The following is a 280,292-nucleotide window of genomic DNA, read 5'->3' as shown; positions in this document are numbered from 1 at the left end:
ATCTTTACCTGGGCCTCCAGTTCCTGGATCCTGATCTTTGACTGAGACACAAACTCAGCACAGTGCTTCATCTGTAAGAGAAGGGAGAAATTCAGTTCTGAAACCAGGCTGCATCCTGGAGACTCCTGAGATGGAAGGGGTCTCGGGCCCATTCTTCTTTCCCTCTGCCACGTGGAAAAGAATGTGGCTGGCCTAACCACAATTTTTTGTTTTTCTTTTTTTGAGCTGGAGCAGGGTGTGGTGGCGCACACCTTTAATCCCAGCACTCCAGAGGCAGAGGTAGGATGACTGCCATGAGTTCAAGGCCACCCTGAGACTACATAGTGAATTCCAGGTCAGCCTGGCCTAGACTGAAACCCTACCTCAAAAAACCGAGAAACAAACAAGAAAACCAGGCTAGAAAACTGGGGTGACATGACTCAAAGGGGCTGGTCACTAAAGTCAGAATGAACCACATAACCACCAAGCCACTTCTCCTTGGTGGAGCAATCGGGATTCCAAATGCTGGCTCAACATTATTTGTTTGTTTTTTAAAGAAGGTTTTTTTGTTGTTGTTCATTTTTTTATTTATTTATTTGAGAGCGACAGACACAGAGAGAAAGACAGATAGAGGGAGAGAGAGAGAATGGGCGCGCCAGGGCTTCCAGCCACTGCAAACGAACTCCAGACGCGTGCACCCCCTTGTGCATCTGGCTAACGTGGGACCTGGGGAACCGAGCCTCGAACCGGGGTCCTTAGGCTTCACAGGCAAGCACTTAACCGCTAAGCCATCTCTCCAGCCCTATTTGTTTGTTTTTTGAGGCAGGGTTTTGCTCTAGCCCAGGCTGACCTAGAATTTACTCTATAGTCTCACTCAAGGTGATCCTTTGTAGTTTCAGGGTAGCCTTGATCTCATAGCAAGTCTACCTCTGCCCAGCTAATCATTACATTTTTTTTGAGGCAAGGGTCTCTCTCTCTCTCAAGCTGACATGGAACTCATTATGTAGTTCACACTAGCCTTGAATTCAGTGATTCTCTTAGCCTCCCAAGTGCTGAGATTAAAGGTGTAAGACACCAAACTTGGTTAGAAATTAATTACTCTTTATTGCTGTCAACTCAATTCACTACCTACCCTTGTTAGTAAGAAACAGAATGGGCTAGGTGTGGTGGCACAAGCCTTTAATCTCAGCACTCAGGAGGCATTGCTGTGAGTTGAGGCTATCCTGAGACTACAGAGTGAATTCCACGTCAGCCTGGGCTAGAGCAAGACCCTACCTTGAAAAACCAAAAAGAGAGAGAAAGAGAATGGTCACTATTAAAATTTCACTGGCATGGTGACTCACACCTTTAATCACAGCTCTCAGGAAGCTGAAGTAGGAGGATCACCATGAGTTTGTGCTCAGGCTGGACTACAAATTTAGTGCCTGATCAACATGAGCTTAAAATAAATTAAAAAACAGAGCTGGAGATATGGCTTAGCAGTTAAGGTGCTTGTCTGTGAAGCCTACGGACCCAGGTTCGATTCCCTAGTACCCATGTAAGCCAGATGCACAAGGTAGGGCATGCATTTGGAGTTTGGCGCTCTGTCTTTCTCTCTCTCCCTCTAACTAAAAAAAAAAAAAAAAAAAAAAAAAAAAGATATTTATGGGAAAAAACCCAGGCATGGTGGCACATGCCTTTAATTCTAGCACTTAAGAGGCAGAGGTAGGAGGATCACCTTGATTTCGAGGCCATCCTGAGAATACAGAGTGAATTTCAGGTCAGCCTGGACTAGAGTGAGACCCTACCTTGAAAAACCAAAAAGAGGGCTTGGGAGATGGCTCAATGGTCACAAGTGTTTGCTACCAAACCCTGCCATCGAGTTTGATTCCCCAGTACCCACATAAAGCCAGATGCAGTGGCACGTGCATTTGGAGTTCATTTGCAGTGGCAAGAGGACCTGGCATGCCCATGCTCCCTCTCTCTCCTTGCAAATAGATAAATTTAAATAAACAAATAAATAAATATTTTAAGAAAGAAAGAGTGAGTGAGTTCAGGTCATGGTGTTTCATGCCTGTAATCCCATCACTCACTTGGTAGGCTAAGGTAGAAGGATTCCCGAGCCTTAGGCCAGCCTACCCTACAGAGCAAAATCCTAGCTCAAACAGGGGCTGAGGATACAGCTTGCAGTTGGTAGAGTGCTTGCCTGGTATGCAAAAGCCCTGGATTTGATCCTAACCACCCCATAAACCAGACGTGGTAGCTTGCTTTACGCCTGTCATCCTAGCACTCAAAACTTGGAGGTGGGGATCTGGGGAAGATGGCTCAGCAGCTAAAGCCACTTGATTGCTTGCAAAGCTTGTGGGCCTGGATTTAATTCCCCAGCACCCATGTAAAGCCAGAGGAGCACTCGCAGCTGCAAGAGATTCTACTATGCCCTCCCCCCCCCCCCAGACAACCACACAAATAAATACTTAAATAAGGTCCTGGCTACACAGTGAGTTTGATAAGGTCTCAAGAGAGAAAACTGAGCTGGAGAGATTGGTTAATGGTTAAGGCATTTGCCTGCAAAGCCAAAGGAACCTGGTTCAATTCCCCAGGTCCCACATAAGCCAGATGCACAAGGGGGCGCATGCATCTAGAGTTTGTTTGCAGTGGCTGGAGGCCCTGGCGTGTGCATTCTCTCCCTTTTCTGCCTCTTCTCTCTCTAATAAATAAATAAAAATTAAAAATTAAATTCCTCAGTATTTTTTAAAATTTTTGTTTATTTTTATTTATTTAAGAGCAACAGACAAGAGAGAAAAAGAGACACACAGAGAGAGAGAGAATATGAGCACGCCAGGGCCTCCAGCCACTGCAAACAAACTCATGTGTGTCCCCTTGTGCATGCATCTGGCTAACGTGGGTCCTGGGGAACCGAGCCTCGAACCGGGGCCTTTAGACTTCTCAGGCAAGTGCTTAACCACTAAGCCATCTCTCTAGCCCTCCTCAATAATTTTTTTTCCCCTTGGGGACTGGAGAGATGCCTCAGCACTTAAAGACACTCGCTTACAATACCTACATCCCAGATTCAATTTCCCAGTACCCATGTGAAGCCTGATCCTCAGTAGCACACACATCTGGAGTTCATTTGCAGTGGTAAGAGGCCCTGGTGCACCCATTCTCTCCCTGCCATCTCTATGCTTGCAAGTAAAATAATTTTTTTTTTCTCATTAAAAAAAAAAAAAACAAAAAAAAACCTACTACTTACATCTTCCTTTTCTTCAGCATCCACCTGGGCAGAGTATTTATCCTCGGGGACAGGAACCTTCAGGGCGTTATACTGTAAACAGGGACAGCGAGTTGTCAGCAACATACCCAGGTCCCAAAGAATGGACTCAAAGTGTCTATTCTGGAATTCACTCTGTAGTCCCAGGCTGGCCTCACATCAATCCTCCTACCTCTGCCTCTCAAGTGCTGGAATTAAAGGCATGTGCTACCATGCCCAGCAGCTTCTATACTTACAAATCATATTAACACATCCTCCGTCCCTAGAGGAAACCAGCATACATACATCTTGGTGCTGTGGTGGGAACAGCACTGGGAAGAGGAACTCAAAGCTCTTCTCAACTCCATCACTAATTACTTAGAGACCGTGGACACATCTTTATTACAACCAGCTTCAGTTTCCTTATCTCAAAAGATAGCAGGACTGGAAGCTGAGAAAATGGCCACTTAGAATCTAGTGTTGTAAAAACACTCATTTCTTCTTTTTGACACAAAACCCTAGAGGGCTAATTGGAAGGAATCATATCTGCATATGGAGATAGAAATGGTCTTTAGGGGGCTGGAGGGATGGCTTAAGGCATTTGCCTGCAAAGCCCCAGGACCCACATTAGATGCACAAGAGGGTACATGCGTCTGGAGTTCGCTTACAGCGGCTGGAGGTCCTGGTGTGCGCCCATTCTCTCTCTTCCTCCCCCCCTCTTTCTTTGTCAAATAAAAGAAAAAAATATATATATAAAATGGTCTTTAGGGCTGGAGAAAGGGCTCAGCAGTTAAGGTACTTGCCTGCAAAGCCTAATGAGCCAGGTTCAATTCCCCAGTACTCATATAAAGCTAGATGCCAAAAGTGGCACATGCATCTGGAGTCTGTTTGCAACAGATGGAGGGCTTGGTGTACCCATTCTCTCTCTCCTTATAAATATATAAAAATATTTAAGAAAGGGCTAATGAGATGGCTTAGTGGTTAAGGCACATGCCTGTGAAGCCTAAGGACAAGTCCCATGTAAGCCAGGTGCACATGGTGGCACAGGCATCTGGAGTTCATGTGCGGTGGCTAGAGGCCCCAGTGTGCCCATTCTCATTCTCTCTCTCGCCCCTCTCTGTCTCTAATAAATAAAAAAAAGTAAATCTTAACAACAACAAAAAAAAAAAAAAAAATTAAGAAAGGGTCTTTAGAAAGTTGTTTATAACTCTAGCACTTCATGCCACACCTGGCAATAGTTCCTATGTAAACACCTTCAAATGCATAAGCCATTTTTGAGGGTGGCTTGTGAACTGAACCCAGGCCAACAAGCTTTGTAAGCATTTTTAATCAAGCCATCTTCCCAGCACCTTGAGAGGAAACTTAACAGTCCTCTGACTCCCAGGAGCAAGACTATATACTATACTGTGAATAAACCCTTAATTCTATGCAACTTTTTTTCCCTTCGATATAGGGTCTCAATCTAGCCCAGGCTGACCTGGAACGGAATTCACTATGTAGTCTAAGGGTGGCCTTGAACTCACAGTGATCCTCCCACCTCTGCCTCCCAAGTGCTGGGATTAAAGGTGTGAACTACCACACCCAGCTTCTCTGCACTTTTCCATCATTTCAATCTACCACTGCATTACTTTTGGCCAGACTCAGTTTTCCTAAATTTCCTGAGACTTGAAGGTCAATACCACACTTCTCTGGTGAGCATCTTGCATGTATAATTATCTACCTTCCTGCTTCCCATCCAAGCTTTAGTTAGATGAGATCTCACCTTCTTTTCAAAATCATCCACCAAGCCTGCCTTGGCCACTTTGGCCTTGTAGTAAGCCCAGTCAATTGCTGGTGGGTTCTCAGGCAGGACAGCCAATCTGTTCAAAAGGGAAGTAAAAATTAGGACTGTTCCAGGAGCAACAGAATTTCACACAAAATTTCCCCTATTCCTAAGGCCTGGAATATCTCCTCACTTTTCTCTTGAAGGTCAACCCACAAAAATGCTTTCACTTGCTGGATTTAGCCTTATTTTTGTGAGAAAAGTATCTGAAATGTCTAATTCCAAAACACTGTTTCTAGTCTCAGTACCAAGTATGGAACTCCCTCTCAAGAATCACACTGACCTGGTGCTGAGGGTCTCATTCCAGGACTTCAGGGAGTTGGCAAGAGCCTTTTGGTTTCGGGGTATGATTTCCCCAAAAGCTACCCAATCAATAGCTTTTAGAGCAAGCTTGCGCCCAGCCATCTTGGGATCCTAGAAAATAAAATAGTGACGCTGGAGAGAACCTTCTGAAAAAAGGTACCTTAGCAACATACACATCTTTAGCAGTCCTGAGTGGTGGTGCATGCCTTCAATCCCAGCACAAAGGAGGCTGAGGTAGGAGCAGTGCCTTGAGTTCAAGGCCAGCCTGGGTGGGCTACAGAGTGAATTCCAGGTCAACCTGGACTAGAGACTTTGCCACAAAACAAAAACAACAAAAAGATGGGTGTGGTGGTTTATGCCTAGAATCCCAGCACTCAGGAAGCTGAGGTAGGACAATCACTGAGATGCTTCAGTTATCCTGCATTACAGAGTGAGTTCCAGGTTAACCTGGGCTAGAGACCCTATCTCCAAAAAAAAAAAAAAAAAGTGTGGACACAGGTGCCCCAGAAAATTTTCAGGGCCATGGATGGGATACCCTCTAGTGAGTTGTTAGCCAGGGAGGTCCCTGATGCCCCCAAAACATTACAGGCCATTGCTGAGGCCCTTGGTTTCCCACCACAAATAGATGGTAAGACCCTATTGCTGAAGACTCCACATACTTGGGCTGCAAGGCCACTGAGAAATCCTGCTGGAGCTGAGCTGATAACCTCCTCCATGTAGACCAGCTGACAGAAAGCTGGAAAAAGTCATGCTGCATGCAGTTCAATGGGAAAGAGAGAAATCACCAGTGAATATAGCCAATAGTGGACACTGCAAACCTTACATTTGGCCACGCAGGCCAAATGAGCCAACGGGTGCAATAGTGGTACATCTGTTATGGGGGAAACTAAAACAGCCTCTAATTTGACTAGAGGTCTGCTCCATGGGAGGGAATATATCTCTGATACTGAAAACCTACAACAGGAGTAGTCATGAGCCCTAAGAGTGTAATGTCTGCTTCTGTCTGGCTAAAAGCATATACTATGCTCACCACACTGCCCAGTAAGCCCTTCTCTTAATGTTCATACCTGTATGTTAATGGTACTCTCGCTTTCAGCTAGAGAACCTTCTCTTTTAAGAAGGCAGTGACCTTGGGATAACTCAGGAGGCACCATAGTGCTGAGAAGAAGTGACAGAGGAGCCAGGCGTGGTGGTGCATGCCTTTAATCCTAGCATTTGGGAGGCAGTGGTAGGAGGATCATCATGAGTTCAAGGCCACCCTGAGAATACAAAGCGAATTCCAGGTCAGCCTAGACTAGAGTGAAACTCTACCTGGAAAAACTTAAAAAAAAAAAAAAAAAGTGACAGAGGAGTGCTCAGCACTGAAATATCTCTATCACACCTCCCATGGCTAAGATCCATTGCAGAAGAGGTGGCCAAAAGAATGTAAGAGCCAAAGGAAGGGTAGGACTCCTTATATCGATATCCATGACCTCACAGTGCCTGACACTACCTACACAAGACCATCATAATAGGAGGAAAAGATCATGATATCAAAATAGAGACTGATTGAGAGGTGGAGGGGATATGATGGAGAGTGGAGTGTCAAAGGGGAAAGTAGGGGAATGGAGGGAATTACCATGGGATATTGTTTACAATTATGGAATAAAAAAATTTTAAAAAGTGTGTGGGGGGGAGATTCACATTCTATGACCAATCACTAGGTCTAGGTCTATTTAATAATAGAATAATTAGGACTCAATCAGAAAAAAATGTGCTAGGGATGTAGCTCCTCTTGCCTAACATGCAGAAAGCCCCAAGTCTGACCCCAGCACTACATGAACAAGGCGTGGTGGCACACATTTGTAATCCCAGCACTACATGACCAAGGTGTGGTGGCACACATCTGCAATCCCAGGACCTCAGAGATAGAGGAGGAGGGTCAGAAACTCAAGGTCATCCTTAGCTATGTAAGGAGTTTTAAAAGACAGCATGGGATACCAGACTTTGCCTCAAAATAAGCAAATGAGAAAAGGACAGTTTAGCCCTTCAATTCAAGCTGCCTAATCGAGCAGATAAAATACAGTCTCGTCCAATAAACTGCCTTTTCTCTATACCCAATTCCTATTCATCCTTAAAAGCCCAAGCCTCTATACTGTTAAATAACATTCATGGGCTGAAGAGATGGCTTAGCGGTTAAGCGCTTGCCTGTGAAGCCCAAAGACCCCGGTTCGAGGCTCCATTCCCCAGGACCCACTTTAGCCAGATGCACAAGGGGGCGCACGTGTCTGGAGTTCGTTTGCAGTGGCTGGAGGTCCTGGCACGCCCATTCTCTGTCACTTGCAAATAAATAAAAATTTTTAAAAAATAAGATTCATGTATTACACAAAAGTCAACAACTTAGGGTAGGAGAAACGGCTCAGGGGTTAAAGACACTTGCTTACAAAGCCTGACTGCCTGAGTTCTAGTCCCCAGTACCCATGAAAAGCCAAATGCACAAAGTGACTCATGCATGTAGAGCTCATTTGCAATTCTCTCTCAAATAAATAAAATTGTGGGCAATGCTTCATAGTCATATACAAACTTCCAGGGCTTTCTACCATTGCCTACTACAGTGGTCATACCCTTGCATCTTTTTATTTATGTCTGATTATCTCCCATAGCACAAATACATGCCCTACATTTTTAAGAGGCATTCCATACAGAAGTGAATGTGAGAGAAGCGATTACAGCCATCTTAAAACTAGACAAGACAAATTACAGGAAAATAACTAAAGATCAGAGAGGACTGCAAAGTCAAAAACAAAAAAGCTCCCTACAGGCTTCGAGTGGAATGGGGAGGGGGTGAAAGGAATTGTCCTCAAAGTTGTCAAACACCCGTCCTCTTGCTTTCTTGCCTTCTCTCAGGGTCTATGTCTCTTGGAGGACAGAGGTTAAAGCAGTTGACAGGTTAACTTCTCAAGATGCCAGAGAACCAAGTGCACTTACAGAAATATTCCTATGCACTTGTAGGCTACAGGGGTCACAGTCTTGTTTGTTTGTTTAAAGTCTTTTATTTACTATTTGGAGAGGAGAGAGAGAAAGCAAGCATGGGAGCTCCAAGTGCATGCACCAGTTTGTGCATGTGGCTTTACGTGGGAACTGGGGAATCAAACCCGGACTGTCAGGCTTTGCAAGCAAGCACCTTTAACCGCTGAGCCACCACCCCAGCCTCAGGCTTCTTTATTTTCCCACCGTTTAATGCCCAGCTGCTGGAACAGACCATGCACACAGAAGGCGTCCAATGAACCCTGCACCTGCTAAGCTCCGAACACGACCCACGCTGGCATCCTAGAGCCTTCCAGAGGCTTAGAGCTTGCAGCCTGCTGGACGTCCCTGAGCCAACTAAGACGCTTTAAAGTTCTCCCAAACCCTAAGCCACACTAGCGAGGTGGCCATGCAGCGTGCGGACCGAACGAGACGCGGTTTTTGGCGACACCTAAAGCGGGGGTGGGCTAGCAAAGTCACAGCCGGGGCCCGCGACCTCGCGCGGCAGGGAAGAGCGAGCGAAGGAGCTCAGGGCAAAGCTCGGGGACCACAGCCGGGCACCTCGAGGGCAAGACATTGCCGGCGGGGGTTACAAAAAGGGTCAGCGCCAGGTCTGGAAGACGTCAAGCAAAGGAGGCCGTCAGGACAACGGGCCCAAAACCCCAAACTCCACTCACCTTCACCGACCCCGGCGGAGCCCAGTCCCCGGCAGCAAGTAGCGGAAGTACGTCAACGGAAGCTCTCGCTCTTCAGCCAATGATAAAGCACGGGGGCGGGCCCTGATGCGTCTGCCAGCCAATGAGAGATTGAGCTCGATTCAAGGAAGTCCCGCCTCCGAGGACGGACACGGCGCCTGCGCCGCCGGGGTTCCCCCCCCCCCCCCCGCCAGCTGGTTGGGGGCGCTCCCCGTCCCCTCTCCCCCTGCCCCACCCCCGCCGATGGGCCGGCCCGGCTCTCCCTGCCGAGAAATGGGCCGGCCCGGCGGCGGCGAAGGCGCGCGGGCAGCGGCGGCCCAAGATGGCGGAGCTGCAGCTGGACCCGGCGATGGCCGGGCTGGGAGGGGGTGGCGGGAATGGGGCGGTAGACGGGGGCGGCTCGGGCCGTGGACCCCCCAGCCCTCGCCCGATTGGCCCGATGACCCGCGGGCACGGTCGCCCGCTCGCCGCCGCGGTCGCGCAGCCTCTGGAACCGGGTCCCGGACCTCCCGAGCGGGCGGGGGGCGGCGGCGGCGGATCGGCCCGCTGGGTCCGGCTGAACGTGGGCGGCACCTACTTCGTGACCACCAGACAGACCCTAGGTCGGGAGCCCAAGTCCTTCCTCTGCCGCCTCTGCTGCCAGGAGGACCCGGAGCTGGACTCGGACAAGGTGCGCCCCGCCCTCGGGCGCGCCCCCGGCCTTTTGGGTCCCCGTCACCTCCTAGGCTTGTCCACCCTCCCTCCCCCCCGACTCCCATCCCCCGTCCGTACTGAGACACGCTTTCTCAGCACAGGCCCCTCACGTTGAGACCCCTGTCATCCCCCTGCTTATAGTATTCTGCAGGATCCCACCCCATGTTCAGGCACACCCCGCTTCCCTCTGACCCCGCCCTTCGTTCTCCTGGGCCTCCTCCATGGCGCTGCCCACCTGCACCCACTTAATACCCTCTTCCCATATCGCCTGCCCCTCTCCTTCCATCTTTTCAGGTCTCCTCTCCAGCCCCTCACCGATGGATCCAGAACTGGGTCAGGGTTAGCGTAGGCATCTTCGTAGCTTTCACCGACTTCCTCTCGGACCCTGTGTCAAGTTTAGGTGAAAATCTGGATCTAATCATAGAATGTCCCCTGCCGCGGGAAGTGCTTCTTGTGATATACTCCTGAGGTTTTCCGGGTCCAAGAACTTGTTTGTGGTAGCAATCACCGTTTAGGTACATTTTGAGATCATAAACATTCCCTGGAAAGAGGTTACATTCACCCCGGCAAATCTAAGCCGAGCTGTTGACCTGTTAGGAACCAGGGAAAGCGAAGACAGGAATTCTGCTAGGCAAGGTGCATGACTGCTAACCAAAAGATTGAGTAAGGATAAGACACTTAACCCATTTCCGATTTGAACCACTGTTAAAATGTTTAACTTTTTTATTGACAACTTCCATAATTATAAACAACCATGATAATTCCCTCCCCTCCCCCACTTTCCCCTTCACAAATCCACTCTCCATCATATCCCCTCCTCCTCTAACTAGTCTCTCTTTTATTTATTTTATTTTTATTGTTTTTGGTTTTTCGAGGTAGGGTCTCACTCTAGCCCAGGCTGACCTGGAATTTATGTAGTCTCAGGCTGTCCTCAGACTCACCACCGGTCCTTCCACCACTACCACCTGAGTGCTGGGATTAAAGGCGTCCACACCCGGTTTCTCTTTTATTTTGATGTCATCTTTTCCTCCTATGATGAGGGTCCTGTGTAGGTAGTACCAGGCATTGCGAGGTCATGGGTATCCAGGCCATTTTGTGTCTGTAAGACTGCATTGAAAGCAGTCCTACTAGGATTTTTAACTTCTAAGGGTTCTTCTCAACTTAAAGGCACTGGCCATAGTTTAACCCACCTACCATCCCATATAGCATGCTGCTGGTTACTTTGAAACAACTGGAGTTGCAAGGAACCTTTGTCAGTTTCAAATATTACTCTTCCTTGATAAATACCAAATTGATAGGAACTTATGCTACCCTAACTTTAAAGAGATTCCAGGATCCATGTTTATGAAGAATTATTTTTATATACCATGAATCTTCCTTCTGGCCATTCAAGCCAGTTTTTTTTTTTTTTTCCCCCTCTTGTTTCTTTTACTGTAAAGATGAGTAGGATTAAGGTTTCTGTGAGCCAAGTCCTGGCAGTACCACGCTTCCCCTGGGCACAGAGCTCTAGGGTGTGTGAGATCACAGCTGGCAATGCAGACTCCCACTGATTTTGGCCTTGGGCTCAGGAGGGTTGCCAGCAGCATGGAGGTTTTCTTAGAATTAGGAATGTGATTCAGAGGCAATGGAGAATGCCCATTCTCAGCAAAGATTTAAATCTCACAGCTATGTGGTTTTCTTCCCTTATAGTCTGTATCCTACTGAAGAATGTTGGTAATTGTCCAGATATTGTAGGTCAAGGCAGTAAGTGGCCTAGCGGGTGGGTATGACTTTGCATCTGTAACACCCCACCCAAAATGATATTCAAGCACAAGGTACATAAACCTGGCCTCCTGGCCAAAAGTTTGAAATAAGGAAATGCTTAGCAAAACTTGTCCTTGCTTGTTTGTTTGTTTGTAGCCGATGGAATGAATCATTGTCCTAGGGGACTGACACAGAAGGGGGCGAGCTCAGTTTTAAAATGCTCCGGAAAGGTTCACAGCGCTTGATTGTGCTTGTTTGGCAGGATGAGACAGGAGCCTATCTGATCGACAGAGACCCCACCTACTTTGGTCCTATCCTGAACTACCTCCGCCATGGGAAACTCATCATTACGAAGGAGTTAGCAGAGGAAGGTAAGAGCAGTTTGCACTGGGCATTTCCAACCTTGAGTTAAAGCTGTTTCATACACCTAAGGTTCCTTTGAGATTTTCACTGGGCGCATGTGCAAATGCAAATGAGGTTTACGCAGGTAAGCAGGGAGCATCCCCACTGGACTGTGGTCAGCTGTCGTAGTGAGGCGCAAGATAGATAGCTCAGCTTTGCAGATTGCTTTGTGAGTGCTTTCTGAGCCTGCAGAATTGTCACAATCCCCTGTTACATTTATAAATAAATAAGTATTTGCTGGCAGTGAGTATCCATAGACTGAAGCGGAGCATCTCTGACATTCAGTTATTTATATTTTCAATTTTACTTTGACTGTGCAGCCGGGAAAACTATAATAAAGGCTTGGCCTCGTTTCTTTTTAAGATTCTGGTCTCATGCTTCCCTGCAAGTTGTTGCCGCTGACCTAATTCATCTCCAGTCCCTTGTCAGGTATATCATTGGCTGCCTCACTTCGTGCTTTGTGGAGCTTTTTGGCTGTAAATGGGTTTAGTCCTCATTGGAAAAGGCTGGGCTTAGTTTCACCTGCCTTGGAGGAATTGAGTTGAAATTTGGGGTCCTCCCATAAATCCTGGTCACTTTGATCTGGGATCTTTAACTCTGATTTAAAAAAAAAAAGAGCCTTGTAATGGCTGTCCTCATTAACAAAATGGCTGCAAAACAGCTCCATTTCAGCTGCTGGAAAGAGGTATCACGCATTCTTGTTCCCTCTCTGTAAGGGAACATTTTATAAATACTTTAAATTTTAAAAAAGGTCCTCTTTTTGTGTTGTTTTTGAGGCTAGGTCTCATTCTAGTCCAGGCTGACCTAGACTCACTCTGTAGTCTGGAATGGTTTCAGACTAACAGCAGTTCTTCCTCAACCTCCCGAGTGCTGAGATTATAGGCATGAGCTACAGCACCTGGCTTTTAATATGTCCTTTTAAAAGCAATCATTTCGCCAAGCACTTGGGAGGCAGAGGTAGGAGGATCACCATGAGTTCAAGGCCACCCTGAGACTACATAGTAAATTCCAGGTCAGCCTGAGTCAAAAAAAAAAAAAAAATCATTTCACACAAAAGAGCCCACATAATAGGGAAAAAATGATGAACAATGAAATCAAAGTAGAAGAAAGACTAATTGGAATAAAGAAGGGATTAAGCGCAGGAGGTACTTGGTGGGGAGAAGGAATCATGAGAGGGTATTATGATCATGTCATATTGTGTATATGTATAGAAGTTTTTGTAATTAAGATTAATCTTCCTGCTGGGCGTGGTGACACACACCTTTTTAAATTTTTTATTTATTTGAGAGATTGAGAGAGGGAAAGAGGCAGACAGAGAAAGAAAGAGAGAGAGAATGGGTGCACCAGGAGGGCCTCCAGACACTGCAAACGAACTCCAGATGCATGTGCCACCTTGTGCATCTGGCGTACATGGACCTTGGGGAATCGAACCTGGGTCCTTTGGCTTTGCAGGCAAATGCCTTAACTGCTAAGCCATCTCTCCAGCTGGAAGTTTTCAATAAAAAGATAAGAAAAAAATAGCTGGGCGTGGTGGCACACACCTTTAATCCCAGCACTTGGGAGGCAGAGGTAGGAGGATCACCGTGAATTTGAGACTACATAGTGAATTCCAAGTCAGCCTGAGCTAGAGTGAGACCCTACCTTGAAAAACCAAAAAAGAAAAAGAAAAAGGAAAACCTAAGATGGGAGCTAGAGAGACTGCTTAGCAGTTAAGGTGCTAGACTGCAAAGCATAAGGACCCATGTTCTACTCTCCAGATCCCACGTTAGCCAGATGCACAATGGTGAGGCCAGTGCAAGGTCACACATGCCCACTAGATGGTGCAAGCAACTGGAGTTCAATTTCAGTGGCTGAGGCCCTAGCACACCAGTTCTCTCTCAAAAAAAAAAAAACAAAAAAAACTAGGGCTGGAGAGGTGGCTTAGTGGTTAAGGCACTTGCCTGCAAAGTCAAAGGACCTTGGTTCAATTCCCTGGACACATGTAAGACAGACACATAAGATGGTGCATGCGTCTGGAGTTCGTTTGCAGTGGCTGGATGCTCTGGCATGTAGTCGCTTGCGCGCGCGCGCTCTTTCTCTCTCTCTCTCTCTCTCTCTCCGTTTGACTCTGTCGCTCTATAGAAGTTGTTAATAAAACAAAATTGAAAAAAAAATAACTAAGATGAATTGAGTAAGAGTGCTTGCTGTGCAAGCATGAGGCCTGAGTTCAATCCTCAGTACCTATATAAACAGCTGGGCATGGCCACATATGCCTGTAGCCCCAGTTCTGGGGGGAGGCAGTGGAAATAGGCTTGCTGGTAAGCCAATCTGACTCAAAATGACCATTTCAGTTCAATGAGAGACTTTGTCTCTTGGAAACAATATGGAGATTGGCAGAGGACTCCTGAACACACATATATACACATTATACACACACACAACAAAAGGTGGAGCATGATTGAGGAAGATACTCGACATAGACTTCTGGCCTCCACTTGCAACATGTACATGCAACATGCACACATACCCCCCACACACACACCAAAAAATAATAATTCTAAAGCTGGGTGTGGTGGTGCACGCCTTTAATCCCAGCACTCAGAAGGCAGAGGTAGGAGGATCACTGTGAGTTCAAGGCCACCCTGAGACTACATAAAATTACTCCAGGTCAGTCTGGGCTAGAGTGAGACCCTGCCTCAAAAAACCAAAAATAATAATTCTATGTATTTTTTTTTTAAATCAAGGATTTTACATAATCTTGTTATCAACTCAGGAAATTTAATATTGATAATTTTATCTGCATCTATATTCCAGTTATATCTATTTTCCTAATAATGTTTCTTATAACAAAATATCTTCCTAACACAGGATCACATGTCCCATAATTATCCTGCCTACAGCCTTTGATTTTGGTTAGTAAGAGAATTTATGATTACCTTTTTTTGCACTTGGGGGTCAAACCCCCAAGTTGGACATGGTAGTCAAGCATTCCTACCACTGATCTACATTGTCTTTTTTTTGAGGCAAGCCCAACAGACTGGCCTTTTTTTTATACAAGAGAGAAGGAGAGAATTTGTACACCAGGTCTGCAGCCACTGTAATCGAACTCCAGACGCAGGTGCCACCTTGTGCATGTGTGTGGCCTTGCGCACTTGTGTCTCCTTGTGTATCTGGCTTGCAGGGGATCTGAGCAGTCAAACGTGGGTTCTGAGACTTTGCAGGAAAGCTCCTTAGCCGCTAAACCATCTTTCCAGCCCTACATTGTCTTATAATTTTCTCCAAATAATAAATATCCTGTTAAATTTGATCCACATACATTTATATGCATGCACTAATACTCTTGGTTTTTTGTTGTTGTTGTTGTTTTTATTTTTATTTATTTATTTGACAGTGACAGAGAGAGAAAGGCAGAGAGAGAGAGAGAGAGAGAGAGAGAATGGGCGTGCCAGGGCCTTCAGCCACTGCAAATGAACTTCAGATGCATGCGCCCTCCTGTGCATCTGGCTAACATGGGTCCTGGGGAATTGAGCCTCAAACCGGGGTCCTTAGGCTTCACAGGCAAGTGCGTAACCACTAAGCCATCTCTCCAGCCTTTTTTTTTTTTGGTTTTTCGAGGTAGGGTCTCACTCTGGTCCAGGCTGACCTGGAATTAACTCTGTCATCTCAGGGTGGCCTTGAACTCATGGCAATCCTCCTACCTCTGCCTCCCGAGTGCTGGGATTAATACTCTTGGGTTTTTTAGGATAAAGTTGCCAGGTCAAGAGTTGTCCAGTGTTCTAGGAACTAAGTGACATGGTCAGTGTGAAGAGGATGGGGTGAAATAGTGAGCAGAGTAGACTCTGCTGTTGACTGACTTTAGTTGAAGAAAGGGTTGTGGTTTTCCCCTAACCAGCAGAGTCGTATTTCCTAAATGTTTTAGATTGAAAGAAATCAGATTTTTATTTGAAAAACGCAGCTTTTGGCGAGCCTCACTTTGCTGTTCCCTGGTGAATTCACACTCTGACTAGTGTGCTTCTTGCTCCAGGTGTGCTGGAAGAAGCAGAGTTTTACAATATTGCATCACTTGTGCGGCTGGTTAAGGAAAGGATACGAGACAATGAGAGCAGGACTTCGCAGGTAAGGTGTTTGAAACTCTAAAGGGAAAGTATTTGTGTGGCTGTCTGAGTGTGCGTGTGATTTGAAAATGACTCCTTCTCCTGGGTTGGAGGTCTGGGTGGAACAGTGTCCCTCTACCAGGAGAATGGCCCATTCTCAACCACCGTGGTAAAAATGAGTAAAGGAAGGAGAATTAGCAGAGAAGACACAACAGCCCTTGATCCCTTTAGAAGGGAGACGCCTAAGCCACTTTAAGTCCATAGCTCGCAGGCTTGGCCTTGAACTTGAGGATCTGTCTGCCTCAGGTTCCCTCTGCTTGCTCCTGCTGATACAAGGTCAATCTCCCTCACTATAAGGCCTAAATGCAGTCTTGCTTCCACCTGTTGGTGGCCCTTTACTAGGACAAGCCTGTGGCAATGTCACATCACTTGAAACCAGCCATGGCTAGTGCTTCTGGAAAAAGAATATTAGGTCTCTTCATTATGCTATCTCAATTTCTTTTTTAAAAAATATTTGATATTTTATTATTTATTTATTAGAGACAGACAGAGGGGGAGAAAGAGAGAATAGGTACACCAGGACCTCTAGCCAGTGCAAACGAACTCCAGATGCATGTGCCACCATGTGCATCTGGCTCCTGGACAATTAAACCTGGGTCCTTAGTCTTCACAGGCAATTGCCTTAACCACTAAGCCATCTCTTCAGTCTCACTATCTCAATTTCTATATTAATTCAGTGGAAACAGACTCTCTGCTTTAGGGGATAAGCAGGCAATGAGGCATATTTAGCCTGTTGTACACATCTTCCATCATGGGGTGAACTGCTACTGTCGTGGCTTTTAGGCCCTTGGGATTCTGTAACGGGGGAGGTCCATGGAGTCTAGCAGGAAGTAGACCTCCGCTTTCTTGTCTGTAAGAAAGTAGTAGCAGGGTGTAGTCCTGCTTCACCATAGCCATCTGTCATGTAGCACGGTTGCCTCATCCCAATGGTGCATGCTTTCTTTTTTTTTTTCTTAATTTTAATTTAATTTAATTTATTTGAGAGAGAGATAGAAGCAGAGAGAGAAAGAGAATGGGCATGCCAGGCCCTTCAGCCACTGTAAACGAACTCCAGATGCAGTGCATACTTTCTGGAATTGGTCACAGCACTGATCCTTATGGCTATTAAAGAGAACAGCCGGGCGTGGTGGCTCACGCCTTTAATCCCAGCACTCAGGAGGCAGAAGTAGGAGGATCACCTTGAGTTCGAGGCCACCCTGAGACTACATAGTTAATTCCAGGTCAGCCTGAGCCAGAGTGAAACCCTACCTCGAACCCCTCCCCCCCACACAAAAAAGGAAAAGAGAGAGAGAGAGAGAACACAGGGTTGAAAAGATTGCTCAGTGGTTAAGATGCTTGCCTGCAAAGCCTAAGGACTGAGTTTGATTCTTTAGTGCCATACAAAGCCTGATACATAAAGTGGCACATACATCTGGAGTTTGCTTACAGTGGTTAGTGGCCCTGGCATACCCATTCTGTCTGCTTTCTATCTCTCTCTGCTTGAAAACAAATACAAATACTCTTTTTTCTAGAAAGAAAGAAAGAAAGAAAGAAAGAAAGAAAGAAAGAAAGAAAGAAAGAGGGAGGGAGGGAGGGAGGGAGGGAGGGAGGGAGGGAGGGAGGGAGGGAGGGAGGGAGGGAGGGAGGGAGGGAGGGAGGGAGGGAAGGAAGGAAGGAAGGAAGGAAGGAAGGAAGGAAGGAAGGAAGGAAGGAAGAAAAGTACTCCGAGTATCTCTACAAGTACAGCTAGTGCTTTGCTCTTTCTGTATTAGACCTCTTATATCAGCATTTTCTGTATTACACCTCTTATATCAACATTTTCTGTATTACACCTCTTATATCAGCATTTTCTGTATTAGACCTCTTATATCAGCATTTTCTGTATTAGACCTCTTATATCAGCATTTTCTGGCTCTAAATGCAGTTTCTGGATGAAAAACTGATGCCAGTGATACAAAATGAAGTCTCTTACCCACTCTCTCTCCAGCTGCTTGCAAAGCCTGAAAGGTGACTTACCCTGGCCGATGGTTGAAAGGGTGTTTTGTTGCTGCTCCCAGGTGAACGTGCACTTGGTGAGCAGGCTGCCGTGTGAGACAGGATCCAGGCTCACTTGTCTTGGCCTCCATGGCACCTTTCTTTTCTTTTTTTTTTTTTTTGAGGGTGCGGGGTTGAGGTTGAGGTAGGGTCTTACTCTAGCTCAGGCTGACCTGGAATTCACTATGTAGTCTCAGGGTGGCCTCGAACTCACAGCGATCCTCCTACCTCTGCCTCCCGAGTGCTGGGATTAAAGGCGTGCGCCACCACGCCCGGCTCAATAGCACCTTTCTTTAATGGAAGTATCTAACAAATAGCTTGGGCATTTTGGAAATTAGCTTTATCTTCCATTTACCACATTCTAAAATAAACTTGATTACTTAGTAGAGATCTTGATGGTACTATGAATCATATAATTTGAAACCATTCAGATCATGGTACTTAAGCATTCTGCATTCTTTGCCATCAGCTCTTTCCTTGAGAGCATTATAACATTTCTATTTGATGGCAGCAATTAACTTAATTAGTCCTCTAGATTCTGCAGGCTTGTCGATCTATACCCAGTTGGAAGCTGTTTTGTTCCAGGAATGTCAAGACCTTTATGATGTTAATTGATCTTTCCATCTGTCCTTTCTATTTAGTGAAACAGAGTTGGATGTGATGATGTTCAAAGATACTCTTTTCCCTCCTCACACGCAGTTCAGAGACGGAGCTGGCTGTGTGTGGATTTCCAGATGTGACCTCCCTTAGCTTGTGCCAGTCGTCATGAGTGCCAGGTCTTCAGGCCAGCCCAAGATGCAGGGATCTGACCCCTTTCTAACTACTTTACTGTCTTTGATAATGATTTTTTTGTGTGAGGATGATTAATTTTTGGCCCTTTTCAGAGCACTGTGGTTGATTTTGGAAGAGAAAAAATATATATATGTATAATGGCATCCTAAATACCTGGGATTTTGTCAACTGTGGCCAACATCACAGATCTTTTGTGATGCTCTAAGTTTTGTAATACAAAACCTGTGGTTGAATCAGGCTACACTCAAGAAGTGGAGGTAGGAGGATTGTAGTAAATTTGAGGCCAAACTGGAGCCTCCGAGTGAGTTGTAGGTTGGTCTGGGCTAGAGTGAGACCCTACCTAGAAAAAACACCTACATTGCTTCCAAAATTTAAAGATAAAACCAAAGCAAATCGTCAGGAAATTTTTCTTATATTTTACATGGAATGAACTGTTTTAGTCTTGGTACTATGGTTAATTGTAGCTATACAGTACCCTTTTAGTTTGGGGTTTTTTTTTTGTTTTTTTTTTTTTTTTTGAGGGGGCTGGATTAGTGTTTTTGTGGTTTTTTTTATTTTTCAACAATGCTGGAGATGGCACCCAGGTCCTCACAAAGCCTAGACAAATGCTCCATCACTGAGCCACAGTAGAAGCCCAATGGCACTTTTTCTTTCTCTGCTGTTTTTTGAGATTTTTTTTTTTTAGGGGGAGGGGTCAAGGTAGGGCCTCACTGTAGCTCACGCTGACCTGGAATTCACTAAAGAGTCTCAGGGTTGCCTCAAACTCATGGCGATCCTCCTACCTCTGCCTCCCGAGTGCTGGGATTAAAGGTGTGCACCACCACGCCCGGCTTGAGATAGTTTTTTTATGTAGCCCTGCTGGCCTCGAATTCTCAGTCCTTCTCCTTTATTCTCCCAGGAGCTGGAACTGTAGAAATGTTCCACTTTGCCCAGCAAGACAATTTACTACTCAGGAAATCCCAAGGGCTTAGGGAGTGCGTCCAAGAACGCAGACAAGAACTAAATATTTTATAATACCACACTTCTGTAACAAGAATGCTACTGTTTTAATGCTGAACCATTTCCGGGGAGCATCAGCAAGAGGATAAAAACAACCCCATCATTTGTATGTGTTTTTTGCTTAGTATTTCTGTACTTGGTGGCACACCATGGTCCCAGCACTTAGGAGGCTGAGGCAGGAGGATCAGGAGTTAGATCAGCCTGATAGGTGAGTTCTAAGACAGCCTGGACTGCATAGTGAGTCCCTGTCTCCCACCTCCTCCAAAACCTTCCTGTAATCACTGTAATCTCTTAGTCTGCATTTGTTGTTTCTGTTGTTGTTCTGTCGAGGTAGGGTCTCACTCTAGCCCGGGCTGACCTAAAACTAGTTCTGGACTGTCCTCAAGCTCACAGCAATCCTCCTCCCGCATTCTGGGGTTAAAGGCATGTGCCACCACACCCAGCTTGGTAGACATTTTTAGGGTTTATATCAGCTACAATCCACTTTAAAGAAAAAAAAAATGCCTTTTGTAAATTGATGAGAAAAACATGAAATGTAAGCATGCCAAGCTCATGTCATTTATCCCTCTGGAGTTCAGGATTATTTTACTCACTCATCCTGGGGCCTTTTTCCCTCTTTCCTCTGATAAGTTTCACCAGGAACTCATGGTGCTGTTTGGAATAGTTCCAGAACCTCCTGAGGTAGCTGGGTCCTGGCTCTGTCTCCACTGCCTAGTTTGCGAGCGGTTGGGCCCTGGCTCTGTCTCATTCTCTGTGGTTGTTGCAGGGCCCTGTGAAACACGTGTACAGAGTGCTGCAGTGTCAAGAAGAAGAGCTTACTCAGATGGTCTCCACCATGTCTGACGGCTGGAAATTTGAGCAGGTATCTTTCCCAAAGAGCTCAGTCGCATCACCTCACCCCAGGGACCACAACTCTGCAGTCAGTTTCCCGGGGAAGGTGGATGTGATCCCATCCCAGCGTGGGGGAAGAGCTCCTTGGTGTGCAGTATTTGCTCAGCAGTGTGTGATAGTCTGGGGAGAGCTGAGAGGAGGACCACATCTCCCAGCTTCATACCCATAATTTGAACTTGACAGTACCCAGTGAGCTGGTAGAGGCTTGAAAGCACCTCCCTGTGGTTTTCCTCCCTCAGATGGATTCCTTTCAAAAGTGCTGTGTTGACATAATTGTAGAATGAATCCTGGAGGAGAGTGGAATAAGCCTTTCTTCTCCTAGGGCCAAACTCCCTCACTCTGAGCATACATAGCAGGTGTGCTCCCAAGAAATCATACTCAGCAGGCGTGGTGGCGCACGCCTTTCTTTATTCCCAGCACTCAGGAGGCAAAGGTAGGAGGATCACTGTGACTCCGAGGCCACCCTGAGACTACATAGTGAATTCTAGGACACCCTGGGCTAGAGCGAGACCCTACCTCGAAAAAAATAAATAAATAAATAAATAAACACACACAGTGAGAAGTGGCGCAGGCAGGGAGAGAGGGTGGTTCCCCATATTCTGTCCTCCTTCCCTCTTTTAGCTTGGTACAAAACAAAGCTGCAGAGATCTGGGTTTTACTCTTTGCATCCATTAGATGGCAGAATTGCTCAGTTCTTCTTCCTCCAGCACACAGGAATATGGTTTTGTGCGCAGCGTGCCTATTTTTATGTAGAAAGAGGGCAGCTGAACTGTCACCCAAAACACACCTTCCAGAACAAAAGCCACAGTGTCTGTTAAAGTCCTAGGGTCTAGGCCAGGTGTAGCATTGTCTTTTCAGAGCCAGGACACTCACTCCTCACACTTGTCTGCCCCTTGGAATCAATCCTGCCATGTCAGCCAGCTCTTGGTCAAGTGTCAGTGGCAAAATTGCCCAGAGTTTGTAGTCTTCCCCCCAGAAGTATTTTCCCTGATACAAAATCTTAAGCAAAAGATATTTAAAAATAATAATCAGCTGGGCCTGGTGGCATACATCTTTAGTCTCAGCACTCATGAGGCAGAGGTAGGAGGATCACTGTGACTCCAAGGCCACCCTGAGACTACATAGTGAATTCCAGGTCAGCCTGAGCTAGAGTGAGTCCAGCCTCGAAAAACCAAAAAACAACAATCATCTTCATCATAAGATAGTCTTTGTGAAAATAGTGGATAATTTTTAAATATTTTTCTTAATTTGCAGCAAAGAGAGAAAGGGCATGCCAGGGCCTCCAGCCGCTGCAAATGGACTCTAGATGCATGTACTACTTTGTGCATCTAGCTGTACGTGTACTGGGGAGTCAAACCTAAGTTGTTAGGCTTTACAGGCAAGGGTCCTAACTGCTGAGCCTTCTCTCAGCCCCAGTAATGGATAATTCTTAGTTTCTGGGCGTGTCGTTATGATTGTGGTGCTGGGGGTTGAACCCAGGGCTCTCACATTCTAGGTAAGCACTCTACCTCTGACCTACCCCTCTGGCCCTCATAAAGGGTGGCTTCTTATGCTGCTTTCTAAACTTGTTAACGTTCTGAGGGAGGATGGAGTCTCCGCATTGCGTCTGTGGTGTGGACGAGGAAGCTGGCACAGGGGCACCCAGTCATTGAGCAGGTATTCCAGGGTGAGTCCTCGAGTGCTTGTGAAGTCGACCTTACTCGCCGACTCAGCTTCACCCTCTACATGCATATTTTCTATTTGGCATTAAATACTAAATTCAGTTCTCCAAAAAGATTAGAAGTATTCCAGTAGGGCTAGGGTGATGGCTCAGTGCTTAAAGGCTCTTGCTTGCAAAGCCTGTTGGCTCAGGGTTCAGTTACCCAGCACTCATGTAAAGCCAGATACCCAAAATGGTACATGCACCTAAGGTTTGCTTGCAGCAGCAAGAAGCCCTGGTGTGCCCCTCCCTTCTCTCTCCTCACAAATAAATAATGAAATAAAAAATTTTAAAAGCATTAGCCAGGTGTGGTGGCACATGGCTTTAGTCCCAGCACTCAGGAGGCAGAGGTAGGAGGATCTCCATGAGTTTGAGGCCACTCTGAGACTATATAGTGAATTCCAGGTCAGCCTGAGCTAGAGTGAAACCCTACCTGGAAAAACCAAAAATAGAAAAAGGGGGGTGGGTGCTGGAGAAATGGTTCAGTGGTTAAGGCCTAATGACCTGAGTTCGATTATCCAGTACCCATGTAAAGCCAGATACACAAAGTAGCACATGCATCTGGAGTTCCTTTGCAGTGCTAGAGGCCCTGGCACACCCTTTCTCTCCTTCCCCCTCACAAATAAATAAACATATATATATATATATTTTAAAAGTATTATAAGAGGGGCTGGAGAGATGGCTTAGTAGTTAAGTGCTTGCCTGTGAAGCCTAAGGACCCCGGTTCAAGGCTCGATTCCCCAGGACCCAAGTTAGCCAGATGCACAAGGGGGCACATGTATCTGAAGTTTGTTTGCAGTGGCTGGAGGCCCTGGTGCGCCCATTCTCCCCCCACCGCTCCCACCGTGTGTCTGCCTCTCTCACTCTCATAAAATAAATAATTTTTTTTAAAAAAAGTGTTACAGTATGCAGCTTTTGGTAGCTGCAGAGTGGTTCAGTGGTGCTTTCCAGGTCCTGTGCATCCGTTTCCTGGTCAGGACTCTTGCTCATGAATGAGCTGGGCTGAAGCAACGCCATATTTGTTTGCAGCTGTTAGTTCCATGGTTGTCCCTAAGAGCTCACTATCTGTTGAAATACGGAGCTACAAAGTCCAGTGAGGAGGAGGGTCTGATTTGTGTGGCACTTTGTGTATGCTTGTGTGGTCATCATCTTCCTCTTTTGCCAGCTAATCAGCATTGGCTCCTCCTATAACTATGGAAATGAGGACCAGGCCGAATTCCTCTGTGTTGTTTCCAGAGAGCTAAATAATTCTACCAATGGCATTGTCATAGAGCCGAGCGAAAAGGCAAAGGTAAGACCTGGCTTCTGCACCTGCGCATTGGCTCCCGTGTGCCCAGCCTCCCCTGCTATTGCAGCTCAGCTCCGCCCTCTTCAGCAGTGGCCAACTGGGCCTCCCCTCATCATCCTTCTGGTTGCTGGACTTAGATCAGGATGTATAGAGCAATGGCAGGCATTTCCAGGTAGGAATTATACACCTGGAAAGGGTGACTTCTCCAGGCTTTGTCATGTTGGGGACAAAGTGTGGTATTTTTCTTTTGTTTTGTTTTTGTTTTTCAAGGTAGGGTCTCAGTGTAGTCCAGGCTGACCTCAAATTCACTATGTAGTCTCAGGGTGGCCTTGAACTCATGGCAATCCTCCTACCTCTGCCTCCTGAGTGCTGGGATTAAAGGTGTGCGCCACCACGCCTGGCTTCAAAGCAAAGTTTTGTTGCACTTCTGCCTGTGTTCTCTGAAGTTGTTGCTCCCTTTCTAGAGCCTAAAGAGGAAAGGTCTTGTCTGACCTTGAACCACTTCTTTTAGCATGGAAAACTTTGGTCCAACAGCACAGAACAGCACAGAACCTTTGGGCCCAACCGTGTTCAACAAGAACATCTTTTGCAGCTTGAGCACTCCGTGTTGCTGCCCTGCTCCAGAGCTGCCAAGGCTTGTGTGGTGCTCACAGGGCCCGGGAAGCACCTGTGGGCTTTGCTTTGCTTCCGTTAAATCATTTTAAAATCATTTTTGGGGCTGGAGAGATGGCTTAGCGGTTAAGCGCTTGCCTGTGAAGCCTAAGGACCCCGGTTCGAGGCTCGGTTCCCCAGGTCCCACGTTAGCCAGATGCACAAGGGGGCGCACGCGTCTGGAGTTCGTTTGCAGAGGCTAGAAGCCCTGGTGCGCCCATTCTCTCTCTCTCCCTCTATCTGTCTTTCTCTCTGTGTCTGTCGCTCTCAAATAAATAAATAATTTTAAAATCATTTTTGTCATGGATTTCTAGCTTAATTCCATTGTAGTCAGATAATACACTATGGTTTAAATCCCTTGATGAAGTAATCTTTTACCCCAGTGCTGGGGACAGGAGGCAAGGCCCCACGCTTGCTACGTCCAGTGCTCTACCGCCAAACCCCTGGGTCTTTCCCTCCTTCTGCAGTCTGCCCAGAAGCCTCAGCCTTCTCCTCCATTTTCTACTTTTAGATTCTTCAAGAGAGAGGCTCTCGGATGTAAGCTGAGAATCTGCACTTCCAGAGTCTTAAGGGCAAGAGAGCAACCCTGCAGAGCAGCTCTGTGACGTAAAGTCTTGCATCTGTATAGTAACCGAGCAACTGCAAAGCAAAGCTGCACCCGGCCCCTGGTGAAGAAGTGTTCTGTCAAAACCAAAGGAACCCCACCCGTCCTCCAGACTCCGAAGATAACGCACCTCTGGCTGCACAGCCCCTTTTCAGAACCCCGCTTCTGTTTTCTTAATCAGTGTTACGACAGAACTTCACAGCAGCAGCTGGAGCCTGTAGGGAGCTGGGAAGGTGGAAGAAGGTCTAGACGTCAAGGAAGGTGGAACAAAAAGAAGACTGTTGCTGTGCCCTGGTCTCACCTTCCCGTGTGCCATGGTGGACACTGATGGCTGTTGGACCATTCTTCCCCTTCTGAGGCATCCGAGGCAGGAGGCAGTGCAGACCTTCTAGCTTCAGTGTGGTGAACTGAGGCTGTGGGTAGAGAATAGAGTTGCCAAAGGACACACATTCCTATGAGCAGAGCCTCTAAGGCAGGAGGATGAGGTGTCCTGTGCTGTAGCTGGAGGGTGGTGGTGGTGCTGCTCCTGGTTCACGGTGGTCCTCTGCTCCCATGAGTGGCTTTGCCTGGCTCCTTCAGGAGGAAGTTTGAGGTGGTGGCGTCCTGAGCCATGTTGGACAGGTACGAGTGCTAGGCAGTTGCCATGACTGCTTCTGTAGCCTTTTCTTATCCCACTGACCCTGTTTTCCTCCCCAGCTTCTTGAACTGGACCAAAGAGAAAGGACTTTGTGGACCCCCTGGTGGCTTGGGGTGAGGAAGGCTCTTTCTGTGGAAGTGGCCAAATTTGATGTGTTGTCGTAGCTAAAGGCGGTGTTTTTGTGACTGTCTCTCGAATATGTGCTGACTGATGGTGATCCTTGTGTGTCTCCCTGATTTCTGACTGTGGCCAACCCCGCAGCCCCATCCCCAGCAGTGTGTGCGCATGAGGGCTCTGACCCACGTGACTTTCCTGGGGAGTCGGAGTTGGCAAGGATCAGTGCTTCACTTCTTCAGGTTTGTGTCTGCCCTTCCTCCCTGAGCTTGAGTCTCATGGAAGGCAGAGGGCTGGAGAACCCTCCATGTTCCCTAGACACCTTTGGTATAGGGCAGGAAGACGGCCTCAGGAATTGCTACCCACAGAAGCAGCCTCAGGCACAGCAGCCCTGGGCGTCTCCAGCCCCAGCGCCTCTGGATCACAGCTCAGCGGTTCACAGGGGACAAGGGTAGCAGTTTCTGGAAGGACTACTCTGTGCCAAGTGGGGTTTCTCTGAGCATTTGGCTGACCATGCCCAGCTGGCTTTTGCCCAGGAGTCTTGCTGTCCTCGTTCTTCTCTGTGTCTGTACAGTAGCATAGACGTGTGTGTACCCAGGCTCTCGCTGCCTCCTCCGTATCAACACGAGTGTAAGCACATGCTGGCACCTCCGAAGCCTGTCTGGCTGTGCCACAATTTTTATAGCACATTAAATGACCTTGAGGAAAGTCAGTCACCCCTCCAAAGGGTCACAGACATCCATCCTATCATCTTTCAGAAAAAAAGAAAACTGGAGGGTCGTCAAGGAAAACAAGATAGAGTGAAGAGCTGCTGTGCCTAGTAGGTTAGGCTGGAGAAGGGACCACTGGCCAGACAGAGAAGTGGCATCACTAGGGGAATAGCAGCTCATGTCGTTCCTGCTCCTGCATCCCTAACCCTCTGCTTTCCTGGAGCACACCAAACGGTTTGCACCCTCCCCTTCTCCCCGCAGGGCTCTGGGCAGGCCCAGGATCTCTGGCCCTAAATCTAGCTTGGACCCCCAAATTCAGCAGGGAGGATGAGGGACAGACATGGGGCGAGTGCTTCATGCATGTTCCCCTCGTTGAACTTTGCAGAACTCCATAGCTGATCCCATACATAGCACTACGGAGCCTCAGGCTCCGACTTCCAGACAGACATGGGGTTGCTTCTCTCTCAGAGGGCAAGAGTTGAGGTTTCTCTTCGTGCTGCAGCCCTGTGTCGATTTAATCACCCCAAGCTCCAGGGTCCAAGAGTGACTCATTGCCACAGTGCCTGGAGTACTTCCCGAAGCCCTTTGAACCGCACTGTTCTTGAAAGGTGTTTTGGAGAGTGACTGGTCGCTGCGGATGGACATCTCCCAGTAGTCATTCCAGAACTGTCATGTGACCTACCCCTCTGCTGCCAAGTGGTAGTCTTTCTGCCTGGGTCTTTGCCCAGGTCTGGGGAGGGGGCAAGGAGCTGGCCCGGCCCAGAGTGCAGTGGTGTCCCGAATGCCAGTATAATGCTGCTTCTGTCTTTCCCTTGGTGAGTGGGCACAGCTGCCTCCAAGTGACTTCATCTCCGCAGCCACCTCCCGTTGAGTGGAACGAGCAAGGCGTGGGCGGTAGCGGTGCTGTGAGGAGAGCTGAAGGACACCCACACCCTTCGGGGCCTTGTCAGTCACTCTTGGGTGCCCTTGGTTACCATTCACGTACCATTCACTGAGCGAAGTCTGCAATACTGTGACTTTTGTCAATAAAGAGAAACATCAGCGTCTTGACCCTCGTGTACACTTGCCAGCTCCCAACCCCCACGGCCGGTCGCTCTTCTCAGGCCGGGCTGGTTCTGGGAGACAGGCTGCCTTCCATGCTGCGGGTTTTTTTTGTTTGGTTTGGTTTGGTTTTTCAAGGTAGGGTCTTGCTCTAGCCCAAGCTGGAATTCACTCAGTAGTCTCAGGATGGCCTCAAATTCAAGGCGATCCTCCTACCTCTGCCTGGCCCATGCTCTTTTAAAAAAAATAATTGGGATCCGGGTGTGGTGGCACCCACCTTTAATCTCAGCACTCGGGAGGCAGAGGTAGGAGGATCGCTATGAGTTTGAGGCCATCCTGACACTGCATAGTAAATTGCAGGTTAGCCTGGGCTACAGGGAGACCCTACTTCAAAAAAAAAAATTATAGGGCTGGCGAGATGGCTTGGCGGATAAGGTACTTGCCTGCAAAGCCTAATGACCCAGGTTCAATTCCTCATTGCCATGTGACACCAGATGCACAAGATGATGCATATGTCTAGATTTGTTTGTAGTGCACCCCTTCTCTCTATCTGCCTCCTCTTAAAAAAAATTTTTTTTTAAATATTTTATTTATTTATGTGAGGGAGAGAATGGGCATGCCAGGGCCACTAGCTACTGCAACTGAACTCCAGATGTATATGCCACCCAGGGCATCCGGCTTTATGTGGGTACTGGGGAATCAAACCTGGGTCTTTTTGCTTTGTAGGCAAGTGCCCTAACTGCTAATCTATTTCTCCAACCCAAAACAAATAATTTTTTTAAACTTTAGAAAAAAGAGAGGTGCACACCAGGGCCTTTTGCCACTACAAACAAACTCCAGATGCATTGCTGCTTTGTACATCCTGGCTTTACATGGGTCCTGGGGAATCAAACAGACCATCAGGCCTTGCAAGTAAGCACCTTTGGTCATTGAGACATCTTTCCAGTCCCTGCTGCCAATCTTGTTTATTTGTTTGTTTGTTTGTTCTTCAAGGTTGGGTCTCACTCTAGCTCAGGCTGACCTGGATTTCAATATGTAGTCTCAGGGTGGCCTCGAACTCACAGCCATCCTCCTACCTCTGCCTCCCAAGTGCTGAGATTAAAGGCGTGCGCCACCATGCCGGTCTGTCCCTGTTCCTGAGGGCACCTCACACCTTGTTTCTCCAAGTGCTAAATCTACAGACGGTGGGCTGGTTCTCCTCCCTCCCGCTCAGTTCTCGGAATTTGAAAGGCTCTTAGCCAGTGTTATGGCTGACTGATGATCAGACAGTGAGAGGTGATGAACAGACAGTGAGTGGTGAGCGCAGCTGGGCAGCTCACCAGAGCTGAAAGGACAAGAGGTGCTTGTGGGACAGAAGTTCCCTGTGAGGCAGAGCGAGAGGCAGGTAGAAGCAAGCAGCCAGTCTCTCCTGGTGAAGGTAGTCAGGGGTCTCGGCCAGGATCACCTGGGAAGCATCTGGTAATCAGGAGTGGAGAGGAGGAGGGGCCGTGGAGGCACCACAGCTGTGGCTCAGCTGCTCCTCCCTGGATGGGAGCAGTGGATGAAGAGAAGCCCTTCCTCCTGCCTTGCAGTCTCCCTGTTAGGACTGCAGGGAGCTGGCTGGCTAAGGACAAAAGGGCTTTGCAGTGTGCCGCCCCAGCCACTCAGAGCAGAGGATGGGGGGAGGGTCTGAGAGACAATTAACCAGCTCTGCCCAGCTGCAACTAGGCTCACACACACAGTGTGTACATACTCTTGAGCTTCCACACGAGGGCCAAGAGTGCTTTCAATTTTTTTTTAATTTTTATTTATTTAAGAACAGACAAAGAGAAAGAGGCAGATACAGAGAGAGGGAGAATGGGCGCACCAGGGCCTCCAGCCACTGCAAACGAACTCCAGACGTGTACGCCCCCTTGTGCATCTGGCTAACGTGGGTCCTGGGGAATCGAGCCTCGAACCGGGGCCCCTCAGGCTTCACAGGCAAGTGCTTAACCGCTAAGCCATCTCTCCAGCCCAAGAGTGCTTTCGTTCATCCACCGAACAAAACACAATACCCTTTATCCAAAAACAACTCATGCATTCCTAAATGAAGCAAAGTGCCAAGTCATTGCACCCTGTCTGCCAACTGGTCACTGCCTATTCTGGCCTGTGTGGAGTGCGCAGTTGGCCAGGTGTGGATCAGACAACAACTGGGGATGGCAGCTAGGCCACACGGTCACTTGAAATGATGTCCATGGTTAAGTTTTGCATATCCCCAAGTCTAGTATTGAGGCAGGAGCTGTTTCTCAAAGGGGAAACGGTCTGCAAAAGCAGGCCTACATTCGCTCCAAAACTGGAGTTCTGGTGGGGAGGGGTCAACTGGCATTTGTCACAGCCTCAGGGGCAGTGTCTGCGCTTGCAGTTCAGACCACTGCATCTGCTCAGGTGGCAGACAGAGCTAAATTTTCAACAGCATTCATACCACATGAAGAGACTCCATCAGTAAAGTCCTCCATGGGGTGAGTGGTTACTTGGCTAAGCCAACCCAATTCCTTAATCCGTTTTTGTTTGTTTTGTTTTGTTTTGTTTTTGAGGTAGGGTTTCACTGTAGCCCAGGCTGACCTGGAATTCACTATGCAGTCTCAGGCTGGCCTTGAACTCACAGCCATCCTCCTGCCTCTGCTTCCCAAGTGCTGGGATAAAAGGTGTGCACCACCACACCCCACTCCTGCCCATCCTTTTCTTGTACCTGCTGCCTCTGGGAGCTCGTTCCTACCCACTGACAGCCCCAGCCAGGCTTCCGGACAGTCTGAGATACATGACAAGGGCTGAGCTGCAGGCAGAGCAGATGACCCAAGAGCAGCTCCAGCCTATCACAAGCCCAAGACAGTACGTGACTCAGGCTGCTCTGGACAGAGGCTGGATCGCAGTGGCATGCCCAGTAGCCTGGGCTGCAGGAGACCTCAGAGGCAGAGGGCAGGACCATAGAGTAACGCACTTGACAGAGGAAACTGAGGCCCAGTGAGAAGGATATTTCTAGGGCCTCAAACATCAATGTCATCTGAGGGCTGGAGACAGAGGTGGTATGTAGTGAGGGACACTCGGCTCCTGCCTCAGTTGCCCTCCAAGGCTATCATCACCCTGTCTCTTCACAGTGCTGAGGCGTTAGGACGTCCTGGCTGCAGACATCCATGTCTGACCCACAAGGGGCTCCTTCCCCAACTCTGTGACTTCCTTTGAAGTGACTTCTATTTATTTTCACTTGTTTATTTGGTTATTTTCTACAACATGTTTTCTTACCTTTGAGTAAAAACTTTCCACAGTGAAGTAAAATCATCAGTACATTGCTTTTATTTTTTTAAATCAAAGAGCAAAATGTCCTCAAAATATGCCTGACATTTCACTCTTATATACTTCAACAGGCATCTCCTAAAAATCGAGATGTTCTGTTGGGCACATGGCGCATGTCGTTAGCCCCAGCACTCAGGAGGCTGAGGTAGGAAGATCATCATGAGCTCAAAGCCAGCCTGGGTTACAGAGTGAGAGCTAAGGCAGCCTGGGTGAGAGTGATACCTTGCCTCCAAACAAAATAACAAAGCAGAGCATGGTGGCATCTTTGATCCCAGCACTAGGGAGGCAGAGGTAGGAGGATCACCGTGAATTCAAGACCACTCTGAGAGTACACAGTAAATTCCAGGTCAGCCTGGGCTATAGCAAGAACCTACCTCAAAAAAAAAAAAAAAAAAAAAAAAAAGCGGGTGGGGGCTGGAGAGATGGCTTAGTGGTTAAGGCACTTGCCTGTGAAGACTAAGGACCCAGATTTGATTCCCTAGTACCCATGTAAGCCAGATGCACAAGGTGGCACGTGTGTGGAGTTCCTTTGTAGTGGCTAAAGGCCCTGGTGTGTCATTCTCTCTCTTTCTCTCAAATAAATAAAATATAAAAATGTTAAAAAACAAAACAATAAGCTGGGCGTGGTGGCACATGCTTTTAATCCCAGCACTTGGGAGGCTACCCTGAGACTAACTACATAGTGAGTTCCAGGTCAGCTGGGCTAGTGTGAGACCCTACCTCAAAAAAAAAAAGCCTGCTTTGCTCAATTGAGATGAATAGCTCACAAGCACAGATGTGGAAGACAGCAGAGTTCGGGTCTCACTGTAGCCCAGGCTGACCTGGAATTCACTATGGAGTCTCAGGGTGGCCTCGAACTCACGGCGATCCTCCTACCTCTACCTCCCGAGTGATGGGATTAAAGGCGTGAGCCCACCACGCCCAGAGTTCTTGAACTAGATCCTGTAGGTGGGAGAGGCTGACGCCTGGATACCAGCACAGAGCACACAGGCAGCAAGCTGCTGCCAAAAGCTGTACACCTCAGGTATTCTAGGCACTGAAGTCCCAAGGAGTCCCCTAGGCCTGTGGGAGGGGAGGTGCTGGAGACTGGGGACAGCCGGAAAGCTGCTATAACAGCCAGGGAGGAGGAGCACAGAATCTGGGCAGAGCTGCAGGAGGTAGGGCAGCTCCAAAGGAAGACACCCCCTGTAGGATTTATAGCAAGGTCGGGGTGGGAGGAGCCTGGTGTGATTGGCAGGCGAGGGCTGAGAAAATGGAGTGGAGTCGGCATGATGTGAAATGAGTTCAGTTCTAGATGAGGTGGAAGAGCCAAGGGCAACAACGGACCTAGTGCTTGGTTCATTAGACATTTCTCCAATACTCTCCCTTAACTCCATGGCAACACCCCTGATAGAAGAAAGCAGTGGCCATTCTGAGCCACTGCACTGAGGATGTTCATTTAATCAGCACAGCAAGCTCATGAGTTAGTTTTACTCCCACGTTTGAGACGAGGATCCCTGTACAAAAGTGTTCAAGCTGGCGTGGTGGCGCACGCCTTTAATCCCAGCACTCAGGAGGCAGAGGTAGAAGGATCACCATGATTTCAAGGCCACCCTGAGACTACATAGTGAATTCCAGGTCAGCCTGCACTAGAGTGAGACCCTACCTCAAAAAAAAAAGTCTGATAATTTTCCTCAGTCCACACTTTTTTTTTTTTGCATTGTATCATACTTCATTTTCCATTATTACAACAAAATATTTAAGGTTTGGTAACAAGAACAACAACCAAAAAAAAAAAAAAAGAGTTATTTGGCTTATAGTTTTGGACACTAGTAGTCCAAACAGCCTAACTCCAGCTCTGGCAAGACATGGCCTTGGCTGCACTCCATCATAGCAGTTGGCATCATGGCATGTGAGGGAGAGATCATGTGGCAACGCAGAGGGCCTGAGTTCAAGGAGAAGCCTGGCTCGCGCTTGGAAAAGCAGTTTCCTGTCTCAAGAACTGACTCAGGATTCCTTGAGAACTCTCAGTGCCCTCCAAGGACATGCTCCAATGACCAACGACCTAACAGTCTTCCCCTAGGCCCCACTTGTTTGTGTGCAGCGTGTGTGGTGCACGCATGTGGATGTGCCCTTGTGGTACCCCACGCACGTGTACAGTGCTCTTGCTTGCACTGGCAGGAGCAGAAAGACTAGAAAACACCTCTGAATGAAATGTTGCCGGGCGTGGTGGTGCACACCTTTAACTGAGCACTCGGAAGGCAGAGGTAGGAGGATCACCATGAGCTTGAGGCCTGCCTGAGGCTACATATGGAATTCCAGGTCAGCCTGAGCTAGAGTGAGACCCTACCTCAAAAAAACAACAAAAAAATATTTATTTATTTGAGAGAGAGAGAAAGAATGGGCATGCCAGGGCATCTAGCCACTACAGACACGTGTGCCACCTTGTGCATCTGGGGAATGAAACCCAGGTAGTTAGGCTTTGCAGGCCAGCACCTTAACTGCTGAGCCATTTCTCCAGCCTGAAAACACCTTTTAAAAGGTGCAACACCTCTCACATCAGTATGCCAAGGACCAAACTCGTAACACATGAACCATTGGGGGATATATTCAAACTATATATAAATCATAGCAAGTGTTTTGGGGAAACAGGTTTGAAGGCAAATGGGTCTGGCCCCACGACAGACCCAAGAGTCAGAACTCAGTCTTCAACTACCTCCTGAACTTAGTGGTTGAAACTCAATTTAGTGGAGCAAAACTCAGATTGTCCCCCAATCTATATTGTAAAAATTTTCAAGGACCGGGGCCATAGCCCAGGGGTAAAGCGCTTGCCTAGCATGAACAAAGCTATGTGCCTATTCTCCAGCACCACCCAAAAAAAAAAAAAAAAAGCCAGGCGTAGTGCACATCTTTAATCCCAGCACTTGGGAGGCAGAGGTAGGAGGATCACTGTGAGTTCGAGGCCACCCTGAGACTACATAGTGAATTCCAGGTCAGCCTGGGCTAGAAGTGAGACTACCTCACCGCCCCCCAAAAAAATTATTTTACACAAAGGAAAGCTGAAAAATAATGAACACCTATGACTATCTACTTACATTCATCCATTGCTAATGATTTTCTTTCTCTTTTTTTTTTGTATTTATTTATTTATTTATTTGCCAGAGAAAGAGAGAGAGAATGGGTGTGCCAGGGCCTCCAGCCATTGCAAATGAACTCCATGCAGGTGCACCCCCCCTTGTGCATCTGGCTAACGTAGATCCTGAAGAATCAAGCCTGGGTCCTTTGGCCTTGCAGACAAACACTTTAACCACTAAGCCATCCCTCCAGCCCTGTTTTGTTTCATTTTTGAGGCAGGGTCTCACCAGGCTGATCTGGAATTCACTCTATTTTCAGGCTGGCCTTGAATTTACAATGATCCTCCTACCACTGCCTCCCAAGTGCTGGTATTAAAGATGTGTGCCACCACGACCAGCTTTCTCTCTCTCTTTCAAATAAATAAATAAATAAATTTTTTTTTTTTTTTTTTTTAAGAAGGAAAAAAGCCAGGCATGGTGGTGCATGCCTTTAATCCTAGCACTCAGGAGGCAGAGGTAGGAGGATCACCATGAGTTTGAGGCCACTCTGAGTCTACATAGTGAGTTCCAGTTTAGCCTGGGCTAGAGTGAGATGCTACGTGGAAAAAAAACAAAACATCAAAACAAACAAAAACCAAAAAAAGGAGGAAAAAGCAGTAAAGGGGACTGAGAAGTAGGGATGGTGAGGGGAGAGGTAAAAGATGAATCCAAAAGTCATGGGAACCTCTGCTGAGAGCACACGGGCTCCCTGCAGGGAAGGGCCATCTGGTTCCCAGGCAGTGCCTTGGCTTTGGTAGAAGTGCTCTGGAAAAGGTTTAATATACAGATGCCCTCCAGAGGGAGAGGAAAGCCAAATTATTATGTATTGAGCCACTGACCTCTACCAAGGAAGGAGATTTGGCTCAGCCCAGAGCCCTTTGTAGCCAGGTGTGGCTGGTGGAGAAGTATCAGCTTCATTATCAGCCAACCCAGAGCCTGTTGGTCCTAGAGACCAGGCTCAACTGGCAGCCATAGAAAGCAGTAGTGTGGTTCCATGCCCCTTGCCCCTAGACCTGGCTGAGCAGTGCAAGCTAGCCCCATCACTGTAGGGTGGAGAGATGTGGGACAGGACAGCTTATGGATAATAGCTATGGGTTGTAGAGATAGATAAGGTAATGACTCCCATGCATACACTGTTGCTCTTTATTTTGTTTTTGCCTTTTTTTTGAGGTAGGGTTTCACTCTAACTCAGGCTGACCTGGAATTCAGTATGTAGTCTCAGAGTGGCCTCAAACTCACAGCAATCCTCCTACCTCTGCCTCTCAAGTGCTGGGATTAAAGGCGTGCACCACCACACCAGGCCCCAACATTGCTCTTTTTAAAAATATTTATTAAACTGGGCATGGTGGTGCACGCCTTTAATCCCAGCACTCGGGAGGCAGAGGTAGGAGGATCGATGAGAGTTCAAGCCCACCCTGAGACTACAGAGTGAATTTCAGGTCAGCCTGAGCCAGAGTGAGACCCTACCTTGAAAAACAAAAAAAAAAAACAAAAAAAATTTATTAGGGGCTGGGGAGATGGCTTAGCAGTTAAGCACTTGCCTGTGAAGCCCAAGGACCCCAGTTCGAGGCTTGATTCCCCAGGACCCATGTAAGCCAGATGCACAAGGTAGTACATGAGTCTGGAGTTCTTTTGCAGTGGCTGGAGGCCCTGATGCACCCATTTTCTCACTCACTCTCTCTCTGCCTCTTTCTCTCTGTGTGTCACTCTCAAATAAGTAAAAATAAAAATATTTTTAAAAAGTATATATATTATGTTTATTAGGAACTGGGTGTGGTGGCACACGCCTTTAATCCCAGCACTTGGGAGGCAGAAGTAGGAAGATTGTTGTGGGTTCGAGGCCACCCTGAGACTACGCGGTGAATTCCAGGTCAACCTGAGCAAAAGTGAGAACCTACCTCAAACAAAAAAAGGGGGGGTGGCTGGAGAAATTGCCTAGCAGTTAAGGCACTTGTCTACTTGTCTGCAAAGCCTAAGGACTCATGTTTGACCCTCCAGATCCCATGTAATCCAGATGCACAAGGTGATGCAAGTGTACAAGGTCACACACGTGCACAAGATGGCACACATGTCTGGAGTTCGGTTGCAGTGGCTGGAGGTCCTGGTGTAACAGTTTTATCTCTCTCTCTCTCTCTCTCTCTTTCTCTCACTCTCATTTTATTTATTTATTTATTTATTTATTTATTTATTCATTTATTTATTTATTTAAGAGCGACAGACACAGAGAGAAAGGCAGAGGGAGAGAGAGAGAATGGGCACGCCAGGGCTTCCAGCCTCTGCAAACGAACTCCAGACGCGTGCGCCCCCTTGTGCATCTGGCTAAAGTGGGACCTGGGGAACCGAGCCTCAAACCGGGGTCCTTAGGCTTCACAGGCAAGCGCTAAACCGCTAAGCCATCTCTCCAGCCCTCTCACTCTCATTTTTAAAAAGTATTTATTTATTTATTTATTTATTTATTTATTTATTTATTTATTTATTTATTTGAGAGCAACAGAAAGAATGAGTATGGGCACACCAGGGCCTCCTGCCACTTACTGCAAATGAACTCCAGATGCATGTGCCACATTGTGCATCTGGATTTATGTGGGTACTGAGGAATAAACCCTGGGCCATCAGGCTTTGCAAGCAAGCGCTCTTGTCTGCTAAACCATCTCTCCAGCCTGACATTGCTCTTCTGAGGAAACAATAGATACAAGCAATGGGATCTTGTCATGCTGCATTGAACCTTGCTGACTTGTTTTGTCTGGTATCTATCTCCTTAGGTACTGAATCCTAAGACCAACAGGCACTTGCTTGGAAAGGGCTGAAGTGGACCTACAGAGGTCCTGCCCACCATTTATAAAAAGGTCTCACAGGATGGTCATGAGTTCAAAGCCAGCCTGGGACTACATAGTGAATTCCAGGTCAGCCTAGACTAGAGTGAGACCCTACCTCCCCCCCCCCAAAAAAAAAAAAAGGTTTCATTACATAAATGACATCATGAAGATCTCGGGCTGGTTTTGTTTGTTTGCCTTCTGTTTTTTTCAAGGTAGGCTCTCATTCTAGCCCAGGCTGACCTGAGTAGTTTAGAAAGACACACCAAGAACACATAAGGTTACTAAGTTGTTGGCCAGGGAGGGCCCTAAGGCTCCACACATAGTGAAAGCTATTGCCATTCCACTGATTACCAGAACTAGATGTTCAGAGCCATTTGCTGAAGACCTCACACCCTTTGGTTGCAGAACATAGAGAAACCAGACTGAAACTGAGCTGAAAGCTCCCTCTGAACCAGCTAGCATTCGCAGACGGAACAGCCCCCTGCAGGCTGTTAGGGGACAATCTTTGCCAGTGATGCTGCTCAGCTATGGGCCCTCAACATGCAAATGCCATCAGCATGCCAGGCAAGCTTTGTGCTTGATGCAGTAGTGGCATGACCCTTGAGGATACAACCAACTACTTCCTGATTGAACTTAATGTCTGCTCCACAGAGGGAATCAATGTTTGGCATGTCATTCGCCTCAGTGGAGAAGCTACTGGGGTGTTTTGTAAAATAGAGATAATTGGGCTAGAGAGATAGCTTGGTGCTTAAGGCGCTTGCCTACAAAGCTTAAGGGCCAAGATTCAACTCCCCAGAAGTCACATAAACCAGATGCACAAGGAGACACGTGCGCGCAGGTGGCGCATGCTCAGAAGGTGGCGCATGTGTCTTGACTTTGTTTTCAGTGGCTAAGGCCCTGGCACATCAATTCTCTCTCTCTCTCTCTCTCATAAATAAAAAGGAGAGAAAAATGAAATGCACCTATACTTTTTTTTTTTTAAATGAGATGATTACCTTCTAAACATTTGAGTTTATACCTACAGACTAAGGCTGCTCTGTCTTGGTCAGTGTGATGGTTAAGTTTTGTGTCTACTTGGTCTGTTTAGGAATCCACAGACTTTCCTCATAAGTGGATCTCTGAGGTTGCTGTCAGGAAGGATTAACTAAAGGAGAACTCCTACCCCCAGGGTGAGCCCTTTCCCCAGAGTGGGTATCTAAGGAAGCTCTAGGAAGAAAAGTATCCTCTCCCCTCCCCACCTGGCTGCTGTTGCTGCTGGCTGCTTTCCAGTGTGGCCTGCAGAGCAGCGTGGCCTGCAGAGCAGCGGGTCTCCATGAAGCCTCCAGACCTTCAGTGCCGGATTGGGACTGCTGAGGCGTCCAGCCTCCCCTCGTGGCAGCTACCCGGTTCCTTGAATCCCAGGCCTGCAACCTGCTATTGTTGGACTGCCATAAATTAATCCAATAAATTTCTTTTTTTTAAATTTTTATTTATCTGAGAGCGACAGACACAGAGAGAAAGACAGATAGAGGGAGAGAGAGAGAGAATGGGCGCGCCAGGGCTTCCAGCCTCTGCAAATGAACTCCAGACGCAGGTGCCCCCTTGTGCATCTGGCTAACGTGGGTCCTGGGGAACCGAGCCTCGAACCTGAGTCCTTAGGCTTCACAGGCAAGCGCTTAACCGCTAAGCCATCTCTCCAGCCCAATTTCTTTTTTTTAATTTTTGTTTTTTCAAGGTAGGGTCTCACTCTGGCTGACCTGGAATTCACTATGTAGTCTCAGGGTGGCCTTGAACTCACGGTGATCCTCCTACCTCTGCCTCCTGAGTGCTGGGATTAAAGGCGTGCGCCACCACAACCAGCATAAATTCCCTTTTAATACAATTCATTTTATCGGTTCTGTTCCTCTAGAGAACCCTGACTAGGACAGTCAGGAACCTGTTTTTGCAGAGAGAGGCAGTTTCTGTAGAAACGCAACCAGTTAAATGGCTGAAAATAAGTGATTGTTGCTGTGGCATAACAGTCCAATGCTCAGCCATATTCATATCACAGAAGAAGGGGTGAAAAGAGTGGAAGAATCAGAGAGAGGGGCGAAGGGTTATTCAACTGTTTCTTCTGAATTGGACATGATCATTGCCAACTTGAATCAGAGACGCTATGGTCACTCCCAAAGGACCCTCACAAAATTGAGCCCAGTAAAATTCTTTTGTGGAAGGAGGGGAGGGATCAGGAAACTCATGGGATCTTCTCCCTCCACGAGGCTATTTAAAAGCTGTTATCATAGCCGGGCGTGGTGGCACACGCCTTTAATCCCAGCACTCGGGAGGCAGAGGTAGGAGGATCGCCGTGAGTTCGAGGGCACCCTGAGATTACACAGTGAATCCCAGGTCAGTCTGAAAAACAAAAGAGAAACCATTCATGAAGCGGCAGAGTGCATCAGCTCCACTGTAGTGATGTGCCTATGTCCTGCTGATGTCACAGGCGGGATGCAGGGACTGGTTGCACTTGAATTGTGATGTCAGAATGCAAAGCTGGGATAGACCTCAATGAGGGAGCCACCTTGGCAGACCACAAAACAGCAACCACAGGGACAGGTGAGAAGGGAGTCATCAGCCCCCAGCCGGGCCCTGCTAACAGATGGGGACGCTCCTGACACCTGGTGAGTGGGCCTGGGATGAGGTCCCAGTGCCTGAGTGTCCAAGGTTCCTTCCCTTCTTGGCACAGGGCAGCAAAGGACCTGGCTCTTGCTGATATGCAGAAAGTCTCGCGTAAGTCCTCATGCTCTGACCTTTCCTCCCAAAGTGCCAAGGACCTGGCTCTTCCAAAGTCATGATGCTCTGCCTCTTTCGTTCTTTCCTTCCTTCTTCCTTTCTTTCCTTCCTTCTTCTTTCCTTCCCTCTTTCTTTCTTTCTTTCTTTCTTTCTTTCTTTCTTTCTTTCTTTCTTTCTTTCTTTCGTGTGTGTATTGTATATGTGATATGGTGTGTGTGATGCCTGCGTGTGTGTATAGATGGGTGTATGTGGAGGCCAAAAGAGAAGACATTGAATGTCCTCCCTCCATTGCTCATCTATATATTCCTTGAGACAGAGTCTGTACTGGATTCTGGAGTGGTTTTTGGGGGGGTAGTTTTAGAGGTAAAGCCCCAGGCTGACCTACAAGTCACACTGTCGTCCCAGGCTGACCTCAAATTCACAGCAATCCTACCTCTGCCTCCTGAGTGCTGGGAATTAAAGGTGTGCAGAGCATGCCTTTTTTTTTTTTTTTTTTTGCAAGCCCCAGCAATTGTCCAGTCTCTGCTCCAGTTAGGGCTGAGGTTACAGATGTATGTGTTCACACCCCATTGTGCTGAGGACTGAACTCGGACAGTCATGGCCCTCTGAGAGCCTAATGTTTGCACAGGAAGCATCCTTACGCACTCAGCCATCTCTAAAGTGCACGTCCTGCCTCTTTATTCTCTCATGACTGGGGCAAGGACAAGAAAAACACAATCCCCAGTGTCCTCCCCCAGAGTGGTTGGCTGATGCCAGGCCCCTGTGCCCTGTGGGCACACAGCTCCTGGCAAGAGAAGGGTAATGTAAACAGCAGCGCTTTCCCAAAAGCCTAGCTTCATCCCAGCTTCACGTGTCTCTCAGAACCAGCGCAGGACCAAGTCCCAAGCCCGCAGCTCTCAGCCCAGCCCTCCAGACCCTCCCAAGGCCAGCCTCAGACCAGTGGTAATGGCAACTTCCACATGTTGGAAGACCAAGTCCTCTGTCCCATTTGCCTGGAGGTGTTCTGCGACCCGGTCACCACGGCCTGCGGCCACAACTTCTGCATGGACTGCCTTGAGAGTTTCTGGGACCACCAGGCTGCGGTAGACGAGACTTACTACTGTCCCCAGTGCAGAGAGAGCTTCCCCTCCAGGCCCCGCCTCTGCAAAAATGTCATCCTGGGGGAGATGGTGGCCTGTTTCACCCAGGCCAAGAGCCAGGCCACAGGGTCCTCGTGGAACCTGGCTGGGCCCAGGGACGTGCCCTGCGACTTCTGCGGCCCACAGAAACTGCGCTCTGTCAAGTCGTGCCTGCAGTGCATGGCTTCCTTGTGCGAGAAGCACCTGTGCAGCCACTTCGAGGACCAGATGTTCCAGGACCACCAGCTGCTGGAGCCCGTGTGGGATCTCAAGGCGCGACTGTGCCGCAAGCACCGCAAGCTGCGCCAGCTGTACTGCCGCACGGAAGGCAGCTGCGTGTGCCGAGCCTGCCTGCTGGAGGAGCACAAGGACCACGATGCGACCCCCGTGCAGGAGGAGCGAGCCCGCAAGGAGGTGAGGGGGGCGGGGGGGGGGGAGCTCTCACATGCCCCTGGAGAAAAACTACGCGGTTGAAGGCAGACTGCATGGCACGCACCTACAGTCCCAACCGGGCAATATAGGCAAAATTGCGGGACACTGCCAAAAAAAAAAGAAAAATACAGATAGAAGCCGGGCGTGGTGGTACACGCCTTTAATCCCAGCACTTGGGAGGCAGAGGTAGGAGGATCGCCTGAGTTCAAGGCCACCCTGAGACTACATAGTGAGTTCCAGGTCAGCCTGGGCTAGAGTGAGACCCTACCTCGAAACAACAACAACAACAAACAATAAATAATAATAATACAGATAGGGCTGGAGAGATGGCTTAAGTGGTTAAGGAATTTGCCTGCGAAGCCTAAGGACCTAGGTTCAATTTCCTTAGTACTCACAGAAGCCAGATGCACAAGGTGGCGCAGGAATCTGGAGTTCATTTGTAGAGGTTAAAGGCCCATTTTCTCTTTCTTCTTCCCTCTCTCTCTTCCTCTCCCTCAAATAAATAAATTAATTAAAGTAAAGTAAATATTTAAACACACACAGGGCTGGAGAGATGGCTTAGCAGTTAAATTGTTTGCCAGCAAAGCCAAAGGACCCACGTTCGATTACCAGGACCTACATAAGCCAGATGCAGGAGGTGGCACATGCATCTGGAGTTTGTTTGCCCTGGCTGGAGGCCCTGCCATGCCCATTCTCTCTCTCTCAAATAAAAGACACACAGCTGGACAGTCATGATGTCTTAGCCTTTAATCCCAGCACTCAGGAGGCAGAGATAGCAGGATCACTGCCAGTCACTGTGAGGTCAGCCTGGAACTAAAGAGTGAGTTCCAAGTCAGCCTGGGTCAGAGTGAGACCCTATCTTGGGGTGGGGGGGGCAGCTGGGGCGCTGGGAGATTGATCAGCCTGTAAAAACACTTGCAAAAAAAGGAAGGGGGGGAATTGGCGGTAGAGACCAGCAGCGGCCTGGAAGGGGAGGCGGTGCCGTCGCTTCCCTCGGGGCAGGAGGGACCCATGTGGCCCTGGCGTCCTCTCCTGGTACCATGGGAGTTGCCCGACTGCTCCTGGGGACACTGCAGGTGCTGGTGGGGGTCGGCAGGGCCGTGGACCCGCCAGAGGATCACCATGTGACCTCCAACCGTACCCCTGACTCTGACAGCAGCACTGTGAACCCCCAACAACTCCAGTTTCAGTGGTGTCAAGCAATGTTAACAGAGGTCACTGTGAAACCTTCAACCATTTCTAAAATGTCAACACCACCTGGGGTCTCAACAAATATGACTTTTATTGCCTTAAAATCTAACACCCAAAAGCCAGGCACGGTGGTGCACGCCTTTAATCCCATCGCTCGGGAGGCAGAGTGAATTTCCAGGTCAGCCTGGACTATGGCGAAACCCTACCTTGAAAAAAAAAAAAAATCTATACCCAAAGCCACAAGTATTGCACCAAATGTGACCCAGACATCAACATCCTTGGTAACCACAGCCCACAATAGTTTACTGACATCTCTAACAGTCACAGAAACTATTCACTCTAAGGAAAGTAAAGAATCAAAATTTGAAACAGGCAGCTTGGTTGGTGGCATTGTATTAACAGGGGAATTGTATCTATTCTTTTTTTTTTTTTTGTATTCCTTTTGTAGTTTTTAGTTTTTTTTAATCTGTGTTGTATGCAAAGTGTATTATTCAAGAAGAGGCATTCAGTATAGAAGCATTGATGAACATGATGACATCATTTAAAGAAATCGGTGACTAAGAAATGAAGAAAAAGCTGGACATGGTGGCACACACCTTTAATCCCAGAACTTGGGAGGCAGAGTTAGAGAATCACCTTGAGTTCAAGGCCAGCCTGAGACTACATAGTGAATTCGTCAGCATGGGCTAGAGTGAAACCCTACCTCGAGAAAAAGAAAGAAATGAAAAACGGTAGTCCTAGCAATTACTTTTGGTTTATTAGTTTAAAATGATATTATTTTCTTAAATAGTATAAGCAAGCAATGTGTTGCAGTCTGGTTTGCATTACTGGTAGAAATCACCCAACCAAGAGGAGCTTCTGGGAAAAAGAGATTTATTTTGGCTTATAGGCTCGAGGGGAAGCTCCACAATGGCAGGGGAAAATGATGGCATGAACAGAGGGTGGACATTACCCCCTGGCCAACATAAGGTGTATAATAGCAACAGGAGAGTGTGCCAAACACTGGCATGGGGAAACTGACTATAACACCCATAAGCCCGCTCCCAACAATACACTCCCTCCAGGAGGCATTAATTCCCAAATCTCCATCATCTGGGAACCTAGCATTCAGAACATCTAAGTTTATGGGAGACACCTGAATCAAACCACCACATTCTGCCCCTGGCCCCCATAAACTGATAACCATACAAGATGTAAAATGCAATGCATTCATCCAACTTTAAAAGTCCCATAGTTGTTATCAATTCCAATGATGTTCATATATCCCCATAGTCCAAGATCTTTTAACTGAGCCATAATACCAAAAAATAACCTCAAAAAGCCCACAATGACACAGAATAAACATTCACACTGCAAAAGATGACATTGGGCATAGCAAAGAATATTCAGTAAATCCAAGATTTTAAATAACCAGACAAACATCAAACTATAGCTTCAAGTCCAACAACTCTAGCCAGTGACAAATCTCTAAGTCCGATAATTCTAACCAGCAACAAATCTCTGGAGTTCCAATTCCGCCCCTCCAGCTAGGCTACTCACAGTATGGAAAACTTCATCGGGGCCGGCAGCTCCTTAGCAGCCATCTCGTGGTCCCGGCATCTCCACTGGGTCTCCACAGCAACCCACGGTTCATCCTCATGGCTCCATGAGGTCTCCATGCAGGCACCCAGCAAACCTGCTTCACACTGCCCATGGCCAGTTCCAAAACACAAGACCATGTTACAAACTCAATGACCCTCTCTTTCCTGCATTTCTGATATTCCACAATACCAGGTAGGGTGCCAATTTGTTAATCCAGGGGGGGAATAAAGCACACTTTGAAGAATAGGACACTCCTTGAGCACTCAGGCCCCTTCAAGAGTCTACATTCTTCCTGTTGCCCCGGTGCAGGTCAGCTGGCCCAATCTCAAAGGTTGCAATCTCTCGATTGCAGCTGAATGGGTAACAGTTCACCCAAAGATTTTTCTTTCTGTGCCATATCTCTCTGCTCACACCAGTTCATTTATATGCAAAGCAACCCTGCACAACTTCTCAGGACACGGGCATAACAGCAAGCTTCCCACACAAACTGCTAGCCCAGTCCAGGCAAAGCTCTTTCTCACCCTCATAAGCCAAACCTCCCAGTCCATAGTTCTTACTGCATTCAGGTCTTTCAACTCTGACCAGAATAGTCCATCAAGCTGTACTTACAGCACTGTGTCTCTTAGGCCAAGGTTTCCAATCCTTCCACATTCCTCTTGAAAATCAGCTCCAAAAGGCCAAAGCTACACAGTCAGGTGTCTAGCAGCAATCCCACTCCTCGGTACCACTTTACTGTTGCAGTCCGGTTCGCATTGCTGGTAGAAATCACCCAACCAAGAGCAGCTCATGGGGAAACGATTTATTTTGGCTTACGGGCTCGAGGGGAAGCTCCACGATGGCAGGGGTAACGATGGCATGAGCAGAGGGTGGACATCACCCACTGGCCTACCTCTGCCTCCTGAGTGTTGGAGTTAAAGGTGTGCACCACCACACCTGGCTCCAACTTATTTTTTTTTTCCTTTTGTTGTTGTTTTTTGTTTTTCTTCTTTTTTTTCAAATTTTTATTAACAACTTCCATCATTATTAAAAAAATATCCCATGGTAATACCCTCCCTCCCTCCACTTTCCCTTTTAAAACTCCATTCTCCATCATATCCCCTCCCCTCTCTCTTTTATTTTGATGTCATGATCTTTTCCTCCAATTATGACGGTCTTGTTTAGGTAGTGTCAGGCACTGTGATGTCATGGATATCCAGACATTTTGTGTCTGGAGGAGCATGTTGTAAGGGGTCCTACCCTTCCTTTGGCTCTTACATTCTTTCTGCCACCTCTTCCGCATAAAACCCTGAGTCTTGGAAGGTGTGATATAGATATTACAGTACTGGGCACTCCTGTCACTTCTTTCCAGCACCATGATACCTTATGAGTCATCTCAAGGTCACTGCCATCTGAAAAGAGAAGATTCTCTACCAAAAGTGAGACTAGCATTAATATAAGGGTATGAACATTAAGAGAAGTGCTTACTGGGAAGTTTGATAAACATAGTATATACATTTAGCCAGACAGCAGCAGACGTTATCCCCCTAGGGCTCATGACTACCCCTGTTTTAGGTTTTCAGTATCAGAGATGTATTCCCTCCCATGGAGTGGGCCTCCAGTACAATTAGAGGGCAGTTGGTTTCCACCATGACAGAAGTGCCACTATTGCACCCGTTGGCTCATTTGACCTGGCTGGCCAAATATAAGGCTACTCCAACTTATATTTAAAAAAAAATTTTTTTTTTGGTTATTTGTGAGCAGAGAGAGTATGGGTGCACCAGGGCATCTTGCAAATGAACTCCAAACTTTTGTGCCACTTTGTGGTTTGAGTCAGGTGTCCCTCATAAACTTAGGTGTTCCAAATGCTAAGTTCCCCAGCTAATGGCAATTGGAAATTAAAGCCTCCTGGAGGCAGTGTATTGTTGGGGGCAGGCTTATAGGTGTTATAGCCAGTTTCCCCATGCCAGTGTTTGGCACACTTTCCTGTTCCCGTTATCCACCTTATGTGGGCCAGGGGTGATGTCCACTCTCTGCTCATGCCATTATTTCCCCCTGCCATCGTGGAGCTTTCCCCTCAAGCCTATAAGCCAAAATAAACCTCTTTTTCCCACCAGCTGCTCTTGGTTGAGTGATTTCTACCAACAATGCAAACCTGACTGCAACACTATTGTAAACAAATTCCAGATGTATGAGCCACTTTGTGCATCTAGTTTTATATGGGCACTAGGGAATCAAACCTGGACAGCCAGGCTTTGCAAGCCAGCATCTTTATTAACCACTGAGCCGTCTCTCCAGCGATTTATTTTGGCTTACAGGCTTGAGGGGAAGCACCACGATGGCAGGGGAAACGATGGCATGAGCAGAGGGTGGACATCACCCCCTGGCCAACATAAGGTGGTCAATAGCAACAGGAGAGTGTGCCAAATATTGGACTGGGGAAACTGGCTATAAGACCCATAAACTCATCCCCAATAATACACTGTCTCCAGGAGGCATTAATTCCCAAATCTCCATCAGCTGGGAACCTAGCATTCAGAACACCTAAGTTTATGGGAAACACCTGAATCAAACCAATACACCATGCATAAAGTGAATAATGCATTATCTTACATAAGCACATAAGACTTCCTCATCATTACTACAGGTTAAAAGGACTTGGTTTAAGTGTTTAAATGAGTATTTGGAGCTAACAATTACTTTATACAATGATTAAAATACAAAGCAAGACCAGTTAAGAAAAGTTCTCCCTCCTTGCTTTTCTCCTGTAGCACTGGTTGGTCACATAGTTGCAGTATTTTAAAGACATCATCACTGAAAAATAGGACATTATCTGGGTGTACATTAAAGAGCTTGTCACATTGTCATAGCACCCAGAGTTTTCAGAACTGGATATATCCTAATTACTAATATCATGCAACAGAAATTACACAACTGAACAAACCAGGTCTGAAACACAATTTAAGAAAGCATCAACATTATCTGTTTTAAAATAGCACTTTGTCTAGAAGCAGAATATACATTCCAGAAACTACTGCCTCCAAATAAATCCCAAACGATACCTGTGCTTCACTGCACTACAGGCCCCAGAACACTGGCAGAGCTGTCTGCTCACCAATAGCTTCTTTTTCTTTCTTCCTTTCTTTTTTGGTTTTTCAAGGTAGGGTCTCTCTTTAGCTCAGTCTGACCTGGAATTCACTGTTAGTCTCAGGGTGGTCTCGAACTCACAGCCATCCTCCTACCTCTGCCTCCCGAGTGCTGAGATTAAAGGCATGCGCCACCATGCCGGTCTGTCCCTGTTCCTGAGGGCACCTCACACCTTGTTTCTCCAAGTGCTAAATCTACAGGCGGTGGGCTGGGTCTCCTCCCTCCCGCTCAGTTCTCGGAATTTGAAAGGCTCTTAGCCAGTGTTATGGCTGACTGATGATCAGACAGTGAGAGGTGATGAACAGACAGTGAGTGGTGAGCGCAGCTGGGCAGCTCACCAGAGCTGAAAGGACAAGAGGTGCTTGTGGGACAGAAGTTCCCTGTGAGGCAGAGCGAGAGGCAGGTAGAAGCAAGCAGCAGATAGGTGTTGATCACTGAGGCTCCAGATTCAATAAAGACTTGCCCGGTGTGGTGGCTCACACCTTTAATTCCAGCCCTTGGGAGACTGATGTAAAAGGATCACCGTGAGTTCAAGGCCACCCTGAGACTACATGGTGAATTCCAGGTCAGCCTGTGCTAGAGCGAGCCCCTACCTTGAAACTCCCCTCTAAAAAAAAATAAAATAAAATAAACTTAAAAATTGCAAACAATATCAAGTTGTTAGCTAACTCCCTCCCCTCTTCTACTTTAAATTTTTTTTAATTTATTTGTTCATTTTTATTTATTTATTTGATAGTGGCAGAGAGAAAGAGGCAGATAGAGAGAGAAGGGGCACTCCAGGGCCTCCAGCCACTGCGAAAGAACTCCAGATATGTGCACCCCCTTGTGCATCTGGCTAACATGGGTCTGGGGGAATCAAGCCTTGAACCGGGGTCCTTAGGCTTCACAGGCAAGCGCTTAACCGCTAAGCCATCTCTCCAGCCCTCCTACTTTAAAATTTTAATACCACTCTTTTAGTGTCACTTTTTATAGCGAAAGCCTTTTGTTTTAGATATCCATCAGGAATAGTCTGTAACAGTGCTACTCCAACATAGCCACTGGTCATTGGCCTGTGGCAAGACAAGGCGCTTGTATCAGTAGAGATTGATAATCATCATTTTAGTTTGACAGCGTGCCTTCACTTTAAGACTTCCTCACAAGAAGGAAGCACTTGTGCAGGTGACCAGCAACAGTTGCTGGATAAGAACTTGCAAAAGTCCTGTTCTGTGATGTATGATAACAATGCAAATGCCTGTGGGGCTGTGGAGAATGTCTTGGCTGGGCAGCATTGCCCTGGGGTACCCAGGTGGGTGTATGCCATGCGGTGCCCTCCCTGGCCTCACCACCTCCTACCTAATCTCAAGCCACTGAGGTCTTCCTAGCCCCTTCCTGGACCCTGAAGCCCTGTGGTCATCACTGTGAGGAGCAAAGAACTTGGTTCCTATGAGTGGGGAGGCAGGATCCCTGGGTGAGACAGCAAGAGCAGAGGAGGAGCATCATGGCCCAACCAGCCTCCAGCTCTGATTTTCCCCATTCTCAATGAAGCTGGGCTGATGAAGATGGAGGGGGAGGTTGCAATCTCTTCTGGGATTGGAGGGAGGCTATTGGCGATATGGCTTCTCTGAGACCCCTCTCTGAATCCACCACTCGCCCTCCTCCCTGTCCCCATCACCCCACCTTCCAAGGTGGAAGTTCGGAAGATTCAGGCCAATATAGAGAACCAGATGTTGATCATTGCTTCCGACAGCCAGAAGCACCAGGGGCGAGTGGCCTTTCTTTCGGTAAGGTGGGCTACCCACATCCCAAGTACAGACTGCCCCAGCACCTTCCATCGGGGTGAGAGGACCTCCTGGGACCTGGAAGGGATGGCGGGAAGCAGGGCGGGTAGATGGGAACAGGAAGCCCAGGCTGGCTGTGGATCAGAATAGTGGGGTATGGGTGTGGGGTTCAAGGATACCTCCTTCCACATCCACCTCAGAAACTGATCCAAACAATGAGAGAAGAGGTGAACACCAGCTTCTCAGAGATCATCCATGAGGTCAAACAGCTGCAGAAGAAGGTGTTGGATTTTGTGCAGAAAGAGGAGGCAGCTGCCCTGGGGAAGCTGAGAAATTCCATCCAGCAGAGCCACAGCAGGCTCCTGAAGCTGGAGGGGGACAGCGTCTGGCTCCACAGCCTGCTCACCAACCGCAGCGACGAGCAATTCCTACAGGCAAGACCAAACTGCCCCGACTCCGTATTCCCTCACCAACCCCTGCACTGAGATACACCCAGACCTCAAGACCAAACTGCCCCGACTCCGTATTCCCTCACCAATTCCTACACTGAGATACACCCAGACCTCAACAAAAGTGACCTAAACATGAGGAAGCATCACCCATGCCCTGCCTCAGGGGAGACCCAGGTCAATATTTTGAGTTCACATGAACACCCTCCACTTCCTGAGTCTCATTGCCCCTCACTTTCTTGCCTTCAGATCCCAGGAAAAGATGAAATACACCCTGAGATTCTGGGCATGTGACACAGTCCATTTCTCCAGGTTCCCTCAGGCCAGACATATCAGTGAAACCAGCCCCATCCTCTCTCTTCCTCCCCACCCCTGGTCTGGTGACTGCAAGGGGGGGTTGAGGGTGAGGATGGGAAGGTACCGGCCTGGGGAACTGACCAGAAGGTGGCAGCAACCTTCTGTGTATACAGGTACCAAGACCTGTGCTGGTGAACTCCTAACAGAAACTCCCTTTCTCTTCTCTCTCTTTGTCTCTCTCTCTTTAACTATTTGCAATGAGAGAGAGGGAATGAGAATAGGCACCCCAGGGCCTAATGCCACTGCAAATGAACTCCAGACGAATGTCTACTTTGTGCGTACTGGGGAATTGAACCCAGGCCTTCAGGCTTTCCAAGGAAGCGCCTTTAACTGCTGAGCCATGTCTCCAACCTTCTCACTAGACCCCTTTTCTTAAGTTGCCATCATACCTTAGGTATACTTCAAGGATTGTTACTTATTTTGTCCCCCATGCACAACAGGAAGAACTTGGCAATGATTTTTACTAAGCAATTAAAGGTGTGACTGAAATCCTCCAGTTGTTTTCTGCAGTAACTGAGCCTTTGGTAAAGCTCTAACCTAAGAGGTCCAAACACCTAGCGGAGGGAAGGGACATGTCTAAATGTGAATGTGGAAAGCTCCTCCACTTGCCCCTGGTTTTGGGGATCACTGGGTCCCAGCCTAAATAGGAGCCCCCCCCCCATTGCCTGGCCCTGGTTAATGTTGGTGCTATCTTTCCCCTTTTCCTCCCCGCCCCGTGGCAGGAGTTCCCCAGATCGAAGCACTTCCCATCCTCCAAGGAACCTTTGATGGGCACCAACTGTGAGCAGGCACAGAGTTTCCTCCAGCTGCCAGAGACCCTGGCCCAGCTTCGCACCCGACTGGTGGACATGGGTCTCAGCTTCACCAACCAGCTCGTCCTGAAGGGTCAGTCTGTGGAGGTCTGGAGTCTGCATGCTTGGGGGTGGGACCCCCACAGGGCAGTGGTTGTGGAGCCCGGTCTGCCTGTTTGCACTCCCCCAGGGTGACGTAGTCTCCAGGATGCCCACTCCTCTTTCCACAAAGATGCTAGGCTGCGAGAGAATACTCAGCAAAAACCTTCCATCTCTCCCAGGCATCATAATGAGTTCCTACGAGGTGCTGCCTCCAGCTGTGGACAGGAAAACACTCCTCCAGGGTGAGTTCTCAAGCTAAGGGACCAGCCTGGATGGTGGTAAGGGGTGCCCTACTGCCACAACTTTGCCAGCTCTGTCTGCATTGGGGCCTCTAAGACAATGCCTACTGCCTCTTGTCTGACCTTTCACTCCAGACTGGAGACCTCAGAAGGATTTATCCCAGGCCTCAAGTCCTGATAGGAAGGGGAAGAGATCCTGTCCCTTCCTACCCCAGAGTGACTCCTCTGTGGCTGTCTGAACCTTGTGTCATGACTTCCACCTTCAGCTAGGTGCCCATCAACTTCCTGAGGCTTAGCCAAGTGGTTTTGGGTGGGCTCACACACACACTCACCATCCATTTGAGGTGGTCCCTATGGGCCGTCTCCCAGGCTGGGCTCTAGGGCCAAATCCCAGCGGCTTCTCACATTGTGAGGGGCAAGGTTGTATCGTCTTCACAGTTGCTGTCTGGATCATCACCTCCAGGAATCCCTCACTCTCCCTCAGTACCTCTCAGCCTTGTTGTGAACCAATACAGAGAAAGATCATGTTAGGCTCCCATGGGGAGAGAGGGGGACTCCTTCTCCCAGCCTCTCCATCAAGGTCGAATGTTGGACAGGGACCAGAATTCATTCTTCTTTTAGACTGTCTGCTATCCCAGCCACAGTTGAAGGATTTATAGGAATAGGTAAGTCAGGTGTGCTGGTTCATACCTATAATCCCAGCAATTAGGAGAAAGATTGCCTTAAAGTTCAAGTCCAGCCTAGGCTACCTAGTGAGTTTCAGACTAGCCTGGGCTACAGAGTGAGACCCTGTAGAGGTTACACTATTTTTTATTGCTGGGGTAGAATACCCAACCAGGCTGGGTGGGGTGGTGCATACCTTTAATCCCAGCACTCAGGAGGCAGAGGTAGGAGGATCACTGTGAGTTCAAGGCCACCCTGAGAATACAGAGTGAATTCCAGGTCAGTCTGAGCCAGAGGGAGACCCTACCTCCAGAAAACAAACAAAAAGAATACCCAACCAGAAGCAGTTTAGGGTAAAGGGTTTATTTCAGTTTACAGGTTTTAAAAATATATTTTATTTATTTGAGAGAGAGAGAGAGAATGGGCACACCAGGGCTTCCAGTCATTGCAGATGAACTCCAGATGCATGGGTCAACTGTGTATCTATCTGGCTTTACATGGGTACTGGGGAAGTGAACCTGGCTTTTTTTTGTTTGTTTGTTTTTGTTGGCTTTTCAGACAAGTGCTTTAACTGCTTAGCCATCTCTGCAGCCCCTCAGCTTACAGTTTTGAGGGGAAATTTATCATGGCAGGAATAGATAGGCATCACATCTTCCCATCTGCATGGAATAAGTAAAAAGAACAAGTGGGACTGGGCTTTAACATCTCAAGGCTGCCCCTCAGTGACACAATTTCTCCAGCAAGGCCCCACCTTTTACTTATTTTTGATTATATATATATGCATATAATGTATTTATTTATTTATTTGAAGGAGAGAAAGAGACAGAGAGAGGTAGAGAGAGAATGGGCACACCAGGGCCTCCAGCCACTGCAAACAAACTCCAAATGCACGCGCCCCCTTGTGCATCTGGCTTACGTGGGTTCTGGAGAATCAAACCAGAACCTTTTGGCTTTGCAGGCAAACGCCTTAACTGCTAAGCCATCCCTCTAGCTATTTTTGGCTTTTCAAGGTAGGCTTTCATGCTGTAGCCCAGGCTGACCTGGATCTTCCTACCCCTGCCTCCGAGAACTGAAATTAAAAGCATACCATGGGCTAGGTCCCAGGCACTTAGAAGGCAGAGAAGTAGGAGGATCATCATGAGTTTGAAGCTACTCTGAGACTACATAGTCCAGCATAATGTGATCCATCTTTTAAAGGTTCCACAGCCTTCCCAAAACAGTGCTACCAACTGGGAGTTAAGTACTTAAGTGTGAGTCTATGGGGACATTTTAGATTCCAACCACCAGACAGCCTCAGCCTCAAAAACACAAAATAAAGCCAGGCGTGGTGGCACATGCCTTTAATCCCAGCACTTGGGAGGCAGAGGTAGGTGACCCTGAGTTCAAGGCCACCCTGAGAATTCACCCATAGTGAATTCCAGATCAGCCTGGGCTACAAGTGAGACCCTACCTCGAAAAGAAACAAACAAAAAAACTAGCTAGGCATGCTGTTGAACATCTACAATACCATCACTCAGGGAGGCAGAGGTAGGAGGATGTGTGTGTTCGAGGCTAGCCTGAAATTACAGAGTGAGTTCCAGGTCAGCCTGGGCTAAAGTGAGACCCTACTTCGAAAAAACAAAAATAAAATAAAATAGCTGGGTGTGGAGGCACTCCCCTTTAATCCCAGCACTGGGGAGGCTGAGATAAGAGGATCATTGTGAGTTCGAGGCCAGTCTGGAACTACAGAGTTCCAGGTCAGCCAAGGCTACAGTGAGACTCTAACCTCAAAAGCAACCCCTCCACCCCCACCCTCAGGCTGGAGAGATGGCTTAGCGGTTAGGCAGTTCGAGACTCCATTCCCCAGGACCCATTTGTAAGCCAGATGCACGAGGTGGCGCATGCATCTGGAGTTGGTTTGCAGTGGCTGGAGGCCCTGATGCCCATTCTATCTCTCTCTTTCTCTCCTACTCTGCCTCGTTCCCTCTCTGTGTGTCGCTGTCACTGCTACTCTTACACAAATGCTATATGCACCTTAGCACCCCTCTTCCAGCAGAGGCCCCAGCCCCGGGCCTTGGGAATGATGTCACCCTGCCGCCCCCCCCTCACCTTCTCCCCTCCCCGCCCCCAGATTACTGCAACCTGAGCTTCGACGCCTCCACCGCCAGCGAGGAGCTGTTCTTGTTCAAGGAGACCCACTCGGTGCTGAACCTGGGCATCCTCCTCGATCCCTCCCCGACCAGCAACCCTTCGCCGGGCTTCAAGCAGTGGCCGCAGGTGCTGTGCAGCCCGGGCCTGTCGCAGGGTCGCCACTACTGGGAGGCCGAGGTGTCCAACTCGTGGATGTGCCTGGGCGTCACCTACCGCCGCAGCCCCCCGCCGGGCAGCCGCCCGCGCCGCAACATCGTGCACCTGCTGGGTCGCAACCCCTACTCGTGGTGCCTGGAGTGGGACTCGATCCAGTTCTCGGTGTGGCACAACAACACGCAGACCGTGCTGCACGGCGCCTACCACCGCACGCTCGGCGTGGCGCTGGACCTGGCCAGCGGCTGCCTGTCCTTCTACGGCGTGGCGGGCGGCCTGAGCCTGCTGTACCGCTTCGTCGCCTCCTTCCTCGAGCCGCTCTACCCCGCCGTCATGGTGGGCAGCGGCTCCTCGCTCACGCTCAAGCAGCACGCCCGCTCGGGGCCGCCGCCAATAAAGCCGGACTCTTAAGCAGACGGCCGGGTTGGAGGGCATAGGAGGGGGATGGGTGGTGGTGCAGTCAGGATCGCCTGGCTGGTGTAAATCACCCGACCAAGAGCAGCTTTTTTTTTTTTTTTTTTTTTTTTTTTTTTTTTTGTGGGGAGTGGGAGAAGTTTATTTTAGTTGGAAGCAAGCCCGGCGTGGTGCTGGCGCAGCTCTTTAATCCCAGCACTCTGGGAGGTAGATTTGGGAGAATCGCCGTGAGTTCGAGGCCACCCTGAGCTAGCGTGAGACCCTACCTCGGGGAGAGGGGGGGCGCAGGGAAGGCTCCATGATGGCAGCGGGAAACGATGGCATGAGCACAGAGAGGGTGGACATCACCCCCTGGCCAACATAAGTTGGACAATAGCAACAGGAGGCTGTAACACTGGCAAGGGGAAACTGGCTATAATATGCATAAGCCCACCCCCCAAAATACACTGCCTCCAGGAGGCGTTAAGTCCCAAATCTCCATCAGCTGAGAACCTAGCATTCAGAACACCCAAGTTTATCGAGGACCCCTCAGCCACTACAGATGGGGTGGGGAAGTGGAGGAGGATAGAGAAGTGGGGTGACCCTCAGCCCTAATGTCTGAACACCTGTGGCACCTGTCTGGTGTTGGTGGTCCTGGGAATTCCAATTAGGCTTGACCTTAACACAGTCCCCCGTGGGTTCTCGAACCAAGGTTGGAGTTCTTCCCAGGGACCAGGACAAGTCTGTGGCCTTCGGAATGGGAGACCCCTGCTCCCACTGCTCAGTTCACCTGCTCCCCTACCTCAGCAAAGGTTCCCATTCCTTGGCCCATTCTTAGGCCCATTCCTTTCTCCACCCATAGGCCCTGAAGCCGGAGTCTGGACAAGGCTTTAGGTCAAGTGTCTTTTTTTTTTTTTGTTTCCCCAGGCAGCTGTACTGTGAGGTGGCACGGGTATGAAGTAGGGATGGTCGGAGTTCTAGTTCAACTGGGGACTGGCAGATTAAGGCCTGCCTCAGATCCAAGGGCTGAGGACCTGGGTGGAGCTGGGTTCCTTGGCTACTGGCCCCACTGTCCAGGAGCAGACTGTCTCTCACTATTATGCATGCTAGAGAGCTATGGGTGACATTCTAGGTGGGTAAAATATACCACCCTCCACCCTCTTTTATGGCTCCTGAGAGCAAACTGGCTCCCTGCCCCCAGCCATCAGCCTTTTCCACTGAGCTCTGTCTGCACCCAGGCATTTGCCATCTGAGGTGTCCAGCAAGGTGTGGAAGTCTATACAGAGGTTGCATCCAGACGGGACCTCTTCCTAGGGACCCTGGTAGGAGAAGTGAGGGTTTCAAGCCCTGTTTCTCAAGCTGAGCATTCCTGCCCCATAGGGAACGGCCTCTGAATTTCCAGTCTTAACCAGCCACAGTTGCTGTGGGTCCAAAGCAGGGCCCCAGGAGAGTTAATAATCCACTCTGAAGAGGAAATGATACAAGTCAGAGGAGAGAAAAACCCCTGCGGCAAAGCCTTGGTTAGCAGCCAGAATCCAACCCCTGTCTGCTCCTGGAGAAATTAGTGACCCTGTCTTCCCCTTGAGACACTCCTTTGGAGTGGGCGGAGCAGCGGGGGAGCTGGCTGTAGGCGGCGCCCTGAAGGGTGGGCTCCTCTGGCTCTTCTGAGCAAGTGTTGGCTGTGACCCACGGGGGACACCTTCCTCTGGAGGCTTCAGGTCCAGTGGCTTATTCACAGGCTGCTGTGACAAGAAAGGGTGTAACAGTCCTTCCCACACTGAGAAAACGTTTTGTTTTTACCCCAAATGCTTAAATCTTGCCTCCCCACGTTCATTCTTTTTGGGTCCAAGGAGGAGCCAGCAGGGTGTGTCGGCTCAGCACTGGGGAAGCTGGGATTGCTGCAAGTCCAAGGCCAGCCTGGGCTACACAGTGAGACTCTATCTAAACAACAACAAAATAGTTGTTACTGGAGAGATGTTAGGTGGAGACATGGCTTAGCGGTTAAGCGTTTGCCTGTGAAGCCTAAGGACCCCAGTTCGAGGCTCAATTCTCCAAGACCCACGTTAGTCAGATGCACAAGGGGGCGCACGCCTCTGGAGTTTGTTTGCAGTGGCTGGAGGTCCTGGCATTCTCTCTCTCTCTCTCTCACTTTCAAATAAATAAAAATTAAAAAGAAGTCGTTATTGTTCAGTGGCTAAGCATGAGGGATTTGGGAAGCCTGAGCTCCAGCCCCAGTCCCATGAGGGAGCAGAGCTGGAGAATCACTGGAGTTTGTGGGAAGAATTGGCAAGTTCAAGGATCAGTAAGAGACTTGGCTCAAATAAGAACAGACTGTGCCAGCACTCGGGAGGCAGAGGTAGGAGGATCGCTGTGAGTTTGAGGCCAGTCTGAGACTCCATAGTGAATTCCAGGTCAGCCTGGGCCGGAGTGAGACCCTACCTCGAAAAAAAAAAAAGAACAGACTGAAGAGCAATGGAGTGGGACACCCAAATGTTCCAGTCCAGCCACCACAGGCAAGTTCACACTGCCTCAGGTGAGCACAAGGGGCACCCCATGGGCACATACATGTGCATACACCCACACCCAACACACCACATTACACACACATACAAGCAAAAAAAAAAAAAAAAAAAAAAAAAAAAGTTGGTCCGGGAGCCAGAGGAGAGCTGATTTTTTTTTCTTTTGTTCTTTTTTTTAAAATATGTATTTGTTTGAGAGAGAGTGCCAGGGCCTCCAGCCACTGCAAATGAACTCCAGACACATGCGCCACCTTGTGCATCTGGCTTTTAGGTAGGCACTGGGGAATCAAACCTAGGTTCTTAGGCTTTGCAGGCATGCTCCTTAACCACTAAGCCATCTCTCTAGCCCTTTTAGTGGGGGAGAGAATGGGCATGCCAGGGCTCCACTGCAAAGGAACTCCAGACACTTGCGCCCCCTTGTGCATCTGGCTAACGTGGGGCCTGGGGAACTGAACCTGGGTCCTTTGGATTTTCAGGCTATTGCCTTAACTGCTATGCCATCCTCCAGCCCTTTATTTTTTAATTTTGCTTTTGAGGTAAGGTCTCACTCTAGCCCAGGTTGACTTTGGATTCCCTGTATAGTCTCAAACAGGCATGCACCACCATGCTTGGTTTAATTTGGCTCTTTTTTTTTTTTTTTTTTTTAAGGTAGTGTCTCACTCTCTGGCTCAGGCCAACCTGGAATTCACTCTGTAGTCTCAGGGTGGCCTTGAACTACGGTGATCCTCCTACCTCTGCCTCCCGAGTGCTAGGATTAAAGGCATGCGCCACCACGCCTGGCCCTTAATTTGGCTTTTTTTTAAACTTTAAAAAATTTTTTGTTTATTTTTATTTGAGACAGACAGAGAGGAGGAGAGAGAGAGAGAATGGGTGCGCCAGGGCTTCCAGCCACTGCAAACGAACTCCAGATGCATGTACCCCTTGTGCATCTGGCTAACATGGGTGCTGGGAAATCGAGCCTTGAACTGGGGTCCTTAGGCTTCTCAGGCAAGCACTTAACCGCTAATCTCTCCAGCCCTAATTTGGCTCTTTTTTTTTTTTTTTTTTTTTCCGAGGTAGGGTCTCACACTAGCCCAGGCTGACCTAGAATTCACTCTGTCGTCTCAGGGTGGCCTTGAACTCATGGTGATAATCCTACCTCTGCCTCCCGAGTGCTGAGATTAAAGGTGTGCGCCACCATGCCCGGCTAATGTGGCTCTTTTAAAAACCTTTTTTGAGCAAGAGAATGAGAGAAAGAGAATTGGAGTTTCAGGTCCTCAGCCACTGTAACCAAACTCCAGGCACTTGGGCCACCTGGTGGGTATGTGTGACCTTGCGCTTCCCTCACCTTTGTGTGTCTGGCTTATGTGGGATCTGGAGTCAAGCATGGGTTCTTAGGCTTTGCAGGCAAGCACTTTAACCAATAAGCAATCTTTCCGGCCCTAATTTGGCTCTTTTAATTAGCTTAGTGAGGATGGGTGGCCACTAATATGTTTGGGATGTCATGGCACTAGCTCTGAACCTAACTTCCATGACATTTCCCTGAACATCAGTCTTTAGCAGCTCTCATAGGCTTCAATCCCCATCCTCCACTCCTCCCTACTCCATCCCACTCCCCTTCCCCAGCACGTCCCACTCGCTGGCCTCTGCTCATGCCAGCCCTCTACGTGGAGCATCCTGCCACCCCCACCCCCTAGTCATCCAGCCAAAATGAGCTCTAGGAAGCCAGGATTGAACATTGCTCCTCCTCAGCCAGCTGGGGCTTCCTCCTCTCACACCCTATGCCCATGTCCCTTCCGGTATTCTCTCTGCATCATGTTTCTTGTCCGAATTCACCAGGAGACTTAAGCTTAGTTGGGGATTACATTATCTCTCCAGTGCTTAACGCATGCCTGATGCACAGCAGATGTTTAGTAGGAGTTCATACAAGGGCTGAAGGAAGCCCCATAGAGAGAGCTCAGGGACCACTCAGCTCCCTTCCCCGGGCCAGGGGAGGCTGGGTATATGGTCACCCAAGCACAGCACTCTCCTTTCTTCCTTTCTTTTCTTTCTTTCTTTCTTTCTTTCTTTCTTTCTTTCTTTCTTTCTTTCTTTCTTTCTTTTTCTTCCTTTTGGTTTTTCGAGGCAGGGTCTTGCTCTGGCCCAGGCTGACCTGGAATTCACTATGTAGTCTTAGGCTGGCCTTGAACTCACCATGCCCAGCTCTACTTTCTTCTCTGCCAACCCTGTCTTCCTCCTGGAGCTGTGTGTTCACTGCACCTAGGTCGGGGCAAAGAACCTGTCTGTCTCTCCTCTGTCTCCATTTATACCTCCTGTGAGCCAGAAGATCCTTAAGACTATGGGCCTGGACTGGAGAGATGGCTCAGCAGTTAAGGTGCTTTCCTGCAAAGCCTAATGACCCAGGTTTGATTCCCCAGTATCCACATAAAGCCAGATGCACAAGGTGGTGCATGCATCTGGAAGTCATTTGCAGTGTCTAGAGGCCCAAACATGCCCATTCTCTCTCTCTCTCTCCTTGTAAATAAATAAAAATATTAAAAAGGACGATGAAGTGAGGCTGGAGAGATGGCTTAGCCATTAAGGTGCTTGTCTGCAAAGCCAAAGGACCCAGGTTCAATTCCCCAGGACCCATGTAAGCCCAATGCACAAGGTGGCTTGTGTGTTTGGAGTTTATTTGCAGTGGCTAGAGGTCCTGGCATGCCCATTCCCTCCCTCTCTTTGTCTCTGTCTCTGTCTCTGTCTCTGTCTTTCTCTCTCTCTCTCTGTGTCTGTCCCTTTCAGCTTGAAAAACATAACTAAAATATTGTTTAAAAATAAGTATATTTTGGGCTGGAGAGATGGCTTAGCAGTTAAGCGCTTGCCTGTGAAGCCTAAGGACCCCGGTTCGAGGCTCGGTTCCCCAGGTCCCAAGTTAGCCAGATGCACAAGGGGGCGCACGCGTCTGGAGTTCGTTTGCAGAGGCTGGAAGCCCTGGCGCGCCCATTCTCTCTCTCTATCTGTCTTTCTCTCTGTGTCTGTCGCTCTCAAATAAATAAATAAATAAAATAATTTTAAAAAATAAGTATATTTTAAAATTGCATTAAATTTTTACCTTGATTGTTGAGGTTTTTGGTGTCCCTTAAGTTTTGAGCCCCAGGCTAGCTGCTCGGTTACCTTGCTTGTTTGGAGGTGTCACAGGAGGGGTGGGCAGTGTGCAGGGATTTGACAGCCAGATGAAGCACCAGGCACGTGGAGTACCCCACAGTGCCTGCTCGTTGTCACACGCGTGTGTGCCAGCGCTCCGTGCACAATACGAAGCAACACCTGTCTGGCCGCTCCCCCTTGCCAAAATAAATAGTAGCGCATCAGAAGCCCACGAGCAACCTTCAAATAGCTCCCGGGTTTTTTGCCAAGTGTTTCTGGAAGCTGGGTCTTTCTTATCTGGGTAACACTCTTCCTACCTGGAGGACAAGGCCTGTGTTGCTTTCCTTCCCCACAACAGACCACACAGCTGGAGGGGACAGTGGCGTTTGGATTTCCGTCCAACTTGTTCCAGTGGTCCATCCACAGGACCTGTGTCCCCTGGGGGACTCCTAGCCCCATTTCCCCTAGGTGGCCCAAGGCTTAGCTGCGTGGGGAGCAAAATAAACCCATTCCCCACCCTGGTACAACTTGGCGGGGGGAGGCCGGGTGGCTAGACCAAACATCGGTCACAGTGGTGATGACACTAAGCTACAGGGAGTGACAGGAAGGGAGGTGAACACTGTGGATATCGGTGGGGGACTTCTTTGGAGGGCTGAAGTTGACCTGAGACATGGGGATGCCCCAGCGTGGGGGTGGGGAGTCAAGCACATGGACTCCAAACCTAGAGGCCTGGTTCCAGCTACAGTCTAAAATGATAAAGTTAATCCAAGAAAACCAAGGCAGTCTCCAGTACTGAAAAGGCACAAACAAACTGGGGAGATGGCCAGTGGTTAGAGGTGTTTCCTTGCAAACCCTGACAACCTGGGTTCGACTCCCCCGTTCCCACTTTAAGTCGGATACATAGAGAGGAGAGTGGCTGTTGAGTTCAAGGCCAGCCTGGGGCTACAGGTTGAATTCTAGGTCAGCCTGGACTAGAGTGTGACCCTGATTCCACCCCCACCCCCAAAAGACAGAGAAAGTAGAGTTGAGATGGTGACAGGCTAGACAGGTGCATGCACCAGCCAAGAAATGCCAAGGATTGCTACAGGAGACAGGCCTGGATGGTGGCCCTGCAGAGCCTCCAAGAGTCAATTCTGCCAGGCCCCGATTTTGGCTTATGACTTCCAGAACCGGAGGACAAAAGATAAAGATGTCTCTTGGTCATGGGACTTTTACTTACACAAGGACCAGGAAACCAACACAATTCCCTAGGGATGTATCTGCTTAGGGGGAAAACTATGATATCACAGGCCACCCAGGAGGGGTCCCTAGAGCAGGCAATAATGGGGGTTAGCTAAGGCAGTGGAGTAGCTCCCCTGTAAAAGCAGGAGGGAGACTAACTCGGGGCTGGAGCAAAGAAGGGAAGGAGGTAAGGACAAGCCAGAGTTGAGGTGGCTCATGTGGGTACTGGAGAATCAAACCTGGGTCCTTAGGCTTTGCAGGCAAGTGCCTTAACTGCTAAACCATCTCCCCAGCCCCTTCCTACTTACTCTTACTTCCTGAAGATTGGGCTGCTGACTTGGCTCAGCTGTTAAAGGCGCTTGCTTGGAAAGCCTGATAGCCTAGGTTCAATTCTCCAGTACCCGCATAAAGCCACATGCACAAAGTGGTGCATGTGTGTGGCGTTTGCTTGAAGTGGCAGGAGGCCCTGGTGTGCCCATATTCATTCTCTCTCTCTCTCTCTCTCTCTCTCTCTCTCTCTCTCTCTCTCTCCCTCTCTCTGTTTGCCTTTCTCTCAAATAAATAAAATAATTTTAAATTCTTGACAATTTATGATTTTGAGCAAGTCCCTTCCTCTAGCTATGAGCGCACTAAAGGACAACCCTTATTGTGCTGGGTCCCCAGTCACCCAGTGCGCTGTGACTCAGCAGACAGAGTGGCAAAGGAGACTTGGGGAGTGCTGAGGACCCTGGCTCTGGGCTTGGCAGCCCCAGTGACCCTGCCTCAACCCAGGGGAAGCCTCAAGGCATCGGAGTTCATCCTGATGAAAGAGAGGTCAAAGTTTAGGGTGTGGCTACCCGGGGAACAGAGGGATCCTGAGAAAGCTATTTGACTTTTTTCCAGGGAGAAGGAGCCTCCTTCCTGGCATGAGTCCCTGGGGCCTGACAGAGTTGCCAGGGTAAGAGAGGCGGCTCTACCCAGCCTGGCCTGAGGGTGCTGCTCACCATGGAACTGGGTCAGCCTGGGACCAAGAGTGCTGTGTGGGTACAAGTATGACCCCCCTGGTCCCCTATACAGGACTCCTCACCCCCACGCAGATCTACAACCATGTGCACAGGACCGTAAGGCAAACATCACCAGGTCCCGTCTCTTCCTCTCTGCCATGTATCCCAGGGACCACCGACTGAGCAGAATCTTTCCCATGAGCGTAACTCAGCTTTGGCAATTAAAGATGGACACTGGGCACCACCGGGTGTGGTGGCGCACGCCTTTAATCCCAGCACTCGGAAGGCAGAGGTAGAGGATCACCATGAGTTCGAGGCCACCCTGAGACTATGTAGTGAAGTCCAGGTTAACCTGGGCTAGAGCAGGACCCTACCTGCTGTCTATAAGAAAAGTTGCTAGGCGTGATGGCGCACGCCTTTAATCCCAGCACTCAGGAGGCAGAGGTAGAGGATCACCATGAGTTCGAGGCCACCCTGAGACTCTATAGTGAATTCTAGGTCAGCCTGGGCTACAGTGAAACCCTACCTTGAAAAAACAAAAAAGAAGAAAGAAAGAAAGAAGAGGAAAAGAAAAGAAAGAAAGAGAGGTAAATATGCTCCTGGGACTTTCAGTGAATTGATAGCCGTTGCACTTCCCTCCTCTGAAACTGCAGCAGGGGAGATTCCTCCGATAATAGCTAACAAGAATTCTGTGACTTGAACCTGACCCTTTGGACAATATATAACTACCTTATCTCAGGAGACAGCTGCCTGTACTTAATCTAATTTGACAGAACCCTACACTACACTCATGGATACAAATCCCTCCCCTCTCCAAGTGGGAGAATTCAAACAAAGGACTGTAAAAGGTATATAAATCCAACATGATCTGAGTTTAGGGCTTCTGTCGGTTTTGGCAATAGCCAGCAGAGGTCCACGTGTGAATAAAGGCTCTCTGCCTCTCTCTGAAATGTATTTTGCGTGATTGTTCTGGGATTAGAGGCATGTGCCACCACGCCCGGCTCTAACTAGTATATTATTTTTATTTTTATTTATTTGAGAGAGAGAGGCAGACAGACAGACAGAGTATGGGTGCCCCAGAGCCTCCTTCACTGCAAACAAACGCAGATGCATACACCACTTTGTGCATCTGGCTTCACATGGACACTGGGGAATTGAACCCAGGCTGTCAAGCTTTGCAAGCAAATGCCTTTAAGTGCGGAGCCATCTCTCCAGCCCAGCATATTCTTTTGAAAACAAAAAAAAAAACCTGGGTGTAATGGCACACCCCTTTAATCCCAACACTCAGGGGGCAGAGGTTGGAGGATCGCCATGAGGCCAGCCTGAGATGACATAGTGAATTCCAGGTCAAACTGGACTAGAGTGAGAATCTACCTTGAAAAAAACAAAACAAAACAAAATTAATTATTGTTTATAGGAAGGTGGGGGAGGGAGAAATCAGTGTGCCTCTTGCTCTTGCTGCTGTTCTTTCTTTTTCTTTTTCTTTTTTTTTTTTACTTGAAAGAGAGAGGAGAAGGAGACAGATAGAGAATGTGCACACAAGGCCTCCAGCCACTGCAAATGAACTCCAGACGTATGCACCCCCTTGTGCATCTGGCTTACATCGGTCCTGGGGAGTTGAACCTGGGTTCTTTAGCTTTGCAGGCAAACGCCTTAACCACTAAGCCATCTCTCCAGCCCTATGCTCTACTTTTTACATCCGGTTTCACATGAGTACTAGGGCACTGAACCCAGACCAGTGGGCTTTGCAAGCACATGACTTTAATCACTGAGCCATCTCTCCAGCCCAACCTAGTATATTCTTTTGTTTGTTTGTTTTGTTTTTGTTTTTGAGGTAGGGTTTCACTCTAGCTCAGGCTGACCTGGAATTCAGTCTCAGGGTGGCCTCCAACTCATGGAGATCCTCCTACCTCTGCCTCCTGAGTACTGGAATTAAAGGCATGTGCCACCACACCCAGCTAAAATATTTTTAAAATAAAGCAAATATATAGCCCCATAGAATAGAGGGAGATATTTTTTTTCTCTCCAGTCCAATTGGAGGGCAATTGGTTTCCACCATGACAGACCTGCCACTATTGCACCCGTTGGCTCATTTGGGCTGGCTGGCCAATTATAAGGCTTGTAGTGTCTACTGTTGAGTATCTTCACTGGGGTATCTCTTTCTCCCATTGAATTACATGTAGAATGGCTTCTTCCAGCTTTCTGTCAGCTAGTCTACATGGAGGAGGTTATCAGCTCAGTTCCAGCAGGATTTCTCAGTGGCCTTGCAGCCCAAGTATGTGGAGTCTTCAGCAATAGGGTCTTGCCATCTATTCCTGGTGGGAAACCAAGGAAGGGAGATATATTTTTTCTTTTTTTCTCAATTTTTATTAACATTTTCCATGATTATAAAAAATATCCCATGGTAATACCCTCCCTTCCTCCCCACACTTTCCCCTTTGAAATTCCATTCTCCATCCTATCAGGAGGGAGATATTTTTAAATCACTACATAGAGAGTTCTAGGTCAGCCTGGGCTAGAGTGAAACCCTACCTCGAAAAACTAAATATACATATATTTGGTTTTATTTATTTATTAGGGAGAGAGAATGGGCATGCCAGGGCCTCTAGCCAGTGCAAACAAACTCCAGACACATGCACCACCATGTGCATCTGGATTATGTGGGACCTAGAGAATCAAACCTGGGTCCTTAGACCTCACAGGCATGCACCTTAACCGCTAAGCCATCTGTCCGACCCATATATATGTGTGTGTGTGTGTGTGTGTGTGTATATATAATATATACATATATATATATATTATATGTGTGTGTATATATATATATATACACATATACATATAATATATATATATAATTGCTAAGTAAGGTGACACACATCTTCACATCTTTTTTTTTTGGTTGTTGTTGCCTCATTTTTGTTTTCTGTTTTTTGAGGTAGAGAGTCTCACTCTAGCCCAGGCTGACCTGGAATTCACTATGTAGTCTCAGGCTGGCCTCAAACTAACAGTGATCCTCCTACCTCTGCCTCCCTAGTGCTGGGATTAAGGGTGTGTGCTGTCATGCCCAGCTTTTTTTTTTAAGATTTTATTTTTATTTACTTATTTGAGACAGAGAGAGAATGGGCACACCAGGGTCTGTAGCCACTGCAAACAATGCCTTAACCACTAAGCCATCTCTCCAGCCTTTATATATGCATATTTTTAAATATATATATTATATATATGACTACTATATATTAATATATATATATATATATATATATATATATACATATATATATATATATATGTATGTATGGGCAAGACATGGTGGTGCATGCCTTTAATCCCAGCATTTGGGAAGCAGAAGTAGGAGGTCTGCTGTGAATTTGAGGGCCACCTTGAGACTACATAGTGAATTCCAGGTCAGCCTGGGCTAGAGCGAAATACTACTTCAAAAAAAAAAACATAAAAAAAATCAATATTTTTATTTATTGTATTTATTTGAGAGAGAGAGGCAAGTAGAGAGAGAGAGAGGGAATGGGTACACCAGCTGCTGCAAACAAACTCCAGGCACAGGAGCCACCTTGGCTTATATGGGTCCTGGGGAATTGAATCTGGGTCCTTTGGATTTGCAGGCAAGTGCCTTAACCACTAAACCACCTCTTCAGTCCTTGTTTTTTTCTCAAGGCAGGGTATCACTCTAGCCCAGGGTGACCTGGAACTCACTCTGTAGCCCCAGCCCCAAACTGTAGCCTTGAACTCACAGTGAATCCTCCTACCTCAGCTTCTGGAGTGTTGGAATTATAGGCATGGGCCACCATGACTGGTTTGTTCATGAAGATTGATCCCCATGTTTTCTTCTAGGAGTTTTTGTGGTTTAGCCCTTCCATGATAGCCTATGGTTCATGTTCATTTCTGCAGTCAGTCTGAGGAAGGGGTCCAGCCTCACCCTTCTGCGTGGATTGTGGATGTGCTGCGAAGACTACCATATGGAATGGTCTCCACCCCAGTGGAGACTGCTCATGTGGGTGAAGGGTTAGTCTCAGTTAAAGTCCATTGCTCTGCCCTTTAGCCTCATCCAGTACCACACCATCATGACCACTATACCTTTGTAGTAACTGAGTGCAGAAAGTCCTGGAGTTCAGAGGGGTGGGGCAGAGGTGACAGGCTGTACCGAGGAATGACAGTCGGCCATGCTCCCCCACAGCTGCCAGCCTGGGTTCCCGTGGGTGGGCCCGCTGAGCTGTATGCTGTCCCTGGAAGAACTCCAAGGCAGCTAAATTAACAAAGAAGAGCTCCTGGACCTTGGCAACTGTCCTGCCACACCCTGCTTCCTCTGGGAGGTTTCATCTCTTAAGGACTTTCTCCTACTGCTGTGGCTATAGAGCCTGAACAGAGTCACAAGGGGGCCAGAGAGTGTGCCTCTGGACTATGCAAATTACAACTGAACCATGTACAAGGCTGCTCACCAAGCCCGAGTCCTGACACGAGAGTCGGAGCCACCCAGGTCCCTGGCCAGGTGCGATCAAGACCCCCATGAGGCCTAACCTCCTTCCCTCACCCCATCCATGGAAGAGGTGTGCTTCCCGTTTCTGCCCTGAGGCCGGCCCTTCCAGGGCATTGGCTCTCTGCCAGTCCCTGCCCCACCCTCCCAGGGATCTGCTGTTCTCACCATTGGCAGGACGGACCACTGGCCACTTGGGAATGGCGCAACCCCGATGCTTCTAAGGGCCAGCAAGCAGTTAGATGGGCTTCCCAGAGGCATCTAGCCTCCAAGAGTCCCTCTCACCCAGGTCTCTGCTAGTGTGGTTCCAGGATCCCTTCCTGCCTGTGGAGTCAAGGAGCTAGTTAAGTCCTCCTCTCTCTCAGTTTGGCTTCCAATGCCTGTGGTGGCTGGTATCTCTGGCACCTGAGACGGGGACTCTGCAGTGTGACCTCTGGGGATAAATCTCAAGGCTGCGCTTTCTGAGCATGCCAGTGCCCTTTTCAGAGATCTTCCAGGGCAAGAATGGGAAAGTGGAGTAGAAACTCATCCGAGTTACCTTGTGTGGAGGTCACTGCACGGTGTTCTCCTCTGACTCACCCCATACTGTGTGAAGCCACGGCTTTTGAGCGGTGTCTTGCCCTGGGTGACTCTACTTTACAAAACAGCATTTGGCTCTATTTGGAGTACAAATGGCGGGGGGGGGGGGGGGACATGATGGCTTTGCCCCTTTTACTGGGCATGTAGACATCACTACCTGTGTAGACTGAACCGTGACACACAGTCTGTTAAATAACATTCCTACAAATAGGAAGGCACCACTTATAAACTTGCAAGCATACTAACACCACACGCAAGGCTGGGGATACAGCTCCATTACTAAAGTGCTTGTTTTGCAAGCATGAGGACCTGATTTCAATTTCCAGTACCCACATCAAAAAGAAAAAAGACCCGGGCATGGTGACACACGCCTTTAATCCCAGCATTCGGGAAGCAGAGGTAGGAGGATGGCCATGAGTACCCTGAGACTACAGAGTGATTTCCAGGTCAGCCTGAGCTAGAGTGAGAACCTACCTCGGGGGAAAACAAAAAAGGCCATTTGTGGAAGGTCCCACCTGTCACCTTAGATCTGCAGTGGCAGAAACAGGAGGATCCCAGGACTTGCTGACTGGCTAGTGTAGCCAAATGAATGAGCTCTATGTTCAGTGAGAGAGCCTGTCTCAAAAAATATGGTAGGGGGCTGGAGAGATTGCTCAGTGGTTAAAGGGGCTTGCTTTCAATGCCTCATAGCTTGGGTTTGATTCCCTAGGCCCCACACAAAACTAGATGCATGAAGTAGAGTATTCGTCTGGAGTAAATTTTCAGTGGCAGGAGGCCCTAGCACACCCATTCTCTCTCTCCCTTTCAAAAAAAAAAAAAAAAAAAACGTATTTAAAAAAAAATAAGAGGATGAACCCTAGGGGTGTAATGTCTGCTGCTATTTGGCTAAATGTATATACTATGCTCACCAAACCACCCAGTAAGCACTTCTCTTAATGTTCATACCCATATATTAATGCTACTCTCACTTTTTGTTAGACAACCTTCTCTTTTCAGATGGCATTGACCTTGGGATGACTCAGAAGGCACCATGGTACTGAGAAGAAGTGACAGAGGAGTGCTCAGGGTCCATTGTGGAAGAGGTGGAGGAAAGAATGTAAGAGCCAAAGGAAGAGTAGGACTCTGTGGTGGTTTGATTCGGGTGTCCCCCATAAACTTAGGTGTTCTGAATGCTAGGTTCCCAGCTGATGGATATTTGGGAATTAATGCCTCCTGGAGGGAGTGTATTGTTGGGGGCGGGCTTATGGGCTTTATAGCCAGTTTCCCCATGCTAGTGTTTGGCACACCCTCCTGTTGCTGTGGTCCACCTTATGTTGGCCAGGGGGTGATGTCCACCCTCTACTCATGCCATCGTTTTCCCCTGCCATTGTGGAGCTTCCCCTTGAGTCTGTAAGCTAAAATAAATCTCTTTTTCCCAGAAGCTGCTCTTGGTTGGGTGATGTTGCAGTCCGGTTCGCATTGCTGGTGAGACCCTACCTCAAAAAAAAAAAAAAAAGGAAGGAAGGAAGGAAGGAGAACAAGAGAGCAGGGTGTAGTGGTGTCTGCCTTCAATCTCAGCACTCAGGAGGCAAAGGTAGAGGATCACCATGAGGCCACCCTGACACTACATAGTGAATTCCAGGTCAGCCTGGGCTACAGTGAGACCTTACCTTGAAAAAAAAAAAGAGGACTGAGAGCTGTGGAGATTGGGTTGGAGAGATAGCCCAGTGGTTAAAGGCACTTGTTTGCAAAGCCTGATGACCTGGGTTTGATTCCCCAGTACTCATGTAAAGCCAGCTGCACAAAGTGGCTCATGTGTCTGGAGCTCATTCCCAGCAACAAGAGGCCCTGGTGCACCCATTCTCATTCTCTCTCTCACTCTCTGCATACAAATTAATAATTTTAAATATGTTTTATTTATTTTTATTTGATAGAGAGAGCATGTCAGGGCCTCTAGTCACTACAAACAAACTCCAGATACACGCACTACCTTGTGCATCCGGCTTACGTGGAGCCTGGAAAATCGAACCTGGGTCTTTAGTCTTTGCCCTCAACAAAACATATATATATGTAGACTTGATTCCATGTGATTCCATGCTATGTCACTGTTAGTGGGGGGTGTGGAACTGGTTGTTGACAGCTAAGTCAGAGCTATGTTACTACATATCATTCTATGACAGGCCCTTTAGGAAATAGTAATTAATAGAAGTTCCCATCTGAAGAGCAATCACTGGTGAATTTCTTTATTAAAGGAATTGTTTTCCCCCTAAGTAAGTGCAATCAAACAAATCATTTTTAAAGTATTTTATTTTATAACTTATTTGAGAGAGGGGAAGAGAGGCAGATAGAGAAGAGAGAATGGGCACACCAGGGCCTCCAGCTGTTGCAAAGGTACTCCAGATGCATGTGCCACTTTGTGCATCTGGTTTAAGTGGGTACTGGGGAATTGAACCTGGATAACTGCTAAGCCATTGCTCCAGCCCAATATATATATATATTTATTTGTTGGGGCGGGTGCTGGAGAGATGGCTCAGTGGCTAAAGGCACTTGAAGTCTGAAGGTCCAGGTTCAGCTGCTGCCCCCCTGCTGTCCGCCTGTGTCCTCAGCTCCAGGGAGCCAGGGCTCTCTGACTCAGCATGGAATCTGGGGAGGTAAAGGGTCTCTGGGACTTATCTGGGCTGCCTGCCTTTTCCCTAATTTTACAGTTGGTGGCTTCAACTTGCCTGCTTTAGGGTTCTCACACCATGGGAGAACAGAGAAGGAGAGGATGCTGCCTTTCCACTCTAAATATGGAGTGTCCTCAAACCCCTGCCTTAGAGCAACAGTGACTATGCCTGCAAGCTCCAAGAGTCAGGAAAGGATTCTGATGAGTCGGTGGACACGTTATCATATGGCCCCTGTTGCTGGGCACACCTTTACTCCCAGCCCTTGGGAGGCCAAGGTAGGAAGAGCACCATAAGTTCAAGGCCAGTCTGGGACTACAGAGTGAGTTCCAGGTTAGCCTGAGCTAGAGGGAGACCCTACCTCTAAAAACCAAAACAGGGCTGAAGAGATAGCTTAGCAGTTAGGGCACTTGCCTGTGAAGCCTAAGGACCCAGGTTCAACTCTCCAGATCCTATGTTAGCCAGATGTACAAAGGTGAGGCAAGCAGAAGGTCAGGTCACACATGTCCACTAGGTGGCCCAAGTGTCTTGAGTTCAATTGCAGTGTCTGAGACCCTGGCGTGCCAATTCTCCATCTCTCCTCTCTCTCTGTCTGGCTCTCTCTTAAAATAATAAAATAAAAATAAAAAAAAAAACATGCCTAGTGTGGTGGCACACGCCTTTAATCTCAGCACTTGGGAGTCAGAGGTAGGTGGATCGCCATGAGTTCGAGGCCACCCTGAGATTATATAGTGAATTCCAGGTAAGCCTGGGCTAGAGTGAGATCCTACCTAGAAAAACCTCAAAAAATAAAAATTAAAAATAAAGCAAAATGAAAAGATTAATTTCAGGTGCAATGAGAGACTTCTGTCTCAGGAGGCAGAGGTAGGAGTATCGCCATGAGTTCAAGGCCACCCTGAGACTACATAGTAAATTCAAGGTCAGCAAGACCCTACCAAAATAAATAAACAAATAAATAAAATAAGAAGAAGGAGGAGGAGAAAAATTTTAAAGTATTTTTTTAAAGCTTAGGATAGTAGAGACTATGAGATAGGAAAAGGACAAAAAACATCACCTAAACTTTTCTCCTGCCCATAAATCCAGCACCTGTCTTTGAAGCTGGTCTTATCAGTCTGGGGTGTCCCTGAAAGCTGAGGTTGACCGCTCCTTTGGCCTGGCCCCACCACTCCTCTCAGACAAAGTACGAGTACAGTCTTTATTCTCTATTCTGTTCCCAAATGTCCGCAGGTAATTCCCATGCTCCATGGCTCCCAGCATGTAAAAAGAACAAACCCTACCAAAGGCAGTGAGGGGCAAGATTAGCACTCCCAACTCCCCACCCACTGCTTGACTCTTCTAGAATAAAAAACCCTCCAGAAGACCAGGTCCAGGGCTTTCTTGCCCCTGGGAAACACAGATATGTCACATTATTTGTATAATTTCCATAATTGTACTCAGCTAGGAGCTAGTGGTGGGCAGAAACAGGAATTCACTCTGTAGTCTCAGGCTGGCCTGGAACTCACAATGATCCTTCTACCTCTGCTTCCTGAGTGCTGGGATTAAAGGTGTGTGCCACCATGCCCAGTCGAAAACCACTCTTCAGAGAATATATGGGAAGGAGGCCTAGCCCAGCCTGGCACAGAGGTTGGGATAGCCTCCTACGGGTGCCACATGGGTTAAATCCCAAAGAAACAGTTGTACTTCTCTCTGGTTAAGAAGTCAGAGCTATAGCAGTGCAGGCCCTAGGGAGGAACTAACTGGGAAGGGGAGGAGGCTGAAGAACCAATTCTACATACGTGGTGTGGATGTGACCTGAGAGTGTGAGGAGGAGGTTCTCCCATGAACAGGAAATCTGAGTGGCAGTGCTTGCCGGGCTCCATGGGGCCCTCAGAGCTCAAACACAGGGTGTATTATATGCACAGAACAAAAGTCCAAAGCCAGATGTGGTGGCGCACACCTTTAGCCCCAGCACTCGGGAGGCAGAGGTAGAAGGATCGCTGTGAGTTCAAGGCCATCCTGAGACTGCATAGTGAATTCCAGGTCAGCCTGAGCTAATGCGAGACCCTACCTCAAAAAACAAGAAAGGAAGGAAGGAAGGAAGGAAGGAAGGAAGGAAGGAAGGAAGGAAGGAAGGAAGGAAGGAAGGAAGGAAGGAAGGAAGGAAGGAAAGAAGGAAGGAAGGAAAACAGAGAGAGAGAGAAAGGAGGAAGAAAAGAACAAAAGTCCATAGGGTTTCCTGGTTCTGACTGTTCTGGAAGCTGTTGGTTTGTACCTCAAAACCAGGAGCCCCCAAAGACTTCTTGGGAAGAGCCATCCCCAACCACAGATAGGTTCAAGGAGGTGGAATTCAAGGTAAAAGGTCACAGAAGGCAGGGCAAAGTTCCCAAAAGGGCCATCCAGCAAAGTGGCTGCTGATAAAGGATATTAAAAGAGACTTTGCCACCAAGAGGGCAGCACAAGGAAGAGCAAGAAGGAACCAGAGCAGGTCAGTGGCAAGAGGGAGCTGGGAGGAGTAGGAAGAAGCAAGGGAGGTTTGTGAGCCCTAGGGAAGAGCTGGTGTGAAGACCAAGGGGCTGGACAGGGTCAGGCAGAGGAAAAGAAAGGTGCATTGACTTGATACTGGGGCAGCATAGAGAGCCTCTAGCAACAGCTGTGGCTTTTCCATTGGCTGGGAGAACAGAACTCCCCAGAGAGGTCACAGCCAGTTGTCTGGAGGAGCTACATCTAAGGTTCCCCTGTCTCTGCTGACCTGGAGAAGGCCAGAAGAAGCATGGGATAGGAACATTGCCAGAGCTAAGTGTCTCATGCTGGGTCAGGAGGAGTGGGAGGTGCCTCACCGTGCACACAGGCTCACATGCTCACGCCTGCTGAGACTGGGATGTAGGCCTTGGCAGGGCCTCTGTGCTCTGGGTGGAGAAAGGAGGTTTGGAGCCTTCAAGAAGACAGCTTAGGCCAGGTGTGGTGGCGCACGCCTTTAATCCCAGCACTCGGGAGGCAGAGGTAGGAGGATCGCCGTGAGTTCGAGGCCACCCTGAGACTACATAGTGAATTCCAGGTCAGCCTGGACCAGAGTGAGACCCTACCTCGAAAAACCAAGAAAAAAAAAAAAGAAGACAGCTTAGGTTAGATCCAGTTTAGGGCTTATTAACACAGACCAACATGTCTGTGTCTTTCCACTTAGTCAAAATTTATTGAAAGCTGGGTGTGGTGGCACACGCCTTTAATCCCAGCACTTGGGAGGCAGAGGTAGGAGAATCACCATGAGTTTGAGGCCACCCTGAGATTACGTAGTGAATTCCAGGTCAGCCTGCACCAGAGTGACCCTACCTTGAAAAATCGACAAACCAAAAAAAAAAAAAAAATTTTGAATATCAGTAGACCAGCACACTCCATCAGTTTAGTTCATTGAGTACACGTTACATATTACATACAGGTTCCAGAAGGTCTAAAAGAGACGTTGAAAACAGCCAGTGCAAAGAGGCAACGTACACACAGGTAGAGCGTGAAATCAGATACTGAGTCAACAACAACTGACCATGGAGACGTCCAGGTGAAGGGTCTCCCCCTGCACACACATTAGGGTCTGGAAGTGACAGGTGTCAGTGGGAGGGATGATGTGCTCAGCTGAGGCAGGGACACTTGGAAGTTGGCGGCCTGGCAATCTCCCGGGCAGATGTGATATGTCCACTGGAGGGGTCTGTGGTAAAGTGACAAGGCAGTGTGTGTCACACTCTAGGTTGTCTCTCTCCTTTCATGTCTCTTGGATGACGGGGTTGCATAATTCGTAGGTCTGGTGTGTCTGATTCTCACCAGTGGTAATTTTTTTATTGGCGTGAATGAGTCACTCAGCTGTGCCTTATGGTTTTGCTGAATAGGTGGTGATAGTTTATGTGCATAGACAAGAGGCTGAAGCTGGGTGTGATGGCTCCTGCTTGCAATTTCGGTACTTGGGAGGCTGGTGCAAGGAGATTGCTGTGAGTTCTAGGTCAGTGTAGGCTACATAGTGAGTTCCAGGCTAGCCTGGGCTACAGAGTAAGACCCTGTGTCAAAAAAGACCAAAATGAAATAAAAAAATAAAATTAAAAAAAAGACCAAAATGGGCCAGACGTGGTGGCGCCTGCCTTTAATCCCAGCACTCGAAAGGAAGAGGTAGGAGGATCGCCGTGAGTTCAAGGCCACCCTGAGACTCCATAGTGAATTCCAGGTCAGCCTGGGCTAGAGTGAGACCCTACCTTGAAAAAACAAAACAAACAAACAAACAAACAAAAAGACCAAAATGGGGCTGGAGAGATGGGACACTTGCCTACAAAGCCTAGCGACCTGGGTTCAGTTCTCCAATACCCATGTAAAGCCAGATGCACAAAGTGGCCCATGCATCTGGAATTTATTTGCAGTGGCTGGAGGCCCTGACATGTCATTCTGTCTGTTTATCTCTCTTCTATGTCTCTCTCTCTCTCTCTCTCCTTGCATATATATTTAGCCAGGTGTGGTGGCAAACGCCTTTAATCCTAGCACTCAGGAGGCAGAGGTAAGAGGATCTCCAGGAGTTCAAGGTTAGCCTGAGACTACATAGTGAATTGCAGGTCAGTCTGAGCTAGAGTAAAACCCTACCTTGAAAAACCAGATTTTAATGACCAAAATAAACTGGGCACGGTGGTATATACCTTTAATCCCAGCACTCAGGAGGCAGAGGCAGGAGGATTGCCACATGAGTTCCAGACTACATATAGGTCAGCCTGGGCTAGAACGAGATCCTACCTAAAAACCACAAAAAGAGAGAGAGAAAGAGAGAGACCCTGTCTCAAGCAAAGTAGAAGCTTTCCTTCAGACCTCAATCTGTGTGCCACAGCACGCGTGTGCGTAGACACACATACATCAGACACATACATACAAACACATGCTTAACTTTAAAACATATTTTTATTAATTTTTTAAAAAACTTTTGTCTTCTGAAGGTAGGGTTTTGCTCTAGCCCATGCTGACCTAGAATTCACTATGTAGTCTCAGGCTGGCCTTGAACTCATGGCGATCCTCTGCCTCCCGAATGCTGGGATTAAAGGTGTGCGCCACCATCCCTGACTTTTTTTTCTTTTTTTTTTGCAATCAGAGAGAGAGATAGAAGACAGGCACAGATAGACAGAGAGAATGGGTGCACCAGGGCCTCTAGCCACTGCAAACAAACTCCAGATACAAGTGCTATCTTGGGGAATCAAATCCTGGTTGTTAGGCCTCACAGCTAAGCACCTTTACCACCAAGCCATGTCTCTAAACCACATACATAATATATTTTTTTAAATTTTTCTTTAGGCTTTTTTTGAGGTAAGATCTTACTCTAGCCTGGCTGGCTCTAATTTTTTAAATATTTTTATTTGTTTATTTGAAAGATAGAGAGAAAGAGGCAGATATAGGGAAACAAAAACATGAGCATCAGGGCTCCAGCCACCACACATGAACTCCAGAGGCATGCGTCACCTTGTACATCTGGTTTTATGTGGGTCCTGGGGAATCGAACCTTGGTACTTTGGCTTTGCCAGCAAGCACCTTAATCACTAAACCATCTCTCCAGACTCTTTTTTTTTTTTTTTTTGGCAATAAGATATTTCAACTTTTAGAAGGACCCAGGAGAAAGTGGTGACACACGCCTTTAAACCCAGCACTTGGGAGGCAGAGGTAGGTGGATCATCGTGAGTGTGAGGCCACCCTGAGACTACATAGTGAATTCCAGGTCAGTCTGGGCTAGAGTGAGACCCTACCTCAAAAAACAAACAAACAAAAATAATAATAATAATAATTCAACTTTTATTTAAAACAAAGCAAAACTTGCAAACCTTGTAAGAAGAGAGGCAGAGAGCAGTCCCTTTAGTGTGCATCATTTATTGACATCAAGTTTAACACAGCGAGCCGGGCGTGGTGGCGCACGCCTTTAACCCCAGCATTTGGGAGGCAGAGGTAGGAGGATCACCGTGAGTTCGAGGCCACCCTGAGACTACATAGTGAATTCCAGGTCAGCCTGGGCTAGAGTGAGACCCTACCTCAAAAAATAAAACACACAAACAAAAAAAAAAGTTTAACATTACTAGCAGCTCACAGACAACAGAGTAAGACAAATTAGAAAACGACCAAAAATATATTACTATACAAGTAACAAATACCTAACAATGGCAGTGTGACTCACGATTGACATTTTCAGTTAAATCCCATATTGTCTCACTGTACTCATAATTTATTTCCAGGTAGGGTCTCACTCTACCCCAGGCTGACCTGGAATTCACTATGGAGTCTCAGGGTGGCCTCAAATTCACAGCGATCCTCCTACCTCTGCCTCCCGAATGCTGGGATGAAAGGCCTGAAACACCACGCCCAGCTCATACATAATTTTTGAAAGGACCAAGACAAACAAACGAAAAAGACTAATGTTGTAAGTGTGATATGTCAGAAACAAACAAGCTTGTATCTTTCCACAATGACAGAATTTATTGAAAAACAAATACACAAGGTACCGAAGTTTCAAGTTTTGCCAGATATTCCTGCTTTCCGTGATCCTTGACCAAGGTAATCTGACTCTTTTGCTTCAAGCTTTTTCCCCCTACTTTTTTCTTCAATAGCTTCAACTTTCTTCTTTACTAATTCCATCTTTGTTCGATTATTTATTTGTTTACTAGAGAAAGAGTCAGAGAGAGAGAGAATGGGCACACCAGGGCCTCCAGCCACTATAAACGAACTCCAAATGCATGTACCACCTTGTTCATCTGACTTACATGGGTCCTGGGGAATCAAACCTGGGTCCTTAGGCTTCACAGGCAAGTACTTCAATTGCTAAACCATCTCTCCAGCCCCAGGAGCTTAGAAAATTTAATTAACCCTCCTCTCCTCCAACCCTTCCCCTTAGACCATTTCCCTCCTCAGTTTCTGCCCTTGTATTTACATATCTATCTACTATACTCTCCCTTTAAGTCCTCCCTGTCTTCCCTCCCTCGTGGCCTCTTTCTAGTTTCTTAGTCTCTCTCTCTCTCACCACTTGGGCTGTAGCCCAAGCTGACCAGGAAGTCGTATATCCTCACTGGCCTCAAACTCAGGCGACCCCCCTACCTCTGCCTCCCAAGTGCTAGGATTAAAGGCATGCACCACCACGCCCCGGTCCTGGCTCTGGCCCTGGTCTCTTCTTATTTCAATCTCAATTACTAGTGTTAACTCTCAAATCATACAGTAAATATATCCATATGCATATATGTAAGTTACAGAATGATTACACAGTATTAAAGAGGCCGAAAGAGAAAGGAAGGGAGGAGGGTACTTAATAGGTTGATATTGTGTATATGTAAGTACAATGATTGAGATGGGGAGGTAATGTGATGGAGAATGGAATTTCAAAGGGGAAAGTGTGGGGAGGGAATTACCATGGGATTTTTTTTATAATCATGGAAAATGCTAATAAAAATTTAAAAAATAAAAAGAGGCCAAGAGTTTTAAAGAGGACAACACTAAGAAACTGATAGAAAAGCAAGTCTCAGCAGGGGCGTGGGGGCCAAGGCAGGAGGATTGATGAACATTCAAGTCCACCCTGAGACTGCATAGTGAATTCCAGGTCAGCCTGGGCTAGAACAAAACCCTTCCTTGAAAAAAAAAAAAAGAAAGAAGAAGAAGAAAGAGAAAGGAAGGAAGGAAGGAAGGAAGGAAGGAAGGAAGGAAGGAAGGAAGGAAGGAAGGAAGGAAGGAAGGAAAAGGAAAGAAGAAAGGAAGAGAAAAGAAAAGAAAAAAGAGAAGTCTGGGCTGGGGAAATGGCTTAGCAGTTAAGGCACTTGCCTATGAAGCCTAAGGACCCCAGTTCGATTCCCCAGGACCCACATAAGCCAGATGCACTAGAGGGTGCATGCATCTGGAGTTTGTTTACAGTGGCTAGAGGTCCTGGTGTGCTCATTCTCTCTCTCTCTGCCTCTCCCCCACCTCTCTCTAATATATATATATATATATATATATATATATAAATTTTTTTTTTTTTTGGTTTTTCAAGGTAGGGTCTCACTTTAGGTCAGGCTGACCTGGAATTCTCTATATAGTCTCAGGGTGGCCTCGAACTCACAGTGATCCTCCTACCTCTGCCTCCCAAGTGCTGGGATTAAAGGCATGCGCCACCACGCCCAGCAATAATTTTTTTTTTAAAGAAAAGTCTCAGCTGGGCATGGTGGCATACGCCTTTAATCTTAGCACTTTGGAAGCAGAGGCAGGGGATTCCCATGAGTTCAAGGCCAGCCTGACACTACATAGTGAATTCCAGGTCAGCCTGGGTTAGAGTGAGAAGCAACCTTGAAAAAAAAGAAAAGGGTGTGGGGGGGAAGCAAGTCTCTATACTGATAAGATAGCCTGGTGGAGCAGTTGCCACACCATAGTGTCAGGCTGTAGGGTCAGGGTCAGGGTCGAAGCTGAGCTCCTGACAGGACCAAAGCCAGGTGAAGGGCAGGACCTGGTCCAGATGAACAGATGAATGGGTGACAGATGGCAACTGAATAGGCTGCATCAACAGTGGGGACCAAGCCAAGCTGAAGCCCCCGGAACAGTAAAAGTTCCTTGGCGCATATACCACGCGGTCTGTGACAAGGCAGTGGGAGCGGTCACCAGCATAGCACTAAATATCTATTTATTTCCAGAGCCGCCGTCAGCTTCACGTTGCTGTCAGAAAACACCTGACCAAGAGCAGCTTGGGGGAGGAAAGGGTTTATTTTGGCTTACAGACCTTAGGGGAAGCTCCATGATGGCAGGGGAAAATGATGGCATGAGCAGAGGGCGGACATCACCTCCTGGCCAACAAGTGGGCAACAGCAGCAGGAGAGTGTGCCAAACACTGACAAGGGGAAGCTGGCTATAATAACACCCATAATCCCACCCCCAACAATGTACTTCTGCCAGAAGGCTCTCATTCCCAAATTGCCACCACCTGGGGACCTAGCATTCAGAACACATTAAATTTATGGACGAGACATGAATCAAACCACCACAGGGAGTTCCGCCCTTTCCTCAGTCTGGTGTGTCCAGTAAGTTCTTGGGCATGGTTTTCTTAGTAAAATTTTAATACACCCATGTATCCCTGTTGTCCCAACTCATCCCCATAAATTTATAGGGTGGCACCTTTTCTACCCCTAGGAATAAATCATTAATCAGTGTGTGTTACATGGATGGTGCTGAACAAAGGGTGCCCTTCATTTATCTGCCCTGGTGCGTTATCCTTCATCCTCGAAATGGAATCAAGGGCTGGAGAGATGGCTTAGTGGTTAAGCACTTGCCTGTGAAGCCTAAGGACCCCGGTTCAAGGCTCAATTCCCCAGGACCCACGTTAGCCAGATGCACAAGGGGGCGCATGCGCCTGGAGTTTGTTTGCAGTGGCTGGAGGCCCTGGTGTGCCCATTCTCTCTCTCTCCCTCTATCTGCCTCTTTCTCTCTGTCTATCTGTCACTCTCAAATAAATAAATAAAAATAAACAAAAAATTTTAAAAAAATGGAATCAAACACTGCTCATAGGGGCTGGATAAATGACTTAGCAGTTAAGGCACTTGCCTGCAAAGCCTAAGGACCCAGGTTTGACTCCCCAGAACCCACCTACACCAGATGCACAAGGTGATGCATGCACACAAGGTCATGCATGCGCACATGGTGGTACACGCGTCTGGAGTTCGATTACAGTGGCTAGAGGCCCTGGTGTACCAATTCTCTCTGTCTCATAAAAAAATTAAAAAATAATAAAAAATTTTAAAAAGCTGCTTGTAAAATGGAGTCCCTTGGGGCAAGGCACAGTTTGAAAACCACTGTTTTACACAATATGGAATCACTTAGAGCAGAGCCCAGCCTGCTCTTAACAACTATGAACAAAATGCTGAGTCATTCTACCTTAGCTGTTTTGGTTTTTTTCCCCAGTGCTAGGAAATAGCCTCATACTGCTGTCAAGTGTTCTACCACTGAGCTACGTTCCCAGTCCTTACCATATCTGCCTTATGCAAAATCTAAGTAACTCAGGGCAGAGCATCTGTACAGTTCTGTTTTGGGTTGGAGAGATGGCTTAGCAGTTAAGGCATTTGCCAGCAAAGCCAAAGGACCTCCGTTCGGTTACCCAGGACCCATGTAAGCCAGATGCACAAGGTGGCGCATGCATCTGGAGTTTGGTTGCAGTGGCTGAAGGCCCTGGCGTGCCCATTCTCTCCCTCTCTCTCTTTCAAATAAATAAATAATATATTTATATAGTTCTGTTTTAAAATTCTGGAGTCAGCTTGACTATCTGATCCAGCTACTCAGGAGTCTGAAGGGGAAGGATCACATGTGAGCATGAATTCTAACCCAGTGTGTGCAATATAGTCAGACCCCACATAAAGAAATAAGGGAAGCCAAGGGATGGGGAGATGGCTCAGTGGTTAAAGGCACTGGCTTGCAAAACCTGCCAGTCCAAGTTCAATTCCCCAGTATCCAAGTACCCACACATACAAAGTGGCTCACATGGGGGCTGGAGAGATGGCTCAGCAGTTAAGGTGCTTGCCTGCAAAGCCTAAGAGCCTGGGTTCGATTCCCCAGCACTCATGTAAAGTCAGCTGCACAAAGTGACACACGCATCTGGAGTTCATTTGCAGCAGCTGGAGGCCCTGGTATGCATATTCTCTCTGCCTCTCTTCTCTCTATCTCTCTGCCTGCAAATAAATAAACAAATAAATTTAAAACAAAGTAACTCCTGCATCTGGAGTTCATTTACAGAAATAAGGGAAGCTGGGTGTAGTGAATTCCAGGTCAGCCTGGGCTAGAGTGAGACTCTAACTTGAAAAACAAAACACAAGAAAGAAAAAGAAAAACGGGCTGGAGAGGTGGCTCGGCTGTAAGGTGCTTGCCTGCAAAACCTAACAACATGAGTTTGATTCCCCAGGACCCACGTACAGCCAGATGCACAAGGTAGTGCATGTGTCTGGAGTTCATTTGCACTGGCTGGAAGCCCTGGTGTGTTCAATCTCTCTTTTTCTCACAAATAAATTTAAAAAAAAAAAAAAGAGCTGGTAACAGTGGTGCACGCCTTTAATCCCAGCACTCGGGAGGCAGAGGTAGGAGAATGGATGTGAGTTTGAGGCCACCCTGATACTACATAGTGAATTCCAGGTCAACCTGAGCTAGAGCGAGACTCTACCTTGGAAAAGCAAAAAAGAAAGAAAGAGAGGAGAGGAAAGAGTGAGAAAAGGAGTAAGGGAGAGAAGTAGAAATGGAGGGAGGGAAAATTCAGATGGCTCAGCAGTTAAAGGCAATTGCTTATAAAGCCTACCAGCCTAAATTCGATTTACCAATACCCATGTAAAGCCAGATACACAAAGAGGTGCATGCATCTGAAGTTTGTTGAAGAGGCCTTGGCACACCCATACTCTCTTTCTCATTGCAAATATATATATACATATATAGAATTTTTTTATTTTTTCGAGGTATATATATTTTTTTCTTGAAGAAAAACTTGAGCTGGAGAGATGGCACAGTGGTTAAGGTGCTTGCCTGCAAAACCTAAGGACCCGAGTTTGATTCCCTAGTGCCCACATAAATAAAGCCACATACACAAGGAGGTACATGTGTCTGGAGTTTGTTTGCTGTGGCTAGAGGGCATGGTAGGCCCTTTCAAATAAACAAAATAGAAAGGGCTGGAGAGATGGCTCAGCAGTTAAGGTGCTCACCTGCAAAGGCTAAGGACCCACGTCAGCCAGAGGCACAAGGTGGCACATGCATCTAGAGTTCATTTGCAGTGTCTAGAGGTACTGATATGCGCTCTCTCTCTCTCTAGCTGTTTCTCTCACTCAAATAAATAAATTAAAGTGTTTTTAAAAAAGAAGAAAGATCCAGGCGTGGTGGTACACATCTTTAATCACAGCACTCAGGAGGCAGAAGTGGGAGGATTGCCCTGAGGTTGAGGCTACCCTGAGACAACATAGTGAATTCTAGGTCAGCCTGGTCTAGAGCAAGACCCTACCTCGAAAAACCAAAAAGAAAAAGAAGAAAAAGTCAGGTGTGGTGGCACATACCTTTAATCCCAGTACTCTGGAGGCAGAGGTAGAGGGATCACTGTAAGTTCAAGGCCACCCTGAGACTACATAGTGAATTCCAGGTCAGCTGAACTAGAGAGAAACCCTACCTCGAAAAAAAAAAAAAAAGAAAGAAAGAAGGAAAGAAAGAAAGAAAAACTTCAGGGCTTAGGGTGAGGGGGTGAGGTACTTTGTCAGGACTAAGTGGTTTTATACTTCTGGTAGCTTCCAAAGCTCTCAGGGATCTTCCTAGAACCTTGAAAGGAGGCAGGCTGTAGGAACAGCCACTGATTGGTTCTGTTGACTAAACTAAGGCAAAGGCTATTTCTTCTCACTGCTTGTTGCCGTCCAGAGCCCTGAGTGTGGGTAAGGTCTGAAGGGAAGAGGGAGGCCTGGGAGCAGGAGATGATCTATGGCTAGAAGGGATTAGGAGAGATTGACTTTGGGGTGGGGGTCATTGAGGTTTCTGTGACAAGGAGTGGTGGCCTGCGTGGTGGTGCTGAAATTTACTTGGCATTACCTTTTGGAGCCAAAGATGTAAGTATATGTTTATGGCTGTGTGTGTGTAACTGTGAGTGTGTGACTAGGCACATCTCCGGTAAGTATGTACTTACGTATGAGTGTTTGTATGCAACTGTGAATGTGTGACTGTAATTGGTGTTTTTGTTTGTTTGTTTGTTTGTTTTGTTTTTCAAGGTAGGGTCTCACTCTAGCTCAGGCTGACCTGGAATTCACTATGTAGTCTCAGAGTGGCCTCGAACTCACAGCCATTCTCCTACCTCTGCCTCCCAAGTGCTGGGATTAAAGGTGTGCACCGCCACGCCCAGCTGTAATTGTTTCTATATCTACTTGTATGTGAGAGTGTGTATGCCTGCATAGTGTGTGACTGTGTATATGTGTGTGCAAATGTCAGTGAGGTCAGTGTGAGCTTGTGTGTTTCTGGCCTTTTCCCACAGATTCATAAGTGACTTATTCATGCTAATAAAACAATAAAATTGGGCCAAAGAGATGGCTTAACAGTTAAGCACTTGCCTGTGAAGCCTAAGGATCTCAGTTCAAGGCTCAATTCCCCAGGACCCATGTAAACCAAATGCATAAGGTGGCACATGCATTTGGAGTTCGTTTGCAGCGGCTGGAGGCCCTGGTGTGCTCATTCTGTCTCTTTATTTGTTTATCTATCTGCTCTTTCTTTCTCTCTCTGCCTGTCTGTGGCTCCCAAATAAATAAATAAAAATAAACAAAAAATTACCACCTACATTTTAAATTCCCCAGCTAGGGGAGATACCAATTCTGGACAAGTACCACTGAATACAGAATGCTTGGAGAATCTGAACTTTTCAAATCTGGAAGATGAAAATTTACTGTTGGCCACTGCTGGGTCTGTTTGGTATTTCAAAGGAATACTGGGTACTGCAAATAGGAACTGAAGGGGTAAACTTCTCATTAACCTGTGATTAGTGATGTTTCCCTGTCATTTAAAAAGACTAAAAAGGGGCTGGAGAGATGGCTTAGAGGTTAGGCGCTTGCCTGTGAAGCCTAAGGACCCCGGTTCAAGGTTCGATTCCCCAGGACCCACATTAGCCAGATGCACAAGGGGGCGCACGCGTCTGGAGTGCATTTGCAGTGACTGGAGGCCCTGGCGTGCCCATTGTCTCTCTCTCTGTGTCTGTCTGTTGCTCTCAAATAAATAAATAAAAATGAACAAAAGAAAAAGAAAAAAGAAAAAAAGACTAAAAAGAAGGTGGGAGGTCTGATGTCAAAAACTTGTACAATTTTAAAATATCACAATTAAATGTGAGCTGGTTTCCCATTTAAAAAAAAAATTATCACCTGTGAATCTTGGAAAGACTAGACCAGTGACTGACTGGAAAAGGAGGGTACCTTCATATGGGTTTGTATGACTGCATATGTATCCTTGCACATGTGCACGTGGGGGGGGGTGTTAAGTGGTGGTGGTGGGAGCAATCAGAGAAGCCCTTGCAGGTGGCAGCTCCATTATTCAGCATGATTGTAAAATGTGACTTTTGGCTGGTCGTGGTGGCGCACGCCTTTAATCCCAGCACTCGGGAGGCACAGGTAGGAGGATCGGATCGCAGTGAGTCCGAGGCCACCCTGAGACTCCATAGTGAATTCCAGGTCAGCCTGGGGCTACAGTGAGTCCCTACCTGGAAAAACCAACAACAAAAACAAACAAACAAATAAGAACAACAACAAAAAACCTTGACTTTTGGTAAAAAGAGTGTTGTGTTTCCCATGTCCTATTTTGGGGACTCTAGGGCTTGACTGGCCCTGCTGATCTGCTCCGTTCTATAAACAGTTATCAAGTGGTCCAGGGGTGGTACCTGCAAAAGAATTCCACCTACCTACCTGGTGCCATTGGTCACTGCCTGCCCCTCCCTTGCTGCCTTTCCTGCCACCTCCTGCCAGGCTGTCCCTGGGAAGTGAGTGAAAGGAAATGCCAGGGCCAATGCAAATGCCTCTCAACACCTCCCAAGGGGCGGTGTCCCTCTGTGACACTTGGTGTTGGGGCTTTAAGGAAGAGGCAGTTTCAACCATCCAGGGAGGGGAGCAGGTGGGCTGAGGTAAGGTTGGCAGCCTGCCAACCACCAGGCTCCATTCTCTTCCCTTCCAGGCAATAGTCACAAAGCGGCAGGAAGGCTGTGGCCGTACTGGTAGCAGAGGATGCCCCAGGCCCTGGAGCATGCCGACGGCAGGTGGGCCTGGATGGTACTGCTGGCCTCCCTGGTGACCCAGGCCCTCACCTTGAGCTTCCCGGTATGCATTGGCGTCTTCTTCACTGACCTACAGCGTGATTTCCAGGCCAGCAACAGTGAGACCTCCTGGTTCCCCTCCATCCTCGGAGCTATGCTCCATGCCGGGGGTGAGCGGCCCGGGGAAAGGGTGGGAGAAGGGAGTGGATGGGAGGGAGACATCATGACCTTTCTTGTCTCTGGAGTCTCTCTGACATCAAGGCTTTCTTTACCTCCCAAGTTCTTCCTGAAATCTACCTGATTTCAGCAGGGTTGATGCCCTTGGCTGGAGTCCAGCTGGACTGAGTGGTGTCCCCAGAAGACTAGGCTGCACTGGGGACACGGAGAGTGGGGAGACACATGTGGTGCAAAGTTAGGCCACGGTCCCAAAGTCCTCTGGGTATCCATCCAGAACAGAAGTATTCAGTGCCAGGCTAGAGAAGCCTGTGCTTGGGTCTGCTGACCCAGGCTCTACTGATGTCCAGCTGGGCCATCTCCCACGTGGAGTACCTGGAAGGACTTCACGGACCTTGGAGATGGTAGGAGCTGGGAAGTGCATGGGGCTATGAGCTAATTTTTTTAATTTTTCAAAAGATTGTATTCATTTATTTTTCATTTTCTAAGATAGGGTCTAGCCCAGGCTGACCTGGAATTTACTCTGTAGTCTCAGGCTGGCCTCAAACTCCCAGAGATCCTCCTACCTCTGCCTCCCAAGTGCTGGGATTAAAGGGGCACCACCACAGCTGGCTATTCATTTTTGAGAGAGACAGAAAAAAATAAATAAATAAAGATGCAGATGGAGAGAGAGAAAAAGAGAATGGGCACACCAGCCAGAACCTCCAACCACTGCAAATGAATTCCAGACACATGCACCACCTTGTACATCTGGCTTTATGTGGGTCCTGGGGAATCAAACCTGGGTCTTTTGTCTTTGCAGGCAAGTGCCTTAACCACTAAACAATCTCTCCAGCCCTAAATTATTAACATAATACAGACCTTCACTGGCACTTCAGGATGTGAAAGGAGATGCTAAAAAGAGAACACACGAGAACCCCATCTTTCCCTGAGACTTCCTTCAGACACTGGAGCTTAGAGCGAAGATAGCCCACCTCCTCCTTCTCCTTGCTTTCCCACTACAGGCTTTGGAGGCCCCCTGTACCTGACTGGCAACTCCAGGAATGTGACCGCTTCACCCTTGCCCCAGCAATAGGAGCAGAACAGGAGCTGCCCAGGAAAGTTCTGGAAAGGAGCCAGGATACAGGGACCTCCCCTCAGTTCATGGAAACTCTTTAGGGCAACTTAATACAGTGTCCTCAGAGGGCCTTGGTCAAGAGAAGCCAGGGCCTGCTAACGACTCACGGGGCTCCCCCACCCCATTTGCTTAATTCAGTACTCTGGCTGCTTCTCTGCCTCTCTCCATCCGCACCAGCAGTCTGCTGCTTGTTACACGTTCTCCCCTCCCAGTGGGAAAGAGGAGTCTGGCCTATAGGACCTGGGGTGGGCGTGGGAATCTCAGATGGGTTTTTCTCATGCAGGTAGAGAGGGACCTGGGTCAGGAACTTGAAACTGGACATCCTGGGAAACCTCGACTCCCTAGCCAACTTTGGGCTTACCACCCCACACAGGCATCTCTGTTGGCATGGGAGTCCTGTCTGTCCATCCTCTCTCTCCCCTACACACGTTAAGCCCAAGCTCATCCAGACTACTGTAGAAATTTTAAGCATGAAGGTGTCATTGATCCCTTCAAGTCTCTCACCACACACGCACATTTCCGAGTTGGGGAGAGCTAGCATAAAAGCACTGGCCTGGAGTTCAAGGAAGGCGTCATGCCGGGCCAGGCAGAGGGAGCACCTGCCTCCAGGGTCCCACCCCGGCCCGCTCCCTGACTCTATGACTCAGCTCTTCTCAAGGCCACCTTTCTAAGTCAGGTGACGTTTCGGAAGTGGAAGACGTGTGGACCAGCAGTCACACCCACTCCACCAGTGCAGCAGCAGGAGCGACTGGTCAGCAGCTTTCCCCTGATTGTCTCTGGGCACAGGCTGCTCTCAAACACACTGCTCGACACCAAACTTCTCTCCATCCAAGAGCTCACACACGCATGCACTGGCACACGCACTACACGTGTACACCCTCTCCCTGCCCTCCAGGAGGATGACCGGGAGAAGCCCTAGTATATGTGATTCGTGGGGGCAGGGCAGTCGGTGAATGTGCCCCTTCCAGGAGCGGCTGGCCAGTCTGGCTGGTTTCTACTTGTCAGGGTGTAAGAAAACAGCTGGGGTAAAGGGGAGGAGAGACTCGACTTCTCCACAACATGAAGCCAAATGTTTGGGTGTAGATTCAGGGATCTTGGGGTAGGTTTGTTTTGTGGTCTCGCGCTCTCTCTCTCTCTCTCTGTCTCTCTCCCTTTCTGTCTCTTTCTTCTGCTGGAGATAGATCTCAAGACCTGCATGTGAGCCGGCCTTGAGCGAGACTTTACCTCGAAAAAACCAAAACGAGAAAAGAACAAAAGACCTCCATGCTAAGAATGCACTCTGCTTCTAAGCTCACCCCCAGCCCTTAGATGCATAGATTTTACTAGTGGCTGGAAGTAATGAGAGAAGGTACCTTGGCTGTTTTTCCAGAACACTCTAGGAACCAGACCAACAAGGCTCAGGGTGGTCCAGGCCCCAGTCAAATGTCTAAGGTTGGAAGGTGGAGGAAGGATAATAATAACAAGTCTTCCAGAAGGATGGGGATAGAGAAGAACAGACAGAGATTGGATTTAATTTTTTTTTTTTTCTTGTTGTTTTGTTTTTGGTTTTCCAAGGTAAGGTCTCCCTCTATCCCCAGGTTGAGCTGGAATTCACTACATAGTCTCAGGCTGGTCTCGAACTCATAGCAATCCTTCTACCTCTTCCTCTCAAACGCTGGGATTAAAGGTGTGCACTACCATTACCAGCTAATTTTTATTTTATTTTATTTTTTTAATTTTTATTTATTTGAGAACAACAGACACAGAGAGAAAGACAGATAGAGGGAGAGAGAGAGAATGGGTGCGCCAGGGCTTCCAGCCTCTGCAAACGAACTCCAGACGCGTGCGCCCCCTTGTGCATCTGGCTAACGTGGGACCTGGGGAACCGAGCCTCGAACCGGGGTCCTTAGGCTTCACAGGCAAGCGCTTAACCGCTAAGCCATCTCTCCAGCCCTTATTTTATTTTTTTTATGAGAGAATTGGTGCACCAGGCCTTTAGCCACTGCAATCAAACGCTAGATGTTTGCGCCCCCTAGTGGGAACGTGCGACCTTGCACTTACCTCACCTTTGTGCGTCTGGCTAATGTAGGATCTGGAGAGTCGAACCTGGGTCCTTAGGCTTTGCAGGCAACGCCTTAACCATTCAGCTATCTCTCCAGCCCAGGGGTTGTTGGATTTAGATGCTCTGGGTTGTTGCCCCTCCTGAGATACACCTCAAAGGAGGGTATCCACACAGGTCCTGAGCCAACCCTGTTTTATCCGGATGAAATTGGGCTCAGGTCAGTGTAGCATCAGGTCTTGGTCTACCCCTCGGGAGGTTCATATCAAGGTTACATATACTCTAATCTGACACCTCACTCTATAGGGAAGGAAACTGAGGCAGATCAAGCCTTCCTGGGGCCCACATGGCCAGACAGTGGTAGGGTGGGGATCAGAATTAAGGCTGGCAGGCCGTAGGCACCCCTTAAGCCACTTGGTTAGTTCCTCCTGGAAATCCTCTCCCCTAACCCCACTGGACTTCTGACTCCAGGCCACCTCACCCAGTACCTTCTATCTCACCCACAGGACCCCTCTGCAGTATCCTGGTGGGACGCTTTGGCTGCCGGGCAACTATGATGTTCGGGGGTGTGCTGTCCAGCCTGGGCATGGTGGCCAGCTCCTTCTCTACAACGCTCATCCAGCTCTTCCTCACAGGAGGAGTGATCACAGGTAAGTGCCAATCTGTCTAGCCTGGCAAGCAGGAGTGGACAGGGAAGTCAGGAACTGCTCATAGTCCAGTGAGGGAGCTAGGCAATAGACAGATATACTAAATATGAAGCTTAAATAGTGCTGATCCTGACAGCACATGGGAAGACAGGGTTAGGGGATATGAAAGCACTCTGGCCCTGGAATGGGGTGGACAGGCATGGGAGGAGTCAGGAAGAAAAGTAGCCAGGACATCAGGGTAGGAAATAGAGAGTGCTGGCTTGTCTGGATTAGAATAGTCAAGGAAGGCCTTGGAGAGGAGGAGACATCTGAGCAGTGTGTTAGTCAGCTTTCTGTTATTATAATGAATACCCGAGATCATCAATTTATGGAAAAAAAAAAGGTTGCGCATAGTGGCCCATGCCTTTAATTCCAGCACTCAGGAGGCAGAGGTAGGAGTTTGAGGCCAGCCCCACCAATTTTAAATATATGCAGAGTAGAAATAACGAATAATGAACTTTCTTCACGCTATATCAACAATGCTCCTTAAAACAATTTTTAAGGGCTAGAGAGATAGCTTAGTACTTAAGGCACTTGCCTGCAAAACCAAAGGACCCAGGTTTGATTCTCCAGGACCCACATAAACCAGATGCACAAAGGGTCATACACAACTGGAGTTTGTCTAAGGTGGCTGGAGGCCCTAGCATACCCACTCCCCCCAAATAAATAATTTTTTTGTTGTTTTTTCAAGATAGGGTCTCACTGTAGCCCAGGCTGACCTGGAATTCACTATGTAGTCTCAGGGTGCCTCGAGCTCTCGGTGATCCTCCAACCTCTGCCTCCTGAGTGCTGGAATTAAAGGCATGTGCCACCATGCCTGGCTACATTTTTGTTTTGTTTTGTTTTTTCGAGGTAGGGTTTCACTCTAATCCAGGCTGACATGGAATTCACTATGTAGTCTCAGGGTAGCCTCAAACTCACAGTGATCCTTCTACCTCTACCTCCCAAATTCTGGGATTAAAGGCATAGGCCACCACACCCGGGTATAAAATATTTTTAAAATCCAGGCTACTGCATTTTTTTAATCAGATCTCACTCTAAATCAGACTGACCTGGAACTCCCTCTGTAACCTGATGCTGGTCTCAAACTCATGGCCAATCTCCTACCTCAGCCTCCCCAGTGCACATGCCACCAGGGCTAGCAACAATGCCTTTTTAAAATTTTTATTTATTTATTAATATTATTATTTGGGGTTTTTTTTGAGGTAGAGTCTACTCTAGTCCAGCCTGACCTGGAATTCACTATGTAATCTCAGGGTGGCCTCAAACTCACGGCAATCCTCCTACCTCTGCCTCCCAAGTGTTGGGATTAAAGGCGTCCGCCACCACACCCAGCTTTTAATTTTATTTTTATTTATTTATTTGAGAGAGGGAGAGAAAAAAAAAAAAGTCATGCACCTGGGCCTTCAGCCACTGTAAACAAACTCCAGATGCAGGCGCCACCTTGTGTATCTGGCTTACTTAGGTACTGGGAAATCAAACCCGGGTCTTTTGGCTTTGCAGGCAAGCACCTCAACTGCTAAGCCATCCCTCCAGCCTCTCTTTAAAAAAAAATATAGAGGGCTGGAGAGATGGCCTAGCGGTTAAGCGCTTGCCTGTGAAGCCTAAGGACCCCGGTTCGAGACTCAGTTCCCCAGGTCCCACGTTAGCCCGATGCACAAAGGGGCGCACGCGTCTGGAGTTCCGTTTGCAGAGGCTGGAAGCCCTGGCGCACCCATTCTCCCTCTCTCCCTCTATCTGTCTTTCTCTCTGTGTCTGTCGTTCTCAAATAAATAAATTTAAAAAAAATTTTTTTAATAGAAAAAATAATACTAAAGGACAATGATCTATCAAAGGAGGCCAGGGAAGAGGATGTAGGAGAGTGAATTTGCTAACAGAATGTCTAAGGAGACGGGCTGAAGGGCAAAGTAGAAAGTTTGCCTCTGAGAACGTAAGTAGGCCGTTGCCCCAGATGAACAGCTGAGTGTGAGGCTGGGAAGGAGGTGCTGGGATGTGCAGAGAAAAGGGTCCAAATAGCCACCAAGAAGAGCAGGTAAGTGAATGACAAAGAAGGTCAGACATCAAAGGGAGCTGCAACACATTCATTGCCCTGAGCTTTGGCTGCACGTGATGGGTTCAGTTTCAGGGAAGCAGGGGCCGGGCAGCCCCTCTGGGGAGGTGGTGTCTGAACTGAGTGGAGCATGGTCCAGGCACAGAGAGGACCACAGCAAAGGTTGCAAGGTAAAGACAGCTTGCTATGCAGGGAAAGAGAAAGCAGTTAAGGTAGCTTGATCCTGGTAGTTGGCAGGGAGCGGCCTGAAACAGTGGGCCAGAGCCAAACCTCCCAGAGCCTTTCAGGACATAGTAAATGCTTTGAATATTTTTATTTTTGAAAGTATTTTATTTTGTTGTTTTATTTATTTATTTATTTTTATTTTGGTTTTGGTTTTTCAAAGTAGGGTCTCACTCAACCCAGGCTGACCTGGAACTCACTCTATAGTCTCAGAGTGGCCTCAAGCTCATAGCAATCCTCCTACCTCTGCCTCTCCAGTGCTGGGGTTAAAGGTATGACTCACCAGGCCGGATAATTTTTTATTTTTATTTATTTATTTATTTTGAGGTAGGATCTCGCTGTAGCCCAGGCTGACCTGAAATTCACTATGTAGTCTCAGGCTGGCCTTGAGCTCACAGCAATCTTCCTACCTCTATCTCCCTAGTGCTGGGATTAAAGGTGTACATCACCATACCCGGCTCTTTTTAATATTTTTATTTACTTATTTACGAGTAGAGACAGAGAACACACCAAGAAGACCTCTGGCCGCTGCAAATTAGCTCTAGTTGCAACATGCCACTTTGTACATCCGGTTTTATGTGGGTACTGAGAGGCGGAACCCCAGGCAGGCAAGCTTTAGAAACCAGCACCGTGCAATCTCCGCACCCATCTCCCTAGCCCAGATTGCCATCTTCACTTCACAGGAATTTAGGAGTGGGTCTGGCCTAGAACCAAAGGATATGGGGCATGAACCAGGGCTCCCTCTACGGGGTGGAGGTGGAAAGTTCTAGAACGTTCCTGAGCTGGTATCCCTTCTCACACCACAGGCCTGGGCATGTGTTTCAGCTTCCAGACAAGCATCACGGCGCTGGGCTTGTACTTTGTCCGACGGCGGCCACTGGCTAACGCCCTGGCCTCCATAGGCCTCTCCCTGGGAGTCACCCTGTGGCCACCGCTGGCCCGCCACCTCCTGGAGGAACTGGGCTGGAGGGGGTCGTTCCTCGTCTTTGGCGCGGTCTTTCTGCACTGCTGTGCCTGCGGGGCCATCCTGAGACCCTTGGCCACCCCCACGACTCCCGAGAGCAAAGGAGCTCCCCCTGCACCCCCTCCCAAGACACCTGCTCGCAGCTGCTGGGCAACGTGCATCTCGACCGTGCAGCATCACCTGGCCGTGGACATCCTGAGACACAACATGGGCTACTGCGTGTACACGGTGGGCGTCACGTGGATGATGCTGGGTTTCACGCTGCCGCATATCTTCCTGGTGCCCTACGCCGTGCGGAACGGGGTGGACGAGTATCGGGCGGCCCTGCTCATTTCGGTCATTGGCTTCTGCAACATCTTCTTGAGACCCGTGGCCGGGCTGTGGGTGGGCCGGCCGAGCTTCGCAGCCTACCGCAAGTACACATTCAGCTCGGCGATCCTGCTCAACGGGCTCACCAATCTGGTGTGCACCGTGTCGGCCGACTTCCGGGTGCTCATCAGCTACTGCCTGGTGTACAGCGTGTCCATGTGCGGCATCGGCATCTTCCTCTTCCAGGTCCTCATGGACATTGTCCCCATGGATCGGTTTCCCAGCGCCCTGGGCCTCTCCTCTGTCCTCTGTGGCATCGCCTCCGTCAGCTCCCCTCCACTGGCTGGTGAGAACCTGGGAGGGAGGGCGGCCAGGTGTGCGCAGGTGGGGCCAGCATAGGCAGGGAATGGGAGGCGGCGCAGAGGGGAACAGATGTGGGTGGAGCCCAGCGTCGTCTCTAGGGACTGTGAGTCTTCCAGGCAATCCCGGGAAAATGCCGTCGTCTGTGACCTACCCAGCACTCAGGGTATGAACAGGTGAAATGATGAGCTTGGCCGGCTGTGGTGGTGGCAGGAGAATCAAGAGAGTTCAAGGTTGGGCTGGAGAGATGGCATAGTGGTTAAGGTGCTTGCCCGAAAAGCCTGAGGACCCAAGTGCGGCTCTTCAGGTCCCACATAAGCCCAACACAAAGTGACGCAAGTGTGCAAGGTTGCACATGCGCACGAGGTAGTACATGCCTCAGGAGTTTTTCATTTTATCTATTTAGTTTTTCACCCAGCTGCCTCTGGAGTGTGATTGCAGTGGCCTGAGGCCTTGGAACACCAATTCCCCCCCCCCATCTCTCTCTTTCTCTCTCTCTCTCACACACACTCTCCTCTCCCTTACTCATAAAGAAAACAAAGAAGGCCAGTCTGTTTGGCTTGCCTTTAAAAGAAAAAAAAAGGAGTTCAGCTGGGTGTGGTGGCACACGCCTTTAATCCCAACACTCCAGAGACAGAGGTAGGAGGATCACTGTGAGTTTGAGGCCAACCTGGAGTTGTAGAGTGAGGTCAGTGTGGCAGACAGCTTCAGGTTCACGAAGATGAACTTCCAGACCAGGCACAGTTATGGAGGAAGGAATATTTATTGAAGTTTACAGATCCAGGGGAAGTTCCATAATGGCAGAAAGCTGGCCTGCTTTCACAGGACCAAGCAGAGAGAGAAAAAACACCAGCCAAACACTTCAGAAACTCCAGCTAGGCACACTTTGCATATCTTTAGATTGAAATCTCAAACCCACCACCACACTTTAGGACCCACCCAGTGACACCATCTCCAGCCAGGTGGCTGCAGATGCAAACTACAGAATAGTAAAACACTGAATATATTGGGGACCATGTATTCAAACTACCACCTTCCGTCTGGGCTAGTGAGACACTACCTTTAAAAAGGGGGGGTGGTGGAGAGATGGCTTAGTGGTTAAGGCATTTGCCTGCAAAGCTTAAGTACCACAGTTCAATTCTCCAGGTCCCACATAAGCCAGATGCCCAAGGGGGCGCATGTGTCTGGAGTTTGTTTGCAGCGGCTGGAGGCCCTGGCATGTCCATTCTCTCTCTTTCTCACTCTCTCTCCCCCTCCATCTCTAACAAATAAATAAAAATAAAAAAGTTAAAAAGAAAGAAAGAAAGTTGGGCGTGGTGGTGCACGCCTTTAATCCCAACACTCGGGAGGCAGAGGTAGGAGGATCGCCGTGAGTTCGAGACCACCCTGAGACTACGTAGTGAATTCCAGGTCAGCCTGGGCCAAAGTGAGACCCTACCTCAAAAAAACACAAAAAAAGCCGAGCATGGTGGCACACGCCTTTAATCCCAGCACTCAGGAGGCAGAGGTAGGAGGATTACCATGAGTTCAAGGCCACCCTGAGATGACAGAGTTAATTCCAGGTCAGCCTGGACCAGAGTGAGACCCTACCTCAAAAAAAAAAAAAAAAAAAGAAAAGAAAAGAAAAGAAAGAAAATGTGGGTTTCCACACCAAGCCTACCTAAATCCTTTATCTTCCTCTCTGGGCTTTTGCCTTCTTATGGGTGAAGTGAGGATCTGTCTCTTTGTGGGGCTTGTAAAGACCCCAAGGTATGAAGCAAAGAGCTTTATGGACGGGTGGCACAAGACGAGTGTTCTGCATGGATTTGCAGTTATTAACATCCTGCCTCCTCCCTCCCACCGAGGGAGGCCTTGGCACATCTTTTTCCTTCTCTGAGCTACAGCGTCAACTGTGAAAAGCAGTGGTACATGCTCTGTCCCTTATTCAGCCAAGCTGGTCACTGGGTGTGCATGGCCAAAAACCATGGTTTTGTAGGCCTGCCTTCAGGAATGCAAGCAAACGGTTACATTTGTGTGATCCCAGCACTGATATATGCTGAGAGGGAAACAAGCAGGCTCAGGCTTTGTAAAAAGAAACCCATAGGAGGGCTGGTCAGATGACTCACTGGTTAAAGGCACTTGCTTGCAAACCTCGCCAGTCCAGGTTCGATTCCCCAGTTCTCATGTAAAGCCAGCTGCACAAGGTGTTGCATGCATCTAAAGTTTGTTTGCGGAGGCCCTGGTGTGGCCTCTCTCTCGCTCTCTTTCTCTTTCTCTGCTTGCAAATAAATACGTAATGTTCAAACAGAAAGAAATGCATAGAAGTTGGGTGTGGTGTCACATGCTTTTAATCCCAGGCAGAGGTAGGAGGATTGCTGTGAGTTCAAGGCCACTCTGAGACTACATATTTAACTCCAGGTCAGCCTGGGCTAAAGCGAGACCCTTCCTTTAAATAAAAGTTAGAAGTCTCAGGATGGAGGGATGACTTAGTGATTAAGGCATTTGCCTGCAAAGCCAAAGGACCCAGGTTTGATTCCCTAGGACCTACGTTAGCCAGATGCACAAGGGGGTACATGCACCTGGAGTTTTTTTGCAGTGGTTAGAAGCCCTGGTGTGCCCATTTTCTCTCTCTCTCTCCCTCAAATAAATAAATAAACTGTTTAAAAGAAGTTAGAAGTCTCAATTTCAACAGAGCATGGTAGTGCATGCCTTTAGTCCCAGCACTTGGGATGCAAAGGTAGGAGGATTGCTGTGACTTTGAGGCCACCCTGAGACTACCTAGTGACCTAGTGAATTCCAAGTCACCCTGGCTTAGAGTGAGACCCTACCTCATAAAAACCAAAGGGAAAAAAAAAGTCTCAATTTTTGTTAAATATTTTATTTTTAAAATAGTCTTATTTATTTATGGAGAGAAAAAGAGGCAGATAGAGGAGAGAATGGAAGCACCAAGGCCTTCAACCACTGCAAAAGAACTCCAGATGCATGCACCATTATGTGCATCTGGCTTATGTAGGTCCAAGGTAATCGAACCTGGGTCCTTGACTTTGCAGACAAGCACCTTGACCATTAAGCCATCTCTTCAACCCCTATTTTTAAAAATATTTTTGTATTTTATTTATTTATGAGAGAATGGGCATGCCAGGACTTCCAGCCACTGTAAACAAACTCCAGATACATGAGCCACCTTGTGCATCTGGCTTATGTGGGCCCTGGGGGATCGAACCTGGGCCCTTTGGCTTTGCAGGCAAGTGTCTTAAGCACCAAGCCATTCCTCCAGCCCCCCATTTATTTATTTATTTATTTATTTAGCAAAGAATCCTTTAAGCAGCATTCTCTGTTCAGACTTTTTTTTTTTTTTTTTTTTTTTTTTGTTTCTCGAGGTATGGTCTCACTCTAGCCCAGACTGTAGTCTCAGGGTGGCTCACTTGGGAAGTACAGGTATCAATGTGAGACTTAAATGATTTTCTAATGAAGTTTTCCAAGCAAATAAGTGCAAGGAGCCATCCAGGAAGAAGAAAGGATGGGACCTGGGCAATAGCTGGGCAAATGTCTTGGATTGTATTAGCCCTTAGCACATTGCTTACAGCCTCCAAGGGTGAAGGAATCAGGCCCATAAGTTCTCTTCTGGCCCAGGACTCACATGGGAAATCAGAAGTTCCCTTGCCCTCTTTTCATTCAACAAATATTTACTGGGCATGGTGGCAGTGGCACACACCTTTAATCCAAACATTTGGAGAAGCCGGGCATGGTGGCACATGCCTCTAATCCCAGCATTCAGGAGGCAGAGGTAGGAGGATAGCTGAGAGTTCAAGGCCACCTTGAGACTACACAGTGAATTCCAGGTCAGCCTGAGCTAGAGTGATACCCTACCTCAAAAAAAACAAAAATAAATAAATAAATAAATAAATAAATAAATAAATAAAATAAAAATCAAACATTTGGGAGGCAGAGGTAGGAGAATTGTGAGTCTGAGGCCAGCCTGAAACTACAGAGTGAATTCCAGATCAGCCTGGCCTACAGTGAGACCTTACCAGGAAAAAAAAATTAGGGCTGGAGAGCTGGCTTAATGGTTAAGGCACTTACCTGCAAAGCTTCAGGATCCAGGTTTGATTCCCCAGTATCCATGTTAAGCCAGATGCACAAAATGGTGCATGCATGTGGAGTTCTTTTGCAGTGGCTAGAGGCTCTGACGTGCCTATTCTCTCTCTATTTGTCTCTTTCTCTCTCTCATAAATTAATAAATAAAAATTTTAAACCAGGTGTAGTGGCACACGCCTTTAATCCCAGCACTTGGGAGACAGAGGTAGCAGGATCTCCGTGAGTTTGAGGCCACCCTGAGACTCCATAGTGAATTCCAGGTCAGCCTGGGTTAGAGTGAGGCCCTGCCTGGAAAAACCAAAAAAAAAAATTTTTTTTTAATAATCAACACATAGCTACTGAGTGCCTACCACTTTATTTTATTTTTTTTTTTTTTTGTCTAAAAGAGATGAAAGTATAATCCCTGCTCTCTCAGAACACACAAGTTACTTGGGGGTGGGGGTGAGGCCCAGCAACTCCCACAGTAGGCTGACTTGTCCTCTGCCCCCCCCCCCAGGGTTCCTGCTGGACACCACCAACAGCTTCAGCTATGTCTTCTACATGTCCAGCTTCTTTCTCATCTCAGCTGCCCTCTTCATGAGCGGAAGCTTCTATGCACTGCAGAAGAAGGAGCAGAAAGGCAAGAGTGCCAAGGTGGAAGATGTCATCTCAGAGACTACCCTGATGCAGGGTCTTACCCTGGAAAGCAAGGACAGTGTCCAGAAGCAATTGTGCCCTGAGAACATATATGTGACCACTGTCTGAGCTCCAGGGGTCACATGTGACCAGCGTCTGAGCCCTAGCGTCAGTGAGAGTGACCTTCCTTCCAGCTAGCAGCAGGTAAAAGCAGGTCTTGCTGTATTTCTTCTCTGGGGCCCAGGAAGGTGGGTCTGAGCCCTGCTCAAGGCGGTCACAGCGAGCTCCGCTCCACTGGCTCCTGGCTACTGATCCTACAACCCAGCGCTGTGGACCTTCTCATCCAACCTGCGTGCTTCTCATGTCAGCTCTCCTTGTCCTTCTCTGACCTCCAGGCACATCTGAAGGACTCACCCTTCCTCCAGGGACCTCCTGTTCATCTCTTCCCAAATAACCAGCCCTGACCCCTTAGGTGGTACGCCTCCAAGGGACTGGGCTTCACGCTGACTGGAGCCCTCGGGAGATGGAGGGCCAGACTGATCATTTGATCTTGATACCAAATGGAGACCCGATTCAATGTCCAGTGGAGAACCAGTGCAGAGAGCAAGAGCGCTTTCTGACCCCCAGAAGCTGGCCTTCCTGACTTGAGTCTGACCTAGTATCCACTATGTAACCTCAGGATGGCTTGGAACTCCTACCCCTGCCTCAAAAGTGCTGGGATCAAAGGCGTGCGCCGCCATGCGCGGCAGTGGAGAAGTTTAATGCTGTGGTCGAGGGTAAAGCATCATCCAACTGACTAGGGGAGACGACCCGTTAGGCAGCACCATTTTTACAAGGACCGTTGTGAACACAGGACTGTGGGTGTAACAGTAGCCTATGTTCCCCTCTTGGTCTTCTGAAGCCTGTCTTCCCTCCTCTGTGTTAGTTATGCCCACCCTGTGGCAGTAGCTGGCTGGGCCAGTTGTACATGCAACCTTGTTTCCTTGGACCTGGAGCCTGCAGTGATATCACACACATGGACTTTGCTGGCGCCCTCCATCTGAGGTCATTACCCAGGTCTGCCTGTCATCAGTCTAGGCTTGACCCAGCAGGGTACTCCAGGGAAGAGGAAAACAGTTTGTTTGAATCATATACAAAAACATTCCCTGCAGAGGGTCATAAACTCTGAACCTTTAATAAAGCTGAAAAACAGGCCTGAATGAATTTCCTCTCCTCTTCTAGCTTGGCAGGGCTGCAGGGTCAGGCTCAACCAGGCTCCAGCAAGAAAACCTTATCAGGAAAAATGGTTTGATTTTCATGACCTAATGCTAGGCTTCCGCCTCCACAGGTCCACCTGGCATGAATAAGCATCTTTGGAGCTGCCCTTTCTCCTCCAAGATGCTATTACGAGTGCCCCCTGATGGCCAAATGAGGTAGTGCAGTGTAAAGACCTAAGTTCTCGTTTGACTGCCCTCATTTGATATGTGACTTAAGGCATTGTTCACTGCCCATGTGCCTTGAAAAAGAAGGTTCACGGGCTGGAGAGATGGCTTAGCGGTTAAGCGCTTGCCTGTGAAGCCTAAGGAGGCTCGGTTCCCCAGGTCCCACGTTAGCCAGATGCACAAGGGGGCACACGCGTCTGGAGTTTGTTTGCAGAGGCTGGAAGCCCTGGCGCACCCATTCTCTCTCTCTTCCTCTATCTGTCTTTCTCTCTGTGTCTGTTGCTCTCAAATAAATAAATAAATAATTTTTAAAAAAAAGCTAAAAATTCATAAAAAAAAAAAAGAAAAAGAAGGTTCACTTGTAGGAATTAAAGTCTCTTAACTTGAAAAAAGCCAGGCGTGGTGGCGCACGCCTTTAATCCCAGCACTCGGGAGGCAGAGGTAGGAGGATCACTGTGAGTTCGAGGCCACCCTGAGACTCCATAGTGAATTCCAGGTCAGCCTGAGCTAGAGTGAGACCCTACCTCGAAAAACCAAAAATAAAATAAAAATAAAAATAAAATAAAATAATAAAATAAAATAAAATAAAAAAGTCTCTTAACTTGAGAAGTCTGACTGTATGTCATGAAGATCCTCACTGCTCCCCAGTCAGTAGTGAGCTGCTTGTCTGAAGGGAAAATGTGGGGACACAGTTGGGGTTAATATCCACCACACTTTGAGATGTTGGGCATCCTCTAAATGGCCCACTTCCAGAAAACACTGAAGGGGAAAAGATAACTGTGGGGTTGAAGAGATGGCTCAGCGGTTAAGGCATTGCCTGCAAAGCCTAACGACCAAGGCTGAATCTTCAGGACCCATGTAAGCCAGATGCACAAGGTGGCGCATGAGTCTGGAGTTCATTTGCAATAGCTAGAGGCCCTGGCACGCCCATTCTGTGTGCGTGTGCGTGTGTGTGTGTGTGTGTGTGTGTGTGTGTGTATCTTTGTGTTTCTCTCTACTTAAAAAAAAATAAATTTTAAAAAGATAACAATGGGGCTGGAGAGATGGCTTAGCAGTTAAGCACTTGCCTGTAAAGCCTAAGGACCCTGGTTCGAGGCTTGATTCCCCAGGACCCACGTTAGCCAGATGCACAAAGTTGTGCCTGCATTTGGAGTTGGTTTGCAGTGGCTGGAGGCCCTGGTGCACCCATTCTCATTCTCTCTCTCTCTCTCTCTTTCTGCCTCTTTCTCTCTATCTGTCTGTAGCTCTCAAATAATTAAATAAAAATAAAAATAATTAAAAATATATAACTACGAAAAAAATGAAAAAAATATATCTATAACTATGAACCATTAGCATAGGGAAATTTTGTTTTTTTCTTTTTTGTGTGTGTCTTTCCCATCAGGTGCATTGATGTTTATTCCCATTTCACATGCACATATTTACACACTCATGTGCTCCAATACAGTTAGACACACAGCCTATTATCATTCCTACCATCATTTTTCAAACTGTATGATTTAGACAGTTTAGGCCTCATTCTTTTTTCTCTCCCAATTTTTATTAATATTTTCCATGATTATAGAAAATAACCCATGGCAATACCCTCCCTCCCCCTTCTTTCCCCTTTGAAACTCCATTCTCCATCATATCCCCTCCCCATCTCAATCAGTCTCTCTTTTATTTTGATGCCATGATCTTTTCCTCCTATTATGATGGTCTTGTGTAGGTAGTGTCAGGCACGGTGAGGTCATGGATATCCAGGCCATTTTATGTCTGGAGGGAGCATGTTGTAAGGAGTCCTACACTTCCTTTGGCTCTTAACATTCTTTCTGCCACCTCTTCCACATTAGACCCTGAGCCTTGGAAGGTGTGATTGAGATGTTACTCAGAACTCCAGTCACTTCTTTCCAACATATGCACCACTTTATGCATCTGGCTTTACATGGAGAATCCAGCCCAGGTCATCAGGCTTTGTATGCAAGCACCTTAACTGCTGAGCTATCTCTGAAGTCCCTCTAACAAAGATTTATTGAGTACCTTTTGTATGCTAAGGACTGGGCAGAGAGGGATAAGACTTGTCACTCTGCCCTTAGAACAAAACCAAAGCCTAAACCTGGCGTAATCCCAGCATTCAGGAGACAGTGATAGGAAGATCGTCATGAATCCGAGGACACCCTGAGACTACATAGTGAATTCCAGGTCAGCCTGGGCTAGAGTGAGACCCTACCTCGGGGGGGGGGGGGGGCTAAGCCTATTCCTTCCCAAGTAGGGAAGGCATTTGACACTAGTGAAAGAAAGTCATGTGGGCCATCTAACTCCTGAGTTTAGCTGATCACCTGAGAATCCTTTAGAGAGAGCACAGAGGAAGCTCCCAGCTGGAAAAGGGTCTAGTTCAATTCCATGCTATCACCAAAACCTAGGCTCCAAATACCCCAGGCTTTGCTGCTCTGTCTAGGAAGAGACAGAAAAGACTTCTGTAGCCACTGTGAGCTGAAATGCACTTCAATGGGATACACAGTTTTCCCATGGAAACCAAAGGGCCTGGGATCCTCATTGAGCAGCTAGGGTGCCCAAGCACCCAGACTAAGATCAAAACTCTTGCTGTAGGCTGCCTAGTGGTTAAGGCATTTTCCTGGAAAGCCAAAGAACCCAGGTTTGATTCCCCAGGACTCATGTTAGCCAGATGCACAAGGGGGCACATGCATCTGGAGTTCGTTTGCAGTGGCTGGAGGTCCTGGCGTGCCCATTCTCTCTCTCTCCCTCTTTCTCTGTCAAATATATATATGTATGTGTGTGTGTGTGTGTGTGTGTGTGTGTGTGTGTGTGTATTTTTTTTTTAACTCCTGCTGTAAGTGGGCACTGAGCAGGGGCTGACCACAGGGACCTGAAACCTCAGAAGTGGGGGCTAGGCCAAGGCTGAAGTGGTTGATCCAGGCCTCTAGTGTCAGTCCCAGAGCTGAAAGTACACAGTCCTTGCTCTCAGGAAGCTCACAGCCTAGCTTCTCCACCCCCACAATGACAACATGAGAGGTCGGCCTCCAGCCTGGTACTCTATTTCCTATCACAAGATCTTTGTCATACACTATCCTGGTGTTGACATAAAACACAGCTCTCACCTCAAAGAGAATATTTATTCTGAGCCAAATATGAGTGACCATATAGCCTGGGAACATGTATTCAGCCTGAAATGTTCCATGGAGTTTTTTGTTGTTTTTTTGAGGGAGGGTCTTGCTGTAGCCAAGGCTGACTTGGATTCATTATGCAGTCTCAGGGTGGCCTCGAACTCTTGGCAATACTCCTACCTTTGCCTCCCATGCCTAGCTACATGGACTTTTTTTTTTTTTTTCTGGGCAGTTGGGTTCACATTGGAAAGCTCTGAGAAGGAATCGGGCCAAAGAAGTTAGCATCTAGCACTTAACACTGTGGCCATCTGAGTGAACCCAGGGTTTTGCCAAGGAATGTTGATTCTGTCCCAGCCATTGCTGGTCCATATATCTGATCAAGAGCCTTAGGACTGGTGGAGGGGGGTGGGTTATGATAATGGTATATATGAATGGAGGCTGTCAATAAAAAATTTAAGCCTGGGCTGGATAGATGGCTTAGTGGTTAAGCACTTGCCTGTGAAGCCTAAGGACCCCAGTTCAAGGCTCGACTCCCCAAGACCCACGTTAGCCAGATAGATGCACATGGAGCACATGCATCTGGAGTTCATTTTCAGTGGCTGGAGGCTCTGGTGTGCCCATTCTCTAGCTATCTCTATCTGCCTCTTGTTCTCTCTGTCACTCTCAAATAAATAAATAAATATTTTTTAAAAAATTTAAGCTGGGCCGGGCGTGGTGGCGCACGCCTTTAATCCCAGCACTCGGGAGGCAGAGGTAGGAGGATTGCCATGAGTTCAAGGCCACCCTGAGATGACAGAGTTAATTCCAGGTCAGCCTGGACCAGAGTGAGACCCTACCTCAAAAAAAAAAAAAAAAATTTAAACTGGCTGGGCGTGGTGGCGCATGCATTTAATCCCAGCACTCGGGAGGCATAGGTAGGAAGATTACCATGAGTTCAAGGCCACCCTGAGACTTCAGAGTGATTTCCAGGTCAGCCTGGACTAGAGTGAAACCCTACCTCAAAAACAAACAAACAAACAAAATTGAGTGGTGATGCACACATTTAATCCCAGCATTCTGGAGGCAAAAGTAGGAGAATGCTGTGAATTCAAGGCCAGCCTGGGACTACAAAGTGAGTTCCGGGTGAGTCTGGGCTGGAGTATGACCCTACCTCGAAGAAAGAAGAATAAAAAGCAAAGAAATTTTAAAAAGTTTTTTTTTTTTTTTTGTAAGTCTTAAGACTGACCCAGTGCCCATGAATACCAGAGTGGTCCAGCTCTAGACTAGGGTGGAGGAGGTGTCCGCTGGGGGCAAAAGACCAATGAAGGAGCAAGGAGTCAACACTGTTTCCACAGCACAAGGTCGGATGCACACGGTGAGTCACACAAACATACACACACACACCAGGCAGTTGTAGGGGTCAGGAGGTGCTGCTTAAAAGGCTGTCCACACAGGAGCCCTGAAACTCCTTTGTGTAGCCTCAGAAGTGCTCATACACCCATCCTTTTCTCTCTCATACATACACACACTCACCCATCACTCATCCATTCATCCTCCGCCACCCTTCACACACACATTAACACACTCATCCATCACTACATCCATTCATCCTACACCATCCTTCACACACACATATTCACACACTCATCCATCACTACATCCATTCATCCTACACCATCCTTCACGCATACACACACATACACCCACACACTCATCACTCATCCGTTCATCCTACACCCGTCTTACACACACACACACACACACACTCACACACCCATCACTCATCCATTCATCCCCGCCTCTGCCCACTGGATGCTCTAGAGCTCTTGAAACAGCAAAGGGTGCCAAGGGAAGGGGCTTCTTGGCCCCGCCCACTCTCCGTCATCTCCCCACCCCTTCCGCTCCTTGGGGGCGGGACTAGAGCGACTTCCGCCCTGATCCCGGAACTCGACCCCAGAGGATCCTTGGAGGCCGCGATGCGGTCCTTCCCCTGTCTCCCCGCCGCGCGTTTGAGTTTTCAGACCCAGGTGTGACAGGATCCCGAGGCTCCTCCCATGCCCACAGTCCATTACTGTAGACTCGGAAGCCCGGGAAGGAATCCATTCGGCTCCCCGTCCGTCCTCGCCGGGGCAGGCGGAGGTCTAGAGGTTTTCTCCCTTTGCCATCCCAACCATGGCCCAGAAGTCCAGGGTAGACCCGCACGTCGGGCGGCTAGGGTACCTGCAGGCGCTGGTCACGGAATTCCAGGAGACCCAGAGCCAAGGTGAGAGGCGTGGGGTGGGCTCCAGGGGACCCGGCAGGGCTCCGACCGAGACAGCCGCACGGACCCGGTCCCCGGGATGCTTTCCCGTTGCAGACGCCAAGGAGCAAGTCCTCGCCAACCTGGCCAACTTCGCCTATGACCCGGGCAACTACCAGTATCTGCGGCAGCTGCAAGTCCTAGATTTATTCCTCGATTCGCTATCAGAAGAGAATGACACCCTAGTGGAGTTTGCTATTGGTAAGGGGTAGGACTGGCCAGATAAACCTGATCGGCTGGGACGAGACGAGGAAGTGAGTCCTTAAAGCAGAGCGTGATGGCACACCCTTGTAGTCCCAATATTTGCAAGACAAGACGGAGGCAGGAGGATTGCCCTGAATTTGGGGCATCTTGGGCTACCCGGGGAGAATCTGTCTCCAAAGAAAACAAGAGTCCCGGGTTTGTGGTGCACGCCTTTCTTTAATCCCAGCAGGGGCCAACCTGGGACTACAGAGTGAGCTCCAGATCAGCCTGGCCTACAGTGATATCCTGCCTTGAAAAAAACAAGAGAGGGAGAAAAAAAAAACAATAGTCCTTGAAGCCTGGCGTGGTGGCGCACAACACTCAAAAGGCAGAAGTAGGAGGATGGATGACAGAGAACTTGAGACCAGCCTGGGATTACAGAGTGGGTTCCAGGACAGCCTGGACTAGAGTGAGACCCTCTGTGGGAAAAAAGGCACACAAAACAAAAGAGTCCTTGAGAAAGAAAGCTCAGGCAGCCCCTTTGCTGCCAGGGCAGCACTCTCTGCTGTCCTTGCCACCTCCTCTGCTCCCTGCCAGCTCTGCATGCCTTGTCCTGCACCCCCAACTTAGAGATGAGGTAATAAGCAAGGGAATGGATTGAAGCTGCTCCGAGGGAAGTCTGGAGATTTGATAGGAAGAGAAGCCAAGGTGACGTGGACTCTCTAGAGTAGTTTAGGGTTCCTGTAGTTGTATGACCTGTTCCCTGACGGTTAGTTACTGGGGGAGTGCTGTAAAAGGAAGGTGCTCTTCCCCGTGCTAGAGAGACGGTGAACAAGTTGGGGGAAAGTTTTTGCCCCAAGGGAGCTTAGATTCTAGTAGAAGGAGAACTTCAATGGTGAGAGAACAAACGAGATGGCGCCTGAAGGAAATAAACAAGGGACAGGAAAGGTGGCTTAATGGATAAAGGCACTTGCTTACAAAGCTGCCGGCCTGAGTTCAGTTCCTCAGTACCCACATAAAGTTAGACCCACAACATGCGCCATGTGTCTGTGTGGCACATGTGTCTGGAGTTCATTTGCAGCAGCAAGAAACCCTGGCACATCCATGTTCTCTCTTTTTTTTTTTTAATGTTTATTTATTTGAGAGAGAGAGAGAGAATGGGCACACCAGGCCCTCCAGCCACTGCAAACGAACTCCAGATGCGTGCGCCCCCTTGTGCATCTGGCTTAAGTGGGTCCTGGGGAATCCAACCTCGAACAGGGGTCCTTAGGCTTCACAGGCAAGCACTTAACCGCTAAGCCATCTCTCCAGCCCCATGTTCCCTCTTTTTCTCAAATAAATATTCTTCATATATACACACATATATAAAAGTTTTTTTTTTGTTTTTTTTTTTTTTTTGAGGTAGGATCTCACTCACTAGCCCAGGCTGACTTGGAACTCTGTAACAACAGGCTAGCCTCAAACTGACAGCAATCCTCCTACTTGCTTCCCAAGTGCTGGGATTAAAGACATGCACCACTACACCCTAGCTTATTTTTATTATATCTATTTTTGAGAGAAAGAAGTTGAGGGAACTTTTTATTTGTTTATTTGTTGGCTTGTTTTGACATAGGGTCTTACTCTAGCCCAGGCCAGTCCTCCTACCTCAGCCTCCTGCATGCTGGGTGTGATTAAAGGCATGAGCTGCCACACTTGGCTCTAAACTTTTTTTTTTTTTTTTTCTTTTTGCAAGGTAGGGTCTTGCTCTAGCCCAGGCTGACCTAGAATTCACTATGTAGTCTCAAGGTGGCCTTGAACTCTGCCTCCTGAGTGCTAGGATTAAAGGTATGCACCACCATGCCCAATTGGCTCTAAACTTTTTGTTAGAGCAGTTTTAGAAAAATTACTAAGACGTGGGGCTGGAGAGATGGCTCAATGGATAAAGCACTTAAGCTGGAGTACTTGAGTTGGATTGTAAGAAGCCAGAAGCCATGTTGGGCTTCTGTAATCCCAGAGTACTGACGATGTTGAGATAAGAGGTAGAGAAGGGAGAGTTTCTTGGAAGCTAGAGGGGACCCTAACCAAGAACAGGAGAATGAAAACCCAGAGCAAGACAGCCTACCTCAAGTGAGGTGGACAGGTGAAGACCAATTCTTGGAACATCACAAGCACAATATGTTATACATGCACCTGCACACACGTACAAACATACATACTACAAAAATTTTAAAGTCGAACTAGAGAGCTGACTCGGCAGTTAAGGTGCTTGCCTGCAAAGCCTAACAACCCTGGTTCGATTTCCCAGTACCCATGTCAAGCCAGAAACACAATGTGGTGCATGTATCCGGAGTTTGTTTGAATAGCAAGAGGCCCTGGTGTACCCATTCTCCCTCCCCCTCTCTCTTTCTATATTTTCTCTCTGTCTCCCTCTGCTCATATTTTAAATGGGGGGGGGGCTGGAGAAATGGTTTAGGGGTTAAGGCACTTGCCTGCAAAGCCTAAGGACCCAGGTTTGATTTCCCAGACCCCATATAAGCCAGATGCACATGGTGGTCATCTGGAGTTCATTTGCAGTGTCTAGAGTCCTTGGTGCTGCTTTCTCACACTCTTTCCCTCTCTCTAATAAATAAATAATTTTTAAGTATTTATTTATTTGGGAGAGAAGCAGAGAGAAGGGGGAGAATTATTATTTATTTGATTTTTTTGTTGTTGTTGTTTTGGGGTAGGGTTTCACTCTAGCCCAGGCTAACCTAGAACGCACTATATAGTTTCAGGGTGGCCTTGAACTCATGATGAACCTCCTACCTCTGCCTCCCAAGTACTGGGATTAAAGGTATGAGCCACCACGCATGGCTGATTTATTTTTATTTTTGTTTTTCAAGGTAGTAGCACACACTTTTAATCCCAGCACTCGGGAGGCAGAGGTAGGAGTATTGCTGTGAGTTCAAAGGTAGCCTGAGACTACACAGTGAATTCCAGGTCAGCCTGGGCTACAGTGAGAGACTGGGGGGCGGGGGTGGGGAGAGGAACAAGCATGGTAGCTCACACAAAACCTATAATCCCAGCAGCTCAAGAGGCTGAGATAGGCGGGTTGCAATGAATTTTAGGCGGGCCTGAGTTACAGAGTAAATTTCTAGTCAGCCTGGACTAGAGTGACACTGTGCCTAAAACAAGCCAATATCTTCATGGCCAGTTTTACTTTTTTTTTCCCTTTGTTTATATTTATTTATTTGAGAGCAACAAAGAGAGAAAGAGGAAGATAGAATGGGCACACCAGAGCCTCCAGCCACTGCAAACACACCAGACGCAAGTGCCTCCTTGTGCATCTGCTTTACGTGGGGGAATTCCTGGGGAATTGAGTCTCGAACTGGGGTACTTAGGCTTCGCAGGCAAGTGCTTAACCACTAAGCCATCTCTCCAGCCCAGGCTTTTTTTTGTTTGTTTGTTTGTTTTTGTTTTTTTGTTTTTTGAGGTAGGGTCTCACTCTGGCCCAGGCTGACCTGGAATTCACTATGGAGTCTCAGGGTGGCCTTGAACTCATGGCAATCCTCTTACCTCTGCCTCCCAAGTGCTGGAATTAAAGGCATGCGCCACCACGCCCAGCTCAGGCTTAAATTTTTTATTGACAACCTCCAGAACATGGGTGGACAATCCCTGGGATCAGTCAGAATGGGTGAAGAGGGGCTGGAGAGATGGTTAAAGGCACTTGCTTTCAGAGCCTTTTGACCTGGGATCAATTCTCCAGCACTCGCATTGAGCTGGATACAAAACGGCACATACTTGTGCACCCTCCACACACACAAATAAGAGTGAAAAGCTGGGCGTGGTAGTGTGCACACCTTTAATCCCAGCACTCACAAGGCAGAGGTAGGAGGATCGCCATGAGTTCAAGGCCACCCTGAGATGACACAGTGAATTCCAGGTCAGCCTGGGATAGTGCAAGACCCTACCTGTGGGGGGGGGGGAAGAGAGAGAGAGAGATTGCAAAGGATTTAGATGTAAGTGTGAGAGTTCACAGAAGAGGTAGGTGCTCTTCTGTGAAGAAGAGAACAACAGTACTCACCCAAGATGTGGGTGCCTGTGGGGGAAGAGCAGCTCCCAAGTAGCCTGACAATGGCTATATTAAGTGTTCGTGGCTTTCAAAGTTACATTGCTCAAAGGGTGTCATTTACAACCAGGTACAAAGATTAAGCAGTTTAAGAATTAAGGGCTTGGGCTGGAGAGATGGCTTAGCAGTTAAGGCACTTGCCTGCAAAGCTTAAGGACCCATGTTCAACCCTCCAGATCCCACATTAACCAGATGAACAAAGGTGAGGCAAGTGCAAGGTCACACATGCCCACTAGGTAGCATAAGTGTCTGCAGTTTGATTTCAGTGGCTGAGGCCCTGACGCGCCAGTTCTCTCTCAAATAAAAAGGGTTTTTTTTGTTTGTTTGTTTTGTTTTTGTTTTCCGAGGTAGGGTCTCACTGTAGCCCAGGGTGACCTGGAATTCACTATGGAGTCTCAGGGTGGCCTCGAACTCACAGCAGTCCTCCTACCTCTGCCTCCTGAGTGCTGGGATTAAAGGAGTGTTCTACCAAGCTCTGCTAAAATAAAAAGGGTTTTATTCTTAGAAAAAAAAAAAAATTTAAGGTTTGAAGAGATGGCTTAGTGGTTGAGGCATTTGTCTGCAAAGCCAAAGGACCCAGGTACAGTTCCCCAGGACCACGTAAGCCACATGTACAAGGTGGTGCGTGTGTCTGGAGTTCATTTACAGTGGCAGAACACCCTGGTGTGCCCATTCTCTATCTGCCTCTTTCTCAACAAATAAAATGAATAAATTAAAAAAAAAACTTATAAATATTTTTTTTCACTTAAAAATATTAAGTAGCCTGGCGTCCGGTTGCATGATTTAATCCCAGTACTAAGGAAGCAGAGGTAGAAGCATTGGTAGAGAGTTAAGAGGCTAGTCTGGGACTCCATAGTGAATTCCAGGTCAGTGGTTTAGAGTGAGACCATACCTCAGGGGAAAAAAAAAAAAAAAAGCCACTAACAATCGATTTAGGAGCATCTGCTGGAAGCACCATGGGTTGGCTCTCAGGTATTCTGTAGGTGACTGACTCTCAGGTGTCCTGCACACTTTTACCATCCTAGGTGCTACCTGGAGACAAATCAGAAGAGAATCCTTCGCACCTCTGAACACAAATAGAATCCTAGCATTTTACATGATCCTTGGCAGTTTTGTTACTAAAACAGGGTTCATGCCAGTGATTACCCAGAATTCAGGTTAAATTGGCTTTCCGTTTCCTGCAGTCTTTATTCCTAACGCCAGGTGGTAGTAGTGCTTAACCTGCAAAGGCTGATAAACTATCTTGGCACATATCCTTGGCATACACAAATCATAAGCCGCTTATCTTTCCTGCCTGAGCAACACAGATTAAGTCTCCGGGAAAAAAAAAAAAAAAAACTTCAGAGAAGCAGTGTACATTAGACATAGTGATGTACAACTAATCCTAGCACTCCTTTGACAGGCAGGAAGGTCATGAGTTCAAAGCTAGCCTAGAAGTACATAGTGACACCTTGACACAAAAAAAAGGGAAGAAAGGAAGGAAGGACTGGAGAGATAGCTCAGCGGTTAAGGCTCTTGCCTATGAAGCCTAAGGACCCAGGTTCAATTCTCCAGTTCCCATGTTAACCAGATGCACACTGGCACATGCATCTGAGAGTTTGCAGTGGCTAGAAGCCCTGGGTGCTCATTCTCTCTTTCTCCCTCTGTATCTAATAAATAAATAAAACAATTTAAAAAATTTTTAAAAACCCAAGGCCTGGTGAAGTAGGGTAGTTTGAGTGTATATAACCCCAAGATCCTAGAGTCAATTCCTAGCATGCACACCCACACACAGAAAGGTGTCACAAGGTATTCTCAGCAGTCCCACTTGTTTCTGTCCCTATGCCCTGTTTTTTACCTTCCAGAACCTATTTCCTTTTTTTTTTTTTCTTCTTGGTTTTTCGAGATAGGGTCTCACTCTAGCCCAAGTTGACCTGGAATTCCCTGTGGAGTCTCAGGGTGGGCACAAACTCACAACAATCCAAGTGCTGGGATTAAAGGCATGTACAACCATGCCCGGCTTCTTTTTCTTTCTTTCTTTTTTTTTTTTTTTTTTTGAAATTAGCTTTTAAATGCATTAAAGTATGTGTCCCTCCATGAAACAACTACCCGGAGATGTGGTCTGTTTCTCCGTGCACCTCCATGGAAACACATTCTCTCCTCAGTCCCATGGATTGGTTTTGCCTGCCCTTGAACTTCATACAGATGGCATCATGCATGATATAATCTGCCTGGTTTCTTTAACACAACAGGTTTTTAAGATTCATCTGGATTGTTAAAGGGCATCATGCCTTGAGTGGATATGCCCTAAATTGTTTATCCATTAACCTGCCAATGCCCGTGGTTTCTAAATTGGAATATTTATGAATACGGGTGCTTTGCTCCTTCAACTCTGGTAGGCATGCAGACTAATTCCTCTCCTGTAGACACCGAGGGCTGGGAGCTGCTGAGCCGTAGGATAAATGTTTGCTTCACTTCAGAAGAAGCGTCCAGGGAGTCTTCTGGCGCAGTCAGCACGTGCACTCTGCACGCTCTTCCTTGCGAACACTTAGCACTGTCCGAGCGTGCTGGAAAACTGGTGTCCTACTGTCACTTAAAATTTTACCCTCAACCTAAAGAGATGGCTCAGCAGTTAAAGCATTTGCCTGCAAAGCCCAAGGACCCAGGTGGCCAGTGGCATGGGGTTCCTTGTCTTTGGGACTTCAGGCAAGTTCCTCAACCTTTCCCAGTCTTAGCTTCTCTCATTAAAGCAGGGTGGCTGGTAACTAACACTTGCTACCCTGTAGGACTCAGTCCTGTGTCCAGCATGCATGAGGGTGGGTGCTCTCCATTCCCAGGGTACAGCAGGGCCTGCCTTGTGGCACCTGGTGCAGGGGACAAACAAAAAACACAGGGCTTGAAGCGGAGAGCGGTGGTGCACACCTTGAATCCCAGCTCTCAGGAGGCAGAGGTATTTATAAGCACAAGGTGGTACATATGTCTGGCATTCATTTGTAGCAGCTCAAGGCCCTGTCTTGCCCATTCTCTCCCCATCTCTAATAACAATAAAATATCTTTTAAGAAGATTTGGTATGCGAGCTGGAGAGATGGCTGGAAGGTTAAGGTGAAAACCTGCAAAGCCTAAGGACCCACGTTCAATTGTCCAGGACCCATGTGAGCCAGATGCACATGGTGGCATGCACGTCTGAAGTTTGCAGTGGCTAGAGGCCCTGGCGTACCCATTCTCATTCTCTCTTTCTCAAATAAATAAATAATAAAGATTTGGGATGCAAAGGTCTAAGGGCCGATTAAGTCTGACCACTATAGTGAGTGCCAGGAGAGGAGAAAGGGCATGATCAGTTGGTGCTGGCGTTTCCTATTGACGCTGTCAGGGCACAGGTTGCCGAGGCCTCCTGTGGAAAAGCAGGGATGGAGCTTGGATGCTCTGGCTTTAGGCTGCCTCCCACCTGCTCTGTGCAATGTGTCTCAAGGAAGGAAAGTATATTTATTGAATTTATTTGAGAGAGAAAGAGAGAGAATGGGCATGCCAGGTCCTCTAGCCAGTGCAAATAAATTCCAGGTGCATGTGACACCTTGTGCATCTAGCTTTACATGGGTACTGGGGAACTGAACCTGGGTATTTATGTTTTGCAGGAAAGTGCCTTAACTGCTGAGCCATATCTCCAGCCCCTGAATGTGGATTTTATTCTCCATACAGTGCAAAGTCCCAAGGGCAAGTGGATGAAACTTGTTACAATGTATTTCCCTAAAACAAAACTGGACCTTGCTGGAAAGATGGCTTAGCAGTGAAGGCACTTTGACTAGGAAGCCTAAGGACCCAGGTTTCATTTCCTCAGAACCTATGCAAGCCAGCTGCACAAAATGGCACATGCATCTGGAGTTTGTTTGCAATGGCTAGAGGCCCTGGTATACCCATTCCCTCTCCCTCTCTCATAAATAAATAAAAATTTACAAAAAAAAAAAACCTGAAGGCAGGCGTAGTGGCGCACACCTTTAATCCCAGCACTTGGGAGGCAGAGGTAGGAGGATCACCATGAGTTCAAGGCCACCCTGAGACTACATAGTGAATTCCAGGTCAGCCTGGGCTAGAGTGAAACCCTACCTTGAAAAACCAAAAACATAAAATAAAACTGGACCTTGCTCTATTCTGCGCCCGGAGGAGGGGATTCCCCTCCTGGGGCATCTGTCCCCTTTCCGAGTTGCATTAGCTGGAGTTTAGGCTAGTGCAGAGAAGCACAGGAAATGGGCGGACTTGCGACCTTTGCCTCCAGACTCCTGGCATATTATACAATCCAACTGAGAAGTGATTTCCTTCCATGGAACAGGAACTAAAGGGTGGAGGTATCCTGATGGCAGGCAGCTGAGTCAGTGTGCTTAGGAAGTTATCTTCCAGCATTGTGGAGCCAGTGCTACAAGTGACCCCCAAGAAAAGATAGCATCTGGCCCCAAGACCAACGGGTCACTTAGGTTGAGGCCGCAGTATCTGAGCAAGCATGGGTTCTTTGATTCAGAAACACTAGTCAAACTGTGGCCTTACATATTTTCCCCTAGAAGGCAAGGGGTTCATGCACACTTCACCTCCGGAAGGCTAGGTAATAGCAGGCAGGTTGGTCTTGAGAAGAGGGCTGGGGTTTGGGGACTTGGCATTCCTTGTCCCTGGGGCCAGTTTGCCAGGCCTGGGGCCTTGTTAATACACGCTGGGCAGAGGAGGTGGGCGGCAGCCTAGGGCCGAGCATCCAAGCTCATCCTTGCCCTTCCACAGGAGGCCTCTGCAACCTGTGCCCCGACAGAGCCAACAAGGAGCACATCGTGCAAGCAGGAGGCATTCCGCTCATCATCAACTGCCTGTCCAGCCCCAACGAGGAGACTGTGTTGTCTGCCGTCACCACGCTCATGTACCTGGGCTCACCGGGCGCACACTCCCACCCTGAGCTGAACTCCACACCTGTGGTCCAGTGCATGCTGCGCTTCTCTCTCTCCTCCAACACCAGGCTCCGGAACTTGGCCCAGATCTTCCTGGAGGACTTCTGTTCACCAAGCCAGGTGGCAGAAGCTCGAAGCCTGCAGGCCCACTCTGCCCTGGGTATCCCACTGCCAAAGACTGAGGCCCCACAGCAGTCCTGACCTAAGGAAGCCACAGTCCTGGTGTGTCTACAAGAATCATAAACTCAGTATTTCTTAAGTCCATTCTGCCCCCATGGTGCCTGTTCAGCCGTCTGAAAGTCGAGGTTTCTCATGTCTCAGCACAACAGGTACAGAGTAGGAGTGGGGAAGCCAGACTTTGACGTGTATGGAGGTGGAAATCAAAGCTGGTGCAGCTACGATGGGCTGCCGTTCTCACCACACTGGAGGCAAAGTACCACCCTTGGTTTCTCCTCTGCCAGGCCCAGTCGGCCTCATAGGAAGCTTTCACACACGTGTTCTCATGAGCAAGTGCTGGGGCCAAGGCTCAGGAGAATGGCCTGTGGGTGAGGAAATGGGGGGATTAGCCTCGAGCACAAGTGTTGGCAGTAACTTTGAGGTTTAAGGCGCCTCACTAGCTGGGAAGATAACCTGCTCTTCCTGGACTGTAGAGAGCTGTTTCTTCAGCCTCCAACCTGGACCTTGGAACTTGATGGACAAGGAGCAACTGTCCACACCATGCTATTATCTGCTGAGTACCTTGTAATGTATTCAGAGATGAAGATGTGATCCCTGGCTGTGGATGACACAGCCCAGTGACTGGCCAAGAGCAATAAGCTGCAGGTGATGACCGATAAGAAGAAAGAAGAGATGGGGGTGGACACCTAGTCTTTTTTGGAGAGGTCCTACACAGGACCCTGAGATGTGAATGGAGAGACAGTGACTTCTCAGATCTCCTGTGACAAGGCTATTGACCTGCATGCCAGCTCCTAACTGTTTCCTTGAAAGAGTTGCTGTGAAGAGATGGCTTAGTGGTTAAGACACTTGCCAGCAAAGCCAACGGACCCAGGTTCATTTCCCCAGTACTCTCATAAATTCAGATGCACAGGGTGACACATGCATCTGGAATACATTTGCAATGGCTAGAGGCCCTGGCGCAACCCATTATCTGTCTCTTTCTCAAATAAATAAATATATTTTTTTAAATAGTTAGAGTTGCTGTGGGCCCCTTCACCTCCCAGCAATCCCAGCCTCCAGTAGCAGCGGTTAGTGTCTTAGGACTCTAGGACTTGATCCAAACCTTCAGTGAAGGCATTAAGAAACTGAATGTCAGACTGGGTGCGGTGGCGCACGCCTTTAATCCCACTCGGGAGGCAGAGGTAGGAGGATGGCCTTGAGTTCGAGGCTAGCCTGAGACTACATAGTGAATTCCAGGTCAGCCTGAACTAGAGTGAGACCCTACCTCAAAAAAACAACAAAAAAATCAGTGCTGAGAGATGGCTTAGCCGGTAAGTGCTTGCTTGTGAAGCCGAAGGACTCTAGTTCAAGGCTTAATTCCCCATGACCCAAGAAAGCCAGAAGCATGAGAGGGCACAGGCATCTGCAGTTCGTTTGCAGTGGCTGGAGACCCTGGTGTGCCCATTCTCCCCCCCCTCTCTCTCAAATAAAGTATATTTTAAAATATTTAAAAAAAATAAGGGCTGGAGAGATGGCTTAGCAATTAAGGTAATTACCTCTGAAGCTTAAGGACCTAGGTTCAATTTCCCAGTACCCATGTAAACCAGATGCACAAGGGGGTAATTGTCTAGACTTTGTTTGCAGTGGCTGGATGCCCTGCCGTACCCATTCTCTCTTTATCTCTCAAAATAGATAAATTTTTAAAAAGGTTGGAGGGATGGCTTAACGGTTAAGGCATTTGCCTGCAAAGCCAAAGGACCCAGGTTCTAGTCCCCAGGACCCACGTTAGCCAGATGCACAAGAGGGTGCACACATCTGGAGTTCGTTTGCAGTGGCTGGAGGCCCTGGCACACCCATGCACTCTCCTTTTTTTCTCTGTCAAATAAAATATAAGAAAAAATTTTAAGTTAGGCATGGTGGCACACTCCTTTAATCCCAGCACTCAGGAGGCAGATGAGGTTACAGAGTGAATTCCAGGTCAGCCTGGACTAGAATTAAGCCCTACTTCGAAACCCCCCCACCAAGAAAAAAATAATGGAGGGAGGGAGGGCCTCTGTCACCCTTTTCCAGCTTCTACACCAGGCCTCTCTGTCCCTTTCCTTTCCTAAACACAGGGTCTTGACGGAGCTGGGAACGGTGTATGCCTTTAACACAGCACTAAAGGCTGAGGTAGGAGTATCACTCTGAGCTCAGGGCCAACTGGGGCTACAGAGTAAGTTCCAAATAGCCTGGGTCTGAGTGAGACCCTCAAAGAAACAGTCCGGCCAGGTGTGGCGGCACACGCCTTTAATCCCAGCACTTGGGAGACAGAGGTAGGATTACTATGCGTTCCAGACCAGCTGAGACTATATAGTGAACTCCAGGTCGGCCTGGGCTAGAGTGAGACTCTATCTCAAAAAAAAAAAAAGAAAAAGAAAAAGAAAAACCAAACAAGGGCTGGAGAGATGGCTTAGCGGTTAAGCGCTTGCCTGTGAAGCTTAAGGACCCCGGTTCGAGGCTCGGTTCCCCAGGTCCCACGTTAGCAAGATGCACAAGGGGGTGCACGCGTCTGGAGTTCGTTTGCAGAGGCTGGAAGCCCTGGTGTGCCCATTCTCTCTCTCTCCCTCTATCTGTCTTTCTGTGTCTGTCGCTCTCAAATAAATCAAAAATTAAAAAAAAAAAAAGAAAAACCAAACAAAAAACAGTACAATGAGCTAAAGTTTTGTTTTGTTTTAATTAAAAGCCTCTGGACTGATTCTCCTATATTTCTATGCCAGCCATGCTCTCTGGGCACAACCTTCGCGGAGGCACCAGGTGGATGGCCTGTACAAGGGGCAGTTAGGGCAGCTCCATGCTCCACACAAGGGCAGGAGTCACCCGCCCTTCCTTCAGCACTGTCCACCACAGGTTCTGGTCATTCCTGCTGCACAGTTGTTCGCTTGCTGTCTATGATCTCCCTCCAGTTGTCACTCCAGGAGAGCAGCCGTCTCCTTGTGGGGGGCAGGGCCAGGTGCTGATTGTGGCAGCAGGTGAACAAGATGTGTTCCCAGGTTGGGGTCTCTTCTAGGCCTAGGACAAGAAAGTGTTGCAGTCAGGTTCGCATTGCTGGTAGAAATCGCTCAACCAAGAGCAGTTTGTGAGAAAAAAGAGGTTTATTTTGGTTTACAGGCTCGAGGGGAAACTCCATGATGGTAGAGAAAACGATGGCATGAGCAGAGGGTGGACATCACCCCTGACCAACAATAGCAACAGGAGAGTGTGCCAAACACTGGTGTGGGGAAACTGGCTATAACACCCACAAGCTCACCCCCAACAATACACTGCCTCCAGGAGACTTTAATTTCCAATTGCCATCAGCTGGGGAACCTAACATTCAGAACATCTAAGTTTATGGGGGACACCTGAATCAAACCACCACAGAAAGGCAGTGAGCATGTAATCTGGTTTTTCTTTCTTTTAATTTTTTTGGTTTGTTTTGTTTTTCAAGGTAGCATCTCTCTATAGGCCTGGAATTCATTATGTAGCCTCAGAGTGGTCTTGAACTCACAGTAATCTTCCTACCTGTGCCTCCCAAATACTAGGATTAAAGACCTGGACCACCATTCCTGGCTTTTTCTTTCTTTCTATCTTTCTTTCTTTTTTTTTTTTTAATGCAGAAAGGAATATTTTTTTGAAGCTTCCAGATCCAGAGGAAGTTCCATAATGGCAGAAGTTGTGCCACCCCAACCACCCCCCCCCTTTTTTTTTTTGATGTTTTTATCTTTTTACATGCAGAGAGAGACAGGCAAACAGTGGGCAAATGAACTCCAGATGCATGCACCACCCTGTGGCTTTACATGGGTACTGGGGAATCAAACCCAGATACTTAGACTTTGCTAGAAAGCACTTAAGCCATCTCCCCAGCACTAATCGGGTTTTGTTTGTTTGTTCTGCCTTGTTTTTCAAGGTTGGTTCTTGCTGTAGCCCAGGCTGACCTGGAATTCACTGTAGTCTCAGAGTGGTCTTGAACTCACAGCCATCCTACCTCTGCCTCCGGAGTGCTGTGATTAAAGGCGTGCACCACCACACCAAGCTTCTGGTTATTTTTACTTCCAATCCCCGCAGGCCAGATGCCTGGCAGTTGCCAAGGATAACAGATCCTACCTTGAATTGTGTCCTTGTCATCAATGAGCAGGTCCCCTGAGACCACTGTCTTGTCCCTTGTCAGGATAATGCGCTCCACAAACTGAGGCCCCAGGTTCCGCTCCACCCAGCGGTACTGTTAGGACACAGGCAGTTCTGTCAGTGAGGCCAAACAGACCCAGAATTCACGGTGTCTGTACGACGTGGGTGTGAGAACCAGGCCGTGAACTCAGCTTGTTCACTGTTCCTCCAGCCCCCACTTTCTGTGTTTCTGCCTGTGTGATTATACATATACATAATATACGTGTGTAATTATCGGATTTGGAAAGCAAAGTTGGCTCAGGCGCCCGCCGCACCTTCTCACTCACACAGTGGTGGTACTTGAGCAGAGGGCTGGTGCAGATGAAGACCTCCGTGCTGCGGTTTAGAAAGAGGACAGTCAGAGCCGGGGAGCTGGCCGCCCTGCGGCCGCCCGCGCCCCTGCGGCTCCACCCTCCTTACTCGTCCATGGCGTTCATTTCCCGCAATGCTTCCAAGGCCCCGGGGATGGGCTCCAAGTCCAGGAAAAAGCCTGGAGCTTCGTACACACTGGCCACTTTATCCTGCAAGAAAGGCACAGAGATCTGGCTTCCGCCTCCGGCAGATGGAGCCCCAAACGACTCAACAATAAACTGCCCAGGTCGGAGCTTTGGGGAAAAAAGGACTGGGAGGTGATGGGTGATCTTAGACTTTCTGGACCCCGGGTGAACTGTGGATTCAGAAGCGGCTCAAAAATGGGGAAAAAAAAAAAAAAAAAAAGAGCTGCACGCCTTTAATCCCAGCACTCAAGAGGCAGACGTAGAAGGATCGCTGTGAGTTCGAGGCCACCCTGTGACTACAGAGTAAATCCCAGGTCAGCCTGGGCTAAAGTGCGATCCTGCTTCCAAGAATCAAACAATGGGGCTGGAGGGATGGCTTCGCGATTAAGGCGTTTGCCTGCAAAGCCAAAGGACCCAGGTTCGATTCCCCAGGACCCAAGTTAGTCGGGGGCGCAGGCGTCCATTCTCTCTCTCTGTCTGCCAAATAAGTATTTTTTAAAAGAATCAAACAGGGCTGGAGAGATGGCTTAGCGGTTAACTGCTTGCCTGTGAAGCCTAAGGACCCCGGTTCAAGGTTCGATTCCCCGGGGACCCATGTTAGCCAAATGCGCAAGGGGGCGCACGCGTCTGGAGTTCGTTTTCAGTGGCTGGAGGCCCTGGCGTGCCCATTCTCTCTATCTCTGCCTTTCTCTCCAAAATAAAATTAAATTTTTTAAAAAAAAATTAGAAAAAAGAATCAAACACAAGAAAAGAGAGAGTCCACGGGATGGAGCTTAGATGGTTCTGCCCCAGGAACCCGAGCCCAGGTCCCCCCGCCCGGGTCCTACCGCCAGGTCGGGCCGCAGGGCTCGGTACTGCTCTCGGGCCAGGAAGCCGCGGCGCTGCTCCAGCGGCACGTGCGGGTCGCCGGGGAAGCGGCGGCGGAAGCCCTGCAGGAGGCCGGACTCGAAGTCGGCCAGCACGCCGTCCATGTCCACCAGGACGCGCACGGGGCGCGCCCGCCGCGCCATCCGCCCGGGACCGAGGAGAGGGTCTCCCGTTTCCCGCCCAGGGCCGTGGGGACGCCGCAATCCGCCGCTTCCGGGAGGCGGGGCCCGGCCGAGCTGATTTGCATAGAGCGGCGCCCCGGGGTGCCCGGCCTCTGGGTGCTGCGCGGCGTGGCCCCGGGACCCTGCCGGCACCCCACCAGCTGCCTGGAACTTGCAGCCCGTGTTCCTAAGGACAGCGCCTTCCCGCGGGGAGCCGGGCTCTTTGAACGTGTGGGGCGGTGCACATCCTCCCCAGTGGAGGAGGGAGGCGGAGGACCACACACACCTTAATTGCGGTGTTCAAGAGCTCCAGCTCCTTGAAGGCAAGACACGGGGGTGAGAGGCCCAGGTAATGTGCAGTGAGGGTGTTGATCAGCTAAAGGCAACTGGGGGGGGGGGGTGGGGGGGGGGGAGAATGTGAGCCAGTCTCCCAGGAAACCAAAGCATATGCTGGAGTTGGTTTGAAGCAGGGAAGGAATGACTTCAAACCTCCCATTCCACACGGGGAAGACTGCCATCAACTATCCTTTCAGTTAGAAAACTGACGTCTTTAGTAGAATCCGAGGCTTCTAGCTTCCAGAAAGGGTGACTTTACTGACATCTCCCAATTTATAGATTTCACACGAAAAAATTTCATGACACACGTCTATTTGCCAAATTATAATCGCATTTTTCAATAAGTGATTCGTCTTGCTGTTTGTTCGCCATCTCATGACAACTTCCAAACCACTGTGGCTGTGGCAGAAGCCGCACATGGGGAGCTGTAACTGTTCGGTTACAGTTCACTAAGCCACTGAAGACACAGAATTAGGAGGTTCAACTGCCAATGAATGCTTCAGCTGTTCTCTGGATAACTTTGTTTTTATTTTGTTTTTTTAAATTATTTATTTGAGAAAGAGGGAGAGGCAGAGAATGGGCATGCCAGGGACTCCAGCCACTGCAAATGAAGTCCAGACAAGGTTTCACGTAGTCATTAGGTAGTCGATGCTGGCCTTGAATTGCTAACCCTCCTGCACCGGACTCCTAAATGCTGGATTTCAGACATTAGGCCCCACACATTTTTTTAAAGGTATTTTCATTTACTTATTTTCACAGACAGAAAATGGCCACCCTAGAGCCTCTTACCACAATCTTTGTGCATCTGGCTTTACATGGGTACTGGGAAACTGAACCCAGGCGGACAGGCTTTATATCCAAGCACCTCTAATCACTGAGCCATATCCTCTGCCCCACACTTTTTTTTTTTTCCCAAGTCTTCATTTTAAGATAATGCAACTTCACTTTCCAGATCCTGTTTTCCAACTCGAGAAACAGAACAGCCCCAGCTAACATGTTTCTATCATTTCCTTGTCTGCTCTGACAATACCAAACAAAACTGGCTAAACTGATACGCCTTTAAAACACAACTTTCTTAGGCTGGCCTCCAACTCACTGCAATCCTATGTCTACCTCCCAAGTGCCTGGATTAAAGGCGTGTACCACCACACCCAGGGTAAAACATAAGTTTTTGACTAAGCACTTTCTTGGTTAAAAAAAATTAAAAAAAAAAACAACTAAAGCTAACTATCAAGTTATGACACAAACCAGGGAATATCCTTTCCAAACACTCCACCCTTACTCACAGGCTGAGAAGGGTACAGGTTCCAAACAGAAACTCAGGCCAGTAAAACCCGTTGCAGTTAACACTGGGAAGATCCTGGGTCACAGCTATTGATTCACTTTGTAAAATGCTTTATAAACACGCTGAAGTTGGCTCAATCCAGAAATTGCTTGCAGTGCATGGCATCAGTACCTGAGTTAGGATCCCCTGAACTCATGTGTGTCCACGTGCACACAAAATAGCCTTTGTTAAGACAGGAAAAAACCTGAAACCCAGCAACCTAGTAACCCCTATTTATGTAAAAAATATGTCAAAGAAAGCCAGGCTTGCAGGCACACACCCTTAATCCTAGCATTCAGGAGGCAGAGGTAGGAGGATCGCTGTGAGTTTGAGGCCACCCTGAGACTACATAGTGAATTCCAGGTCAGCCTGGGCTAGAGTGACCTTACCTCAAAAATTTAAAAACTAAAACAACCTGGCAGGGTGGCACCCACCTACAATCCTAGCACTCAGGAAGCCAAGGTAGAAGGATCACTGTGAGTTCAAGGGCAGCCTGAGACTACATAGTGAATTCCAGGTCTAGCTGTGGTACAGCAAGACCTACTGGAAACCCCCCTACAAATTATGTCAAAGAGTTGTAAGGCCTCACTTTGCCAGCAACTTACATGCCCAACTTACATGCCAAAAGAGCCCAGGTCCGTGGTAGACGCCCCCCACCCCCAAGCCAGTTGTTGTTTTGGTTTTTGCTTTTTCGAGGTAGGATCTCACTCTGGCCCAGGCTGACCTGGAATTAACTATGTAGTCTCAGGGTAGCCTCTGCCTCCTGAGTGCTGGGATTAAAGATGTGGTCCACCATGCCTGGCTGTTTTTTTGTTTGTTTTAATTTTAGAGAGAGAGGGCCTCAACCACTGGCATCAAACTAGAGAAGCTTGCACCACCTAGTGGGCATCTGCAACCTTGCACTTGCCTCACCTTTGTGTGACTGGCTTACATGGGATCTGGAGAGTCAAACATGAGTCCTTGGGCTCCACAGGCAAGCGCCTTAACCACTAAGCAATCTCTCCAACCCCTAAGCCAGTTCTTAAATATTTTTATTTATTCATTTATTTGACAAAAAGGTAGAGAGGGAGAAAAAGGGAATGGGTGTGCGCCAGGACGTCCAGCTGCTGTAAACAAACTCCAGATGTATATACCACCTTGTGCATCTGGCTTACATGGGTGCTGGGGAATCACACCTGAGTCCTTTGGCTTTGCAGGCAAATGCCTTAACTGCTAAGCCATTCTTCCAGCCCCTCCCCCCACCCAAAGCTAGCTCTTAGTAGTGCTTGATTTGGTCACTGCACATGACATGTCTATCTGAAACTTCCATAGTACAACCCAGAAATCTCTTCTACCTTCTTCAGCTCATGTCACTTGAAGGGACTAAATCCTGTATCCTCTTCTAATCAAGTGGACGCTCCATTTGACCACTGGCCATTGAGAAGTATCTCAGGCTAGAGATTTAGCTTTAGCAAGTCCAAGACCCTGGGTTTGGACTCCAGCATTGAGGGGTCCTGGAAGGCCATCACATGTTGGGTGGAGTATGAGGACAAGGGAACAAGGACCTCAAAAAACTATAAAACGGGGCTGGAGAGATCACTTAGTGGTTAAGGTGCTTGCCTGCAAAGCCAAAGGAGACAGGTTCCATTCCTCAGGACCCAAGTAAGCCAGATGCACACAGACATCTGGAGTTTGTTTGCAGTTCACTGAAGACCCTGGTGAGCCCATTCTTTCTCTCAAAACAACAAAAAACAATCTAACCTAGATTAGGGATGGTAGTGTACACCTTTAATCCCAACACTCAGGAGGCTAAGTGTGGTGGTTTGATTCAGGTGTGCCCCCTAAATTTAGGTGTTTCGAATGCTAGGTCCCCAGCTGATAGCAATTTGGGAATTAAAGCCTCCTGGAAGCAGTGTATTGTTGGGGGCAGGCTTATGGATGTTATAGCCAGCTTCCTCTTGCCAGTGTTTGGCACACTCTCTTGTTGCTGCTATCTACCTAATGTTGGTGAGGAAGTGATGTCCCCCCTCACGGCTCATGCCATCATTTTCCCCTGCCATCACATAGCATCGTCTTGAGTCTGTAAGCCAAAATAAACCTGCTCTTGGTCTAGTGTTTTCTGCCAGCAATGAGAACCTGACTACAGCACTGAGATAGGAGGATTGCCAGAGTTTGAGGCCAGCCTAGGGCTACAGAGTGAGTTCCAGATCAGCCTGGATTAGAGTGGGCTGGGAGATGGCTCCATGGTTAAGGCACTTGCTTGCAAAGCCTAAAGGCCTCTGTTAAATCCCCCAGTACCCAAGTGAAGCCAAATACACAAAGTGGCACATGTATTTGGAGTTCATTTGCAGTGACAGGAGACCCTGGCTAGCCTAATTTGTGTTGCTATCAAATAATTAAAAAAAAAAAAAAAAAGGCTGGGCTGGAGAAAGGCATTTGCCTGCAAAGCCAAAGGATCCTGGTTCGATTCTCCAGGACCCACCCACATAAGCCAGATGTACACGGGGGTGCATGCACCTGGAGTTCATTTGTAGTGGCTGGGCCCTGGAGTACCCATTCACATTCGCTCTCTCTCTGCCTCTTTCTCTCTCTCAAATAAGTAAATAAATGAATAAATAATTTAAAGGCTGAAGGGGCTGGAGAGATGGTTCAGCTATTAAGGCATTTGCCTGCAATGACTAACAAACCAGGTTCAATTCCCCAGTGGCCACATAAAGTCAGATGCATAAAATAGCAAAGGTTGTTTTAAGCCAGGGTCTCACTCTAGCCCAGGCTGACCTGGAATTCAATATGTAGTCTCAGGCTGGCCTCATACTCATGGCAATCTTTCTACCTCTGCCTCCTAAGTGCTGGGATTAAAGCCATGTGCCACCACACCTGCCTTGGACAGGATTTATAGTAGAGAAAAAAAAAAAAGTCCAGGGACAACACTAAAACATTATCAAACAGAAGATATAAGAGGAACAGGGTATGGTGGTGCACACCTTTAATCCCAGAACTCAGGAGGCAGAGATAGGAGGATCGCTGTGAGTTCCAGGCCACCCTGAGACTACATAGTGAATTCCAGGTCAGCCCGGGCTAGAGTGAACCCCTACGTCAAAAAAACAGAAACAAAGCTGTAAGAGGGCTGGGAACGTAGCTCAGTTTGTGTCTGCCTAGCATGTGCAAAGCTCTGGGTTTGGACCCCAGCACCCAGCTCATACCAGTAATCCTAGGAGTGGGAGATGGAAATAGAAAGATCAGGTGTTCAAGAGCAACCCTGCTACCAAGTGAGGCCCTTTCTCAAACTCTTCCCCACTCACAAAGAAAACAAGACACAGAACAGTGTTTCAAAATGTGGAGATTGTTTACTTTAAGCTGCAGTCCAGGATTGAGAAGTACAGCACACATGGTAAGGGTGAGACTTTCTCTCATGGTCAAGCACCAGCATCATGCACACAGCATCGAGTTGGGTAAGAACAATGCCCCTGGGGGAGCCCCTCCTGGAGACCCGACCCACCGCAGCAAGACTGCCTCCCTTGCTGGCCCCGCCTTGCCTCATCAACCCAGGCAGAATGACTGGGCGTCCTTCCTCTGCTCCACAACAGCAGGCCTTTGCTCACCAGCCGGCCAGTCATGTTATACCTGGCTCACTTCATAAACACCCTGGCACTGTAGGCAGTGAGGGGTGAGGTGCAGGCCTCTTTATTGGTCCGTATGGCACAGGAAGATGCGCTTGGCAAAGGGCACTGGCACAGTGGGGCGACACCATCGAGAGGTTCTGCATAAAGACAACCTGGTATGGTGGGGCTGCCGGGGGGTGCCAGCTGATGTCTATCCCATCACAGTAAGCCAAGTACAGTGTCAAAAACCCCCAATACAAAAGAGCCTCTAACACAGTGGGAACCAGATTATTTGTTCTTAAAAACAATCTACTATTCCAATCTACTACTAGAAAACACTCATGCCACGGCCCACAAACCCAGGAGTCAGAGAAACAGAAACCTGTGCTTCAAAAAGAAAGAGAAAGGAGAAAATAAATAAATAAATAAAGAGAAAAAAAAGGACAGCAATACATAAAGTGCTTCTTTTTTAATGAAACAAATCAGAAAGATGTACAGTCAGGCTCACCTTGTGCAGTTCACGAGCATAGAGAAAACAAACAAACAAAAGGACAGAGTTCTGACAGTCAGAGTTAATTAACCCAAGACCAGGCTGGACTTGCCACCAGGGGGGTTTCTCCTGGACGGCGCAGGGGCTGGGGCCACCGGGCTGGGCACAGGAGCAGCAGGCACAGGCTTCTCTTCGCTCTGCCCCAGGCTGGCTTGGAAGTCTGTGTCCACATTTTCTAGGGAGACAGACAATGCGAATGAGGATAATTAGCTCTGTTAGGATAGGAGTCTCAGGCTGAATGGATGGCTCAGTGGTTAAGGCGTTTGCCTACAAAGCCAAAGAACCTAGGTTTGATTCTCCAGAACCCACGTAAGCCTGACATACAGGGGGCGCATGCTTCTGGAGCTTGTTTGCTGTGGATGAAGGACCTGGTATGCCCACTCTCTCTCTCTTTGCCTCTTTCTCTCAAATAAATGAAATTTTTTTTAAAAAAGACTGAGAGTCTGTTTTTCCTTTGGCAGTCTGAGGATGATGGGGTCAAAACATACTGAATCAACAACGGCAAGCACATGGTCACTCTTTACCCAGCAATGACCGCTGCTCCTTTTGTACATTCTCTTTCCCATTACACAAACAACCCAGGTGCGGCAGTGAATACCTAATTATCAAGGTCTACCTTCCTGACATAATGAATGTAAGGCCAACCGGTATTACAAAAGGCCCTGTGTCTCAAAAATCACCAAATTTAGGCCGGGTGTGGTGGTACACACCTTTAATCCCAGCACTTGGGAGGCAGAGGTAGGAGGATTTCCATGAGTTCCAGGCCACCCTGAGACAACATAGTGAACTCCAGGGCAAACTGGGCTAGGAAAAAAAATTACAAACACATATCCCAATAAAAGTTTTTGTCACCTTTAATCCCAGCACTCAGGAGGCAGAGGTAGGAGGATCACTGTGAGTTCAAGGCTACCCTGAGACTTCAGAGTGAATTCCAGGTCAGCCTGGATGGGAGTGAGACCCTACCTCAAAAAAAAAACTTTTTGCCACCATCATGAAAACAAATGATCATAAATGTTGGCGGGGATGTGGAAAAAAAGGAATCCTTCTGCACTGCTGGTGGGGATGCAATCTGGTCCAGCCATTGTGGAAAACAGTGTGGAGGTTCCTAAAACAGCTAGAGATTGATGTACCATATGACCCAGCTATAGCACTCCTAGGCATATTTCCAAAGGACTCATCTCATTTCCTTAGAAGTACGTGCTCAACCATGTTTATTGCTGCTCAATTTATAATAGCTGGGAAATGGAACCAGCCTAGATGTCCCTCAACAGATGAGTGGATAATGAAGATGTGGCACATTTATACAATGGAGTTCTACTCAGCGGTAAAGAAAAATGAAGTTATGAAATTTGCAGAAAAATGGATGGACCTGGAAAGGATTATACTAAGTGAGGTAACCCAGGCCCAGAAAGCCAAGCGCCACATGTTCTCTCTCATATGTGGATCCTAGCTACAGATGACTGGGCTTCTGCGTGAGAATGAAAAATACTTAGTAGCAGAGGCCAGTAAGTTAAAAAGGAGACATAAAGGGTAGAGAAAGGAAGGGAGGAGGATACTTAATAGGTTGATATTGTATATATGTAATTACAATGATTGTAATGGGGAGGTAATATGATGGAGAATGGAATTTCAAATGGGAAAGTGTGGGGGTGGGGAGGGAGGGAATTACCATGGGATATATTTTATTTTTTTTATTTTTTTTTGTGCTAGCATTTCTTTAATCATAAAAATTTATTAATTACATACATAAGAAGTAAAAATGTCACCAATAGTGTTTTTGAACAGGGATATATTTTATAATCATGGAAAATGTTAATAAAAATTAAAAAAAACTTTTTGCCAAAAAATTGTTTTGTCTTCATATATTTGTGTATGTATGCATGCACATGTGTCTGGAGGCCAGAGTTCAATGTTGAGTGTCTTTCTCATTTGCTCTCTATACCTTTTTTTTTTTTTTTTTAAGGTTTTACTCAAGGTATTATCTTACTCTAACCCAGGTTGACCTGGAACTCACTCTGAAGTCTCAGGCTGGCCTCAAACTCACAGCAATCCTCCTACCTCTGCCTCCTACCTCTGCCTTCTGAGTGCTGGGATTAAGGTGTTTGCCACTATGCTCTGCCTTATTTTTTAATTTAATTTTATTTATATAATAGAATTGGGGGGGGTTCAAGATAGGGTTTCGCTCTAGCTCAGGCTGATCTGGAATTCACTATGTAGACTCAGGGTGGCCTCGAACTCATGGTGATCCTACCTCTGCCTCCTGAGTTCTGGGATTAACAGCATGTGCCATCACACCTAGATTAAATTTTTTTTTAATTTTTTGATTGTTTTTTTGAGGTTGGGTCTCACTCTAGCCCAGGCTGACCTGGAACTGACTATGTAGTTCAGGGTGGCCATGAGCTCATGGCAATCCTCCTACCTCTGCCTCCCAAGTGCTGGGATTGAAAGCATATGCCACCATACCTAATACTTTTTTTGTTTTGTTTTGTTTTTCCAGGTAGGGTCTCACTCTAGTCAAAGCTGACCTGGAATTCACTATGTAGTCTCAGGGTAGCCTCAAACTCATGGCGATCCACCTACCTCTACCTCCCTAGTGCTGGGATTAAAGGCATTCAGCACCATGCCCGGCATACCTGATACTTTTTTAAATCTTTTTTAAAAAATATTTTATTCAGCCAGGTAGGAAGATCACTGTGACTTCAAGGCCACTCAGACTACATAGTGAATTCCAGGTCACCCTGGGCTAGAGTGAGACCCTAAATCCAAAAATTAAAAATCTAAAACATGGGCTAGAACTAATGGAAATCCTCCTACCTCTGCCTCCCAAGTGCTGGGATTAAAGGTGTGTACCACCACACCCGGCCTAAATTTGGTGATTTTTGAGACACAGGGCCTTTTGTAATACCGGTTAAGCACTTGCCTGTGAAGCCTAAGGACCCTGGTTCAAGGCTCGATTCTCCAGGACCCACGTTAGCCAGATGCACAAGAGGGCACAAGCGTCTGGAGTTCATTCGCAGTGGCTGGAGGCCCTGGCATACCCATTCTCTCTCGCTATCTGCCTCTTTCTCTGTCATTCTCAAATAAATAAAAATAAACAAAAATTTTTTTTAAATCCAAAACATTTTATTCATTTGAGGGAGTTCAAAGGCAGATAGAGAATGGGCACAACAGGGCCTCTAGCCACTGCAAATGAACTACAGACATGTGCCACCTTGTGCAAATGGCTTTACATGGATCCTTGGGAACCAAACCTGGGTCCTTTGGCTTTGGGGGCAAGTGCCCTCACCACTAAGCCAACTCTGTGGCCCCTAATTATTTTGGGGGGGCAGGGTCATTTTTTTTGAAGTACAATTTCAGTCTAGTCCAGGTTGACCTGGAATTCACTATGTAGTCTTAGGTTGGCCTCAAACTCATGGCAATCCTCCTACCTCTGCTTCCCAAGTGCTGTGACTAAAGGTGTGTGGCACCACGCTCATCCTCTGGCTATTTTTTGAAAAATATATTGAGCTGGAGAGATGGCTTAGCAATTAGGCGCTTGCCTGTGAAGCCTAAGGACCCCGGTTTGAGGCTCAATTCCCCAGGACCCACGTTAGCCAGATGCACAAGGGGGCACACACGTCTGGAGTTCCTTTGCAGTGGCTGGAAGCCCTGGCACGCCCATTCTTTCTCTTTCTGTCTCTTTTTCTCTCTGTCACACTCAAATAAGTAAATAAAAATGAACAAAAAATTTAAAATATATATATGTGATTAAGAGAAAAAGAGGATGGGCTCTCCCTGGCCTTCTGCCGCTGTAAACCAACTCCAGATGCATGTGTCACTTTGTGCATATGGCTTAATGTGACCTCTCCAGCCCTCTGCCGTAGTTTTTGAGACAGAATCTCTCCTTGAACCGGGAGCTCACCGATTTGGAGAGACTAGCTGGGCACCAAGCTCTAGGTACCCTCCTGTCTCTGCCACCCCAGTTCTGCACCCAGCATTATATCGGGGCTGAGAGTATACCTCCATGGTAGAGCTTCTGCCAGCACACACAAGCTCACAAATTAATATCTACGTGCTTCACTGCATTAAACATACAGGATACCAACTTCCTTTTCCATTCTCAGAAACTTCTACGTAGTCATAATTCACTTTAATTGCATTATACTATTTGTCATTATTACATGATACGCTACAGATGATACACCACTTTCAAGTTTCCCACTCTAGGATGGTGCTACAGTGATCCACATTCACAGTAGAACTATACTTTCACGGTCTCACTTGGCTGACCTGAAAGCATGTGCTACTGAGCCTGGATGCAACTATAGGGTTTTTTTGTTTTGGTTTGGTTTTGATTTTTCGAGGTAGGGTCTCACTCTTTAGCCCAGGGTAATGTGCAATTTACTATGTAGTCTCAGGGTAGCCGCAAACTCATGACAATTCACCTACCTCTGCCTCCCAAGTGCTGGGATTAAAGGTGTGTACCTCCAAGCCTGGTGAAACTATAGTTTTAAAACATATATTTTACAGAGGTAAGAGGATCAACATGAGTTCAAGGCCACCCTGAGACTACATAGTGAATTCCAGGTCAGTCAGAGATAGAACAAAGCCCTACCTTGAAAAACCAAAGGGGAATGGGGGGAGGAATCAAGCAAGCACTTCCATGATTACTGGGTGAGGGTGTTGTTTTAACCACACTGTCAATTACCCCAACACTATCAAAGAGTCCAGCTTTCTCCTACTCAACTATAATAACTTCTCCATTAATCAGGCCATTCCCATTTAAATTAACTGGGTGCCTCCCACCTGAAAGTCCTAAGCACTACTATATTATTAGCCAATATCCCAGCTAGTGTTTAGTGAAGTCACTGACTGGCTAATTCCCAAGGAAGCCTATTACTAACGATAAGTTCCCTAACAGCTGGGCCAAGCAGTGCACACTTGTACTCCCAGCCACATGGAAATCAGAGAGGTGACGATCTCTTAAGCTAAGGAGTTGGAGGCTACTATGGGCAAGTTAGTGAGACCCAACCTCAAAAAGCATCTCAGGGGATATAGCTCTTTCCCTAGCTTGCAAGTTCGATCTCAGTACCACATAAACCTGGCATAGTGGTGCACACCAGTATTTGGGAGGTAGGAGATGGAGGGAGGGAGAGCAAGGTGCAGGGCAGCCTGGAATATATGAGATGCTATCTCAAAAACAACCTAGGGGCTGGAGAGATACAGATAGCTTAGGAGTTAAGGTGCTTGCCTACAAGCCTAAGGACCCAGGTTCAATTCTCCAAGACCCACATAAGCCAGATGCACAAAGTGGCTCCAAATTTTAAATTATATCCACTTGCCAATATCTGTTCAGCGGGGGATGTTGGTCAGTTGTTGAGTCCTTGCCTATCATTCACCAGGCCTTACATGGGCCGGGAGGGGAGTGGGGGAAGAGATTCTGCTAAGTATGGTCTAATAGTAGAAGTGCCATGAAAACAGAAAGCAGAGGACAGCTGGGTGCGGCTGCCACCTATAATCTCAACACCTGGGAAGCTGAGCGACCAGCCTGGGTTACAGTAAGACCCTGCCTCCAAAGCAAGAGAGGGGCTGGAGAGATAGCTTAGGTATAGACACTCATTTTCAAACCCTGCTGGCCCAGGTTCAATTCCCTAGCACCCATGTAAAGCCAGAAGCAAAACTGGCACATCCACTTGGCATTCATGTGCAGCAGCAAGAGACCCTGGTATGCCCCCCCCAAATTCCATAAATACTTGTGTGAATTAAAAAAAGACCTAGAAGAGGATTATAGGAATGGAGCTCGGTGGTAGCATGCTTCCCTGGAATATACACAAAAGCCCTACATTCAATCCCCAATGCTGGGCGGGGAAGAGGAGAGTCTAGATTTTATTTACTTAATTAATTAGTTAGTTTTTTGAGGTGGGTTTTCACTCTAGTCCAGGCTGACCTGGAATTCACTTTGTAGTCTCAGAATGGCCTTGAATTCACAGTAATCTTCCTAAGCCACCACACCCAGTTTAGATTTTATTTTTGAACAGTATTTACAAATGGCACCACAAGCTGTCACAAATAATGACTGAAAACATCTCCAATCTATACAAGAGCCTTACAAGAAGAACCCTGACAAGCCAGGCGTGGTGGCACACGCCTGTAATCCCCGCACTTGGGAGGCAGAGGAAGGAGGATCCTGAGTTTGAGGCCACCCTGAGACTACATAGTGAATTCCAGGTCAGCCTGGACTAGAGTGAAAACCTACCTCAAATAAATTAAAGCATTAAAAGGAAGCTGGGCGTGGTGGTACACACCTTTAATCCCAGCACTCTGGAGGCAGAGTTAGGAGGGTTGCTGTGAGTTTGAGGCCACCCTGAGACTCCACAGTGAATTCCAGGTCAGCGTGGGCTAGAGTGAGACCTTACCTCAAAAAAACAAAAAATAAAGAACACAGACAAGGCTGCAAATGCTCCCACAACCCCATCCCATGCAGGAAGCACACTGAGAGGGCAGAAGAGGAGTTTGGTTCTGACACACCCAGCATCCCACAAGGTGACGGTGGAGGACTATGGGGAATCAGCCAGGTCTTCCCAAGCCAGGGCCCACGAACCAGGGAACTGGACTGACTGCTGCTGAGCCACACCTCTAAGCCTGGGCCTACCCCTCTCAGTGGTTCCCTGGCGCTTGTTAAAAGAGGTGCCAAAATACTTCAAAGATTTAAAATAATTAAGTAAATGATTACAGTTCATTTCCATCTATAATTATTAGCATGGACAGCTACCTGAAAATAAATCATGTCTAAAATCACCCAGGGGTGAACTGTTTTTTTTGTTTCTTTGTTTTTTGGGTTTTTTGTTTGTTTGTTTTTCAAGGTAGGGTCTGATTCTAACCCAGGCTGACCTGGAATTCACTATGTCACCATGTAGTCTCAGGGTGGCCTTGAACTCACGGCAATCCTCCTACCTCTGCCTTCAGACGGAGTGCTGGGATTACAGGGTGTGCCACCATGCCCGGCAATAAACTAATGTTTTATTGAATAAAGAGTATAAAATGAAACAATCTTTGTATAGTGGATGCAACAAGCTGAGCTTGAAATACCAGAGGCTCCTGTTAAAAAGCTCTCAGTAATCATAACAAACACTGGCCTAGTCAAGGCATGGGTATTTGTAAAAGAATTGGAGAACCAGGGTCTCTAGCCACTGCAATGGAACTCCAGACACCTGTGCCATCTTTTGTGCATGGGCAACCTTGCATGCTTGTGTCACCTTGAGTGTTTGGCTTACATAGGATCTAGAGAGTCAAACATGGGTCCTTAGGCTTCACAGGCAAGCACCTTAACCACCAAACCATCTCTCTAACCCAGAACTCTGATTGATGAGAATTGAGGACTTTAATATAGGAACAGACAGTCATCGTTTGACCCTTTCCACTGAGGACCCTACTCGTACGGTATTTCTTCCCATTTGGTTCTCGATTCTGGAATCTCCTCCATTCTCTGCACCAAGCACTGTGGCTCAGAACTGTGTTGCTCTTGGGGGAGTGCTAATAGCTGCCAAGGGGTCATGAATGCCAGTTGGTTCATGTCAGGAGGATAGTGCATGTTTAAAGCTTCCTAGCTGATCTACTTTGCTCTCTATCCAGAGTGTATCAGGACATAAGACTCAGCCAGACCTCACTCCTGAAGAAATGATAAAAATCAAAAAGCAGGGACTGGAGAGATGGTTTATAGGTTAAGCGCTTGCCTGTGAAGCTTAAGGACCTTGGTTCGAGGCTCAATTCCCCAGGACCCATGTTAGCCAGATGCACAAGGGGGTGCACACATCTGGAGTTCGTTTGCAGTGACTGAAAGCCCTGGTGCGTCCACTCTCTCTGCCTCTTTCTCTGTCTGTCTGCCGCTCTCAAATAAATAGATAAAAATAAGAAAAAAAAATTTAAAAAGAATCAAAAAGCAGTTTTCTGCATGTGCATGTAAAATGTGTGTTTTTATTTATTTATATTTTGGGGTGTTTTGGTTTTTCGAGGTAGGTTCTCACTCTAGTCCAGGCTGACCAAGAACTCACTATATATAGTCTCAGGGTGGCTTTGAACTCACAACAATCCATCTACCTGACTCCCGTGTGCTGGAAAGGTGTGTGCCACCACTCCCAACTCCAATGTTTGTTTTTATGTGACACATGTTATGTGCCCATGCAGTGCCCTGTTCCCTTGCCCCCATTAGCTGAAGGGGAATGTGGGATGTCCCTCTATATTATTTTCAACTTGTACTTTTTAAAAATTTTTATTATTTTTTTATAATCATGGAAAATGCTAATAAAAATTAAAAAATTTTTTTTTAATTTATTTATTTATGGGGGGGTAGACAGAATGGATACACAAGGGCTTCTAGTCATTGCAAAGTAACTCCAGACACATGTGCCACCTTGTACATCTGGCTTTCATGGGTTGTAGAGAATCAAACCTGGGTTCTTGGGCTTCAAAGGCAAGTGTCTTAACTGCTAAACCTTCTCTCCAGCAACACCCTCCCCTTTTTTGTTTGTTTCTTGAGGTAGGGTCTCACTCTAGCCCAGGCTGACCTGGAATTCACTATGTAATCTCAGGCTGGCCTCAAACTCAAGGCAATCCTCCTGCCTCTGCCTCCTGAGTGCTGGGATTAAAGGCGTGCGCCACCAATGCCAGGACAAATTTTTTTTTAAACCTGGGCAGGAACCCCCAGATCTATTTACCAATGTTTATAGAAACAGCAATTCAGTCTTCTAAAGAACTTACCATGAATATCACCTTCTCCCTGGAAAAGAAAAAAAATTAAAAATTTAGTTCTCATTTTAATTTGGTAGCACACCAACAGTAACAATTCAGAGCAGCTAACACAGCTGATGCACAGAAATACGGTGGGTGGGGAACAGCCCTGACTTATCTTAGGGCAGTGCTATACAGCAATTCTGCACAATAAATTGCCAATGCCCCTAACACACCTAAAAATACCAAGCAGGAGCTGGGCGTGGTAGCACACGCCTTTAATCTCAGCACTTAGGAGGCAGAGGTAGGAAGATCACTGTGAGTTCAAGGCTACCCTGAGACTGACGAGTGAATTCCAGGTCACCCTGGGGTAGAGTGAAACCCTACCTTGAAAAACCAATAAATAAATTAATTAAATTAAATAAACAAACAGCCCATAGCATTTACTGATGACCTATGACCTTTTATCAAAAAAGAAATGCCAAGTCTAGCCTTCTCTTCTTTCTCTTTCCCGTCCAGTCATTGAGGGGCCCTGTCAATCAACTGCACAGCCCATGGGCAGCCTTCCCATAGCATCAGCATACACTGAGGTACCCAGGCCCAGGGGTTCGGCAGTTGTTGCCACCCACAGACATATCTCTGACATTGGTGCTATTGTTTTCAAAAGTACAACTGGAAACAATATTCACAAGTGAAATAGTCCTTGAACTCCAAAATGCTACTCTATAAGAGATACACAAGAAGTGAGGCTGCCCTGGAGTTCCGAGAAGGAACACTGAAGGGACCAATCTGACACTAAGAGACATCGGAGCAGACCAGGCTGGGTTAACTCACTTGTCTTTTTGTCAGATTTCACTCTACTCATCTTCCATCACCGAGACGGCCCAGTCGCTACCCTAATTACCACTTTCAGAACAGTCCAGTGGCAAAACTGAAACTCTTCGTAAACAATGGGAAGTTTAATTTCAAAACCACACAGCCAGCTTGTTTTCCCTCCCGGTTATCATGCTGACCTTCAGATCAAAGAAGTCTCCAGAGCTTGCTTCAGAGGAGTTCCTTCTTTGTGGTCCAGACGACTCCAAATCTTCCCTGCTACCACTAGACTTGGCACCTAGAAACCAAAACGTACATTCTTCAATTTGATACAACAGGGAGACCTCAAGCCAAACACTCTCTGTGAGAGTTATATCCCAGGATCGAAGGGAGACAGTCAGGGGAGATTAACCAACAGCTGAAAAATACTACAGGATGGGCTGGAGAGATGGCTTAGCGGTTAAGCGCTTGCCTGTGAAGCCTAAGGAGCCCGGTTCGAGGCTCAGTTCCCCAGGTCCCACGTCTGGAGTTCGTTTGCAGAGGCTGGAAGCCCTGGCGTGCCCATTCTCTCTCTCTCCCTCTATCTGTCTTTCTCTCTGTGTCTGTCGCTCTCAAATAAAAAAAAAAATTTAAAAAAAAAATACTACAGACTTCATTACGTAAATTACCAATGTTTCCCACATTCTTGGTCTTTTTATTATTATTTTTTGCATGTGTATGTGGGGGGGGCACACATACATATCTGTGGTACATATGTGTGAACATGCACATGAGAGCCAGAGACTGAGAGTGACAGACAGAAAGAGAAAGAGGCAGAGACAAAGACAGAGACAGAGAGGAGAATGGGCACGCCAGGGCTTCTAGCCACTGCAAACAAACTCCAGATGTGTGCGCCCCCTTGTGCATCTAGCTAACTTGGGTCCTGGGGAATCAAGCCTTGAACTGGGGCCCTTAGGCTTCACAGGCAAGCACTTAACCACTAAGCCATCTCTCCAGCCCGAGACAGGATCTCTTGGTGAACCTAGAATTCATTGAATTCAGACAAACTTAGCTAGCCAGTAAACCTTAGGGATCCACTTTTTTTTTTTCTTTTTTTTTTCTTTTTTTTGAGGTAGGGTCTCATTCTAACCCAGACTGACCTGGAATTCACTATATAGTCTCAGGCTAACCTCAAATTCAAGGCGATTCTTCTACCTTTGCCTCCCAAGTGGGATCAAAGGCATGAGCCACCACACCTGGCTTTTATTTTTCTTTCAATATTTTATTATTTATTTATTTGAGATATAGAGAAAGAAGCAGAGAGAGGCAGATAGATAATGGGTGTGCCAGGGCCTCCAGCCACTGCAAATGAACTCCAGATGCATGTGCCATTTTGTGCATCTGGCTTACATGGGTCCTAGGGAATCAAACCTAGGTCCTTTGGTTTTGCAGGCAAGTGCCGTAACCACTAGGCTATCTCTACAGTCCCACTTTTTTTTTTTTTTTTTGAGACAGGTTCTTATTACATAGCATAAACTAGCCTGGAAGTCTCAATCTTTCTGCCTCAGCTTCTCAAGTACTGGATGGGACCATCACATATCCAGCTACTATCTTTTTTCAATGGCTGTTTATTTCATTAACATTAAACAGATTTTGCTGGTGAGCACAAAACCAGGGTGTCTCTGCTGGATCTGGGTCTCTGAACAGTGATTATATATAAAAGCAGCACCCCATGGGCTAGAGAGATGGCTTAGTAGTTAAGGCTCATGCCTGAGAAGCCTAAGGACCCAGGTTCGATTCTCCAGGTCCCATGTAAGCCAGATGCACATGGTGGCTCATGCGTCTGGAGTTCATTTGCACTAGTTAGAAGCCCTGGCATGCCTATTCTCCATCCCTCCCTCTATAATAAACAAATAAATAATTTTTTTTTAAAGCAGCACCCCCAAGCTAGGGAGGTGGCTCAGCACTTAAAGACAGTTTCTTGCAAAGCCTATAGGACCTGGGTTCAATTCCTCAGCCACCCGCATGCCAGATGGATGTTCATTTGCAGTAGAAAAAAACCCTGCAGGAGCACACATGCACACACATGTGTAAACAAGTTTAAAAAACAAGAGTGGTGGTACACGCATATAGTCCCAGCACTTGGGTGGCAGAAGTAGGAGAATTGCCGAGTTTGAAGCCAGCCTCCTACCTCTGCCTCCCAAGTGCTGGGATTAAAGGCATGCGCCACCACACCTGGCTGTTTTTGTTTTTTTTTATGAGAGACAGAGACAGCAAGAGAAAGAGAGAGGGAGAGAGAGACTTGGCAGGCCAGGGCCTCCAGCCACTGCAATCGAACTTCATATGCGCCACCTTGTGCACATGTGTGACCTTGCCTGCTTGCATCACCTTGTGTGTCTGGCTTAAGTGGAATTTGGAGAGTCAAACATGGGTCCTTAGGCTTCACAGCAAGCACCTTAACTGCTAAACCATCTCTCCAACCCCAAATTCCTATTTTTTGTTTGAATTTTAAGGTTTAAAAACAACAAAAACCAGCAGTACCTGCAGATTTGGCCCAAGAAGGAGGATTTTCTTCAGGGGTCCCAAAGATGTTAGAGGCCATTTTGTTCTTCCTCACAGGCTGTTCTGCTGGTTCATCAAAGCCTAATGAAAAATTGGACCCGCCACCTGGAGGCCGCAAAACCCTAGAAATAATGGCAAACATTAATTTTAGACTATACCTAAACATTTCTTGGCACAAGTATGTTTGAATATATATCTTTTACCTTCCCCAAAAGACTACTACTTAATAGGAAGGAACTGCTGGAAAACTACCTCAGAAATCCTGGGGTGGGGGGGAATCTATACATGGTGTTGGAACAACTGAGTATCCACTTACAGAAAAACTAGACTAGATCCCTACGTCTCACCTTGAAGAATCAATTGAAAATGGGTCAAATATTTTAATGTAAGACCTATGAAACTTAGGGGAAAATACATCAAGATAGAGGCATGGGCAAGGGCTCTAATAGAACAGGAAATGATATCAACAACTGGGCTGGGGAGATGGCTCGGTGAGTATTGCCTGATCCATGCAAGCACCTGTGCTGGTGAAGCCAAACCAGATAGTGCTAATAAATGGAATCCTAGCAACCCATGCCTAGGGCAAGCAGGGAGGTAGAGACCAGAGAATCACCTGGAAGCCAGCTAAGCTGGAGAACATAGCTGTGACCATGACAGACCCAGGCCCACAAGGTAAAAGGCAAGGGCTAACATGCCTCAAGTTGTCCTCTGTTTGCTACAGCTTATAAAGCCTGATAGACACACTAAGGCTCTCCTCTGGCCTCCACACCCCACACCACAAACACGCACATACAAATACACACACACAAAGCTTAAAAAACAAACTAAAAATAGAAGGTTCATATGACTCAGCTATACCACTCCTAAGTAAATATCTGAAGGGGTCTGAAATGACCTCTGTACAGCCATATCATCAAATTAGCCTAAATGTGCCTCATGGCAAATACACTCACAAAGCATTTTTTTTTTTTCAAGGTAGGGTCTCACTGTAGTCCAGGCTGACCTGGAATTCACAATGTAGTCTCAGGGTGGCCCAGAACTCATAGTGATCCTATCTCTGCCTCCCGAGTGCTGGGATTAAAGGCCTGTGCCACCAATACCTGGCTCTCACAATGGAGTTTTTTAAAAAACATTTATTTATTTGCAAGTAGAGACAGGGAAAAGACAGACATAATGAGCATACCAGGGCATCCAACCACTATAAACAAACTCCAGGTGCATGTGCCACCTTGTGCATCTGGCTTACATTGGTCCCGAGGAATCAAACCGGGATCCTTTGGCTTTGCAGGTAAGCACCTCAATCGCTAAGTCATCCCTCCAGCCTTAATGTCTTATGTCTTGTCCCCCCTCCTTTTTCTTTTTGTCTTGTTTTTCAATGTAGGGTCTCACTCTGGCCCAGGTGACCTGGAATTAACTATGTAGTCTCAAGGTGGCCTCAACTCACAGCAATCCTCCTACCTTTACCGCCTAAGTGCTGGGATTAAAGGTGTGTGCCACCATACCGGGCCCTTTTATAAAAATATTTTATTTTTATTAATTTATTTGAGAGAAAGAGGCAGAGAGAGAATGGGTGTGCTAGGGCCTCTAGCCACTACAAATGAACTCCAGACACATGTGTCACCTTATGCATCTGGCTTATTTGGTTTCTGGCAAATCAAACCTGGATCTTTAGACTTTGCAGGCAAGCACCTTAACCACTAAACCATCTCTCCAGCCCCCTTACGTCGTTTCTTTTATCACATATTTTTTTCTATTGCTAGTTACCTAAAGTTCTTTTATTGAAGATTACTTCTGAATTGGGTGTGGTAGTTCTTGCCTATAATACACCCCAACACTCAGGTGGCTGAAGTAGGAGGATCACTTATGAGTCTGAGACCAGCTGGGATATGTAGTTAGTGCCTGGTCAGTCTCAGCTACAGAGTGAGATCATGTCTCAAAAAAAAAAAAAAAAGGAAGGCTGGGACATGCATCAGCAGTTAAAGATGATTGCTTGCAAAGCCTGCCGTGGTGGTTCAATTTTCCGGTATCTACATATTCACGTAAAGCCAGACGCACAAAGTAGCAATGTACGTGGAGCTCATCTGCAGCAGCAAGAGGCCCTGACATGCCATATTCTCTCTCAAATAAATTAATTACATAATCTTTAGCAGTCTGAGCGAGTCTCAAAATGAATTCTTTGTCTCTCTCTCTCTCCAGGGTCGTGTCATATAGCCTAGGCTGGCCTGGAACCACCATTCAGCTTCTCAGCTTCCTGTGTATGTGGTCAGCATGCCAGGCACTAACATGCCAATGTTTCTTTTTGACCATACTACTTTTCCTACTGTCCATTCTGGATCCCTAGACAGAAGTCCTGACTCCCATTTCTTGGGTGCAGGCTGGTACACTTACCGTAGTACCCTAATACTTCTCTTCCCTTTCTAGAATCACATACTGTCCAGTCCTGCATGAACAAGGGAGCCCACGGAGAGGTGGCTCAGCAGTTAAAGAGGTAAGCCCTGCCCTCCTCTGCCCCAAGCTCCACAGCTCAGCACATGCAAGGCTGGATTACAAGACAGAAGGAGATCCCACCAGCTCTGCCTTGTAGCAACATGGACTCTTCTCAAACAGATCAAGATGGTTCCAAGAGCCTTCCTCCCTCACCTTCCTGCTACTTCTTCACTGCTTCAGAGCCATCTCCACCTATCCCTGCCTACTTCCTCCAGCATGGGGCGGTTCCACCCCTTCCCTCTGCCACTCAAGCCCCTGCCTCCTGCAGGAGCTCTGGGAACAGCAGCCAGAACAGCAGGGCTGTGCTCACCGCAGTGAAGGCACACACTTCAGGCTCAATGGATCAGATCTTCCTGCAACATTTGCACAAAGGAAGCCAGGTAATACGAAAATGAGTGTGGCTGTGTCCAATAAAACTTTCTTTATGGACACCCAAATGTTTTTCTCATGCAATTTTCTCACACATCATGAAATCTTGTTTTCTTGACCTTTCAATGTAAAAAGTTCAGGGGCCCTGTAAAAATAGGTGAGGCTGTGTTTGGCCTGCCAAGTGTATTAGGTTCTGCTTGGAAGTTCAGAGCCACATGTCAGAGCTGGGCGTGGTGGCTCATACCTTTAAGCACAGCACTCAGGAGGCAGAAGTAGCGCTGCTCTGAGTTCAAGGCTAACCTGGACTACATAGTGAATTCCAGGTCAGCCTGGGTTAGTGAGATCCTACCTTGAGAAACAACAACAAAAAAAATACACACACCCATGTCATGGGAGAATAGTAGAAACAGGCCCTGAAAACCCACAATTCTACTTTTCTTTTTAGCTACAAACCTGTTGGTAAAGGTTTTCTAGTCCTTCTACTCCTCTCCTCAGAATGTAACTATTAGAACCTACACTTTGCAAAATGCAATGCTCAACTCATACTAAATAAAAATCTCAATGAGGGCTGGAGAGATGGCCTAGCAGTTAAGGGACTTGTCTGAGACACCAAAGGGCCCAGGTTTGATTCCCCAGTACCCATGTAAGCCAGATGCACAAGGTGGCGTATGCTTCTGGAGTTCATGTGCAGTGGTTAGAGGCCCTGGTGAGCCCATTCTCCCTCTCTACCAAATAAATAAATATATATTTTTAAATATCAATGAAAAAATCAAAAACAAAAAGCCTATGGGAATGATTGAGGATGTCTTTAATCCCAGCACACCAGAGGCTAGTGTGAGACCCTACCTCAAAAAACAAGAAAAAAAATCTGGAGCTGGGCATGGTGGCGCACGCCTTTAATCCCAGCACTCGGGAGGCAGAGGTAGAAGGATTGCCGTGAGTTCGAGGCCACCCTGAGACTCCATAGTGAATTCCAGGTCAGCCTGGGCTAGAGTGAGACCCTACCTCGAGAAACCAAAAAAAAAAAAAAAAAAAAGAAAAGAAGAATCTGGGCATGGTGGCGCATACCTTTAATACCAGCACCAGGTGGCAAAGGTAGGAGTACCTCTGTGAGTTCAAGACCATCCTGAGCCTATAGAGTGAATTCCTGGTCAGCCTGGGCTAGAGTGAGACCCTACCTTAAAAAAAAAAAAGTAAAAAAAAAAAAAAAAATCAAGCCAGGTGTGGTAGTGCACTGGGAGGCAGAGGTGGGAGGATCCCTGAGTTCAAGGCCACCCTGAGGATACATAGTAAATTCCAGGTCAGCCTGAACAACAGTTAGGACCCTACCTCGAAAACAAAACAATAACAAAAAAAAACAAAACAAACAAAAAAAAAAAAACTTTTTCATTGTGGCTGAGAAGATGACTTAACACTTAAAGGCACTTGCTTGTAAAACCTCCAAGCCCAAGTTTGATTCCCCAGTACCCACATAAAGTCAGGTGCAAAAAGTTTTGCAAGCATCTGGCATTCCTATTGCAGCAAGAGACTCTAGTACCCTCATTCACTCACCACACACACACACACACACACACTCTCTCTCTCTCTCTCTCTCCCCCTCTCCCTCTCCCTCTCTCTCTCTCTCTCTCTCTCTCTCAAACATGTGCAAATGAATCATTGTTGTTTTTTTGCGGGGGAGAAATTCAAGGTAGGGTCTCACTCTAGTTCAGGCTGACCTGGAATTTACTGGGATTAAAGGCATGTGCCACCCCGCCCAGCATAAATCAATGTTTTTAAAGTCATCAACTAGTCCCCAGACCCGACTACACTCCTTTAAACATTAAAAAGAACACTTTGCCAGGTAAGATGGTGCACGCTTACAATCCCAGCACCCAGGAGGCTGAAGGGGGAACAGCACAAGTTTGAGGCTAGCCAGTGCTAGCTAAAGTCAGGAATACTATTTCTATTTCAGCCTGGCATGGTGGTGCATGACTTTAATCCCAGCACTTGGGAGGCTGAGGTAGGAGGATCACCATGAGTTTGAGGCCAGCCTGGGACTACAGAATGAGTTCCAGGTCAGCCTAGACTGGGGTTAAGAGTCTACCTAGGGGGGGAAAAAAAGCAAAAGAGTCGTATTTGAATTCCAGGCTAGCAGAACTAAATAGAAAGACCCTGTGTCAATAAATAAATAATTCTGAAATTTAAAACAAAAAAAAGCACTTTAAATATCTACCAGAGGGGCTGGAAATATAGCACAGCAGTTAAAGGCATTTACTTAAATATCCACCAGTATAAATCAGGATAGGGGGCTGGAGAGATTGCTCAGTGGTTAAGGCTCTTTTCTGCAAAATCAAACTACTAGAGTTCAATTCCCCAGTACCCATGTAAGGTCAAATGCACAAAGTGTGCATGCATCTGGAGTTTGTTTACAGTGGCTAGAGGAATGCCCATTCTCTCCCTTTTCTCTCTCTCCCCCCTGTCTTGTCTGTTTACAAATAAATTAATTAAAAATTTTAAAAAATAGATCAAGACTTATGTGTTTAAACATACATTTTTGGTTGTTTGTCTTTTGAAGTAGCATCTCACTCTAGCCCAAGCTGACCTGGCACTCACTCTGTAGTCTCAAATTAGACTAGAACTCAGAGACCTTCCTACCTCTGCCCTTTTGAGTGCTGAGATTAAAGGTGTGTGCCACCACACCCAGCTTAAGCATACTTTTGAATTTTTATTTATTTATTTGAGAGAGAGAGAGAAAGAATGGGCACACGAGGGCCTCCAGCCATTGTAAACCACTTTACGCATATGTATCACCTTGTGCATCTGGCTTACATGGGTCCTAGGGAGTCAAACCTGCGTCCTTAGGCAGCAGCTTTAATCGCTAACCTTCTGTCCAGTCTGCAAACATACTTTTTTTTTTCTTTTTTTTTTTTCAAGGTAAGGTTTCACTCTAGCCCAGGCTGACCTGCAATTCACTATGTAGTCTCAGGGTGGCCTTGAACTCATGGTGATCCTCCTACCTCTGCCTCCCAAATGCTGGGAATTAAAGGCATGCGCCACCATGCCTAGCCTTCCAAACATACTTTAAAAAAAAACATTTTTATGTATGTATTTGCAAGCAGAAAGTGGGGGAAGAATTGGCACACTAGGGCCTCTTGCCACTGGAAATCAAATCTAGATGTATGTGCCATTTTGTTCAGCTGGTTTTACATGAGTACTGTGGAATCGAACCCTAGCAGTCAAGCTTTCAAGCAAGAGCCTTTACCCACTGAGCCACCTCCCTCAGCCTCCAAGCATATATTTTTATAAAGATGATAATCGTACATTTAATTCAAAAAGACTTTTTTTTTTTTTTTTTGTAGCCCTGCCTGGCCTAGAACTTACAGCAATCCTCCTACCTCTGCCTCCCAAGTACTGGGATTAAAGGTGTGTACCACCAGACCCGGTAAGATACTACTTTTTTGGAGAAAGGGTTCTGGGGATGAAAACCAGGGTCTTTCCTATGTTAGGCACGGATTCTACCACTGATCTACATTCTCAGCTTCAAGATTTGTTAAAAAAAAAAAAAACAGGGCTGAAGAGATGGCTTTGGGGTTAAGGCGCTTGCCTGAAAAGCGAAAGGGCTCAGGTTTGCTTCTCTAGTACCCATGTAATGCCAGATGCACAAGGTAGTGCTTGTGTCTGGAGTTCATTTGCAGTGGCTAGAGGCCCTGGTGTGCCTATTCATTCTCTCTTTCTCAAATAAATAAAACAACTTTTTAGCCAGGCGTGGTGGTGCACACCTTTAATCCCAGCATTTGGGAGGCAAAAATAGGATTGCTGCAAGTTCGAGGCCACCCTGAGACTATATAGTGAATTCCAGGTCAGCCTGGGCTGGAGCGAGACCCTATCTTGAAAAAAAAAAAAAATTTACTTTTTGAGGTGCTGGAGAATCCCACCCAGGACCTGAAACTTGACAGGTGATGCTCTATTGCTGAGTATGTATCCCCCCCCCCGGGGGTTTACTTTGAAGTTAACACTGGAAATATTAGAATTAAAATCAACTTGCTTCACTGTCACCCTCTTATTCCACAGAGATTAGAATGGCTTTCTGTGCTAGCCATAATTAAAACCTCATGAATTATCTTAGCCAGGGTAAATTCTTCCAAACACTAGTGGACTTGAAAATATTTTTGGCTCTGAAAAAAAGGAGGGGACAAGAAAGGGATACTCTTACCCAAATACCAACTTAAAAACATGTCAAATCTCTCTGTCTAATCCAACTTTCATGGGTCCCAGTTCCCCATGCAACAGCAGGTAATATCTACCCCGATGACGTCACTGTTGTAGAGACCACTTGAAATAGCAAGCGATCCCCAAACAAAGGACTTGCTCACGAGGCAAAGTATTTCAGCTTTATTTTTTAACTCTATCTTTCTAACCACAAATATCATAACTGTATCATGTTTACCTATTTAAAACTCAACAAAAAAAATGTTAGGCTATGAAGAGCAATTTTTTTTAGTTACTTCTTTAAATCCTAGAGTTTCCAGATCATCTTTAGAAACCATTCCCCACCATAGTAGACAGCAAGGCAGATTCTACTGGAGGAGTTGAGAAAAGAGGTGAGCTTAGAAGAGTTGAAAGTGAATGAATAAATGACTAAACTATTGTCCCTTGATGACGAGAGAACTGGGAAACTGAGGACAAAGGTGACCTGAAATATTTCTTCACAAGACACAGAAATTATTTGTCTCACATGTCAAACACACTTGTAAAAAACAAACAGTATGACTGATTTGCCCTGAGTACCCCACACACACACATACCCCCCAAAAATGATAAAACCCAGATTATCATTTCAACAACTTAAGTCTGACCAGCAGAAAGTTGACCTCACCATACAAAATTTAAAACCAAGATTCAACTTGTCCTAGAGTCCTGGGGGGGGGGGGGATTTATCTCACTGGAAGGATGACAACAGAGGAGGGAGTGACCAGAATTTTCTTTCTGAAGTTCCACACCCTCCCACCAGTCAGCTCTTAGTTTGTGTTTTTGTTTTTGTTCCAATCTTACTCATTCTTCCCTACTTTGTTAAACAGAAGTAGTTAGCTGACAGGGAATGTCACTTTCACTGCTCCCCTGGAAGCCTCCTCGGCTGAAGCAAGCTTTTTGTTCCCAAGTTCTCTAACCCCTGTGAGCTACTGCTATTTCACGCCTGTCGTCTTAGCCCCACAAAATGGCTCCCTTTGTGCCACTTGGCCAGGACCCCGAGGCTGGCCACACATGACTGCAGGTTGTGATCAATGCAGAAGAGAAGCCCAGAAGAAGAAAAAAAAGTGGAAGCTAAGCTTTTTTCAAGCCTTGGGGAAGACCTCAGAGATGCCTGCTGCCCATCTTAAGTAAGAGCAGTGTGCACCGAGCTGAGACAATGTGGACACCCTGCACAGAACCCGAGCCCTTCTACCAAGTTCAGTGCGGGCTTGAGAAAGGGTCGCAGACCACACACTATGCCCGGAGCTCCTCCCCAAAACGCGGCGGGACTGGTGGCCAAGGAAAGGCTCCAGCTTCCAGGTGGAGATACTCCAGGAGAGACAATGGATGTCTCCCTGGCCCCGCCCAAGCACAGGAAACCACCTCCAGCAAGGGAGCCCAGGCCAAGGATGAACTCGGGGCTGAGTCAAAGGGAGAAGTGAGAAAGGCGGGATGGAAAGCTCGAGGTCCGAAGGCTTGAACGCAGAAAAAAAAAAAAAAAAAACATTAGGGCTGGCCCGCTCCCCCCTCGCGCTCGGAGGTGGGCGTGGGGAGGGGGAGGAGACGGGGGTCTCTCCTTTGTTAGGAGAGGGGAAGGCACTTCCAAGAGAGGACCAGCGCTCGGGTCCGGGATGGAAGTGAAGGGTGTAGCAATGACCGGCCCCGCCCGTACACACAGGCACCTGCCACGCGGGGCCCCGGGCCATCCCCAAGTGGGGCCACGGAGACGGTAGAAGCCTTGCCACGCTCGGCAGACCGGCTCGCGGGATGTGATCGCTGCCAGCGCCCAGGGCTGACGCCAAGCCACTGCCCGAGGCCAGCACATGCTTGCGGCCACGGGCAAGGAGCGCGTGGCCCCGCGGTGGGACAATGGGCCTAAACCACAGCATACCCCCCCCCGATCCTCTCGGGAGGTGGGCGGGGGAGGACCGAGACCCTTCCCCACCCCCCATGCTGGGATAAGACCGTCTCGCCGCGGCGAGCGCATCTTCCCGCACATCCCGACCGACCCGCGGCCTGCCCTGCAGCGAGTGACCGCAGGCCGTGTCCCCCCAGCCCTGGCTCCGTGGGAGGAATGAATGGAAAAGCAGGCGGATCGGGGCGGGGCCCGCATGCCGAGCGGGTCCGGGCGCACAAAGCCGAGGCGCCCCTGGGAGCCGGCTCCGCCACTCGGGGCGGCGCGAGCGCACGGAGGACAGGTGACCGCCAACGACCCGCACCCGGCCGGCAACCGCTCCCCGGGGCAACCCGCGGAACCCCACGGGGCTCGGCCCCGCCGCCTCACCGGGAGCTATTCCTGCTGTTGGGGTCGACGCCCTTGAAGGTGGTCGTGGTGGTCATGACGCTGAGGAGCGAGGTAGGCTGGCGCGGGAGCGGGACGCCGAGAGGGTGAGGACCCGAGGGCCGCAGACAGCTCCGCACACGGAATCCACCGCAGCCGCCGGAGCCTCCGCCACCGCCTGTCTGGACGGCGTCCGACTTTATGGGGCTCTCAAGACCCGCCCCCGTCACGCTACCATTGGCTAATTCAAATGCATCTCTTCGTTCCAATTGGCTGATTGGGGTGCCAAGCACGATACGGTGTCGCGACGGGGTTGTGTGGCAGGCCACTTCTTGGACTAAGCCCGCCCCCCCTCTCCTGGACCGGGAAGGGTTGGGGACGTTCTCCCCTCCCCCGCTCCGTCCCAAAATCTCGAAGATGATTGGGCAAGAGTCTAAGCGGCCCTGAGCTCCAAATCTTGTTCACAGTCACCTAAAAAAGTTACCAGAAGGCTGGTTGTGTTGGCACACGCCTTTAATCCCAGCACTTGGGAGGCAGAGGTAGGAGGATTTCCGTGAGTTCAAGGCCACCCTGAGACTGCATAGTGAATTCCTAGAGTGAGACACTACCTTGATAAAACAAACAAACAAACAAACAAAAAAAGATCTCTTTTTTAAAAACTGCCGCTGGGGCTGGACAGATGGCTTAGCGGTTAAGGCACATGCCTGCAAAGCCTAAGGACCCAGGTTCGATTATCCAGGTCCCACGCCACGTAAGCCACATGGTGGCGCATGCATCTGGAGTTCTTCTGCAATAGCTGGAGACCTTGGCGCTCCCATTCTCCCTCTCTCTCTCTCCCACTCTCTGTCTCTAATAAATAAATCTTAAAAAAAAAAAAAAAAAAAAAAGTTTCCTGAGCCTGACATGGTGACTCATACCATCTTTAATACCAGTACATGGGAGGCTGAGGAAGGACAATCGCGGCTGAGTTGGAAGCCACCCAGAACTGTTATATCTCGACCTTGAGGCCAGCCTGGGATACCAGAGGCCCTGCCTCAAAATTAATATAAATAACTTCAATCCCAGCACTCCAGCGCTCGGGAGGCAGAGAGGTAGGAGAATTGCTGTCAGTTCAAGGCCACCGCGAGACTACATAGTGAATTCCAGGTCAGCCTGGGATAGAGTGTGATTTGTGACCCTACCTTGAAAAAAAAAATTGAAGATAAAGTTAGCTGAATCCAGCCTGGTGGCTTAGGCCTGTAATACCATCTATTCAGAAGGCTGAGGCTTTGAAGATCATAGGTTCAAAATCTGACTGGGCTGCAAAAACAAGTTCTAGGCTGGCCTAAACTTGTTGAGATTGTCTCAAAATTGAGAAGGAGCTGGAGAGATGCCTCAGCAGTTAAGGTGCTTGCCTGCAATGCCTAATGACCTGAGTTTGATTCCCGAGTAACCACATAAAGCCAGATTCACAAAGTGGTACATGCATCTGAAATTCAGGCCCTAGCGTGCCCAATCTTTCTCTGTCTCTTTTCTTGCAAATAAATAAATAAAATATTTTTAAAAATTAAAAATCTAGAGAATCTGGGTGTGGTGGCACATGCCTGCAATCTCAGCCCTTGGGAAACAGGTAGGAGGAGCACTGTGAGTTCAAAGCCACCCTCAGACTACATAGGGAATCCCAGGTCAGCCTGAGCTACAATGAGACCCTACCTTGAAAAGCCAAATAAATAAATAAATCTAGAGCAAAACCCTACCTCGAAAAAATACCCCTATATATAAAATAAATATATTAACCTTATGGAAGATGTTAATAAAAATTGAGGAAAAATAAATAAATTAATTAACTAGTTAACCCTGAGACTACAGAGTGAATTTCAGGTCAGCCTGAGCTAGAGTGAGACCCTACCTTGAAAAACTAAATAATAATAAATATATATATATATATTAAAAATAAAAGGAGTGGAAGCCGGGTGTGGTGATGCACGCCTTTAATCCCAGCACTCAGGAGGCAGAGGTAGGAGGATCACCATGAGTTCGAGGCCACCCTGAGACTACATAATTAATTCCAGGTCAACCTGGAGTAGAGTGAGACCTTGCCTCAAAAAACCAAAAATACATACATAAATAAATAAAAGGTGTGGGCTGCAGAGATCTTGTTTGCCTGCAAACCCTAATGACCTGGGTTTGATTCCCCAGTACCCACGTAAAGCCATATGCACAAAGCTGGCACAGACATCTAAAGTTCAACTGCACTTGCTAGAGGACCTGGTATACCCATTCTTTCTCTGTCTATTCACTGTCTCTCTCTGCATGTAATTTTTTTTTTTTTATGGGTGCGCCAGTGCCTCTAGCTGCTACAAAGGAACTCCAGACGTGTGCACCACTTTGTGCAAATTCTAAGCAAACCTGGGCTTCCTAGGGAGACTTGGCCTCAAAAGAAGCAAACAGTAGGAGCGAAAGTGCTTGTCAAGCATTGCACAATCCAGGGTTGAGCCAGGAGTAGTGGGAGAGAGGGAGAATGGGAGCGCCAAGGAAGAAAGACTGTGAATTCCACACATGTCTTGGCTACATAGCAAGACTATTTCAAAAAAAGACAAGTTGGGCTGGAGAGATGGCTCAGCAATTAGGCACTTACCTAAAGATCAGTGTTGGATTCACCAGTACCTACATAAAGCCAGATGCACAAAATGATGGATGTATCTGGAGTCTGCAGCAGTTGACATTATGGTACCCAGTCTCTCTCTTTCTCCTTGCAAATTAATAAAAAAATTATAAAGAAGCCGGGCATGGTGGCGCATACCTTTAATCCCAGCACTCGGGAGGCAGAGGTAGGAGGATTGTCATGAGTTCGAGGCCACCCTGAGACTCCATAGTAAATGCCATGTCAGCCTGAGCTAGAGTGAGACCCTACCTCGAAAAACAAAACAAAACAAAAAAAATTATAAAGAAAAGAGAAAAGTCATCAGATAGATGGAAATACTGCTTCACCTGACTCAGAAGCCTAAACCTGAGGGGAGATTTGCCACTATTTTTTTTTTTTTTTTTTTTTTTGGAGATAGGGTCTCATTCTATCCCAGTCTCAAGGTGGCCTTGAACTCAAGGCAATTCTCCTACCTCTGCCTCCCAAGTGCTGGGATTAAAGGTAGGTGCCACCAAGCCCAACTACTTTACCTTTATGAGGGGATAGTAAGATATCTTTCTTTTTTTTTAAACATATATTAGTTAATTTATTAGAGACAGAGAGAGAGAGAGAGAGAGAGAGAGAGAGAGAGAGTGGAAATGGGTGTGCCAGGGCCTCTAGTCACTATCAAACAAACTTTAGACACATGAGCCACCATGTGCATCTGGCTTACGTGGGACCTGGAGAATTTAACCTGGGTTCTTAAGCTTTGTAGGCAAATGCCTTAACTGCTAAGCCATCTCTTCAGTCCCATAAGGTATCTTTCTTTAAGGATGGAAATGAGTACTCTGAGTTGCCTTTGTTTTTAAATAATAATTATTTTTTATTTATTAGAGAAAGAGGGGGAGAGAGAGAGAGAGAGAGAGAATGGCTATGTCAAGGCCTCTTGCCACAGCGAATGAACTCCAGATGCATGCGCCACCATGTGCATCTGGCTTAGGTGAGACCTGGAGAATCAAACCTGGGACCTTAGGCTTCACAGGCAATCGCCTTAACCACTCACTAAACCATCTCTCCAGCCCTTGATTTTTTTCTTTAATGCTGTGTGTCCCATAAGAAATCTAACAAACTCTTCTCAAAGCAGCAGCACCATGAGTCAGCAAAAGAAAGCCTATCAAAACCATCTCTTCTTAAAAAGCCAGGTATGGTGGTGCACACCTTTAACCCCAGCACTAGGGAGGCAGAGGTAAGAGGATCACCATGAGTTCCAGGCCACCCTGAGACTCCATAGTGAATTCCAGGTCAGCCTGAGCTAAAGTGAGACCCTACCTTGAAAAACCAAAAAAAAAAAAAAAACAAAAAAAAAAACCTCTTTTAAAAAACTGCTGGTGCAGTCGGTGCCTTTCAAGGTGGTGGTAGTAGTCATGGCACCAAAGAGCAAGGAGGACACATTTTAATATGTCTATGCAGCTGTAATGAGTGGCACATGAGTTATACCTAATTACAGTTTTGATTCGGTGACTTGTTCTAAAGTTGGTGAATGCCCAACACAGGAGGATGGCTTTGTTCCCAAAACTATCAGAGCAGCACAGCCCTCTGCAGCTGTTTCTAGCCCTTGAGTCATGACTCTCCCACCTGTCTGTGTAAATGTATCCCCGCAACAAATGCAGACATACTTGGAGGAATCAGGCAGGACTATTTATGAGCTCATGTTAGGAGATGTATTGGGTGAAGGAGTGCAGGCAGTGGATGGATAAGCCTTTCTCATGTCATGCATAGTGCCTAAAAGCAACAGTTGTCCCTGGTTACAGTATTTCCATAAAACAAAGATATTATTCTTTGCATAGCCCTCTTCAAGGCCATGGAAGTTTGTGTTCTCAGGAGTCTTGGTTAAATACCCTCCTCTGCATTTTCATGAAAAAAAAAAAAAAACACAAAACAGAATTGCATTACCTTTCTTCTAGAAGTCATGATCGGGCTTTTATGTGTTTACAACAACATGGAGCATGCCACACACTTATTTGGGCTAGAATATTCTCATTTTATTACTTTTATTTTATTTTATTTTTTTTGGTGGCACACAAGATTTTTAAAAATATATTTTATTTATTTATTTATTTGAGAGAGAGAAAGAAGCAGAATGAGAAAGAGGGAGGGAGAGAGTGGGCACACCAGTGCCTCCAGCCAATGCAAAGGAACTCCAGACACACACGCCCCCTTGTGCATCTGGCTTATATGGATCTTGGAGAATCGAACCTGGATACTTTGGTCTTGCACTCAAACGCTTTAACTGCTAATCCATCTCTCCAGCCCCCTTTTAAATATTTTTCTTTTCAAATTTTTTTATTAACAACTCCCATGATTATAAAAAATATCCCATGGTAATGCCCACGCTCCCCCCCACACTTTCCCCTTTGAAACTCCATTCTCCGTCATATCCCCTCCCCTCGCTCTTTTATTTTGATGTCGTGATCTTTTCCTCCTATTATGATGGTCTTGTGTAGGTAGTGTCAGGAACTGTGAGGTCATGGATATCCAGGCCACTTTGTGTTTGGAGGAGCACGTTGTAAGGAGTCCTACCCTTCCTTTGGCTCTGACATTCTTTCCACCACCCCTTCCACAATGGACCCTGAGCCCTGGAAAGTGTGATAGAGATATTTCAGTGTTGAGCACTCCTTTGTCACTTCTTCTCAACACCATGTCTTCTGAGTCATCCCAAGGTCAATGCCATCTGAAAAGAGGAGCTTCTCTAACCAAAAGTGAGGGTAGCATTAATATATGAGTATGAAAGTTAAGAGAAGTGCTTACCGGGCAGTTGGTTTCGCCCATTACAGACATGCCACTATTGCACTCATTGGCTCATTTGGCCTGGCTGGCCAAATATAAGGCTCACAGTGTCCACTATTGAATATCTTGACTCTCTCCCATTGAACTCCCCTTGAACTGCATGCAGCATGGCTTTTTCCAGCTTTCTGTCTGTTTTGTTTTTTTGAGGTAGGGTCTCACTCTAGTCCAGGTCAACCTATGTCCTTCGCTATACACAAGCTTTGTAATTTCATGAGGTCCCAGTGGTTGATCTGTAGTTTTAATTTTTGAACAATTGGGATCATATTGAAGACCAATATGTTTAAGGGTTTCCCCTACTTTTTCCTCTAGCAGTTTCAGAGTTTCAGGTCTGATGTTAAGGTCTTTGATCCATTTGGACATAATTCTTATGCATGGAGAAAGATAGGGATCTATTTTCATCCTCATACAGATACACATCCAGATTTCCCAGCATCATTTCCTGAAGTCTTTTCTCCAGTGAGTATTTTTGGCATTTTTGTTGAAAATCAGGTGGCTATAGCTACCCGGACTTACATCTAGGTCCTCTATTCTGTTCCGTTGATCTACAAGTCTGCTTTTGTGCCAGTAACATGCTGTTTTTGTTACTATGGCTGTGTAGTGTAGGTCAAAATCAGGTATGGTGATACCATCAGCTATATTTTTGTTGCTTAAAATTGTTTTAGATATTCGAATTTTTTTGTGCTTCCAAATGAATTTTTGGGTTGTCGTTTATTTTTGGTTGTTTTTGGTTTTTTTGAGATAGGGTCTCACTCTGGCCCAGGCTGACCTTGAATTAACTATGTAGTCTCAGGGTGGCCTTGAACTCATGGCAATCCTCCTACCTCTGTCTCCCGAGTGCTGGGATTAAAGGCATGCGCCACCATGCCCCCGGGTTGTTTTTTTATTTGCATGAAGAATGCTATTGGAATTTTGATGAGGATTGCATTAAATATGTAGATTTCTTTTGTTAAGATTGTCATTTTCACAATATTGATTCTTCCAATCCAATAACAAGGGATGTCTTTACATTTTCTAGTGTCTTCTGCAATTTCTTTGAGTGTCTTAAAGTTTTCATTGTAGAGATCCTTCACTTCCTTGGTTAGGTTTATACCAAGGTACTTTATCATTCTTATTATTTTTCTGATGCAATTGTGAATGGGATTGATTCTCTGATTTCATCCTCTGTGTGTTTGTTGTTAGCATATATGAAGGCTACTGATTTCTGTGTTTATTTTGTATCCTGTTACATGGCTATAGGTGTTTATCAGCTCAGTTAGTTAGTAGTCTTTGGGGTCCTTTATGTATAAAATTATGTCATCTGCAAATGATGATAATTTGATCACTTCCTTTCCAATTTGTATCCTTTTTTTTTGTTTGGTTTTTTTTGTTTGTTTGTTTTTTTGTTTTGTTTTGTTTTCTGAGGCAGGGTCTCACTCTAGCTCAGGCTGACCTGGAATTCACTCTGTAGTCTCAAGGTGGTCTCGAACTCATGGTGATCCTCCTACCTCTGCCTCCCAAGTGCTGGGATTAAAGGCATGCGCCACCACGCCCGGCTCTCCAATTTGTATCCCTTTTATGTGCGTCTCTTGCCTTATTGCTATGGCTAAGACTTCCAGTACTATATTAAATAAAACTGGAGACAGTGGACACCCTTGTCCTGATTTTAGTAGAAAACCTTCAAGTTTTTCTCCATGTTGGCTGCAGGTTTGTCATAAACAGCCTTTTTTATGTTGATATGTTCTTTCTATTCCCAGTCTGTGTAGGACTTTTATCATGATGGGATGTTGGATTCTATCAAGTGCTTTTTCTGCATCTAATGAGATGATCATGTGATTTTTGTCCTTCAGTCCATTTATATAGTGTATTACAATTATCAATTTGCATATGTTGAACCATCCTTGCATGTCTGGGATAAATCCTACTTGGTTGAGGTAAATGATCTTTCAAATATATCCTTTTATTCTGTTTGCCAATTTATTTTGTTTTTTTTTTAAATATATATTTTACTTATTTATTTTATACAGACAAAGAGAGGGAGAGAGTAGCCTTCAGCCACTGCAAACAAACTCCAAATACACTTCCTTGTGCATCTGGCTTATGTAGGTTCTGAAGAATTGAACCAGGATTCTTTTGCAGGCAAATACCTTAATGGCTAAGCCAACTCTCCAGCCCTTATTTATTTATTTATTTTTGAGATAGGGTCTTGCTGTAGCCTAGGCTGACCTGGAATTCAGTATGTAGTCTCAAGGTGGCCTCAAACTCACAGCGACTGTCCTACCTCTGCCTCCCCACTGCTGGAATTAAAGGTGTGCACCACCTCACCTGGGTTTTATTTTTATTTTTTAAGGTAGGGTTTCACTCAAGCTCAGGCTGACATGGAATTCAGTATGTAGTCTCAAGGTGGCCTCAAACTCACAGCGACTGTCCTACCTCTGCCTCCCCAGTGCTGAGATTAAACGCATGTGCCACTAGGACCAGCTTAATTTTTTTTTTTTAAAGTTTGTTCTTTGTTTTATCTTATTTAAGAGCGACAGAAAGAGGCAGAGAGAGAGAGAATATGGGTGTGCCAGGGTCTCCAGAAACTGCAAAGAAACTCCAGAAGCATACGCCACCTTGTGCATCTGGCTAATGTGGGTCCTGGGGAATCGAGCCTTGAACAGGGGTCCTTGGGCTTCACATGTAAGTGCTTAACTAAGCCATCTCTCCAGCCCTTTCTTTGGTGTTTTGAGGTAGGGTTTCACTCCAGCTCAGGATGACCTGGAATTAACTATGTAGTCTCACAGTGGCCTCAAACTCATAGTGATCTTCCTACCTCTGCCTACTACGTGTTGGGATTAAAGGCATGTGCCACCATGCCAGGCTTATTTTTTTTTTAATTTATTAGAGACAGAGAGAGGGAGGGAGAATGGGCACGCAGAGCCTCTAGTCACACTGCAACTCCAGATACACACACCTCTGTGCATCTGGCTTACATAGGACCTGGAGAATCAAACCAGAGTCCTTAAACTTCACAGGCATGCACCTTAACCACTAAACCATTTCTCCAGCCCCTGTTTGCCAGTATTTTGTTGAGAATTTTTGCATCTATGTTCATGAGGGTGATTGGTCTGTAATTGTCTTTTTTGTTCTATCATTGTCCATACAAGGAGTTTGGTAGTATTCCTTCCTTTTCTATTTTTTTAAAATATTTTATTTTTATTTATTTGAGAGAGAGATATATACACAGAAATAGGCAGGTAGACTGAGAGAATGGGTGTGCCAGGGCTTCCAGCCACTGCAAAGGAACTCCAGACGTGTGCGCCCCCTTGTGCATCTGGCTAACGTGGGTCCTGGGGACTCGAGCCTCGAACAGAGATCCTTAGACTTCATAGGCAAGCAATTAACCGCTAAACCATCTCTCCAGCCCTCCTTTTCTATTTTATGGAAAAGTTTGAGAAACATTAATGTTCTTCCATGAAGATCTGGTAAATTCACCTGTGAATCCATCTGGACCTTGAATTTATTTAGGTTCTCCCCCCCCCCGCCCCCCATAAGGTCTCATTCTAGCTCAGGCTGGCCTCAAACTCACTGTGATCATCCTACCTCTGCATCCTGAGTGCTGGGATTAAAGGCATGGGCTACCACCCCCAGCTCTAGTTGGGAGATTTTTTTCAAACTTGGTGGAGTATATGTTCTCATATGTGCCTATGATTTTTTTAAAAATTTCTTTGGTGTTTTGATGGTGCCTTTTTCATCTCTAATTTTATTAATTTGTGTCTCGTCTTTCTTTTGGTCAGATTTGCTAGGGGGTTATCAATCTTGTTTATCCTTTCAAAGAACCATCTCTTTGTTTCATTGATTCTTATTTTTTTGGTCTTTATTTCATTAACTTCTGCCCTAATCTTTATTATTTCTTCCCATCTACTGAGTTTCGGTTTGCCTTGTTCTTTGTCCAAGGCCTTAATGAGAAGCATTGTTTACTTGTGACCTGATTTCTTAATACAGGCACTTAAGAGCTATAAATTTCCTCTCAGGACTGCCTTCATTGTGTCCCAAAGGTTTTGGTATGTTGTGTTCTATCATTTGATTCTATGAATTTAATTTTTTTTATTACTTATTGAGAGTGAGAGAAAGGCAGATACAGAGAGAAAATGTGTGCACCATCGTCTCCAGCCACCACAAACTGTAGACGCGTGCGCCCCCTTGTGCATCTGGTTAATGTGGGTCCTGGGGAATCGAGCTACGAACCAGGGTCCTTAGACTTCACAGGGAAGTGCTTAACCGCTAAGCCACCTCTCCAGCCCATGATTCTATGAATTTTTTTATTTCTTTGTTTTGTTTTGTTTTGTTTTACCAGGTAGGGTCTCACTCTAGCACAGGCTGACGTGGAATTCACTATGTAATGTCAGGGTGACCTTGAACTCATGGTGATCCTCCTACCTCTGCCTCACAAATGCCAGAATTAAAGGCATGCACAACACCTGGCTTGATTTCCTTCTTGATTTCTTCATTGACCCATTCAACATTTTGTAGTGTAATGTTTAGTTTCCATGATTTTGTGTATCCTCTATGGCTTTTCTTGCTATTGATTTGTAGTTTGATCCCATTGTGATCACATAGAGTGCAAGGAATTATTTCAGTTTTCTTTGTTAAGATTTCCTTTGTGTCCTAATATATGGTCTATTTTAGAGAATGTCCCATGTGCTGCTATAAGGAACACATATTCTGCAGCATTTGGATGAAATGTCCTGTATATATCTGTTAGGTCCATTTGTGCTGGGATTACATGCACAAAGTACCAAGCCCAGCTGGGCTGGTTTGTTTCTATGTGTGTATTATGTGCTTGTTTCAAACGAACTCCAGACACATGTGACACCTTGTGCATTTGGTTTTTACAGGGATCCTGGGGAATAAAACTGGAGTCCTTTGGCTTTTGCAGGCAAATGTCTTGACTGCTAAGCTCTCTCTCCAGTCCAATATGCTTGTTTTGAGACAAGATCTCTTTATATAACCTATCTGGCTTGAAACTTGCAATGTAGACCAGGCTGACTTGAAGCTTGTGGTAATCCTCCTGTGTTTTATAAACTAAATGATGGGCGGAAGATGGCTCAGCAGTTGAAGTGCATGCTTGCAAAGCCTAAGGACCTGATCTGGGTTTGATTCCTAAGTGCCCATATAAAAGCCAGATGCTCATGCCTGGAGTTCATTTGCAGAGTCTGGACACCCTGGTGCACTAATTTTCTCTCTCTCTCAAATACATACATAAATAAGAATTTTAAATAAAGGGAGGAAAGGACAGGGAAAGGAAGGAATGTGGGAGGGACAGGTGAAAGGAAGGAAGGACAAGAAGGAAAAGCAGAAAAGTTCAATGGATAAAGTGAAGGTAGAACAAGCATGAGGAGCAGAGTTTAGATCCCAAGCACCCATGTAAATGTCAGGTGGGTAAATTTACATATTATTCAGTTGGGTTTTTAAAAATTTTTTTGTTCATTTTTATTTACTTGAGAGAGACAGAGAAAGAATGGGCGCGCCAGGGCTTCCAGCCACTGCAAACGAACTCCAGACTCCTGCGACCCCTTGTGCATCTGGCTAACATGGGTCCTGGAGAATCGAGCCTCAAACAGGGGTCCTTAGGCTTCTCAGGGAAGCGCTTAACCACTAAGCCATCTCTCCAGCCCTGATTCTTTTTTGTTTTTCAAGGTAGGGTCTCACTCTAGTCCAGGCTAACCTGGAATTCACTAGGTAGTCTCAGGGTGGCCTTGAACTCATGGCAGCCCTCCTACCTCTGTCTCCTGAGTGCGAGTACTGGGATTAAGGTGTGCACCATCACACTGGCTTTTTCTTTTAGGTAGGGTCTCACTCTAGCCCAGGCTAACCTACAATTTACTGAATAGATCAGACTGGTTTTGAACTTATCGTGATACTCCTACCTCAGTGCTAGGATTAAAAAAAAAAAAAAAAAGTGTGTGCCACCATGTCCAGCATACCTTGTTTTGTTTCTGGGACATGGGTTTTCCTATGTAATCCAGGCTGGCCTAGAACTCACTATATAAACCAGGCTGGCTTCACATTTGTGAGTGATTCTCTACCTCTGCCTAATGAGGGAGGGATACACCATCATGCCTGGCTCAAAAACTACTGTAAAAATTTAGATCCCCAGCTAGGGAGATGGCTTAGCAGTTAAGGTGCTTGCACGTGAAGCCTAAGGACCCTGGATCAATTCCACAGTACCCACATAAACCAGATGTACAACTAGGCACATGCATCTGGAGTTCACTTGCAGTCGGTAGAGGCCCTGGTATACCCATTCTCTACTTTTTTGACTCTCTCTCCAAAAAATAAATATATAAGACAAAATCAAAATTAGCTGGGCGTAGTGGCACACGCCTTTAATTCCAGCACTAGGGAGGCAGAAGTGGGAGTATCACCTGTGAGTTCAAGGCCACCCTCAGACTATATAATGTATTCCAGGTAAGCCTAAACCAGAGTAAGACCCTACCAAAACAAAACATATGGGCTAGAGAGACAGCTTAATGGTTAAGGAACTTACCTGCAAAGCTGAACAACCTGGGTTTGATTCCCCAGTACCCGCATAAGCCAGATGCACAAAATGACACATGCATCTGGAGTTTGTAATGGCTGGGGCCCCTGGCGCACCCATTCTCTCTGCTTGCAAATAAATAAAAATATTTAAAAACAACAAAATATACAAGGATTCTTAAAATTTAAAGCATTGCAGGCTGGGGATGGTGGCAGACACCTTTAATACCAGCACTTGGGAGACAGAGGAAGGAGAATTGCCATGAGTTCAAGGACACCCTGAGACTACATAGTGAATTCCAGGTCAGCCTGGGCTAGAGTGAAACCCTACCTTGAAGAAAAAAAGAAAAAACCCTTTAAAGCATTCCATAAATGCCAGTAAAGTCCTAAAATGACCTCATATATAGTCACTTATCAATGCTTACAGGGAAGTTACATTCCATAGTCCAAGTAATAGAGTAAATTCCAACCTGCTGCATTGTGTTCTAATTATGTTTTACCTCAAGGAACTCTTCTCATTAGCCAATCACTATAAAGATGGGTCTCACTGGGCGTGGCTGCACCCAGCACTTGGAAGGGGAAGGCAGAGAGAGGAGGATTGTCAAGTTTGAGGCCAGCCTGGGACTCTACAGTAGAGTTCCTGGTAAGCTGGGCTAGAGTGAGACCTTCCCTCAAAAAACAGAAAACGTGTCATAACACGTTTTCCTACTACATACATTACTAATCTTGATAAAACCATTGAGATTAAAAAAAAAAAATGCTCATGTGCCATGGGAGGGTCCTTTGCTTCTTACAGTTTCAAAGAACCAGGAAGATTCTGTGAAATGATTTTTGAGACTGACTAGTGCACTCCCAGCACTTAGGAGGCAGAGGCAGGAGGATCACCATGAACTTGAGTACACCCTGAGACTACATAGTGAATTCCAGGTTAGCCTGGGCTAGAGTGTGACCCTACCTTGAAACAACCCCCACCAATTTTTTTTTTTTTTTGAAAGCACAAAATGAGAAACCAATGTGAAAGGCAACTTTAACATGCTTAGTTAAGCACCTTAGAGTAAACGCAAAAATGTGTTTCACATACATGGCACAGTGCCTTCAGTGTGAAACAGATTAGGATTCTGAGCTTTCCACTAAATCCCACAATGTACTGATAGGCCTGTGTGGTGCTTCATGCCTATACTTTCATACTAAGGTATAAAGCATGTAAATTGGGGCTACAGAGTAATACCTCCTCTAATTAGAGAAAATTCCCAGGGACCCTCGGATGTAGCTCAGGAGAGTGCTTCTTTAGTATGCATGGGTTTGATTTTAGTATCACATAAACTAGGCATATGCATACCTATAGTCCTGGCATCTTCAATTGCTGAGCCATTTCCCCAGGCCTCTTGTTTTTGAGGTAGGGTCTCTAGCCCAGGCTGACCTGGCACTTAACTCAGGCTGGCCTTGAATTCACTGTGATCCTACTTCTGCCTCCTGGAATCAAAGATGTATGTATGGCTTTCCTAGCATACTTCTGAATGAGTCTTATGTGCCCTGGCTGGAGTTGAACTCACTGAAATCCTACTGCCTGTACTTCCTGAATGCTGAAATTTCAGGTATGAATCATATTGGGCTTTTTTTTTTTTCCTTTTTGAGACAGGATCTCATTCTAGCCCAGGCTGGCATCAGAGACCCTAAGCATCCTGAGCAGTGGGATTAAAGGTGTCTATTTATAGGAAAGGTCTCGAGCCCAAACTGAACTGGAACCTACACAGTAGTCTGGCCTCAAACTCAAAGCAATCCTCCAAACTCAGCCTCCCAAATGTGCAGGCATGAGACACCCCACAAAGCTTCTACCTTTCTAAAGCAGTCTCTTGTTCACCTTTGTACATATGCTAGGCCAGCTGGCCTCAAGGATCCATTCTGGTATTATACAGATCACTCAATATGTCTTTAAATGCATTCTGAACTAGGGTCATCAGGCATACATAAGCAGATGCTTTGCTTGTGAAGGAAGCTATCTTCCTAGGCCTGTGTTTTCTTGGGTCATGATTATTTTGAGGCAGGGTCTTATTCTACCTCAGGCTGGACTCAGATTTGGATTTTCCTGCTTCTGCCTTCTGGGTTGCTAGAATTACAGTCATGGGCCACCACACCTGGCCCAAAGCATCAGCATTGTTAATTTAATATTTCTCAGAATAAGAAAACAGCTCATTTTAAACAAGAAGTTTATTTAAACAAGACGCTTGACTTGAAGGGAAAACTATCTAGGATTCATTTTTTAGAGTAATTTATCCCTACTTAAAGACAGATTGCCCTACATGTAACAGCTACGTACAAAAAAGTTATAAAATTGTCCTTGGTTTTACAATGATAAATGAAAAACATTAAAATTCTCCAATCAAACAAGGTATGTAAGGATTTTTTTATGTTGTTGGTTTTTTTGTTTTTTTTTTGTTAAAACAATGAGAGCAAAATAACTTACTGGAATATAAAGATAAGAGCTGAATGAGCATGCCACGAATGGAGAGAGGGGTTATTTTCACAGAACCAGTACTTTTCCCCATGTCATCTCCATCTGATGTCAACCAAAACATTGGCCATTTAGTTTAAAAAGAAAAAGAAAAGCGCAATATGCTTGTGCACATACACCAGTTACTTTATGTACAATAAAGGAATAGGGAAGGGGATAATGAAAGAATAGAGAAAACTATACTGTAGTAGTCAGGATGTGGTGGAACCAAATTGCAGTTTTCTAATTGAGAATGTATTCTTGGTCTATAACAAAATCCTGGAGTAAAGTAGCAGGTTCCCTTTTTAGTAGACACCTCCTGTCTGTTGCTGGAACACATCAATTGTATCTTCATCTTCCATTTCCAACTATCACAGAAAAGAAAAAAGTGATTAAGTCCTTAAGTTTTTATTGTTTTCATATATAAATATATTATAAAACATGTATAAGCCCCACCATATTCCACAATTCTTTACGTTAGATGTCATGAAAATAAGACAGACATGTTAGCAAATACCTATAGTCCAAGGATTACGAAACTTAAGGGGACAAGGTCAGAAATTTGGGGTCAATCTAGGGTAAACAGCATTACCCTGTCCAGGTAGGATCATCTCAGTATCACAGCAACCTTCCTGCCTTAACCTTCTCAATGCTGTGTGTATACATTGTTTAGGTTAGCAAAAACTGAATTTATATGGGATGAAGTGATGACTCAAGCAGTTCTTCATGTAGAGTCAGAAGCATTAAGTGGCACATGCACCTGGAGTTAAGTCTGTAGTGGCAAGAGAGCCTGGCCTGCCAATTCTCTCTCTATGCCGCATGGGGTAGAACAAGATCCTACCTGGGGAGGGAGAGAAAAGGGGCTTGGGAAGATGTCTCAGCAGTTAAAGGTGCTTGCTTGCAAAGCCAGACAGCCTAGGTTCAATTTCCCAGTACCACCTTTAAGGGTAGATGCGCAAAATGGCACTTTTTTCGAGGTAGGGTCTCACTCTAGCCCAGGATGACATGGAATTCACTATGTAGTGTCAGGCAGCCTCGAACACACAGCAATCCTCCCACCTCTGCCTCCCAAGTGCTGGGATTAAAGGCATATGCCACCATGCTTGGTTACAAAATGGCACTTCTATCTGGAGTAAGTATGCAGCATGCTGGACTGGAGAAATGGCTTAGCAGTTAAATCACTTGCCTGTGAAACTTAAGGATACAGGTTTGATTCTCCAGTACCTACATAAACCAGATGCACAAGATGGTACAAGCCCCTAGAGTTCATTTGCAGTGACCAGAAGCCCTGGTGCACCCATTCTTTCTAAATATCTTTCATCTCTCAAATAAATATAAAAGTATTTAAAAAGGCCAGGTGTGTTGGGCTGGAGAGATGGCTTAGAGGTTAAGCGCTTGCCTATGACGCCTAAGGACCCCGGTTCGAGGCTCAACTCCCCAGGACCCATGATAGCCAGATGCACAAGGAGGCGCATGCGTCTGGAGTTCGTTTGCAGTGGCTGGAGGCCCTGGCGTGCCCATTCTCTCTTCCTCTCCCTATCTGCCTCCTTTTGTCCCTCCCTGTCTGTGTCAAATAAATAAATAAAAATAACAAAAAAAAAAAAAGGCCAGGTGTGGTAGCACATGTCTTTAATCTCCGCACTTGGGTGGCAGAGGTAGAGGATCATGAGTTTGAGGCCACCTTGAGACTATATAGTGAATACCAGGTCACCCTAAGATAGAGCAAAACCCTATCTGGAAAAATAAAAATTAAAAATAAAAAGCACTATGCAGTAATTAAGAGTATGATTAAATGATTTTGTTTTTCGATACAGGGTCTCACTCTACCCCAGACTGAGGTGGAATTCACTATGTAGTCTCTGCATGACCTTGAACTCACCGCGATCCTTTTACCTCTACCTCTGGAGTGCTGGGATTAAAGGTGCGCATCACCACTCCCAGCTTAAATGGTTTGTTTTAGAGCCTGGAGAGATGATTCACAGGTTAAGGCTCTTGCTTACAAAGCCTAATGATCAAGTTTGATTCCCCTGTAACCATGTAAAGTGGGATGCACAAGGTGATACATTCACCTGGAGTTCATTTGTAGCAGCCAGAGTTCCTGGTGTGCCTAATCTCTCTTTGCCTGCAAATATATATATATATTGGTTTTTCATGGTACGGTTTCACTCTAGTCCAGGCTGACCTGGAATTCACTATGTAGTCTCAGGGTGGCCATGGACTCATGGTGATCCTCCTACCTCTGCCTCCTTAGTACTGGGATTAAAGGCATGCACCACCACACACAGCTCCATATATATATATATATATATATATATATATATATATATATATATATATATATTTTTTTTTTTTTTTTTTTTTTTTGCTTTTTTGAGGTAGGGTCTCACTCTACTCAAGCTGACCTGGAAATCACTCTGTAGTCTCAGGGTGGCCTCAAACTCACAGAGATCCTCCTACCTCTGCCTCCTGAGTGCTGGGAATTAAATGCGTGCGCCACCACGCCCGGCTGCAAATATTTTTTTTTAATGTATTTGCAAGCAAAGGCTGTACAGAGGCCACATGCATGCCACTTTGTGTATTTGGCTTTATGTGGGTACCAGAGAATTGAACCTAGACCAGCAGGCTTTGCAAGCAGATGCCTTTAACCACAAAGCAACCCCCCCAGATCTGTTTTCTTAACTGTATGTGTTTTGACAGGTATACACACACACACACACCCAACCTCACCTCTGAGGGCCCCCCCAAAAATCAATATATTAGCTTGTATAAATTTTGTTTGGTTTTGGAGGTAAGGTCTCACTCTAGCCCAGGCAGACCTGAACTCTGTAGTCTCAGGGTGGCCTGGAACTCTCAGCGATCCTCCTACCTCTACCTCCCAAGTGCTGGAATTAAAGGCTTGTGCCACCATGTCAAGCTGGTTGTATAAATTTTTTTTTTTATGAGAGCGACAGACACAGAGAGAAAGACAGATAGAGGGAGAGAGAGAGAATGGGCGCGCCAGGGCTTCCAGCCTCTGCAAACGAACTCCAGACACGTGCGCCCCCTTATGCATCTGGCTAACGTGGGACCTGGGGAACTGAACCTCGAACCGGGGTCCTTAGGCTTCACAGGCAAGCGCTTAACCGCTAAGCCATCTCTCCAGCCCTGTTTGTCAGACTTTTTAAACTACTTTTTAATTATCTATTTGCAAGGAAAGAGATGAGAATGCTAAGACCTCTTGCCACTGCTGGCTTTATGTGGGTACTTACTGGGGAAATCAAACCCATACTGGCAGGCTTTGCAAGCAAACACCTTTAACCACAGAACCACCTCCCCTGTCCCTGCATTTCACATCTTTAATCCCAGCATTCAAGAAGCAGAGTCAGGAGAACTGCCTAGGCTATGATTTTACCCCTAGTTTACCATCTAGCACCTCCTTGTGGCAGCAAGATACAGTTACTTCACAAAGACTAATGGAAAATTTGTAACTCAAGACATGCCAAATCTTTGAAGATTATCAATAAAATTATATCTAGACATGCTAGTCACTCATGCCATATTTATCTCTTCTAGTATTTTTATTTTTGGTTTATTTTTATTGAGGTAGTATCTTGCTCTAGCCCAGGCTGACCTGGAATTCACTAAGTAGGTTCAGGGTGGTCTTGAACTCATGGCAATCCTCCTACCTCTGCCTCCCAAGTGCTTGGATTAAAGTTGTGCACTACCATGGCCTGGCCTTCCCTTCTGGTTTTGGTTGGGGAATTAGAACTAAAATTCAAGTCAGGGCCAGGTGTGGTGGCACACATCCTAACACTTGGGAGGCAGAGGCAAGAGGATCGCTGAGAGTTCAAGGCCACCTTGAGACTACATAGTAAATTCCAGGTCATCCTGAGCTAGAATAGAACCTACCTCAAAAAAAAAAAAAAAAAAAAAAAAAAAACAAGTCATACACAGTAGCTCATCCCTGTAATTATAGCACTTAGATTGAAAAGGGAATAGCCGAGTTTAAAGCAAGCTTAGGAGCCAGGCGTGGTGGCGCACACCTTTAGTCCCAGCACTTGGGAGGCAGAGGTAGAAGGATCGTGTGAGTCCGAGGCCACCCCGAGAGTACATAGTGAATCCAAGGTCAGCCTGGACTAGAGTGAGACCTTACTTTGAAAAACCAAAAATAATAATAATAATAAAATAAAGCAAGCTTAGGCTAAAGAGCAAAACCATACCCCAAAACTAAATGTGGTGGTATGCTTTTAATCCCAGGACTGGGAAAGCTGAAGTAGGGTCATAAATCTAGGCCAGAGTGAGTTAGGGTGCAACACTGCTTTACAAAGAGGTTAGTGATGCACTTTTAACACCTTTCAGCCCAGCACTCAAGAGGAGAGATAGGAGGGTTACTATGAGCTCAATTTTATCCTAAGCTACGCAAGAAGGTAGAGGTCAGACAGGGGTATGGATGAGACCCTGTCTCCAAAACACCTCTAACTTTGTACAAACCCAAACAAGAGATAGTGTGTGGGAGGGTTGGATGGAGGTAAAAAGGTAAGGCATCAAAAACAATTGTATGAAACACTGCAACAAAAACCATCATCTTGCATTCTTATTTAAAAAAGATCTATATTCTACTATTTGAATACCCAAACTCAAAAACAATGCTTCTTAAAAATTCCAAAACAAGTTTTCCAATTAATAGAGATTTTTACCTGTGCAGGTGTGTCTGTTTCATTGATTGGCTGCCCGTCAAATCGGAATCTGATCTGCCTCATTGACAAACCCTAAATGAATTTAAAAGCAATAAACAGCATGTGAACAAATATTAAGAACAACATTTAAATAAATCTATATGCATAATTAACCATTAATAAACGTAGTCTAAATCACTGATCAATACCAGTACTAGAGGCTGAGGCAGAGAGGTGCTCCCAAGTTTGAAGACAGTCTGAGACATACTGAATTCCAGGCTTAGGCTACATGTCTCAAAAGCAACAATGAGATGGGCATGGTGACAACTGCCTTTAATGCCAGCACTTGGGAGGCTGAGGTTAAGAGGCTTGATGGATTCAAGGCCAGCTTGGAGCTACAGAATGAATTTCTGGTAACATGGACTAGAGCTGGGTGTGGTGGTGCATGTCTTTCTTTAGTCCCAGCACTCAGGAGGCAGAAGCAGGTGGATCACTGTGAGTTCGAGGCCACCCAAAGACTACATAGTGAATTCCAGGTCAGCCTGGGTTAGAGTGAGACAGTATTTCAATACCTCCTCCCCAAAACAAAGAGGGTGGAATGATGCATCACTGGTTGAGGCAAAGTCTAACAACCAGACTGATTTGCCAGTAGCCACATACACATAAAGCTATATGCACAAAGTGGCAGATGCATCTGGAGTTGTTTGTAGCAGCTAGAGATCCTTGCATGCCCTTTCTCTTTCTCTCTCTCACCCTCTCTCTAAACAGGTAGGTTCCAAGGGTAATCTGGCTACACAGACTAGATAAATAGTTGAGTTCTGTGAGAGTCTATCTCAAATAAGGTGGAGTCTGACTGAGGAAGAAACCTGACATCAACTTCTGGCCTTTACATGGCCACATACAAAGACCAACCCACCCCCCCAAAAAAGTGATGAAGTATAGGGGCATGGTGGCCCACACCTTTAATCCCAGCATTTGGGAGGCAGAGGAGGATTGCCATGAGTTCGAGGCCACCCTTAGCTAGAGTTGAGATCCTACCTCAATAAATAAAACAATAAAAAACAGTGGCTTAACAGTTAAGAATTAGTCTCAGACTGGCCTCAACTCAGTGATCCTCCTTATCTCAGCCTCAGGAAGCAAAGGCAAGAGGATCCCTGTGGGTTCAAGGTCATCCTGAGACTATATAGTGAATTCCAAGTGAGCCTCAATCCCCCCATCCCCCAAAAAGCATGACTACCAACCCTGGCATTAAAAAATATACATATTTGTATTTCCTTGTAAACAGAGAGAGAGAATGAATAAATATGAATGGGTGTGTTGGGCCTCCAGCCAGAGTCCAGACACTTGGTGCATCTGTGTTAATATGGGTACTGGGAAATCAACCCCATGTCATTAGGCTTCCCAGGCAAGCACCTTAATTGCTGAGCCATCTCTCCAGCCCTTGTTAAGTTTTTTTAAAGTAAGGTGTCACTCTATCTTAGGCTAACCTGGATCTTATTCTGTTATTTCCAGGCTGGCCGCAAACTCACTAGATCCACCTACCTCTGCCTCCCAAATGCTGGGATTAAAGGCTTCCAATGTTTTGATTTCAACATATGAATGTATGTCATCTATTGAGTGGGGATACCAAAAAATAAAAAATAAATAAAGTTTCCAGGGCCCATTGTTTTTAAGTCATTGTCCACATTTTGGCTATTTGTGGTGGCTGATGCCTATAAGGCCAGCATTCATGAGGCAGAAGTATGAGGATGGTCTTGAGTTTGAGGCTAGCCTGGACTACAAAGTAGGTAGGGAATGGATCAGTTGGAGGCACATGAACTGCAAGACCTGCCAGCTAGGGCTTAATTCATAGTACCCACATAAAGACAGAAAGTAATGAAATTTCATTTGCAATGGGCAAGAGCCCCTGATGTGCTCATCCTTGAATATATTCAAAAAGGGTCTGTTCAATTTTAAGTACCTAGTTAAACAAGCACCAGAATGCCTCAAGAGATATGAAGGATGTTGAAGGAATTCTTTACAAAGTAAATAAGAACTTTCATTCCCAATATTCCTCTTTTGAGTCAGGGTCTAAGTAATGAGTCATGAAAATTTTGGATGGTGCACACCTTTAATCCCTGCACTTGGAAGGCAGAGGTAAGAGATCGTTGTAAATTCAAAACCACCTTGAGAGTATATTGTGAATTCCAGGTCAGCCTGGGCTACTTAAGACTCACATTGGAGGGTGGGACAACCCATAACCAGGGCTAAAGAGATGACTTAGTTAAAACTTGCCTGCAAACCCTAACAATCTGGGTTGGATTCCCCAGTAGACATGTAAAGCCAGATGCACATGCACCTAACATATGTTTGTAGTGGCTGAAGGCTGGTGTGTTCTGTTTTTCTCTCTCATTGCAAATACACACATAACCAAGTCTGGATGTCGTGGAGCATGCCTTTTTCCCCAGCACTGCAGAGGCGGAAGTAGGAAGATCACTGTGATTCCAGACCAGCCTGGGACTATAGGGTGCCAGGTCAGTCTGGACTGTAAGCCCCTACAGTCCCCCCCCCAAAAAGTGAAGTCATTTAAGAGTCTACCTAACATGCAGAAAGCCCTGGATCCCCAGTACCACATAAAACCATGCATGGTAGGGCTTGCCTATATTCAAAAACATAGGAGTAGAGGCTAGATCAAATGTCCAAAGTCAAGCCAGGCAAGCCTTTAATCCTAGCACTCAGGAGGCAAAGGTAGGAGGGCCATCCTGTGTTCGAGGCCACCTTGAGAAAACAGTGAATTCCAGGTCAGCCTGAGTTGCAGTGAGACTCCTAACTCGAAAGACAAAACAGAAAAACAAAAACAGGAAAGTTCAAAATCACCCTTAGCTAAACAGCAACACCAGTCTTGGCTACATGAAACCCTGTCTCAAAAAATAAAATCAAATCCTTGTACTTTGGGCACTGGGTGAGAAGGCCTTTATCAAAGTAGTTATCATATAAAAATGAGGACCTCAGCCAGGCGTGGTGGCACACACCTTTAATCCCAGCCCTTGGGAAGTAGAAGAATCACTGTGAATTTGATGCCACTCTGAGACTACATAGTACTTCCAGGTTAGACTGGGCTAGAGTGAGACCCTACCTGGAAAACGCCCACAAAAAAAAGGGGAAATGAGTTCCAATCCTCAGCAACCTTGTTGAGGTAGTTATACACGTACATCCATTACCAGCAATGGGGAAGCTCACTAGAATAGCTGAACCGATTAGCTCCAAGTTCAGTGAGAAACCTTATTTCAAATAAGGTGGAAAATAACCCATCAAGAAATATACCCTATCAGGGCTAGGGAAATGGCCTAGTGGTTAAGGAGGTTGTCTGTGAAACCTAAGGACCTCAGTTTAATTCCCCAGGACCCACATAAGCCAGGTGCACAAGGGGACACACACATCTGGAGTTTGTTTGCAGTGGCTGGAGGCCCTGACATGCCCATTGTATCTTCCTCTTCCTCTCTCTCAAATAAATAAAATTTTTAAAAAAAATCCCCTATCAACTACGATGATCCAACAATTCACAAGCAAAAATAGACACGGTGGCACCTGCCTTTAATTCCAGTACTTTGGAGGGAAGAGGATCACCATGAGGGCAGCCTGGAGTTACAAAGTGAGTTCCAGGTGAACCTGGGCTACACAGTAAGACTCTGCTCCCAAAAGACCAAACAAAGCAAGCTAAAATTTTATAACGGAAAACAAAAAAAAATTTTTTTTTGGTTTTTCGAGGTAGGGCTTCACTCTAGTCCAGGCTGACCTGGAATTTACTATGTAGTCTCAGGGTAGCCTCGAACTCAGGGCAATCCGACCTCTGCCTCCTGAGTGCTGGGATTAAAGGCATATGCCACCATGTCCAGCTATAATAAAAAATTGCTAAAATATGTGGATATTACTATTCAAGGCCACTTTGTGCTCACTTGGCAGCAAGTAAACTAAAAGTGGAACAACAGGGATCAGCATGGTCTCTGCGCAACACAAAGATGACTCAAAATCTGTGAAAAGTTCTTTGCATACTTTAAAAAAGGAGGGAGCTGCGCATGGTGGTGGACACTTTTGATTCCAGCACTTGGGAGACAGAGAGACTGTTGTGAGTTCAGGACTGGCCTGGAACTAGAGTGAGTTCCAGGTCAGCCTGGACTAGAGTGTGACCCTACCCACACACACCCCCAAAAAAGTGGGAAAGGGTAAGATGGCTCACTGGATGCAAATAGGCGGACCCGAGGTAAATTACCAGTACACATACAAAATGCTGGACATATACTTGCATGCCTGTAACTTCAACATTAAGGGGAGAAAGAGGAAGACCACTGGGACTCCCAGGTCAGGCAGTCTAATTGAAAAAAACCCTGGCTAAAGAGATGGCTGAGCATTTAAGGCTCTTGCCTGCAAAGCCAAAGAACCCAGGTTCGATTCCCCAGGACCCATGTAAGCCAAATGTGCAAGGTGGCGCATGCATCTGGAGTTCATTTGCAGTGGCTGAAGGCCCTGGAGTGCCTATTCTCTCAAAAAATCAAATTAAATTAAAAACAATCAATCTCACTGGGTATGGTGGCACACACCTTTGACACCAGCACTTGGGACGCCATGTTAGGAAGATGGCTGTGAACTCCAGGCAACTCTGAGACTACAGAGTGAATTCCAGATCAGCCTGGGCTACAGCAGGACCCTACCTCAAAAAAAGAAAAAATAAATAAATAAATAAAAATCAACCTCCAGGCTTAGTGAGAAATTTAAAAGAAAAGTAAAAGTAAAAAGGTAAATTTCAACCTTTGACACGCTTGTAATCCCGGAGACTAAGGGAGATGGTCAACATGGGATACAGTGAACTTTAGGTCAGACTTGACTAGTTAAGACACTACTTTAAGGAAAACAAAAAATGAGGGTTGGAGAGAGGGCTCAGCAGCTAAAGGTAGTTACTTGCAAAGCCTGATAAGCCTTGATTTGATTCTCCAGTAACCATGTAAAGCCAGTGATGCAGTGTGGTACACAAATCTTGAGTTCATTTGCAATAGAAAGAGAGCCTGGCCCACCAATCCTCCCCTTATAAAAAAAAAATATATAAAAACAAAGCTGAGCGTGGTGGTGCACGCCTTTAATCCCAGCAAAAAGAAGGCAGAGGTAGGAGGATTGATGGCTTAGCAGTTGAGTTTGCATGCAAAGCTAAAGGACCTCAGTTCAATTCTCCAGTATTCATGTAAGCCAGATGTACAAGGTGGCACATGCATCTGGAGTTCCTTTTCAGTGGCTAGAGGCCCTGGCAAGCCCTCTCTCTCAAAAAATAAGTAGGGGGCTGGAGAGATGGATTAGTGCTTGTTAAGGCATATTCCTATGAAGCCTAAGTACCCAGGTTCAATTCTCCATGTCCCACGTAAACCATATGTACATGGTGGTGGATGCATCTGGAGTTCGTTTGAAGTGGCTAGAGGCACTGACATGCCCATTCTCACTCTCTCCCTTTCAGTCTCTAATAAATAAATAAATAAATTTTAAAAAAGAGCTACACAGCAATAGGAAGCAAGACCTTTTCAAAAGTAAAACTAAGTTGGGCATGGTGGCATGAGGATCACAGTGAGTTTTTGGCCATCCTCACTGACTACATAGTAAATTCCATCCAGGTCATCTGGGTTGATTGAGACCCTACCTCAAAAAGCTAAACAAATAAAAAACATGTAAAAAAGTGGAATGAGAGCTGGGCACGATGGTGCACACTTTTATCCCAGCACTCAGGAGGCACAATTAGGAGGCTAGCCCTGAGTTTGAGACCATCCTGAGAGTATGTAGTGAATTGCAGGTCAACCTGGGATACAGCAAAACCCTACCCTCAAAAAGCAAAACAAGGGCTGAAGAGATGGCTTAAAGGTTAAGTCGCTTTCCTGCAAAGCCAAAGGCTCCAGGGTCGATTCCCCAGTACCCATGGAAACCAGATACCCAAGGTGGTGTATGTGTCTAGAAGTTGTTCATTTGCAGGGGCTGGAGGCCCTGGTGCACCTACTCTATCTGCCTCTTTCTCTCTCAAATAATTAAAAACAAAACAAAATGACTTTTAGCCAGGCGTGGTGGCATATGTCTATAATCCCAGTGCTTGAGGGGGTGGGGCGCAACAGAAGTAGAATTGCAAAGAGTTTGCAGCCACCCTGAGGCTACACAGTGAATTCCAGGTCATCCTGAGTAGAGTGAAACCCTAGCTCGAAAAAACAAAAAATAAAATAAAATAAAATTGCTAATACTCAAATATTTTTGACAAAAAGCAATTTGTAAGTTGATTCATTTATATACACCTTTGCCTCCCCAATGTTGGGATTAAAGGCATGTACCACCATGTGTGGCTTCAAGATTCACCGTTTTCTTGTAAATTTTATGTCTTTGGGAACCTGTAGTTAAGTCTATGAACATAGCCCTGCATTCCTGGTACAACACTAAAATCATACTATCTAAACCATCCACTTTTCATGAGGTAACCATATACAAAGTATGATACAACTCATGTCAAGTAAATTCATCCTACCAGAAATAGTCGTTGTAGTATTATGCTCGTCTACTTGCTACTCTCAGTCTGGTTTTGTAAATAGATACTTAAGTGGAAGTGCACATATCAATTCCTCACCTGTCGTTCACAATAGGCTTTCATTAGTTTACTAAGTGGTGTATGCCTCTTAATCTTAAACTGCACCACAGAACCATCCTGCCCCGCAACCTTCAAATTAATATGATCGTTGTTCTCAGTCTTGACTCCTTCCTGTTGAAAGAAAAATAAAAAGTATAATTTGGAAAATGTGAAAAAAAATACTTTTTCAAAGTAGGAGCAGCCCACCGTGCTTCAGAATCAACAGGTTTGTTTTATATCCTGTATTTAAGAGCATACAGCTGTTCTCAGGCACCGCAAGCAATCTGAAAGATGAGAAAACCTGCAGCATATTTCTATTAAACAGAAAAATCTACATCCCTACCACCAAGGGCAACACTACATTTAAAAGATGAGTCTCACTCAATTTATTGTGATTTTCTAAAAAGCTGTATTTCTCCATTTGTCCAAATATTTTTGCATCTCTCTTAAGCGCCCATTCCCTTCTCAAAATGTTTCAAGTAGTACTACCAAAACAGCGCGTAGGGAGGGAATCACAGCTTGGAATTCGAAATTAGTTTCTCCTCTTAATAGAAAGTCACCAAGTTCAGCTCAATGCTAAAAATTCAATGTACTTGTCAAAAAAAAAAATTCCTTAACAGAAAGGAATACTGATTCTTCCTTGTAGTAACTTCGTTTGTTTATTTTTAGTTCTTATTCTCCCCTCCCCTTTGCTGTCACGGGTCAAAGCCATAGTTTTCTCTTAAATCTTCCTGGCGGATTTGGATCCAATACGAAGTTCACCAAAAATCAAGTGTGGAGGCATTTCTGCAGCACCCAACATCGCTTCAGCAAAGTGATCGCGAGGGAGGAGGGTGTCAAAGCAAATCCGAGGTGGCAAGTCCCGCGTGCCCTGAAGATGAGCGTCCGCTCGTCGTCACCCAAGTCTCCTCCAGGAGCCGCGTTCCCAAATTCAGCTCCATCCCGTCGCTCCGCTCCTACCTCAGCCTCCAAGTTCTCCGAACCACATGGTCCCCGCGGGGTTAAGGGGATGTTTGGCACGCCGCTGCCCCTCCCCCTCGGGCCTCCCCACGGAATCCCCCCGCTGTGGGCATCCGCTCCCCGGCCCGTGGGCGGGCAGCCCATTGATTCGCCCCGAACCCTCGGTGCGGTCCCGGGGCCGACTTCTCCAAGCCCGCGAGCCCCCACCCCGCGAGCAGAAGCGAGACCCCGAGGACTCCCGCCGCCGCCGGGTCCGCGCAGGGTGGGCTCCACGCGCCCAACGCCCTCGGCACCCGCGCCGGCGGCCGGCCGTAGCACCCGCGCAGAGCCGGTGGGCCCGCGGGCTCCCGCGATACGTCGCTGGCCCCGCGAGGCGCGCGCTCCGAGGCCCCGGGGGCGGGAGAAGGAGGCGAGCCTCCTCCGGCGCGGGAGGGAGGGAGGAAGGAAGAGAGGGAGGGAGGGAGGGAAGGAGGGAGGGAGGAAAATGGCGCGGAGCGCCGGGCCTGAGCCACGGCCAGCCCCATGGGGGGCCCGGGAAAGCGAGGGGAACTCGCGGCGGGCTCAAGGCCGGACCCCGGCCCGCGCCACCCACCGGCCGCACGGCAGGCAGGAGGAGGCGGCCACCGAGCTCACCTTGGGTTTCTCGTCGGCCATGGCGAGCGCCGGGGTCTCCTCAGCAGCCGCTTCACAAAAGAGGTACCAGGTCCGCACCGAAGGAACACACAAGCAGCACCAGGAGCGGCAGGAGAAGGAGGCGGCAGCGCTGGACGAGGGAGAGGGTGCGCGCACGTCGTGCGCTCCCTCCCCCCACCCTGCGTGCGCGAGCACGAGCGACCGGGGCTTCCTATTGGCTGCCGCCTCGCGGGAGCGCGCAACGCTTACATAACCACCCCTACCAGCGCCACCCCCCATCCCGCGTCGCCGCCGACTGGGCCAGGCGCCCGGCGGGCCGGCGGGAAGAGGCGCGGACACGCGCACCCAGCCCGCCGCGGGGGCGCGCCTTGGCTCTGGGCGGGGCTGTATTGTCCTCCTTCTGTGGTTGAGCATAATCAAAATGGCTTCCAGCTGGTCGTCGGCGAGGACAAGAAGGCTTGTGGTCTTAGATTGGAGCCATAGGACGAAGAAGACAGAGCCACCACACCTGGAAAGGGAAGCCTAAATCCAAACTGCCCCAGCACGAGGTTGTGAGGAAAACTCATGTTACAAGGCACAAAATTCAGCTTTCCTACTTCACACTGACCCTCAGGCCCTCATTCTTTGGATGGTGAAGCCTCAACCGGTTCCTCACCCTGCTTGAGCCTCAGGTGCAACGACCACTTCTGGCTGCTTGGTATCTCTGGACTAGCTGAGGACAAAAATGTTCTTTTATTCATTCAAGGAACCCTTTACTCCTGCTCATGGCCTGTCATCCAACTTCCATCAGTGAAAACGAGCCAACACAAGCTTTTGAGCCTACAAAAGAGGCCTTTCCTCCCCTGCTCCATTACAAAGCAGAAGTAGGCCTATCCTGTTTGAAGACAATCCTAATTTTTTGTTTTGTTTTGTTTTTTCAGGTAGGGTCTCACTCTAGCCCAGGATGACCTAGAATTCACTATGTAATCTCGGGGTGGCCTCAAGCTCATGATGATCCTCCTACCTCTGCCTCTCGAGTGCTGGTATTAAGGGCGTGCATCACCACGCCAGGCTGACAATCCTAATTATTTCATCTATCCACTGCTTCTCTCCGTTGACTTTTTGTCCTGTAGTTCCTTCCACTCATCCATTACAGAAACAATCAGTTCTCAACTCCATCATGACATTACCACCATAACGCTCCATTCTTGGCCAAACAACTTGAGAAAAAAACACCCATGCCAGCTGTCTCCACCCTCTCACCTCCCACTAATCCCTCAATCCACTGCAATGTGGTGCTGGCCCCATAGCACCACAAAAACTGCTCTCTCAAACGTCACCTTTGCTGAATTATCACTATCTCTGTCCTAGGACTTGTCCCTACTTCTATTACTATCTAATTACTAATAAATTTCAGATCTATTTCTAGTCCAGATCTTTCTTTGTGCTTCTGATTTTTAAACACCTCAACTCAGATGTGCCAGAGACACTTCAAACTCAGTAGAACTCAAATAATATCTTTTGGTTGTTTGTTTTGTTTGGTTGGTTTTGGAGATAGTGTCTCCCTCTAACCTAGGATGATCTAGAATTCCTCCTACCTCTGCCTCCCAAATTCTGGGATTAACCGTTTGCACCACCATGCCTGGCTTTTTCATTCATTCATTTTTTTTTTTAAGTAAAGTTTCAATCATTCCTAAGATAACCTGGAAGTCATTCTGTAGTGCCAAACTGGTCTTAAACTCAGGGCACCCCTCCTCTCAAGAGCATGGACTAAAGGTGTGCATTAGCACACACCCAACTCTATTCCACCTTTTTTTTATTTATTACTATTATTATTTTTTAAAACTTTTTTTTTTTTTTTGAGGTAGGGTTTGGCTCTAGCCCAGGCTGACCTGGAATTCACTATGTAGTCTCAGGGTGGCCTCAAACTCACAGCTATCCTTCTACCTCTGCCTCCCAAGTGCTGGGATTAAAAGTGCATGCCACCATGCCTGGTTTATCCTTAACTTTTTTTTTTTTTTTTTTAATTTTTATTAACTTTTTCCATGATTATAAAATATATCCCATGGTAATTCCCACCCTCCCCACCCCCACACTTTCCCGTTTGAAATTCCATTCTCAATCATATTACCTTCCCATTACAATCATTGTAATTACATATATACAATATCAACCTATTAAGTATCCTCCTCCCTTCCTTTCTCCACCCTTTATGTCTCCTTTTCAACTTACTGGCCTCTGCTACTAAGTATTTTCATTCTCACACAGAAGCCCAGTCATCTGTAGCTTGGATCCCCATATGAGGGAGAACATGTGGCGCTTGGCTTTCTGGGCCTGGGTTACCTGACTTAGTATAATACTTTCCAGGTCCATCCATTTTTCTGCAAATTTCATAACTTCATTTTTCTTTACCGCTGAGTAGAACTCCATTGTATAAATGTACCACATCTTCATTATCCACTCATCTGTTGAGGGACATCTAGGCTGGTTCCATTTCCCAGCTATTATAAATTGAGCAGCAATAAACATGGTTGAGCATGTACTTCTAAGGAAATGAGATGAGTCCTTTGGTATCCTTAACTTTTTTTTTAATTATTTATTTATTTATTTGAGAGCGACAGACACAGAGAGATAGAGGGAGAGAGAAAGAATGGGCGCGCCAGGGCCTCCAGCCTCTGCAAACGAACTCCAGACGCGTGCGCCCCCTTGTGCATCTGGCTAACGTGGGACCTGGGGAACCGAGCCTCGAACCGGGGTCCTTAGGCTTCACAGGCAAGCGCTTAACCTAAGCCATCTCTCCAGCCCTCCTTAATTTTTTTAAATTGATTAGATCCCTTTGTCTCTCCTTTTTTTTTTTTTGTTTTGTTTTTCAAGGTAGGGTCTTGCTGTAGCCCAGACTGACCTGGGATTCACAATGTAGTCTCAGGGTGGATTCCAACTCACAGCAATCCTACTTCTGCCCCCAGAGTGCTGGGATTAAGACGTGCGCCACACACCCGGTTTGTTTTGTTTTACAAGGTAGGGTCTCACTCTAGCCCAGGTTAACTTAAATAAACTTTAAAAATAAATCTCTGACTCAGATGGATGAAGCAAGCCTGGGACTAGAGTGAGACCTTGCCTCAGAAAAACAAAAAGAAAGAGAAAGAAAGAAGAAAGCTGGGCATGGTGGTGCACACCTTTAATCCCAGATCTCAGGAGGCAGAGGTGGGAGGATCGCCACAAGTCTAAGGCAACCCTGAGACTACATAGTGAATTCCAGGTCAGCCTGAGCTACAGCAAGACCCAACCTTGGAAAAGAAAGAAAGAGAGAGAGAGAGAGAGAAAGGAAGGAAGGAAGGAGGGGGAAGAGAAGGGGAAAGGAAAAGAAAGGAAAGGAAAGGGAGGGAGGAAGGCTCACATCTTTAATCCCGGCCAGCAAAACCATACCTGGAAACCTGGAAAAAAAAAAAAAAAAGAAGAAGAAGAAGAAAAGGAAGAGCCTGATGTGTTGTGACAAACACCTTTAGTCTCACAAGTCTTGAGGCAGACATTGGAGAATCACTGTGAGTTTAATGCCAGCCAGGACTACAGAGTGAATTCCAGGATAGCCTGGGCTACACTGAGACCCTACCTTAAATATTAAAAAAAAAAAAGAATAGGTGGGGGCTAGAGAGATGGCTTAGCAGTTAAGACACTTTCCTGCAATGCAGAAGGACCAAGGTTCAATTCTCCAGGTCCCAGGTAAGCCAGATGCACATGGTAGCACATGTGTCTATAATTTGTTTGCAGTGACTAGAGGCCCTGACCAGCCCATTCTCTTTCTCTCTCTCCCCTCTCTGTCTTAAATAAATAAATATAATCTTTTTTTTTTTTTAAGAAAAGTATTTAGGGCTGAAGGAATGGCTTAGTGGTTAAGGCACTTGCCTGCAAAGCCTAAGAACCAAGGTTCGATTCCCCAGGACCCACATAAGATAGATGCACAAAATGGTGCATGTGTGCTGGAGAGATGACTTAGCGGTTAATACACTTGCCTGAAAAGCCAAAGGACCTTGGTTCGATTCCCTAGACCCACGTAAGCCAGATGCACATGGTGGCACATGCATCTGGAGTTCGTTTGCAGTGGCTAGATGCCCTGGATCCCATTTTCTTTCTTTATCTCTCTCTCTCAAGTAAATAAATAAAAATAAAACAAAAACACAGTGTTGCAAGCTTCTGGAGTTCATTTGTAGTGGCTGGAAGCCCTGGCATGCCCATTCTCTCTGTCTTTCTACTATCTCTCTGCTTGCAAATAAATAAAGATTAAACAAACAAACAAACAAACAAAAATAATAGGTGGATGATTCATGGAGCAGAAAACCCAGTGTTCCCTCTGGCTACCACAGGCTAGTACAAACTGTTACAGACAGGCTAGCACATGGGGCACCATGTGGGCACATACATGTGCATAAATGGCACACACGACACACACAATCTAAAAAGAGACTATGTACTGAATTCCAAGTTACCCTGAACTAGAGTGAGACCCTACCTTGAAAAAAACAAAAACAAAAACAGAGGTATGGAGAGATGGTTTAGTGGTTAAGGCACTTGCCTGCAAAGCCAAGGTACCCAGGTTCAATTCCCCAGGACCCATGTAAGTCAGATACACAAGGTGAGGCATGCACCTGGAGCTCATTTACGGTGGCTGGAGACCCATTCTCCCCCCCCCCTTTCAAATAAACAAATAAAAATTAAATTAGCTGAGCCCATGGTGCATCTTTAATCCCAGCACTCAGGAAGCAGAGGTAGGTGGATCACCGGGAGTTTGAGGCCACCCTGAGACTATATAATGAATTTAAGTCAGTTTGGGCTAGAGTGAAACTCTACCTTGAAAAACGAAAAAAAGAAAATCAACCAAAAAAAAAAAAGAAGAAAAAAAAGGAGGAGGAGGAGAAAAGAAGAAGGAGGAACAGGAAGAAGAGGAAGAGGAGGTGGGGCTGGATAGATAGTGCAGTGGTTTAAGGCGCTTGTCTATAAAACCTAACTACAGGCTGGAGAGACGTGTTAGTGGTTAAGGAGCCAGGTTCGATCCTCCACGTCCCACATAAGTCAGATGCACATGGTGGCACATATGTCTGGAGTTCATTTGCAGTAGATGGAGGCCCTGGTGTGCCCATTTTCACTCACTCTGTCTTCACTATCTCTAATAAATAAGTAAATAAAGGTTTCCTTCTGCAGGGTGTGGTGGCATATGCCTTTAATCCCAGTACTCAGGAAGCAGAGGTAGTAGGATCACTGTGAATTCAAGGCCACCCTGAGACTACATAGTAAATTCCAGGTCAGCCTAGGCTAGAGTGAGACCCTACCTTGACAAACCAAAAAAAAAAAAAAAAAGATGGAGGGTGCTCAGGGTGTTCAATGGTAGAATACGTGCCTAGTATACCCCAGGGAGTAATCCTCAGCATCATGAAATCATATTGAGAAGCTTTCTTTAGTTAAATATATGGAGAAACTAAATATCTTCCTTTATTTTTTCTTTGTGTGTGTGTGTATGTGTGTGTGTGTGTGTGTTTAAGAGTTTCACTCTAGCCCAAGCTGACCTGGAATTTACTATGAAGTCTCAGTTTGGCCTCAAACTGATGGTGATCCTCCTGTAAGTTTCTTCTTTTTTCCTTTTTCTTTCTTTTGGTTTTAATGATGTAGGGTCTCACTGTAGCTCAGGCTGATCTGGAACTCACTCTGCCTTGAACTCACTGTGATCCTCCTACCTCCATCTGCCAAGTGTTGGGATTAAAAGTATACACCAGCATGCTTAGCTGATTTTGTTGTGTATTTTTCAAGGTAGGGTCTCACTGTAGCTCAGGCTGACCTGGAATTCACTATGTAGTCTCAGCCTGACCTCGAAATAACAATGATCCTTCTACCTCTATCTCCCAAATGCTGTGATTAAATGCAGGTGCCACTACGTCCAGTGAAATAAGAGAAAACCTGTGAGCTTCAGGCCAGCCTTGGCTACAGAATGACTTTCAGGTCAGCCTGGGCTAGAGTGTTAACCTACCTCAAAAAAAGTTATTTGGTCTGGGCTTGGTGGCACATGCCTTTAATCCCAGCACTTAGTAGGCAGAGGCATATGGATCAGATCATTGTGAGTTCAAGGCTAGCCTGAGACTACATAGTGAATTCTAGGTCAGATTGGGCCAGAGTGAGACCCTACCTTGAAAAAAAAAAGGGGGGGGGTTAGAGGGAGAGATGGCTTTGCCTACCAAGCCAAAGGACCCAGATTAAATTATCCAGGACCCATCTTAGCCAGATGCACAAGGGGGTGCATATGTCTGGAGTTTGTTTGCAGTAGCTGGAGGCCCTGATGTGTCCATTCTCTCTCTCCCTCTTTTCTGTCAAATAAATAAAAACAAAATATTGCCAGGCATGGTGGCACATGCCTTTAATCCTAGAACTCTGGAGACAGAGGTAGAAGGATCACCATGAGTTTGAGGCCACCCTGAGACTACATAGTGAATTCCAGGTCAGCCTGGACTAGAGTAAAACCCTACATCAGGAAAAGAAAGAAAGAAAGAAAAAAGAAACACATAAAAATAAAAGATTAAGGCTAGGCATGGTGCTGCCCGCCTTTAATCTCAGCACTCGGTCAGGAGGCAGGGGTAGGAAGATCGCCATGAGTTTGAGGCCACCCTGAGACTACACAGTTAATTCCAAGTCAGCCTAGACCAGAGTGAGACCCTGCCTCAAAACATACATACATACATAAATAAATAAAATATTTTAAAAATTAAGAAAAAAGTTATTTGAGTTTTGATCTGTCAATTCAGAGACAGAGAGAGAGAGAGAGAGAGAGAGAGAGAGAGAGAGAGAGGGAATGAGCATACCAGGACCTCTAGCCACTACAAGTCAATTCCAGATGCATGTGCCACCATGTGCATTGGGCTTATGTGGGACCTGGAGCATCGAATCTAGCTCCTTAGGCTTCATAGGCATGTGTATTAACTGCTGATCCATCTCTCCAGGCTTAGCTGATTGTGTGTGTGTGTGTGTGTTTGGTTTTTGGTTTTTGGTTTTTGTTTTTTCTTTTTTTTTTTGAGGTAGGGTCTCACTCTGGCTCAGGCTGACCTGGAGTTTACTATGTAGTCTCAGGGTGGCCTCGAACTCACGGCGATCCTCCTACCTCTGCCTCCCACGTGCTGGGATTAAAGGCCTGCGCCACCACGCCCGGCTTGGTTTTTGTTTTTTCAAGGTAGGGTCACCCTCTAGTCCAGGATGACCTGGAATTCACTGTTTAGTCTCAGGGTGGCCTTGAACTCATGGTGATCCTCCTACTCCTGCCTCTTGAGTGCTGGGATTAAAGGCATATGTTGCCATGTCTGGCCTTCAAGTTATACTTTGTTTTAGTAGGTCATGGAAGTGCTTGTCTTCTTGAGAGGTAGAGGTTCAGAGGATCACTGTAAGTTGGAAGCCAGTCTGGGACTACAGAGTGAATTTCAGATCAGCCTGGGCTAGAATAGAACCCTACTTTGAAAATAAAATAAAATAAAAAGAAATCAACTTTGGTAGACTATTCTTGAAATCTCAGCATTTTGGACAGGTTGAGTAAGGGAACCTCCATAAATCTGGGGTCAGCCTATGTTACTGGGTGTTACAGGTCAGGCTGGGTTAGAGGCTGTGCCCAAACAAACACACAGAAGGATTAAAGACACTGGAATCTAGGCTTGGTGCTACATGCCTTTAATCCCAGCACTGGGGAAGCACAGTTAGAAGTATCATGTAGTGTTCAAGGCCACCTTGACCCTACCTGGAGAAAGAAAAACCAAAAGTGCTCTACTTGGAGTAGAACACTTATCTAACATGTGCAAGGCCCTGGAGTTTCATCTCTATTAGACTCCCCAGACCCCTCAAAGAAAAACAAAAACAAAAACAAAAACACAGTTCATGGTGCTGGAGAGATGGCTCAGCAGTTGAAGGTGCTTGCTTGCAAAGCCTGAAAGCCTAACAGCCTGGGGTTCAATTTTCCAGGACACATGTGGTAGCTTGATTCAGGTGTCCCCCATAAACTTAGTTGTTCTGAATGCTAGGTTCCCAACTGATGGAGATTTGGGAATTAACGCCTCTTGGAGGCAGTGTATTGTTGGGGGTGAGTTTATGGGTGCTATAGCCAGCTCCCCCTTGGTAGTGTTTGGCATGCTCTTCTGTTCCTGTTGTTCTCCTGATGTTGGCCAGGGAGTGATGTCTACCTCTGCTCATGCCATCATTTTCCCTGCCATCGTGGAGCTTCCTCTAGAGCCTGTAAGCAAAAATAAACTTTTTTTTTTCCCCCCATAAACTACTCTTGGTTGGGTGCTTTCTGCCAGTAATGTGAACCTGACTGCAACACCATGTAAAACCAGATGCACGTATCTGGAGTTCATTTGTAGTGGCAGAAAGTTCTGGCCCAACCATACTCACTCATTCTCTCTGCTTCCCTCTGTCTCTCATATCTCAAAAATAACTAGAAGAATAGATTAATGGGGATGAAAAGGCCCAAGTGAGGTCAGATTGAGTAAAGGAAAAGTGGAGGGAGGGCTAGTCAAAATCTAAGAGGATATAAATAAATCATATGGAAAAGTACTCTTTTGGACAATGGAACACTCAGGAGCCATAAATTGTTGCTAGAAATTTTTCATTGCCAGGGATGGGATACCTTCCAGTGAGTTGTTGGCCATGGAGGTCCCTGATACCCCCAAAACATAGACTATTGCTGTGAAGCCCTTGGTTTCCCACTAGGAATAGATGGTAAGACCCTATTGCTGAAGACTCCATATACTTGGGCTGCAAGGCCACTGAGAAATCCTGCTAGAACTGAGCTGATTACCTCCTCCATGTAGACCAGCTGACAGAAAGCTAGAAGAAGCCATTCTGCATGCAATTCAATAGGAGAGAGAGAAATCACCAGTGAAGATACTCAACAGTGGACACTGTAAGCCTTATATTTTGTCAGTCAGGCCAAATGAGCCAACAGGTGAAATAGTGTCACGCCTGTTATGGTGAAAACTAACTGCTCTCTAATTGGACTGGAGGCCCGCTCCATGGGAGGGACTATATCCCTGATACTTAAAACCTAAAATAGGGGTAGTCATAAGTCCTAGGGGTGTAATGTCTGCTGCTGTCTGGCTAGATGTATATACTATACTAAAAAACTGCCCAGTAAGCACTTCTCAATGTTCATACCAATATATTAATGCTACTCTTGCTTTTGGTTGAGAACTTTCTTCTTTCAGATGGCAGTGACCTTGGGATGACTCAGAAGGCATCATGGTGCTGGGAAGAAGTGACAGGAGTGGTTAGCACTGCAATATCTCTATCACACCTTCCAAGGCTCAGGGTCCATTGTTGAAGAGGTGGCGAAAGAATGTAAGAGCCAAAGGAAGGATGGTTTCCATCTCTAATCTCAGAATTTGAGATGGTGAAGAAGGAAGACTGCTGTTAGTTGAGTTTAGTAGCCTGGTCTACATAGTAAGTTCTGATCCAGCTTCAGCTAGAGATACCTTGTCTCAAAACATGCTTTTCTCATGGGGTTTGATGGTGCATGCCTTTAATCCCATCACTTGGGAGGCAGAGATAGGAGGATCGCCGTGAGTTCGTGGCTACTGTGAGACTACATAGTGAATTCTAGGTCAGCCTGGGCTAGAGTGAGACCCTACCTCGGAAAACAAACAAACAATGTTCTACATGCCTAGTCATCAGGGAAATGCAATTTAAAACCATTGAGATTACATCTCACTCCTGTCAGATTGGCCACCATTATGAAAACAAATGACCATAAATACTGGCGAAGATGTGGAAAGAGAGGAACACTTTTACACTGTTGGTGGGAATGCAATGTGGTTCACCTATTGTGGAAATCATCGTGGAGGTTCCTAAGGCAGCTAAAGATAGGTCTACCATATGACCCAGCTATAGCACTCCTAGGCATATATCCTAAGGACTCATCTCATTACCTTGGAGATACTTGCTCAACCATGTTTATTGCTGCTCTATTCACAATAGCTGGGAAATAAAACACGCCTAGATGTCCCTCAAATGATGTGTAGATGATGAAGTTATGGCACATTTATACAATGGAGTTCTACTCAGCAGTAAAGAAAAATGAAGTTATGAAATTTGCAGGAAAATGGGTGGATCTGAAAAGGATTATACTAAGTGAGGTAACTCAGGCCCCAAAAGCCAAGCATTGCATGTTTTCTCTCATATGTGGATCTTAGCTACAGATGATTGGACTTCTGTGTGAGTAGGAAGAAAACTCAGTTGCAAAGGCCAGTAAGCGAGAAAAGAGACATAAAGGGAAGAGAAAGGAAGGGGGGGGGACTTAATAGGCTGGTGTTGTATATATGTAAGTAGAAGAACAGATTAATGGGGGTGAAAAGGCCCAAGTGAGATCAGAGGAAGAGATTGAGTAAAGGAAAGGTGGAGAGAGGGCTAATCAAAATCTAAGAGGATATAAATAAATCATATGGAAACCTACTTTTTAGGACAAGGGAACACTCAGGAGCCATAGATTGTTGCTAGAAATTTTTCAGTGCCAGGAATGGCATACCTTCCAGTGAGTTGTTGGCCATGGAGGTCCCTGATGCCCCCAAAACATAGGCTATTGCCGAAGCCCTTGGTTTCCCACTAGGAATAGATGGTAAGACCCTATTGCTGAAGACTCCATATACTTGGGCTGCAAGGCCACTGAGAAATCCTGCTGGAACTGAGCTGATAACCTCCTCCATGTAGACCAGCTAACAGCTGGAAGAAGCCATTCTGCATGCAATTCAATAGGGGAGAGAGAAATCACCAGTGAAGATACTTGACTGTGGACACTGCAAGCCATATATTTTGTCAGCCAGGCCAAATGAGCAAGCAGGTGCAAAAGAAGCACGTCTGTCATGGTGGAAAAACACTACTCTCTAATTGGACTGGAGACCCTCTGCATGGGAGGGAACACATCCCTGATACTGAAAACTTAAAACAGGGGTAGTCATGAGCCCTAGGGGTGTAATGTCTGCTGCTGTCTGGCTAAATGTATATACTATGCTTATCAAACTGCCCAGTAAGCACTTCTCTTAATGTTCACACCCTTATATTAATGCTACCCTCACTTTTGGTAGAGAATCTTCTCTTTTCAGATGGCAGTGACCTTGGGATGGCTCAGAAGGCATCACGGTGCTGGAATGCTCAGTACTGCAATATCTCTATCACACCTTTCCAAGTCTCAGGGTCTTGCAGAAGAGGTGGTGGAAAGGATGTAAGAGCCAATGGAAGGGTAGGACTCCTTACAACGTGCTCCCCCAGACACAAAATGGCCTAGATATCCATGACCTCACCGTGCCTGACACTACCTACACAAGACCATCGTAATAGGAGGAAAAGATCATGACATCAAAATAAAAGAAGAGACTGACTGAGAGGGGAAGGGATATGATGGAGAATGGAGTTTCAAAGGGGACAGTGGGGGGGGGGGAGGGAGGGTATTACCATGGGATATTTTTTATAATCATAGAAGCTGTTAATAATTTTAAGGGCTGGAGAGATGGCTTAGCGGTTAAGCGCTTGCCTGTGAAGCCTAAGGACCCCGGTTTGAGGCTCGATTCCCCAGGACCCAAGTTAGCCAGATGCACAAGGGGGCACATGCATCTGGAGTTTGTTTCCAGTGGCTGGAGGTCCTGGCACACCCATTCTCTCTCTCTCCCCCTCTTTCTCTCTCTATGGCTCTCAAATAAATAAAAATGAAAAAAATTTTAAAAGAAAAAAATATTTTTAAATCAAAAAACAAAATAAGTGACTAATTATTGAGAGGGAGAAAGGTATGATGAAGAATGGAGTTGCAAAGGGTGGGAGGAGAGAGGGAATTACCAAGGTTATTGTCTACAATTATGGAAGTTGTGAATAAAAAATATTAAATTAAAAAATCAGAGAACAGCCGGGCATGGTGGCACATGCCTTTAATCCCAGCACTTGGGAGGCAGAGGTAGGAGGATCGCCATGAGTTCCAGGCCACCCTGAGACTATAGAGTTAATTCCAGGTCAGCCTGGACCAGGGTGAGACCCTACCTTGAAAAACCAAAAAAAAAAAAAAAAAAAAAAAAAAATCAAGAGTACAAAAAAACCCTTTTTTTTTGAGCTTGTTATGATGGTGCACATCTTTACTTTTTTTTTTTTTTTTAAAGAAATGTCTTTTCTTTTGTTTTATTTGAGAGCCACAGAGAGAGAGAGAGAGAGACAGAAAGAGGCAAGTAGAGAGAGAGAGAAAGAGGGAGAGAATGGGCGCACCAGGGCCTCCAGCCACTGCAAACAAACTCCAGACACATGCGCCCCCTTGTGCATCTGGCTAACGTGGGTCTTGGAGAATCAAGCCTCGAACCGGGATCCATGGACTTCACAGGCAAGCGTCCAACCACTAAGCCATCTCTCCAGCCCCTGGTGCACACCTTTGTCAGTACTCAGGAGGCAGATGTCATCATCTTTTCCACCTCTTCTGAGGGTCTTGTGTAGGTAGTACCAGGCACTGTAATGTCATGGACATCCATTCCAGTTTGTGCCTGGAAAAGCACATTGTAAGGAGTTCTATCCTTCCTTTGGCTCGTACATTCTTTCTGCCACCTCTTCCACAATGGACCCCGAGCCTTTTAAAGTTTAATAGAGGGCTGGAGAGATGGCTTAGCGGTTAAGTGTTTGTCTGTGAAGCCTAAGGACCCTGGTTCGAGGCTCGATTTCCCCAGGACCCCATGTAAGCCAGATGCACAAGGGGGTGCACGCGTCTGGAGTTTGTTTGCAGTGGCTGGAGGCGCTGGGACACCCATTCTCTCTCTCTCTCTCTCTCTCTCTCTCTCTCTGTCGCTCTCAAATAAAGAAAAGTAACAAAAAAAATTTTTTAAATAAAAAATAAAGTTTGATAGAAATGTTTCAATGCTTAACAATCCAGTATCACTTCTTCTCAGCACTATGGTGACTTTTGAGTTGTACCACTGGTCACCACTATCTGAAAAGAGAAGCTTCTCTAGTCAGAAGTGAGAGTAAGTCGGGTGTGGTGGTGCACACCTTTAATCCCAGCATTCGGGAAGCAGAGGTAGGGGACCATCAAGAGTTTGAGGCCACCCTGAGACTACATAGTGAATTCCAGGTCACCCTGGCCTAGAGTGAGACCCTACCTTAAAAAAAAAAAAGTAAGAGTAGTATTAGTATATGGGTATGGATATTAAGAAAAGTTAAAATTGGGGGGCTAGAGAGATGGCTTAGGTGTTAAGCACTTGCTTGCAAAGCCTAAGGACCCCAGTTCAAGTCTTAATTCCCCAGGACTACATAAGCCAGATGCACAAAGTGGAGGAGCATGTTTCCCAGCACTTGGGAGGCAGAGATAGGATTGGTATGAGTTCAAGGCCAGCCTAGGACTGAATAGTGAATTCCAGGTCAGTCAGAGGCAGAATGAAACCCTACCTCAAAAAACAAAACAAGGGCTAGAGAGATGGCTTAGCTGTTAAGCGCTCGCCTGTGAAGCCTACGAACCCTGGTTCGAGGCTCGGTTCCCCAGGTCCCACGTTAGCCAGATGCACAAGGGGGCACATGCATCTGGAGTTCGTTTGCAGTGGCTGGAAGCCCTGGTGTGCCCATTCTTTCTCTCTCCCTCTTTCTCTCTGTGTCTGTCGTTCTCAAATAAACAAATAAAAATGAACAAAAAATATAAAAAAATAAAAAAGGTCATTTAGGTTATTTTAGCAATTCTTGACTTTTCCATGACGCCAGGGTTCCCTAATAGTTATTTATTTATTTATTTATTTATTTATTTGAGAGAGTGAGAGAGAAAGAGGCACATAGAGAATGGGCACAGCAGGGCCTTCAGCTGCTGTAAACGAACTCCAAGATCATGCATCTCCTTGTGCATCTGGCTTATGTGGCAAGTGGGGATTCGAACTGGGGTCTTTTGGCTTTGCAGGCAAATGGCTTATCTGCTAAGCCATCTCTTCAGACCCCCTGAGTTTCTCCTTTTTCTTTCTTTCTTTTTTGTTTTTTTGAGGTAGGGTCTCGCTGTAGCCCAGGCTGACCTGGAATTTACTCAGGGTCTGAGGGTGGCCTCGAACTCACGGCTATCCTCCTACCTCTACCTCCCGAGTGCTAGGATTAAAGGCGTGCGCCACCACGCCCGGCTCTTTCTTTATTTTAATATTTAATTTTAATTTATCAGAGAGAGGGAAATAGAGAGAATGCGCGTGCTAGGACCTCTGGCCACTGCAAACTTCAGATATACGAGCCACCATGTGCATTTGGCTTAAGTGGTTTCTGGGGAGTAGAACCTCGGTCCTTAGGCTTCGCAGCAAAAGCCTTAACCGCTAAGCCATCTCCCCAGCTCACGTGAGTTTTTCTTTGAGCACGTACAGCCATCTGAATTCCCCAGTTGTTTTAGCGGCACGGCTTTTGTCCACTTGCCTTTCGTGCTTTGGGGTGGGCGTGGCTCTGTATAATGCGAACACAAGCCCGTCGCAACCCTGGGATTTACAGAAGAGGCGGCAGGAAGACCCAAGGAACAGAGTCCCTCCGCACAGATGTTAGCCTCACTGAAGTCCACACCCGCCTTGCTCGCGCACGCGCACGTCCGCCCGCGCCACCAGCCCTCCCGCCGCCTCCGGGGTCCTTCACTCTGGACGGCGCGGGGCTGTCTGCGGTACCGCCTGATCTGGCGAGAGCGCGTCTTCGAGGAGAGCATGCCCCCGGTACTGTGACCCGTGAGACAGTGCCCAGACTGGGAAGGTGGGATACATGGGGACATCGGCGGAGGGGTGGGTCGTGGCTGAGACCAAGCGCTCTGCGGCGTCGAAGGTCGGTTCTGCAGGCACCGCTGAGGTCGCCCCGTCCGGGGTCCTCTCTCGCAGCTGGTTGTGAGCGGGAGGCCCGAGCGCGAGGAGCGGCAGCCCGGCGAGGTTCCGGCGACCGAGGCGCTACGCTATGGAGGAGCTGGATGTGGAGCCTGCGGTCACTGTAAGGCCACGGCGCACAGGCTTGCTTGCCTTCGCGGCCTGGGCACCGCGTTTCCATGTTCTATTCCGGCTCGTGTCCGTCGCGTCCGGTCGCGTGTCCCCTACCCTGGGCTCATTGGAGGGGGAGTGGAGTCTCGGTGTCTGCTTCTGGGAACGCTGACAGCCCTCGCTGCGGACCCGCTCCATATCCCCCAGCCTTGTCTTTATGACCGTTTCTATCTCTTGGGCACTTGCATGGGCTCGGATCAAGCAGAAGAATTGGAGCTGTTTTTTTCTTCCTTGCAAACACCACCGTCCTCATTGCAGTCCCACGAGCTCGATTTTTCGTCATGTTATGCTAGCCCAAGGGTTGTTAAACCGCTATTGACTCTCTCAGGGACACTGTTACCGATCCCTTTCGCTCTGTGTTAAATTCCGTTTAAGCTTTCCAAGGGTGGGTGATATGTGATGAATTTTATGGGCGTCGTATTATGGTGCATGCCTGTTACCTTTTTACTCAGGACATGGAGGAACATAAGTTCAAGGTCCTGAGCTACATAGGGACTTGGAGGCCCATATGGGCTACACGAAACCCTGACATTGAAAGAAAGAGAGCTGGGCGTGGTGGCGTACACCTTTAATCTCAGCACTCGGGAGACAGGTGGGATCGCTATGAGTTCGAGGCCAGCCTGAGACTACACAGTGAATTCCAGGTCAGTCTGGGCTTAGAGTGAGACCCTACCTTAAAAAAAAAAAAAGAACCAGCAACAAAAAAACCCACAAGATGGGCGTGTTGGCGCACGCCTTTAATCCCAGCACTGGGGAGGCAGAGGTAGGAGGATCACCATAAGTAAAAGGCCAACCTGAAACTACATAATGAATTCCAGGTCATCCTGGGCTTGGGTGAGACCCACTACTCAGTGCTGTGCGCTAGCACGCTTGGCTTATGTCTTTTTGCGTTTGCCCTTCTCCATCATTCTTTTTATGTTTTTACTTATTTATTTGCAAATTGAGAGATAGTGGGTGCACCAGGGCTTCCAGCCACTGCAAAACAAACTCTAGGATGAATGCACTTTGTGCATCTAGCTTTATGTGAATACTGGGGAGTCGAACTTCAGGTCCTTTGGTTTTGTGGGCAAGCGCCTTCGCCGCTGAACCATCTCTCTAGCCCTCCACGTTTCTTTTCATTAACATGATTAGGGTGAGGACCCCCAGGGAAGACCACTCAGACACCAAGTAGTAGGATGGAACCTTTGTTGGCTTGCCAGTGACTACACCCAGGATTTGGGAGCCTGAATGCAGTGCCAAGTGTATTTCAGGGCTCCTTTTATAGGAGAAAACAATAAAATTTCACATGTTAGTTCAGTTCAGTAATCATAATCTTACAAAAACTAAAGTTAATTTCAGTTGACTTTAGGAAAAAAAAAAAAACTTTTTTGGAATCTCCCCTCCCTGTATTTTCTCTCCTGCAACTGCGAGCAAGCTGCAGTTAATACAGAAGCTAAAAATTGCATTTAGCAACAGCAAGAAAAATATCTTGTGGTGACCCATTGTGTTAAAGCAAGCCAAGCATAAAGTTCAACAGTAGATGAGACCTTATCCTGAGGCACCAGCTAAGCTGAACTTTTTTTGTATATGTTCATGATATGGACTTATGTCCTTCTCCACCTTAGGACTTTGTCACAACATGACAAGTAACAGACTGGGTTGAGGTGCCCAGTAAAGCTGGCTTAATCCACGACTGTTGGTGTTTCAGCATATTGAGATCAGCATGTGAACTAGCACTTCATTTTCTTTTCATTCTTTCTTTCTTTTTTTTTTTTTTTTTGGTTTTCCGAAGTAGGGTCTCACTGTATCCCAGGCTGACCTGGAATTCACTCTGTAGTCTCAGGGTGGCCTCGAACTCACAGCAGTCCTCCTACCTCTGCCTCCTGAGTGCTGGGATTAAAGGCGTGCACCACCACGCCCGGCTTTCATTTTCTTTTTTTAATAAAAAAAAAGAAGTATATATAGAGAAAGGCAGATAGAGAGAATGGGTGTGCGTGGGCCTCCAGGAACTGCAAATGAAGTACAGATGAATGTGTACTTTATGCATCTGCCCTATGCAGGTCCTGGGGAGTTGAATTTAGATCCTTTGGCTTTGCTGGCAAATGCCTTAACTGCTAAGCCGTTTTCTCCAGCCCCCCTATTTTATGATTTATTTTTGTTTTTATTTTTTCAGGTAGCATCTTGCTCTAGCCTAGGCTGACCAGGAATTCAAATTCACTATGTAGTCTGAGGGTGGCCTCAAACTCATGGTTATCCTCCTAGGACTCTGCCTTCCAAGTGTCAGGATTAAAGACATGCATCACCAGGCCTGGCTGCCTCGTCCTTATTTTTAATTTTTTTTTTTTTTGGTGTGTGTGTGTTTGTGAGGTAAGGTCTCCCTCTGGCCCAGGCTGACCTAGAATTCCCTATGTAGTCTCAGTGTGGCCTTGAACTCATGGAAGTCCTCCTACCTCTGCCTCCTGAGTGCTGGGATTAGAGACCTGGCTACCACGCCCGGCTCTTGTGCTTTTTTTTTTTTTTTAATATTTTTATTTATTGTCAGAGAAAGAGGGAGAGAGTATGAGAGAATGGGTGTCCCAGGGCCTCCAGCCACTGTAAATGAACTCCAGACACATGTGCCCCCTTGTGCATCTGGCTAACGTGGGTCCTGGGGAATTGAACTTGGTTCCTTTGGCCTTGCGGGCCAACACCTTAACAGTTAAGCCATCCCTTCAGCCCCCAATTTTTAAATTTTTATTTGCACATTTGTGTGCACATGTATGTGTGTATGGGCACCTCATAGTTTCTTGTCACTTTAAACAAACTTCAGATGTGATAATTTTTCATCTGGCTTTATATGGCTGTTAGGAAATTGAATCTTCCACTGGTAGACTTTGCAAGCCAGTGCCATCTTTTCCAGTCCCTGAACTTCTCTTTTTTTTTTTTAGATTTTTTTTCTCAATTTTTATTAACATTTTCCATGATTATAAAAAGTATCCCTTTTTTTTTTTTTTTTTTGAAGTAGAGTCTCACTCTAGTCCAAGCTGACCTGGAATTCACTCTGTAGTCTCAGGGTGGCCTTGAACTCATGGTGATTCTTCTATTTCTGTCTCCAGAGTACTGGGAATAAATTAGGCACCATCATGCCCCACCCCTGAACTACTTTTGTGGCTGCTGATTTCTAGTATCGTGTTTGCAAATAATTTGAAAAAGAGTAATAGTTTCTTTGTCTTATATTTTATTAGTGGATTCCAGGTGTGAATTCCAAGAAGAAGCAACTGTGTTTCGACTGGGGTCCTGGAGAGATGCTGGTGTGTGAAACTGCCTTCAACATAAGAGGTAGTCTTTTTTTGTTGTTGTTGTAATTTTTTTAATATTAAGTCTTGACACATTTGGTGTTCTCCCTTCTGTGTCAGTGCATGTGATAATACTAGTATTTCTGAAGCTGTAGTTGGGGATGGAGAGAGCTCCAGGCCAGCCAGGGATACAGTGTAAGACCCTTTTGCATAAAACCAAGTGCTAGAGCTGGGTGTGGTGGCACACATCTTTAATCCCAGCACTTGGGAGCAAAGGTAAGAGAATTGCCATGAGTTCAAGGCCACCCTGAGAGTCCCTAGTGAATTCCAGGTCAGCCTGGGCTAGAGGGAGACCCTACCTCAGGAAAAAAAAAATATAAAAAGTAAATAAATAAATGAAGCTGTGTGTATTGTTTTGTACCTGTAATCCCAGCACTTGGGGAAGCTGAGGCCATTAGCTCAAGGCTATTTTGGGTTATGGAGTAAGAGTTTATCTCAAAGCTTTCCCCCACCATAAAGAAAAAAAAAGGAGGTTTTTTTTTTTTTTTTTGAGGTAGGGTCTTGCTCTAGCCCAGGCCGACCTGGAATTCATTATGTAGTCTCAGGGTGACCTACCTCTGCCTCCCAAATGCTGGGATTAAAGGTGTGTGCCACCACACCTGGCTTCCTTTTTTTTTTTTTTTTAATGTTTTTCTTTATTTATTTGACAGAGAAAGAGAGAGAATGAATGGGCGTGCCAGGGCCATCCCTCCAGGTTTTTTTTTCATTTTCGTTTTCCAAGGTAGAGTCTCACTCTAGCTCTGGGTGACCTGGAATTCACTCTGTATTCTCAGGGTGGCTTTGAACTCAGGGCAATCCTCCTACCTCTGCCTCCTGAGTCTTGGGATTAAAGGCGTGTGCTACCAGACTCTAGTGTGTGTGCTCCTTTGTGTATCTGGCTTACGTGGGTCTTGGGGAGTCAAACCTGGGTCCTTTGGTTTTACAGGTAAGCACGTTAACTGCTAAACCATCTCTCCAGATCCCCCCCCCCTTTTTTAAGAATAGCTTATTGCTGTACATTGTGGTTGATACCTTTAATTCTAGTACTTGGGAGGCCACCTAGGCTATAAAGTGAGTTCTAGGCCAGCATAGGCAAGAGTGAGACCCTATCTCAAAAGATCCAAAACAACAACGGTTAATAGCGTATTAGAGTACACTGTAAGAGGGTAGCAGGAGCAGTCTATCACCTGAAGTGAAGCCTCATTTGTTTTGAAACAGGGTTTTACTGTGTAGCCCTGTTGTCTGGCTTGAACTCATGGTGCTTATTCTGTCCCAATCTCCCCAGTGCTGGCGTTATAGGCTTGCACACCACCATGCTCAGTCAGCTCTTGTAATGAAACAATTAAAACTTCTAGGATGGTTTCTTTCCCTCATTTATTGACTTGAATATTGAGGAACTTTATTTAGGTTTTCATGTTTTCAAATTCTGATCTGAAGAAGCTAAATTGAAGTGGAAAGCAGTAAGTGCTGGTTTTACTCTGGTGAAGTAGGATCACTGAGATTCACTTCAGTAAAATTATGCAACCCAGCTGGGCATGGTGGTGCACACCTTTAATCCCAGCACTGGGTGGCAGAGGTAGGAGGATCACCGTGAGTCTGAGGCCAGCCTGAGAATGCAGAGTAAATTCCAGGTCAGCCTGGGCTAGAGTGAGACCCTGCCCCGAAAAAAAAAAAAAAATTTGTGGAACCCTTTGGCAAGGCTCTTCATCATTGAAAAGGAAAGAACAAAAGAGAATAAAACTATATAGTAGTCTTTCCTAATGCTCATTGCACAAAATGAATTCTGTTTTTTGAACTTTGACCCTTTGCTTATTTTTACAATTTAAGATTCCCAACATTTTTTCCCCCTATGTGGAGTCTCACTTCAGCTCAGGCTAACCTGGAATTTCACTATGTAGTCTGAAGTTGGCTTCAAACTCACCATGACCCTCCTACTGCTGCCTCTCAAGTGCTGGGATTAAAGGTGCATGCCACTACACCTGGCAAGACTCCAATTTCTAACCCTTTTTCTATTTTACTATTCCAACTTTCCACTTAACTTTTTTTTGTTGTTTGCTTGTTTCTGTTTATCAAGGTAGAGTCTCTAGCCCAGGCTGACCTGGAATTTGCTATGTAGTCTCAGGGTGGTCTTGAACTCACAGCAATCCTACCTTTGTCTCCTGAGCACTGGGATTGAAGGCATGCACCACCTTGCTCGCCTGTTTCTTGGTTTTATAGCCACTTTAGTTACTCAGACTCCAGATCTGCTTTCACATGTGAACGCAGCAGAACTAGAACAGCAACTTGGGGACAGTTTCTTTTTTTTGATTTTCAAGGTAGGGTCTCACTGTAGCTCAGGCTGACCTATAATTTGCTATGTAGTCTCAGGGCGGCCTTGAACTCTTAGGGGTCCTCCTACCTCTATCTCCCAAGTGCTGGGATTAAATGCATATGCCACCATTCCCGGCGATAGTTTCTTTTTTTGAGGAAAATTATAGGTGTTTATTTTTTCCTGTTTTCAGAAAAATCAGAGAACGTGCCAAGCTGTCCCTTTATCTATATCATCCGGAAAGATGTAGATGTTTACTCTCAGATTTTGAGAAAACTCTTCAATGAATCCCATGGAATCTTTGTTGGCCTTCAGAGAAGTGAAGAAGAATTGTCTGGAAAATCTAGAAAAGCTCAGTAAGTAGGGGTCTGATAGGTGATAAAGTTCACACAAAATTGTGAAAAGCTTAGTGAATGAAATGTATCTCTGAGGTCCTTCAGAGTGACAGAAGGGTCTCCTTGATAAATATGTTTCCTGGTTCTCTGTGTGGCCTTACCAAAGATAAGACACTTTAAAAAGAGTGCAATTTTTTTTCCCCCCAAGGTAGGGCCTCACTCTAGCCCAGGCTGACCAGGAATTCACTATGGAGTCTCAGGGTGGCCTCAAACTCATGGCAATCCTCCTACCTCTGCCTCCTGCCTCCTGAGTGCAGGGATTAAAGGCACGCGCCACCACGCCTGGCTGTTTTTGTTTTTTGAGGTAGGCTTCCTCTCTGTTTCAGGGTGGCCTTGATTTCATGGAGTTCCTTTTAACTCTCTCCCAAGTGCTGGGGTTAAAGGCATGTGCCACCACACCTGGCTGTTTTTTTTTTTTTTTTTTGGATGTAGGTATTTAGGGATTCCCTTTAGCCCAAGCTGACCTGGAATTCACTATGTAGCGTCACGGTGGGCTTGAATTCATGGCAGTCCTCTTACCTGTGCCTCCTGAGTGCTGGTACTAAAGGTGTGTACCACCATCACCATGCCTACCTTTTTTTTTAAAAAATTATTTGCACGCACACACCAGGATCTCTTGCCGTTGCAAACAAATGCCTTTTGGCTGTATGTTGGTGGCTAGTGGTTTGCATCTGGGCTAGTAGGTTTTACAAGTAAGATGAGTTTGAGGCCAGCCTGGAATACATTTAAGACCCTGTCTTGGGGTTGAAAACATGACTTAGCAGTTAAAGGCACTTGCTTGTAAAGCATGCCAACTCAGTTACTAAGCCACTCACGTAAGGTAGACACAAAAAGTGGCTCAACCATCTGATGGTTGTTTGCCCCAGCAAGAGGCCAGGCACACCTGTACACACACACATACATGAATAGCTTTAAAAAAAGACAAGTTGGTCTTGGTAGTGCTTACCTCTAGTCTAGCGTTTGTTAGCTGACCAGAAAGTTGAGGAGTTAAACATCATCCTTGGCTACATGGTTTGAGGCCATCTTGGTCTGTATGAAACACTATCTCAAGCCAGTGAACAAACAGTGCCATGCATGGTGGCACACGCCTTTAATCCCAGCACTTGGGAAGCGGAGGTAGGAGTTTGAGACCACCCTGAGACTGCATAGTGAATTCCAGGTCAGTCTGAGCTAAAGCGAGACCCTACCTTGAAAAGAAAAGGAAAAAAAGGAACAATTAGTATAGCCAGGCATAGTGGTACAGTCCCATTCATATAACCCTACACAAGAGGCTGAGGCAGGAGGATCACTGAGCTTGGCCTGTGGTTTTGTTGTTGTTGTTGTTGTTTTGTTTGTTTGTTTGTTTTTAGAGAGAGAGAATTGGCGTGCCAGCACCTCAGCTACTGAAATCCAATTCCAGATCCTTGTACAACCTAGTGGGCATGTATGACTTGCTCTAGCCTCACCTTTATGCATCTGGTTTATGTGGGACATGGAGTTGAACATGGGTTCTTAGGCTTTGCAGGCAAACACCTTAACCACTAAAGTCATCTCTCCCACCCTGGCCTATGTTTTACAGGAACGCTGTATCTTTTTTTTTGTTTGTTTGTTTTTTGAGGTAGGGTCTCACTCTAGCCCAGGCTGACCTTGAATTCACTGTGGAGTCTCAGGGTGGCCTCGAACTCAAGGCCATCCTTCTACCTCTGCCTCCCAGTGCTGGGATTAAAGGTGTGCGGCACCACGCCCAGCTGGAACACTGTTATCTTAAAACAAGAAAATGCTCAGGGCATGATCCCAGCACCAAAACAAAACAAAATGCTGGGCATATTGGCCTTGGCACAAGCTTTTAATTCCAGCCCCTTAGATTTTTTTTTATTGTTTGTTTTTTTGAGGTAGAGTCACACTATAGCCCAGGTTTACCTAAAATTTACTATGTAGTCTCATGGTCGCCTTCAACTCATGGTGATCCTTCTACCTCTGCCTCCTGAGTGCTGGGATTAAAGGCATGTGCCACCTGCGTGGCTGCTTTTTTTTTTTTTTGGATGGCTGTATTTTCTGTCACACCAGGTCATCATGTATGCAATTTCCTTTTTTGTAGATTGGTTCGAGTGAGTAAAAACTACCGGTCAGTTATAAGAGCATGTATGGAGGAAATGCATCAAGTTGCAAGTAAGGATTTTATGTGCATTTGATATATCTACATATTTGGCTGTAAATATAATCTGGTAAAATCTAACATTCCAGTCCCAAACTCTTCTATGCTATAAAAATCCTTATTTTCTTGAAAAATATCTTCAGTACATTTTTCAAGTTAGAATGGACTATATTGCTTCCTTTTTTTATAATATGAGGTCAAAGGACTAAATTAAAGCTCTTTGAAAATTATATTCCCAGTTCTTTGACCTTGGTAGTTTAGAGTCACTGTAACCATGAGAGCCAAATTGAATCTAGTCTGAAAGTGCTGCTTGTAACTTGAGGGCCTTGGTTTGACCATCATTGATCTACTGACAGCAAGATGTGTAGCGTTAGACTGGAAATGTTTGAGGCATAAATGAAATACAGAAGTCTCAGAATTGTTGAAGCTACTAGCGAAATGGAACCATACATTGTTCATGTTTGTGTTTTGCTAGTTGCTGCTAAAGATCCAGCCAGTGGCCGCCAGTTTAGCAGCCAGGTAAGGTACAACTGCATTTGTTGTATTGGTACCAGTGTCTTTCTGTGTCCTTAGCATCCATATAAGAGCCTTGCAGTCATTGGCAGGTCTTTTCTTTCTGTGTTGATAGCTCTTTGGGTTGGAGAGTGTGGTTTTGAATTTGCTGATGCTCCCTTCAAGGAACACAAGATTACTTAATAGACACTTCCATGTGTTTTCAGGTAGAAAGTCTAAATTTTTTATTAGACCAGGATGACCTGGATTTCACTATGTAGTCTCAAGGTGGCCTGGAATTCATGGCAATCCTCCCACCTCTGCCTTCTGAGTGCTGGGATTAAAGGAGTGAGCCACTATGCCCAACATGAGTTGAGCTTTTAAGACTAGACTGTAGAAATGGCTTGGTAATTAGTTAAGGCTCCTGTCTACAAACCCTGAGACTAAGAAATGATTCTCTTTGAAATTACATTATCCATCATATTACTTCTGCCTACCTACAGCCCTTATGTTAATTTTTGTTTTGCTTTGTTTTTCGAGGTAGGGTCTCACTCTGGTCCAGGCTGACCTGGAATTCACTCTATAGTCTCAGGGTGGCCTTGAACTCATGATGATTCTCCTACCTCTGACTCCTGAGTACTGAGATTAAAGGCCTGCGCCACCACGCCTGGCTGTCCCTTATGTTAAATTTTTAAAATATTTTTTGAATCATTTTTATTTATTTGACAGAGACACAGAGGCAGATAGATAGAATGGGTGCACCAGGGCTTCCAGCCACTGCAAACGAACTCCAGATGTGTGCACCCACTTGTGCATCTGGCTAACGTGGGTCCTGGGCAATCGAGCCTCAAACTGGAATCCGGAGGATTCACAGGCAAGCACTTAACCACTAAGCCATCTCTCCAGCCCATCCCTTATGTTAATTTTAATCACCATTAAAATATAAGAATGTATCCAGGTGTGGTGGCGCACACTTAATCCCAGCACTTGCTAGTATAGGTAGGAGGATTGCTGTGAGTTTGAGGCCACCCTGAGACTACATAGTGAATTCCAGGTCAGCCTGGTGTAGAGCGAGATCCTACCTCAACAAAGCAAAAAAAAAAAAAAAAAAAAGCCTGGCATAGAGGCAGGAGGAGGAGGATAGCTGTTAGTTCAGTGCCACTCTGACACTGAATTCCAGGTCAGCCTGGGGTAGAGTGAGATCCTACCTGAAAAAAACTAAAAGAAAAAAGTAGGTAGAGGTAGGTGGTGCAAGCCTTAAATCCCAGCACTTGGGAGGCTGAGGTAGGAGGATCATTCCTGGGACTACAGAGTGAGTGCCAGGTCAGCCTGAGCTAGAGTGAGACCATACCTGGAAAATGGAAAAAACAACAAAACAAAGCAATGAAAGAATTCTGGTCTCTTTCTCAGTAACTGCTGGTTATGCTTAGTAAATGACCATTGTGTGATTTTCGGGTCCTGTTGAGTTCCTTTGCTCAATAAGATCTCAGAAGTCTTCAGTTAAAACCTTTCTCCCTTTCTACCTTAGGTCTCTATCTTGTCAGCCATGGAACTCATTTGGAACCTGTGTGAGATTCTTTTTATTGAGGTAGCCCCAGGTAAACACCCAGATTCATTCATTTTCTTTTCTTTTTTATTTATTTATTTTTGGTTTATCAAGGTTTAGGGTCTTGCTCTAGCCCAGGCTGACCTGGAATTCACTATGTAGGCTCACAGTGGCCTTGAATTCACAATAATTCTCCTATCTCTGCCTCCTGAGTGCTGGGATTAAAGGTGTGCACCACCACACCTGGCTTTATTTATTTTATTAGAGAGCAACTGACAGGGAGAATGAAAATTGTCACGCCAGTGCCTCAGACACTACAGTCAAACTCTAGATGTTTGTACCACTAGTGGGCAGCATGTGCAGCCTTGTGCTTGCCTCACCTTTGTGTATCTGGCTTACATGGGATCCAGAAAGTCAAACATGTGTCCTTAGGCTTCTCAAGCAAGTGCCTTAACCACTTAGCCATTTCTCCAGTCCTGGCTTTTTGTTTTCAAGTTTAGAGACACCTTATTAGTTTAAGAGAAGGAAAGAGGAGATAATGTCAAGAGCTCCTATATTTGAGAAAGCAGGAGAGATCAAATACCACTTTCCTTCTTTTTTGGTTTTTGGTTTTTCAGTTAGGGTCTTGCTGTAGCCTAGGCTGACATGTAATCTCAGGGTAGCCTCGAACTCACTTCAGTTCTCCTACTACTGTCTCCCGAGTGCTGGGAATAAAGGCATGTGCTACCTCATTCAGCTCAGTTCAAGGCTAGCTTGCCCTACATCAGAAAAGTAAAATAGGGCTGAGAGATGGCTTAGTGGTTTAGGCGCTTCTCTGCAAAGCCTACGGACCTGGGTTCAATTCTCCAGTATGAACATAAGCCAGATGCAGGTGGCACATCCACCTAGAATTTGTTTGCTGTGGCTAGTGGCCCTGGTGTGTCCATTCTCTCTCTCCCTCTTTCTCAAATAAATAAAGTAAAATAAAAATAATATATATATATATATTTTAAAGTGAAAGAAATCTAAGGTTATAAAAAGAATGATTCAGAGCCAGGCATAGTGGTGCTCACCTTTAACCCCAGCACTCAGGGAGGCAGAGGTAGGAGGATCGCCCTGAGTTTGATGCCATCCTGAGAGTATAGAGTGAATTCCAGGTCAGCCTGGGCTAGAGTGAGACCCTACCTCGAAAAACAAAAAAGAATGTTTCAGCCAGGCCTGTTGGTGCACACCTTCAATCTACTTACTTCCCTTTTCATGTAGACTACCATATATCTATCATTAGTACATATGTAGTGTCTAGTTAGTTTGGAACTTGCCAGTAGTTCCCCAGCCATCCTATCGTTGTGAAGACTGGCTGTGGTCACGATTCCAGCACTCAGGCCTGGGCTTTGCATTGTGTTCTTGTTTCCTCGAAATAAAACAGTCCAGTGGTTTCGAGAGAGGTGAGCCCAGAGGGAGATTGTTGTTTTGTGTTGTTTTTTGAGGTATGGTCTCTAGCCCAGGCTGACCTGTAATTAATTCTCTCTGTAGTCTTAGGATGGCTGTGAACTCATGGTGATCCTTCTACCTGTCTGTAGTGCTGGAATTAAAGACATGCGCCAACATGCCTGGCTGAAACTTTTTTTTTTTTAAGTCTCTTTGCTCTTTCCTATCCCCCAGTCCTTTACTTAGGACTCTGTGTGTGAGTGTAAGAGAATCCCTCTCAAGTAAGCCAGTCAGTTAAGCAGTCTCTGTTCTTTGGGTAAAGTGGAATCTATTGCACATGAAGCAAAGGTCTGTGTGATGTGCCTCTTCCTCAGCTGGCCCTCTTCTTCTTCACCTTCTCGACTGGGTCCGACTCCACGTGTGTGAAGTGGACAGCTTGTCAGCAGATGTTCTGGGCAGTGATAATCCAAGCAAACATGAGAGCTTCTGGAACTTGGTAAGGATCATGTGCAGGCTGGATCACCTTCACCCTTCCACCTTGTATTCATCTCTCTTATGGCTCTTGGTTAGGTAGGTTACTCTTGCCTAATTTTTTTTTGTTGTTGTTGTTTGTTTGTTTTTATTTTTTGGAGGTAGGGTCTCACTCTAGCTCTGCTGACCTAGAATTTACTGTGTAGCCTCATGGTGGCCTCATACTCATGGTGATCTTTCTACCTCTGCCTCCCAAATGATGGGATTGAAGTCATGTGCCACCACATCCAGCCTGTTGTTCCTTTTTTAGGTAAGGTTTTTGTTTTTTTTTTTCTCGAGGTAGGGTCTCACTCCAGTCCAGGCTGACCTGGAACTCACTCTGTAGCTCCAGGGTGGCCTTGAACTCACAGTGATCTTCCCACCTCTGCCTCCCGAGTGTTGGGATTAAAGGTGTGCGCCACCACGCCTGGCTTTAGGTAAGGTTTTATTCTAGCCCAGGCTGACCTGGAATTCACTAGGTAGTCTCAGGGTGGCCTTCGACTCATGGCGATCCTCCTACCTTGGCCTCCTGAGCAGTGGAATTAAAGGTATGTGCTACCACACCTTGTTTACATCTTTGCTTTGGAGGTGTTTAAAACTAATGTAGCCTGGAGGAATACTGTTGTAGACTTTACTTTGGAAAAGGAAGTTGGATGTGTTCCTAGATCAAAGGAAGAAAGACTTTAAGATGTAGAAAACTGGTTGATAGAAATAAGGGTGCTGCTGGGCGTGGTGACACATGTCTTTAATCCCAGCATTCCTGGAGGCAGAGGTGCTAGAATCACTATGGGTTGGAGGCCAAGCTGGTACTGCAGAGTAAGATTGGTGTCATCCTGGGCTAGAGTGAGACCCTACCTTGAAACCACCGCCCCTCCCCCCCCAACAGAAAAAGAAATAAAAGACTGAAAAGAAACCAAGGGGGTTGAGGTGGCAGTCATTTGATGTGATGGAAATACCAGGCAGTGGAGATGAGGCACAGTGTTTGAATACTTGCTTAGCATATGGAAGGTCACACAATTGGTCTTTTTTTTTTTTTTTTGAGTATTGTTTTGTTGCTCAAATTTTTTTGTTTGTTTTTTCAAGGTGCTTTAACCACTAAGCCATCTCATTTTTTGTTGTGGTAATTTGGTTCTTCTAGGTAGGGTCTTGTTCTAGCCCAGGCTGACCTTGAATTTGTTATGTAGTCTAAGGGTGACGTCAACTCAAAGTGCTCCTCCTCCCACTGTCTCCTGAATGCTGTGATTAAAGGTGTGTGCCACCACACCACCTGGCTTAATAAAACTATTATAAAATGCTGGGTGTGGTGGTGCATGCCTTCAATCCCAGCACTTAGGAGGCAGGCAGATACAGGAGGATCACCATGAGTTCAAGGCCACCCCAAGACTTCATATTGAATTCCAGGTTAGCCTGAGCTTAAAAAACAAAACAAACCAAAACAAAAAAAAAACTTTTAAAATAAAAAGTAGTAAACAACTTGTCCACACAGTTGGTGAGTGACAAAACTTGGATTTGAATCCTGGGTCATCTGATATGGAAGATATCCCCTAATCAAAAACCTAAAGGGCACAATTAAAAAAAGCAGGGGTCTGGAGAGATGGCTTAATGGTTTAGGCATTTGCCTGCAAAGCTAAAGGACCCAGGTTCAATTCCCGAGGACCCACGTAAGCCAGATGCACATAACACATGCATGTGGAGTTCGTTTGCAGTGGCTGTATACCACTCTGGTGTGCTCATTCTCTCTCAAATAAATAAAGTATTCTTTTTAAAAGGTGGGTGGATGGGCTGGAGAGATGGCTTAGTTGCTTGCCTGTGTAGCCTAAGGACCCAGGTTTTACTCCCCAGAACCCACGTAAGCCAGGTGCCCAAGATGGCAAATGTGTCTGGATTTTGTTTGTAGTGGCTAAGGCCCTGATGTGCCAATAATATCTGTTGCATGTGCTCTCTCTCTCCCTCTCTCTCTCTTGCAGAGTTAGGCTTCTTGTCAGTGCTCACTGTCCCATGTCTCCTCACAGGTGACTGTCCTGGTTCTTCAGGGCCGGTTGGATGAGGCCCGACAAATGCTGTCCAAAGAAGCTGATGCAAACCCCCCTTCTGCAGGCATGTGCCGGATCTTGGGGGACCTGATGAGAACAATGCCTATTCTCAGTGTACGTGGGAGTTGTGTTGCCAGCCAGGACAAGGAGATTTGGGAATGGGTCTGGTGAGGGTGGTCTTATGACCAGTGTTTCCTCTTAGCCTGGCAACACTCAGACCCTGACAGAGCTGGAGCTGAAGTGGCAGCACTGGCATGAGGAATGTGAGCGGCACCTGCAGGACAGCACCTTCGCCGCCAGCCCCCGCCTGGAGACTCTCTGCAAGGTCTGGGGTAGCAGTTGGGTGAAGTGTGAGCGGCTTCCCCTGTGGCCCTGGCATCCCAGCTTGCCCTGAGCCTGTTCCCCCTTGGAGAGGGCTATTAGTTGTGTTGCTGGGAAGGAGAGAGCATTTGGCCTGTAGTTGAGACCTTGGGCCTTTGAGGAAATCATCATAAAAATAGGGAAGAGTCTGTAAAGACAGCTCAGAGAATTTCTCTCTTTAGATCATGCTTGGGGATGAGGCTGCCTTGTTGGAGCAGAAGGAACTGCTGAGTAACTGGTACCACTTCCTAGTCACTCGGCTGCTGTACTCTCACCCGACAGTGAAACCCATTGATCTACACTTCTATGCCCAGGTGAGTGAGCTCTGGAGGGGAGTGGCAATGCCCTGGGGCTCTCCTCTGGCTCCCTGATTCTTAGAGTTTGGCCTGTGAATTGAACCTTCCTGGGAGCAGGTAGGCTATTTCCTTCAGACCTTTTCGAAGGAACCCCTTAGCCCTCTCCAGGGTTGCACCCCTACTGTCCCTTGAGTCTCTACTTGCACCCTGGGGATTGAGAGGGCCATCACCTTTCCACAGTCCAGCCTAGACATGTTTCTGGGAGGTGAGAGCAGCCCAGAGCCCCTGGACAACATCTTGATGGCGGCCTTTGAGTTTGACATACACCAAGTGATCAAGGAGTGCAGGTAGGACGCCCCTCCCCCATCTCTACCATTGTAGCCATTTCTAGATGGATAATTTGCAGTAAGCAAACGGACAGTTTGTGTATTCAGCACCACCATCCATTTTTAGAATGTCCTATTGCTTTATTCCCCCACCTCCAATAATTCTGCCTCCACAGTGCTAGGATTATAGTCCTATGCCACCATGCTCAGCTATAGTCACTCATTTTATTGGTGAGAGAGAAGCCATTATGGCCTGATCTTTGACTGAAAGCCCTATCTGTTGGTCATGATAGTGCACACTTTTAAAAAAAATGTTTATTTTTATTTATTTTAGAGAGAGAGAAAGAGAGAGAGAGAGTGGGTGCACCAGGGCTTCTAGCCAGTGCAAACAAAGTCTAGATGTATGCACTACCTTGTGTATCTGGTTTACCTGGGTACTGGGGAATCGAGCCTCAAACTGGAGTCCTTAGGCTTCACAGGCAAGCGCTTAACAGCTAAGCCATCTCTCCAGCACCCCCTTTAAATTTTTTTTTGTTTATTTTTATTTATTTAGGTGCATACCTTTATCCCCAGCACTTAGAGGAGGTAGAGGTAAGAGGATCACTGTGAGTTCAAGGTCAGCCTGAGACTACATATGAATTCCAAGTCAACTTGGGCTAGAGTGAGACCCTACCTTGAAAAACAAAAGTAACAAAAGGTTTACATGGGTACTGGGAAATCCAAACTGGGTCCTTAGGCTCTGCCGGCAAGTGCCTTAAATGTTAAGCCATCTTTCCAGCCCATTTAAAAAAAAATATTTTATTTTATATGTATGTATGTATTTACTTTTTTTTTTTTAAATATGTCTTGATTTTTTATTATTATTTATTTATTTATTTGAGAGCGACAGACACAGACAGACAGATAGAGGGAGAGAGAGAGAGAGAATGGGCGCACCAGGGCTTCCAGCCTCTGCAAACAACTCCAGATGTGTGCGCCCCCTTGTGCATCTGGCTAACATGGGACCTGGGGAACCGAGCCTCGAACCGGGGTCCTTAGGCTTCACAGGCAAGCGTTTAACTGCTAAGCCATCTCTCCAGCCCACTTTTGGTTTTTTTTTTTTCGAGGTAGGGTCTCACTCTGGTCCAGCCTGACCTGGAATTAACTCTGTAGTCTCAGGGTGGCCTTGAACTCACGGTGATCCTCCTACCTCTGCCTTCCGAGTGCTGGGATTAAAGGCGTGCGCCACCACGCCCGGCACACTCTTGGTTTTTTAAGGTAGGGTCTCATTCTCTTTTTTTTTTTTTTCGAGGTAAGGTCTCATTCCAGCTCAGGCTGACCTGGAAGTCACTATGTAGTCTCAGGGTGGCCTCAAACTCTTGGCAATCCTCCTACCTCTGCCTCCAGTGCTGGGATTACAGGCATGCGCCACCACGCCCAGCTTCACTCCCTTATTTATATATTTGCTAGAGAAAGAGGGAGAGAGAGTGGGTGCGCTAGGGCCTCCAGCTATTGCAAATGAACTCCAGATGCCTCCTTGTGCATCTGACTAACATGGGTCCTGGGGAATCGAACCTGGGTCCTTTGGCTTTAAAGGCAAACGCCTTAACCACTAAGCTAGCCCTGCAGCTTCATGTTTTATTATTTTTTTTTATTGTTTGGTTTTTCAAGATAGGGTCTCACTTTTACATGGGAATTGGAAAATTGATCCTGCATCAACAGGTTTTTTAAGCAAGAGTCTAGTTGCTGAGTCGTCATCTCAGGCCTTGCCTCCACTTTCTGAGTGTTAGGCAGGTGAAGTCTGTACAAATTTGTATTCCCATCAGTGATATAGTAGTGTTTCCAATTTTCTACACTGTTGTAGAACTTTCTACTTTCAGTTATTATCATCATCATCACCATTTTTGGTCTTTTTGAGGTAGGATCTCGTTCTAGCCTAGACTGACCTGGAATTCACTGTGTAGTCTCAAGGTGGCCTTGAATTCATGGCGATCCTCCTACCCCTGCCTCCCCACTACTGGGATTAAAGGTGTGCACCACCATGCCTGGCTCACTTATTATAAGTTTTTAATTTATTTAATTGAGAGAGAGAGGTAGAGGGAGAGAGAATGGGCATGCCGGGGCTTTAAGCTGCTGTAAATGAGCTCCAGATACATGTTCCACCTTGTTCATCTGGCCTACGTGGGTCCTGGGGAATAGATCGTGGGTCCTTTGGCTTTGTATGCAAGTGCTTTAACTGCTAAGTCATCTCTCTAGCCCCCGTCATTTATTTTTATGTAGCTATTCTAACAAGTAGGCGGTCTATCCTGAAGCATAGAATGTGGGTTTCCTACTCATCGTAACCATGTATGATGTTGTTTGACTTCCTTTTTGTCTTTATGTCTGAATGTACAGCATTGCCCTTAGCAACTGGTGGTTTGTAGCTCACCTCACAGACCTTTTGGATCACTGCAGGCTCCTCCAGTCACACAACCTCTAGTAAGTGGGCTGAATGTATTGATGGTAGATTGGATGGCAGAAAGGGCCCCGAAAGGGAACATGCTTGTATTTCTGGCCATGTCTTTTCTTCCAGTTTTGGTTCCAACATGAGAGAATTCCTCATTCTGGAATATGCATCAGGATTGTTTGCTCATCACAGGTAGGAAGACCCCATGTGTTGTTTTCTGTTTGTGTTCCTAGTGAGACCTGCCCTGTGCTGTTCTTTTTTAAATTTAATTTAATTTAATTTTTATTTTTATTAACATTTTCCATGATTAAAAAAATCCCATGGTAATTCCCTCCCTCGGCCCTCACACACTTTCCCCTTTGAAATTCCATTCTCCGTCATATTACCTTCCCATCTCAATCATTCTACTTACATATATACAATATCAACCTATTAAGTACCCTCCACCCTTCCTTTCTGTTCCCTTTATATCTCCTTTTTAACTTACTGGACTCTGCTAGTAAGTATTTTCCTCCTCACGCAGAAGCCCAATCATCTGTAGCAAGGATCCACTTATGAGGGAGAACATGTGGCGCTTGGCTTTCTGGGCCTGTTACTTCACTTAGTATAATCCTTTCCAGGTCCATCCATTTTTCTGCAAATTTCATAATTTCATTTTTCTTTACCGCTGTATAAATGTGCCACATCTTCATTATCCACTCATCAGTTGAAAGACATCTAGGCTGGTTCCATTTCCCAGCTATTATAAATTGAGCAGCAATAAACATGGTTGAGCACCTACTTCTAAGGAAATGAGATGATTCCTTCGGATATATGCTAGGAGTGCTATAGCTGGGTCATGTGGTAGATCAATCTTTAGCTGTTTTAGGAACCTCCACACTGTTTTCCACAATGGCTGGATCAGATTGCATTCCCACCAGCAGTGTAGAAGGGTTCCTCTTTTTCCACATCCCCGCCAACATTTATGATCATTTGTTTTCATGATGGTGGCCAATCTGACAGGAGTGAGATGGAATCTCAATGTAGTTTTAATCTACATTTCCCTGATGACTAGTGACGTAGAACATTTTTTTAGATGCTTATATGCCATTCATTTTTCTTCCTTTAAGAATGCTCTATTTAGCTCCATAGCCCATTTTTTTGATTGGCTTGTTTGATTCCTTATTTAACTTTTTGAGTTCTTTGTATATCCTAGATATTAATCCTCTATCAGATATATAGCTGGCGAAGATTTTTTTCCCATTCCATAGGTTGCCTCTTTGCTTTTTTCACTGTGTCCTTTGCAGTGCAAAATGTTTGTAATTTCATGAGGTCCCAGTGATTAATCTGTGGTTTTATTGCCTGAGCAATTGGGGTTGTATTCAGAAAGTCTTTGCCAAGACCAGTATGTTGAAGGGTTTCCCCTACGTTTTCCTCTAGCAGTTTCAGAGTTTCAGGTCTGATGTTAAGGTCTTTAATCCATTTGGACTTAATTCTTGTGCATGGCGAGAGAGAAGAATCTATTTTCATCCTTCTGCAGATATATATTCAGTTATCCCAACACCATTTGCTGAAGAGGCTGTCTTTTCTCCAATGAATATTTTTGGCATTTTTATCGAATATCAGGTTAGGGTTAGCTACTTGGGCTTACATCTGGGTCGTCTATTCTGTTCCACTGATCTACATGTCTGTTTTTGTGCCAGTACCACGCGGTTTTTGTTACTATGGCTCTGTAGTATAGGCTAAAATCAGGTATGGTGATACCATCAGCCTTATTTTTGTTGCTCAGTATTAGATATTCAAGGTTTTTTGTGATTCCAAATGTATTTTTGAATTGCTTTTTCTATTTCCATGAAGAATGCCTTTGGAATTTTGATAGGGATTGCATTAAATGTGTAGATTGCTTTAGGTAAGATTGCCATTTTCACAATATTGATTCTTCCCATCCAGGAACAAGGGATGTTTCTCCACTTTCTAGTGTCTTCTGCAATTTCTTGCTTGAGTGTTTTACTGTGCTGGTTTCTAAGAGCTTTAGAGGTGATGGGGAGGCAGTGCATCAGGTACCAATGCCCTCAGCCACAGCGCAGCCCCTGGCCTTGCCAGCCACTCCTATCTGCCTGCCCTCTTTGAACCTTTGTAGCCTATGGCAGCTGGCAGTGGATTACTTTGACTACTGCCCAGAGCTGGGCCGAGTTTCCTTGGAGCTGCACATTGAACGGATTCCTCTCAACACAGAACAGAAAGCCTTGAAGGTGCTACGGATTTGTGAGCAGCGGCAGATGACTGAGCAAGGTGAGCTGGCCCTGCTCCCAGCCTGCGCTCTAGGATGTTGAGGCACTCCTCAGCTGAGCCATGCTGATACTGACATCCTTCTCATCAGACACTAGAGGGGCAGTACACTGGGCACCAAGACAAATAGCCATTGCCAGGGGTCACTTGAAGCCTAGACAAGTCAAGCACATTGCCTTTTACCAAAGACTCTGACCCACTTTTGTCACATTCCTTGTGCTCAGGCCTGTGGTCAACAGAGTGTTCTGTGCAGTTGGGAAGCTGAGCAGGAGATACAGCTCATGGTACAGGAGGAGCTCTGGGAGACACAGCATTAACAGCTTTGCCTTCACCTGCTGTTGAATAAAAAAACATGTTACTAGCCAGGCGTGGTGGCACATGCGTTTAGTCCCAGCACTTGGGAGGCTGAGGTAGGAGAATCGCCATGAGTTCGAGACCACCCTGAGACTACATAGTGAATTCCAGATCAGCCTGGGCTACAGTGAAACCCTACCTCGAAAAACAAAGAAAAAAGCATGTTGTTATTGCTGGAGGCACTTGTACATTTATGACCATCTCTGAAAGCTCATTGTGTTCAAGACCTGAAGGAAGATGTGTATTTTAGACCTCTACACAGATAACAGAGGGGCTGAGCTGTGGGGAGGCTGGAGAAACAAGTCATTTTGCCCCTCTTGAAAACATGCCTATTCATAAAGCCAAGTCTGTGGTGGGCCATGCCATTCGTCCTTGGAAGTGCTGACTGCCTGTATTCTAAGCAATGTAGGTTAGGTTACAGTGAGGCTGTAGGAAGGCCATAAGCTCCACTGGAGGGGCACTGGGTGGGAGCTTCATATTTTGTCTTTTTCTCTCTGCAAAGTGCGCAGCATCTGTAAGATACTAGCTATGAAGGCCGTCCGTAATAATCGCCTGGGCTCTGCCCTGTCTTGGAGCATCCGTGCCAAAGATGCTGCCTTTGCCACACTGGTGTCCGACAGGTGGGTGCAGGTATTGGGCTGATCTGGGAGATAAGATATTGAGGCAGGGCTGGAACTGCTACTCTGTTCTCTGGTCTGGGCACTGCAGATTCCTCAGGGATTACTGTGAGCGAGGCTGTTTTTCTGACTTGGATCTCATTGACAACCTGGGGCCAGCCATGATGCTCAGTGACCGACTGACATTCTTGGGTGAGTCTTTGCATTCTTTCTTTCCTCTGGAGTGAGTAGAACTTGAGTGAGGCATCGTCTAGATTTCTTGAAGTGTTCATTTTAGGCCAAAATCCCAAGTACATATGATAGACTTTGCAGGGTTTGGGATGGCTTTATTTTGCAGAAATACCAAACTTAAAGCAAAGTTGCAAAAGTAAAGAGACTGAATACACACAGGTAAATACTTACATATATATGTATGTACATACATACATATAGATACGTCTTCCTATTTGTACCCCATTTTTTATTTATTTATTTATTTTTTTTATTTGAGAGAGACAGACACAGAGAGAGAGAAAGATAGAGGGAGAGAGAGAGAATGGGCGCGCCAGGGCTTCCAGCCTCTGCAAACGACCTCCAGACGCGTGCGCCCCCTTGTGCATCTGGTTAACGTGGGACCTGGGGAAGCAAGCCTCGAACCAGGGTCCTTAGGCTTCACAGGCAAGCGCTTAACCGCTAAGCCATCTCTCCAGCCCTTGTACCCACCCCATTTTTTAAAAATATTTTTAGTTATTTATTTGAGAGTGACAGAGAAAGTGGCAGAAAGAGGGAGAGAGAGAAAGGGAGGGAGGGAGAGAGAATAGGCATGCCAGGCCCTCCAGTCACTGCAAACGAACTCTAGACATGTGTGCTCCTGTGTTCATCTGGATGACATAGGTCCTGGGGAATCAAGCCTTGAACCAGGTTCCTTAGGCTTCATAGGCAAGCGCTTAACTGCTAAGTCATCTCTCCAGCCCTTGTACCCCATTTTAAAAAAATGTTTTAGTTATTTGAGAGAGAAAGAGGGAGGGAGGGAGGGTATGAGAGAGAGAATGGGTGTGCCAGGGCATCTAGCTACTGTAAACAAACTCCAGACACATGTGCCTCCTTGTGCATCTGGCCTCTATGGGTCCTGGAGAATCAAACCGGGATCCTTTGGCTTTGCAGGCGAATGCTTTAACTGCTGAGCCATCTTTCCAGCCCTTGTACCTTTTTAGTTCATATATTTTTTTTTTGATTCATTTTTTTTTAATTTGAGAGCGACAGACACAGAAAGACAGATAGAGGGAGAGAGAGAGAATGGGTGCGCCAGGGCTTCCAGCCTCTGCAAACAACTCCAGACGCGTGTGCCCCCTTGTGCATCTGGCTAACGTGGGACCTGGGGAACCGAGCCTCGAACCGGGGTCCTTAGGCTTCACAGGCAAGCGCTTAACTGCTAAGCCATCTCTCCAACCCCCTTGTACCTTTTTTAAAAAAAAAATTATTTGAGAGAGAAAGGGGCAGATAGAAAATGGGCACACCAGGGCCTGTAGCCACTGCAAACAAATCCCAGATGCATGTGCCACCATGTGCATCTGGCTTAGGTGGGTACTGGGGAATTGAACCTGGGTCCTTATGCTTTGCAGGCAAGTCAAGTGCCTTAATTGCTAAGTCATCTCTCAAGCCTCTGTACCTCGTTTATTGTCAGTTTGATTAACACTTTGAGACTAAATTGAGGATATTGTCCCTTTTTCTTCTTAACTTTGTTGGTTTATATTTCAGTAGGAATAATAGCCCAATGAGACCAGTATTGATAAGGGTACTCTCATCCAGTTATTTGTTCCAGCAGTGTCAGAAACTGTGTCCAAGATCATGGATTTAGTTGACGTGTCCGTTGCCCCACCTCCCTTCTCCGCTAGGTGGCGTCTCACTTTAGTCCAGTGTGACCTGGAATTCACTCTGTAGTCTTAGGGTGGCCTTAAAGTCATGGTGATCCTTCTACTTCTGCCTCTGAAGTACTGGGATTAAAGGCATCCACCACCACGCCTAGTGGCATGTCTCTTTAGTGCCCTCATTTTTCATGTTTTAATGTGTGTGTGTGTGTGTGTGTGTGTGTGTGTGTGTGTGTGTGTGTGCCACAGAATCTCATGAAGCTGGCTTTGAACTCTTGTGATCTTCCTGCCCCCAAATGCTGAGGTCACTAGCATGCACCACCACACGTGGCTGCTTTTTCCTTTAATAATTCATAGAGAGATACTTTGGGATGATTCACATGTCCTGTTCCTCATCATACTTGCCCATTAGCACTTACAAATGTTCAGAGATTGACTAGTTCCTTTTGTTTGACCTGGTATCTTCCTACTGTAGAAAAGAGCATTCCGGGGCTGGATAGATGGCTTAGCAGTAAAGGTGCTTGCCCGCAAAGCCTAAGGGCCCAAGTTCAATTCCCAGGACCCACATTAAGCCAGATGAACGAGGTGGAGTTACTTTGCAGTGGCTGGAGGCCCTGTCTATGCTTTCCTGTTTTGTTGTATCACTGTGGGCTCATGGAGTGGTCAGTCTCTTGTAGCCCATAACTGTTCACTTGTTTTGGTTCTAGAAAGCCATCAAAGAGCCCTGAAGCCAACTCTATAAACATTTTTGTTTTGTATGATGTGGCCAGCATAGGCTCTGTTTTAAGGCAGTCCAGGACGATCTTTGTGTCATCTGGTTCCATTCCAGGGACCCTGCAGGTGACCTTGTACATCTCCTAACAGGAAAGTACCGTGAGTTTCACCGACTGTACGGGGAGAAACGCTTTGGAGATGCTGCTTCTCTTTTGCTATCTCTGATGACGTCTCAGATTGCACCCCGCTCTTTCTGGATGACTTTGCTCACAGATGCCCTTCCTCTTTTGGAACAGAAACAGGTAAGGCCAAGTCAAGTCCATGGAGGTTTTCTTCCCTGTCCTTCGTAGTTCACATAGCTATTACATATGATTATTGACATCTCCCAAGTAGTTGTGTGTGTGCCTGTATCTTCTCCCATAGCACTCATGCCCCACATGTAGTATGCATTAGCAAAATTGCAAGACCAGCCTGACTAGTGGGCTGGATATACGACCAGGAACTGCACCATTTGCCCAGGGTGCATAGCATTCTTCCTAAGGGCTTGGAAGGCCTGTAAACCTCAAGCAGGACTCATACCAACACACGCTTTGTCTGGAGACCAGCCAAATGAAGCAGTCTCTGTCTCCCAGGTGATTTTTTCAGCAGAGCAGACGTATAAGCTGATGCGCTGTTTGGAGGACTTGACCTCGCGGACACTGGAGTGTGGAGAGCATGATGCCCCGCCAGTCCAGGTCATTTGAGTTTTGTATTATTCTATGGAAATGGGAAAAGGTTCCTTTTGTCATAGGGTTTTCCTTCTCTTGCTGTGTTCTGAAATCCTAGCTCTTCATGGACCTGTTCCTGTCATGCCAACTTTTAGGTGGTAATGGGTAATTTTAGTCTGCTAGTTCCTGTCACCTATCACAGGGGTGTGTATATGCTGTTCTCATACTAGAACTTGAATGACAAATGCCTTATGTGCTTGTGCTGTGCCTCATGCTGGTTTTCTGCTTTTTAGGATGATGACATAGAGACCACCAAGGTGGAAATGTTGAGACTGGCTCTTGCACGAAATCTTGCTCGGGCAATTATAAGAGAAGGTTCATTGGAAGGTTCCTGAGATTAGCTGTGAGCTTTGTATGGCAATGTAAATAAATTTTTTAAAGTGTAAGTGTTCTGTTTGTAAATACAGTGCAAGTTATTAGTCAAAGCCAATTATTGTCCCCACCCCCCATCCCCGGTCCCAGTTAGAGTCTTGCTCTCTCCCAGTCCGACCTGGAAATCACGGTGATCCTACCACCTTTGCTTCCTGGGTGCTGGGATTAAAGGTGTGCGCCACAATGCTGAGTCCTCCTCCTTTATTTTTTAATTAATTTTATTCTTTAACTTTTTGAGAGAGAGAATGGGCACACCAGGGCCTTCAGCTACTGAAAATGAATTCTAGACACATGTGCCACCTTGTTCATCTGGCTTACTGGGGAAGTGAACCTGTGTCCTTTGGCTTTGCAGGCAAGTGCTTAAAGTTTATAAATTTTTATTTGCAAGCAAAGAGATAGAATGAGAATGGGTGTGTTAGGGCCTCTTAACTGCTGCAAACCAAACTCCACATGAATGTGCCACTTTGTGTATTTAACTTTATATGGGTACTGAGGAATCGAACTTGGGTTGTTAGGCTTTGCAAGCAAGGACCTAAACTACTGAGTCACCTCTCCTGTCCCACAGAGCACTACTTCTTTCAGAGAGAGAATGGGTATTCCAGGCCCTCTAGACAAATGAACTGCAGAGACATGCATCTGGATTATGTGGGTCCTGGGCAATCAAACCTGGATCCTTTTGGCTTTGCAAGCAAGTTCCTTAACTGCTAAGCCATGTCTTCAGCCAAGTGCTCTACTTCTAATTGGAAACTTAAGAGCATTTGGTGGTTTATACATACTACTGAGTCCATTCATCCCCAATACCCAACTTTGGTTTTCTCCCTTAAACCAAAGGTTTCACAAACATGTTATTCTAGGTGAATGGTGTCATTATGAAAGAATTCAAGTAGGGTGAAAATGGTTTATTTAACATGCAGCAAAACAAGGGCAGAAGTTCGTATACACAATACAGTTGTTTGCCATGAAGCAGTGACCTCAGCAGTAATGAGTAACACTCAATTTTAATGTCCAACAGTTATTAGAAAGGTCCATCTCTACATAGCAATCCCAGAAATTCCAGGGCAAAAGAAGCCAGTCTCTTGGGAAGTTCTTGGATTCATTTGTATGAAAATGATTCACTTTTGACCTGTCGTAAGTAATCAAATATTGCTAGGCAGATTAGGGTCGCTGTGTGAGATGACTCCTGGATAGAGCAAGGAAGCTACTAGAGGGTACGGGGGTGCAGTCTGTGCCGACTTCCTTAGAGGCAGCAGATAGCTGAGCCTATCCAACTTCATGTCACCTTAGTAATACCTAATAATACCTAGTAGTGGGGCTGAGTGATCATTGCTGAAGCAATAGGTCTGAAACAGGATCCACACACAGCCCCTCATTACCTCAAGGCCCAACGCATTGCTGACAGTGCTCCTCTACAGGTCTACAGCCAGGGGACTGGGTGTTTTGGTGTGGCACAAAAAGATATAATTTAGTGCAATGTGAATAACCCTGGTATTTCCAGGGTCCAACCATAGATGCCACACTGTACTCCATATGGCAGGAAGAGGAGGCCAAGCCTGGAGGATGCAGAGCATGATGGGAGTTGTCTTCCCTTTGCATACATAAGGGGAGGACAAGAAGTTTACTTCATGGTAAGCAAGAGGTAGTGATTAGGATGGCCTGTCCCCATGGCAGGAGGTATGCTTTTCCCAGAAAGTTTCAGTACCTGCTCTGAAAGGAAATACTGGTCCTCTTCCATTTTCCTTTGAATCCCTAGTTAAGGCTATTATGCCAAGTTCTGTTTCTGCTAGGTTGTATTCCCTGACCTGCTGAGATGTCCATAGGACACAGCGTGCCACTGCCAGGGACAAGCATACCACTCATTCCAGGATGCTACTGCCTGCAGACGGCTGAGTGAAGATTCTACAGTACAACTCTTCTGAGCCACTGACTGTCCACCTCACTTCGGGTGGCAGGAGAGCCTTGCCAGCAAGGAAACATGGGCTAACCATAGGGGCTACGACCTCTCAAGACCTGCCTCTTTGGGGTGTGAGGACCCAGTTCTTGAGGGAGATCTCAAGCCTCTCTTTAGAACCCTTCCCTGGGCATCAGGGAATGCCAGTAAAAAACAAAACAACCTAATTCAGGCCTGGCATCCACTATCCCAGTGCAGCCTGTGAAGCCATGGGCCATCTCCCCACCCGGCGGTATATGGCCACTTCAAGTCACACAGGTAGATAAAAACAGGTCCTTTTAGGGGCCCAAGGAAAGATTATCACAGCAGTAGCTTGGCTCTGGACAGGCCCTGGTCCATGTCAAAGCTATAAATATTGTCCAGAAAGTAGTAACTGGACCAGAGCCCTTTCTATCTCAGGGCAGCCTGCCTGTCTTCCAAATGGAGGTCACTGAATCCTCTTCGGGGTCATAGGTTCCCCCACTGCTCCACTGGAGGGAACTGGTCCACTTCACCCAGTTCTGTGCTCAGCTGCTCCCCCAGGGCAAATGTCAGTTTATACCGAAGCCGCACTTTCTCCTGTGATAAGGGTAACAGTGAGTGAGGGAGGTCCAGTCCAGGCCTCCCCACCCGAACCCCTGCAGGACAACCTTTTCCTTGCTGTGCTTTCATGACCCTCATGCTGGAAGGATGGGTTTTGTGTCACAATTCCCACCCATTAACCTGAGACAAGAAAAGTCACCAGCACTGCTGGCTGGGAGTCACTTTGAGGTGTGGAGCAAGGGCTCAGAGGTGATGCTCCTGAGGTCCTAATCTGGGCGGTGGGGTTGTGGCTTTCTCCCGCTCACCTTCGTTGGATTGGCCAGCAGCATAACCTGGGTGATGGCTGCAGGTGGCTGGATAGGACTAAACGGAGAGAGTTCGGTTCCAGAGGGTGGCTGCAACTTCACTTTCATTGACTAAAGATAAAGACGAGATGCTCCTTTATAGAGAGCTGTCAAGGTGCTGTGCATGGTGGCACATACTTTTAATCCCAGCACTCTGGGGGCACAGGTAGGAGATCACTGTGAGTTAGAGACCTGCCTGAGACTATAGAGTGAATTTCAGGTCAGCTTGGGCTAAAGTGAGATCTACCCTGAAAAACCAAAAAGTTAAAAAAAAAAAAAACCTGGTGAGGTGGCACACACCTTTAGTCCTAGCACTTGGGAGGCAGAGGTAGGAGGATCACTTTGAGTTTAAGGCAAGCTTGATACTACATAGTAAGTTCCAGGTCAGCCTGGGCTATAGTGATACAGCCAGCCCCCCCACCACCAAAAAAACAAAAACAACCAAACAAACAAAAAACAACTGCCAAGTTGCTTCTGAAATGGACCAGTTGGCCATGGTGGATATGTATATACTGCCATCTGTTGAAAGGTGGGCCCTTGGAGACTCCAGGGAGACAAGTATACCTTGGGCACTGCAGCCTGCAGCACGATGCTCTTGACTGGCAAGGGAGCTGTGTTCAGCATGGACACCACCACCACCAGAACATCAGGCCGCCCTGGTGGGCACTCTTTGGCAAAGTGGAACAGGATGCGGAAGCCATTCTTGTCATAGGCTGTCACAGGAAGGGCACTGCCTGTAAGAAGGTATTGAATTGAATGAATATGGTAGGAGTCAAGATTACGCAGAGCGCCAGTGGTGCCACTGAAGCCAAGTGAGAGGGAGAAGGACCAATGTGGCTGTAAGAACAGCGCTCTCTTCTGGAGTCCTGGAAAGGCCCTGTCAGGGAGGCTCAAGGCCATAGAGTTGCATTAAGTAGAAGTGGAGACAGCAGGCAAACTGCTGTTTCTTGGCAAGAGACATAAAGCCCATGTATCCACCCACCACACATCCCAAAATCATGACTGTGAAGCTCACCTCCCACCTCCAACACCTACTAGGTTTGATGGATTCCAGGGGCACGTGGACACTGGCCAGTGAGAGCTCAGGCCCCTTCACAGGGCTGCCCTGGGACTGGAAGGCTGGTGGCTGGAAGAGAGGACTCCCAGGCACAGTGGAGAAGGGCAGGAGAGGCCTGGCAGGCGCAGAGGTGGGGAGCAGGGGGGAGGTAGCAGCCCCAGGGGAAAAGCAAGAGACTGGCTTCACCAAGCCTGAGTTCCTAAATGGGAAGGATGAAAAAGCAAGTCAGACCAGGATAGAGGTGCTGGGCCAACCCTTGTCAAAGCTCCTCAGACCAGCGGTAACATTTAGCCACCCTGAACCTCCCTCGGCTTCTAGCTAAATGGGACCAAAGGTTTCCCATTTCCTAGAGGATCCTTTGGCTCTGTGTATTGCACTCCACTCTTAGGTACCCATTCTTTCCCCACCCATTACACTTTGGTCTCTTCCAGAAGTTGATCAAGGGCATCCAGTTGGTGCAACGTGCTGTCACCCAGTCCTGAGCTGAGGCACTCAACTTTCGAAGCCAAAGCTGGGGCAAGTCCAGAAGAGAGCATGAAGGAGGCAGTGCTGGGAGCAGGCGCACTGGCTGGGGCCACAGGAACTGGGAAAGGGTGTGGCGAGGCAGCCTGGGGGGTACTTAAGACAGTGGCTGCAGCTGGAAGTAGGGGTCCCTCTGATGGGCAGCAAGCAGCAGGCCCTGGCTTGGAGCTGAAGAAGTCCAGGTCTGATGGTTCACTCTGCAATGCAAACAGCAGGTGAGCCAAGGGCTGGGGTGCCTATGGCAAGAGCACAGTTCCCACCTACAGGGCTGACTGCCCTCCAGCCAGGGCTAGATAAGAGCATTTGGAGGTAGCATGTCCTAGCTGCCCTGGACAGTGCACTGGAGATTAAGGACAGGCCAGCACAGGTCAGGAGGGAACAAAATAGTGAATGGAGGTCCCAAGCACTTCAGCGAAGCCACCATGACTGTGCCCCTACCTGGAACAGGTGCCACTGGCTGCTTCCAGCAGAATCTTTGGGAGGAGCAGTGGGGGCTGGGTCAGTGAGGCCTGGGAGCACCAAAGCAAATTCAGTGAGGGGTTCTTGGCCTTTGGCTGACATCAGATGTAAGGGGGTGAAGGGGTAGGTGGAGAGAAAGTGTTCCCCTGGCAACCACCAGTAGGGGAAGGATCCCCTCCTAGCCTTACATGCAGGGGTGAGGAAGAGGAATAGAGGCTGTTACTTCTCCAGTCTCTGCTATGTTCACTCTGAAGTCTACAGGCCCTGGTGGCCTGAGAATACAACTTGATTTATTAAGCACATTAGCAACCCCTCAGGCCTGACTTCACATGCCTTTCTTCCTCTAAATGTCCTGCCTTCAAAGCCCCACAAAACCACTCCTGAACGTACCCAAACAGAGCAGTTCCTCATCCAGCAAGGAGAGGGCATTGCTTGTGCTGTTGGGCCCTGGGGGAGCCTCGGCCTGGCTTGCTGAGCGGCTGCGAGGAGGTCCAGAGGTCTGGGGGGGTGGAGGAAGGATAGGGATTCCTGAGGAAGATGGAGTGGGTGCTGGAGCCAACACTGGGGATGAGCTGCTGGGTGTGTCCAACTCAGCAAGGTCGATGAGAGTGCCTTGGTTACTGCAGTGATTGTTTCCTGGATGGTTGACACAAGAGGAACAATCATCAGGAGCCATTTTAGCAGCTGTGCAGAGGAGACAGGACTAGGCACAGCAGCTAAGGTCTAGCTTCTGGCCTAACTCAATGGCATTTCTTCTGGGGGACCCAGAAAAGTAAGCTGTACATGTCTGGTAGGGAAATCCCCATGCATACATCCTGGCCACTGGGACCACTTGAAATGAAAGGGCTCAGAATTCCCTTAGGCCCTGAAGAATTGCCACATAGTCAATCTGTACTTATGGCTGTGTGTTGGGGGAGTTGGGGCTTATCTGGAAGGCTCCAGAATGGGGAACCAGAATGTTTTACCTTCAGAGTCAGGCATGGTTGAGGTGGTCACCTCACCATTGATGACCTGCCCTTCTATAATTGTTTTGTAAGAGTTGATGACCCGGGAGAGGTTGTCACTGGCCTGTAGGATGTCCCCTAGGGCAGAAGAGAAACTCCTCACTGTGTGTGGATGTGACAATACCCACATTCATGTCCAGATTTTTTTTACTTATCCTTGCCAACTACTCTTTCCTATCACTCACCCAAACTATTGTCGTTGTCCTCCGTCTCGCTGGCTAGTTTAAATAATGTCCGTCTCTTGTTCTCACACCGATCAAACAGCTCCTGAGAGAAACCCAGACATAAATATCACAACTACAGAGGCCCTCAGAAGTCACTTGACTTAGTAGTCCCTGTTGCCAAGCAGGTGGACAAGCTCGCAGGAAGCAGGCGCGGACACCAGCAGCTCACCTTCATGAGCTCTCGGTCGGCCTCGGACGAGTGCTCAGGGCTGAAGTGCAGGAGCATCTCGTGGAGCAGCTTCACGTTGTTGTTGACCTCTTCCAGCGTGTGCAGACGTCGGGTCACCTTTTGGATGCGAGCTTCATCCTGCCTCAGCCAAGCAGTCCAGGAGAAAGCAAACTCATTAGATTGTCTTCTGACCTCCACCAGAGAGGGCTCGTCCCTCATCCACACTCACAGTAATCTGTTACAGTGACACCTCCCGCCTCCAGTGTCTCCACCCACTACTCTTCTATCCCTTCAGGCACTGGGGCTTGTCTGGAGGCTCCCCTAGCAACTATGAGGCACCTCCTAAATTTTCCAGGTGAGGAACAGTGTCAGGGCAAACAAGACAGGACTAGTGTCTTTGGGGAAGGACTTCTACTTGGGCACATGCGCCTGGACCCCACACCCAGGACCAGGGCCCACTCACTTCTTTCACCATGGACTTGATGAGCTTGTTGGCCTCTTGCAGGTCATCCGGGTTCTTGCTTTTCAGTAGCTTGGCTAAAAGCTGGGAGAGGAGGATGTCTACCAAAGGTGAAGGGAAGGCAGCATGCCCATCCCAACTGGGGAGATCACGAGAAACTGGAGCTTTGCACAGTATCGAATAGAACCCCATTTAGAGCTGGGCACAGTGGTGGCACACCTGCAATCCCAGCACTTGGGAGGCAGAGGCAGGAAGACAGTGAGATGGAGGCCAGTCTGGGCTACCCAGTGAGATGGCTGTCTCAACAAAAATCAAAACACCCCTGCCACCCCCTCCCTAAATCTCAATTTACCCAGCTGTTGCCATCACTCATCTAAAAGAACTCCAGGCCCAAGATAAACTATACCTTGGATTTTTCCTCATCATCAAAAACAGGGTTTTTAGGACGAGGTGGGGGAGAAGGGATCAGTGTTCTGTCCATGGGGACAGCAGGGTCCAACTGCACTATACCTAAGAGGAGAAAAACAGCAGAGCATGTGCTCAGGCTATACGGTTACCTTGTGCCTCTCATACCACAGGCCAAATCCCTGTGATCAAGATCCACAAGGGGACAGAGCAGGGTACTCACACATAATCCTGCCCAAAATTCCACCGAACCCTGCCCTAGTGACAAATGTCACCTTAAGAGGAGAAAGAGAAGGAACCTGGGAATCCCGGCATTCCCTGCTCTTCTTCTCCTTGGCCAGCCCGGAGGACTACATGAGGCTAAAGCAAAGGTGGACACATACCCTGTCTCTTCAACATATGGTAGGCATCTTTGATCTTAGCTTCTTCCGGCAGAGCCAGTGTCCAGCTATAAAGCAGCTCGATGACTGTGGCCTTCACTTTCTCAGACACCCTATCTCCCAAGTACTAGGAGGAAAAGCAAACAGGAGAAACTAGCAGCTCTCTTCACAGCATACTTTCCTCATTGATTACCATCCCCAAGCCTATTCAAAACCAGCAGATACTAAGGAATGTGCGAGGGGGGCAGGAAAGGAGAGGGCCCACTTTGGGGCAAAGCTGTATCCACTAGACAGGACCCTGCAATCAAGCCAGGGGCCAAGAACTTATATCCGCACTTCCATATTCACATAAGTTGCCTGAAACATGCCTATACTTTATCTTGAAGGACTTTATAAGAATGTCACTAGTTTGAGGAATCATTCCCTCTGGCTAGAGCTAGTTATCAGAACCTAAGCAACAGCAACTGAGTAATGAGGATAGCCCCCTCCATTATGTTACACTAATGTAAGACATGACAAGAGCCTCTAGCTGCTGGATGCTAGAAGCACAGAGTGACTCTCTTCTCCAACTCTCTCCCTAACACACACAGCCACAGCATTCCCACTGGCCATATTTAGGCTGGGAGCCAGTCAGGAGCTATCCAGTTTTCCAGTCGTCCTACCACCCCCAGGAGCAAGCTCTCAAAGGACAGGGAGTAAAGGGTCATCTCTGTGGAGATGGTGATTGGGTAGAAAAAGCCAGTAGGACGGGACATTGAAAGGGACACAAAAATCTGGTTGTGGTGGCACACACCTTTAATCCCAGCACTCTGGAAGCAGAAGGCTATTTGTGAGTTCAAGGTGAGCTTGAAACTATACAGTGAATTCCAGGTCAGTCTGGGCTAGAGGGACACCCTACCTCAGAAAGCAAAAACAATAACTGGAATAAAAGAAAATAAAGTAAGGGTGGGGGTGGGGAGAGGGTTAAAGGAAATCTAAGAAGGTATGAATAAGTCATATGGAAACCTACTTTTGTGGACAATGGCACACCCAAAAGCCATACATTGTTACTAGATTTTTTTTTTTTCAAGGCAGGATTTCACTCTAGCCCAGGCTGACCTGGAATTCACTATGTAGTCTCAGGGTGGCCTTGAACTCACGGAGATCCTACCCATGCCTCCCAAGAACTGGGATTATAGACATGCACCACCATGGATGGCTGTTAGAAAATTTTCAGTGCCAAGGATGGGATACCTTCCAGTGAGGTTGGTCAAGGAGGTCCCTTATGTCCCCAAAACATTACAAGCCATTGCCGAGGCCCTTGGTTTCCTACCACAAATAGATGGTAAGACCCTATTGCTAAAGACTCCACATACTTGGACTGCAAAGTCACTGAGAAATCCTGCTGGTGCTGAGCTGAAAACCTCCTCCATGTAGACCAGTTGACAGAAAGCTGGAAAAAGCTACACTTCATGTAGCTCCATGAGAGAGTAGTCATTAGTGTAAATAACACTGGACACTGCAAGCCTTAAGTGTGGCCAGCCAGGCCAAATGAGCCAACAAGTACAATAGCGACATGTCTGTTAGGAGGGAAACCAACCACTCTCTAATTGCACAGGAGGCCTGCTCCATGGGAGAGAATACGTGCTAGATACTGAAAACCTATGATGGAGGAAGTAATGAGCCCTAGGGGTGTAATGTTAGAGGCCCTAGTATGCTCATTCTTTCTTTTCTCTCTGCTTGCAAATAAAAAAAAATTTTTTTTTCAGTGGTTGAGGATTTAGCTCAGTGGATGAGCATTTGTCTAGCAAGTGCAAGACCTGGGTTCCAGCCTCAAAAACAAAACAAAACAAAACAAAACAAAACAAAACAGTGAAAACTTATGATAAGGGAAGTCATGAGCCTAGTGATATAATGCCTGCTGGTGTCTGGCTAAATGCATATATTATGCTCACCAAACTGCCTAGTAAGCACTTTTCTTAATGTCCAAGCCCATATGTTAATGCTACTTTCACTTTTGGTTAGAGAAGCTTCTGTTTTCAGATGGCAGTGACCTCTGGGATGGCTCAAAAGGATCCACAGTGCTGAGAAGTGGTGACAGAGGAGTGCTCGCTGAAGCATCTCTATCATACCTTCCAAGGCTCAGGGTCCATTGTGGAAGAGGTGGCAGAAAGCCAAAAGAAGGGTAGGACTCCTTACAATGCAGTCTTCCAGACCCAAAATGATGACATCAAAATAAAAGAGACTGGTTGAGGGGGGAGGGGATATGATGGAGAGTGGAGCTGCAAAGTAGAAAGCTGGGGGTGACAGGAATTACCATGGGCCATTGTCTACAATTATGGAAGTTGTCAATAAAAAATGCTGATACCCAGAAAAATAAAATAAAATAAAATAAAATAAAGAGATACAAAAGTTCCTAGAATGGAGGAAGTTGACACCAACTAACCTTTGGAGAGACAACTTTGATTAACTCATTCAAGAACCGGAACTTTCCCACTTCATTATGAAATCTCCTCCCACAGTTCTTCATACACGCCTCCAGTACCTGCAGCCACACAGGAGAGAGGCACTTTATGACGATGGCTCTGGCACCTGTGAGACCCCGGGCACAACAGCACTGAGGAATTCCTCCTCCAGGGTGCATCTCTCAGCAACCACCCAGCATGCTGGTGAGGATAATACCTTGGTGATCACTGAGGCTGCAAGATCCGACCCAGACTGGCTGACAGCCCATGTTCTCGATATACCTACTGTCTATCAAAGACTTTTCTATTGGCCTTTGGGTATGAAGCCTCATGAGCACATGAGGAAAGGCCTGGTTAAATGAGCACCCACTTGAGAGCAAACACCTACCGTGAGGGCCTGCACTGCCTCCCATTCCTGTGGAGATTGGATCTTGTGAGCCAGCAGACGGACAGCGATCTGAGGCCTGATGGACAAGCAGACCACAGTTAGTACCCTAATGTTGGGCTATCTGGCTAGGCCACCTTGGCTACTTTTTGGCTTTTTTACAGCTTTCTCTCACAGACTTACCCTTCAAGTTCTTTGTTGATCTGATCACAGAAGCCAATTATGTATTCCCAGTCCTCTTGGCGGTTAGAAGGATTGGTGGCTTTATCTTTGGACAAAACAAAAATGAAGGCAATTGTTATGAAGGGCAAAAAAGGGGGCTGGAGAGATGGCTTAGCAGTTAAGGGAAGTGCTTGCCTGCTAAGCCTGACGACCTGGGTTTGACTCCCCACTACCCATGTAAAGTCAGATGCACAAAGTAGTGCACGTATCTGGAGTCCATTTGCAGTGGCTGGAGGCCCTGGAGTGCCTATTCACTGTCTCTCTTCTGTCTGTCTCTGCTTGCAAATTATATATATATATATATATATATATATATACATATATATATATATATATATATATATATATATATTTTTTTTTTTTAAAGAAGGGCAGGGCTGGAGAGATGGGTTAGTGGTGAAGCACTTGCCTATGAAGCCCAAGGACCCAGGTTTGATTCAAATAAATAAAAATAAAAGAAGGGCAAGAAAGACACAACAGAAGGTTTTCTTCACAATTTTTAGGTACCAAACGTTTTCAAATCTCTTGTTTCATAGAGATAAATGCATAGTTCATCCAGACAGCAAATGCTACTCCTGTTTTCTGCCCAATATTTTGGGTGAAAGAGAAAAAAGCCTTGTGGTACTTAGAATGGATCAAAATCCAAGGACAGACAGACATAAATGATTAAAATATTCAAAAATAAGTACCTTCACAAAATATGAACACCTGACAAATACTGGTAACTAGCTATAGAAGAATGAACTGAAGTGGGTAGTCAGCAAACAGGGATGGCTAAGACTTGTTTCCTGGAGAAAATGAAGTCAGGTTGGATTATGTAAAATAATATACATATGTAGAAAACACGAATACTTTTTTTTTGTTTTATTTACTTATTTGAGAGCGACAGAGAGAAGGAAAGAGAGAGAGAGAGAGAGAGGGAGAGAGAATGGGTGTGTGAGGGCCTCCAGCCACTGCAAATCAACTCCAGACACATGTGCCCCCTTGTGCATCTGGCTAACGTGGGTCCTGGGAAATTGAGCCTCAAACTGGGGTCCTTAGGCTTCACAGGCAAGCGCTTAACTGCTAAGCCATCTCTCCAGCCCCCCAAAACACAAATATTTTTGACAGAGCCTTCAAAAAGATTTTAAGATCTCTAAAAAAACATGATTTATTTACTTGAGAGAGGGAGGGGGAGACAGAGTATGGGGCATGATATGGCTCTGGCTGTTGCATCTCATTTTTTGTGGGTAGTGGGGAATTGAACAGCCTTTAACTCCAACCACTTTTTTTTTTTTTTCTTTTTTTGCAATAGGGTTTCATGTTCCAGGCTGGCCTACAGAACTCACCATTTATCTGAAAATGACTCTGAACTCTGGATTCCTCTGCCTCCACTTTCCAAGTGCTGGGATTACATGCTCACACTATCATGTCTGATTTATGAAGTACCGGGGACTGTAACCAGGGATTCATGAATGGTAGGTGTAGCAGTCAGCCTCAGTTGCTTGGATGAACTTCCAAACCAGGCACAAGTTATAGAAGGAATGGATTTACTGAGGCTTACAAATCTCAGGAAGTTCCCTAATAACAGAAGAAGCTGGCTCACCTTCACAGGACCACACAGAGAAAAGCCACCAACCTCATCAGCATAAGCAAGTATACTCCAGGCAGAGCACTTTGCATGTCTTTAGACTGGAATTCCAAATCCACCCCACACTTAGGGCTGGACCCTAGGATCCACCCACAGTGATTCCTCCAGCCAAGCAGATGGAGATCTAAATTACAAGCCTCCCCGCCACCCCCAGGTAGGGTCTCACTCCAGCTCAGGCTGACCTGGAATTCACTATGGAGTCTCAGGGTGGCCTTGAACTCACAGTGATCCTCCTTCCTACCTCTGCCTCCCGAGTGCTGGGATTAAAGGCGTGCACCACCAAGCCCGGCTTCTAAATTACAAGCTTTAATAAACTTCTGAACCAACTGGGGGACATTCACTCAAACCACCACAGTAGGCAAGCACTCTTCCAACTGAAGTAGGTCGCCAGCCCAAGACTAATGTTCCTTAATGCTGCAAGCAGTTGTGAAGTTGCACATACTACTCTAAACCATCCAGCCAGCAACATTCACAGGGTCTCTACTTTGTATCAATCAATGTGCTCGCTATCCCTAGAGCCAAGCAGATAGAATCTCCAGTAATGTACTCAGCACCCTCTAAATGGCCGTCCTCCATCAAGCACAAAGAGTAGCTCTGAGGGTCATGGAGGGTTTAGAATCCTGGCATTAAATGCAAAGTTCAGTGATATTTGGTTTGGCCCACTTCCCTATTATCCTAGCACCTGTGCTTACAGAGGATGGCCAGGTTGAGGGTGGGAAGTGTTCTGTTCTCTAATTCAGATCTGAGTATGCCTTTTCTAGAATGTACTCTCAAGATGTTTGCTAACTGTAGGAATTTGGGCTCAGAGGACAGATGATGCCAAGATGTACATCTTCTTAAAAGAGCCACGTTCCTCTAAGTAGTGACAGGTCCTCTGGCAAGGTTGTTACATGATCCTGACCTGACTTCAAGTGAATGTGGGTGTTTTCTCCCCCCCCCCCTACATTGTAGCTCAGGCTGGCCTTGAACTTACAGTGAAACTCTCGCTTCAGCCTCCCAAATTACAGGTATACCACAACACCTAGCTATGCTTGCTTAACTTTAAAATTCACTAATTGGGGACTAGAGAGATAACTTAGCAGTTAAAGCACTTCCTTGTGAAACCTAAGAACTCAGGTTCGAATCTCCAGGTCCCAGGTAGCCAGACACACAGTGATCCAACCACCGGGAGTTCATTTGCAGTGGCTGAAGGCACACCCATTCTCTCCCTCTCAAAATAAGTAATTTAAAAAAATAGGGCTGGAGAGTTGGCTTAGTGTTTAAACACTTGCCTGTGAAGCCTAAGGACCCCAGTTCAAGGCTCAATTGCCCAAGACCCACATTAGCCAGATGCACAAGGGGGCGCGCAGTCTGGAATTTGTTTGCAGTGGCTGGAGGCCCTGGCATGCCCATTCTCTCTCTCTCTCTCTCCCCCCATTGCTTTCAAATAAATAAATAGAAATAAAAAAATATATTATTCATTTATTTGCGAGAGATATAGAGACAGGCAGAGAGAAGGTGGTAGGGAGAATGGGCACTCCAGGGCCTCCAGTCACTGCAAACGGACTCCAGATGCACACACCACCCTGTACATCTGGCTTACATGGGTACTGGGGAATTGAACCTGGGTCCTTAGGCTTCACTGGCAAATGCCTTAAGTGCTAGGCCATCTCTCCAGTCCCTCAAAATAAGTAATTTAAAGGGAGGGGGGAGAGAAAAGCTAGGCGTGGTGGTGCATGCCTTTAATCCCAGAACTCAGGGAACTTAGGAGGATCGCTGTGAGTTCAAGGACACCCTGGGCTAGAGTGAGACCTTACCTCAAAAATACAAAAATAAATAAAAAATTTCACTAACTGGGCTTGGTCTAGTGGCATAGATCTGTAATTCAGGAGTTCAAGGCCAGCTTGGGCTAGAATAAGGTCCTGCTCCAAAAACAAAACAGGGAACTGGGAAGATGGCTCAGTGGCTAAGGTCCTTGCCTGCAAAAGTTAAGGATCCCAGTTTGACTCCCCAGTACCCACATGAAGCCAGATACACAAGGTGGCACATGCACCTAGAGTTTGTTTACAGTGGCCAGATGCCCTGTCACACCATGTCTGGTGGTGTCTCTCTCACACACACAAACATTTTTGGTTTTTTGAGGTAGGGTTTCACTCTAGCCCAGGCTGACCTGGAATTCACTATGTAGTCTCAGGGTGGCCTTGAACGCTTGGCGATCCTCCTACCTCTGCCTCCTGAATGCTGGGATTAAAGGCGTGTGCTACGACGCCCCGCTCTAGACATAAATATATTTTTTAAACCGCAAAAACTAAAGAACAAAATGAGAGTGAGGCATAAAGGGTACAGCTTAGAAGTAGAGAGCTTATATAGTTTGCATAAAGCCCTAGGTGGGAAACCCACCAACTAGACTGGGCATTGTTAGTACGTACCACCTTTAGTCCCAAATGTCAGAAGGCAGCAAGAGTGTCAAGAGTTCCTGACCAGTCTGGGTTACATAATGAAGGCCCTGACAATAAGCAAGCAAGTAAAAAATTAATATAGACAGTCATCACCAGGTATGTAGGTGACATTATTCTACCTAGGACCGTACCTTTCAACTGGGAAAACAGGGCTCGGGAACTCTGAGAAGAGACCTACATAGACTGGACCTGTCTGAAAGCACTTCTGCTCTGGCTATAATGGGAAGATTCTGGTGGCTAAAGTTAGTATTGAGGAAGCTGGAGGTAGGTCCCAGCTACACGAGAACCTGAGGCAGACTGAGGGCTGATGACAAACTGTCATCAAAGCATGAGCACTTGAGTTCAGATCTGCAGAACCCACCTAAATACTGTGGTGGGCCTGGAGTGGTGGCACACAACTTTAATCCCAGTAATTGGGAGGCAGAAGTAAGAGGATCAGAGTAGGTTCAAAGCCAGCCTGAGACTGCTTAGTGAATCCCAGGTCAGCCTGGGCTAAAGGGAGACCCTACCTCAAAAAACAAACAAACAAACAAACAAACAAACAAACAAACACCCCAAAACTGTTGTGGACATCTGTAATCCCAACAAGCTTGTGGCCCAACTAGTTTGGGGAACACAGTGGTAAATGAGACACTGCCTCAACTAGTGTAGAAGACAAGGACCGACTCTTAACCCTGCCCTCTGCCCTCCACGGTCATGCTGTAGCAAAGCAGGCACATCACATGTCAAAGGTGGGGGTGGGGGGCTGACAGGGGCTCAGCTGTTAAAAGGTGCTTGCTTGCAAAGCCTGCAGATCCAGATTCAATTTCCCAGTACTCATGAAAAATCATAGATGAACAATGGGGCACATGCGTTTGGAGTTCCTTTGCAGTAGTAAGGGGCCCTGGCACATTCATTCCCTTCCCCCTTTCTCAGAGGTAAACAAAAAGTTTATATTTAGAAGTAAAAGAGGTAGCTGGAGTTTTTTGACTGTCTGTTTATTTATTTATTTATTTATTTTTTTGCATGGTAGGGTCTCTCTCTAGCCCAGGCTGACCTGGAATTCACTATGTAGTATAAATAAATAGTATAAATAAACCAGACGACCAGCTGTCTGGTTTATTTTTTTTAAAGAATTATATCTCTTTTATTTATTTATTTATTTATTTGAGAGAGGGAAAGAGGCAGAGAGAGAGAGAGAGAGACAGACAGACAGACAGACAAACAGACAGACAGAATGGGTGTGCCAGGGCTTCCAGCCACTGCAAATGAACTTCAGATGCAAGAGCCACCTAGTGCATCTGTGTTATGTGGGTCCTGGAGAATTGAACCAACGTCCTTTAGCTTTGCAGGCAAGTGCCTTAAGAGCTAAGCCATTTCTCCAGCCCTGGTTTATTACTTTTTTTTATTTTTAAATTTTATTTGAGAGACAGAGAAAGAGAGAGAACGGGCACGCCAGGGCCTGTATCCACTGCAAATGAACTCCAGATGCATGCACCACCTTCTGTGGGTACTGGGGAATCCAACCTGGGTCCACTGGCTTTGTAGGTAAACACCTTAACTGCTAAGCCATCTGCTGGTTTATTTTTGAGACAGGATCTCATGTAGCATAGGCTGGGTTCAAACTCAATATATGGGGGAGATGACCTTGAACTCTTGATCCTCCTACCTCCACCACCAAGTTTTGGGATTGCAGGTGTGACACTACCCAGGTGATTATTCTCAATCTTAATAGAAAATTAGCAGGACCTTTAGCATGACAAGTATGAAGAGAAAGGAGTTTATTTTAATCAAGGGTGTCCATTTGAAAATAAATAGTTGGCTAGTTGTGGTGGTGCATGCCTTTAATCCCAGCACTCGGGAGGCAGAGATAGGAGGATCTCTGTCAGTTCAAGACTAGCCTGAGACTACATACTGAATTCCAGGTCATCCTGGGTTACAGCGTGACCCTACCTTGAAAAAACAAAAACGGGGCTGGAGAGATGGCTCAGCAGTTAAGGCACTAGTCTGCAAAGCCTAATGATCTCTATCATATCTTCCAAGGCTCAGGGCCCATTGTGGAAGAGATGGCAGAAACAATGTTAAGAACAAAAGGAAAAGTAGGGCTGCTTGCTTACAATGCCAAGACACAAAATGGTGTGGATATCCAAGACCTCACAATGCCTGGTATTACCTACACAAGAACAGTATAATAGGAGGAAAAGATGATGATATCAAAATAAGAGACTGATTGAGAGGGGGAGGGGATATGATGGACAGTGGAGCAGTGAAGGGGAAAGTGAGCGGAGAGGAGGGGAAGGAATTATCATGGTTTATTGTCTATAATCATGAAAGTTGTCAGTAATAAAAAAAAAAAAAATAAGATGGGCACGGTGAAGCATGCCTTTAATCCCAGCACTGCGGAGGCAGAAGTAGGAGGAACATCAAGTTCAAAGCTGCCCTGAGACTACATAGTGAATTCCAGGTCAACCTGGGCTACAGGGAGACTCTACCTCAAAAACAAAACAAAACAATAAAGAAAAATAGTTGGTGCAATAGTTTGATTCAAGTGTCCCCCATAAACTTAAGTGTTCTGAATGTCAGGTTCCCATCTGATGGAAATTTGGGAATTAACGCCTCCTGGAGGCAGTGTATTGCTGGGGACGGGCTTTATGGGTATTATAGCCAGTTTCCCCTTGCCAGTGTTTGGCACAGTCTCCTGTTGCTATTGTCCAACTTACGTTGGTCAGAGGTGATGTCCACCCTCTGCTCATGCCATCATTTTCTCCTGCCATCATGAAGCTGCCTCTTGAGACTATAAGCCAAAATAAACCTTTTTTCTTCCCCCACAAAAGCTCTGGGTCAGGTGATTTATGCCAGCAATGTGAACCTGACTGCAACACTTGGTAATGCTGCACCAATGACCACAGCCACCAACTACTCATCCCCAGAGAAACCGAGGTCTTGTCCACCAATTATCTGAATCCTCTCAGGTGTCTGCATGGCTCTGCTGCTGACCTTTCCTTCATTTGAGATACTTCAAGCTTTCACATGATAGCCAGTACCCACTACATCTGAACAACTCAAAAGTAAGATGCTTTTATTATGGTAAGAGTCACAAACCTTATGATAGAAGAGACTCAATCACTTGCATCAAGCAGAACAGAAAAACTGTCTTCCAAAAACAGTAACACATGGACTCCCCTCCCAAACAACAGGCAGTCATCAAACATCACATTCTTCCCACGCTTGCTCAGCATCGCCACCTCCCAGAGCTCTCCCACCTGATTTCCACTGCAGTCCTCCTCTAGAATCCTCCCTTCCTGCCCTGTCATACACCCTTCCACTGTGAACATGGAGAAGACGCACGCCTCAGGTGGAGGCATAGTTAGCAGCTCAACTCTCCAGTGTCTGTCATAGCTCTCTAGTAGCTCAGACGGTACACCTGTCACTCATCAGTGCCAGGAGAAACTGCTGGGAATGACAGTGGGTGACTATAGTTCCCCAGCTGCCCAATGCCCCTCAGACGCACACACTTCATTCTACCCACTCAACCTTCTCCCTCACCTGGCCAGGCAACATTTGAGTCTCCCCTGGAGACCCGGCCTGCTTGAACCACCCCTCGGGGTTCTGGCTTGACTCATGGTTTTGGTCTATTTTGGGTGTCTGATAAAAGCCTCGTTTTCTTCTGTTTCTGTGTCTCTAGATTCCCTGCTTTCAATTTTGCTTCATTCCATCACTAGCCTCGATTCTCACGGGAGCGCCAATGGTACAGGTTAAGAACCAGCAGCAGTGACTGTACCATCTCAACACAGCTTGGGCATTCCAGAGAAGCCAAGTTCCATGTAGCAATGACTGAGAAGAAGCAGGTACAAGATCACAGGATGAGCTGGACAGGGTGGCTTTAATCCCAGCACTTAGAAGTCTGTGAGTTCAAAGTTAGCTTTGGCTACAAAGTGAGTTCCAGGGCAGCCTGGGCTAGAGAGAGACCCTGCTACAACAAAACAACAACAACAACAAAAACCAGTAGAGGATGGGAGGAAATTAAGGTCGACCTGCAGTGTTGGGCATTAAACCAAAGGAGAAACATGGTCAGTTGTCTTGTCTCACTCAGATGCCAAAAAAATGATAACCTGAAGTGACTCAGATAAGCTATGAGACACAGGTCTACCCTTGAGAAAGAGGCTTTTCTGGCTCAACATGTGAGAAAAAAGATTATCAAACAAGGCAGCATATATTTATAAATGTTAATCGGTACACAGAGAGTCTAAAAACAAATGCATCACTTCTCCTTACTGACTTCCTTTATTCTATACATAGTTCCATGATTCAAAGCCCATTTTTAGCTGGGGGTGTGGTGCATGCTTTTAATCCCTAGCAATCATAGGTTGTAGGTAGGAGAAGCTCCATGAGTTTGAGGCCAGCATAGGTGCAGAGTGAGCTCCAGGCTAAAATGAGACCCTACCTTGGGAAAAACAAAGAAACAAATAGAAAGGGCCTGTAATCCCAGGATTTGGGAGGTACAGGTGGGAGGATTAAAACTTCAAGGTCAAACCAGGCTGGTGGCTCATGCCTTTAATCCCAGCAGAGGTAGGAGGATCTCTGTGAGTTCAAGGCCACCCTGAAACTATAGTGAATTCCAGGTCAGTGAAACCCTACCTCAAAAAAACAAACAAACAAACAAACAAAAAGTTCAAGATCATAAACAACCCCCCAAAAAAATCAAAACCCTGCCAGTCATGGTGGCACACCTTTGATCCTAGCACTCAGGAGACAGAGGTAGAAGAATCAGAGTTTGAGGACAGCCTGGGGCTACACAGTGAGTTCCAGGTCAGCCTGGGCTAGAGAGACCCTACCCTGGAAAACCAACAACAAAAAAATAAAACCACAACAACAAAACTTTTGCCCCTATTCCCAGCACCCAGGTCTGGAACTCTACTGTTGATCCTCTTTCTTTTCTCAACCCTGTAAGTCTTGGAGACTCTTCCTTCTCAATAAATTTGCACATCTTTCACTTTCTTGTTCTTTTCTTACTCCTTACAGAACATTAAAAAAAAAAAACAAAACACATTTTCTTTGTTTATTTGACAGAGAAAAGAAAGAGGTAGACAAAGAATGGGTGCACCAGGACCTCTGGCCACTGCAAACAAACTCCAGAAGCACACATACCATATTGTGCATCTAGATTATGCAGACACTGGGGAATCAAATTTGAGACCTTAGGGTTTGCAGGCAAGTGCCTTAACCACTAAGCCATCTCCCCAGCACAGAATGTTTTTGTAAATTATTTTTTATTGACACTATCCTTACAGAAATTTTAACCCACTCTTTCCCTCTCACCAGTTTTTCAAGGTAGGGTCTCACTGTAGCCTAGGTTGACCTAGAATTCACTCTGTAGTCTCAGGCTGGCCTCAAACTCACAGTGATCCTATTACCTCTGCTGGGATAGTTCTGCCCCCCCCCCCTTTTTTTTAAAGTAGGGTCTCACTCTAGCTCAGGCTGACCTGGAACTCACTCTATAGCCCAAGAAGGGATTAATGACATAAACTACCATGACAAGCTCTTTATTTTTTTCTTTGTTTAAAAAAAAATTTAATGCTGGGCATGGTGGCACACGCCTTTAATCCCAGCACTCAGCATCACATCCATCAAACTGAAGGCAGAGGTTACTTGAATTTCCTGTGGCTTTTTGCTTTGTATTTGTTTTTGTGGGACTGGGGATGGAATGCAGGGCCTTTATTAAACAAGAGTTCTACCACTGAGCTCTACCAGCTATGCTTAAACTTCTTAATTCTCCTAACACCTCGCACAGCAGAGGTTTACTAAACCCTGGTAGTGGCAGGCAGGACTTCTCTGAGGGCTGGTTTCTAGGAAGAAGAATCTGGATGGTTTTGAAGCACAGAGGGAACAAAGGGGAGCATGGCTTCCAGGGAATGAACCAAGAACACTACACTGAGGCCAGGTGTGGTGACACATCCCAGCACTCAGGAGGCAGAGGTAGGAGTACTGTGAGTTTGAGACCACCCTGAGACTACATAGTGAATTCCAGGTCAGTCTGGGCCAGAGTGAGACCCTACCTCGAAAAAAGAGAGAGAGAGAGAGAGAGAGAGAGAGAGAGAGAGAGAGAGAGAGAGAGAGAGAGGGGGAGGGAGGGAGGGAGGGAGGGAGGGAGGGAGGGAGGGAGGGAAAGAGAGAAAGAGAGAAAGAGAGAAAGAGAGAAAAGGGTAGAAAGGGCTTGATAAGAAGGCTGTATAAAGGCACTTGCTTGCAAAGCCTGATGACCCAGCTTCAATCCCCTGGTACCTACAGAAAGCCAAAATAAAGTGGGCATACATCTGGAGTTTATTTGCAATGGTAACAGCTGTGGCATGCCCATACTTCCTCTCTGATCACAAAGATATTATTTAAATTTTCTTTCTTTTCTTTTTTTGGTTTTTCGAGGTAGGGTTTTGCTTTAGTCCAGGCTGACCTGGATTTCACTTTGAAGTCTCAGGGTGGCCTTGAACTCAAGGCAATCCTCCTACTTCTGCCTCCCAAGTGCTGGGATTAAAGGCATGTGCCACTACACCTGGCTCTATTTTTTTTTTTCGAGGAACAGTCTCACTTTAGCCTAGGCTAACCTGAAATTCACGCTGTAGTCGCAGGCTGGCCTTGAACTCACATCAATCCTCCCATCTCGGCCTCTTGACAGCTGGAATTGAAGGCATGAGCCACCACACCCAGCCATCATCATCATCATTATTTAAATATACAAGAGTTTTTAAAGTATTTATTTGGGAGAGAAAGAGGAACATAAAAACAGAGAGAATGGATATGCCAGGGCCACTAGCCACTGCAAACAAACTCAACACCTGTGCTACCTTGTACATCTGGCTTTACACGGGTAATCAAACCCGGGTCCTTAGGCTTTGCAGGCAAACCATTGAGTCATCTCTCCCACCATCCTGCCTTAAAAAAAAAAAAAAAAGTAACAGTAGGAATTGGAGAGATGGCTCAGTGGTTAAGGTGCTTGTCTGCAAAGCCAAAGAACCCAGGTTTGCTTCCTCAGGACCCACATAAGCCAAATGCACAAGGTGGTACATGCACCTGGAGTTCATTTGCAGTGGCTGGATGCCCTGATGTTCCTATTTTCTTTTTTTTTTTTTTAATTTTTTTGTTTATTTTATTTATTTATTTGAGAGCAACAAACAGAGAGAAAAAGGCAGACAGAGAGAGAGAATGGGTGCGCCAGGGCTTCCAGCCACTGCAAACGAACTCCAGACGCGTGCACCCCTTTGTGCATCTGGCTAACGTGGGTCCTGGGGAATTGAGCCTCGAACCAGGGTCCTTAGGCTTCACAGGCAAGCGCTTAACTGCTAAGCCATCTCTCCAGCCCATGGTGTTCCTATTTTCTATTGTCTCTCTCTCTTAAATAAATAAAATTAAAATGTTTAAAAAGGGCAAGAAGTTGAGGCTGGAGAGAGCTCAGTGGATAAGGCGCATGGTTGCCAAGCCTAATGACCCAGTTCAATTCCCTAGTACCCATGTAAAACCAGAAATAGAGAAAAAAATAATTAAAAAAAGGCAAGAAGCTGGTTAGATGGCTCAGAGGTTAAAGGTGCTTGCTTGCAAAGCCTGACAGCTTTGCAAGCTGGGTTCAACTTAAGGCCCAAGCCACCCACTTAAGCCAGATGCAAACAATGGAGCAAGTGTCTGGTGATCATTTGCAGTGGCAAGAGGCTGGGACATATGCATATGCAAGTAAGTAAATAATTTGCTGGGCATGAGACATTACCTTAGGAAAAAAACAAGCAAACAAAAAGGGCTGAAGAGATGGCTCAACAGTTAAGGTGCTTGCCTGCAAAGCCTAACAACCCTGGTTTGATTTCCCAGAACCCATGTAAATCCAGATGCACAGAGGTGCATGCATCTGGAGTTCGTTTACAGAGGCTGTAGGACTTTGTGTGCCCGACCAGCTCTCTTCTCTTTCTGCTTGCAAATAAATAAAAATATTTTAAAAATAAGTAAATAAAATAGAAGAGGCTAGCTGGGCATGATGGCGCATGACTTTAATCCCCGTACTCAGGAGGCAGAGGTAGGTTGGATCGCTGTGAGTTTGAGGACACCCTGAGACTACATAGTGAATTCCAGGTCAGCCTCGGCTAAAGTGAGACCCTACCTCGAAAAACCAAAAATAAAAAAATAATAATATAAAAGAAGAGGCTACTGCAGTAATTGAAACAAACCATGGGGTGACAAGGACTTTCACTAAAATAATGCTGATCCTAAGCACTGGTTCATTGGGTTCATCCATATCATACTATTCAGTCATAAGAACTGTGAATACTGAACAGGGGTTAAGAATAAAAGAAAACTTGGGGGCTGGAGAGATGGCTTAGCAGTTAAGCGCTTGCCTGTGAAGCCTAAGGACCCCGGTTTGAGGCTCGGTTCCCCAGGTCCCACGTTAGCCAGATGCACAAGGGGGCGCACGCGTCTGGAGTTCGTTTGCAGAGGCTGGAAGCCCTGGCGAGCCCATTCTCTCTCTTCCTCTGTCTTTCTCTCTGCGTCTTTCGCTCTCAAATAAATAAATAAAAATTAAAAAAAAAAAAAGAAAACTTGGCTCAGCATGATGGTGCACACCTGTAATCTCAGCAGTTAGTACGTGGAAGCAAGAGGATGAGTGTAAGGCAAGCCTTAGCTTCACAGCAAGCTTAGGACTAGTCTGGCCTACATGAGACTCTCAGGAAAAAAAAAAAAAAAAAGCAAAGCTGGGCTGGAGAGATAGCATAGCAGTTATGGTCCTTGCCTGCAAAGCCAAAGGACCCAGGTGCCAGATACACAAAGTGGCGCATGTGTCTAGGGCTCGTTTGCATAGGGTGGAGGCCCTGGTGCACCCATTCTCTCTCTCACTCTCTCTCAAAAAAAAAAAAAAGAAAAAAAAAAGTTTTGCATGGTGACACACACCTTTAATCCCAGCACTGGAGAGGTAGGAGGATTGCTGTGAGTTTGAGGGCAGGCTGAGACTACATAGTGAATTTCAGGTCAGCCTGAGGTAGAGTGAAAGCCTAGCTTGAGGGAACAAAAAAAGAGCTTGCTTTAAAAACTTAACACCTGGGTTCGATACCCCAGTGCCTACATAAAGGCAGGTGCAAAAGATGGCATGTACATCTGGAGCTTGTTTGCAATGGCAAGAAACCCTGGTGTGCCCATACTCACACACTCTGGAATATTTTAAAGGTAGTGTCTTCTAGTCCACACTGACCTTTAGCAGCTGAACCTCTCCAGCCCCAGGGCTGGAACTTTCAATCATCCTACTTTAGCATCCAGAGTAGCTGGGACTACAGCACTGTGTCATCAGGTCCAGCAGGTAAATGAATTTTTTTTTTTTTCGAGGTAGGGTCTCACTCTGGTCCAGGCTGACCTGGAATTAACTCTGTCATTTCAGAGTGGCCTTGAACTCATGGCAATCCTCCTACCTCTGCCTCCCAAGTGCTGGGATTAAAGGCGTGCGCCGCCACGCCCGGCTAGGTAAATGAATTTAATGGATGTCTGTAAGACAGCACTTCATGCTCCTTGGAGACTAATTTCCATATATAGAGAAAGCTTTGTGACTTGTCTGCGACAGCCGACTTTGCAAATGTATCTTACTTTCTTCCATTTTGGGAAGTGGTCCCCAAATGCCCCAATTCAACCTCCTCAAAGGTATTTTCTTAAGAAAGGTCAGGCAGGCAACTGAAAAGCAACAGCTATCACAGCCAAGAAGTGGAGCCTCAACTCAGCAAGAGACACGATCTAGGCATCTTACCTGACTTATCCTGTCCTATTCCATTTTACACATAGAGGCTTGAAGTTAACTTAGTAAGCCCTTCATAAGCCTTTATTAATCAATGTTATTAACCCTTTACTGGCCGTGTTAACTGCCTGCTAATCCGTCACAGCAATGTGACTTTAGCAACACGCCGCTACAGCTTTATCTCATTGACATGGCAGAGTGGTCCCCCAGCATCAACTTAAGCCACTGTTTGGACTCTACTCAGTACCGCCGCTCTTTGACAGGCCCTTCATTCACCGAGAGCCCTCTACCCTTTCATCGCCGCTCTGGGGAACATTTCTTCACTTTAAGCATCCTGCCCGAGCCAAAGTGGTAGGTCATTCCTCGAATCCCACGCTCACACTTTCCAAAGGGCCAGGTCGTTCTGGGTCTGGGGGTCGCCAGCATCCACCACCCCGGAGCTACAGCTTAAATCCACAGCTTGTCCCTGGCTCACAGTCCCGGGGCAGAGCAGGGAGCAGCCCCACCACCTCGTCCCCGACGGCCATCAGCCACAAGAGGCCAGCTGTCGCTTTCCCCGGGCCTGCAAGTCCTCGAGCTGCAGCCGAGGCGCGCGGGAGCGCGAGCCGGAGCGGGAGGACGCGCCGCAGGGAAGGGCCCTGGCTAGCGAAGGGGCGTGAACGCGGGATGCTCGCGGCGGGGCCGAGCCCAGGCTGCGGGGTCGCGGGGAGGAGACGTGTGCGGCGGGGGAGGAGAAAAGTGGCTGTGCGCGGTTGGAGGGCAGACAGAAGGTGTCACGGCTACTCACTCAGCCAGGACTCCAGGCTCTCCCCCTCCGTCTCCGCCATATTGCAGCTGCCCAGTTCGGCCCCGCGGCTTTAAGCCTCGCGAGATTCTGCACGAGATGCTCGGGGGCGGGGCCAGCATGAGGGGTGGGGGGACGGGGCCGAGCAAGTCCCGCGCTGTCCGTGAGGGTGGGGCCAGACTGCGGTGGAGGTTGGGTAGATGAGCGTTTTCCTTTGGATCTCGGAGTGTAACGCTAACGCCTGGTGTTTTCCATGGAGTGAAATGCAGATTTAGGACCGGGTGGAGTGCTCAACCCGTAGCGCGTCCGGCGCGCCGAGGACAGCCCTTCGTGGGGCGGGGGAACGGGGTCCTCGCAGCCAGCCAAGATGGCTGCGCGCGCACTGCGGGCCGCGCGGCGCTGCTCGGAGCTGGCCGGGGCCGTGAACCGTGCGGTCTGGAGGCTTCCGGGGTGAGCGCGGTGGGTTTGCTGGGAGCGCCGCTTGCTCCTTCACCGAAGGGCCTGCGGGGGAGGGGAGCAGCCACGGGCAGGCCGTCCGGGGTCCTGGATTCGGGTCTTGAATGGCCGCGTGACCTTGCGCCGGCCCGAAGGCTGCGTGACTGCTCCTTGCCTGACGGCAGCAGGTCGGGTGGATGGAAGGGTGCACGCGGACGGGGGATGGCCTGGGCGACGGCGGGAAGAGATCCCCTCGGGGTCGGAGACCGGAGCCTTTAGGCAGTGCTCCTGGATCGTTCTGGGGGAGGCCCTGCTACCTCTCAGGAACCAGAGCCCAACTTTCTGTGGTTCGGGGTCAAGCTTGCGGTCTCAGCTGCTCCCCGGCGTCAGCGTGCTGGACAGCACGTCCATTGTTAAGTCAGGGCGTTTGTTCACCGCCTTCGTCTTCCACCCTCCCAGGCTCACCCAGGTGAGGTGGAGCCGCTATGGTCCTGAGTTCAGGGATCCGTTGATTGACAAAGAACATTGCCGCAAGCCTGCGGCGGAGCTCACTGAAGAGGAGAAATATGACCAGGATCTCAGGAAAACCCAGCTCATCAAAGCCGCGCCAGCGGCACAAACGTGCTCTGTGTTTGCAGATCCAGTGATCAGGTTAGATGGAAAACCTTCTTTCATGGACTTGGGACTAGCCCAGGGAGGGTTTCTGGCTAATACAGCCTTGGAAAGTTAAACCTGTCGTTTCTTGTCCTTGAAGTAAATTCACCAACATGATGATGAAAGGAGGAAACAAAGTACTGGCCAGATCCCTAATGGCTCAGGTAAACAGTTCCTCCCTTGTCTGTTGTCTCCCTTTTGTCCAGGCCTTTTACTGTGCCTGGTACTTTCAGTTTAGCTTCAGAGCTACAGAATGGATTCACCCACCTGTCATTCAAATTTACTTCCCTTTTCCTAGTAGCATAGGAAGTACAGGGCTGTGTCCCACCGTGTTCAGTCCCTTTCCACAATGTTGAAGTTAAAGGTGAGCCTTGAGTCTGCACTTGCATGTTACTGTGACTTCTCAGAGTACTGTGGACAATGATTGAAAAGATAACCCATGCAAGAAACAATTTAAAAAATTTTAAGAGCCGGGCGAGGTGGCGCACACCTTTAATCCCAACACTCAGGAGGCAGAGGTAGGATGAGTTGGCCATGAGTTCAAGGCCATGTTGGACTGACTACATAGTGAATTCCAGGTCAGTCTAAGCTAGAATGAGACCCTACCTCAAAAACTAAAAAACAAACAAAAAAAAAATTGCTGGCTAGGCATGGTGATACACCCTGTGAGTTCAAGGGTAGCCTTGGGCTAGAGTGAGACCCTATCTCTAAAAAAGAAAAAATAACAAAAAAGAATTTACTTCCCTGTATGTGCAGGTGAGGGCTTTGATGAAGTCTCCTGAGAGTCTGTCTGCCGTTCCCCCACCTCAGTAATCTCACCCCACGCTGTCCTTGTCTAGCAGAGCAGGAGGCACTTGAGAGCTTGCTGTTGGGTGTTCTGAGAGGGGAAGGGCACTGCCATAGGACACAGGCTGTTGACAGTAAAGGACAGGGTGCTAGCTGAGCTAGGTAAGCTGGTTGTTATTTGAGACGTGGTCTCATGTGGCCCGGGTGACTGCTACCTTGCTATCTTGAACTTGATCTTTCTGCCTACATCTCCCAAGTTCTGGGGTTATGGGTGTGTGCCACCATGACTGGTCCAACATTTGTTTGAGAGACAAAATCTGTGTATCAGGGCCTCTTGCCACTGCAAACTGCTCCACTGGCTTCACATGGGTATTCGGGAATCAAATCTGAGGCAGCAGGCTTTGCAACCAAGTGCTTTTAATTGCTAAGCTATCTCTCCACTCTCCCTGCCTAAACTGTTTGAGAAACCTGAGAAGCCTGGTCCCCTCTCCCTTTGCAGACCCTGGAAGCTGTGAAAAGGAAACAGTTTGAAAAGTACCATGCTGCTTCTGCAGAGGAACAAGCAACCATTGAACGCAACCCCTACACCATCTTCCATCAGGCACTGAAAAACTGCGAGCCTGTGATTGGGCTGGTACCCATCCTCAAAGGTGGCCATTTTTACCAGGTGAGTGGGCAAAAAAGCAGGTTTGCCCACAAGTGAAACAAGATGGAGGAGGGAGTGTGCAGTGCTGGGTGAAGGTTAAAAGCTATCTAGAGACTAGGAACTCAGAATCGGTCAGGTGAAGAAGGCAAGAGTGAAGTAGCTAAATAGTATCTTCCAAAGACTCACTCCCTTCCCTTCTGTCCAGTCCTCTGTGTGCCTTATTTGTGTGTATGGGTGTACCAGGGTCTCTTGTTCCTGGAAACAGTTACCATATGTGTGTACCACATTTTATTTATTTGAGAGAGAGGCAGATAGAGAATGGGCGGGTCCTGGGGAATGGAACCTGGGTTCACAGGCAAGCACCTTAATGTCTAAGCCATCTCCAGCCCCCATGTATGTCTTAAACTGTAAGTTGACAGTAAGGGACTGTATGTTATCTTGGAATTCTTCCACTCCCACTTTATATGTCCTTTATATGTCAGTGTCTAGAATAGTGACAGTTAATTGCTCTTGAACTGGACTAGGCATCCTGATCATAGCAGTGTCTTAAGTAGGCTTTCTAAACAAGGTCTCATTTTAGCCTGCATTTATTTACTTATTTATTTATTTGAGAGAAAGCGGCAGATAGAAATGGGCATGCCAGAGCCTCCAGCCACTGCAAATGAACTGGACACTTGTGCCACCTTGTGCATCTGACTTATGTGGGTCCTGGGGAATCCAACCTGGGTCCTTTGGCTTTGCAGGCAAGCACCTTAACCACTAAGCCAGCTCTCCAGCCCCACTGTTTGTATCTTCAGTGTCTGACATAGTTCCTGACACACAGTAAGGGCCTGGCAGGTGCTGCTTTTACAGGAGGTCATGTTTTTGGGCACCCTTGGTCTGAGTGGTGATACTGCCACAGTGGACAGGACTTTTCCCAGTTGGTAAAGCTTCCCTTTAGAAAGGAGAAAGGTGTTTGCTGAGCCACTGCCCTTATGTCTACTTCACTGACACCAAGGCTGAGTGGTTGGTGGAGAGACAAGCCACTCCTCAGGCGCCATAACCAGGACGATCCAGAGTATGTACATGGAAAGTCCTTGGAGCTCAGGGAGGCCCAGGGCCCTTGGACCAGTTTGCCTGAATGCTATCTCCTCGCCCAGGTCCCTGTGCCCTTATCTGACCGACGTCGTCGCTTCCTAGCCATGAAGTGGATGATCAAGGAGTGCCGCGAGAACAAGCCTCGGCGGACACTGATGCCAGAGAAGCTGTCACATGAGCTACTGGAGGCTTTTGCAAATAAGGGCCCTGTGATCAAGAGGAAGCACGATATGCACAAGATGGCAGAGGCCAACCGTGCCCTGGCCCACTACCGCTGGTGGTAGCAGGAGTGGAGAGGTTCTGAGGAGCTGGGCGTGCGCTGTCATGTCATGGCACACCACTTGAGCTGCTGCCCCACGGGGAAGCGCCTGTAAGTCAAGGAGGACTTCAATCCCCTTCCCTCTGCACTAGGCCTGCTTTCCCGCACCACCTCCTTGCAAAGGGGGAGCATGTCTTCTTGGGGATTTCTACCAAGAAATTCGGTCTTCTCATCCCTCAGCGTGGGGTGGTTTTGGATGTTAGGAAAGGAAGCAGTATTAGTTTCCAAAAAAAAGTTTATTAGAAAATCCTTAACCTGATGAATCATACTCATTAAACTGGTTGCAGGAAGCAGGCTGGTCTCTACAGTGCTTCTTGTGCAAAATGTATAAAACAACTTCTGTGTTGTGACTTGTGCTCTCCATCTTGCCCTTTGACATTCCCATTTTGATAGATGGGAAGACCGAGACACCAAGGTAGTGTCCCAGCAGTGGTTACTCAGCTCAGTGGTTAAGAGTGTTGCCCTTCTTTGCCTGGCCCAGGTGGAAGGTGGTGGAGGAAGAGGCTGATGGGTGTCAGGGGACAGTCTTAGGCAGGAGAACAGATCTTTTTGGTTTTCCCCAACCCCTGAGTGGGGGAAGGGAGCAGGGTAGAACCACAGCTGGTGGAAAATGCTAGAAGGGACTTTGAGAAAGGCAGGACTCTGGTGCCAGCCTGGAAGGAAGGTCCCAGAAAAGCTGGTGCTACCATGAGGAAGTACGGATCTGAGCCTAGTCAGAAACCTCACTGTAGTAGTACTTGTGGGCGGCAGGGGTGGTCTTCCAGCCGGCGGCCCGGAACTCGATGATCTCCAGCAACAGCAGCTGGGCCAGGGAGCTGAGACCCGAAGGGAGCAGGAAGCCGTCCCGGATGAGCACAAAGAGCTCATCCATGCGCTGCCCATTCATCTTCTCCAGCTGCTCCCCGACTCGGTGCAGCTGCAGCACTAGGCAGTCCACCTGCAGGGGCAGTGGGAAGACCCTGGTCAGCTTAGCACGTGAGTCACTGTGCCTGCTGAGAGCCAGGCGAGCTTGTGCCAAGGTGTGTGTGTGGGGGCAACAGGACTACTTTTGGTGATCTCCCACCTCATTTGAGCTAGGGTCTCATCCATGGTAACACTTACAGTCAAGCTGGCCTGCTGCCTCCTTTCTTGCCTTAGGCACTAAGGATTACAGACTCTAGCAGTATAGGCTGGATTTACATGGGTTCTAGGGATCTGAACTCGGGACCTCACACTTGGGCAGCAAGTACTTAATCCACTGAGCATCTCCTCAGCCCCTAACCCCATGTCTCTGCCTAACCCTCACCATCTGGCCCACGGTTGGCTTTTGGGCCATCTGTGGCCATAGCTGGTCATAGCTCTCGCTATTCCTGACATAGCTTGGCTTTCCTACTGGGGAGAAAGCTGCTCAGCTAGTTGACTTTGGCAGGCTGGTTGGCTGAGTGCAGACAGCTCCCCCCCCACACACACACACACACTTTCTGTCCCAAAATGCCACTCACCTCCTCTTCCTGGCTCAGACTGTCAGGCTGGGCCAGCCGGAAGAGACAGTCGTAGACGGGGTTCACTAGGGCCATCATAGGCATGTTGTTCACCTGTGCGGAGGACAAGATGGGCCAGAGTGGCAACATTAGTAGCTATGGGTCACAGTTCAACCTGGGCCTTGGGAGATAGGCCATCTTTGTCACACAGGGTGGCAGCCCAGGCCTCACCCTTAGGTTGTCAAAGATGTTGCAGATAAAGGTGACATAGCAGACCCAGCCCTGCAGGGAGTGTGCTCGCAGCTGCGCCCGGGCCTGGTACTCCTGCTGCAGCCGGTTGAGGAGTCCACGCCGGAAGACATTCTGGCCTGCTTGTTTACACTCTGCCTGTGAGCCGGTGAGACGTGGTAAGGGGCAGGGGAGCAGTGACATAGGCACTCCACCCGTCCTGGCCTGTCCCTATACTTAAAGTAAAACCCTATGCATCTCTGTCCTGCTTGCCAACCTGTACCCACTCCTGAGTGCTTTCCTCAGAACAGCTCCCTCTCCTCTGCCAGCCCCCCAACCTGGATGATGGCGTAGCACATGCGTCCTGCTTCCTTGCTGAACACACAGTCCTGCAGAGAATGGTCCACAATCACATTGGCCACTTTCTCCAAGTCCACAGCACCTGGATCTAGGGTAGAGACAGGAGTGGAGTCTACAGCTGCCTGCTTACCACATCTGCCTCTACTTGTTTCTGTAGTGGAGCATTCTCATCAGACACTTACGGGATGAAGGGAGTGGGGATGCTGGGCGTGTCTAATCCTGGTACTTGAAAGGCAGAGGCAGGGTTATTAAGTTTGGAAACAACCCGACCTACATAGCAAGTTCCCAGGCAAGTTGAGCTATAGAATAAGACCCGGTCTCAAAAATAAAAACAAAATTGCAGAGGCTGGAAGCCCTGGCGCGCCCATTCTCTCTCTCTCTATCTGTCTTTCTGTGTCTGTCGCTCTCAAATAAATAAATAATTTAAAAATAAATAAATAAAAATAAAAACAAAAGACGAAGAAGCTGAGGGTATATGGTCCAGCACTTGCTTACCATGTGTAATAACCTAGGTTGGATTCCTAGCACCACAAATAAAGACGTGGTGGACTAAAGAAATGGCTCAGCCATGAAGGATGCTTATTTGTAAAGCCTACTGATCTGGGGTCCATTCTCACCACCCATATAAAGCCAAAGGAACATTCTTTTGCAGTAATGAGACCCTGATGTGCTCATATACACAGATGCAACACACGTAAATGGATCTTATTTTATTTTTTTTTAGTATTTTGTTTATATTTATTTATTTGAGAGCAACAGACAGAGAAAGAGGCAGAGAGAGAGAGAGAATGGGCGTGCTAGGGCCTCCAGCCACTGCAAACGAACTCCAGATGTGTGTGCCCCCTTGTGCATCTGGCTAACATGGGTTCTGGCGAAGCGAGCCTTGAACCGGGCTCCTTAGGCATCACTGGCAAGCGCTTAACTGCTAAGCCATCTCTCCAGCCCTGGATTTTATTTGTTGAGGTAGGGTCTTATTGTAGCCCAGCCTGACTAATTCACTCTGTAGTCTCACGGTGGCCTTGAACTTGGTGCGATCCTCCTACCTCTGCCTCCCGAGTACTGGTATTAAAGGTGTGTACCATCATTCTTGGCTTAATTTTTTTTTAAAGACAGGAAAATGGCTGGAGCCTTAGCAGTTAGGGTACTTGCAGCAGAGCCAAAGGACCCAGGTTTGATTCCCTAGTACCCACTTAAAGCCAGATGTACAAGGAAGTATATGTGAATTCCAGGTCAGCCTGGGCTAGAGCAAGACCCTACCTTGAAAAACAAAAAGCTAAAATAATTTTTTTAAACATCAACAGAGAAAAGCATACAGAGGTGGCAGTAAACACCTAGGAAAGATTATGTGACAGGAGACTAAAGTATAAATTCAGTTAGAACACACATCTTCCTTGGCACTGGATTGTAGAGTGCACACAGCAATTTCACAGACAAAGGTTGTTTGTGGGGCTGGAGAAATGGCCCAGCAGATAAAGGCACTTCGTGAAAAGCCTCATGGCCTTGGTTCAATTCCCCAGTACCCATATTGTGCTAGAAGCACAAAGTGGTCAATGTGTCTGGAGTTTGTTTGCAGTGGCAAGAGGCCCTGGTGTGCTTGTGCCCATTCTCCCCCCCCCCGCTTTCCCCCTCCCCTCTCTCTCTCTCTCTCCCTCCCTCTCTCTCTCTCTCTCTCTCTCTCTCTCTCTCTGCTTGAAAAAAAAATTGGTTTGGGCTTTATTTTATTTTTTGGTTTTTGAGGTAGGCTCTCTGTAACTCAGGCTGACGTGGAATTCACTATGTAGTCTCAGGCAGCCTCGAACTAGTGGCGATCCACCTACCTCTGCCTCCCATGTGCTGGGAATAAAGGCGTGTACCACCATGTCCGGCTTTTTGTGGAATTCCCTATGTTGTCTCAGAGTGGCCTCAAACTCACCGCAGTCTTCCTACCTTCACCTCTCCAAGTGCTGGGATTAAAGGTATGCACCACTACACCTGGTAGGGTTTCACTGTAGTCCAGGCTGACCTGGAATTCAGGGTGGTCTTGAACTCATGGCGATCTTCCTACCTCTGCCTCCCGAGTGCTGTGATTAAAGGCATGCAGCATCATGCCCAGCTTTTTTTTTTTTTTTTTTTTTTTAGGTAGGTCTCACTCTAGCTCAGGCTGACCTAGGATTCACTATGTAGTCTCAGGGTGGCCTCGAACTCTCAGCGATCCTCCTACCTCTGCCTCTTGAGTGCTGGGATTAAAGGCACACAACACCACGCCAGGCTCCTGGCTTTATTTATTTTTTTGGAGATAGTTCAGTCTTTGTAGCCCTGGCTGGCCTGGAATTAATTCACTATGTACACCAAGTTAGCCTTAGACTTGCCCTCTTGCCTCAGCCTCTCAAGTGCTGGGATTACAGGCATGCACTACCAATCCCAGCTCAAAGTGTTCTCATAGCATAGAGGCCCCCAACATAAGCGGCTGTGCAGAGCCCCCACATGCTTAGCTTGGCACTTGATGGGCATTGCTAATCATTAGCCAGGTCAAACTTCTGTCCAGAAAGGGTTAGAGCAGAAACAGAAGGGCCAGGACCATTACATATCTCCTCTGTCAAGCCCATTCTCCGTCCTGTCTCAAGTCAGGCAGTTTCGCACATTCTGGCTGTAGCTGCACAGAAACAGCCATATGCAAGGGCTTACAGGGCAAAACTTCTGTCATGGATACTTCTAGAAGGCTGCGACTCATCCTTTTAACACTGGCCTAACTAGCTTGTTTTCCAGATCTAGAGGTAAGTGGTGAGTCCTACTCAGCAGGTCAAAGGACAGATGGGCATTCCCTGGCTCCAGAGCTCAGCCCGGTCAGAGGGTTTCCATGCCCACCTTTGAGTGCCGTCTTCAGCAGGTGTTGGGTCTCTGCATCAAAAGACTGGATTTTATACTCCTCTCTGCTGGCCTCTCCCATGACTGCCCAGGCTCCAGGGCTCTTCACTGGGCTAAAGACAGCACCTGAGAAGATAGGACACAGGGCCCTCAGGTGTGGCACACGCAACTCAGGGCTCCCATTCCTGCCTCCAGCCATGGCTTCGGATGGGCACAACTGGGCTGTCAATGGCATTCAGTGATAAACTGAGAATGTACCAAGCTAGTAGAGACCGCTCCAGCCAGGCACCTGCTGCTCAGTTTAGGAAACCCCGGGCTAGTGGGATTACTCGTTAGACATGAAGGGTGAGTTCATTTTACAGTCCCAGCAGGGCCCAAGTTATTAGCCAACATCAAGGTCCACCAGGAGAGGATACGCTGAACTGGGGGAGGTATGGAGAGGTGGCTGTCAGACTTGCCCATAAAAACCAGCTGGCAAACTGCTGGCTCAGCTCCATTCCAAGTGAGTGACAAGGTGGAAGGCTCCAAGCTGCTTCCACACCAGCAGGGATCCAAACCCCTCTTTCCTGCCCTCGCCCTCGGCTTTAGCCAAAGTCCTCAGTCCATAAGACCCGCCCCTGCAGGCTAAAGCTAGCCTGCGTGGGTGCGCGCCGCCGGTCTCCTTGGCTGCCCGGCCGCTCCGAGCCTCAATTCCCAGCGTCCCGAGCTAGCTTCCGCTCGGGACAGACTGGTTAAACTGGCCGCCCGAGTGGCCAGAAACCGAGCCGCATCCACTCGAGGCTGGGCTGGATCTTTCCTCTTAAAAGCAGGCAGCGCAGGGGGAGGACGGGCATGGTGGCGCACGCCTTTAATCCCAGCACTCGGGAGGCAGAGGTAGGAGGATGGCCTTGAGTTCGAGGCCACCCTGAGACTACATAGGGAATCCCAGGTCAGCCTGGACCAGAGTGAGACCCTACCTCGAAAAAAAAAAAAAAAAGTAGGCAGCGGGATGGTGTCCTAAGAGGTGGTTGCTGCCGGAGTCCCCTCTCTAGACCTGGCGTCTGCGGACCTCCCACACACAGAACGCCCTTCCCCGCGGCGCGTGTCCCTCGGGCGGGAGAGGCCGACAGGACCAGGACCCACCTGCCGGGCCGCCGCGCGGGTGGGTTCCAGCGGGCGAGGTAGGCGCGCGCAACCGCGATCGCGGGGCTGCGCGGCCGCTGAGCTCATCTCCGGCGCGGCGGCGGGGCGGGTGGGCTCGCTGGCGCCACCTGCCGGCCTCTGAGCCCGCCCCCGCCCTCTGCGCCCCACCGCCCGCACCCCACCACGATCGCGGTCCCAGCCCGGAGCACGAGCCGCCCCAGCCGTGCGCGACACAGCCACCCCCGCGCCAGGAGGCGCTGCCCCTGTCCCAGTCCCGGTCCCCTCCTCACCAGACGCACCTCGGCTTCGTCTGGGATCGCAAGGGCTCGCGTGCGCGGGGCCGGATCTGCTCCTCGACGCGCATGAAGGCTTTGGTCCTGCCTGGCGGCTCCCCGTGACCCCGTCACCATGTCCTCTTCGGGGCTCAGGTGAACTAGGTCACAGCCGACTTCTCCAGGCCGCGCGCTGTGGGAGGAGCCCCAGGGGGCGTGGCCTGGCCACGGGAGGAGGGGCGGGCCTAGGCTGGCGGTCCTGCAGCATCCTCTCGGTCCAGGCGCTCTCCCGCTCTCATCAAAGCACACAGGAAAGGCGGCTGTGTAAAGGCTTTGCGAATCCCACCAGCTCCCTCTCCTACTCCATTAAGAAAAAACTACGGGCAAAGTAAGTTTCACATCAAAGGTGGGGGTCCCATTTGGCTCCCTGTGATCCGTGATCCGTAAGATGTTAGGGTGTCCCTGTGCTGCTGCCCCACCAAACTTCACCAGCATGGGCTCACATTTCTCTCCTGCTTAAAAGCCACCAAATCGTCCACAGGCAGTGGATGTGGAAGGGAACTCTCGGAGGCAGCCAAAGAAATTTAAAAGCCAGGCGCCCTCCTTTAATCCCAGAGATAGGAGTTCGAGGCTACCCTGAGACTTCATAGTGAATTCCAGGTCAGCCTGGACTAGAGTGAAATCCTACCTCAAAAAAGAAAGAGGAGCCGGGCGTGGTGGCGCACGCCTTTAATCCCAGCACTCGGGAGGCAGAGGTAGGAGTATTGCCGTGAGTTCGAGGCCACCTTGAGACTACATAGTGAATTCCAGGAACAGCCTGAGCCAGAGTGAGACCCTGCCTCGAAAAACCAAAAAAAAAAAAAAAAAAGAAAGAAAGAGGAAAAGCCGGGCGTGGTGGCGCACGCCTTTAATCCCAGCACTCGGGAGGCAGAGGTAGGAGGATCGCGGTGAGTTCAAGGCCACCCTGAGACTCCGTAGTGAATTCCAGGTCAGCCTGGGCTAGAGTGAGACTCTACCTCAAAAAAAACAAACAAAAAAAAAAAAAAAGGAAAGAGGGCTAGAGAGATGGCTTAGCGGTTACGGCGTTTGCCTGCAAAGCCAAAGGACCCAGGTTTGATTCCCCAGGACCCATGTTAGCCAGAAGCACAAGCATCTGGAGTTCGTTTGCAGCCATTCTCTCTCTGTCCCTCTGTGAAATTAATTAATTAAAATTAAACTAGTTTAGTAATGAAAGATATTACTGCTTTAATGGTAATATCTGGTTTAGTATAAGGATGTTTCTAGTTGTGTATGAATGCTGGCAACTTCATACATTCTGACAGTTGTTTAAAAATGTAATGTTAAGCTTAGGTTTAAAAAAGCTGGTAAACTGGGTCTTTGTCATTTGCTTAAAAAAATAAATGCGAATGTGTTTGGTGTATTCTTTCATGAAAATAAATAATAAACTCAACTAGAGAGGCAAGGAGCCATATCATCTACCTGACTTAAAACAAATAGCCAGGCTTTAATCCCAGTATTTAGGAGGCTGATGTAGGATGATCACTGTGAGTTTGAGGCCATAACGATTACATAATGAATTCCAGGTCAGCCTGGGCCAGAGGGAAACTCTACCTTGAGCCGACCCCCCCCCCAAAAAAAAAACAACACCCAGCAACAGCAAAAAAATCCAGACAGCTGTCTTCTGTGACTCCAGGTTAGGGGTGCCAAAGATCCACTGGCCTGAGAGCACTCTCCAGTCACCAAGAGCCTGGAAGAAGACTCAGCAGCCTGGGCCTGGGCCAGAACCTGAGCAAAGGCCCCAACGTCCTCTCAGCAGTCATTGCAAGGGCTAGACAGTTGGCTAAAAGCCTACTCCTCCCTCCACCAGAGCAGAAAGGTGGAAGGGATGGCTGCGGTGTTTTCTCTTCTCATGCCCCTGAACAGGTTTCATCTCTACATCTACACACATGTATTGGGAATCCCTAGGCTGCTTCGGGGCTGAGGCCCACGGGGGTTAGAGGACACATGTATCCGGCACTCAGAGCTGGTGCTGATGTCAGCTGACCTGACTGTGAGCTCTCCACCCTAGCAGGGATAACCCAGCCCCCAGTGAAAGGGGAGCCATCAAGACAGACTCCTGAACTCCAGTTCCTGCCTTAGCTGCTTGTAGCTGAAGGCCCTGTCACAGGAGAGCAAGGCCTGGGGGCTGGTGCCATTAGACACACATGGGTCTATGCCTGGGGGACTCAGAAACTACCCATGTGGCTATCACTATTCCCTTTAGCCCAGGAACAGGAATGAACTAGGGCAGCAACTACCAAGCAACATGCTGTGACAGGAAGGTAAGGCCCTGTGAAGCGCTTGTCCGGGAAGGTGGAGGAATGAGATAAAGAATGCAGCCGGGCCTGGAGGCACAGCGGGGCATGATGGCGCACACCTTTAATCCCAGCACTCCTGAGGCTGAGAGAGGAGGATCACACAGAGTTCGAGGCCAACCTCAGGCTACATAGTGAATAACAGGTCAGCCTGAGCTACAGTGAGACCCTACCTTGGAAAAACAATAAATAAATAAATAACTATAAAAATATAAAAATGATAATGGCTGGGTGTGGTGGCACACCCCTTTAATCCCAGTATTCGGGAGGCAGAGGTAGGAGGATCACCGTGAGTTTAAGGACACCCTGAGACTAAAGAGGGAGTTCCAGGTCAGCCTGGGCTAGAGACAAGTAATAATAATAATAATAATAACAACAACAACAACAACAACAACAACAACAACAACAACAACAACAATAATGTGCTTTTAGGCCCTAGGAAAATGGCTCACTAGTTAAAGGCACTTGTTTGGAAAGCCTGCTTGCCAGCCTGTCCAATTTCCCAGCCATGCACATAAAGCCAGAGAGGCATTCGATTACAGCAGCATGAGAACCTGGCTCACACTTTTACACACACACACACACACACGTACGCCTGCACACATGTACACGAGTAACAATATGTGTTTTTAGCTTTAATATCTATTAAATAAGTTGATGTAAAGAAACAACTCTAGGGCTGGAGGATGGCTTAGCGGTTAAGGCATTGGTCTGCAAAGCCAAAGGACCCAGGTTCAATTCCCCAGGACCCACGTTAGCCAGCTGCACTCCATGTCTGGAGTTCATTTGCAGTGGCTGAAGGCCCTGGCATGTGCCCCTTCTCTCTCTCTCTTGCTCCCTCTTTCTCTGTCAGATAAATAAAAAAAAATAAAATAAAAAACAGAAAAAGAACTCAAGTTGCGGGAGCCAGACTCCTACACAGAGCTCAGTCCACGCGAGCTGTGACTCGTCCAGAACTGGGAGAGTTCTCCCAAAGACGACTACAAAGTAAAGGATGGTGTCCAATTCCTTTGGGGTTGGGGCTGGACAGCGAAACAATGCCAGGCTCCTTCTTGGTGGTGTCATTTCCGCAGCCCAAGTGCTTCCTTCTCCCAGTGTTTCTGTCAAGGTCAAGGTTCTTGGCCTCCTGCCCCTGGCTCCTGATGGCTCTTCATGTTCAGAACAGCTGGCTTGGAGAACCAGCCAGCAACAACACTCGTGCAACATGAGCTCAGAGGCAGACTCGCGCTTCCTTAGGGTGGCAGCCTCCCGCCCTCATGGCTATCTGTCTGCCTCCCTCATGCACTGGAACAGGTTGCAGAAGAATTCATACCAGAAGAACATGAAGCCTGTGGAGAGGGCAGCCTTCAGCAGGCTGGGGGAGAGGCCCTTGAAGAAGCCCTGCGTGCCTTCATCCTGAAGCACCTGCTTGGTGCAATCCATGAGGCCCCTATAGCTCCGCACCTGGGAATAGGAAGGGTCAGGATGAGGAAGGATGCAATGACTGTTGTGCCAGGTATAGAGATACACTTGGCACGATAGTTTCCCATAAGTACTTGTTGGATGAATGAATGAAATTCTCTAGTCTTTCTAGCCTTAGTGGGCTAAGTCATATTGGCCTAATGCAGGGAGGTATAGTTAGTTACCTTCTCATTGCTAGGACAAACACCCAACCAGAAGTGCCTCATGGGAAGAAAATGGTTTACTTCAAGTTTACAGATTCCAGGAGAAGCTTCACCGTGGAAGAGGAACCTGGCTTACTTCACAGCCCCACAGCAGAGAGAGAAAAGCCAACACCACCAGGCAGGAACAGCCAGATCTCAGGCTGGCTCTTCACAACCTGGTAGAGAAGAACTACAAGATCGACCTCCAGTGACACACTCCTCCACCAGGGCCCGGCCTGCCGAAGACTAAGTAGGAAGCTTAGTCTTCATCAGAAATACCTAAGGCTATAGGGACATTACATTCACATTTAAACCACGGACTGCGGAGATGGCTTAGCAGTTAAGGTGCTTGCATGTGAAGCCTAAGGACCCAGGTTCAATTCCCTAGTACCCACACAAGCCAGAAGCACAAGGTGGTGCAAGCGAATAGAGTTTGTTTGCAATGGCTGGAAGCCCTAGTGGGCCCAATCTCTCTATCTGTTTCTTTCTCTCTCTCAAATAAATAAATAAATAAATAAATAAATAAATAAATAAAGGGTGTGGGTGTCAGCAGCTGGACAGTGCTGCCTCCTGAGTACTAAATGTGGCCTTGCATCTGCGATGTCCTGGGTCTTTCACCCCATTCCACCTAGTCTCCCCTTGAGCAGTGGATCTGAATCTGGCCCTCACTAGGTCTTATCCCAACCAGTATTTAACACAACTTGGCCAGTCTGCCCCCAACCCCCAAACTGCTACCAGAACTATGTCTCCAAGGCACAGCCCTCCTTAGACCATGATCCTTTTCAAAAAGTTCCAAGAAGCTGGGAATGGTGGTGAAAGCCTTTAATCCCAGCACTTGAGAGGTTGAGGTAGGAGGTTCATCATGAGGCCACCCTCACACTACAGAGTGAATTCCAGGTCAGCCTGAGCTAGAGTGAGACCCTAACTCGAAACTCCCCCACCCCCCAAAAAATTACTGACCTGGAATTCATTATATAAGTCTCAGGCTGGCCTCAAACTCAGTGATTCTGTCTCTACCTCCTAGTGCTGAGATTAGAGGCAGTGCCACCACCACACCACACTGAACCACACAGCTTTAAATAAATACATTTTAAAAATAACATTTCTGGAAAAAATCAAACTATAGAGAGTTGGGCATGGTGATGAAAAAAAAAAAAGAAAACATAGGGGACAAGATGGAATAAGGATCAGCACTGCCCAGGGGGGACAAGGGTCCAAGCTGTCTTCGGAGGAACGGCTCACCTGACCAAATGTTGATCGGGCTTGCTCAAAGCCCGCGACCTGCAAGCGCTTCTTGAAGAGGTCCAGGGGATACGTAAGAGTCTTGCTGATGACTCCAGCTCCACAGCCACAAAGCAGGCTTCTGAGATTCCCTGTACCTGAGAAGTGAGATTGAAAAGGATGAGAAAAATATAACTGATGGTGGATGACACACTCAAGTTGAAATCTCCACCACAGATCCAAACCCAAGCATCCCTGAATCTCAAACCTAGGAGCCAAAGGGAGAGGCAGACAGCCACTGCAGACATGAATAAGAAGGGGCTGCACACTGTAAATCTGGGCAGATGTGTTCTCTAGGCAGCAATGCTCAGCTGGAGGACATGAGGGCCAGATGCACAATGTGGCACAAGCATATGGAGGCTGCTAGAGGCCCTCTCTCAAATACACACACACACACACACACACACACACACACATTTTTCTTTTGATTTTTTTGAGGTAGGGTCTCACTCTAGCCCAGGCTGACTTGGAATACACTATGTAGTCTCAGAGTGGCTTTGAACTCATGGCGACCCTCCTACCTCTGCCTCCCGAGTGAGTGCTGGGATTAAAGGCGTGCACAACCATGCCTGGCTATAAAATATATTTTTAAATGAGCTAGAGCCAGGCATGGTGGCACACACCATTAATCCCAGCACTCAGGAGGCAGAGTTATAAGGCCGCCCTGAGACTACATAGTGAATAACAGGTCAACCTGGGCTAAAGCGAAACCCTACCTTGAAAAAATAAAAAAATTAAAAACGAAAACAGAAGACCTAGGCGTGGTGGTACATGCCTTTAATCCCCACACTTGCCATGAGTTCAAGGCCTCCCTGAGACCTCATAGTGAATTCCAGGTCAGCCTGGGCTAGAACGAGACCCTACCTCAGGGAAAAAAAAAAAAAAAAGAAGAAAGAAAGAAAAGAAAGCAAGCAAGCCAAGAACATTCACTGGATATCTAGTGAGTACAGCAATGTGTGTGTGGAAACAGCTAGAATTAAAGTGTTTTATAAAGTGATGGGTTTACTTTTTTGGGGGGGAGGGCAGGGTTGAACTCTACTATACTGTAAAGCCAGGTAGACAACAGTGGTGCCTTAGTTTCTGATAGGAAAACCATTTCCTTTGAGGCTCACAGAAAGAACCATGGCCTGGGCCAGGCTGGGAATGGCTCACCCTTCTGCTTTCCATCTCCTGGAAGGACCCAATCATAGGCGTGCTTCAGGAAGCGGTAACAGGAGAACTGGAGCCCGGCATAGGGGAAGATGGCGATCACGGTGGGGGCTAAGCCTTTGTAGAAGACGAGGGGACCCTCCGTCCTGTACATAGTCATCACAGCCTCCCGCAGGGTCTTATAGATCTAGACACACACATACAACCTGTGAGCTTAGCGAGTCCTGAAACACACCGTCATGTTCCGCTCATCTAAACCCAGAGTGCCAGGACTATGGCTGCTTTACCCACTCAAGAAAAAAGAACAGCAAAAATTTCATGCCAGTGCTGGAGGGATGGCTTAGCGGTTAAGGTGTTTGAGTGCAAATCCAAAGGACCCAGGTTCGACTCTCTAGGCCCCATGCAAACCAGATGCACAAGGGGGCACACGTGTCTGGAGTCTGTCTGCAGTGGCTGGAAGCCCTGGCATGCCCATTCCCTCCCTTTTTCTCTCTCTCAAATAAATAAATAAACAAAATATATTTTAAAAGATTTGGGAGCCAGGCATAGTGGTGCATACCTTTAATCCCAGCACTTGGGAGGCAGAGGTAGGAGGATCGCTGTGAGTTCGAGGCCACCCTGAGACTACATAGTGAATTCCAGGTCAGCCTGGGCCAGAGAAAGACCCTACTTTAAAAAAAAAAAAAAAAAAAACAACTCATGCCAGGGCTGGGGAGATAGCGGTTAGGTCATTTGCCTGCAAAGCCAAAGGATCCCGGTTCAACTTCCAGGCCCCACATAAGGGAGCGCATGTGTCTGGAGTTCATTTGCAGTGGCTGGAGGCCCTAGTGCACCTATCCTATCTGCCTTTTTTGTGCGCTCTCTCAAATAAATATACAAAATTGAAAATAAACAAATCAATAATTCAAAAGGGAGCCAGGCACATGCCTGTAATGTCACCCTTGGGGGTAGGAAGCAAGAGCATCATGAGTTTGAGGTCAGTCTGCATTTCCCCATCTCTAAAACCAACAGATAAATTCATAGGGTGACATCTTTTTGGGAACTCCCCTTCTGGAAATTCATATATCTTCCCATTTGCACCAAAGCATGCATGTATTCCGAGGGCCTGAGCATCCAGAGGAAGGAAAAGCATGGCGTGCACCTGGGGCTGATGTCACCATAAACGATGGGATGCGGAACCACCAAATTAGTGCAAAACCACACTTGGTGACTCATGCCTATAATCCCAGCGCCCATGAGGGAGGAGGACTGCCATAAATTCAAGATTAGTCTAGGCTGTAGTGAGTCCCTGTTTCAAAAGTTCACACCATTTCTAGAAGATACTGGATTCCCTCATATTCTCTCCAGTGATTATCCCCAGACAGAAGATCATGTCCTGCAGCTGAGGTGCAGTCACCATGGGCTACTTTCAAAATGATGAACATACTTGATTTGTGTTTGTTATGAAACTAAACATGTACAATTAAAAGTTAATAATTTCTCATGGAAAATGTTAATAAAAATTTTAAAAAAAAGTTAATAATTTCTTTTTAAAAAAAAAATGGGGCTGGAGAGATGGCTTAGCAGTTAAGGCACTTCCCTACAAAGCCAAAGGACCCAGGTTCGATTCCCCGGCACCTACGTAAGACAGATGCACAAAGGGGAACATGCATCTGGAGTTTGTTTATAGTGGCTGGAGGCCCTGGCACACCCATTCTCTCTCCCTCTACATGACTATTTCTCTCCCTCTCTCTCTCGAATTAAATATGTATGTATGTATGTTTGTTCAGGAGGCTAGGGATGTAGCCCAGTTGGTTAAAGTGCTTGCTTAGCTGCACAAAACCCTGAGTTTGATCACATAAGCCACATAAAATCAGGTATGGGGCTGGAGGAATGGCTTAACAGTTAAGGCATTTGCCTGCAAAGCCAAAGGACCCAGGTTCAATTCCTCAGGGCCCACATTAGCCAGATGCACAAGGGGACTCATGCATCTGGAGTTTGTTTGCAGTGGCTGGAGGCTCTGACATGCCCATTCTCTCTCTCCCTTTCTCTGTCAAATAGATAAATAAATAAAAATAATAAAAATAAACCAGGTGTGATGGCACAATCCTGTAATCTCAGCACTCTGAAGGTGGAAATAAGATGATCAGAAGTGTTCAAGGTCATCCTTGGCTATATAGAGGACCTTGTATAGGGAATATGAGGCAATCCTGGTCTAGAGTCTGTCTCAAAAATTAAAAACAACCAGGCATGGTGGCACATACCTTTAATCCCAGCACTCGGAGGCTGAGAAATAGGAGGACTGCCATGACTTCAAGGCTACCCTGAGACTAAACAACAACAACAACAAAAATTAAAATGGCTAGGAGAGATGGCTTAGCAGTTAAGAGACTTGTCTGCAAGGCCAAAGGACTCAGGTTTGATTCTCCAGGACCCAAGTAAAGCCAGCTGCAGAAGGTGACCCATGTGTCTGGAGTTCGTTTGCAGTGGCTGGGGGCTTGAGCATACCCATTCTTTTCCCCTTCACCCCTCTAAAAAATGAAAAAAAAAAAATTTTTTAAATTAGCTGAATGTGGTGGCACACACCTTTAATCCCAGCACTCAGGAGGCAGAGGTAGGAGGAACGCTGTACATTGGAGGCCACCCTGCGACTACATAGTGATTTATGCCAGGTCAACCTTGGCTAGAGTGAAACCCTACCCCAAAAAACAAAACAAAAAGCAAAACTTAAAAAGTCCATGAAGCCAGAGATCATTGTGGAGGTCTACTTCAGGCTTCTATCCCTTACTGTCGCCAAGTCCTTCCTGGAGTTTGATTCACCATCTCATTTCCTATCCTTTGCAGAAACCAAGGACTCCTAGTTCGCGCTCCTAGGGGAGAAGGTCACAAGAGCCTTGCAGGCTGCTGACCAAACTGGCTGCCACACTGAGCGTGCGAGGCGCCCCAAGCTCTGCTCTCCAGGACTGAGTTCCGAGTCTTATCCTCACTTGTTATCCAGGCTTTCCCGGCCTGGCCCTGGCCACTCACCTTGGGCTCTCCCTGGGCGGCAAGGCGGGTGCGAAGAACATCCACAGGGTGCACCGCGAGCGTGGCCATGCAGGCCGACAGGCCGCCGCAGACAAAGTGCGCTGAAAACTCATGAGCGTCATACAAGCTGGTTCTGTGGGCCAGCTCAGTCAGCTGTTCAAATGACAGAAACTGAAAAAGTGAGCAAAAAGGTCATTGATGGCTCCTACGATGATTCTGAGCACAGCAAACAGTCCCCTTGAACTGTAATAAAATATAAGAAACTCTTACGTAATTCTGTGAAGAACTAATATGGGGCTGGAGAGAGAGCTCAGCAATTAAAGAGGCTTGCTTGCAAAGTCTGCCGGCCCAGATTTTTTTTTTTCCCCAGGTAGGGAGGGTCTCGCTCTAGCTCAGGCTGACCTGGAATTCACTATGTAGCCTCAGGGTGGCCTTGAATTCATGGTGATCCTCCTACCTCTGCCTCCTGAGTGCTGGGATTAAAGGTGACCACCAACATGAAAGGAAAATAAAATATTTTAAAATATATTATTTATTTATTTATTTGAGGGAGAAAGAGGCAGAGAGAGAGAAAGCAAAAGAGAGAATGGGTACACCAGGGCGTCCAGCCACTGCAAATGAACTCCAGACACTGCGCCCCCTTGTGCATATGGCTTACGAGGGTCCTGGAGAATCAAACCAGGATCCTTTGGTTTTGCAGGCAGATGCCTTAACTGCTAAGCCATCTCTCCAGCCATACATACATACATACATACATACATATTTAATTTTATTCATTTATATTACTTGAGAGAGAGAAAGAGAGAGAGAGAGAGATAATGGGCATGCCAGTGCCTATAACCATAGTAAACAAACATGCACCAATTTGTGCATCCGGCTGATGTGTATACTGGGGAATCAAACCTGGGTTCTTAGGCTTTACAGGCAAACACCTTAACCACTGTGCTATCTCTCCAGCCCCCCAAATTGTTTTTGGGTTTCTGGAAGTAAAGGTTTTTCTCTAGCCCAGGCTGACCTGGATTCACTATGTAGTCTCAGGGTGGCCTTGAACTGACAGCAATCCTACCTCTGCCTCCCAAGTGCTAGGACTAAAGGCATGCGCCACTATGTCCAGCCTCCTCAAAATATTTATTTACTTATCTATTTTTGATTTTTTGAGGTAGGGTCTCACTCTCGCCCAGGCTGACCTGGGTCTCAGGATGGCCTCAAACTCATGGTAATCCTCCTACCTCTACCTCCCGAGTGCTGGGATTAAAGGTATGCACCGCCACGCTCAGCTCAAAATATTTTTTTAAAAATCAAAATGAGAGCCGGGCACACGCCTTTAAATCCAACACTTGTGAAGCAGAGGTAGGAGCATCGAAGTGAGTTCAAGGCCACCCTGAGAATACATACTGAATTCCAGGTCAGCCTAAAGTGAGATCCTGCCTGGAAAAAACAAAACAAAAAAAATCAGAATGACCACAGAACCCACCTCCCAGGACTACTGGAAGATGGTGTAGGTAAAGGTAGGTAGAGGCCAGACCCACAGTTTACAGGGATTGGCCATGACCCCATTCCTACCAAAAGTCACCATGTATATGCCATGAAAGTCACTGGCACTCGGCTGAAGAAGGCATGACCAAAAACAGGAAGTCTGTGTTTCAGTCCTAGCCCCACCAGCACAGGCCATGAGGTTTGGCAGCTGCCTCGATCCCCCTGCAGTCTCCTAACATCTGCTCTACCTTCCTCAGGGCTGGTAAGCACAGGGTGAAGGCACTGCTCTGGAGGACAGAAGGGGTCTGTGTTACTCTTTGGCAAGCCCTATGTGTGGGGAGACGATGGGTGGATGGTAGGAATGTGGGACAGGGAATGCCTGAGAAGCAGCTCAGTCTCATGATACTATCAGTGGTTAGGCAGGTGCCCCATTAAAGGAAGTAGGCAAAGTGGGGGCTGCCACCAAGGACAGTGTCCCTATCTCACCTCACCCTCCCTCTGCTTTTCCACAGAACAGTGTGATCCCAGGGACCTGACTGTGCCCCCTAACACCTACTTGGACAGCTCCATAGCCTATGGAGAGAATCTGGGCTGGAATGTGTCCTTTCCAGAATGCAGCTGGGCCCTCTTCCTTCAGGATCTGCTTGCTGGCCTGGAAGATTCCATGGTACTTTGCTTTTGGGTCACTGCTAGATAGACGTTCAATCTGAAGCTAGGAATCACAATCAAAAGGTCAAAACTTTTGGTCAGGAAAGTGTCAGATTGGGTAAGTGACAAGGGAAGATTTCAGAACAGGCAAAGACACACTTCACTTTAACACAACTCCAAGAAGTAGGGACTGCTTTTGCAATAAAGACTGAACTTGCCCTCTAGCTCATTACGTGGAAACAGGGTAAAAGGTACCTGGAAACGGATCTTGATGACATCCAAAGGGCTAATCAGTGCCCGAGTGACAAATCCAGACACAGATCCTGCCAGTGCCACCTCAAACTTGGAGTTACTCCTGACATCAGCTTTGGGGTCATAGCCGACCATTCCTGCCTCTGGCCCATCCAATGTCCATGAGTATCAAGCTAAATGCAAGATGTAGAATAAACATGAAGGTAACATCTTTAGGGTCTCTGTACAAACGCCACCTCCTCACAGCAGCTAGCCCTGCCAAGCTCATGTTAAAACACCATGTTGGGCACACACACCTTTAATCCCAGCACTGGGAAGACAGAGGTAGGAGGATCTCTGTGAGTTCGAGGCCATCCTGAGACTACATAGTGAATTCCAGGTCAGCCTGGGCTAAAATGAGATCTTACCTCAAAAAAAAAAAAAAAAAAAAAAAAAAAAAAAAACACAAACAGGGCTGGAGAGATGGCTTAGCGGTTAAGCGCTTGCCTGTGAAGTCTAGGAACCCCAGTTCAAGGCTCGATTCCCCAGGACCCACGTTAGCCAGATGCACAAGGAGCGCACACGTCTGGAGCTCGTTTGCAGTAGCTGGAGGCCCTGGCGCGCCCATTCTCTCTATCTCCCTCCTTCTGTCTGTCCCTCTCAAATAAGTAAATAAAAATAATTAAACAAAACAAACAAACAAAAAAAAAAAAACCAGCATCTCCCAGAGGTGGGGAAATGGCTCAGTGGTTAAAGGCACTTGCTTGAAAAATTGCAAAGCCAGGCTGGAGAGATGGCTTAGCGGTTAAGCGCTTGCCTATGAAGCCTAAGGACCCCGGTTCAAGGCTCGGTTCCCCAGGTCCCACGTTAGCCAGATGCACAGGGGGCGCACGCGTCTGGAGTTCGTTCGCAGAGGCTGGAAGCCCTGGCGTGCCCATTCTCTCTCCCTCTATCTGTCTTTCTCTCTGTGTCTGTCGCTCTCAAATAAATTAATTAATTAATTAAAAAAAAAAAAAAGAAAAATTGCAAAGCCTACTGGCCTGGGTTCAATGCCCCAGTACCCACATAAAACCAGGTGCAAAAAGTGGCACAAGGGCTGGGGAGATGGCTCAGTAGTTAAAGCTGCCTGCTTGCAAAGACTACAGGATCAACATTGATTCCCTAGTACCATGTATAGCCAGATGCATAAAGTGGTACATGTGTCTAGAATACATTTGCAGTGGCAAGAGGTCCTGTGTACCCATACTCTGTCCCTTCTCAAGTATATAAATAATTTTTTGTTATGCTTTATGTATTTTGAGAGAGAGAGAGAGAGAGAGACAAAAAGGCAGATAGAGAGAGATGAGCATTCCAAGGTCTCCAGCCACTTGCAAACAAACTCCAGACGTATGCACTAGTTTGTGCATCTGGCTTATGTGGGCACTGGAAAATTGAACCTGGGTCCTTAGGCATTGCAGGCAAATGCCTTAACCACCAAGCCATCTCTCCAGCCTTTTTTTTTTTCAAGGTAGGGTCTTGCTCCAGTCCAGACTGACCTGGAATTTACTATGTAGTCTCAGGGTGGACTTGAACTCACAGCAATTCTCCTAACCTCTGCCTCCTGAGTGATGGGATTAAAGGCATGGTGGAGGCATGCACCGCCATGCCTGGCTCATGTTTGTTCAATGCTCCCAGTACTGGGATACAGCCCATCCTACAGCGTACTGTGTAATCCCGGCATTTGGGAGGTAGAGGCAGGAGGATCACAAGATTAAGGTTACCCTCAACTACTTACTGAGCCAGTCTGGGCTATAGGAGATCCTCTCTCAAAAAAAGAAAAGAAAAGAAAAAAGAAAGCTGGGTGTGGTGGCACCTGCCTCTAATCCCACACTTGGGAGGCAGAGGTAGGAGAATTGCCATGAGTTCCAGGCCACCCTGAAACTACATAGTGAATTCCAGGTCAGCCTGGGCTAGAGTGAAACCCTACCTGGGGAAAAAAAAAAAAAAAAAAAAAAACAAACAAACACAAATCCTGGGCTCCTGGGCTGGAGAGATGGGTTAGTGGATACAGTGCTTGCCTGGGAAGCCTAAGGACCCAAGTTTGATTCCCCAGTACCCACGTAAGTCAGATGCACAAAGTGGCACATGTGTCTGAAGTTTGTTTGTGGCTACAGGCCCTGGTGCACCCATATCTCTGTCTGCCTCTTTCTCTCATTCACTTTCTTAAATAAATAAATAAATAGGGGGGCTGGAGAAATGGCTTAGCTGTTAAAGCACTGGCCTTCAAAGCCTAAGGACTCAGTTTCGATTCCCCAGGACCCACATAAGTCAGATACACAAAGTGGTGCATGCTTCTGGAGTTTGTTCACAGTGACTAGAGGCCCTGACGCACCCATTCTCTGTATCCTGTATCTCTCTCTCTGCTTGCAAATAAAGAAATAAATAAAAAATTTAAAATAAATAAAATACTTAAAAAAAAAACACCAATCAGGGGCTGGAGAAATGGCTTAGCAGTTAAGCTCTTGCCTGTGAAGCCTAAGGACCCCAGTTGGAGGCTCAATTCCCCAGGATCCACATAAGCCAGATGCACAAGGTGGCACATGTATCTGGAATTCGTTTGCAGTGGCTGAAGGCTCTGGTGCGCCCATTCTCACTCTCTCTCTGCCTCTTTCTCTGTCTTTCGCTCTCAAATAAATAAATCTAAAAAAAAACACCAATTATATATATTTATATATATAAATGCTCACTGGTATTTGAGGACTGAATGAATTACGCTGGTAGGAATTCTTGCATTCCTCAAGATAATTAGCTTCCCCATTTCATCTGGAATTTTTTTTGCAAGCAGAGTGGTAGCGATGGGGGCACACCAGTGTCTCTTGCCATTGCAAACACTGTGTGTCTGGCTTTATGTGGGTACTTGGGAATCAAACCCAGGCCAGTAGGCTTTGCAAGCAAGTGCCTTTAACCATTGAGCCATCTCTCTAGTCCTTTACTTCATGCTTTTTTTTTTTTTTTTTTTTTTGAGGTAGGGTCTCACTCTAGCTCAGGCTGACCTGGAATTCACTATGTTGTCTCAGGGTGGCCTTGAACTCATGATGATCCTCCTACCTCTGTCTCCCAAGTGCTGGGATTAAAGGCTTGTGCCACCATGACTAGTTTCATATATTCTTTTAGGGGCCATGTGAATGCAAAATGTCATAAGCATGTTTTCATCTTGTTATAAGGTCTTTACCAGGTGGGCATGAGGACTCAAACCAGTATTCCTAGCAGCTCAGGAGGCTGAGGCAGGACATAGGTTTAAACAGGGCTGGGGATATAATTAGTTGGAAGATTGCTTGCCAAGCATGCATGAAACATGGGTTTAACCCCCAGCATTCTATATACCAGGTCTGGTGGTGCAAGCTTCTCATCTTAGCACTCCTGAATGAGAATCAGTGGTTCAAGGTCATCCTCAGCTACACAGGGAGCACAAGGTCAACCTGGGCTACCAGAGTCCCTGAAACAAACTATCACATAAACATAAAATGACTTTAGGGCTGGATAGATGGCTTAGCAGCTAAGCGCTTGCCTGTGAAGCCTAAGGACCCCGGTTTGAGGCTGGACTCCACAGGACCCACGTTAGCCAGATGCACAAGGGGCAGCGTGTGTCTGGAGTTCGTTTGCAGTGGCTGGAGGCCCTGGCATGCCCATTCTCTCTCCCTCTCTCCATCTGCCTCTTTCTGTCCCTCTCTCAAATAAACAAAAATAATAACAACAAAAAATTTAAAACATAAAATGATTTTAGAAAAGCCCTCAGAATTAATCTATTGGGCCGGGCATGGTGCCGCACACCTTTAATCCCAGAACTTGGGAGGCAGAGGTAGGAGGACTGCTGTGAGTTCAAGGTGACCTAGAGACTTCATAGTGAATTCCAGGTCAGCCTGGGCTAGAGTGAGACCCTACCTCAAAAAAAAAATTAATCTATTGGGAAGTCACTACCAATATGATGACAACTTCCACTGTGCCATCTCATCTACCCTATCACCTTTCACAGGCCCTGGGAGAAATAGGCTAAACATGTAGTAAGGGACCGAGCTTTTTAGTGAACTTCACCAAGCTCACTAGGGCAGTTCTAAATCCACTGCAGTGTCAAGTTACCTACAGCCTGGGAGGGAAGGAGCGAGCGCAGTGGCAGGTGCCTTGGCTCACTTTCAGGAGAAGCTGGGAAGTTAGCAGTCTTCTCTCAGGAAGCCCAGCCAGTAAGTGCACGATTCAAACCCAGGAATGTGCAGCACGGTGGAGAGGCTAAATGGTGTGCAGACTTCTGTGAGTAAGTGTGGACAGACATAGCCTTGGGTTCTCACTGGGCAAGGTATAGGAGCCTTGATCACCATGAGTTCAAGGCCAGTTTGGGCTATAGAGGGAGATACTGGTTCCGGCTATTCAGGAGACTGAAACAGGAGGATTGCCCAAGTTTGAGGCCGGGCTGGGCAACATACTGAGATCTTGTCTCAAAATAAAAAATAAGAGGCTAGAGGGATGGCTTAGCAGTTAAGGCATTTGCCTGCAAAGCCAAAGGACCCAGGGTTCGATTCCCCAGGACCCACGTAAGCCAGATGCACAGGGGGTGCATGCATCTGGAGTTCCTCTGTAGTGGCTAGAGGCCCTGGTGTGCCCATTCTCTCTCTCCCTCCTTCTCTGTCAAATGCATAAATAAATAAATATAAAATATATATTTTTAAAAAGGGACTGGCTCAGAGGTTAAAGGAGCTTGTATCCAAAGCCTGTCAGTCTAGGCTCCATTCCCTGATATCTACATAAAGCACACACAAAAAAAGTGCCACTACAAAGTGGCATGTGCATCTGGAATGTTTGCAGCAGTGAAAGGTCCTGGTGTGCCAATTCTCATTGTCTCTGATTGCAAAAATAAATAAATAATAAATAAGTAAATATATATATATATATATATATATATATATATATGTATTTAAAAAAATATATAAAAAGTGTTAAGCCACCTCACCTCAAAAACAAAACAAAACCAAAACAAAAATCTGGGTGTAATGGTGTTCACCTGTAATTCCAGCATTTGGGAGGCTGAAGCAGGAAGATTTGTTTTTTCAAGGTAGGGTCTCGCTGTAGCCCAGGGAGGCCTCAAACTCACAGCTATCCTCCTACCTCCCGAGTGCTGGGATTAAAGGCATCGCACTACCATGCCTTTAAGGCTGCAGGAAGGGAGGCAAGGATGAAACTCAAAGATGTAAAGTACTTGCCTAGCATGTAGTAGTAAGCATTTTTTTAAAGAGAGAGACAGAGTAGGCGCTCCATAGCACCCTAGTACCCTATAAACTGGGTGAGACATGCTCATAATCCCAGAATGTAGGAAGTGGTAAGAAAACCATAAATTCAAGGTTATCCTCAGCTACTTACTGAGTTCCAAGCCTAGCCTGGGATACATAAAATCCTGTCTCAAAAAAGGGGGGAGGGTGTCATTTTTCCGCTTAGCGAAATCTTGCATCAATAAACCTTGATGTTTAAGGATTAAAATTAAAAAGATTTTGCCGCTGCTGGCGTTGAGTGGCAGGATGGTCGGGGTGTATGTTAAAGTTTCCCTTCACCCTGCTTTTCTTCGCCAGACCGAGGGTGAGGCACAGGATGCCCAAGTGCTCAGTTCGGGGCGCTCCAAGTGTCCCCGCGCAGGTACGCCGGCGGCGGGCTCTCAGTGAGTCCCAGGGACGCACGCCGTGACCGCACAGGTGCCCGCAGCAGCGGCGCGCGGCACTTCGCCTCGTGCGTCCCTGAAGATGCTGGTCGGATCAGGTGTGCCACGTGAGCACCCAGTCCCCGCCCCGCGTGAACGTCCCAGCCCCTCGGGGGTCCCCGGGCTCTGCGGCCGACGGCGGGGGTACAGGTCCCCGGGAGGACCTAGAGCAAGGCGACGGCAGAGGTCACTCACCAGGTACGCGCGGGCTCCCTAAGCACGGTTCTCCCCGGGTCTTCACGCTGCCTCTCAGCAAGACAACCGCCTCGGCCGAGACTGACGGGCTCCCGGACCAGTCAACGCGCGGCCCCCGGCGGACTCCCGGCCAATCGCTGGGCTCAGAGGGCCCGCCCCCGCCCCCCGCGGGCAGCCCTGGGTAATGCAGTCTTCCGCCGCGAAGCCCCGCCACTCCTGGGTGAGCCCAGAGCCTCTTGGGAGATGTAGTCCCGGGTCGCGTCGGAAGGAGGTGGGTAACGAAGCAGGACCGCGACCTTCCAGGATGGGGACTCGAAGTCTGCACAGTGTACAAGGTCAGCGCTTGGCTCAGAACTTGAACTAGACCCATTTTTTCTTTCTTTCTTTCTTCTTCTTCTTCTTTTTTTTCTTTTTCGAGATAGTGCTGACACCTGGCACTACTGCAGTCCCAGGTTGGTCTCTAACTCAGTGATCCTCCTGCCTCTGCCTCCCAAATGCTGAAATTAAAAGCGTGCACCACCACGTTCGGCTGTTCTGTTTTTTGTTTTGTTTCAATTTTAAATATTTATTTATTTGAGAGAGAGAGGAAGAAAGAGGCAGAGAGAGAGAGAATGGGCGTGCTAGGGCCTCCAGCCACTGTAAACGAATTCCAGGTGCATGTGCCACCTTGTACATCTGGTTTACATCGGTACTACGGACCCGAACCTGGGTCCCTAGGCTTTGTTGGCAAGGTCCTTAACTGCTAAACCATCACTCCAGCCCCACTTGTTTTTTTTTTTAATATAAGTTTGGCAGTTGTAGGCTTTATAACTAGGTCTTTGATCTAATTTGAATTAATTTTTGTGTTTGGTGTGAGACATGTTCAAAGTTCTCTCCCCACCGAAGTACACTTTTAGAAGATAATTGTTTTAACATAAGGCATACTATTATTCTTCCATTTCACCTCTTTTATGTTTTATTTTTGTTTTTTGAGGTAGGGACTTGCTCTAGCCCAGGCTGAGCTGGAATTCAGTCTCAGACTGCCCTCAAACAGCAATCCTCCTACCTCAGGCTTTTAAGTGCTGGGATTAAAGACATGTGCCCACTACCTGGCCACTTTTAACTTTATTAAAACACAGTTCGGGCTGCAGAAATGGCTTAGTGGTTAAGGTGCTTGCTGCAAAGCCTAAGGACCTATGTTCTACTTTCCAGATCCTACATTAGTGAGACTCACAAAGGTGAGGCAAGCGCTAGGTCACAAGTGCCCACTAGATGGCGCAAGCGTCTGGCGTTCGATTTCAGTGCTGAGGCCCTGGAGCGCCTACTCTGTCTCTCTCTTAAAAAAAAAAAAAAATTAAAAATACAGTTGTTCAATTTTGACTTCTGCCTTCTACAATCAACAGTTGATAAGAATCATTGGCATGTCACATGCACATCACGGAGCCAGGTGCCAGTTTTCTTGGCCCTGCATCCTAGGCCTGGTTTCTGTGTATTTGAAATCTTGTCGTTTCACTTGAAGTTAAGTATCTTTAGTAAATCATTTCATGTGTAAAGAGAAGCCAGTAAACAACAGTTCCCGTCAGCTAGGGGGAAGTGAATCCTTCTGTGACCTCATTACACTTACCCGAAGCAGACCTATTAAGAGCTCCTCTGGATTTCCCCCACCTCCAGGCAGGGAATAAATGTTGCCCTGTCTTGAGCAAATTAGACTTGGTACTTCACAGCTGCCTGATCAGCTTGGTCAGTCAAGCTAAGAAGCCAGAGTTGGAAGCAACTTGCCCCGTGTCTTTGGGCGAGTGACTTTTCTTCTTTGGGCTGCAGTGTCTCCATCTACACAGAGGAAGAATTTGGACTTTGCCACATGTGTTGGCACACACCCTTAGTCCCAGCACTTGGGAGGCAAAGGTAGGAGGATCATCATGAGTTCAAGGCCACCCTGAGACTACAGAGTGAATTTCAGGTCAGCCTAGGCTAGAGTGAGACACTATCTGGGGAAAAAAAAAAAAAATTCCTCATGTGAATGTACCACACAGTTTATCCTTTCACCTATTTTTACTTATTTATGAGAGAGAGAATGGGTGCACCAGGGCTTCTAGCCACTGCAAAGGAACTCCAGATGCATGCGTCACCATGCACATCTATCTGGCTTTAGGTGGATTCTGAAGAGTAGAATGTGAATCCTTAAGTGTCTTAACACTAAGCCATTTCTCCAGTCCTTCTTTCACCTATTAAAGGAAGTCTTAGTTATTTCCAACTTTAAACATTTACAAATAAAATTGCTAATAAACATTTATATTCAGGCTTTTGCATCAGTATGAATTTAAAAAATATATTTATTTTTTGAGGGACAGAAAGAAGCAGAGACAAAGACAGATCGAGAATGGCCATGACAGGGCCTCCACTCACTGCAAATGAACTCCAGACAGATGTGTCACCTTGTTCATCTGGTTTATGTGGGTCCTGAGGAATTGAACCTAGGTCCTTTGGCTTTGCAGGCAAGTGCCTTAAACACTAAGCCATTTCTCCAGCCCATTTTTATTTTTTTGTTTTGTTTTTTGAGATAAGGTCTCACTCTAGGTCAGACTGACCTGGAATTCACTATGTAGTTTCAGGGTGGCCTCGATCACTTGGTGATTCTCCTACCTCTGCCTCCCAAGTACTGGGATTAAAAGCGTGCACCAGCATGCCCAACAATATGATTTTTACTTATTTACTTGTCTGAGACAGAGAGAAAGAAGCAGAGAAAGAGAAAGAGGCAGATAGAGAAAGAATGGGCACTTCAGGGCCTCCAGCTCCTGCAAACGAACTCCAGACGAATGAACAACCTTGTGCATATGGCTTTCATGGGTCCTGGAAAATTAAACCTAGGCCCTGTAGTTTTGCAGGAAGTGCCTTAACTTGCTAAGACATTTCTCCAGCCCATGTTTTTGTTTTTTGTTTTTCCTGAGGCAGGGTCTCACTGTAGCTCAGGCTGACCTGGAATTCACTCTGTAGTCTCAGGATGGCCTCAAACTCAAGGCAATCCTCCTACCTCTGCCTCTCTCCCTAGTGTTGGGATTAAAGGCATGTGCCACCAAGCCAGGTTTTTTGTTTTGTTTTGTTTTGGTTTGGTTTTCTGAAGTAGGGTCTCACTGTAGCTCAGGCTGACCTGGAATTCACTATGTAGTCTCAGGGCAGCCTCGAATTCAGCAATCCTACCTAAACCTTCTAAGTGTTGGGATTAAAGGTGTGTGCCACCATGTCAGGCTGTTTTTTTTTTGTTGTTGTTTGTTTTTTTTAAGCAGGGTCTAACCCTAGTTTAGGCTGACAAGGAACTCACTTTGTAGCCCAAGGCTGTTTCTCAAACTCACTGCAATCCTACCTCATCCTCCCAAGTGCAGGACTATAGTTGTGTACCACCAGGACCAGCTTCAATAATGTTTCTATTTTATTTTAAACTTTAGCCTAAAAAACAAAAAAACAAACTTTACACTAAATATGGTGGTACACTGCACACCTTTAATCCCTGTACTTGGGAGGAGCAGGTAGGATTGCCATGAGTTTGAGAAGAGTCTTGGGCTACTGAGTGAGTTCCAGGTCAGCCTGGCTAGAATGAGACTCCTTTGGGGAAACAAAAAGAGGGGGAGGCTCTGAAGAGATGGCTCAGTGGTAAGGTGCTTGTAAAGCCTGACAGCCTGGGTTCGATTCTCCAGGACCCATGTAAAGCCAGATGTACAAGGTGGCATATGTGTCTGGAGTTCCTTTGCAGAGGCTGAAAGCCCTGGTGCACCCATTCTTTCTGTCTCCCTTCTCTCTCTCTGCTTGCAAATAATTTTTTAAAAAATACACCTAAACTTGAGAAAAAATAACCACTGGGGCTGGAGAGATGGCTTAGCAGTTAAGGTGCTTGCCAGCAAAGCCAAAGGACTTTTGTTCCCTTCCCCAGGACCCATGTGACCATACCAAATTAGGAAGGAATATAAATTATTCTGTTTCCATTTTAGGGCTAATTTCATCAATAAACTTCATCTTATTTTTGTTTATTTGAGGTAGGGTCTCACTCTTGCCCAGGCTGTCCTGGAATTCATTTGTAGTCTCTGGGTAGCCTTGAGCTCAAGATGGACCTCCTACCTCTGCCTCCCGAGTGCTGGGATTAAAGGAGAAAGAGAAGAGCCCAGGCATGGTGGCACACACTTTTAGTGCCAGCACTCGGGAAGCAGGGGTAGGTGGATTAACGTGAGTTCAAGGCCACCTTGATACTATACAGTGAATTGCAGGTCAACCTGGGCTACAGTGAGACCCTACCTTGAACCCCCGTACCACAAAAAAAAAAAAAAAAAAAAAACCGGTTGGAAGGTTCTGAGGAAGTTTTGACAAGCACCAGGCCAAAGTTAGGGGTGCTTCTGACAAGTTCCTTTTTCTTGTTCTTTCAGAATTACTCAGCACATGGGTCAAAACCAGCAAACTAACCACGACACAGAGGGAATTCACTGTCCAGCAATGTTCACTAGAGGGTGTCATGCATTTCGGCCTCCTTTTGTTGCTTTTCTCAACAGAGCCCATAGTCAGGAAGCTCCGGAGACTGTTGATGGCAACTGGTGGAGAAGGGGTTTCTAGCTTGCTGGAGGGTCTCAAGAGTCCCAGGGTTTTGGGTTTGGGCATCTGGTACTTTCTGATCAGATCAACCTTTGTGGGTAATAACACCTCCCCATCACCGGTTTCTGACTCCCTGAGAAGAAGGTATTTTCTGCTGTCTGTGGGAAGGCCATCTGCACCCCGCCCACAAACACATAGAGGAAGAGTAGGCACAGCCCTGTCCACAAAGCAGATATTGGGAGGGTTGGCCTGTCACATCTCAACCACAGACCATGTCTTTTTCTGCCACCATTTCTGCTCTATCTAACTCAAGGACAATTACTTTTTTGTGTCCCATATCTAAGAAACAGGGTGCAGTGTTATTCAGACTTTCAGTTTTCTGTGGGTGGTCTTGGGCTTCGTCCTTGAGGGCAAAGGAGACTACCTATAGAGAAAATGGTCCCAGGAATAGGAGAGGTGAAAAGTGGGGCTGGGGCTGGGTGTGGTGGCACACAACTTTAATCCCAGCATTTGGGAGGCAGAGGGAGGAGGATTGCCATGAGTTACAGACCACCCTGGGGCTACAGAGTCAATTCCATGTCAGCCTGTGCTAAAGTGAGACCCTACCTCAAAAAACAAAACAAAAAAGAAAAGAAAGTAAAAGAGTGGAGCGAGAAGGAGGAATGGAAAGAGGAGGAAGGAAGGAGGGGGAGGAAAAGAAGAAAGGAATGAAATGGGCCTGGAGGTTCCTGGAATCTAGGAAAAGTTAGGATACCCATGAGGTTCCTTCAGGGACAAGGGATTTTCTCCGGAGACTTCCTTTCTTTCCACACCTGGTCCTCTTTCCTCATCAGTCCCTTGAGGCACATCTCAGAGGCCAGTGGTCACCTTCCCCAGGTGCCAGGCCTTCACCATTTCTCCCTCTGGCAGGGACAGCTGACCTCCTCTTGGCTTCCCAGCTGCATGCACAGATGATAAGAACATTTAGTACCTCAGGCTCCAGCTTGCACAAATGCAGGGAGCTACCAACTACTGTCTCCTAGCTGAGGCCTTGTACCCCTCTCTCTCTCTCTCTTTTTTTTTTTTTTTTTTTTTTTTTTTTGAGGTAGGATCTCACTCTAGCTCAGTATGACCTGGAATTCTCTATGGAGTCTCAGAATGGCCTTGAACTCATGGCAATCCTCTTACCTCTGCCTCCCAAGTGCTGGGATTAAAGGTGTGCACTACCATGCCCGGCTGTCTCTTTTTGTTGGGGGAGGGTTTGGTCTTTTGAGGTAGGGTCTTGCTCTATACCAGGGTGACCTCGAACTCACGGCATTCCTCCTCCCTCTGCCTCCTAAGTGCTGGGAGTAAAGGCGTGCGCCACCACACCCAGCCTTTCTCCTCTTGGAGATTGTGGAACAAATGATCAAACAGACTCTAAACTCAGCAGTACTGCTTCCTTTCCTGGGAGTGGCATGTACCATCTTGTGCATCTAGCTTTACATGGGTGCTGGGGAATTGAACATGGATCATCATACTTTGCAAAGCAAGCGCATAAGGACCTAGGTTTGTTTCCTTATTACCCACGTAAAGCCAGATGCACAAAGTGGCACATGCGTCTGGAGTTTGTTTGCAGTGGCTAAAAGCCCTGGCACACCCATTCTCTATCTGCCTCTTTCTGTCTCTCAAATAAATAAATAAAATATTAAAAATAAACAACAACAACAAAAAAAAGCCAGGTGTTGTGGTGCTTGCCTTAATCCCAGCACTTGGGAGGTCAAGGTAGGAGGATCACTATGAGTTCCAAACCAGCCTGGGCTACCTAGATCCTGCTTTAGAAATTAAAAAAAAAAAAAAAAAAAGTGAAAATAAATGAATAAAAAAAGATGAAAAAAAAAAACAAAAAACAACCACAAGCAGAAAGCCGGGTGTGGTGGCGCACTCAGGAGGCAGAAGTAGGAGGATTGCCATGAGTTCAAGGCCACCATGAGAATACAGAGTGAATTTCAGGTCAGCCTAGACTAGAGTGAAACCGTACCTCGAAAAACCAAAACAACAAAAACACACACACACACAAGCAGATTAGTTGAGAAGAAACATATAAAAGCTCTATGAAGCCGGGCATGGTGGCACACACTTTTAATCCCAACACTCAGGAGGCAGAGGCAGGAGGATTGCAGTGAGTTTGAGGCTAGCCTGAGACTACAGAGTGAATTCCAGGTCAGCCTGGGCTAGAGGGAGACCCTACCTCAAAAAACCAAAAAACCAAACAAAACCTCCATGACATTCCTGAGACATGTGTCTCACGCCCCTCCCCCATCTTCACCCCCCCCCACCCCAAGATGAGCTGGTTCCTGGATGCAGATGCTGAGCATCATGCACATGTCCATGCTTCTGAAGGCACTTCATCCATTCAACATGATCCAAAGAAAATCACAAGGCCCTTTGTTTTTTCCTGGATCAAGACAGAGTTTACATTGAAAACATAAACAAGCAAATGCAGAATTCTGAGAAGGAAAAGGAATGAGGAGAGAATGGGCAGATCTGACATCCACACCTGCTGTGAAGCCCCGGGGACTGAACACTGCCTAGGTGCCCAGAACACCACAGTGTCCCATAGCACCGAGAAACAGGACTGACACACCCAAGGTGTTCTGTGCCAACGATGCATGCCTCCCACCATGCAGCTGACCAAGGACTTTATGAGTTAACTCTTTTTGTTTTTTGTTTTGTTTTTGGTTTTTCGAGGTAGGGTCTCACTCTAGCCCAAGGCTGACCTGGAATTTACTATGGAGTCTCAGGGTGGCCTCGAGTTCATGGCGATCCTACCTCTGCCTTCTGAATGCTGGGATTAAAGGCGTGTGCCACCATGAAGGACTCATTCTTATTTATTTAAGCAGAAACTTTGTATGGACAAGATGTGAAGGTACCATAATTTCTCTCTTCCCTGTCCCCATTTCACTGAGGGTCTTCCTCAGGGGGATGGCTGGTGTTCACCATGGAGTTGTGGATTATGAGTTGTGAGAACAGCTGTCAGTCACTGCTGGGGAAGGGGGTGCCTCTGCATATTCCCTCCCACCCTGTGGCTCTTACATTTTTTTCTACCTGCCTCTTCCACAAAATTCCCTGAGCCGTGGCGGGTGTTTTAAGTCTGCTTTAGTGTTGAGTCCTCAGCAGCTTCTGGATTTCTGCTTTGGTACATTTTGAATGCCCTCAGTGTCTGTCTCCATCACCCTTATTTATTTATTATTTATTAAGGGAGGGTCTCCCTCTGAGCCCAAGCTGACCTGGAATTCAGTAGGTTTTTTTTTTGTTTTTTTTTTGAGGTAGGGTCTCACTCTAGCTCAGGCTGACCTGGAATTCACTATGTAGTCTCAGGCTGACCTCAAACTCTTGGCGATCCTCCTACCTCTGCCAAGTGCTGGGATTAAAGGTGTGTGCCGCCACGCCTGGCAGGTAAATTCTTTAATACTAAGCTCTACTTAAAGGTTTTGTCTCTTTCAATAATACTATGTGCACGGCTGTGCAGCTATCCAGACAAAAGTCAGGTCCATCTGTATCTTACACAAATCACCAGCTAACACCTTTCGAAAGATGGGAGGTTTAGGCTGGAGAGAAGACTTAACCATTAAGGTGGTTCCTTGCAAAGCCTGATGGCAGCCCTGTTTCACTTCCCCAGTACCCACAAAAAGCCAGATGCACGAAGTGGCACATACATCTGGAGTTCATTTGCATTGACAGGAGGCCCTGGAGCACCTACACTCTCTCTCTCTGCCTCTTCTCTCAAATAAAATCTTTTTAAAAATTTGGGGCTGGAGGGTTGGCTTAGCGATTAAGGCGCTTACCTGCAAAGCCAAAGGACCTAGGTTCAATTCCCCAGGACCCACGTTAGCCAGATGCACAAGGGGGCGCATGTGTCTGGAGTTCGTTTGCAGTGGCTGGAGGCCCTGGTGCACCCATTTTCTCTTTCTCTGTCAAATAAATAAATAAATAAATAAATAAATAAATAAATAAAATACTTTAAAAAATTTAAAAAGCCATAAGGCATTTGTTTTGGAAACAGGGTTTCTGTATCTAGCCTAGGCCAGCTGTGACCTCAGAATCCTCCTGCTTTAGCCTCCTGAATGCTGGGATTACCACACCTAGCCAGATCAAAGATTTAAACAGGAAGAAAAAAAAAAAACAAAACAGACGTTGGGGGTTCATAGGTAATGGATAGACAAAGCACGATCCAGCCCCTGGGTTTCATCACCAGCACCAACAAGTGAATGAATGAATGTTGGGTGAGCACAGGGCTGACCAGACTCTAGTTGAATGCCAAGGTGATTTACTGGGTGTAGGTACCAGCACAAATGAACCCACCTCAACCTCATGCTGGTTACCTCACGGGGGTTACCCTGTGTGAACTTGTCAACCACCCTCTTTTATCATCTAAGCTTCTTCACCTGAGCCTTAGAAAGGTCACATGTTCAAGGTTACATACCCAGCACCCTTTAGCACTTGACTATGAGCTCTTCTTTCAGAAGCCTGCCCGGGGCCATCACAGAGCGCAGGGACTCCTCCCCCAATGCTCCTGGCTGCAGATGGAGATGAGCCAGTTGCTGATACAGGGCAAAAGCTCTGCAAGCAGGAGGGTGGACACAGGGCAGGGCAGGAGTTAACTCAAAGTTGGCAGGCTGTCTGGCTCTGGTATTTAAAGAAGATAATTCATTTTTATTTATATTTGAGAGAGAAAGGCAGATAGAGAGAATGGGCATGTGCCATCTTGTGCATCTGCCTTATGTGGGTCCTGGGGTATCAAACCTGGATCCTTTAGCTTTGCACCCTAGTGCCTTAACTGCTAAGCCATCCCTCCAGCCCTGATATTTTTTTTCCTCCTATAAATAATTTTTTATTTATTCTGTGTTTAGAAGTTGCAGTTTAAGTACTATTAAGTACAAAAAACATAACAAAGGCTTCCTGTAAGTGAAAAAATAATTATAAATGCTGAAAAATTGCCCTCATTGATATTTTTAAAGTATATATTTTATTTATTTATTTGAAAGCAGAGAGGGAGAGAGAGAGAGGGAGAGAGAGAGGAGAGAGAGACAGAGAATGGGCACACCAGGGCCTCCAAGCCATTGCAAGGAAACTCCAGATGCATGTTCCACTTTGTGCATCTGGCTTTACATAGCTACTGGAGAATTGATCTAGGGTTGTTTACCTTTGCAGACAAGCGCCTTAACCATGCCTTAACCACTAAGCCATCTCCCCAGCCCTGATATTAAAAACATATATTTTGGGGGCTGGAGAGATGGCTTAGCGGTTAAGCGCTTGCCTGTGAAGCCTAAGGACCCCGGTTCGAGGCTCGGTTTCCCAGGTCCCACGTTAGCCAGATGCACAAGGGGGCGCACGCGTCTGGAGTTCGTTTGCAGAGGCTGGAAGCCCTGGCGCGCCCATTCTCTCTCTCTCCCTCTAGCTGTCTTTCTCTCTGTGTCTGTCGCTCTCAAATAAATAAATAAATAAATAAATAAATAAATAAATAAATAAATAAATAAAAAGTCAGATAATCTTATAAAAAAAAAAACATATATTTTGGGCTGGAGGGACGGGTTAGCAGTTAAGGAGCTTGCCTGCAAAGCCTAAGAACCCAGGTTTGATTCCCCAGAAGCCATATAAACCAGATGCATGGTAGTTCATGGTCTTTAATCCCAGCACTCGGGAGGCAGAGGTAGGAGGATTGTCAAGGCCACCTTGAGACTACATAGTGAATTCCAGGTCAGCCTGGGCTAGAGTGAGACCCTACCTTGGGGGAGTTAAGGGCCCTGGCCACACAGCCAAGAGTAAAACCCTGTCTTGGACCTCCATTCTCAAGCTCCTAAGGGACAGGGGTCTGTGGATCTGTGGGGGAGGGGTAACCCAGGCAGGGTGAAGACAGGGAAGAGACTATCTTCCAACCACATTTTCCCTGTGCTTCTTCCTGGACCCCGAGCTTCCTTGGGCAGACGGCAAGGCCTTTTTGGCTGTCTGCTTCCCTTACCTGATGCTGGGGCTGTGGGGAACCCAAGGCCTCAGGGCCACCGATAGGCCAGCCACCTGAGTCGGACTTCCTACTGGTATATGTCCTGGGCTCCAGGTGAACACACCCTGCTGCCTCCTAGATCTAAGTCCTCGGGCACCTCAAGTTTAGCCTGTCCTGCCACCTGTTCTCCAACCCTACCTCTGGCCTCCTTCTCTAGGGTTCCCTAGCTCAGCAAACAGCAACCACATGTCCTTGATAGCCAATAAGAGTTGTCCCAGTACAGCCCCCACCACCTGCCTGATCTCTGCAGTGCACTGCCTCTACTGTGCTAGCCAGATGCTTAAAGCCCTCTCAAGGCGATAACCACATACTAGGGTCTACTGCAAATGAATACCAAACTCATGTGCCACTCTGTGCCTGGATTTATGTGGGTGCTGGGGAATCAAACCTGGACCAGCAGGCTTTGCAAGCATGTATCTTTAACCACTGAACAGATTGCGCTAGCCCACAAATCTCTGTGTATGGAAATTCATGGCAGCACTATTCATAGTTAAAAGAGCAGAAAGGAGGGCTGGAGAGATGGCTTAGTGGTTAATGCATTTGCCTACAAAGCCAAAGTACCTAAGTTCAATTCCCCAGTACCCATGTAAGCCAGATGTACGAGGTGGCTTGTGTCTGAAGTTCAGCTGGAGACCTGGCATGCCCATATTTTCTCTCTGCCTCTCTCAAATAAACACATAAAAATAAAATATTAAAGTGGAGGCCCCGGGCAACTTTCTCTAACATTCCATGCTTTTGAGACAAGGTCTGTGAAGCTCTGGTTGACCTTACTGATGGTAATCCTATTGCCTCTGCCTCCCAAGTGCTGAGATGATAGACCTGGGCTGCCACCACACCCACCTAAACACCCAACATTTGTAAAGGGACTTCACTCTTCACTGCGGTTCCTGGACAGTTAGGGCAACGTAGCTGCTGCCAACAAAGCAGCCCCTGACATCAGTAGCACGCTATCTCTGGTGTCAGTCTTCACACTGGCAAGTCTGGCTGGTGATCTGCCCCTTCTGCTGGCCCTCTTGGGAAGGGCCAAAGTGGTGCATCACGTGGCTGAACACAACACTCCTGTGCCAGCGTCCCCAGCACACTGCCACTGAGGACTGCGAAAAGGCAGAGCGTGAGGTCCAAACAGCAGGCCAGGATGAAGAACTGGGCGGGGTGTCTGGGCAGGCGCACTCAGTTCCATTACTTCCTAAGTTCACCTGACCTGGGCCTCTTGAAGGCTCCGTGCACTACTCTAAGCCCGGCATTCTAAAACCCAGCCTGCACCCTGCTGTTACAAGACAGAAGAAAGCCTTCAGTGTCAACAAAGGGTGGCAGGACGGTGAGGCATGCGGAGCCCCACAGTCATAGATGGGCAGTGTCCTCACTGCAGGCTGCTAAGGTGACTTCTGAGCTGGCCACAGGCATATACCTACCCAATATTTATTTTCTGAAGCGGTGCCTCACTGTAGCCAGGGCTGGTCTCAAATTCATGGTGATCCTCCTGGGATTAAAGGCATGTGCCATCATGTCCAGCGACCATCCTTTTTTTTTTTTGTGGTAGGGTCTTACTGTAGCCCAAGCTGACCTGGGATTCACTGTTGTCTCAGAGTGGCCTTGAATTCACAGCGATCCTCCTACCTCTGCCTCCCGAGTGCTGGGATCAAAGGTGTGCGCACCATGCCCAGCAACCATCCCACTTCTGTGTCTCCACTAGCACTGCTCTACCTGCCCTGTACGTCTTACTGCCTTTTCTTTTGGTGCTGGATGTGGAATCCAGGCCTGTGTTGAGCTACACCTTTAGCCTTATTAACAACCATCCAAGTAATGACACCTAACACCTAGGTCAAGCTCTTGATGCCTCCTGTCTGCCCACAACCCTCGCCCTCTCTGAACCTCCTCTGGCCTACGGGTTTGCACAGCAGTAAGAATCATTTTGAGCTGGGCGTGGTGGCGCACGCCTTTAATCCCAGTACTAGGGAGGCAGAGGTAGGAGGATCGCTGTGAGTTCGAGGCCACCCTGAGACTACAAGGTGAATTCCAAGCATCCTGGGCCAGAGAGAGACCCTACCTCGGGGGGAAAAAAAAATCATTTTGAAAGTCAGGCATGATGGTGCATGCCTTTAATCCTAGCATTTGGGAGGCAGAGACAGGAGGATCGCAATGAGTTCGAGGACACCCTGAGACTACAAGGTGAATTCCAGGTCAGCCTGGGCTAGAATGAGATTCCACCTTGAAAACCCAAAAATCAGGGTGGAAGAATACTTCATTATCAGTATAGCACACAGACTGGCCAAAATCAAGTCTTGATAAACTGCCTCTGGGACTTTTTTTTTTTTTCCTGAGGTAGGACTCACTGTAGCTCAGGCTGACCTGGAATTCACTATGTAGTTTGTGGCCTTAAACTCACAGCAATCCTCCTACCTCTGCCTCCCAAATGTTGGGATAAAAGGTGTGCGCCCACACTGAGCTTGATTTTTTTGGACAGGATCAAGTATGTCTCACAAACTGTTTAGATTGTTCTGTTTGATTCTGGCTCTCACTAAGCAGCCCATGCTGGCCTGGAAGTCTCTGTTCTGCTTCAGCCTCTCAAGTCTGAGATCATAGGTATAACCTCACTTGCCTTCTCCAGTATATTTATACACACACACACACACACACACACACACACACACACACACACACGTATATATGTATAGGTATGTGTATATAAATGAATGAAGTATTTTGGCTTCTTTTTGATGTATGGTCTCACTCTAGTCCAGGCTAACCTCAAACTCACAGCAATCTTACTCCCTCTGGCTCCTGAGTGTTGGAATAGGTGTCTAAACGCCTAATCATCTTTTTATCATTATTATTATTTGAGAGAGAATGAGCATGCCAGGGCCTCTTAGCCCATGTAAGCTAACTCCAGATGCATGCACCTCCATGTACATCTGGCTTTTGTGGGTTCTGAGTAGTTGAGCCTGGGTCCTTAGGCTTTGCAGGCAAATGCCTTAACCAGTAAGTCATGTCTCCACCCTAAAACATTTTTATTTAGGACTGAAGAGAATGGCTCAGTGGTTAAAGTGCTTGCTGTGAAAACCTAATAAGCAAAAACAAAAGCAACTTTGAGCAAAACCTTAGGACTCTGATATCAGCCATGCAGGGGTCTAGAACTCTTGAGATTAACTTTTAAGTAACCCCAGAGCAAGGGAGGCAGAGGGAGGAGGATCGCTCAGTTCTAGACCACCACCTTGAAAAAAGACCTAAAAATTAGGACTGGAGAGATGGCTTAGCAGTTAAACACTTGCCTGTGAAGCCTAAGGACCCCAGTTCAATGCTCGATTTCCCAGGACCACATAAGCCAGATGCACAAGGTGGCACATGTGTCTGGAGTCTGTATGCAGTGGCTGGAGACCCTGGCATGCCCATTGTCATTCTCTCTCTGCCGCTCTCAAATAAATAAATAAAAATAAAAGAACCTAAAATTAAAGTAGTAAGTAGTAGTTGAAGGCCAGCCTTGGCCACAAAGAAATACATGAACTCCAGGGCAGTCTGTGATATACTGGAATTCTGTCTTTAAAAAAAAAAAAAAAAAAAGCCCAGGCTGGGAAGATGGCTCAGAGGTTGGAGTTTATTTGCAAAGCCTGCCAGTCTGGGGTTCAATTCTCCAGTACCCACATAAATCTAGACAGGCATTTGTTTGTAATGGGCAAGAGGCCTTGGTGTACCCATACACATTACACACACACACACTTTTTTTTTAAAAAGCCAAGCAAAACCCAGCAAAACCCTTTTTAAGCCAAGTAGGAATACAGATACAAAGTGAAGAATTCACTGTATGTTTATTATTCACAGTTAATTCCTACCTACCAAATGCTATCCGCAGAGTTAAAGGATTAAGTACATAGGTCTTTTTATTTAAACACTGATTTTTTAAATATATACACACAGAACTTCTTAGTTCAGCAAGGCTTCATGATACACACCACTTCCAAAATAAAACAATCAAGTGGTCCAGGTGTAGAGTGCCAGACTCATCAGCAGCAGGAGAGGAGGAGCAGAGCGAGGGCGCTGGGAGACTAGGAACACTCCATCCAGAAGGCCACCTCCTGGGCCTTGGGTGCTCCAGGCAGAGTTCATCTCCACAAAACAGAGTCCAGGGGAAACCCACCCTGTAGGACACAAAG

General features: G+C 47.0%; 13 protein-coding genes and 1 non-coding gene across 22 annotated transcripts in view; 7 read left to right on the top strand and 7 right to left on the bottom strand.

The window, feature by feature from the left end:
• The window catches only part of Atp5pd (ATP synthase peripheral stalk subunit d), a 9,509-nt gene extending 361 nt beyond the window's left edge, over positions 1–9,148 (bottom strand). Inside the window, exons 1-5 of the mRNA XM_045158919.1 lie at positions 9,014–9,148; positions 5,311–5,441; positions 4,968–5,064; positions 3,209–3,280; positions 9–71 (exon numbers count right to left, since the gene is read on the bottom strand). Of these exons, the coding sequence (XP_045014854.1) occupies positions 9–71; positions 3,209–3,280; positions 4,968–5,064; positions 5,311–5,432 (354 nt within the window). The 5' untranslated portion in view covers positions 5,433–5,441; positions 9,014–9,148. The remainder of the gene's footprint in view (positions 1–8; positions 72–3,208; positions 3,281–4,967; positions 5,065–5,310; positions 5,442–9,013) is intronic.
• A 205-nt stretch (positions 9,149–9,353) lies between these two features.
• On the top strand, positions 9,354–27,450 carry Kctd2 (potassium channel tetramerization domain containing 2). The gene is made up of 6 exons (XM_004655171.2): positions 9,354–9,701; positions 11,730–11,838; positions 15,873–15,964; positions 20,573–20,668; positions 23,562–23,687; positions 24,847–27,450. Exons 1-6 carry the CDS (start codon positions 9,354–9,356, stop codon positions 24,874–24,876), a joined length of 801 nt encoding a protein of 266 aa, XP_004655228.1. The 3' UTR covers positions 24,877–27,450.
• A 1,107-nt stretch (positions 27,451–28,557) lies between these two features.
• LOC101601118 (tripartite motif-containing protein 16-like) lies at positions 28,558–53,903 on the top strand. The gene is made up of 9 exons (XM_004655676.3): positions 28,558–28,563; positions 37,071–37,141; positions 39,354–39,403; positions 40,268–40,938; positions 48,516–48,611; positions 48,809–49,042; positions 50,137–50,299; positions 50,487–50,549; positions 53,320–53,903. Exons 1-9 carry the CDS (start codon positions 28,558–28,560, stop codon positions 53,901–53,903), a joined length of 1,938 nt encoding a protein of 645 aa, XP_004655733.3.
• Positions 53,904–83,963: 30,060 nt separating this feature from the next.
• Slc16a5 (solute carrier family 16 member 5) lies at positions 83,964–97,944 on the top strand. 2 transcript variants are annotated; one of them, XM_004655172.2, is made up of 4 exons: positions 83,964–84,303; positions 87,969–88,112; positions 91,227–92,039; positions 96,627–97,944. In XM_004655172.2, exons 1-4 carry the CDS (start codon positions 84,105–84,107, stop codon positions 96,872–96,874), a joined length of 1,404 nt encoding a protein of 467 aa, XP_004655229.1. In that variant the 5' UTR covers positions 83,964–84,104; the 3' UTR covers positions 96,875–97,944. The 2 variants fall into 2 exon arrangements, with proteins under 2 accessions (XP_004655229.1, XP_045014070.1); XM_045158135.1 differs by having other exon boundaries at positions 84,078–84,197.
• Positions 97,945–103,172: 5,228 nt separating this feature from the next.
• On the top strand, positions 103,173–114,380 carry Armc7 (armadillo repeat containing 7). Of its 2 annotated transcripts, XR_006638898.1 has the most exons (4): positions 103,173–103,512; positions 103,606–103,749; positions 112,560–112,982; positions 114,012–114,380. XR_006638898.1 is itself a non-coding variant. In XM_045158145.1 (3 exons), exons 1-3 carry the CDS (start codon positions 103,422–103,424, stop codon positions 112,919–112,921), a joined length of 597 nt encoding a protein of 198 aa, XP_045014080.1. In that variant the 5' UTR covers positions 103,173–103,421; the 3' UTR covers positions 112,922–112,986. The 2 variants fall into 2 exon arrangements, 1 of the variants encoding a protein (XP_045014080.1); XM_045158145.1 differs by lacking the exon at positions 114,012–114,380 and having other exon boundaries at positions 112,560–112,986.
• Positions 114,381–115,570: 1,190 nt separating this feature from the next.
• On the bottom strand, positions 115,571–118,565 carry Nt5c (5', 3'-nucleotidase, cytosolic). 2 transcript variants are annotated; one of them, XM_004655173.2, is made up of 5 exons: positions 118,383–118,565; positions 117,479–117,579; positions 117,334–117,394; positions 116,999–117,113; positions 115,571–115,924 (listed from the first exon to the last, which is right to left on the bottom strand). In XM_004655173.2, exons 1-5 carry the CDS (start codon positions 118,563–118,565, stop codon positions 115,770–115,772), a joined length of 615 nt encoding a protein of 204 aa, XP_004655230.1. In that variant the 3' UTR covers positions 115,571–115,769. The 2 variants fall into 2 exon arrangements, with proteins under 2 accessions (XP_004655230.1, XP_045014079.1); XM_045158144.1 differs by having other exon boundaries at positions 117,346–117,394.
• Positions 118,566–123,549: 4,984 nt separating this feature from the next.
• Positions 123,550–145,964, bottom strand: Jpt1 (Jupiter microtubule associated homolog 1). The gene is made up of 5 exons (XM_004655174.3): positions 145,784–145,964; positions 136,414–136,556; positions 134,094–134,191; positions 133,111–133,129; positions 123,550–124,549 (listed from the first exon to the last, which is right to left on the bottom strand). Exons 1-5 carry the CDS (start codon positions 145,837–145,839, stop codon positions 124,401–124,403), a joined length of 465 nt encoding a protein of 154 aa, XP_004655231.1. The 5' UTR covers positions 145,840–145,964; the 3' UTR covers positions 123,550–124,400.
• Positions 145,965–159,917: 13,953 nt separating this feature from the next.
• On the bottom strand, positions 159,918–173,260 carry Sumo2 (small ubiquitin like modifier 2). Its single transcript, XM_045158147.1, has 4 exons — positions 173,089–173,260; positions 171,496–171,627; positions 164,895–164,966; positions 159,918–160,586 (listed from the first exon to the last, which is right to left on the bottom strand). Exons 1-4 carry the CDS (start codon positions 173,107–173,109, stop codon positions 160,524–160,526), a joined length of 288 nt encoding a protein of 95 aa, XP_045014082.1. The 5' UTR covers positions 173,110–173,260; the 3' UTR covers positions 159,918–160,523.
• Positions 173,261–187,903: 14,643 nt separating this feature from the next.
• Nup85 (nucleoporin 85) lies at positions 187,904–212,550 on the top strand. Its single transcript, XM_004655175.2, has 19 exons — positions 187,904–188,025; positions 191,276–191,369; positions 193,867–194,029; positions 196,146–196,216; positions 196,678–196,721; positions 198,223–198,292; positions 200,022–200,143; positions 202,170–202,304; positions 202,393–202,515; positions 202,733–202,864; positions 203,087–203,193; positions 205,546–205,629; positions 205,724–205,789; positions 207,717–207,868; positions 208,722–208,839; positions 208,928–209,028; positions 211,548–211,699; positions 212,030–212,131; positions 212,398–212,550. Exons 1-19 carry the CDS (start codon positions 187,993–187,995, stop codon positions 212,497–212,499), a joined length of 1,971 nt encoding a protein of 656 aa, XP_004655232.1. The 5' UTR covers positions 187,904–187,992; the 3' UTR covers positions 212,500–212,550.
• Positions 212,551–213,420: 870 nt separating this feature from the next.
• On the bottom strand, positions 213,421–237,744 carry Gga3 (golgi associated, gamma adaptin ear containing, ARF binding protein 3). Its single transcript, XM_004655176.2, has 17 exons — positions 237,667–237,744; positions 223,043–223,127; positions 222,863–222,938; positions 222,456–222,554; positions 220,034–220,157; positions 219,652–219,755; positions 219,249–219,329; positions 218,786–218,923; positions 218,578–218,659; positions 218,354–218,470; positions 217,779–218,024; positions 217,368–217,438; positions 216,822–217,126; positions 216,386–216,606; positions 215,915–216,084; positions 215,312–215,422; positions 213,421–215,042 (listed from the first exon to the last, which is right to left on the bottom strand). Exons 1-17 carry the CDS (start codon positions 237,704–237,706, stop codon positions 214,932–214,934), a joined length of 2,181 nt encoding a protein of 726 aa, XP_004655233.2. The 5' UTR covers positions 237,707–237,744; the 3' UTR covers positions 213,421–214,931.
• A 68-nt stretch (positions 237,745–237,812) lies between these two features.
• Positions 237,813–241,916, top strand: Mrps7 (mitochondrial ribosomal protein S7). The gene is made up of 5 exons (XM_004655178.2): positions 237,813–238,113; positions 238,558–238,749; positions 238,853–238,916; positions 240,038–240,205; positions 241,324–241,916. The coding sequence occupies exons 1-5, from the start codon at positions 238,031–238,033 to the stop codon at positions 241,543–241,545; spliced, it is 729 nt and encodes a 242-aa protein (XP_004655235.2). The 5' UTR covers positions 237,813–238,030; the 3' UTR covers positions 241,546–241,916.
• Positions 239,001–239,206, top strand: LOC123463820. The gene has a single exon (XR_006639195.1). It is a non-coding gene; the product is annotated as a small nucleolar RNA SNORA73 family (small nucleolar RNA).
• Positions 241,798–248,089, bottom strand: Mif4gd (MIF4G domain containing). 3 transcript variants are annotated; one of them, XM_045158141.1, is made up of 6 exons: positions 247,885–248,089; positions 246,473–246,598; positions 243,607–243,716; positions 243,272–243,427; positions 243,062–243,154; positions 241,798–242,517 (listed from the first exon to the last, which is right to left on the bottom strand). In XM_045158141.1, the coding sequence occupies exons 2-6, from the start codon at positions 246,552–246,554 to the stop codon at positions 242,290–242,292; spliced, it is 669 nt and encodes a 222-aa protein (XP_045014076.1). In that variant the 5' UTR covers positions 246,555–246,598; positions 247,885–248,089; the 3' UTR covers positions 241,798–242,289. The 3 variants fall into 3 exon arrangements, with proteins under 3 accessions (XP_045014076.1, XP_004655236.1, XP_045014077.1); XM_004655179.2 differs by having other exon boundaries at positions 247,894–248,088; XM_045158142.1 differs by lacking the exon at positions 247,885–248,089 and adding an exon at positions 247,595–247,670.
• Positions 248,090–251,002: 2,913 nt separating this feature from the next.
• Slc25a19 (solute carrier family 25 member 19) lies at positions 251,003–265,650 on the bottom strand. 4 transcript variants are annotated; one of them, XM_045158137.1, is made up of 7 exons: positions 265,569–265,650; positions 259,679–259,848; positions 259,332–259,487; positions 257,300–257,452; positions 254,297–254,480; positions 253,106–253,242; positions 251,004–251,663 (listed from the first exon to the last, which is right to left on the bottom strand). In XM_045158137.1, the coding sequence occupies exons 2-7, from the start codon at positions 259,808–259,810 to the stop codon at positions 251,481–251,483; spliced, it is 945 nt and encodes a 314-aa protein (XP_045014072.1). In that variant the 5' UTR covers positions 259,811–259,848; positions 265,569–265,650; the 3' UTR covers positions 251,004–251,480. The 4 variants fall into 4 exon arrangements, with proteins under 4 accessions (XP_045014073.1, XP_045014072.1, XP_045014074.1 ...); XM_045158136.1 differs by having other exon boundaries at positions 251,006–251,663; positions 257,300–257,470; XM_045158138.1 differs by lacking the exon at positions 259,332–259,487 and having other exon boundaries at positions 251,003–251,663; positions 257,300–257,470.
• Between the last annotated feature and the right edge of the window lie 14,642 nt (positions 265,651–280,292).

The sequence above is a fragment of the Jaculus jaculus genome, chromosome 9, assembly GCF_020740685.1.
Source record: "Jaculus jaculus isolate mJacJac1 chromosome 9, mJacJac1.mat.Y.cur, whole genome shotgun sequence".
Classification (NCBI taxonomy): Eukaryota; Metazoa; Chordata; class Mammalia; order Rodentia; family Dipodidae; genus Jaculus; species Jaculus jaculus.
Note: the sequence above shows the minus strand (reverse complement) of the source record. Positions and strands in the feature narration are given on the sequence as shown.

Excerpts from the sequence above, each read along its gene's own strand:
- Sumo2 (XM_045158147.1), bottom strand. The coding sequence starts at position 173,109 with ATGGCCGACGAGAAACCCAAG. Across the intron at positions 171,628-173,088 it reads TGGCCGACGAGAAACCCAAG|GAAGGAGTCAAGACTGAGAA; the intron begins GTGAGCTCGGTG and ends TTCTTTCAACAG. Across the intron at positions 164,967-171,495 it reads AAGCCTATTGTGAACGACAG|GGTTTGTCAATGAGGCAGAT; the intron begins GTGAGGAATTGA and ends AAATTCATTTAG.
- Armc7 (XM_045158145.1), top strand. The coding sequence starts at position 103,422 with ATGGCCCAGAAGTCCAGGGTAGACCCGCACGTCGGGCGGCTAGGGTAC. Across the intron at positions 103,513-103,605 it reads CCAGGAGACCCAGAGCCAAG|ACGCCAAGGAGCAAGTCCTC; the intron begins GTGAGAGGCGTG and ends TTCCCGTTGCAG. Across the intron at positions 103,750-112,559 it reads CCTAGTGGAGTTTGCTATTG|GAGGCCTCTGCAACCTGTGC; the intron begins GTAAGGGGTAGG and ends GCCCTTCCACAG.
- Kctd2 (XM_004655171.2), top strand. The coding sequence starts at position 9,354 with ATGGCGGAGCTGCAGCTGGACCCGGCGATGGCCGGGCTGGGAGGGGGT. Across the intron at positions 11,839-15,872 it reads GAAGGAGTTAGCAGAGGAAG|GTGTGCTGGAAGAAGCAGAG; the intron begins GTAAGAGCAGTT and ends TTCTTGCTCCAG. Across the intron at positions 20,669-23,561 it reads ACGGCTGGAAATTTGAGCAG|CTAATCAGCATTGGCTCCTC; the intron begins GTATCTTTCCCA and ends CTCTTTTGCCAG.
- Slc25a19 (XM_045158136.1), bottom strand. The coding sequence starts at position 259,810 with ATGGTCGGCTATGACCCCAAAGCTGATGTCAGGAGTAACTCCAAGTTT. Across the intron at positions 259,488-259,678 it reads TCATCAAGATCCGTTTCCAG|CTTCAGATTGAACGTCTATC; the intron begins GTACCTTTTACC and ends TGTGATTCCTAG. Across the intron at positions 251,664-253,105 it reads CCCGATCAACATTTGGTCAG|GTGCGGAGCTATAGGGGCCT; the intron begins GTGAGCCGTTCC and ends TCCTATTCCCAG.
- Slc16a5 (XM_004655172.2), top strand. The coding sequence starts at position 84,105 with ATGCCCCAGGCCCTGGAGCATGCCGACGGCAGGTGGGCCTGGATGGTA. Across the intron at positions 88,113-91,226 it reads CACAGGAGGAGTGATCACAG|GCCTGGGCATGTGTTTCAGC; the intron begins GTAAGTGCCAAT and ends CTCACACCACAG. Across the intron at positions 92,040-96,626 it reads CAGCTCCCCTCCACTGGCTG|GGTTCCTGCTGGACACCACC; the intron begins GTGAGAACCTGG and ends CCCCCCCCCCAG.
- Mif4gd (XM_045158141.1), bottom strand. The coding sequence starts at position 246,554 with ATGGGAGAGGCCAGCAGAGAGGAGTATAAAATCCAGTCTTTTGATGCA. Across the intron at positions 243,428-243,606 it reads TGTGCTACGCCATCATCCAG|GCAGAGTGTAAACAAGCAGG; the intron begins GTTGGGGGGCTG and ends ACCGGCTCACAG. Across the intron at positions 243,155-243,271 it reads ACATCTTTGACAACCTAAGG|GTGAACAACATGCCTATGAT; the intron begins GTGAGGCCTGGG and ends TCCTCCGCACAG.
- Gga3 (XM_004655176.2), bottom strand. The coding sequence starts at position 237,706 with ATGGCGGAGACGGAGGGGGAGAGCCTGGAGTCCTGGCTGA. Across the intron at positions 216,085-216,385 it reads CCTGGAATCCATCAAACCTA|GCAGTGCCCTTCCTGTGACA; the intron begins GTAGGTGTTGGA and ends ACCTTCTTACAG. Across the intron at positions 215,043-215,311 it reads TGCTGGCCAATCCAACGAAG|GAGAAAGTGCGGCTTCGGTA; the intron begins GTGAGCGGGAGA and ends CCCTTATCACAG.
- Nt5c (XM_004655173.2), bottom strand. The coding sequence starts at position 118,565 with ATGGCGCGGCGGGCGCGCCCCGTGCGCGTCCTGGTGGACATGGACGGC. Across the intron at positions 117,580-118,382 it reads CCCTGCGGCCCGACCTGGCG|GATAAAGTGGCCAGTGTGTA; the intron begins GTAGGACCCGGG and ends CCTTTCTTGCAG. Across the intron at positions 117,114-117,333 it reads ACCACTGTGTGAGTGAGAAG|TACCGCTGGGTGGAGCGGAA; the intron begins GTGCGGCGGGCG and ends GTGTCCTAACAG.
- Mrps7 (XM_004655178.2), top strand. The coding sequence starts at position 238,031 with ATGGCTGCGCGCGCACTGCGGGCCGCGCGGCGCTGCTCGGAGCTGGCC. Across the intron at positions 238,750-238,852 it reads TTTGCAGATCCAGTGATCAG|TAAATTCACCAACATGATGA; the intron begins GTTAGATGGAAA and ends TTGTCCTTGAAG. Across the intron at positions 240,206-241,323 it reads AAGGTGGCCATTTTTACCAG|GTCCCTGTGCCCTTATCTGA; the intron begins GTGAGTGGGCAA and ends CTCCTCGCCCAG.
- Jpt1 (XM_004655174.3), bottom strand. The coding sequence starts at position 145,839 with ATGACCACCACGACCACCTTCAAGGGCGTCGACCCCAACAGCAGGAAT. Across the intron at positions 136,557-145,783 it reads AACAGCAGGAATAGCTCCCG|GGTTTTGCGGCCTCCAGGTG; the intron begins GTGAGGCGGCGG and ends CATTATTTCTAG. Across the intron at positions 134,192-136,413 it reads TTCTTGGGCCAAATCTGCAG|GTGCCAAGTCTAGTGGTAGC; the intron begins GTACTGCTGGTT and ends TTTGGTTTCTAG.
- LOC101601118 (XM_004655676.3), top strand. Across the intron at positions 49,043-50,136 it reads GCGACGAGCAATTCCTACAG|GAGTTCCCCAGATCGAAGCA; the intron begins GCAAGACCAAAC and ends GCCCCGTGGCAG. Across the intron at positions 50,550-53,319 it reads CAGGAAAACACTCCTCCAGG|ATTACTGCAACCTGAGCTTC; the intron begins GTGAGTTCTCAA and ends CCCCGCCCCCAG.
- Nup85 (XM_004655175.2), top strand. The coding sequence starts at position 187,993 with ATGGAGGAGCTGGATGTGGAGCCTGCGGTCACT. Across the intron at positions 202,305-202,392 it reads GAACAATGCCTATTCTCAGT|CCTGGCAACACTCAGACCCT; the intron begins GTACGTGGGAGT and ends GTTTCCTCTTAG. Across the intron at positions 212,132-212,397 it reads ATGATGCCCCGCCAGTCCAG|GATGATGACATAGAGACCAC; the intron begins GTCATTTGAGTT and ends TCTGCTTTTTAG.